Source organism: Archocentrus centrarchus, chromosome 22 (genome assembly GCF_007364275.1).
Source record: "Archocentrus centrarchus isolate MPI-CPG fArcCen1 chromosome 22, fArcCen1, whole genome shotgun sequence".
In the NCBI taxonomy this organism is placed as follows: Eukaryota; Metazoa; Chordata; class Actinopteri; order Cichliformes; family Cichlidae; genus Archocentrus; species Archocentrus centrarchus.
Genome location: NC_044367.1, coordinates 15,213,220 through 15,474,826, shown reverse-complemented (window position 1 = coordinate 15,474,826; position 261,607 = coordinate 15,213,220). Strand labels below are relative to the sequence as shown.

The 261,607-nt window shown below is 40.8% G+C and overlaps 12 protein-coding genes and 1 long non-coding RNA gene across 31 annotated transcripts; 6 read left to right on the top strand and 7 right to left on the bottom strand.

Annotated features, from left to right (window-relative positions):
• Positions 1-28,363: 28,363 nt before the first annotated feature.
• On the bottom strand, positions 28,364-35,655 carry LOC115772865 (uncharacterized). The gene is made up of 2 exons (XR_004019055.1): positions 34,918-35,655; positions 28,364-30,822 (listed from the first exon to the last, which is right to left on the bottom strand). It is a non-coding gene; the product is annotated as an uncharacterized LOC115772865 (long non-coding RNA).
• Positions 35,656-90,256: 54,601 nt separating this feature from the next.
• LOC115773135 (uncharacterized) lies at positions 90,257-92,869 on the top strand. The gene is made up of 3 exons (XM_030719668.1): positions 90,257-91,057; positions 91,228-91,295; positions 91,628-92,869. Exons 1-3 carry the CDS (start codon positions 90,548-90,550, stop codon positions 91,728-91,730), a joined length of 681 nt encoding a protein of 226 aa, XP_030575528.1. The 5' UTR covers positions 90,257-90,547; the 3' UTR covers positions 91,731-92,869.
• On the bottom strand, positions 92,708-101,343 carry LOC115773134 (kelch domain-containing protein 1). Of its 4 annotated transcripts, none has more exons than XM_030719664.1 (14): positions 101,217-101,343; positions 100,792-100,905; positions 100,106-100,176; positions 99,760-99,877; positions 99,144-99,256; positions 98,674-98,761; positions 98,218-98,319; positions 96,878-96,958; positions 96,719-96,777; positions 96,485-96,594; positions 96,312-96,384; positions 96,126-96,210; positions 93,816-93,868; positions 92,708-93,014 (listed from the first exon to the last, which is right to left on the bottom strand). In XM_030719664.1, the coding sequence occupies exons 2-14, from the start codon at positions 100,897-100,899 to the stop codon at positions 92,870-92,872; spliced, it is 1,206 nt and encodes a 401-aa protein (XP_030575524.1). In that variant the 5' UTR covers positions 100,900-100,905; positions 101,217-101,343; the 3' UTR covers positions 92,708-92,869. The 4 variants fall into 4 exon arrangements, with proteins under 4 accessions (XP_030575524.1, XP_030575527.1, XP_030575525.1 ...); XM_030719667.1 differs by having other exon boundaries at positions 98,218-98,301; XM_030719665.1 differs by lacking the exon at positions 101,217-101,343 and adding an exon at positions 101,015-101,206.
• A 1,267-nt stretch (positions 101,344-102,610) lies between these two features.
• Positions 102,611-109,398, top strand: pole2 (polymerase (DNA directed), epsilon 2). Its single transcript, XM_030719104.1, has 19 exons — positions 102,611-102,740; positions 103,026-103,126; positions 103,224-103,299; positions 104,682-104,759; positions 104,930-105,023; positions 105,116-105,190; positions 105,322-105,405; positions 105,661-105,717; positions 105,817-105,865; positions 105,963-106,035; positions 106,231-106,403; positions 106,492-106,581; positions 107,996-108,050; positions 108,141-108,200; positions 108,292-108,369; positions 108,551-108,659; positions 108,822-108,998; positions 109,091-109,158; positions 109,274-109,398. Exons 1-19 carry the CDS (start codon positions 102,670-102,672, stop codon positions 109,290-109,292), a joined length of 1,587 nt encoding a protein of 528 aa, XP_030574964.1. The 5' UTR covers positions 102,611-102,669; the 3' UTR covers positions 109,293-109,398.
• Positions 109,399-113,655: 4,257 nt separating this feature from the next.
• On the top strand, positions 113,656-119,658 carry klhdc2 (kelch domain containing 2). Its single transcript, XM_030718215.1, has 14 exons — positions 113,656-113,786; positions 114,409-114,690; positions 114,785-114,864; positions 114,958-115,075; positions 115,272-115,384; positions 116,700-116,784; positions 116,970-117,053; positions 117,261-117,341; positions 117,474-117,532; positions 117,732-117,841; positions 117,929-118,001; positions 118,116-118,203; positions 118,294-118,346; positions 118,427-119,658. Exons 2-14 carry the CDS (start codon positions 114,427-114,429, stop codon positions 118,548-118,550), a joined length of 1,332 nt encoding a protein of 443 aa, XP_030574075.1. The 5' UTR covers positions 113,656-113,786; positions 114,409-114,426; the 3' UTR covers positions 118,551-119,658.
• On the bottom strand, positions 119,645-129,651 carry nemf (nuclear export mediator factor). Its single transcript, XM_030718211.1, has 32 exons — positions 129,405-129,651; positions 129,229-129,297; positions 128,299-128,401; positions 127,996-128,121; positions 127,729-127,877; positions 127,572-127,639; positions 127,391-127,480; positions 127,224-127,297; positions 127,068-127,138; positions 126,901-126,976; positions 126,662-126,802; positions 126,343-126,551; positions 126,077-126,250; positions 125,928-125,991; positions 125,367-125,455; positions 125,168-125,271; positions 125,027-125,089; positions 124,800-124,912; positions 123,841-123,898; positions 123,694-123,752; positions 123,488-123,608; positions 123,101-123,401; positions 122,956-122,998; positions 122,805-122,854; positions 122,552-122,696; positions 122,252-122,329; positions 121,929-122,135; positions 120,658-120,693; positions 120,440-120,546; positions 120,325-120,368; positions 120,138-120,217; positions 119,645-119,899 (listed from the first exon to the last, which is right to left on the bottom strand). The coding sequence occupies exons 1-32, from the start codon at positions 129,461-129,463 to the stop codon at positions 119,822-119,824; spliced, it is 3,249 nt and encodes a 1,082-aa protein (XP_030574071.1). The 5' UTR covers positions 129,464-129,651; the 3' UTR covers positions 119,645-119,821.
• Positions 129,630-138,826, top strand: mok (MOK protein kinase). Of its 2 annotated transcripts, none has more exons than XM_030718213.1 (12): positions 129,630-129,972; positions 131,888-132,002; positions 132,938-133,027; positions 133,110-133,180; positions 133,270-133,348; positions 133,434-133,482; positions 133,570-133,748; positions 133,950-134,051; positions 134,334-134,507; positions 134,935-135,094; positions 136,724-136,921; positions 137,174-138,826. In XM_030718213.1, exons 1-12 carry the CDS (start codon positions 129,789-129,791, stop codon positions 137,249-137,251), a joined length of 1,479 nt encoding a protein of 492 aa, XP_030574073.1. In that variant the 5' UTR covers positions 129,630-129,788; the 3' UTR covers positions 137,252-138,826. The 2 variants fall into 2 exon arrangements, with proteins under 2 accessions (XP_030574073.1, XP_030574074.1); XM_030718214.1 differs by lacking the exon at positions 129,630-129,972 and adding an exon at positions 130,188-130,420.
• A 596-nt stretch (positions 138,827-139,422) lies between these two features.
• wdr20a (WD repeat domain 20a) lies at positions 139,423-146,472 on the bottom strand. Of its 3 annotated transcripts, XM_030719285.1 has the most exons (5): positions 146,130-146,472; positions 143,915-144,097; positions 142,695-143,464; positions 142,127-142,574; positions 139,423-140,251 (listed from the first exon to the last, which is right to left on the bottom strand). In XM_030719285.1, the coding sequence occupies exons 1-5, from the start codon at positions 146,391-146,393 to the stop codon at positions 140,198-140,200; spliced, it is 1,719 nt and encodes a 572-aa protein (XP_030575145.1). In that variant the 5' UTR covers positions 146,394-146,472; the 3' UTR covers positions 139,423-140,197. The 3 variants fall into 3 exon arrangements, with proteins under 3 accessions (XP_030575145.1, XP_030575144.1, XP_030575146.1); XM_030719284.1 differs by having other exon boundaries at positions 142,127-143,464; XM_030719286.1 differs by lacking the exons at positions 142,127-142,574; positions 142,695-143,464.
• A 588-nt stretch (positions 146,473-147,060) lies between these two features.
• LOC115773047 (uncharacterized) lies at positions 147,061-149,052 on the top strand. 3 transcript variants are annotated; one of them, XM_030719550.1, is made up of 5 exons: positions 147,061-147,271; positions 147,505-147,574; positions 147,668-147,742; positions 148,000-148,092; positions 148,195-149,052. In XM_030719550.1, the coding sequence occupies exons 2-5, from the start codon at positions 147,548-147,550 to the stop codon at positions 148,828-148,830; spliced, it is 831 nt and encodes a 276-aa protein (XP_030575410.1). In that variant the 5' UTR covers positions 147,061-147,271; positions 147,505-147,547; the 3' UTR covers positions 148,831-149,052. The 3 variants fall into 3 exon arrangements, with proteins under 3 accessions (XP_030575410.1, XP_030575409.1, XP_030575411.1); XM_030719549.1 differs by having other exon boundaries at positions 147,519-147,574; positions 148,195-148,985; XM_030719551.1 differs by lacking the exon at positions 147,505-147,574 and having other exon boundaries at positions 147,621-147,742; positions 148,195-149,051.
• Positions 149,053-151,624: 2,572 nt separating this feature from the next.
• On the bottom strand, positions 151,625-179,259 carry dync1h1 (dynein, cytoplasmic 1, heavy chain 1). 2 transcript variants are annotated; one of them, XM_030718766.1, is made up of 78 exons: positions 178,912-179,259; positions 177,818-177,905; positions 177,543-177,716; positions 177,166-177,421; positions 176,834-177,020; positions 176,453-176,724; positions 176,107-176,334; positions 175,329-175,982; positions 174,760-175,182; positions 174,450-174,629; positions 174,161-174,310; positions 173,794-173,940; positions 173,447-173,587; positions 173,055-173,231; positions 172,748-172,858; positions 172,540-172,659; positions 172,213-172,452; positions 171,872-172,027; positions 171,572-171,685; positions 171,375-171,485; positions 171,075-171,284; positions 170,820-170,966; positions 170,542-170,708; positions 170,212-170,385; positions 169,695-170,049; positions 169,392-169,586; positions 168,999-169,281; positions 168,780-168,880; positions 168,479-168,638; positions 167,123-167,363; positions 166,858-167,041; positions 166,540-166,752; positions 166,182-166,420; positions 165,903-166,059; positions 165,553-165,777; positions 165,228-165,458; positions 164,972-165,112; positions 164,628-164,861; positions 164,286-164,492; positions 164,069-164,190; positions 163,757-163,922; positions 163,461-163,624; positions 163,227-163,356; positions 162,965-163,098; positions 162,742-162,856; positions 162,497-162,658; positions 162,109-162,323; positions 161,816-162,020; positions 161,535-161,708; positions 161,258-161,377; positions 160,996-161,116; positions 160,572-160,767; positions 159,737-159,854; positions 159,434-159,649; positions 159,120-159,332; positions 158,745-158,872; positions 158,491-158,644; positions 158,140-158,286; positions 157,874-158,024; positions 157,522-157,775; positions 157,210-157,344; positions 157,026-157,120; positions 156,766-156,940; positions 156,606-156,681; positions 156,359-156,519; positions 156,153-156,264; positions 155,963-156,023; positions 155,753-155,876; positions 155,526-155,639; positions 155,253-155,423; positions 154,870-155,087; positions 154,680-154,783; positions 153,479-153,687; positions 153,033-153,186; positions 152,809-152,951; positions 152,520-152,688; positions 152,192-152,316; positions 151,625-152,054 (listed from the first exon to the last, which is right to left on the bottom strand). In XM_030718766.1, exons 1-78 carry the CDS (start codon positions 179,159-179,161, stop codon positions 151,926-151,928), a joined length of 13,923 nt encoding a protein of 4,640 aa, XP_030574626.1. In that variant the 5' UTR covers positions 179,162-179,259; the 3' UTR covers positions 151,625-151,925. The 2 variants fall into 2 exon arrangements, with proteins under 2 accessions (XP_030574626.1, XP_030574627.1); XM_030718767.1 differs by lacking the exon at positions 160,572-160,767 and adding an exon at positions 160,198-160,393.
• Positions 179,260-182,494: 3,235 nt separating this feature from the next.
• Positions 182,495-186,529, bottom strand: tmem30b (transmembrane protein 30B). Of its 2 annotated transcripts, none has more exons than XM_030718768.1 (8): positions 186,412-186,529; positions 185,819-186,017; positions 185,273-185,380; positions 185,071-185,178; positions 184,730-184,820; positions 184,498-184,635; positions 184,165-184,371; positions 182,495-183,289 (listed from the first exon to the last, which is right to left on the bottom strand). In XM_030718768.1, the coding sequence occupies exons 2-8, from the start codon at positions 186,005-186,007 to the stop codon at positions 183,111-183,113; spliced, it is 1,020 nt and encodes a 339-aa protein (XP_030574628.1). In that variant the 5' UTR covers positions 186,008-186,017; positions 186,412-186,529; the 3' UTR covers positions 182,495-183,110. The 2 variants fall into 2 exon arrangements, with proteins under 2 accessions (XP_030574628.1, XP_030574629.1); XM_030718769.1 differs by having other exon boundaries at positions 185,819-186,014; positions 186,412-186,501.
• A 3,564-nt stretch (positions 186,530-190,093) lies between these two features.
• kdm1a (lysine (K)-specific demethylase 1a) lies at positions 190,094-204,040 on the top strand. Of its 7 annotated transcripts, none has more exons than XM_030718937.1 (22): positions 190,137-190,193; positions 190,893-190,929; positions 191,533-191,820; positions 192,170-192,341; positions 192,500-192,633; positions 192,711-192,789; positions 192,872-192,964; positions 193,099-193,205; positions 193,380-193,461; positions 193,767-193,861; positions 195,522-195,539; positions 196,403-196,545; positions 196,672-196,762; positions 197,017-197,151; positions 198,486-198,559; positions 200,142-200,253; positions 200,451-200,583; positions 200,675-200,862; positions 201,869-201,983; positions 202,114-202,241; positions 203,328-203,474; positions 203,759-204,040. In XM_030718937.1, exons 2-22 carry the CDS (start codon positions 190,900-190,902, stop codon positions 203,957-203,959), a joined length of 2,565 nt encoding a protein of 854 aa, XP_030574797.1. In that variant the 5' UTR covers positions 190,137-190,193; positions 190,893-190,899; the 3' UTR covers positions 203,960-204,040. The 7 variants fall into 7 exon arrangements, with proteins under 7 accessions (XP_030574802.1, XP_030574797.1, XP_030574798.1 ...); XM_030718938.1 differs by having other exon boundaries at positions 192,167-192,335; XM_030718936.1 differs by having other exon boundaries at positions 192,167-192,341.
• Positions 204,041-213,036: 8,996 nt separating this feature from the next.
• luzp1 (leucine zipper protein 1) lies at positions 213,037-261,377 on the bottom strand. Of its 3 annotated transcripts, none has more exons than XR_004021751.1 (8): positions 261,039-261,377; positions 224,380-224,732; positions 222,005-224,249; positions 220,784-221,358; positions 220,533-220,652; positions 214,763-215,049; positions 213,806-214,038; positions 213,037-213,708 (listed from the first exon to the last, which is right to left on the bottom strand). XR_004021751.1 is itself a non-coding variant. In XM_030759170.1 (8 exons), the coding sequence occupies exons 3-7, from the start codon at positions 224,509-224,511 to the stop codon at positions 214,804-214,806; spliced, it is 3,318 nt and encodes a 1,105-aa protein (XP_030615030.1). In that variant the 5' UTR covers positions 224,512-224,732; positions 241,640-241,696; positions 261,039-261,377; the 3' UTR covers positions 213,037-214,038; positions 214,763-214,803. The 3 variants fall into 3 exon arrangements, 2 of the variants coding, with proteins under 2 accessions (XP_030615030.1, XP_030615029.1); XM_030759170.1 differs by adding an exon at positions 241,640-241,696 and having other exon boundaries at positions 213,037-214,038; XM_030759169.1 differs by having other exon boundaries at positions 213,037-214,038.
• Between the last annotated feature and the right edge of the window lie 230 nt (positions 261,378-261,607).

Genomic DNA, 261,607 nt, shown 5'->3' with positions numbered 1-261,607 from the left:
AGTGAGGAGAACAGAATATCTCCTCCCTGTGTTAATCACTACTACACTTCTACAGTAGACATGACATTGATCCCCCCCATTGAACACTTGATCCTATTTCACCCCATCCCTTGACCCTCATTCATTTGCCTTTCACTCAAATGATAATGTCTTTTATGAGTGAAATCATTACTGAACCACAGTAGTAGAGAGTTAGCATTAGGTTTGTAAGCAAACATGTTATACTGTGGCAATCTGCGCCTCATGAATTGCTAATAAAATCCTCCAGGGGATCAATAAAGTGTAACTTACCATGAATGTCTGGGTTGTATTCATTATTTATTATCAAGGGCATATCACACAACAGGCACAGCACAAACTGTCACACCCAGCCGTCATGCTTTCTTTTCATACATAATTTTTTTAGTGATATTTTGGAAATATGTGCCCTTTTTCCCCTGAAGTCATATTTAATACAGTCTCAAATGTATCTACTTTCATTTAATGTGAGATTCGTGACATCTTTGCCCTCAGGAAACCATGTGACACAGCAAAACTCATTTATTTTATTTTATTTTTTCTTTTGGCCGGCCTCTCTTCCCACATCTACCATGTGCTCTCACCCATCTTAAATTAATGGAAATGAGCTGCTACTCTAAAACCTACTTCTATGATCACCTGATTAATTTTGTGGATGTCTGTCTGGGATGTTCATCTTCGCCTGAGGCTTGCCTCACCTATTATAAATAAAATTGACTTTCAAATGTCTTTTTGTGGTCTTCCTGGCACCAATTGTCTTGTCCTTTGTGGAAATACACTCAAGTGGACCAAAAGAAATGATTAAAAAGCAAGCTTTTACAACAGGTTTGGGTCAGTCCACAGGCACGCACGCTCCACAGTCTGTCTCTTATGGCTGGATGGAATGGCAGACTGCCACTGGGCCACTTGCCAGTAGCTAGAAATATGCACATGATTGACTTTTAGCAGCAAATGTGAGGCAAACTGTGATGACCTTTGTGGTATTTTTCTCCCTCCGTGGATGTAGTGTGTGTGTGTGCCACACATTTTAGGTGTGGAACAAGATCAGCGCTGGACGTCGAATCACTGAGACACCTGGGAGAATCAGCTGGCCCGGATACATGTCATGTTACTGGAAAGTCTTGTGAATCTGACCTGGGATCATTATTGCATTTCATCATGTCCTACTTTCACAGTCTTATCTTTATTCTGAAATATAAAAAAAGGTACTTGTGCTGTTCATGTAAATATCATAATTATTTATTTCCCACAGGTATTATTTTCATCAGTAATCCAAAAACTAGAAAAATCCCACTGCTGTTGTCATGGCCCCAGGGTGGGGTTATGTTTTTGAGTTTTGGATATAAATTATACAAGAATTGTGCGCCTTCTGTTTGTCCAATTGTCTCACCTTCAGTGTGAACTTTTGGTGAGTGCCCTTTGGATTTGCTTATTGTTTGGCCTTTATCAGCCAAATAAAGCCTTGCTTTTTATGTTAAGTGAACTGGAGTGATGCTAATTTCTGGGTTGGTCTACTAAAAAAAAGTCATCCCTCCAGCACTCTATAAAACTACATGATAAACTTTAAAAATATATTTTCACAAGGACAATAATTGAAGTGACATTTGATTTGTGGCCTGCTGCATCTCATTTGTCTAATGCTCATATGTTTGAATGGTGACCCAGCTTTCAAAGGTAAGTGTATGTAATATTAGCCAGCCTGAAGGTAGGTGCCACTGGAATAAAATGAAGAGAGATGGATGAGCGGTGTGCTGCAGATGAATGCCAGGAGCACAAAAGCATTTTATGACAAACCTACTGTTCTTCTCTTAATACAGGAATTATAGTGGGACAATCTCATATACACTTCTCCTAGTCAGCAGTCCTTTCAAAATAGTTTTGTCATAATGCTGTCAGGTTCTGTTTTAAAAAGCTATTTTCACAGATAAAGAAAGTGGGGCTTATCTGGCCTACACCACCTAGCGTGTGTGACTATGTTGATATCTCACTAACCAATGACGTAAACTCTGCTTTATAGATGATGTCACACTTCAGACACTTCATTTTCTGCTTTATAGACAACATCCCACTCTGTGAACTCATTATGTCACCAGTTCAGGCAGCATAATCAGGCCAGTACTGTCTGTGACATCTGCTTTTGTAGACACTAACTGATAGATGGCACTGCAGTGAAATAGTACATCTGTCAAGGCCACTAATTTGTATACTGTTACACTGGTTTATAGAGAATGTCAACTTTGAATTTTTAGAGCTTAGATCAACAACTTTCTGGCCTTATCCCAATTCCCCTCATGCATCCAAACATGTGGTCATCTAGTCCCCCAAATAGAGCAAGGAGGTCTATCTGGAGGACTATATGACCTGTGATCATGTAATCTCCAAAGAACCTGGCTACTTTATCCTCCGTACCCTATCAGCCAGTTGATCAGGCTAGTTGGGGAAATTGGGATTGGGCCTCTGACAGCTGTATAAAAAAAAAGTGCCCCTAACTATCTTTACCATAGCAGAAGGTGCAATACAACTACACCAATACATCTATAGATCAATTCCAGTCACCATTCACATTCAATGAGTTAATTTAAATGTTTACACTGATCCAATTTTTTTTCAACGATTTGTCTCATAACCAAGCCGTCAGTATTTGTGTATGTTTCTGTGCCATTATTATTATCAACATTATAGGTCACAGTCCAGGTCACAATTAGGTCAAAGGTCATACTGAAGTAGACTTACTTTCAAGGACAATGTGTGCTTCATCTTTCTGGATTAATCTGACACATTAAATATCATCTGCTGTTTTTTGATTAGAAGTCTATTTAAGTATCAGTTTCTTTTATTACCCTGAGCACATTCAGGAATAAACCCACTGTAACCTCTTCAAGGTCATTTTATAAGAGGCAGACTTTATTTAGAAGCTAAGAATAAATGTCAAAACACAGAGCTCAGGATTTAATGACTTAGATTAATGTGAACTATTAGAGAGATTGCACTGCAAATCAACATTTTCTTAGTTATTTAATTAAACATTCAGCCACAAAACATTTGTTAAACTAATACAATTCAAGATGTTCCTCTAATGGAGAAGAATTATTTGTTGTTTGGTGTAGTTTATCCCATGGGGTCAGTTTTCTTTTCTGCTCTAATACAAAAAGGGGACCATCAACCCAGGAGGTCATTGACACTACTGCCTTGTCCTTATTGCCAGCTGTAAACTATAAATGGCGGCAATTTCTCAGAGCTATAACATGTACCTGCCAACATGCATCCACAATAATGTTCCGTGCAATCACTGGCAGCCCTCAACTTCACCTTTCACTTCGCATTCTGCACAGCTGCTCTTCCACTTCCTCCCTGCATCTCCTAGTCAGATTGCTGCCTGAATATGTGATGGTGCATGGAGAAACAGAAGGACGTGGCTTTGTACTGTGTTATACATGGGTAGTACAGAGTGTCACAAGGCATTTATGGAACATCTGAAGGCAAGAAGTGACAGGTGCTGATGTGACCACTCTTTAGGCAATGTTCTTCAAATGGTGCAGAAGGGTTGGCTCTTTCTTCTATTTTAATCAGAGTCTAATGACCCAGATTAAAATACTCATTAAAAAGCATTTAATAAACTGCAATTTATATCATGAAAGATGTAAAATAATAACTGTGTAAATATGTTTGCTTGGGCTTCTTCAGGCATGCTGCAGAAGTCGGTGCACATGCTCAGTGTGCGTGATTGTTTGAGCACTTAAGCCACTGATCAGGGGTCCTGTCTTCCCACTGAGTATCCTTCCCTTCAGCAGATTTCCCTGTAGGAAAGCCTTTACCTTTCCACACACTGTGTTGTTTTCTCCTTCCATTTGTGTCCAGTCTTTTCACTTTAAGCTGCAGGCCATTTCAGCTCTGTCACTTTGATCCTGTGCACCAGCAAGCTGCCTGTGTTTTATTTCCAGGAGGACTGTGGCAGGATAGGAAAATGAAACTGAATGAATTGAACCTAGTAATTCAATTTGATCATTTTATTCTGCAAGCATACCCTTTGAATTAACAGTCATTCAGCATGGGTTAGCGATTCAGCAGGAATATTATTTAGTTCAGTATTTTTCTGATGATGTGTAACACAACACATTCACACATACAATTACACCCTGATTACTCTACTGATGCTCTGCTGGGCTTCTGATTTTGTATATAGTACCAGTCAAAGGTTTGGACACACACACACACACACACCCATATGAATGAGTAAGTGTGTCCAAACCCATGACTGATACTGTATATGATGCTGTATATTTTCTAATAATAAATAAATAAATAAATAATATGGGATATATTTGGTATGTTGTAGAGTTATCATGTTGTAAATAGTTTTATTTTTCATTTGAATTTTTTGCTATATCACTGTGTCGTTATGTTTAAGGACTGCCAGTTTGGCTTATGTGGTCTTTAAAGTTAATAGACAATGAGTATTGCTTCAGCTGTTGCATTTATATTCAAAATACGAATACATTTTCACAATGCTGGTAACTTTTTTGCAGCAGTGGAAACAAGCTGATGACACTGCTGTATTATTATTTTTAAGTTAATATAACTGTGTTACCGGGCATCACGGTAATGTAGTGGTTAGCACTGTTGCCTCACAGCAAGACGTTTGTGGGTTTGAGTTCAGCCCTTTCTGTGTGAAGTTTGTATATTCTCCCTCTGTGTGCACAAGCTCTCTCTGGGTATTACGGCTTCCTCACACAGTCCAAAGACATGCATGGGTTAGGTTAATTCTAAATTGGCCATAGGTGTGAATGTGAGAATGAATGGCTGTTTGTCTTTGTGTTAGCCCTGTGATTGGCAGCCTGTCCTCCAGAGTGCACCCCGCCTTTCGCTCTATGACAGCTGGGATGGGCGCCAGCCCTCCTGTGACCCTGAACTGGATAAGCAGAAGAAAATGGATGGATAGATACTGTATTAAACTTGTTAGTCATGTTTTTGTTCAATTCATCACTATAACATGTCTTTCTGACACAAATACAAATACAATGATTTTCACAAGCTTTTATCTTTGCCTGCTGTTTGGTGCTGTTTGCTGTTTTAGAGCACTTTTGCTGAAAACAGCTGCCTGCTGTGCCTCAAAATGACTCTATGTGAGAGCAAGTCAAATCAGCCTCACAAATAATCAATAAAACAGCTGAAACACAAAAGCTCCATGAATCTCTGCAGGTGCATCACTATAGAAAGCCTATTAGCAATGTCACATAAATATTTTATACATTGTTATTTAAATATACTTGTGTGTGCTGTAGCTGAGATGATCCAGTAACTTTATTAACATTCCACACAGTGATGGTACTTTAATCTGCATGGTGTAGTGTATTTTATAAGCCATCTTGTGCTTTGAATGCAAAATCTGAATCTCCAAAGTGGATGTCGGATAAATAACTGGAGTAAAAATTGAGATGTGAATCTACAACAAGTAGTGCATACATGTGTGTAGATGTTTAGATTATTCAGCCCGTTTCTACTTCTCCTTGTGTCACCAGAGCTCATAGAAACCCTGTTTCATGTTTCTTTATAACTGGATAAACAGGGAGGTTTTTTTTTTTTTTTCCCTTGGAGATAATAGGCTTTCTTTTTTTTTAAACAAAGAAATGCAAACAGGGGGTCACTGCGAGCTGCAGAGGTATTATCATATGAAGATTGTTGACAGAAGCTGTACTGTTTAGCCTTTAACTGAGAATACCCTTAACCTCAAATTTTTAAACATTTATTTTTACTGTACCTCAGAGTCTCTTTTAGCTCTGTAAGTAAAATCTAGCTTTCATTATCCTTGGCTGGTAGCTTCTCTGTGCTCCCTCCCTACAATTTATCACTTCAATCAGCCAGTTAGTGTACATATTATTCCCACAGTCACAGCAGCAATCCGGCTGAATGAGTTGGGATGCAATTGGGTGATGACGTCTGGAGGAAGCTTTAGAGGCCAGTAATGAGCTTGTGTGTCAGGACTGTAATCTCATCTGGATGTAAATGTATTCTGGTACAAGTTGGCCAACTAATTTATTCATCCAAATGTAACTTGATCAATTTATTCCTTAGTGCACTATCAATGCACTGCATTGTCTGTCTGGCGAGGAGTGTGGAGAAGGGATTTCTGTTTCCACCATGAGCTGTTAAGTTCCTCACTGAACAGGGGAATGTTTTTTTAATTCTTCTTATTATTTAAAAAGCAAGATTGAGAAGCAGTGTGGATGTGCAATTGCTTCATATTTAATATGACAAACATGCAGCCAGGTAGGTGAGAGGCTGCCTCAGACGAAAGAAGTTGTTGCGTGTCCCGTGCTGGTGCTCTTGCTTTTATCCTTGTTGGCCTGTTTCCGGTATGCACTTCTCATGTTTGCAGCAGCGGTGCGTGAAACGTGTCACTGGATGAATACGGCCAAGCACTCAGAGTGCACCAGACTTCAGTGTTGTGTGTGCAAGTCTAGGTGTGTGTTTACTTTTAGTGGGTTAGTTTTGTTTATTACATCAAAAACTGAACTTGACTGTTTTTGAAATATTAAACCTTGAAACATTTTTCTCAGTTCGTTGTCCTGAGGGCTGCCGTTGTAAGCGGCATTTTAGACTCAGAATGTTCCCAGTTCATCCTGTCATTTGGGCCCTTTGTGTGTGGAGTGAGAGCGGAAAGAAAAGAGGTCAAAGTTGAGGAGGAATAAATATTTTGATTGTAGAAGGAGACCTTGTGAGAAAACTGCATAACGTTCTCCACAGAAAATTGTGGACTTTCCTAAAACCTTCTGTTTTGGTTTTGAAAATGCAAATTGCAGCATTGCATATGGGAAATTTGGAACATTTAAAAAATTCTGCAGTGTTCTCACATTTTGGTCAGAGGAAACCTCTCACTTAAGGCTCAGTAGGAACATTCACGTAAGTGTTCCCTATATGAATTTAACAGAATGTCCCATTTTGGTTATTTTGTAATCACACTGAAATATTGTCGTGAGGACATTTGGAACATTGATATCACATTCTTCGATAGTCTCCATTAGTCATGAGGATGTCTCATTCAGGACTGTTGCCAAAACACAAAGAGGACTTTTGGGCACAGAGAAAACCTTCCCTATGCTTTTCTGTGGGTCACACGAGAGCATTCCCTTTTGTGCTTTTGGGACATTGGGTAACAACATCCTATACTGATGCTTCAGTAAATGTTTCTAAAATGTGATGTGCTTTATACCAGCAGTGATGTTCTTAAAGTGATATGCAGATTTATCACAGTGTGGGTGATACTTTTTAGGGTCTCCATGTTCCTTTAGGATGAAATTTCAAACCCTATTAAGTCCAAAGTTTCCAAAAAAAAATCACTGGGACAAGCAGGTTCCGGTGCAGGCTGTTTATTAGACGTCTTAGTTACACACAACACAGATGAAGACCCAAGCACGGACAGTAACATAGTTAAGACTAAGACACACACAGAGAGACAGAGAGAAACACACAGACAGAGAAAGATGCAGAAACAGGAAAAGAAAAAAGAGAGGAGAGGAAAGAGAAAAGCAAACAAAAGTAAGTGTGAGACAGAGTGGCAAACATTTATATCTTAAAGATGATAACTGCCCGCTTGCCTTTGACCCCTCCTAATTTATCTATCTAACACATATGGAAAATTGCTTGTAAAAACTTGTCAGAAACCATGAAACCTGTCCAAGTTTTCTAATAGCATTCAGCCATGAAAAAGGGACCTTGGTTGTATGTGTTAGCCTTGTGGGATGGTGACCTGACTTACCGTCTGCATCCCCATATAATAAGCAGGTAAAATAAAAGAATGGTTGGAAGACTGTTGCCTGTTTCTGCCTGAACCCCTAAAATATGAACTGTCACCACTAAAATATTGATTTTGTGTTTTCTTGCTGTCACTGTGCTGTCTGGTGACCATGATTTGATCACTATGTACTTTCACTGGAGGGCCTAATCTTGTAGACCAGATGAATGGTAAGTGGTCTCTAAAAGGCTGTCAGTGTTGATTAAATGATAGTTCTTTGAAAAGGTCACCAACCATGTCTGTTCACACACACATGCACACACACAAATATAACCATGATCCCTCTCCTGTCATTCCCTCCAGCTATTAAGACTTGTAGTGTGAGCTGCAACACTGAAGGACAAAATAATATCAAACACTGAGCTCTGAAATCATAGTTCATCTTTTCAGATATGTGAGCTGTATTTAGTTTATATAAAGGCAATGCTATTTGTTTTTGCTGTTTATCCATCCCAAAAGGCCTGGTTGTTTGTAAGTGAACCACCTTTTTGATGCTAGGTGGTGATAAAATGAAAAGACAAATTACTAGCATATTAGTTCATGTATTTATTTATTATTTTTGTATTTACAGTCTATACAGATAACAGTTTGCACAATTCTAATAGCTTGAAAGCCAATGTTTTGTATGAACATCTTTATTCTTCAACAGTCTGAACTTGCTTAAGTAAGCTTTTGTGTAATTTCTTTAAGTGGTCTTCAGGAATAGTTCTCCAGGCTTCTTGAAAGACGTTCAAAGCTCTTCTTTGGGTGTTGGCTGCCTTTTGTTCCACCCTCTGTCAAGATGATCCCACACTGCTTCAATTAATTTGAAGTCCACACTCTGAGGAGGCCAATCTAGGACTGAAAGCGCTGCCTTTTTTTCTATCCAGATATGTTTTTACGGCATTATGACTGTGTTTGCGATCATTGCCATGCAAAAAAAAAAATGAAGCCATTTCCCCTCAAATGCATTTCAGATGGCATTGCATGGTGGATCCAAATCGGACAGTACATTTCAGCATTCATAATTCCATCAATTTTGACAAGTTCTCCAACACCACTGGCTGAAATGCAGCCCCAAACCACAAAAGAGCCTCCACCATTTTACAGATGGCTGTAGACACTCACTGCTGCACCTCTCTCCTGACTTCCTTCAAACATACTGACAATGATTTGAACCAAAACATTTTAAATTGGGATTCATCCATAAGACAATTGCCACTGATTTTTAGTCCTGTTCTTGTGTAATTTCACATACCTCAGCCTTTTCTCCTCGTTTCCCTTCCTTAATTTATTAAGGAATTTATTTCTGTATATCTCTTGATTGTATTGATCATACTAGATTATAATATTTTCATAATATTTTTATTTTAGAGAGTTTGATTTTCTGTTACATGGCACTGAACAGGAGTGGTCCTCCAATCTCATTGTACATCCTGTATAATGACAATAAAGGCATTCTATTCTATTCTATTCTATTCTATTCTATTCTATTAAGAGTGACTTCTTAACAGCCAAACTTCCACTGAGACCATTTTCTAATGAGCCTTTGGTGAACCTCATGTGGGGTGCCCCAGGGGTCCATTCTTGGCCCAGACCTTTTTTCAATTATATGCTCACCTTGGGCTCAATTTTTTTTAAAAAAACATTGCATCCCCTTTCACTGTTATGCAGATGACTCACAGATCTATCTGCCACTGAAGCGAAATTCTATGAGTCCTTTGAAGGCCTTACTGGATTGTTTGGAAGAAGTTAAATCATGGATGGCTCTAAACTTAATTTGAATGAGCAGAAAACCAAGATCATTGTGTTTGGTACTCCTGACCTCTATGATCTTGGCCCCTTAAAGATATATAATAAATCCTCTGCAAGGAACCTGGGGATGATCTTTGACACCAATCTTACTTTTGACAAACACATTAATACTGTGATCAAATCTAGCTTCTTCCATCTTCATCTACTAGCAAAGGTGAAGCCATTTCTCTGTTTCATGGACACGCCCTTATTTCATCCCGACTTGACTACTGTAATAGTCTCTATTCAGGTGTCAGTCTGACGCTACTTCGTCAACTACAACTGATCCAAAATGCAGCAGCACGGTTACTAACCGGCACTCGTAAACGAGACCATATATCCCCCATACTAGCATCCCTACACTGGTTGCCAGTCAGTTTTAGAATTGATTTTAAGGTTTTATTATTTGTTTTTAAGGCGTTGCATGGGCCTTCTTACCTCTCCAATCTTATAAGCCTGCATACTCCCACTAGATCGCTGAGGTCTGGTGAGCAAATGCTCCTAGCTGTACCAATGTCAAGATTAAAACACAGAGGTGATCGGGCGTTTGCAGTTGTTGCTCCGAAACTCTGGAACAAATGTCTTCTTATCTTGTGTTTTATGTTATTTTATTTATTGTAATTGTACAGCACTTTGGTCAACTGCTGTTGTTTTTAAATGTGCTTTAGAAATAAACTTGACTGGACTTGACTTGACTTGACAGTAGATGGATCAACTGAAGGGCCACGTGCATCGCTCAGGTCCTGTGTCAGGTCTTTGGTGGATTTTTCATATTTCTTATAAGGACATGACTTTCAGACACGTTCATCTGCTGCAGGTAGTTTTTTAGGCCTGCCATTTTGTCTTTTGTCCTCCACTTGTCCAGTTTCCTCAAACCTTTTAAGGACAAACTGCACACTGTGCCAAGATATGCCAAGTTTTCACCTAATAGCTCTTTGGGAATCCCCTTGTTGGTGCAAAAATACTGTAATGATCCATGATGGACGTTATTGCTAAATGTGTGTCACAGTTATTGTTCTCTTTAAGTTAGGTTGTTTTGGGGTTGAACCGGAAGGAGATGTGGGGGGTCGCTCTTGGGAGGGAGGTCTCTTTTTTTCTTGTGTGAGTTAGAGTTGGCTGTATCCGGCGAGAGCTGTTCTGTGTGTGTCCGGCCTGATTAAATGGTGTTAGTAACGAAACCTCTGCCTGGTGCTTGGGTGACATAACGGAACGTTACACTGGTGTCAGAAGCTTAAACTACGAACTACCACGCCTGGATCTATTACCAGCGGCTCTGCTCACGGCTCAGGGACACAACTCCCGATTATGCGGAGGAACACTGTTAAGAAGGAGGAGCAGGAGATGGATATCCGACCCGCTCGCAGTGTGAGGGAAGCGGCGCTCCAGCTGGCTGCTGAGGCTGGGTTCTCCCCAGGTTTGTCTCGGCTGGAGGGCCGTTCGCGCCATGATCGCCATTTCGGCGGGACGGAGCGGAGGTCATGTGATGTAAACAATGATGGCGGCGCCCATGCACAGCCGGCTACGGTAAACATAAAGACACCCAAGTTCAGCGGTAAGACGCCGTGGGAAGTGTTTATTGCTCAGTTTGAACTATTAGCTGCTGCAGCTGGCTGGTCTGTCGAACATAAAGCATTGCAATTAGCTCTGTGCCTGTGTGAGGATGCAGCAGCATGCCTGCTGCTGCTGAGTGAAAGAGAGAGGGGAGACTATACTGCTCTAGTTGGGGCACTCCAGAGACGGTTTGGGCAGTATAACCAGCCTGTGCTACTGAGGTCAGAGTTTCACAACAGACGGAGACTGCCTGGAGAACCGCTGCGTATCCTGGCCCATGACATTGAGTGCCTCTGCAGGCGGGCCTATGACAACATGCCCCTTGCAGTGCAGACAGAGCTCGCCCGTGATCAGTTCCTACAGGCCCTCAGTCCCAAGGAGCTCCGTATTCAGACACAGCTTGCTCGTCCAACCACACTCAGTGCAGCTCTGGAGTTGGCGTTGGAGAGGGAGATGCTGACAGGACCTCCTGGAGGGGCTGAGGATTCACCAGTGGTCAGAGCAACATCTGCACCTGCTGAGCGGACGGAGAGGCAGGGGGGACCACACAGCATGACCCAGGCGGCTGCTCTTCAGTCACCTTCTCCCCGTGCTGGCACACGCCGCCGACCACAAAGCTGCTGGGGATGTGGACAAGCTGGACATCTCATCAGGCAGTGCCCCAGGTTTGCAGCGGCGCAGGGAAACGGTCAGGGGCCCGTGTAGGTGGGAGTACACGGGCCGTCGTGACCAACACCCCCACACCACCCACATTGTCACCTGGCATGGTCATTACTGTAGGCTGGACCCAAGTTGGTGACTTTTGCCACATTCCGGTGGTGGTTGATGGGGTATCCTGCACAGCACTCCTCGACACAGGGTCCAACACAACACTGGTCCGACCTGACATCATTCCAGCTGGGACTGCCATGCAAACAACCAATGTGCAGCTTAAGACAGTGACTGGTGACCTGGCCCCCATAAAAGGGAGGGGGATGTTTCAGTTTAAGGTTGGAGACCTAACCATGCCTTTTGCTGCCTGGGTGGCTGACGTCCAGGATGCCTGCATCCTGGGGCTGGACTTTTTACGAGCCATTGATGGTGTGCTGGACCTCGGGGAAGGCTGTCTGTTACTCCTGGGAGGAGAGAGGGTGCAGCTTAAACCCCCACCTTTAAACCCATCCCCTGCTGTAATAGCGGCTTGCACCTCGGAGTCCCCTGTATTACCACTAGTTGAACAGCGAACTGATGAAGAGGAGAGGCTGTCAGCAGTGAGAAACGTCTGGTCCAGGAACTGTGAGGGCCTGACTCAGCAGCAGCAAGGAAGTCTATGGCAGGTGCTCTTGGACTTTAAAGACATTTTTGCCCTCACAGAGTGTGATGTAGGCCTGACACACTTGGTGGAACACGTTATTGACACTGGGGATGCTCGTCCTGTTAAAATGCGTCCTCGTCGCCTTCCTCTGGCTCATCAGGAGGCGGCTGACCAAGAACTGCGTGAGATGCTAAAGATGGGCATCATAGAGCCATCTGAAAGTCCCTGGGCATCTGCTGTGGTGATGGTGCCCAAGAAGAACAGTCCACGAATGCGCTTCTGCGTGGACTACAGGCCACTTAATAAAGTTACTAAAAAGGACTCTTATCCCCTTCCCAGAATCGATGAGTCTCTCGACCTGGTGGCAGGGTCTTCCTGGTTCTCCACCCTGGACCTGCGAAGTGGTTACTGGCAGGTGCCTCTGTCCCCAGATTCTAGACCAAAGACGGCCTTTTGCACGAACAGGGGACTGTGGCAGTTCAGAGTCCTGAGCTTTGGCCTGTGCAACGCCCCAGCCACCTTTGAGAGACTTATGGACGGTGTGCTGGCTGGTGTCCCAAGACAGCAGTGTCTGGTCTACCTGGACGACCTCCTGGTGCATGGGACCTCTTTTGAAACCACCATGGATACCCTGAGACAGGTAATGGAGAGAGTAAGGGCCGCAGGCCTTAAGCTGCACCCGGACAAGTGTCACTTCATGAGGAGGGAGGTGGAGTTCCTTGGTCACAAGTTGGGTCGGGAGGGCATCAGCACTTTGGAGGAAAAAGTGCAGACCATTAGGGACTGGCCCACTCCCGCAGACCAGGTGCAACTAAAAAGCTTCCTGGGACTGGCGTCATATTACAGGAGGTTTGTAAAAGGCTTCTCCTCCATAGCTGCACCACTCTTTCGCCTGCTGCAGAAGGATCACGACTTCAGCTGGACCCAAGACTGTCAGCAGGCATTCGACACCCTGCGCAGATCCCTGACGGAGTCTCCGATCCTTGCCCCACCTGACCCCGCACTACCATTTGTCCTGGACACAGATGCAAGTAGTGTGGGACTGGGAGCCGTGCTGTCGCAGGTCGGACCTGAAGGTGAGAAGGTGGTGGCATACTTCAGCCGGGTCCTGAATAAGAGTGAGCGACGCTATTGTGTCACACGGCGAGAGCTCCTGGCTGTGGTGATGGCAGTGAGACACTTTAAGTACTACCTATGTGGCACGCCTTTTATCATCAGGACTGATCATGCCGCCCTCCAGTGGCTTATGTCTTTCAGAGAACCAGAGGGGCAGGTGGCTCGTTGGCTGGAGGAGCTCCAGGCCTTTAATTTCACTGTGGAGCACAGAGCAGGGGCACACCACTCCAATGCAGATGCACTATCCCGCCGCCCATGTGCCGCGACAGGCTGCCGCTATTGTGGGAAGCGGGTGGAGAAGGAGAGGGAACTCACAGCAACAGATAATCCTGCACAGCTCTCCTGCAGGGCACTCCTAGTGGTGGACATGGCAGAATGGAGGGCCCAGCAGGAGCAAGACACCGACCTGCTACCAGTACTACGATGGCTTGAGAACGAGCAGCGACCTAACTGGGATGAGGTTACCGGGCTCTCTATCGCCACCAAAGGGCTGTGGGCCAAGTTCAATGCTCTAAGGTTGGACAAGGGAGTGCTGCAGCGCGGCTGGAAAGATCCTGCTACAGGTGAGGAAAGGTGGCAAGTTGTGGTACCCAAGTCGCTAAGGCCAGCGGTGCTGGAAGCCTGCCATGGGAGTAGAGGCGCTGGCCACTTTGGCGTGTCAAAGACCCTTCGCCGCCTGCGCCAGGGTTACTATTGGGGCCAGCAGCGTAGAGATGTGGAGGGCTTCTGCCGAAGCTGTGACTCCTGTGCTGCCCACAAAGGTCCGCTGGACCAGTCCCGTGCTCAACTTCAACAGCAACCGGCAGGTGCACCGATGGAGCGAGTGGCTGTGGACATCATGGGGCCATTTCCCCGGACTGATAGGGGAAACCGCTATGTGGTTGCTGCTATGGACTATTTTACCAAATGGCCGGAAGCATACGCCATCCCGGACCAGGAGGCGGAGACAGTGGCTGACACATTAGTGGAGGGAATGCTCAGCAGATTTGGAACGGCAGGGGTTCTTCACAGTGACCAAGGCCGTAACTTTGAGTCCAGGGTGTTTGCTGCCATGTGCGAACGCCTTGGAATTCAGAAGACCCGCACCACGCCACTCCACCCCCAGAGTGATGGCCTGGTGGAAAGGTTTAATAGGACACTGGCCCAGCAGTTAGCCATCATCACGTCAGAACACCAGCGTGACTGGGACACTCACCTCCCACTCATCCTAATGGCCTACAGGTCGGCCGTCCAGGACTCCACCCAGTGCACACCCGCCCTGCTCATGTTAGGGAGAGAACTAAGGACCCCTGCTGAACTGGCTTTTGGGAAACCTCCTGATGCTCCGGATGCGCCACCGGGTCAAAGCTATGCCAGGAAGCTGCAGGACCGACTGGAGTCGGCGCATTCCTATGCTCGGGACCAGCTGGCAAAGGCGGGACTGCGGCAAAAGAGAAACTACGACCTGACTACTAAAGGGAGGCACTTCCGTGCTGGAGAGCTGGTGTGGGTCTACAGCCCGAAGAGAAAAAAAGGACGGTGTCCTAAACTGGACAGCAACTGGGTTGGACCCTGCAGTGTCCTGGAACGAGTTGGGGAAGTGGTTTATAGAGTACAGTTACCACCTAGAGGCAGGAAAGTGGTCCTGCACAGAGACAGGATGGCCCCTTATAAGGGTCGTTCTCCTTACCCTTTCTCTGAGGGATGCGTGCAAATCCCCCACACTCCAGCTCAGCTGGACTCCCAGCTGGACATGGCTCCCTCCCCATCCCCTTGTTCTCCCCCTCAGTTTCCTGTAGTTCATGCCACCCCTCGGAAGCCAAAGAGGCGACGTCAACTGCCTCCCCGCCTCAGAGACTGTGTTTTTCCCTCGAGGACGAGGAACTTTTTGTTGGGGGAGCAGTGTAATGATCCATGATGGACGTTATTGCTAAATGTGTGTCACAGTTATTGTTCTCTTTAAGTTAGGTTGTTTTGGGGTTGAACCGGAAGGAGATGTGGGGGGTCGCTCTTGGGAGGGAGGTCTCTTTTTTTCTTGTGTGAGTTAGAGTTGGCTGTATCCGGCGAGAGCTGTTCTGTGTGTGTCCGGCCTGATTAAATGGTGTTAGTAACGAAACCTCTGCCTGGTGCTTGGGTGACATAACGGAACGTTACAATACTATTTTATGCCTGTCAAATTGTGTTATTGTTGATATTTTTCATAGATTCAACTAAAGAAATGGGAACGAATAATGTGTTTGTGAAACATGCAGGTAAGTGCCTAAGGAGACAATTTAAAATTGGTTCTTTGCTAAGTTATCTGTTATATGTAGATTCATAAGTCTGTGTTAAGTGGCTCAAAAAATAAAAAACTTTCCTCTGTAAATTGTCAGGAACAAGGACTGGACTGAAAATGAGTGAAAAAACAGTCAATGTTCAAAGAAAAACTTTGGAAGACCTTCAGAATTTTGAAGAACTATTTCTTAAGACCACTTTTAAAGACCACTTTTTACAAGAAAGTCTGGCTCCTTGGAAGCAAAATATAACGACATGTGGCCCTTGAGTTGACTTTTGCATGGCGCTGTAAATTGGGTTCAGATTTCTGATTTAGGTTTATCTAATGGCAGCAATTAAATATAATAAACAAAACTGTTTTTTTAGCTCCCACTGTAGATTTTCCTACAAATCTGGAAGGGAAGAGTGAGCAAGCAGCTGGCAGGATGGCACTAAATCTTGCACACAGCACCTTTAAATTGAAATTGGCCATGCCAGATAAACAGTTTGTTTACAATAAATAAAAGACCTGCATTGCTAGTCTCAGAAGCAATCACCAGTATGACTGAACAAACACACCCACAGCATAAAACCCCACAAATATCACATAAAACTGTCACCCAACTGGTTAACTGAGCAGAGGAGTTTCAAGTGGATACCAGAGAAGTGCTTAAGTCTCCAAAATTTAAAAACACTGCCTAACACGTTAAATGTTTTAAGCTACAGGCAGCTTTTATGAAGGCAATACATTTTCTGACCCTCTTAGTGTTTCAAGTGTTTGCATAATGTGGTTTCATTTTTAAGGTTGGATGAAGTCGTGCAATGGCTGCAATTAATGATTATGAATTATTCATGTATACATGAAGATGCAATACATTAGCAATTAATCCCCAGAAGGTGACACATTCTAGGCCCAAGCTAATGGGAAGATTGTCTCCTCTAATTTTGTCAGGGAAATCAAATCAACACACACACGAAAATTACAAACTCCAAAGGTCGTACTTCGTGTAGGACTCGTATTTTACCAGACATTTAATGAGACGATTACAAGGTCGTACCTATTTGAAGGCTCATTAATAGATTTCTCAGCTGGTATTGATGGCATATTTACTGTCTGCATTAATGTTCAAATCTCTATAATGCTGGCGCTCTTAAATGTTTGATGTCTTATTTTCATTCTCTTGAGAAGCATGATGTGGTATCGACTCTGGAACATTCACTGATGCTTTTGGCACATGACTGAGTTGTTCTTCATCCTCTCCCAGCTTAGTGCAACCTTGTGTAAGTGCCACATGTCTTATAGTGCTTGAATTTATGACAGTGTTTAGAGCAACCTTTTTTACAAAGTTAACCTGCAACTGGAGGAGATGCCATTGACAGTATTCCTCTATAAATCAGGTTTTTCAGTCTTGGGTTTTTTGTTTAATTCTTCTGAAATCTGATTGCGTTATATCTGTTTTCTGTGTTAATGCGTAGTTGTTGTCTTTTTAAAAAAGATCTGATTATCTACAGGATGTGTTCAGTGGGGGTTAGGGGGGTGGCTGAGTCAGCTAGAGTTTCGACACGATTGCCAGGAAAGATGGGCAATTTCAGCCCATTTAGTGATTTTTAAGAAGATCTAACCTCAGGTGGATCTTTTTCATGTTTCTTTCTCTGAGCATGGTCTGAGATGACAAACCCTCAGCTGTCATTATAGATTTGTATTGTGCCATTTCTAAAGTGCCTCCCTTAACTTTAATGTTACAGGGAACACAGAATCATAAATTAGATTTTGTTCTGAGGAGAGCACCACCTGTTTAAATCAAACACTCACCCTGTTGAATATCAATGGAGTCTGTCAACGTGCCACCAAGTGGAGTGGACACCATAGCAGAGGACTGAATACAGATCAGATACAAAGTCTGACTTTTCTAACGTTTTTGTTTGTTTTCTTTTCTGCTTATTTTATTTTTAAAAATTTTAAATGTGAACATGGTTTTTCTTACACCAAGAACAGAAGTTAATACTGAAATTGTATGTGCAATTCGTGATTTTTAACTAAATAACACATGACTTCAGTATAACTGAGTCTTGCCACCAACGTTTTGTGCAGAAACTGATGATTTTACTTGCACATTTGGAGGGTGTTGCTATAATCTCCACCAGTAACAGCTGGTATCATTTACAGAAAGATGATTTTGTTAAGACACTCTGTTGTTACCGTCTGTATCAGCTAGAGGTCAGCAGCGTCAAACTTTGGCAGGATGAATCTAAAATGTTCTCATATGCCATTCTGCATGTAATAATTCTGAATTGAAGTATCAAACTGTAGACCTTTGCAATTTCATGCCACCAAATCTAAAGACAAAGCCATACTTGACACTTCAATGACTGTTTAATTTTGGAGACTTTGTAGAGTTTCAATTCTGTTTATTTTCATGTTGGAAAGAGTACTGGATTGCACCATATATCCACTGATATATTAGACAGCATGTTTATTTATTGTGCATGAATTTTAAAGCAATTTTAATAGTGTCTTTTTCATGCACAAAATACCTTAAACTTTTAACTCACTTGAGCCTCTCAGTAACCATCAGCAGGTGGCAGTGTGCCTCTCCTCTTGCTTTTGAAACCCACTAGAGTTTGGACCTATAAAACTACCCTGGCAGCTCTTATGAAGACATTGTCCCTATTCTTTGGCAGTCATCTGCATACTTGTCTTGTCTGCCTCCGAATCCCGCGTTTGTCCTCACAGCATTGTATGCATTGTATTAATGCTGAACAAATCAATGGGAACTCCGTTTTTCAGCCCGACTGTTGAAGGCGCACGCATCCGATGAGCCGACAGCCACTGTGACCCCATTAAAATATGACTCTGTGCCAAACTGGAGTGGACTGCTGCTGCTGCTAACACAGGGTGAGGTGTCCACTCAATTAGCAAACACTGCTCCAGCGAACAGAGTCATGATGATAATTAGTCATGCTGTAACTCATCTATTAATAGACTTTGATATATATATATATATATATATATATATATATATATATACATATATATATATATATATATATTTTTTTTTTTTTTTTTTTTTTTTTTTTTTTTCACACCAGAGAATTGATGAATTGATGTGAAAATTATTTGCAACTAGCTATAGATTGTAGTAAGGTATGAAAGTCTCCAAAGCATCACCCATTGCAAACTAAGAAATGCACTGTCTCGTCTTTTGTGTGTTTGGAATCTGTGTTTTTTTATAAAGAAAACTGTCTAAACAGTGCATTTTTATGTGTAGTGAGAACAAAATATATGTACATATACAATCATAAGATGCCCCTTGGATGTACCAGAGATGTGCTATAAACAGCAGAAATGAGTGAATGTACATTCAGCAACTGCACAGCGTGTGTGTGCTACCGCAACAACTGGACTGATTGAAGTGCACTGGGGTGTGTCAGCCCTTGAATACGACTGTGTCTGGTTGGTGGTTTTTTTCTGCCTAAACCTCGCCTCCACACGGCCTTAATCATTTGGCCAAGGAGTCATCCATTCCTCTCCTCTGGGTATAAATCAGACTCAAAGTGAGAAGTACAGTAAGAGCAAAACCCATTCTGCTGAGCTTATCCACCACAGTGTAAGTAGTTAGCAAGCATTGATTTCACACCAGATCAAATCTGTCTTGTACTTTCTGACCATCTGCCTTTGCAGTTTAACACTGAAGCCTAAGTGCAAAAAAGGCAAAGGAGATGTTCATTTGAATCTGTAATTTTTTTTTGCCCCTTTCATTTATACTCAGATATTTTACTGAAACAGTCATTTTTCCAGAGGCCCAGTGGTCTGCAGTCTATCGATCAACTCAGCAGTCTTTGTTTAGAAAACAGTGACAGATACTGGGAGCCGACTCGTTCAGTCTCAGCTTGAGACAACACAGCTGCCCCCCTCCCTCCACTTTTTCCTCTCCTATGCCCATTAAAAAACGCCTTGCTGTGATCTGTCCTTTTTCAATGTAGGCATCCAGTTCCTTTTTTTTTAACACTGAAGTTTGTATCCGTGTCTCCTGTGCATTCATTTATAGTAGACAAAAACAGGAGGTCAGGTTTGGTATATCTCGTTAATAATGGTCTGAATAATAATAGGCTTATAAACAATAACATACGTTTCCTATTCTGTTTTTTTAAACCCTAAAATTTGTAGCACAGTAAGCTGAGATGCAGCTTGATCTCCGAAGCGCAAGTGAAAATCTTCCAAAGACTTTCCAGTCGGCTAACACCATACTTAGGCAGATCAGGCTGGATTTTCTTCAAAAACAAAAGGAAAAGTTGGCTGACAGTTGACAAGAAAGCTACTTAATCATGCCACTCCGTAACACCAGACCCAGTGTTAATATTACCATTATTAATCATAGTCACTCAGCACATCACATCCGATCATACGGCTGCACTGAAATGAATCTTTGCTGTTTTGTTCAGATTTTCAACAGTCACTTTACACAAACTTTAGCTTCTTCTGAAGAATTTTTAATGCAACTTGTGGTTGGAATGTGCAGTTAACTATTTCCACAATAATATGCAGGTTTTCCTAATACCTCAGATTGACTGAAAATACAGTTACTTGTTTAAGATACAACACACAGGGTTAATAAAGTTTTACTGTATATTTTGTTCACTGTGTTGCTCATGATGACCCACTTTCAAAGGTAAAGATGACTGCAAAGCATGTTTGTGGCGTAAAGTGAGGATCCTTGGCTGGTGTCCTTAATCGAAGACAAACAGCTTTGAAGCAACTTCTCCTTCTAATGACTCTCTCTTCCTCGTCTTTGTGGTCTACTGCTAATAAAGTAGTGTGTGTGTGTGTGTGTGTGTGCATCTTGGTGAATGTTTGTGCATTCAGTCAATTAGATGTGCGAGTGTACTGTTTCAGTGTCTTTTGTATTCTTAAAGGTACAGTCAGTATTTTTTTAGGTTATTTAAAATAAAGAATATTTTACTCATAAATATACATTGATTAGTGTGTAATCCAACAAAGTGATGCATTCTGATAAACTTATAATAAATCCCCTAATAATACAATAGGAGCAGGTGCCGGTTTGTGGGAGCCACCATGTTTCTCCATCATATTTGAATACATTGGCCACTGAACATCTCCCTTCCAACTACTCACATTTTTTGTAAGTGGGTAGAGACTGGCGACATACTTAATACACCAAAGGTGGAGGAGAAAAGCTCGTGTTGTAGGTGTTCATGTGCAGTGGATGGGGCATTTAAATTCATGCCTGCACCTTCAGACTCAAGATATGAAGGTTCATAGCTATGTTTTACTGTCGGAGAAGGAGTCCCCTTCATCAAAAAAGTGAAAAATGTGAAGAAAAGAGACAACTTCCATTCAGTTCAGTTTTATTTTCTTTATAAAGCACCAATCACAACAAACAGTCGCCTCAAGGTCTTCAACGCAACCAGCATCTAATAACCATGCTTATTTATTCCCGATATTGTCGCAATTACTTATTGTCAGCAGATTAGATATGAGACCCTCCAGACAGCCACAACAAGCCCGTGAAACAACAGCTACAATTAGGCTGTGAGTCTCCTAAAAAATCACACTTTCCCTCTGATATACAGTTTTATTACATTCTCACATTGTATGAGAGTTCATTCACTAATCTCAGAGTCCAACAATGTTAGATCTACTTCAGACAGTTTCACTAATATTGACTAACAGCAGCTAACAGAGAGTAACAGTAGGCTAACAGCAGCACTTACCAACAGAAAAGTTCAGGATATCCTCAACAGCTCACTTCGGTATTTCTGTCATCGGTCAGAAGTGAGCTTCACTGAGTCATCGACTCATATCAGACTCCTTTCACAAAATTTTCCAGCCTCATCCAGAGTAGACAGATGGATGGATGATACATCTTACCTGGCATTGATAACTGAGGTAAATAGTGAACTGACAGCCTGCTTAGACAGGGAAAAGCTCTGGGGGTGGATCCAGTGGATCAGTCACTTTGCTATCTGAGTACACTTACTATAGACAAACGGTGACCAGAGTTTTTGAGGTGACTATGAAAAAATATAAAATACAGCAAAATAAGTAATTGACCATAGGCCTGTCTGTTTTTTTATTTCCTGATTTGTTGCTAAGGGTTGATATTATTCAAATACAGTACCAGTCAAAAGCTGGATACTGTATGTTAAAAAATATTGTATACAAAAAATTTATTTTTACACAAACAGTAGTAGAAATACACCAGCTGGCTGTGGCCATTATGGGGTACAGACTAAATTTAGTGTTTTTGCTCTCTTGGCTGACTAATGCCTCTTTTCCATCTCTTTTCTTCCATCTCTTTTCCAACTAGGCTCAACTCTACTCGGTGTTGTTTGTTTCCAGTACAATTGAGTAGTTCGTTAGGAAGTTGTCCCCAAAGTTCAGTGACATCATTTGCATGCAACACAAACACAGTCAGTCCATCTAGCTTCCTCTAGCTAGAGTCTAGCAGTGAAAATCTTACACACTGTAACTTTAATATAAGTGTATTGATAGAAAGTTTTTTATTCTGGCAAATTAAGAAGGGAACTAATAACTTTTTTTTTCATTAGTCTGCAGTAGGTTTAGAACAAAGTTATATTCAGAATCAATCAAACTAAAATGTCAAAGGATATATAAACTAACTATTAGCAGCAAGACCATCATAGCTCCAGTCACCCTGCTACAAGACAGGTTTTCACCATTATAAATAAGCACCCATAGAGTTGCAACACAGTGACTCTAACATTTTTTCACCTTACAGCAGTCAGCATTTGGGGTGTTCAAATGTAAAGAAATAATCTAAAACTTAGCCATCTTGTTGCTGAGGGTCAGATGAGATGGTTGATGTATCTCATGTTTGCAGCCAGTAACTCCAAAAATGGGAAAAGTTTCAATCAGCATCACTGAGACAAAACCATGCACATAAAACAAGTCTCCACCAACCAAGGTGATAACAGAGTAAATAATATCTTCTCACCTAGCAATCCACCAAATTAATCCAACAAAACTGAAGGACAACAAAGCTCTGAGACACCACTTGCCACCAGGCAAGGCTGGCAACTGCTTGGGGCCCCAGGCCAGTGGAGGCACCCCTGAGGGCTGACAAATTTTGAACTACAGCAGTGGCAATGTGCAAAGTTTCCAACGACAGTAGGAGAGACCTGACCTCCCTAAGGGGGCCCACCTGACTCTACTCACTCCTTCTGCAACTGATGTGCATGGTTCTGTTTAAATAAACCAAGACAGTGGTGAGTGGAACAGATAACAGATATTAAATATAGTGCTAAACAACTCAGTGCTGCTTGTCTAACCTTAATTGTGTGGGAAGCACACTTGAATAACTTCTGCTGGCAACACATCACTTGTTTTGCTTAGTTTGATATTCACTATTAGTTACCTTAGCTAACAGAGCAGTCTGTCCAACTCTGCTGGACATTTTTTGGTTTGTTTGTTTCTTTTCTTTTCTTTTTTTGGTGTCAGGTCATTTAAAACATAGTTGTGATAAATGCTGGTTGGAGGGCCCCCTGTGAATGTTTGCCCAGGGAAAAATTCAGGAGGCTCTAGATTTGCCATTGAAAGCTACAAAGCTGCATCCATATTAATTATAGGAGGCCTCCAAACTAATTGTGCCACACTCAGCAACCTCAAAAAATTACATACCATTGCACTTTAATAACAGATCCAACCCAGTCCTGCTGCTGGGACAGGGTGAACCTCACCAGTTGATACAGTATATGTTTTATAAATCTGTATTTAAAAAAAGACAGAAAGAAAATGAAGGAGAAGAGGAGAAGAATTTGCCATTTTAGGGAGGGTTGTGTAGCTACCTTAATATTTATTTGCTGGTACTGAAGAATTCCTGTAGTCCTTCGTGTTCATTCCTAACTGGTCCTGGTTAAAAAAGCCTCCAGCACATAAAGTCCAGTTTTAGATAAAACAGCAGACCTTGTTAACATACGGCAACTGTTTCTCACTGGTTTCTAGTCCTCAACCTAAGGTAACTGTGCTAAGGTAACTGCCTGCTGAGTCCAGCATCAGCTTTACCATCTTCGCATCTAATTTTTTGCAAAAAATTGAATAATCCTAGTTCAAAGATGTAAGAAATGTTTTTTAAGTCTGTTCTACTGGAAGAAACATAGGTTAGTTAGCACAGATTCACACTAGGTGCTATTTTTCCTTCATGGTATTTTACACAGCAGTAATACTAAGAGTAAGTACACTTTAAAAAGTAAACTGCACTTAAGTAGCCTAAATCTAATTTCACTTACATACTGTCAAAAATGAATTTAATTATCATTTGACTTTGAAGTGAGAGACAATCTCCTTTCGCGTAGCTTAAGAACTTTGAAAATAATCTTTACTGCTCCGGTACCTGGCTTTCTCACTTGGACCAACATGTTGATCACCACAAGTGAAAGAAATCCTATGCAAAAAAAAAAAAAAAAGAAGAAAAAAAAGATTTGTAATCTCTGACAGTCAAGCTGAACCTGACACATTGACACTTTCCATTCTCAAGTTTTACATTTATATCAGGATTTGTCACAGCTTTCAAGCCGGTTCCCTGATTTTGATCACAGGATTTATTTCTCTGCATGAATAAATGTGAAGAGACGCAGCTGGATATGTGCACTCTTTGTGACACAAAATCTATATGGGGCACATCTGCTGGGGAAATCCTCTCAGAACTCTAATTGCAGGAAGGCGGATCCAAGTCACAACATCAGAACTCCAGAGTGAACATCAACCTGGATAGGTCAAAAAGCTGCTGCTCTCTTTCCTTATTTTAATCAAGGGTCTGGAGAACACCTTTGTATTTCACATCAGTGAGACTCAGGCCCTTCTTTCCTGTCTCTTCTCTATTTGGATTTGACTGTGATGCAGATACAAAATATGCTGTGTCAAGATATATAATTTCCACCTGAAATTCCCCCCTAGATGTCCCACTTTTATTTCCACAGCCTTCAATATAATTTCAGGAAGTATTTTGTGAGTAAGTGCTATATTTTTTTTTCAACCTTCATGCTTATTCTTCTCTCCCTCAGACTCTTTCACCTTCGGTTAGTGATTTCCTGCATTTCCCAGAATCCTTTTTGACAGCCACAGAGAATGTGCAATTGTGTGTATCCAGCTGTTGGCGCTACTTGTGTCAAGGTAATAACAGTGACAGTGGAATTGAGAGAAGTGAGCCTATCCAGTATGGAAAAACAAACCCATCTTGGTCTACTGAAAAGAATTGTGCAGAAATATGAACGGCTGGCCACAAATCTGAGTGTCAGTGTTTTGTTATTCCACTCCTCTATCAGTACTGGAAATCTTGTTGTTTGTGGCAAAACAGTTGCCAATTTTAGCTCATGAGTTTAGGATTATAGATTTCCTGTTTTACTTTGTGGCAAATGAGTGTGTTTTCCAAAATGATGAATTAATCCTTCAAGTATTTCTCAATCAGTCATCAAACTGCAAGTAATGTTGCTGCTTCCTGGTACAGATTTCTGTTTGGTACCAGAGACATTTGATAAAAAGAGAAAGAGAGACAGAGTTTGATCGCTTCCAGCTGAGATGCCTGAGAGGTGATTGTCAGAAAAGTGATCCTAGATCGGCTCTGTTTTCATGCTTTTTAGCTGATATTGCATCAAGCTACTTATAGGAAAGCAGATCAGATTTCCATACATAGATGGGCCCAGATCTGTAGGTTGTGTTTAGGATGAAAATGAATGCTTCCACATTGCTTTTTTCCTTTTCCCAGTTGAGCAGAATTATTTCTATTTGTGTGTGATTCTTGAAGGGTAATATTCTGTAATAAAAAAATAAAAAAAACACCTGTGCTTTGTTGATATGAGTTGTGGGGGGAAAAAGCAAGACGAATTCTTCTGGAAATCATGCTTTGTAAAGTGTCATTAAATATTAATGTGTGCTGCTGCCACAGGTTGAATTGCCTTTGAGTAACTACAGAAGCAGCCTGACATTGTCAGGCATGAGTATGTCATGTTGATTCGGCGTGGCTCGTGTGGTGGATGGAGTAATCGTCCGCAAAGCTTTTCTGCAAAACCATCAAAATGGTGTCAGCTCAGCTAGATAAAGATGGAACGTCTACACGGACAATCTGCCCGGTTGAATCATCCATCTGGGATGCACTACAGTCTCCTGCATATTGTTCACCAAGCATCATTTAAATACAGAAGAGTGTGCTTGTTTCTAAATCCAGGTGAAACAATAGCTTAAAGGAGGCTTCTCGGCATGTGTGAATCTAAGCAGCTGGGGTTCCTCAAACAGCACAGTTCTCGCTTGGTTCATTGCCTAATCCATTATATTTAAAGAAAAAGCAGAGTCAAGCTGATTTTAGTCCCATTTTTCCCTCCAACAGGATTATTCCACTGTGTTACTCGTCATAGAGCACTCTTAATGGAGTGGAAAATTATTTTGACACGACTCTCTACATGTGACCCAAAAGATACAAACCAAAAGGAGATGGAATAAAAATAAATTTGTTTAGGGCAATATGGTTTCTATGTCTTTGTCCTGCTATTTCTGTGTGCTCTCCATTTTTCTCCATCTTTCCGAATGATCCGCAGCAAGACAAGGATATACGTGTGAAAGGATGTAACGCTATAGATGCCTAAAGATTTGGCTTCGTCATCCATCTCTTTCTTTAAGGTTCTGTTACAGTCTCATACAGCTGTCAGATGAGGAGACTATAGATTGTATAAGTTTTTTTTTTTCAGTGCTGACAAGGAGTTTCTCTCGGTCAGAAAAAGAGAATAATTTTTTAAAGGGGTCCTGAGCAGTAGTTCTCCAGGCCTTCTGAAAGTCTTTTAAAGTTTTTCTTTGGACACTGGATGCCTTTCAACTTTTTCAGTCCAGGAAAGATTTGTTTGATATGACACTTAACATTGATCTACTGTATGAATAAACAAATACAAAGCACCTAACTCAAGGGATGATTTAGTAAAGAATCAATTTTAAATTGTAGTTTTAGGCACTTTGGCACTAGCACTCTGTCCAGCAAAGACCTAAGAGATGCATCTAGCCCTTCAGCTGATCCATCTACTGTTCAACAAAGCCTCAACAGAAATGGTCTCAGCTTAAGGGTGGCTGTCAAGAAGTCATTCTTAAGGAAGGGAAACAGGAAGAAAGGTATGCCAAATTCTACAAGAACTGGACTGAAAATCACTGGTAACACCTCTGATGGAAAGATCAATCCATCAATCAATCATCAACATATATATATGGAGGAGTCAAGAGAGAGGTACAACAGTGAGTGCCTACAGCCATCTTTAAAACACAGTGGAGGTTCTGTCATGGTTTCGAGATGAATTTCAGTCAGTGATGTTTGGGATCTTGTCAAAATTGATGGAATTATGAAGACGGAAGTACGGTCAGATTATGATCCACCATATCATCTGGAATGCATCTGATCCGACTTTTTCAGCATGGCAATGATGCCAAACACACTGCCAAGACAGTAAATGCATACTTGGATAGAAGAACACACAAAGGACCACAGTCAATCATGGATTGACCTCCCCAGATTCCAGAACTCAACATTATTGAATCAGTGTGGGATCATCCTGACTGAAAACAGAACAAAAGGCTACTGAATGGATCTTTCAGAATAGATGGATATTGTAGTCTGATGAATGTAGCTAGTGTTCTGCTTAAAACTGAATATTCATGCATGAAGATTATATGACCTGATGCAATCACTTTCAAGATGTATTTATTTAATATTTTTTTAACAAAACCGCAGGCTGAAAAACTTTTAACCCTTCCAATTTTTTCACCCACAAGAGACTTTACAGTGACTTTAAATAGATTTTGCATACACACAAATAAATCATAGGTATACATCAGATTACATTGCTTTAGGAAATATAAGTAAACAATAAGGATAAAAGGAATAATCAACATCAAATATGAATACATTCATAAGACTTGTCCATGTGCTTACTAAGCTTTCATTTTAAATCTTTTCTGTGAAACAAAGGAGCCCCTCAGCCCAGGCAAACAATGGCTGGCATTACTAACTATGCCATGTGGAAATCCAGTCCCATCAGGGTACATGCTTTTCTGCAAACCTCTTCCACTCATCTGGCTGTATGACAGGTAGTCTATTGTCCTTCCTTCACCTCTCCACTGGTGAGGTTGACATCAGGCACTTTCTGAAATCAAGTGGTTGTTGACTGAAGAGCGCAAACATGACTTTTTTTTTTTTATATAATATGGCCTCCTGTCTCCCCTTACATTCTCTCCAAACTGTACATCATTATTTGGAGGCCTTTTCTCATTTCTTATATCTAGTTTTATTAGAGGAAAAGTGCAACATTTTGGGAACTAACTAGTTTTATTACAGGTCTGACAGCTACAGCCAGCATCCAGTCAGTTTAGCTTAGCATTAAGATTGGAAGAATAGGAAAGCAGTACCTACCAGTACCTCTAAAACTCTTTGCTTTTACCAAATGTTTATTTGTTCTTTCAATGCAGCTCTAAAAGTGACCAGAAAAAGAAAATCTTGCTTGAATTTCAGGGATTCCTAAATTAGGATGTTCCAGAAAGGCAATTTTATTTCAAACTGTCACATAACCTGACCTGATTTTTTTTTTTTTTTTTTTTGTACAAGCTGGACTAGATCAGTCAGACTCAAAAATGTAGGAAAAAAAAAACTTGACACACTTCCTTCTTAAAATTATTCTTAATTCCAGTCCTGGGTCAAGTAAAATGAATCTGTTTTTGTCCAGTACATCTGCCAGCAAGCCTGTCTCATAAACCATATGGTTATGTATTAATAAGCATTTTCTGAATGAATGAATCACTAAAATAATGTACTTCACTGCAGTCAGTATAAGGAAATCAGAGTCGATTACATGACCCAAAAGCCTGGGGTTTACGTCTTCTCAGTCTTACTGACTCACACTGGGCTGTGTCACTATTTTGTTTTTTTGCTTCAGCGGTAAGAAACACAAGATTTTAAATGTTTAACATTAAAAATATTGACACAGAGTGCCAATGCTACAATGCTGTATCCAGTACAGGTATATATGGCTTTCCAAAGCCAAATATTTTGGTGGTAACATAAAATATATTGGCAGTACACGTTACTGATGAGTTCATTATCAACATTTTTTTGACTTGCCTAAAGAAGATTATTTCCATTGCAGTAGTTTTTCTGTCTGAGACCTCGTCATCTTTCAGCCTGCATATGTAATAATCCATAGGCAAGGAAGATGGGTTGCAAAGTGGCTTGTAGTGCACAGCAGCTGCACAAATGCTAAAGTAACTTAAATGCAATTTTCCAATTGAATGTGTACAAGGATATCAGCACCCCTTGCGCTGATGCTGTTCAGTGCGGCTGACCTTCACTTTGTGTAAACCTGAACTAACCCTGTACTCAATAAATAACAAGCATTTCCTTAGTCAGCACTGCACTTCTGTCTTCTTGTAATTTTGTTGCATGTAAATGTAATTTCTTGGAGACAGGGTTGTTCACAGATGGAACAAGGCATTAAAAATCTATGACACAGTGTTTGTTAAGTCAGTTTAAAAAAAAATACCAAAAGCTAGTATAAAGATTCTCGTCCTCATGTAGATTTCATATGATTCACAGTACTGTCCAGTGTTGTCCTTTGAAAATGACACAAATGACTCAATGTAACATATTTTGGCCCAGGTCTGGAAATATCCGGTAGCATACATGTTGGCTCAGACAAGAGTAGGATACTTTTGTAAAATTACCGCCAATAAACCCATATAATAAGAACATTATATGTATGTACAACAAGGGAAAGGTTTAACAAAGTCTTTATAACCTGATAAACATTGTGGAAATAAACATTTCCTCATGTTTTAAGGCAAACAGTCATCATGGATTCTTATTTAGTGATACACAAACTGATAATGATTCCAAGCTTTCACTTTCACTTTTGTACTTTTATGAGTGTATTTTTATAGTAATTAGTAACATGAAAATCATGAAACTTTTTGTAAATGTTGATAAATTTATGGTTTCAAAGCTGCACCTAACTGAGTAAAACATACTTCTCAGTTTTTCTGTGAAGTATGTTTTACTCAGCTCTTTTCAGTACTCATAGCCTTTAAAGGATTAAGTGACACATTTAAAAATTTGGACTTAAAAGATAGTGACACTGTTTTTAACAAATTTAAGTAACTATCTGATCTTCCTTGGTTTCATTTCTGCACTTTAAACTGACATCATACCATTTAAAGACTCCACCTTTTTTCCATAAATGTACAAATACACAACCTAAAACTCTGAATGTATTTATATTTTAAAATTTTAGTCTCCATAAATGTCATCCAGTCAATACTTTCCAAACGATGGTGTTAAACAGTGTTAAAGTGAATATTAAATCAATCAGAGTAAGATATTCTTAAATGTCTGTTAAAATTTCATAGATAAACAAAACAACAAAGCAAAACCCTGTGTTAGTTACAATGTCAACTAATATCCCATGGACGTAAATCATAAAACAAAAAATCATCTTTCATTTAATAAGAACATCTGAAAAGTATTACCCAAAAATGTCCACTCTGCCTTCTGTCTTAAGTCCATGTGTTGGTGAAAGCGCTCATCTTTCAAGTGTCTCTCCTTTGCTTCATGCATTTATATACAAGTCAAAATGACCAGAAATTCTGGATAATTTTACCTGTAAAGGGGGAGGAACAAGCCAGTTTCCTAAAGTGTCAGCTGTTTGAAGTGATGCAGGATTGGTGCCATATGCCAGCAGCACAGTTCATCCTCTTCCTTTTTCCTCCCATCTTTTTCTGCTTTTCAGTCAACATACTGTAGCAGAAACAGCTCAAATGTACCCTGCTCTGTCCACTGAGGAAGTACAATAAGAGTTCAAAACCTACAAGGGTGGTGTAGATGTAGACAAAAATGATGACTACCAAGTTGAGAATGGTCCAATGATGCCCAACATGGCCAAGATGGTCTCCTCCTTACTTCCTTGTCTTGGATTCCCTTTCCTCATCACTGTAGAGAGTGTTTACCATTTTCCCTGGAAAAGTCTGCAGTTTTCTTCTCAGACCAATCTGGAGCAGGCAGATAAGAAAAAAAAGACAAACACAATCTATGTTTTAGTTAATGCAATTGGTTGTGCATTTTTCTTAAATAGGGGCCGTGCACAGTATGTGGTAGACATTGATAATGGCAATAAAAACAGAAAATCTGGTCTTTTGCTGGTGAGGTGGTTGCTGAGACAGTACAATAATTGAAAAATAGAAAGTAAATGATCACCATACTCTTGTATGTTTTAAGTTAAATACATTAAGAAAAGATGGAAAGCTGCCCCAATAATGTCAGTTTGAAAGAGATAAAAAAAAAACTATCTTTTTTTTTTCAAATCCATCCATCCATCCCCAAAAATAATGCAGTTTTACTGCATTAATACATGATGCTTTATTCCATTTTGACAAGTATTATTAATGCAGTATAAAACATTAATTTAGTAGAGGATGGAAAATTTTCCTATAAATAAAAATACTATCTGCTTTGTTCAGCCTTTGGTTATAACAGCATTAGTGATTACGACCATAATAATACTGTACTTCTGAAACCCTTTCATTGACTTGCCTTTGAACACTGGTGAGTGGAAAAAGATAACAGATATTCCTGCACTAGCCTCTATTCAGCTGTGGTACTTCTTCAACTCTGGGACTGCTCTCAAACAAGTTCTGAGTGTGTTATTGCTCTCAAGTGTGCGTGCGTGTGTGTGTGTGTGTGTGTGTGTGTGTGTGTGTGTGTGTGTGTGTGTGTGTGTGTGTGTGTGTGTGTGTGTGTGTGTGTGTGTGTGTGTGTAGCCTAGGGTGCAGTATTAGAAACTAGCAGTATGTTTTTAGCCCGTAGGCACAGCAGCTTGTGCAAGTTGGCAACCAAACACCTCTCAGGAGAAAAGTGCTCCTTTTGCGGGTCAGTGGGTTTTGCAAGCCAAATAACAACAGAAAAGCATGTAACCTAATGCAGACTAAAAATAAGCCTTCTAACAGGGAGCTGTTCCTCTTAGTAAAAAGCTTTGATGCTTGATAAACTACATATTTCTGCCTTCCAGAAAGTATTTTTAAAAGAGGTTACCTGAAATTCAAACAAGGTACACAGTGTACCTTGTTGGCTTATGGTCTTTTTATTTATTTATTTATTTTTTTTTGGAAAGGGACTGACTTGCAATTTTAAGAACAGTCCTGAGCAAACCTTTATTATTATTGTGTTGTAACACTCCCTATTTGGACCAAAGCTAACTGCCAAAATAAAGCATCAAATTAGATTAATATTGTATTCATGTTCGCATGTGTATTGCTTTGTGTGTAGGCTGAGTTATGAATAAGGCAAAAAGGATTCACACCATCCATATTAACTGATACTGATAATGTTTTTGACTGCCATCACTCTGTTCTCAAATAAGTAGCCATTCGCTGATCCAGTGGCTGGCTGGTGTTAATCTGTTTTTTGCATCGGTTTTTACAGCCTGTGTATCTGAGGTCCAGTTTGTCTTTTTCTTACAATGAATCCAAGGTTGCATAGTTTTAAATTTTGCCAAAATTAACCACTGATAATCCAAGATTATTGTGGCTAATTTGCAGAGTACGCTTTCTGCTTAACCGAATTTATGCATCCTTTTAAAGAAACTTTGCACAAAGTAGGCTTCATATCAGTGGCACAAACGTTTCCCTTTTTCTCTCACTGGTTTTCTGTGACAGTTTGGCTGGGGGGAAAAAAGGCCTGGGCAGAAATCATCACCTTCCAGGAATCACTTACAGTATGTCAAAGTCTGTTAGGCTGATGTATTACAAAGAGAGAGAATCTGAGGGAGATGAACTGAGTTGATTACAGTAGGATAAAGTCAGACATTTAACAGGTTCAATATAATGTCTGTGCTACTATAGAAATGCTGAATTTTATTAATCAAAGAAGTATGCAAGAGTTGTGTTTGTATTTATGTATTACCTATTGGGTTTTTTAATGCCTTTCATAAAGTAAATGTCAAGGATTGTTTATAAGAGTAAGAGCATCAAATGATTGTCTTTTCTAAAACCTCCCACATAGCTACTCTGAATGGCTGCAATCATCCACATACTGTACAGTGTGCTCTTGACGTACATAAAAACACATCATGTACAGTTCCTGAGTTAAATTCATCCTCCCCCTCACCCGTTACAATGGGATTTGATTGCCTCTCCTGGGGAGCACTATAAACAGGGCTTCCCTCAACCTGAATGGAGATCTTTGTGTGGTGCGCTGGATGTGCCCTCATGCATGAAGAAGCCTGCTCGCTGCTGATATAAACATGCTCAGCAAAAAAACAGGAGCGAAATGTGCCTGAGGATGATGAGGGAGAGGAAAGGGGAGGCAGATGAGGTGGTAGTGGAAGTGGTGGTGAGTAGGGGGTTCCGGGCTCTGCCAAAACCTGTGTACTAAGGAAAGAGCTTCACCGAAAGGTACAGCTGTGCGTGGCACAGCAAAACCCTCTGGATGCCTTCCAGTGAATCCTCATTCAACAGCTCCAGTCTGTAGAGTCATCAACCGTGAGCGTTCTGTTTCAAGAGGCAGCCAGTGCTGGCATCCTGCGATGTGCTATAATCATTAACCACCCATAACGACTTCCTCTGTCTGCTTAAACGCTCAGGCCAGGCAGTGTGTTTAGAAATCTATAATTCAGAACAAGCACGAAACAGAAGTCATTAAAAGTATTCACATGCTGAGGTCACTATATTAAATTGAGAGATTATTAATCTGGACCAGCTTCTACTTCTCCACCACTTATTGAATAGTCTGTAGTTTGACTGTGTGCTATTCTAAGGTACAGCGGATTTAATATTTCAGAGCTCTAATGTTATTTCCAAGCTCATTTTCTGTAATTGTAAAATTTAATGTCTTCACTTTTGTTTCTGTGATTAATCTGGGCAGGTCTGTTACTGGCAGGGCCACGTAAGATTCCCAAATTGTAAATTTAACATATTTTTGTTCCAAATTTGTTTTTGTTTTTTTTTGGCTTCATAGCGACCTCACACCTTGCTCTTCACTCGTGCAGCAACAGCCAGAAACACGGTTGTATAAAAAGAACAGACACAGACAGACAGGAAGACAAAGAGAGAAATAAGGGTGAATCCATACCTGGGACAACAAATCTGGACGCTCCTGCTACACCTAACGGAACGTCCTCAGATCAGATCAGTGAAGATAAAACCTTTTGCCACTTGAATAATTCTGAGCATGTCAAACAACTCCAGATGCTAACTGAGTCTGACAGGCAGAGTCGCTTTTGGCATTGTTTTAAAATGGAATTAAATCAAACGGCTCCCAACCCTTCCCGAATGTGTATGTATCACATGTGCACACACACACACACACTCACACATACACAGGTTGACACCCGTCACACACCGACAAAAACACACAAACTCGTGAGCGTCACGTACAGAACAAAACAGTTTAACAATGAATAAATGTGGACTAATCAAGAAAGAGGAAGAGTGACAGAAAAGAAAATCAGATGAAATAGTTTCTCAAGCGAGTGTGACCCATTTTCTGTAACCTGTACTCACTGTTCTGTGAGTGAGAAGAAATTGGCAGGCCTATTTTTGAACTGACAAAATTTGCATTTGCACATTTTTTCAGTTCAGATATGCAGGAAGTCACATGCTAAAGCAAGGGGACAGGGAAGTACTCCTGTGCATTATTTTTTTACAGCTTGTTACATAATTATTTTGTCCATACCATGCTTGGAAAAACTTAATGCTTTAGGGTATATTTTTTGCAACCAAAGTTAATGGTAAATGTAAAGCCTCCCCACCCCCTACCCCTTTTGAGCCTATTATCAAGTATTTAAACTTGATATCACTATTAACTATTGACTATTACTGTAACTATTAAGCCGCAAAGACAAAAAGACAATTGTTCAATTGTAAAGCAGATTCAGGGTCTCCCTGCTACACTTAATCAATTATTCATGCAAGGACCACTGAGCCTGTAAATATCCCGTATTTATAAAGAATATATCTTGCTGCATAATAAATTCATAGCCCTACACTGTCATTGAATTTATGACAGTGAAATTGTTTGTGGACAGTTTCCAGATGGAAATCCTTTAAGTTTAATGGCTCTGAACGAAAGTGACACTTCAAAAGACATACCTTGCAAAGCATCAGGAGTAACATAGCATTGGACATGCTGGAAGGGGATGCCTTCCCGTAGTGCACAGACATCCCTGGCCACTAAGGTGAAAGTCGACCCCTCTCATCCTTCTGCTGTGGGGGGGTGGTGGACGGGATCCAGAGACGGCTGGCTTGTCTTCCAGGCGGTCCAATTTTAGGGCTCTCTTTGGATGTCGTCTCCTCAAGCGCTGCAGCGTCTCCTCTCCAATTTCATCTCACTAGTGGCCAAGTTCTAGCTGCTGTCACTTTCTCCTCCTCAGCCTTGTGAGAGCTGAAAGTGTGCTGCCCACCTCCTCTCCTCTCTTCCTCCTCTTTCCGTCTGTTTGCCTCCCCACCTCTGCTTCTCTCTTCTCCTCTTCTTCTTCTTCTTGTCTGTGTGGAGGGATGATGTCAAGTTGAAGAATGGAGTCAGTTGATGGGCAGGATGGGGTGGGGGGTAACAAAGCTGTTTCATGCGAATATTGCCATCCTCCTTTGTCTTTATAATCCGCAAAGCTTACAAAAAGAAGATTTTCAGGCTTGTCTCGGCTTCCAAGACAACCTGTCAGCCCTTATTAAAAGCTCATCTCCTCAAGCAAACTTTTACTGCTTAGCCGTGTAAGACATGTTTAGCTGATACCTTGGTTTTTAAATGATTCAAACATAAATAAAAAAGATAAAATGGCACTCCTCTGAAGTGGTGGAAGCCCCTGCTTGCTCTACATGATGTGCAACCTATATACCTTTTCTTGTGCGCCAGTGGCTGTGTGTGTTTCCCCAACTAACTGAGCAGAGCAATGAATGCTGGACTGCTATAAGAAAGAGACAGAGGGGAGGGGGGTAGGGGGTGCTGAGAAGAAACCAGTCGCCTCACACTGACGCTGTCGTGGCTGCTTTCGCTCCACAGGCAAGAGGTATCCCTGCTCCCTTTCCACCGCACATATTAATGCAGCCATGGTTGCTCGGCAACCCGACTCAGGCGGAGTCACACACCGCCTAACGACGAGAAGCGTTTGTGACAGAGGCCGGGATGAGGGTAAGGGTCTCCGCCGGTGGTGTTTTTGGGAGAATTTTCTGTGTGCAATCATGTGTGTCCTGTGTGTGTCTGTGTGGGTCTGTGTGTGTGTGTGTGGTGTGTGTGTGTGTGTGTGGGTGTGTGTGTGTGTGTGTCAGAAGGCCATTTCATTTCTGTGTTTTGTTTAAGGCAAATACAAGCCTTCCTGGCAAGTTGGACACTTTCAGTTTGGGGGGGGGGGGGGGGGGGGGGGGGGTGGGGGGGGGGGGGGGGGGGGGGGGGGGGGGGGGGGGGGGGGGGGGGGGGGGGGGGGGGGGGGGGGGGGGGGGGGGGGGGGGGGGGGGGGGGGGGGGGGGGGGGGGCGGAGTGAATAATGTAGCCATTCCATGCAACCGGCAAAGAGAAAAACCTTGTGTGAAAAGGAGAGGTGTTGCAAACTATTATTTGTTTTAATGCCAGGCAATGTAATGCATTTAAGGCCTGCATTTAACCAGCTTTTGGTTGTAGTTTGTAAGCCATCAAGTGAGTGAAATCTGTTGTGGAGGTGAAGTTTTTCATGGTTAAATTAGTCGACTGTGGTTGAATCAAGGCTGTATATAAGATAAAAGATGTAGAGTCTTGTGTTTAGCCTCTCCCACTTTGAAAGGTATGAAGGGAGGATCTGAGTAAGACACGAAGGACTTGGGGTTGCCACACCCTAAATCCTGTCCTGCTTCTTAACTTATTATTGTAACCAGAGCAATTGCCCCTTACTGGCCATTTATAAAGGTGTGGTGTGTGTGTGTGTGTGTGTGTGGTGTGTGTGTGTGTGTGTGTGTGTGTGTGTGTGTGTGTGTGTGTGTGTGTGCGCGTGTGTGTGTGTGTGTGTGTTGTCACCTTTTACATTTTTTTCACAAACACACTGCGTTTCCTTCCTCATCCTGGAAATCCACAACTTATATTACCTTGCACATCAGTGACACATCAGCACCGGCGACAGGAGAACATAATGGATACACTGATCAAACGTGAATAACCCTCCCAGACATTTAATGTGCAATCTGACAGCAGGATGACAGACCCTCCCTGAGTGATCCATCCCATCCCTTCCGCTCCCTCTGTTCCCGTATTCTCACTTACTTACCTCGGCCAGAGGGAAGTGACACAGTCTTTCACAGCCTTGAATTGAGAGGAAAAAGGCTTATCCCTGTGTCTTTTAGAAGAAGTGACTCGCCAAGGCCATGCCACCCATTGGTAATTTAAAGAAACAGGCAGTTTTACTGCTTGAATATTTATAGTTACTCATCAATTTACATTCTCAGCCTTTGGCTTTCTGCAAGTGATATATCTTGCAAGTAAAGAGGACAGAATAAATGTTGCATCTTAATAAGTTTTGTAATGACTTTTGAGATCCCAGCTTGCTTTAGTTTTTATTACTACACAGTGGCGAAGATGTTTTAGCTGTTTCTTTCAGCATTTTCCATTCCCTAATTCTTGAAGAGAGACGCAACAATTTGAGAAATCAACACAAATATCTGGACGTCACAGAGTATACTGAGCGGCTTATATTTCAGCAATGATGCTGGAAATTCAGAGAGGAAATTCAATAAAAACTTCAGAAATAGATTTTTATTTATACAATATTCATTATGTGGATGGGTTTGGCTGCTAATGGAAATGTTTAGAATGTGAAACAGCCAAGAAATTAGTTTAGGTTTGACGTTGCTTTGCACATGAAATGACCTGGAATGGACAGCAATAAAAATGGAAATGTAAAGGAAACATTCCCTCCAAACTGAAACCACCGGTGTGCATAATTTTACTGCTGACTTTCTGTCCCTCCATGCTTCAAGATTAACTAACTTACACTGTCACTGCCTGCATGGGCATTTATAACAATTAATCAGGGCCCATCAAATTTGTTCTGTTGAATCCCACTGCATGATGATCATCTCTGGTCTCACATCTATTTCCATTCAAACAAGCAAACATCAGTCTCTGCACAGCCTCGGGCAGTTGTACTCGTCTAAACTGTTATTAAGTAGTGTGTGTCTTCACTCTGCACTGACCATAGAGTGAGCTGACAGTGTTTAATCCTCCAGTCGGTTGTCCCATTGTTTAAGCTGCAGTATGAATAACTTTGTGTTAGAAATGGACTGAATAATTACCTCAATCCAACAACAATTTGGAGCTACATTTGTTGCTTTCAAAAAAAAACAATCAATACTACCTGTCCGGCAACAAACAATCCACACACCAGACACTTCATTAGGTATACATGGTCAACTGCTTGTTAACGTAAATATCTAATCAGCCAATCACACAGCAGCAACTCAGTGCATTTAGTTATGTCGACATGGTCGACATAACTAAATGTCAACCATTTAGTTATGTCCTGCTGAAGTTCAAACCGAGTATCAGAATGGGGGAAGAAGGGTGATTTAAATGACTTTGAACATGGCATGACTGTTGCTACCAGGCGTACTGTATTTAAGTGCTGATCTACTGGAATTTTCCCACATAACCTCCTCTAGGGTTTAAAGAGCATGGTCCAAAAAGAAAAAATATCCAGCTAGCATCATTTCTCTGGGCAAAAATGCTTTGTTGATGCCAGAGGTCAGAGAAGAATGGCCAGACTGATTTGAGCTGATAGGAAGGCAACAGTCACTCAGTTAAGCACTTGTTACAAACCAAATTATGCAGAAGAGCATCGCTGAATGCATAACATGTCACACACTCATGCAGAAGGGCTACAGCAGAAGACCAGACCAGGTGCCACTCCTATCAGCTAAAAACATAAAACTGAGGCTGCAGTTCATTCATTCGTTCAACAAAATTGGAGAACAGAAGATTGGAAAAAATGTTGCCTGGTATGATGAATCTCAGTTTCTGTTGTGAGATTCAGGTGGTAGGGTCCACCCCGCCTTGTAAGGGTCATGCTGCTGGTGGTGCAGTGGTGTGGGGGGATATTTTATTGGCACAGTCCTGGGGCCCCTTAGGACCAAGTGAGAATTATTTAATTACTTCTTGGATTTTATACTACATACATTCCTCCATGTAACTGGCGTATAACATGTAACATGGTATAACATGGCATAACAAGATTTACAAAATAGACTTAATTTTTTGTTCAATATGATCCAAATGAGTGACTTGAGTCCATAAATTCAAGAGTAAGATTTTTACAGAGGTCAAGACAGAAAGCTATCTTCCCACAGACTTCTACAGGACCAGAAATCTTTTTGCAACCACAGCTATCGCCATCTGGTGGCCTTCAGATCAAATGCAGTTTAAGACATTTCCCGCGTTGGCTTCATTTTTCCAACCTGGAAGCTGCGTCCATGTTTTATGCTGTCTATGGCAAATATGTCAATATGGACCAATATCTCTGAGGAATGTTTCCAGCACAGTTGTTGAATCTATGAAGCTATGAAGAATTAAGGCAGTTCTGAAAGCAAAGGTGGGCCTCCAACCCAGTACTAGCAAGATGTACCTTAAAATGTATACAGTATATACACAAAATTAGTCAGTACTTTGTGAACAGAGTAGGTCATTTAACCACAAAAGGGACCTTTTCCCAAGAGTTAGTGGAAACCAACAATTCCTTAGCTAATTGAACATGTCTTCACATTAATCAATATTGCCAAATGTTTTTTCGGGTGACTAAATAAAATTGCCTAGTAAATTAGTAAATAAAGAGTTATAAAGATGATAGCGCTGTCTGGAAAAAAATGCTGTTTGAATGTTCTGGTGCTCCCAAAGGTAATTAGGACACATGCAGCTTATAATTAAAGGTTTCACTTTCAAGCAGAAGAATGACCCCAGGAAGAGAAAATAGCAGAGGGTATCATAGAATTATCATTTATGTAAAGTCCACTTCAGACTTCAAACACTCAAAGCCTTGAGAGTTCACTTTAATTAATTTCATCCAGTAAAATACTCCATCTTCCATTTCATGAGGCAGACCTAAGGACACAAAGGACCTTGTTGCAAATTGTTGTGAGAACATATCTCACCCACACAAGCTTAATGTTCTTAGTGTTTTGTTTTAGATTCAGGTTAAAGCTAATGGAATCTGAGGGTCCTCACAATCGAGATTAATGGAGAAGTAATCAGCAATTAAGCCTGTGTTTTTTTTCTTCACCGCATCTGTTTTTTTCTGTTTGTGTGTTCACTTGTTCAACCTGTGCCTTCCAATTTGTCTTCAGTGAATGCAGCTCAGTGCTGCCATCTCATTAATAATTGAGAAGCCAGAAAGTTGCTGTATGAACAAAGTTTTCTACAAACGCTGACACAACCACACATGAGCCACATCAAGGTCCCAAACTTTCAGTTTTTCAGAAGAAATGTAGAAAAAAAGTTTAGTCCAGTAAACCTTTTTATTGGTGTCAGGAATCCTTGAAGAAACATCAAACACTGGCAGGTTTGAAAAAACACAAAATGTTGGCTGGGCTTGAAAGAAGGATGTCTAGAAATCTTCCCAGCTCTTCACTTGCTTTTGTCTTTCTTGCGGTGTAAGAGAGAATGTCTGAAATTTAAGTGAGATCCTAAGACTGCATGTATAAAGATAGAATAAGGCAGTATAACGGCAGCTATTAATCCTAATTAGCAGAGAACATGACAGTAGCATATGGGTGTCCTCGAGTCAGGGAGCCCGCTATCCCAATCCTCTGCCTGTACTCATACAGATGCCAGAATGAGTGAGATAAAATTCAAAATTTGAATCATGTTTTATTCCCTCATTCTCTGAGAAAGATGGATGGGTCATAAGCAGAGGCCGGACAATGTAAAAGCATTCCTGTTGACCCTGCAGTAACCTCAAACTGGTGCTGTGTGTAGCCTAAAGAATGTAAAATGACAAGAAAAGCCATTAAAGATTAATTTCAAAAGTTTTGTGATGTGTTTTCTTCTGCCTGGGTGCTCAAAAACGTCTGAGAGAATGAAAAAAACGGAAAATCTTGACCTACAAGGAAAAAAAAAGCCAAATCACTAGTAGTAGTATGCTTTTAGGCTTGATTGGTCAAAGCTTGCTATGGGCCAGCTGAGCCTTCTCATTGGCATTTTCATTCAATTATTTCATTGTGCAGCTTCATAATTGAATAAGATTGTATATTTTCATTGGAAGTCTGATTTGGCCCCTAGGTCAAAGATTTTAGCTATCCTTCACATAATGCTTTGAAGTTATGTATTCCATTTAAAATGATGGATGTAAAATAAAACACTACAAATATTATGACAGGAATGCAACATTTTAATATGAATAATAAAAAAAAAAGTTTTAGCTGGAACAGCACCACAGAACTAATTAGTTGTTCAATCCATTTACACATTCATTTTGTGTTGTTTTTGTGTTGAGCAGTGACTTGTCCAGGGTGTGCCTCCTCTATTTCAGCTTGGTTAGGCTATTTTTTTTGTTGTTGTTGCCATTAATATTGCAATTAGCAGTAAATGTCACATAAAAGTACTGGTTACAGTTGAAATTTTAACTAAAAGTGCTCAACACACTGTTTTCTGTTTCTCCCCTACTGCCTTGAAGGTAGCTACAATGCTAGTCAGTGAACATCCATCCATCCATTTTCTTCCACTCATCCAACTCAGGGTCCAGCTGAGCTGAGCCTATCCCAGCTGTCAAAGGCCGAGTATACACTGAGAGGTCGGCAGTCTGTGGCAGGACAGTGAACATCGCTCAGCTAGCAAATGGCCGAGAACAGCCTCAGTGGTTGGATATTCACATTTGATTTGTGGGTGAAACGGACAAAAACAACATCAGAGTGAAGTCCAGATATAAGCTGTGAAGAGCTCTATTTTAAATTTAAAGAAGTGCCTGCTAACTACAGCGTCCACAATGCTGGTGGTGGATTACAGTGAGAATGATGGTTGTGCTACAGGTGCTCAACAGCGATGGCTACTTAGAGTTAGGCTAAAGGCTAAAGGTGACGAAATGACTCGAAATTCATGAGCGACCGGCATCAACTTGCTAAGTAATGACGAGGAAGTAACGTAACAGATATTTTTACTGGCAGCAATCTTGTCATGTTCCAAGTTACTTTAAAAGCGACCATACCAACACTGATGCTTAGACACACACACAATCGGGGGGTATATCAAGGGTGGAGCCATTAAAAGAAGCTGGTGAAGATACCAAGGAGTTTCAAAGCATGATTGTGTTCCTTTCTGCAACATAACAGAGAATTTGTGATTTGTCTTAAAAAATCTATTCATCTAGACATATTAGCTATATACTTTAAAAGCAATCCCATCCATAAAACACTGATAAACATCATGGCACCTCCTCAGTGGCACACACACACACACACACACACCTTTCTTTCCTCTTTCTAAAGGCTAGCCTAATATCCTCAGAGCTTCGTCTCAGACTCTATTACTTATGTGCATCAAAAGCCTGTGAGCCTGTGCGCATGAAAGTCTGTTGTTTTCAACACTCGATGCGTTCACTTTAATCTTAGAACATGAAAAAGAGGAGCACACACAGTAGCCATCCTGAGACATCTGAGGCTCAACACATGCAGTAGCAATTATTAAGTGTTTTCTTTAAATGGAAATGCGTTAAAATGTATTTCCCTTTAAAGACGCATGTATATAGGTGCCCCTTTCACTCTGAGCAAAACTATAATGTCTGTACTCCTGCAGCACAAACAAAACCTTACCAATCAGCTTGAATGCTCGGGATAAAAAGACATGAAGCAATCGCCTTTGATGTTCAGCTCGTTGAATAGTATTGTCAATTTTCACAGCCAGTTATGGCCATCGCCATCTTTGTTTGCCACCGGAGAACATGCTACATTAACGATTTTAATAGATACGGTAAACAACATCTGGCTTTGTGGGAAATTCTTCTAGCATTTACGCATGTGTGAAATATTGCGCATATCTACTGTCATATTACAGATTGATGCGGACAGTGTGTATAAACAGCTTGCGAATCTTGTGGTGTGTGTTTGAGTACAAATGACTCAATCAATGAGTATCATATTGTTAAAATGTCATAATACCACCAGCTGCTGGTAGAAAATAGCCTGTAAATTAATCAGCCTAATAACTTTGAGGCAGTTGATTAATAGGGAAAAAAAAGGGAGACAAAAGCAGCCTCCTCACTGGCTTTACTTTAGCTGAGAAGAGTTTTCTCTAACAGCTCTCATGTCTTGTGGGGATCGAATGGTACAACAGAAGGTGCAGTAATAAATCATGTGTTTCATTGCAAAGCATCATAATAGCTCACGGTTATTCAATATTGAAATGCTGAGGCCTGAATGAGAATGTAGAGAAGAGACTTTGTTTCTCTTTGAAATCAATGCTTCCAACATCAGTTTGATATTCAGGTGGATTTTTCAACCGTTATCATGGTGCTTTGTCAACAAAGGCCCCATAGAAAGTCTCACATATAGAAATGCAATAAAAAAAAATCTGCTTCTTTAAGAAAACTGGCCTTAAGCCATTAAATATAAGGATATAATCAAGGACAGAGAGGCATTAGCATGGCTAAGAAGCATCCTCCCACATCAAATGATTATTTTTTTCTCTCCAACTTAGATAACTAGGCTAAGTATGGCACTGTGGAACTGAGAAATAGATCATTATCTGGCTGGAAAAAAAATAATGTGTTGAGAATGATTCTGGCACTTCAGACATACAAAAGCCTCTTTAATGTTTGGTCTTCTGAGTAGTGACAATGTGATGTTCATCTTCTGCTGTGCACCATGTTTCAGAAGCCTGGAAAAATGTTCTGGGGTAACTCAGTGGTCCTGTTAACAACACACCCTGTGCTCTATTTCAGCACACAAATATATGCATTTTTGTTGTTGTTGTTGTGCGGATGATGATTTGACTGCTGAAAAGCACACAGAGATTTTGAAAAGACGTGTTGATACATCTGTCTTTTTTTTGAAATGGTTACAAGCCCATCTGCCAAGTCTGTCTGACAAATCATGCATTTGGTGAGAGATATTAACATATTGAACACAGGGATATCAAGCCAAGGGATTACAGCAACAAAATCCTGGACGGATCTGATAGAGTATTAAAATGAAATAAGGAAATCGCAGCCCTGCATCAATCTGTTTCTGTTTTGCTCCCCTAACTGCAGGTGATTTAGGAGGTTTAACAATAACATGGATCCTGCCAGAAGATAAGTCTTCCACTCTTTCACCAGCAATATATTTTTTTTCACATACATGCACACAAATAAACACCTTTGAACCTTCAGACTGAGTTTCATAGTAGTACTGTGGTTAGTGGTGTATATAGGCTCAGTAACCAGTAACTGAGGATCAAATTTGTTGTGAACAAGAGAAGGAAAAGCATCACATGATCACTACTTTAAAATTAAAACTGCACATTTTTAAGTTTGTCAGTTAACTAATGATGACATGATATGCTCAGCACATAAAATCTGTTGCCTAGTGATGGTGATGGCAAATTGTGCTCAGGCACCATAACGATTTTAAATTGGGAGCTGGAATCGTGGAGCAGCTCATGACACGAAATACTGTCTTAATAATAATGATGGTATTATAACACGGCGAGAGCTAATCTGAACCGAGCTATGGGCAAAGCGTGCCCATAGTAAAAAGGTACAAGATTTCTTCAGTGAGCCCTCCAACACGAGACGAATGTGGCAAGGTATTCAGGTGATTACAGACTATAAAGTCACCCCACCCTCTGTGAGAATAACATCGAGATTCTCACAAAATTAATAATCACTTTGGAAGGTTCGAGACCCTAAATACCACCCCTGCAGTAAAATCTACTCCTCGCCCTGACGAGCAATTGCTACAGCTGGAGATGGAGGATGTTTGGAAAACCCTAAGAAGAGTGAACCCTAGTAAAGTCGCAGGTCCTGACAACATCCCCGGACGTATATTCAGGGAATGTGCTGACCAGCTGGCTGGGATTCTCACAGACATTTTCAAGACCTCACTGGACCAAGCTACTGTCCCATCATGCTTAAAGACTGCTACGATCATTCCGATTCCCAAAAAACACACAGTCTCCTCCCTTAACGATTACCGCCCTGTAGCACTCACCCCCGTCATAATGAAGTGCTTCGAGAGGCTGGTTAAGGACTACATCACCTCCAAACTTCCTCCCAAATTTGACCTGAACCAGTTTGCTTATTGCCCAAACCGCTCAGTGAATGATGCCATATCATCTGTAATGCACCTGAGCTTAGAACATCTGGAAGAAAAGAATACACTTGTGCGCATGCTGTTTCTGGACTTTAGCTCTGCGTTCAATACTACCATCCCTCAACATCTGATTTGCAAACTGTCCTCCCTTGGCTTTCCTAACAAACAGACCTCAGTCGGTGAGGGTGGGTGACACCGTCTCCAATGTCATCTCTCTGAGCACTGGCTCCCCCCAGGGCTGCGTTCTGAGCCCACTGCTGTTCACTCTGTTGACCCATGACTGCTGTGCTAGGTCAGCTAACAATCACATTGTGAAGTTTGCGGACGACACAACAGTTGTGGGTCTAATCCAGAATGACAACGACTTGAACTACAGGGATGAGATGAACCATCTGGTCAAATGGTGTGAGATCAACAACCTGGCCCTGAACATCGAGAAAACCAAAGAGCTCATTATCGACTTCAGCAGGAGCAAACCCATCCACACACCACTCCTTATCAATGACACAGCAGTGGAGATTGTCAGCAAAACAAAGTTCGTCGGGGTACAGTTAACAAACACTCTGACCTGGACTACTCACATTGAAGCTCTGGTTAAAAGAGCCCAGCAGCGCATGCTCTTCCTGAGACGGATGAAAAGAACACACCTCCCCCTCTGATTCTCACCATCTTCTACAGGGGCACTATAGAGAGCGTGCTGTGCAGGGGTATCTCAGTCTGGGCAGGAGCCTGCAGCGCCTCTGATTGGAGGCACTTACAAAGGGTGGTGACTTACAAAGGGTGGTGAAGACAGCAGAGCGAAATATAAGAATCTCACTTCCACCTTTTCAGGACACGGCAACGAGTCGCTCTCTGAACAGAGCTCAAAACATCTACAAAGACCTCTCCCACCCTTACAACGGACTGTTTTCATTACTGGCCTCTGAAAGAGGCTCCGGAGTCTTAAATGCAGAACATCCAGATTCATAAACAGCTTTTTTCCATATGCCATAAGATTGAAGAACACCAGATAAAATGCTGCTTATTCCTCTTAACTACCTCATGCAACTTACTTTGTGAAATATATTGTTGCTGTGAGCTTGCTGCTACTGTATATATTGTTTATATATATTTTATTGCCAAATTTTTGCACTATATTTTACACACAACAATTGACACTTTAAATTTTAGAATTATAGATTATGTCGAGCCATAGCAACGAAATCTCGTTCTTATGCGCACTGTACTGTGTAAATTTGAGTGACAATAAAGTCTGTCTAAGTCTAAGTCTAAAGTCGAAGAACATGCAAACTCGACACAGAAAGGCCCCGGCCAGATGGTGGATTGAACCCAGGACCTTCTTACTGTGAAATCAATTTAATAATGTATAAGATCTAGTCATTTGCATTCTTATTTGTGTTTTTTCTAATATCCACACAGTTCCATAAACAAACTTTAATGGTTGCCGTTAACAGTGGGTTGATTGACCACCAATTTATTCCCTTCAGACTCTAAAAAGTAATTTTTCACTGGTAAAAACTCCCTCAGTATCAAAACCATTCTCGTGTTATTAAGCTGAACATACTGGTCCTAGCAGGAATTACAATTTTTTTTTAGTGACTCCTGATAACACTCTTATTTCAATATCTTCATACAGGCTACATCGCCATTCATGGCTGCTCAGTGAAAAAGGCTGATGTGGAGCATGTCATTTTTTAGATGATAAACTTGTTTAATTCCACTGTACTTGACAGAGCGCTGAGAATATGCATGAGTGAGTATGCATTATTAAAACAGCCTGTTCAGGCAGCCTTAATGTAATAAGGAGAGGGGTCTTCCAAGTTAATCTTACCGGCATTCCCTACTGCTGACTGTGCTTGTATCAAAAGTTGAAGCGATTTTCCAGATCTTATTTCATAATTATCTACAGCATTTGCATATTTTACTGAAGATTTCAGAAAAGAGGAAATCTGACACCCACTCCTTTAATTTCCTTTGTAGAGATATCAGAGCAACAGACTCCAGTGACAAATGTCAGTGGGTTGAATGTATTAGCAGAGAAAAAAGGCACAATATAAGGCAAATTATCCTTGTGTTTAAAAGATAATTGCTCAAATAGATGTCTATTAGAGCTAACGTTGCAACAGTCATTTGGACTAATTGGTTTATAACCCAAGCTGCTTCTTTCTAGGTTCAATAGAACAACAGTAAATGTTTTCAGCCTCTGTACTGATTTATATCACGTTTAATTTTTAGCAGAAACATATTCCTTTGTCTGCTCCTTTAAAGCTTTTGCAAATCGTAGCTGTTATTGATAGCAAATAACAGCCAGACCAGGGGTGCTTCAAAAACTATGGAGAGTGCATTTTGTGACACTTTGTCATCCCAAGTGTGTTTATCAATCTCTCAACAGCCCCTGAAAATAGATACACCACAGGCAAACTCGGGCTTTGAAAATGTCCCCAATAAACGTTTATCTGATTTGCTATTGTCACCCCCTCGTTAGCCGTCATTTCATTCACCTAAGAGCTGAGCACCAGCAAATATTCATCTACTAGAGTCGCAGCAGAGGCCCTCTTGTGGCTTCGAGTCCAAGGAGCTAAGGGAAGCACATGTCAATAACAGTAAGCCAATTAAAATCACTCTTCATTAAAGCTGTGATCTCTATTGATTGGCCTCTTCATTTCTCATCTATCAAGCCAGTAGACTGCCTTGAAGGGTTCAAGGGATAGACTGTCTGACTAAATCAGTTCTAAAGCTGCCAATGTAGCAACTACAGGAAGCTTTTCAGAAAATCAAGTCTGTGCTTGATTGGAAAGTGAAAGTGAAATATTGATTTGGTAAGCTGGAAAGTGAAATAACACCAACAGAAAAGTATTCTATATATCAGATAAAAGGCTCCATCATAAACAATAATAATTACAGAAATCAATAAGGATCAAGGTTATAAAACTGAACTTGTCTAAATATTTTATTAGTGGGGCCTGCTCGAGGCACAGGGAGTAAAACCACCGCTTCCCCAAACCAGCCAACCAAAACTGCTGCTTAGCCAATCAACAGATGGCCCGGCCTCACAGAAAGTTTGATTATCTTCTAAAGACGTTCCATTAAAATCAATCTCAAACAAGCATCATCCCAGATACATCGACCCATATGAAATCAAAAGAGTCATTATATGCTTTTCTTGTCTGATTACAGCTGGCCTCATCTATGAAAATCCACCTTACCTTCCATGTTTCTCAGATCAAGGCAACAGTTATCATTGTTCCCTCCAACCAAACCCCTCCACCCGCCTGGGGTCATAGACAACCATCCTGCTTACATAGTACATGAAATTTTGGAGTATCACAGGTACACAGGTACAGGGAGAACATGCATACTACACAAAGAAAAACTTGCAAATATACATATATTGATATTTATTTATTTATTATATATAATGGAAGATGCAAACTTGTAATTCAACATTTACTTTAATTTTTGTTATCTTTTTTTATTTAACTTTGATCCATTTTCCAGTATAACAGAAACCCACATCTGTTGCTGGAACTTTACAAAAGTCTCACATTCCCTATTAAATGCATGAAAGTGAGCACACACATTTCATTAGCTGACTAACAACTGTTGTGATGGATATTTGCTCTGGCTTTAGGGTCAACATTCCTCACTGATCCATTGATCTTACTTAGTAGTGCAACTCTCATGTATACATTCAAACAGGCAGACGGAGGTTAAAAGGGTCAGGTGCACAGGAAATTTAACAGACGAATAAGGATGTACTCACTGCATGATTGCTTCGGCCCAAATAAGCTTCAGTTTGTCTCAGCAACTCAGTTTTCTAGCTTAATTGGGGCAATTTTTGTAAGCGGTGAAAGTGTCCTATCACCTGCCTTATACTGTAGATGTATTACTTAACACGGCAATTTTTACATAGGCAATTGTGATGAGAAAGTTCTGTGCTTCAAGTACATCTCACTACCATGAATGCTGTGTCTAATTCCAACAGCACACAGTGACCACACCAGTCAAACAAATGACTTTGGGTGCAAGACCACATGGTGAGAGCACACACTGAGGGGACATTAGGGTGGGGTGAGCAATTAAATGAATGGAAAACACAAGAGCAAGACCTGAAGTATCAAACACAAAAAACAAGGGTATAAACTGGAAATTACAGAAACAATGCAAGAACATCAGGAGCCCTGGCAGGACTTTACAAGTGTGCCCTTTAAAGAAATATATTTATTTTTATTTCAGTGTAGGCCTGCTTTTACAGAACTTTGGCTTGTGCTTGGAGCTGATTACTACATAAGGAAATCTATGAAAAACTAATATCAGTTCATCACAAAAGTAAAAGAAATGTCTAAAATGTAGTTTTTCAAAGCATCCTGTATTACTTTTGCATATATTGACCTCATTATCTGAAACGTTGGTCAAGTAATAAGAACTTAATTGGCGACTTTTGTTTTTAATATCTAACAGCAGCGAGCATCTGTCATGAATCGTGTTATCAATAGATACTAGAAGCTCAAGCAGTTCAAGCACAGCATGAATTTCTGCTTGTATTAGCACACTGACATCAGCTGTTTCGCCTTTCACCATCATTGGTTCAGACAGCAGCTGTATGGCAATCAGCTGACCAGTCACGTCCAATCATGTTCATGCTGTGTGCAGCATGGCCTGACACTTCTCACTAATATGCTCATGCCAACACTGTTTACTACCACATCTCTCTACTCCATATCTTCCACATTGTGTACTATATTTTTGGAGAGCCGATTAGATTAAGATATACTTGCTGTTTTAAGGCTTGCTGATTCTCTTTGTTCTCTGCGAGCTCCTTCAAAGAGCAAAGCATTTCCAACCAAAACAAAGCTTTTCCGGAAACCTTCACTTTAACCTTGACCTCTTGAGCAAATCTTTTCAAGCTAAAGAATTCCTGTTTTAATATGTCCTGGTGGCAAGATAAGACTGTTTGTCAGTGGCATCAAAATTCCCCCAAATATTCAACAGAGCACGTTCTGATCTGCACATCAGGAATTGCTTGTTTAGGCTAATGACAAGTTGTGGCAATAATTACTGGTCCACTTTTTTGAGCCGTTTTGTTGTGCACTGAATCAGTCACGATCAATGGAACATCATCTGTTGAGATGAATTTAAAATGGGTCCTTAAATGATGTCAAAACACAGTCTGCTTGATGATCAGTTCCATGTGAAGGTCAGATAGAAGATGTGCACTGGCCCGGAGGCTTTTGTCTCCTCTTTTTTCTTTCCTCTCTTTTTTTTCTCTCTCTCCAAAAGGCGGAGGGGGTCAAGCAGCGGGGTGGGGGTTGGAGGTAGTGACTTGACATGAATTGTAAATGAGTGAATAAAAGTGTGGATGTGAGTGTCCATCTACACAGCACTGCTTCAGCCCTTTTCTCCTCTTTTTTTGCTTACTTTGATTTTATACTGTCTTGTAAGCATACCTAAATGTTAATAATTCTAGTGCTTGCAGATGCATTTCCACCGAGCTCCCTGTTTTCTTGCAGACTCAAAGGCCTTGAACTGTCAGTGTCTTCCCCCTTGAGCACATACAGCACACTGTATCAACTTTCTGGTTCAGCAGCTTTCATAATAATCTGACCTCACCTGTTTGGTTGACTTGGGGAGTCATGATTTTCATTCTGCATGCTGTATGAACACCACAAAGTGGGAGTGCGTATTCATCTTGCAGCCGTATCCCTGCTTCATTTTACAAAGGTTAGATTGTGGCAACAATCCTCCCATAATGCAGTGTCATCTGAAGCAGTTTTGTCCTGGACTGAAGCCATTTTCTACAGATCACTGCCAATTAGCATTAAAAGCCAGCAAGATATGGCACTCCACTTTTATTAATGTCCCCTGATAAAGAGCACACACACATGAGCACACACAAGGAGCAACATGTGAAAAGGTCACGATGACAAGGTGATAAGCCAGTGATAGATATGAACTTTGGCCAAAAGCATAAACCAAAATAACCAAAAAAATTGCTGAATTTAATAGAAAGTGCAAGAATTGACTGCCTCTATGTGTTACAGTATAGCAAGTGTCATGAAATAATGAAATTCCTCAGAAGTAAGTTGCTATTATGGAACTGATTTATTCAAAGTGGCATTTCAGAAAATGTGTGCCACAGCTGACAGACCTGAAGTAGGTTATTTGTACTCCTACACCTAATACACTGTGAAAGTCTGGGCACATCTGGCTCTCTTTCAGCCTTTACTTCTGCCTGGAGGCTGTTTCCTTATCATGCCTCATATTTTTTGCACTATTTTTTACTGCCCTGACAAGACACCAGAGGTAACAAGTACATTTACTCAAGTAAAATGTATTTGGCCAGCTCTGAAGTACTGGAGTTGGTTACTTTTTTCTCTGTAAACTCTGTTTATATTTACTTTGACTACAAACTTTAGTACTTTTACTTGTAAGTTTATTTTACCAAAATTAAAAATAAGAATTTAATTCTTCCAGTGAATAGTTTAACAAAACTGTTGGCTAAATGCTGCCAGAGTGTTGCGGAGGGGGCCGCAACACTCTGTAGGCCACAGGAGTACTTAAAAGTGTCTTGCATTTTTTCTTTAAATATAATAAATGGATGAATGGATAATACATTCAAAGTAAGATATGTTTATTTCTTAATAAAAAATATGATTTTGATGTTTAAGTAAGAGTTACATGAGGCATCAGTTTAGCTCACAAGTTGAGCAGGCTACCATGCAGTAAGGCTGAATACATGGGCACAGGTTTGATTTTGACCTGAGGCTCCTTGTTGTGCATCTTCCTCCAGTCTCTCTCGCTTTCTCCCTTCTTTCTTATCCTTATTCTCTGTGTTATCTAATAAAAGTGAAAAGGGTAAAAAAAAATAAATAAATTTACCAAAAACAGAGCTATCCATTTTCTCCCACTTATCTAATTCAGGGTCCCAAAGAGTGGATTACTTTTGAAACAGTACTTTCCATAAAACCCTTTAAAAAATAATGAATGAATTAAAATAAAACCTCTTCTGAGAGATGAGATGGATAACTGAAATTTTTAATTTCAGTTTTATTAAAATAGGTGAGATCAGTAAACTCCACGTAGCCCACTGATTTTATTCAGTCTGAGTGAGTACGTTTGTGAGGTTGTTTTTCACTTGAAGAAATATTTGTTGTTTGTTGTTTAGGTGAAAACTGTCTTTATTATTTCACAGCAATATATCATTAAAATCTCAAAATACATTCACCAGAATTTTCAAGAGGCACACCTGTTCAACTGTTTGTTAATACAAATATCTAATCAGCCAGTCCTAGGGCAGCAGTTCAATGCATTTAGGCATGTAGACAGGGTCAAGCAAGACTGTGAGCGTGGCATTGTTGTGTGTGCCTGACAAACTGCTCTGACTATTTTTGAAACTGCTGAGTTGCATTGGCTCAGGAGGTAGAGTGGGTTGGCTACCAATCAGAAGGTCAGCGGTTTGATCCCCAGCTACTCCTGTCTGCATGCCGAAGTGTACTTGGGCAAAATACTGAACCCCAAGTTGCCGATGCATCTGTGTGAGCGTCTGTGTGAATGTTAGACAAGGTGCTCAGGTATAAAAAAAAAGTGCTTATATGAATATGTGTGTGATTTGGTGACTTAGGTTTGTAGTAAAAAGTGCTTTGAATGATCAGTCAGAAAAGAAGAATGCTATGTACCTACTAGTCCATTTTCCTGCACAACCATCTGGGGTTTACAGAGAATAGTTCAAAAAAAGAAAATATCCAGGGAACAGCAGTTCTCTGGGTGCAAGATGCTTTGTTGATGCCAGAGGTCAGAGGAGAATGGCCAGACTGCTTCAAGCTGATATGAGGGCAACAGTAACTCGAATAACCACACATTGCAACCAAGGTATGCAGAAGAAAGAGCATCTCCAAATACACAACATGTTAAGCTTTGAAGGAGATGAACCACAGCAGCAGACCACAAACAATGTCACTACAATTTGAACAGGCTCACCAAAACTGAACAACAGAAGACTGGAAAAATTTTGTCTGGTCTGATGAGTCTTGATATCTGTTGTGACATTGAGATGGTGGGGTCAGAATTTGACATAAACACTTTGAAAGCATGGATCAATCCTGCCTTGTATCAATGGTTCAGGCTAGCATACCACCATAGCATACCTGAGTATTGTTGCTGATCATGTCCGTCCCTTCATGACCCCCAGTGTACCCATGCTTCCAGCAGGCTAATGCACCATGTCACACAGCTCAAAGCTGGTTTCTTGAACATGACATTGAGCTCACTGTACCCAAATCGCCTCCACAGTAATCAGATCTCAATCCAATAGAGCACCTTTTGGATGTGGTGGAACAGGAGAAGGGCCAGAAATTTCCATAAGGTTTGGTAAAGACCAAAATCAGAGATAAAGAGAGTGAATATTGTGCCTTCATTCACCGGTGGATCAGAAAGAGGACTCCGGATCAAATATGATGTTGCCCCATATCTACTTGATGTGCAAAGAAGTAACTGTTTGCTAACAGGTTCCCCATATGAACCTCCAGTAACACTGTGAGGAACCTTGGAGTCATTTCTGGCCAGCATATGTCCTTCAGTGTGCATATTAAACAAATTTATAGGACTGCTTTCTTGCATTTGTGCAATATCCTTACAATTAGAAACATCCTGTCTTAGTGATTCTGAAAAACTAGCTAAAAGTTCCTTAAAAAGCTATAAAAATCATACTGAATTGAACTGAACTTTACAGGTATCGTGTAAATGTCTCCACTGAAGATATTCCCCATTTAAACCTGGATTGTGGGCCATTTACATACATCGTTTTCACACCCAAACTCCAGAAAATGTCAGGAGAATCAGGACATAGGAATTGCTTTTCCCTGTTTTGTTCCTTATAAAAGTTCAAAATGCATATAATGTTGTAAATGAAGTCACATTTTTATGCTGTGCTCTTGTTTTATTTGGAAAACTCTCACCTAAATTGGGGTGGCTGTAGCTCAGTAGGTAGAGCAGGTCGCCTACTGATCGGAAGGTCAGCGGTTCGAATCCTGGCTACTCTGGGCTACATGCCAATGTATCCTTGGGCAAGATACTTAACCCCAAGTTGCTCTCCGACCGTTCTGTCGGAGTATGAAAGTGTGTGAATGTTAGGTAATTAAAAGCACTTAGCTTTGTAAAAATGGAAGTGCTTGTATGAATGGGAGTGCATGGGTGAATGCAAACAGGTTGTATAAGCGCTTTGAGTGCTCATACTGAGTAGAAAAGCGCTATATAAGAACTAGTCCATTTAAATATGGTCATTTCTAACAACACTGTAAATCCCCTGTTTCTGAAATCCTGCCTCTTACGTTCGAGTTACAGCCTGAGCTGCCAGCAGATGTTACAGGGGGATGATGGTCCTCCATGCTGCAAAGGTTTCACCATGGCAACGCTTTGGCTGTCGCACCCTGGCATGTGCCAAGGAGGCCCCTGGCAGCACTCGCTCTCCTCCTTAGCGTTGTGGCAGCCCCGATGTTCCAGGCCACCACATTGTTTCAGCAGTGATTAATTACTGTCCTGATGAAATGTGAAGGCTGTGGAAATGTCACAGGGATGACATGAGCTTGTCAGTGTGGGCCAGCAGGGACCAGCGTATCGCACACGGACATCTGGAAGGGTATAAAGTACCAGCCACTATTATCTGAGCCGATTTTATGTAACTTCATTTTTTCAAAGGTTTTAATACATAAGCCGAGTCTGAATTACAGGCTTTTTCTTTTTTAGTTACCTCTCTAATTATTAAATAAAGTGTAAACCGATTCAAATTAATTTGCCATGCAACATCAAGAAATGTGTTTTCTCTCCTGACTAAACAATCACTATTAGTTCACAGTGAGAGCTGTAAACAGTTGATTGTACTAGTTATTCTAAAGCTTTTTGATCTCTCTCTATGCTGTCAGAACACAATACCATCTCATGCAAATCTACTGTATGTTCAAGATGTCTGCATACGATTTTAATCTGTTTTTCTTAGTGGAAAAAAGCGAAGGAAGGTATCGCTTGACGAAAAACACAAATGACATACAAAATTTCCCTGATGAATTGGTCCATTTACTGAAATAAATTGAATTGATGCAAAGGATCCCAGAGGAGCAGAAAATTGTTCAGCTATGGATGAAAACCTTCGCCAAGCTTCAGCACCTACAAGCAGCCAAGCTTATTTGTATTACACGTAAGACTTGTGAAGATGTGCTGACAGCCCATGTTTATCCCACTTAATAAGAGCTGCTAAAATGTTTGCTAATTAACGGGGCAAATATGAGAGATACATGTGATGAAGTCGAAATGATGAGCCTCCATTACAACAAGTATCTCTATGGTAAAGAAGATTGCAAATGGTGTTGAAATCAAGTATCTCCATGACTGTGCAGGCATGAGCATTAATTCATGGTTTACCATATGTTCAAAAAAAGATGCATTTTTAAACTAATTACTTATTGAGTTTAGACCTTTCAAAGTCACTTTCAAGTATCTTTATATGGCAAGGCACATATGCTCGAGCCTGTGTGTGAAGCATCACCGTCAGAATTTATTGATTTTGATCTTTTTTGTTGGTTTCCTCTTTTGGCAACATAGTCACATATCCATCTCTCGCGATCACTACATTGAGGTTGGGAAACATATGGCGAAGCACCAGAGTGACTGCAGGAACAGATGCTTTTGGTTAATTGAACTGCATTTGATCTTGAATGATTAGTGTCCATCAGAGCATTTCCTTGTTTGGTGTCCTAATGATCAGGCTGCTGTGACAGCGTGTTTCCTCATGCTGATTTTATGGGAAATTTATCCACACACCATTACCACTTCCAGATCACTGATGTCAGCATTGTAGGTCAATTTCTGAGGAGCATCAGCTCGTCTGGATACGCAGAGAACAACGTTGTTCATTCAGCAACATCAGCGCTGTGTGTGTTTAATCGTCACAGCAGTCACTCAATACAAAAGGGACCGAGTGGGATAAATTTGTTTTGGGGATTTTTTGTTTTATTTTTATTTATTTTATTTATTTATTTATTTATTTTTAGGTTTGAGAAAAATACTCTGTGGTACCCTCTCCTTTGCTTGACCTACTCTTCAAAGGTCAGCAGTAGCTGAGTTCCCAGGCTTAAAGTAGATGCTGGGCCAGTGGCTTCAAGGCAGAGCTACTTAGTTCAGCAAGCAAGTAAGTAAATCAGTAAGTCTAAGTAAGTATTTTATTTTATTTTATTTTATTTATAAATGATGGGCCTATGATTCAAACAAGCACATGGACTCTTCATGCACGTTAAAAACAACTCCTCTATTTTTATTATTTAGTTAAAACTACCAAAAAACATGAGCCTTAAGGGTTCATTGTAGAATACAACGATTCCACACCTTGCTAACGTTCAGCACTAATGCAGGAGTTTTCGCTCAAGTTTAAAATCAGTGGAGTAAAAAGTTTGGCAGTGGAGGAAGAAGTGGTAAAGGAGCATATAGCAAATCAGACTTAACTGCAGTGCTTTGAATTTATTACTGACCTACCTGCCATGATGGACAGTTTTATTTGCTGCCTGGAAACCATCCTGAAACCAGTGGCCACCGGTGTCTTTTCTCAACCTTAATCCAAACCTTCAAACAGTTAAAGATCCCATGCTGAGTGCCCAAAGGCTAAAAATGTGGCACTTGTTAAAAGAAAAATCTGGAAAAAAGTCAACAAATTTGTGATGAAAGCCTCAAGGTGCTGTTGGTTAGGGAAGGCTCATCATTAGGGTTAAAATAATTACCTTGATTTAAAAAAAAAAAAAGAGAGAGAGAGAGAACAGATTAACCAGTATTCTTCAGTGTCGTGTGTTTATACTGTTTATTTATTATACGATTATTACAAAGTTCTTGAGGTGAATGTGCTCAGCTGCCATTGTTGTAGGCATCATAACTTGTAATCAGTTAATTAGAAGAGGTTGTTTATCTTTGAAAAAATCTCTCCACTGACTTGTAAGCTGCACAGCTATCATTGTGGGCTTCACACTTAAATCAGTGCGAAGTTTTGTTGGTGTTGTTTTATTATACAGAGTCGAGGAGAGTTTTTTCCCTTAAAAATATGCCGATGTCTGTTGAAAGACATCAAAAGGACAAAGTTGACCATTGCTGCCAGCTTCTTTTGAAAGACAAAGCTGAAATGGAAACAAAAGGCAGACTCTGTAATCATCTAAATGGCAAATTATCAATTTATAACAGGTAATTTCACTGAAATATCCAACGTAGGATTTGCTCATTAAGCCTTTTAACTGATACAGCCAGCATTTATATCTTCGTTTCTGACATGGAAGAGGTGGAGCGTGATATAGCAATTAGATAAAGTGCGAAAGACTTCGAAGACACCAACAGTTTTCACTCAGTTTTCACAGCATCCCTGCTGGGCTCGATGTCATCAAAACTGAGATTGGTATCAAACCATAAAGAAAATGAAATATCATCAGAGTCCAATTTTTCAGTTACACAACTGATCCGTCACTATCGACACATGTTAAGCTTTTTGTCAGTCAAATACTGATTTTTGCAGAAAATGAGATTGCTACCAAGTGGTTTTTAAAAAGACATAAACAGCATACACAAGACAGTTGCTGTTAGATTTTAATCATTCTCACTTTAAGCCTTCTACCAACATCAAACACAGTGTTTGGGGCAGAAGTTAGACTGATATCTACAGATCAGAATGGAGCTGACGCTGATTTACAGGAGGAATATTCCTGCCGAACAGTAATTTGGTGTTTCATTTCTATATTGGCTGTGACCTCCTGCCTCTCATGCTTTTGAAATGCTCATCTGATTGCGAAGGTCATGCAGAAAGAAGAAAATATGGTCTGCAAGTTCCCCAAACATGTATATGACTATGCATGCTTCCTGTTTCATCAGCAAATGAGGGGGTGCTGCAGCAGAACGTCGTCTCCAGTGGGTTTGTTTTTGGGTTTTGTTTGTTTGTTTTTTAAGCACATCTCTCTAAAATTTTAGTTCAGACAGTGCAGTTTTCTCTTTTTCACAGTGGTCATCAGCATCAGCTCCTTGTCATCGTGCTTTATCACATTGTTTACTTTAAAAAAAATGTTGCAAACATTAAAATATTCTGACTTTATAGAATTCATAATAAAGTGTACTGCTGAAATGCACAACTAAGCAAACATCAGCTACATTAACACACTTCACCGAACAAAACTAAACAAAGCAAACATCGGCAGCTGTCCTTGGGCTTGCTTCAGGCTGGGCAGAGGGGTAACCCAAAGACTCGGAAAGTGTGTAATGAGGATTTTACTGCTTGTGGGGACTAGAGGAAAACAGACGTCTGCTGCCCTGGTGGCTTTTGCCGGGGATCAATGGTCATTAATCTTTCTAAAGAGACTCTGGCTGCACTTTTCAGGGCACAGAAGGATTGCTGACCCAAGTACGGGACGTCTTTCTGGGTCCAACAAGCAAGGTTTTCTATGTTTGGATGCCACAGTACTTCTCACCTGTTTTCCCCATCTCAAAGTAGAGCTTAAGGTGGTGACAAAGAGCTGCAGCCAGGACACAACACAACGTTATTGCTCCTTTCTGATTTGTAATTATACAGGAAAGGTTTTGTTTGTTTTTTTCATGCATCTATTTTTCTGCAATTCATCAGATGTCATATAGCAGTTTACTGTTACTGACACTCCACTGCATTATGTTTTCAGCCACTTTGGAGGCTAAATAAACCATATATAATGTACATAGTATGTGAACTAATTCCTTCTTGTCCACATAATATAATTCCCCTTTGCCCAGTAGATTAGTATCTATAAGTTTGCCTGCCATGGATGACAGTACGATCCAACAGAAGGGCATCAATCCTATGGGAAATGCTTTACAAAGCAACAATCTGGAACTAGGGTTTTGGTTTCTGCCTTCTTATCAGAGCATTTTAGGGTGGGGCAGCACATTTAACAACCTGTCCTTTATATTTATATCACTGGAACGGCCACTGTAGCATCAACATAACACAGCGGTCTACTACTGCTCAGTTGGTGCAGAGCAAGATGTCTGTGGCACCTTATGGAATAGGTCATTGCAACTCCCTAGGCAGCTACAGCCCGCTTCAAGCTGGGCAACCCCTAGCCAGCAGTGTGCTGCCTTGCCACAGTCCAGGAACTGACAGCATGTTGCCTCTCCAGCTCTGCTTATCAGTAGGACTAGACAGCCTAATCAGTCCTTATGAAACTCTGACTTGCTCTGCAGAAGGGGACTGCAATCAGAAGACCAAAGCTCATTCTTGGTTTTTTTTCACACCAGAATGAGTGGTAATCACAGCACCTGGCCAGCCTGTTAGGGCTATTTTGGCTCTGGGAGAATGAAGCAGACTGGATAATGGCTGCTGGAATTTTCATTATGGTCTCTGGAAACACCCTAATTTCAAGCACTAGGACCAGCTTGAACTGATTCTTAAAACGAGCACCAGCTTACTAAGTGTCAGGCTCAAACACAGCTAACAGACTGCTCAATATGACACAGGCCACTTCTTAGAATGCAGTAAGGTGGAATTACATATTTACTACAGAAATCTCTTCCAGACCCATCCAAACATGGGAATACTTCAGGGACACTCTATAATGCTTCCACACTCACCTTCAGCAAGAAGGCCTGCAGGTATCCAGACTGGTTTGAGGTTCAGTCTGCAGAAGTGACCTCACTGAGGAGAAGAGAAAGCCCCTGTCTGTAAGTCTGCCCTAGGGACTAAACCTGCAGCCCACCCTAAGTAAACATCAGTGGTGTGCCAGGCAATGCACAACTCGCTATTAGGTCAGGCTCTGCTCCCAGATGTGGATCACAGCTGAAACAGGCAACAGAAGGGGGATAGTAGGCAAGGGATAGAAGTCACGTAGGCAATAGGTCTGTCACAGAAGAATATTGACCCTTTAAATTGATGTTAATGGTGCACCGTGTAGTGCACTACTCCAAGTTATCTATGCCTAGAAGAACATGGTCACTGAACTTCAAGCTGACACATCCCTGCCTACACTGCAAGCAGAACTGAGTCCCAAACCCCACAAAAAGTTAATGCTTTTCAAATGCACTGCCACTCATCCCCTGGCATTAAAAATTGCCAAACATCACCATCCTGGAGAAAGTGCATCCAGGTAAAACAGACACACATGCCCTGGCTTGGTCACATAGTGCCAATGAGCTTCTTTCTGCTCCTTCCTTTAGGAGTCAACAGAGCGAATCATCTGCCTCCATCCTTAGCACCTCTCTTTTGTCATACCAACCCTATCCATGTCATCCTTCACTACATCCATGAACCTCCTTTAAGATCTTCCTCTTTTCCTCCTGCATGGCAGCTCCATCTTCAGCATCCTTTGTCCAGTGTATCCACTATCCTTCCTCTGCACATGTCCAAACCATCTCAGCTTTGCCTCTCTAACTTTGTCTCCAAACTGCTCAGCCTGAGCTGTCCTTCTGATGTACTCATTTCTGAGCTTGTCTGTTCTGGTCACTTCCATTGAAAATTTGAACTAATTTCTGTTTGGGAAAACAACCCTCAGACAGACCCTGGGATGAATAAAAGTTTCACCAATAGAGGATCCTCCAAATTTGAAGAGACAGTGGCGAAAATCCCCATGCCTGAAAAATAAACCAGCTCAAACTTCACCCATGCCCAATGTGCTGTCACTTCCTAATTGGCTTGTAGAGCCACCCCAGTGCTGCACCAAAATCACCATTCAGAGCACAACTATATATTCATCTAAGACATATTGAAGCCTATTATATTATAATAATTCTATAACAGTGTCATGAGCCAAAAAGGTTTCGTGTTTATATTTCATTTACATTAGACCAATAATCTCAACTCAGCTGCACATGTGCTGTAGTTTTTAATAAATTTTCAGTACTATAATTTCTCTGGCCTTCAGTAATATTACTGAAGCACGACAACTGAGCAGAGACATAAATATTTTCCTTCAAATGCACTTACGTAATGCATAAAATTACTGATAAACACTTGGGAGAAAAGAAAAAAAAACAGACCTCCCCACCGCTGTGAAATATATTTGAAGAGTACTTTTCACTCTCAAGTTTAATGACATGAAAGTAGTGTTTATTAGTTTAATGAACTTGCTCATACAGTATAATGCCCATGTGATTTAGCCACCCACAGAAGATTTTCACAGAGCAGCTAATGTGACATTATAAAGAATTATAGGCAGCCATGTGTGTAAAATAGAGCCGTCATCACAAAAGACATAGTAACTATATTTTATACTGTCTTGCCAATATTACTGTAATACAGCATGGGCTATTATACTGCATGTGACATTGTGCCATTAATGTAAGCATGCAGCCTATTTCAGTTCACATCCTGCTGAATGTTTTACTGTAGTCTTCTCAATAGAGACAAAAATGTTCAATGTTATAAGGAGATCTTTTTTTTAAATTAGCAAGAGACTCTCAGTTGAATAACTAAACACCCGTCAAATTAGTTAATTTATTTGATCTTTTTGCCACTGTACAAAGCTGCATTTCATGGACACAGACTGTAAATACAATCCAGACATCCCCAACAGGCTCAGTACTGCGTGACTGGAGTCAAGGGCACTTAGTGACAGGATACTAATAGGGGTTGGCACTAAAACATAAAAAATACAAACACATTTAGTTAAGAGAGCTTCAAGGATCTCATAGGGCAAAGCTGTAACTCTTTAAGCTACAACCGAGCAACAGCGTCAGTGCTTATATGGAACGAGGAATATGAGATTTTACCTCATAAATTCAGTGGAATGGTGAACAAGGCAACGTAAAAAATGAGAGATTTCTTTCAGTCGTGCAAGCTTTTTGCACCAAGTGATAGCATTCTTGCTTGACAGAGACATGCAGTATTTCCCTAATAAATTCTACAAATTGTGTATACAGTAGTTCAAACTACACAGTAGTTCTCATAGTATACTGTTAAATACAAATACAAAATAAAAGTATACTTCTGATAACTTATTGTGACATTAAATGTTAATGAAACTGCTCCTCTACTGCTGAACATTACATTGTGGAACAATAATACTCCAAAACTGAATGTATGAAGTTTGCATATTATCTGCTTTTTTGTTCCATCTTGCCAATATTACAGTAATACAGCACGGAGTATTATCCTGCATATTATACTGCATGTGAAAGTCCCTTTTTTTGTGGTTCTTTTATGGAATTAGGACACCTCTTCGACTCTGTTGCTTTGAGCTAAATGCTAATGTAATGGCATGCTGAAAATGCTAACAAGTCACCAGCTTCATTTACTGTGACTGCATGCCATCATATAGTAATTAGTATTTATTACATCTATAGCTGAGACTGATGTAAACACAGTTTGCTTTGCCAAATTTTATGGCAATTACAAGCACTGGTGAGACATTTCATCTGTTAGTTTCCCAGTAAACTTTTATCTTCTGAGGACCGTGCATGTTGTGAATGTTTGAAATTTAATCCATCAAACAGTGAGATATTTCAATGTGAACTGAAGTGTTGGGCTTAAAGATAAAATTACAAATTAGCACAATTGTTCATCCCTCAAGCATCATGTTCCTATATTTATGCCTCTTTCTCCACTTTTATTAAAAGTACATTAAATCCAAAGCAGAGTACAGTTAACAGCCTCCTTGCTTTTATTTTGACACAGTGGCAGATGGCGACCCTAATCAAAGAATGACTTTATTGAGACCTGCTATAGGCGGGCACAGGAGCAGCAAAACTGTCTAAAACCCGTCATTTAGACCAAACGTTCAAAAAAGCCTTCGACATTTTTGCTGCCTTCCTCGTGATGCTTTATTTTTTCCTTTGGTCAGTATCACAATGGCACCAAGGAAATATTTTATACATTCAGCTCATTATTCACTATGTCTAATTAATGCTACACCAGAAATAAGGAAAGTGCAATTTAGCATCTCTTGCCTGTCCCTCCAGGGGAATCCATTTAGGTGTAATGTAAAATCCTCTTTGATGTAGAAAACTATTTTTATTGGGATCCAGAAAGGTTGATGCACAGCACAGCAGCAAACCCTCTATTTTATATCCCAAAAGGAATTTCTTTTGCCACACCCCCTGTAGCTATTTATACTTTAATTTCAAGTTCATAATATTTTTCTGAGGTTTAATTGAATGTATTTGCCTCCATTCTGGTCTGCATTCACTGGCCCTTGTACGAGCTAATATTTGTCATCCATGCTAAAAAAATAAAGACCGAATGAATGTTAAGAGCATATTCAGCAATAAGTCCCCGAAAGTCAAACTTTTAACGTTAATCTGTAAAATAATCTATAAAATATTGGTATGTAGCCTGTAGAGTTTTGCCTACAGATGTTACTGATACTTATTTATTATCATTTCTCATCTTTTTTTAAAAAATTAGTAATAAAAAGGTCAGAAATTTGTCTCTTTACCTTTATAACTTTTGGGAAGTGTATTTGTATGTTTATGTATGTTTAAATAATTTGAGTGTTGAATGTTTGTTTTCTCCTTGCCCATTTTAACAGCACAGTTAGGCTGCTTACAATAGTACTTTTTTTTTCAGGAAGGTTCACACTAGAATGAGGAAATTTTACTAATTAAATTTGACTCGTACTCGTGCTCGGCCTCTTCATGCTTCCAACAATTATTTAATTATTTAAACCACAACATCGGTGCCATAGTAGTTCATAAGGTCATTACAACTCACAGGTTATTGAAACATGAGAAGTACAGACAGAAAGTGTCACATATTGTTGTCATTGGTTGGCTGTATTGCACAAACTAGTGAGAATTAAAATCCAGTCATGATCAGGATAAATTGATCTAGTTGTATTAAAATTTGACCAATACTGCAGGCAGGCAATTCTTGTGAAAATGAAAAAGTGCCCATAAAAGAAAAAATGTGACCTTGACCTTGAGCCCAATTCGGGTGGAGACCCATTAAGGCAATCATTGTATTCAAGTTTCACTAATATACTGTATGAGGAGTTGTGATTCTTGTGAATTTTAAATGAACAAATGGATGGATGGAAGCTCATCAATACTTCAGCCAGATGAACTAATAAGATTACCTGAGAAATTTAAAAGGGGAATATTAACCATTTTTAATAGTTAATTACATTTCAGAAATTTGTTATTTTACTGTTAGTTTACAAAAAATAATTACTTAACTTTGTTTTCTTATCATTAATATAGTCATAATTTATGTTTACTTATGTAATTAGGTTACATAAAAAAAATAATTATTCTGTGATTTATAAAATATTATGTATTGTATCAAAGATGAGAAGGAACTATAGATGCTCATGTTTCATATACAGTTCCATGTATACAAACCACTTATCAAATAGTCAATAAACATTAATAAGCATTATTAAAAAAAAATTTTCTTCTCATTATTAATGATGGTTATTATAATGTGATACTCAAATGACTCATGGACATCTGAAGAGAGTGTCATCTACAAAATGTTGGGAGCCAACAGGTTAAATCTTTAATGAAGCATTTTTTAAGATTATTATAAGTAAAACCTGAATAAAGTGCCTAGAAAAGGAAAGTATGACCTTCATTGGCTTCATTGTTGTAGAATAAAAAGTACAATATTTGTCTGTTAAATATAAAGTAAAGTAAAGAGATACTTCACTTCAAAGCTGCACTTGATTGAATTCACTCAGTTACACCCAACACTTCATTGTTGCAAGTGTGAAGGACAGTGAACAGACTTTGTTCACTTAGCGTCTGCCTTTTTCTAGATCTGGTCAAACAAAACAAAAAAAAAACAATAACAGGAAAATTAGGCTCTTCACTGAACTACAGTATTTATCAATGGGACGCAATTTGAAACCAGACTTTTAAAAGAATACAAAAAGTCAATACAAAGTACTTCAGGCAAGGTCAACACCTGTTTCACTTTCAAAATACAAAGAGTGGGCCTGTTTGTCTCTATGTTTGAGTTTTCTTTTTTTTTTCTCTCCGTTTGTTGGCCCCCAGCCAGCTGCTAAAAGGTCCAGATGACCCAGATCAGCAGAGTTAAGCAGAAAGCAAAGAATCGCTGTGGATCTCATCTGGTCTTCAATGTGGACACATGAAGGACCTCAGCTGGATCTGAGTTTGCCACAGCATGCAATCACAGTAGAGCCAAATATGCTAATTAGTTACATAAAGAGTTACTTTCTCAAAGTAGGTATGAGCCATTATATAAAGCATTGTTAACCCTTTTAAAAATGATTGCTGGCTCACTATGAAGCCTAATAGCCCACACACTTTCTGTGGATGTGCGTGAAGCAGAAGATGCAGGAAAATGTGTGTCTGTCTATATGCAAATTTTCTCACATGTAAATGCTGTTTGTGTGTGTAAGTCTTTGAGTCTGTGTATATACATCAGAGTGAATTAGCATGTCTTAGGCTTTACAGTCACCTATAAAATAGAGCTGATTTGTTGTCAGAATAAATATGTTACATCTGCATTTTCTTGTATAAACTGTCACTTTAAAAAGCTGAGAATCCTATTAAATCTCTCTCACCGTTCTTCATGTTAATGTTTGCTTCACACTGCAGGTCCTGCCCTAAATTCCTGACAGGCACTATTCCCAGTAATTAGGCTGACGCCAGCTCCCAGTAATGCACCAGCTTGGAGATTCCCTGTGACAGAACTGCAAAAAAAAGTGTCAGGTATAAATTATATTTACAATAAACTCAGCCAGTGGACCGTATTCCTAAAGCAAGCCAGCCCTTCAAATGACATCATTTAGTCTTTTTCTGTCACACAGTGCAGCATGCACCGTGCAGCATTAGCAACAAAACAGATTTTTTATCTGCTGGTTTTTGGCCCACGTATCTTGACTTGAGCTTGAGCTGGACATTTATCGAACAATACTGCCTGTACCTCACTGGTTTCATTTTTCTTTATGTATTATACCAACACTTCTATTCTTATATTTTAATCGTGTGTCTGTTTCTGTGTAAATGAACGCATCACTGGTACTTTGCAAAGTGAACACGTTTTTTGTTATTTTTGGTCTAATGAAGCAATTTTAAATATAGTCTCACAAGCAAACACAGATTTTTAGCTCTGTTTTAAAGAGTAAAACAATAACCTTCCTGATTCGTGTTGCCTCTGGTTGAATTCAGCATTGTCACAAAAAGTAAAGAAGAAATTGTGTTATGTGGACTGAGGCCAGAGAGAGCTGTTGTCTTTCAAAACATTTGTCATCCAAACTAATCAAGCAGAGGCAGCTACATTCATTAACTCGCCTCAGTTCATGCCCACTTGTCTGCAGACTTCATGCTCCATTATTGTTATGGGATAGCTCAGTGACATTTGGCTACTGCTCTGAATATTCATAATGCTCAGAGTGCACTGAATGATCAGCAGTCCTGACATGCTGAATGTACAAACACCAATTCTGACTGTGCTGAGAATTTGTGAATGAATTCCAGGGAATGAATCACGTGGGATCTACTCTTGGAAGCTGTTAACAGTGATGGGTACTTCGCATAAGTCATGATTTTTCTTACAGCTTTATTTTGTCCTTTTTTTTAAGGGACAGTTCACCCACAAATCACATATGATACTGTGTACATTTTGAGCCATCCCTCATTTATTTTCACTTAGTAGCATTATATTTTGATCCACCATGCAATACCATCTGGAAAGCATGACAATGATCCCAAACACACTGTCAATGCAGGAAAACCATGCCTGGATACAAAACACAATGGAACACTATCAGTCATGGATTAGCCTCCCCAGAGTCCGGACCTCGACACTATTGAAGCAGTGTGGGATCATCGTGACAGAGAACAGAAAAAAAAAAGGCAGCCAACATCCAGAGAAGAGCTCTGAATGTCCTTCAAGAAGCCTGGAGAACTATTCTTGAAGGCCACTTAAAGACATGACAAGAAAGCGTGACTGAGAGTTCAGAATGTGTCGAAGAATAAAGGTGGTCACACCAAATATTGACTTTCAAGCTTGTTTGTACAAACTCTGTCTCTGCCTTATATACTGTATTTCCATGGTTGTTTGCACATTCAATAAATCACTGCACCTATTTCCCATTTTCTTAGTAAAATATAAAGAAAAGAGGGTGGCTCGAGACTTTTGCACAGGACTGTAAATTTCTCTGACCTGTTCCGTTATTTATGCACCTATATGGTTTTGTTTTGAGTTTCTCAGTTTTTGAGATATTGACTGTAGAAATATCTGCTTCCCCTTGAATTTAATGGAACTAAATGGACTTGCCTTGTGGTGCTCAAAGCACCACAGAATACATTTTAAAAGCTCAGCAGCAATGTCTCTCTCCAGAAATCATGACCCAGTTACTCAAAAAAATTCACAAACCTTGTTGTGAGTAGTTTCATGTAGTTCTACTTCTCCCAAATGACATCTGCCAACTGTATCATTCTACAGAAGGAAACCTGCATCTACCTGTGATGAGAGCTTGTTACACTGCCACAGGATGTAAAAATTAATGGTTTTTTTGCTTTCCTTAATGTTATTCGTCCTCCAAGTCACCATCTTACACAGCAACCTGCTCAGTGGTTTAGGGATTTAGCAGCAACCATTAACTTGTGGCTAAAACCAAAACTTTGTGAGACATGCTTAAAGGAGTAACTCAACATTTTGGCTTGTGAGCAGTTTTCAAGCAAAAGTCTGACTTGATATGAGCAAATAACATCTATTATCTTTGCATTATGAAAAATGTTTATGTGACCTCAAAATAAATCTCCTGAATCGCTGAGTGACTATAACAATAGTTAATTATCTTTTTTTTTTGTAAACATACTTGAATGCCAACACTTAGTTTGTTTGGGGGTTTTTTTGTCTCCACACACATTAAACTAAAGCATGACTTTCTGGGTGCAATCAGGGTGTAAAGCTGTAGTTCACATTTTCAAAAACAAAAGTAGAGAGGAGGTGCTTGTCAGTCCAGACGTCTCTCAGCAGAGGACTTGCTAAACACAGCAGAAATTCAGAGGTGGGCGGGATGCTGGTAAACAACAACAGTCTCCCTCTCCTCTTGTAGTGAAGATGAAAGTAAGTGTCTCTGTCAAAATAAGGGAAGAGAGTCTGACGCTTTTCTTAGTAATGATAACTGCAGGCAAGATGTAAAAGATTAATGAGTAGGCTCTGTCAGGAATGAATCAGTCAAGATAAGCTCATCACAGGCAGAATCAGTCACTTGCCTTCTTTCTTTTCCTGCTTTTTTAAAATCATGCTACCTTGTCTCTCTTTCTCTCAGCCTGTCATTAACAGACTCAACACTGAATGCGATCTTTGTGGCTAATATAAAGAAGCTACTTTCAGCAGGTAGCTTGTCTGATTTGGCAGATTATTACACCGGGCGCCCTTCCTGACGCAGCCCCAAAAGGATTTGTGTCTCCCCCCAAGACCACACCACGGATCTTTATTTACTAGGCCAGTACACTATGAAGCCTCTGCCATGCAAAATATAGTCAAGATTTCATTATGTAACCTTACATGCAATCATAGTGATTGGTGTTATCCTGCAAAGTGACAGACAGTGAAAGGTCAACCACAAAAAGTCCCAGACAGCATGCGGTACTAAAAAGCTGCCATGACCTTCAGAATTCTGGGAAGAGGAGTGCAGCGTTATGATGTGGCGGTAATTGAAACACGGGGCCATGATTAGCGGAAGCATTTATTTCTGGCTTCACTGCAGCGAAAGGTCGCCAAAAAAGCCAGGGTTATTCATTTTGATCTGAGGCCTTGCAAGGCTACAACGAAATGTATAATGTATATCACAGGTGGAACAGACTGCAAGAAGAAAATGAAATAAAGTAGTCAAAGTCTGAGATTTTTGAGAAATAAAAGGTTTAATTGAGTGAAATTGTTAAACATGCTTTAACTTGGAAATTGTGGGAAATCGTTTTTGACCTTTCATGGAACTAAAGTTTACGTGATCAATAGTTCATAGCTTGAGATAATCAACTTCCTGTGCTGCCTGATGGTTTTAAATGTGTTCACTACTCCAGAGGCATAGCCTTAAGTAAGGTTAAGTCAAGTTATTCTACAGTCAGTGTAGTTTTTTTTTTTTTGGCTGGATTAAAAACTTTGCAACCAAAACCCTTCTCATGTCTAAGAAGGAGAAAGATAAAACCATGAAACAAAATTATTCACATTTATTTAAAAAAAAAAAAAAAGTTACTTTTTATGTGTTAATGTTGAATAATTTTATTTGTCTGTTTATGTGTAAAATTTATTGCTCTGGGAAATCATTGCTTTTAAAACTTAACTTAAAAACGCTGCCTTATCTCATTTATTTCAACAGTGATTCCTGTTTATTTAAAATATTTCATTTGTTTTTTTATGTTTTATGGTACACATCTTAAAAAAGCTTCTTGTTGTTGTTTCTTTTTTTTTTTTTTTGTAATGGCCTGTTTTAAATTTTCTAGTCATAAAGAATAGAAACCTGGGAAGCAGCTAGCCTTAGTGATAGCTTACAGTATCACTAACAGCCAGTGGTTAATTTGGCGATGCAATTAAAAATATATATAAAAACACCTGTAGTCACAGTATATACTGGAGGGAACACCTTCCCTTCAATATCGCAGCATAAACAAAATAAAGTCAAACATTTTTTTATTGTGCTCAACAGTACCATACCATTAAGTGCTACCAGTTCTATTCTCATTGGTTGTAGCAGTTCTCTGGATGCTTCTCTACCCCAGAAGTAGCCATTGCTTGACTGTTATGGGTAGGCATAATCAGTATCAAATACTGCACCTTCTCTATATTTTCTCAGCTTCTACATATGAAATATGAAGGTTTGTTGTTGTTGAATACATAACTGTGGCCTGGACACAAACATATACACAACTAAACACTATATGCAACTAAATTGTACATTTTTGAGCCTAAAAAAAGTACTGTTTATTATTATTATTATTATTATTTCTTAACAAAAGCACTCTATGTACAAATCAAAGCATAGATGAGTTGAACTCCAACAGAAGGCTGGTTTGCTCTATTGCTGCTGACACCCGGGGTAATTGCCCTGCTCCACTGCTGAAATGTCATAGCTGCTTTTATCCCAGGTGGGCTATTCTATCAACTAATAAATGCCATTACCCCTCTCTCAGCACCAAAGCACCATAACATACTATGACACACCACTCATAAAAATCAGCAAATGACACACACCTCAGAGGAGATGTAATTACTCATCAAGCACTAAGCAATGATCAAGATCTAATTTACTGGATGCTAATATGGGGACTAAGTTCAATGTCTTTCAGAGGGATTAACCGTTTACCACTGTTCTGTCAATTCGTGGTTTCATTATAATCAAATCAGATTTTTTGTTTTCACTGACGAATATTTTAGAATAGAAAAACATTTCTGCCACGAATCTTTACAGAGTAGATTTCTATGTGTTTCAACAAAAATAACAGCTGCAGAATAAAGAGCAGTAATCTGGGAGTCACTTTACTGTAAAACATCACGATTTCCTTCCATGCCGACAAACTGTCTCCACTGCCGCTCATTTCGCTTTAATTTCAGCCAGCAATTACCAGAGACCTTATCTCATTTATATGGTAATAACACCTTTTGATGTGAGCTCTGGCAGCACAGATCAGAGCTAAGCAGGGTTGGCCTTTTGCGGCTGGGGCTTGTTCATTTCGTACTCCTGGCTGACTGCACTGACCAGCAAAGAGGGGTCAGTGTCTGAGGGGGCTCAAGCCGCAGCTCCGGCTTTTGTGGATCGAAAATTTAATTTAGTGTGACATATTGTTGGTAGCGCTTAAAGAGTTAACATGTCGTCCTTTGTTTTGAGACACACGCACAAGGGGTAGTTTGACCTTCAGCTGTGTTTATGAGCAGCAGAGGTGTTGCTGTTCATTATGCTGTCAACCTGCATCAGCAATCGCAGAATAACAGAACAAATATGACTGACATTAAACATCAACTGAAACATGCTATTTGTAATGCCTCCCCACTGTGTGGATGTTTGCACATACCAGATTTCAAACTAATATTAGCAGCTTCCCAGTACAAGTATTGTGGAAAAGGCTGCCTAAAAGGAACTGTCATGCTGGCCCTTTAAGGGGGGGGCGGAGCTTAGACCACCAGTGTGCAGCATGCAGACAAGGAATGGCAGAGAGGGGAGAGGAGCTGAACCAGAGTTTACAGTCTGAAGTTGGTGGAATTATTTGTTGTTTAGAGTTTGCTAGCCACCCCAGTTTGAGTTGTGTGCGTGAAAATACAAGTGATGTTAACAGTAAATGACCTAGTTTATTTATCAAAATATACATGTTTCACCCTTAATTGATATCATGCTCTGTTCGCATGCACATTTAGTAAGTGCTATCTACGTGAGTTCCGTGTGTTGTACCTTTGTAAACCTAGTGTATTGAGAAACATTAATGTTGCAGTCATGAAGAGTGTCATTGTGATAGTATTTCAGTTATTTTGGCATTATTTAGACACTGTTGTCACATTATTTGTTATCTGTTTTAGAACCACACACATCCAGTTCCTGTACCGTAAAGAATAAGCAGTAAATTCACGTTACTGAACCCACGGGAGTGCGACTCTACTCTTTTCTGGAGTTCTAACCGGACTCACCACAGTGATCCAACCCCTCCAACCAGCCCAAGATAAAACCTATTTTACAGTGGTCCTTCGAGCCGGATAAGCGGATTGCTGTTTAAGGATGCAAAACCCAGAGTCAACAGCAATGGACACTCCACCCAGACGGCGAATGTCAGTGCCTTCCTACCTGTCAGATTATGACCTAAGTGGACCGGGAGCTCAGAGTAAATTCCGGACAGCAGCTACAGCTACAGGGGGAGTTTTAGGGGAGCATAGGGCATCAGCGCGTCCACCCACCAGATCTCCATCACCACCGATTAGCCAGAGCTTTGACCCGATGAACTTGAGGGATGGTGAGGAGCAAGAACAGGAGCTTAGCCAATCTATGGAGCAAGCCAGCGGGGAGCAGCAGACCGACCAAGTTCCAGGGGTTAGGGCTGCTCTCGAAGAGATGCGCCAAGAAAACGCTGAGCTCCGTAAACAGTTCCAGAGCCTGATGGTTGCTTTACAGTCACCACCAGCAGCCTACCAGCCTCTATTTCCACCTCTTCCACCTCAAAATGTATACAGTGGCGGTTACAGTGGCGGTTATGGACACTACCAACTCCCAACTGATACGCCAATGTACCAGCAGCAACAATATCCAACGCTCCGCTCCCAAGGAAGCCTGCCACAAGATTCCTCTCAATTCAGAGTTTCCCAACCGTCCAGAGATCTGCACTATAACCCGTATTATGCAACCACACCACAGCAGACTGCACTTCCTCATGCAAGCAGAGATTCTTCATTTCTCCAAGCACCCTGCTTTAATGAGCCACAGAGAGAGACCACATACCGGGGACCAAAGCCCACCATCCCCTCCTTTACAGCGCCAGACCCCAGAGAGTTTGCCCGCATGAAGATTGCCTTAGAGAATCTATTACCGGCAGATGCCACTGAAAGATACAAGTATCAGATCCTCACAGATCATCTCAAATGCGAAGAAGCTTCACTTGTAGCAGACTCCTATTGCAACTCAAGGCAACCTTATAGAGATACAATGACAGCTCTCACCAAGATGTTTGGGCAGCCCCACAAGCTTGCCGTGCAACGGATCACAGAGTTAATGGACGGTCCAAATCTACGCAGCGGTGACACCAAGAGCTTTCGTCTGTTTGCCCTCAATGTGCGGTCATTGGTAGGCATGTTAGACCAACTGGGACAAAGAGGCCATGTAGAGTTAGTCTGTGGCTCTCATGTCTCAAGGCTCTTAAGTAAACTCCCCTATGACCTCAAAACCAGCTTTAAGAGGTTCATCCACCCCCTGAGAGTGGCCATCCCCACTCTCATAGACTTTGCGGATTGGCTAGAATACGAGCTAGAAGTTCAGGAAGACAGCATGAAGCCCCCCAAGAGAGAGGAGACATTTAACAAGAAGTCTGATACCAAGCGCACTCCTAAGCCCCCAAGTAAGACTGCTACTATCCTCCTGGGCACGGAGAAGGTTTTAGGATCCAGCAGTGCAGCATCACCATCTGCATCTGAGCATCCTCCCAACACATCTAAGAGAGCAGAGAAGGTAATGGCTTACTGTCCCTATTGTGATAATGACAAGCACTTTCTGAACAACTGTTCCAACTTTAAGAACCTGAGCAAGGAACAGAAGGTGACATGGATTAAAGCCAATAATAAGTGTTGGCGTTGTGGACGTAATCACCAAGCTGCAAAGTGTACACTTAAAGCTCCCTGCAAGATCTGTGGCAGAAGACATCTGTTAGTGCTGCACGAGGTGAATGAAAGGGTAGAGGAGGAACAAGCATCAGCTCCACCTTCAACAGAAAGTTGCCTCATTAACACTGCCAACAAAGTCATGTACGTCAATCGTCCAGTCTACAACTGCAAGGTGCTCCTGAAGATCAGTAAAGTACGCCTGAGGAATGGTGACAAGTCACTCGAGACGTATGCTGTCCTAGACGATGGTTCGGAACGAACAATACTGCTCCAGTCAGCTGCCAAACAGTTGGGCCTTACAGGATGTAAAGAGGTATTAGCTCTCCGTACTGTCAGACAAGAAGTGGAGCAGCTCCATGGGGCGGCCGTGTCTTTCACGATTTCTCCAACAGCCAATCCTGACAAGATGTACACCATCCAGAATGCCTTTACAGCCGAGCAACTGAGTTTAGCAGAGCATTCCCATCCAGTTGTCTCACTCCAGCAGAAGTATAAACATCTCGCAGGATTGCCCCTCCCTCTTCTAAACAGAGTCCGTCCCATGTTACTGATTGGTGCCGACTATACGCACCTCATTACACCCATAGAGCCAGTCAGACTAGGACCACCTGGTGGGCCAGCAGCTGTGAAAACGCTTCTTGGATGGACGCTACAGGGACCAGCTCAGGCTATTGAGTCCATCACTAATGTAAGTCACTGTCTCTTCACATCTGCACCATCACCCACAGAGCTGTTCTCATGTGTGGAGAAGTTATGGCAGATGGATGTTGTCCCTTACCGCAGCGAGAAGTTGGCCACTAGGTCACGGCAAGACCAAGACGCCATCAGGCTCCTGCAAGAACAGACCATGAGAGTCAATGTCAGTGGCATTGAGCGTTATGCCACACCCCTTCTTCGAATCAAGAACATGCCCCTCTTGAAAACCACTCCAGAAGCAGTGTTGCCTCTCCTGAGAGGCACAGAGAAGCGCCTAGCCAAATCACCCGAACAAGCGGTTGCCTATCAGAAGGAGATTGAGAAGCTTGTAGAAGCTGGCTATGTAGTGAAACTGGTGGAGCACCAATGGAAGACCAGCACCGAAGCTTGGTACATACCCCACCATATGGTTCAACATAATGGGAAGAACCGAATAGTGTACAACTGCTCATTCCAATACCAAGGCTACAACCTGAACCAACTCCTTCTACCAGGTCCCACCCTCGGCCCTGCCTTGCTGGCGGTGCTGCTGCGCTTCAGGGAGCATGCCGTAGCCTTCAGCAGTGACATCCGTGGCATGTTCCACCAAGTGAGGCTCCTACCTGCAGACCGCCCCCTGTTGCGGTTTGTATGGCGGGACATGAGACGAGACAAACCCCCTGATGTCTACGAGTGGCAGGTACTTCCCTTTGGAACTACCTGCAGCCCTTGTTGTGCAACGTTCGCGTTGCAGAAGCACATCATGGACCACAGCAAACCAGGAGAAGATGTGCATGTTGCCATTAACAAGTCCTTCTATGTGGACAACTGCTTACAGAGTCTCACATGTCCAGCAGCCGCCAGGGCACTTGTTGACAAACTGCGCCACCTTCTGGCTGATGGAGGATTTGAGCTCAGGCAGTGGGCAAGTAACAACCCAGATGTCATCCACCATCTCCCTCCAGACCTCAGGTCATCCAGCTGCGAGTTGTGGCTCAGTCAAGGTCAGTCCGATATCCAAGAGCCAGCCCTCGGACTACACTGGAATTGTAAGTCTGACACCCTCACCTACAAACACAGACACATTGATTGCTCAGTGGCAACCATGAGGAACATCTACAGAGTTTTAGCCAGCCAGTATGACCCTCTTGGCTACATAGTGCCTTATACCACCCGAGCCAAGGTTATTGTGCGCCACCTGTGGGAGAAAAAGAGGGATTGGGATGACCCGCAGCTCCCTGAAGAGCTGCTGCAGAAGTGGCATGCATGGGAAGCAGAGTTGGCGCAGCTGCACAAGATAACACTGCCTAGGTGCTACACCAGTCCCAGCCTGGACCAACCCAACTGTAAGAGAGATATCCATGTATTCTGTGATGCCTCCGAACAGGCATATGGATCAGTGGCCTATCTGAGGACAGAGAGTCCAGAGGGAGAAGTTGAAGTCGCCTTCCTTGCAGCCCGGTCTCGTGTTGCCCCAAAGAAGCAACAATCTGTTCCTCGGTTAGAGTTGTGTGCTGCTCTAACAGGTGCTCAGCTCTACAAGGTCATCAGCACCGAGTTGACCCTTTCCATACGCAGCTGTATCTTATGGTCTGACTCAGCCACAGTCCTAACCTGGTTAGGTTCAGATTCCTGTAGATACAAGGTCTTCGTGGGCACTCGTGTGGCGGAAATACAAGAGCTAACGGAAGCTGCTACATGGAGATATGTGCCATCACGAGATAACCCAGCAGATGACATCACTCGCGGCCTCACTATCCAAGACATCACCAAAGGCAGTAGATGGACGGATGGACCTGAATTCCTGAAACTGGCTCCAAGTGACTGGCCTGATCTACCACCCCCACTCCAGAGTGATCCTGATGGTGAGCTGAAACGACAGGTTGTTTGTCTAACTGTGTCCAGCTCTAGTGTTCCGGATCCACACCAATACCAGACTTGGGACAGCTTCTTAGAGGCCACTGCACATCAGCTTCACAGGGCTGCTGACCACAACCACCCTCTTACTGCTGATTCCTACGCTGCTGCTGAGCTAGAAGCTCTACAACACGCCCAAAGAGAGTCATTCCCAGAGGAAATCACCCAGTTAAAGGCAGGCAAACCCATTGCCAAATCCAGTCGCCTTCTTCTACTTGCACCGGAGTTTGATGAGAGAACAGGGCTCATCAGAGTAGGAGGCCGTTTACGCCGCAATCCCGACCTGGCTGTAGATGAAGTCCACCCCATTGTTCTGGACCCCCGACACGCACTGACCCAACTCATTATACAGGATCATGATGGGAAGCTCCAGCATCCCGGGCCAGAAAGGGTGTTTGCTGAGATCAGGAGAAGATACTGGGTGTTACGTGGCCGTGAAGCAGTACGCCGCCATCAAAGATCCTGTGTTGAGTGCAAGAGGTGGAAAGGTCACCCCAATCCACCCAGGATGGCAGACCTCCCTCCAGCCAGACTGCGCCTGTTCAAGCCGGCATTCTATTCCACAGGTGTGGATTGCTTTGGGCCATATACCATCAGAATCCGACGCAGTAACGAGAAACGGTGGGGGATATTGTTTAAATGCTTAACCACCAGGGCAGTCCACCTTGACTTGATCCCCAGTATGGACACAGACGCATTTTTAATGGCTCTGAGACGCTTTATAGCCAGGCGTGGCAAACCCAAAGAGATTCTCTGTGACCAGGGGACAAACTTCCGAGGAGGAGAACGTGAGCTGCAGGAGGCATTTCAACAACTTCACCCTAACCTCAAAGAGCAACTAGCTTGCCAACAAATCAAGTTTGCCTTCAATCCTCCTGGATCCCCACACTTCGGAGGTTGCTGGGAGCGGGAAATCCGCTCGCTAAAGACTGCTCTTCAAGTCGTCATTGGAGCCCAAACCATCACTGAGGAGGTGTTTCGCACAGTTCTGATTGAAATTGAGGGGATACTCAATTCAAAACCCCTGGGCTACACTTCATCTGAGGTAGCAGATCCTGACCCTGTTACCCCCAACTATCTCCTCATGGGGCGGCGGGATGCCTCGTTGCCGCAAGTCATCTATGATGGCCCAGATATTCTTGGGCGGCGAAGATGGAGACACAGCCAAATTCTAGCTGACCATTTCTGGCGAACTTTCCTGAGGCATTACCTGCCAGGACTCCAAGCCCGCCAGAAGTGGCAGACAGAATCAGCCAATCTACAAATAGGAGATGTTGTCATGATAGTGGACAACCAGCTCCCGCGGGCCCTTTGGCCTGTGGGGAAAGTCTCCCAAGTTTTTTTTGGATCAGATACCCGGATCAGATCAGCTGAAGTGACTGTAAAGGGAAGAACCTACGTGCGACCCGTGGCACGACTTGTCAGCCTACCCACCTTGCCAAAGGATGATTGATCGCCCTCCCCTTTACTCAGCCTTTTCTTGGTTGTTCGTATTCACAGGCGAATACGGGGGCGGCTGTGGAAAAGGCTGCCTAAAAGGAACTGTCATGCTGGCCCTTTAAGGGGGGGGCGGAGCTTAGACCACCAGTGTGCAGCATGCAGACAAGGAATGGCAGAGAGGGGAGAGGAGCTGAACCAGAGTTTACAGTCTGAAGTTGGTGGAATTATTTGTTGTTTAGAGTTTGCTAGCCACCCCAGTTTGAGTTGTGTGCGTGAAAATACAAGTAAGTGATGTTAACAGTAAATGACCTAGTTTATTTATCAAAATATACATGTTTCACCCTTAATTGATATCATGCTCTGTTCGCATGCACATTTAGTAAGTGCTATCTACGTGAGTTCCGTGTGTTGTACCTTTGTAAACCTAGTGTATTGAGAAACATTAATGTTGCAGTCATGAAGAGTGTCATTGTGATAGTATTTCAGTTATTTTGGCATTATTTAGACACTGTTGTCACATTATTTGTTATCTGTTTTAGAACCACACACATCCAGTTCCTGTACCGTAAAGAATAAGCAGTAAATTCACGTTACTGAACCCACGGGAGTGCGACTCTACTCTTTTCTGGAGTTCTAACCGGACTCACCACAGTGATCCAACCCCTCCAACCAGCCCAAGATAAAACCTATTTTACAAGTATGCTTCTCAGCAATCAAACTCTTTATTGGAGCCAGTGTATTTGACATATGACAGTATAACGCTAGTATAAAAGGTAACATTTGGTGAGTGAATCTAATCATCATGATCAACTTAAATTTTAATAGATGTCTGCTATCCTTGATGTATCCTAAAACTGAAATGAACATCACAGCCTGTCCACCATACTGCGTTACAGTAAATTTAAACACACTAACAATATGGTATATTGCTGACATTTGTTGAGCTGTCGCAAAAGTTGCGTTTGAAATGACCTCCCACTTACTCGTCTTCTGTAGCACTACAGATTCTGAAGAACCACAACTGTAACTTCATATATATCTGCACCATGAACGCATCACAGGGATGAGAAGACAAACATATGCTGAAGGTGTACGCGGCTGTGGATTGTCATTATTTTCTTATTACTACGCAAATATCTCCGTGCCATCACTGGAAGCAACACCAGGCTGAAGCACACAAAAATTAATTCAGTGACATCAATATGCTTTAACCTGCCTTCCAGATTTAATTGCTCATTAATTGAAGACAATATGCACCTGCTCATAACAGTCAAAAAAAAGTTCATCATGGAATGCTTTTCACCATCACTGAGCTGCATCCTGGCTAAATTGCACATCTGAGGAACATCCTAGAGATTTTGCTTAAATATTATTTGTGTAAAAAGTATGCAAGCTTTTCTGTCTTTTTTTTAAATATACTGTCTTGTTGCCTGTCTGAGCACCTGCTCTTTTCGATGCAGTTAAAAGGACTACAGTAATAGTGATGTTAGCTAACAAGCAACATCTGAATTGAGATTTAATGATATTGCTTGAAAATACCTTTGTGCTTGCTTTCCAAATGTAAAATCTCAGTAGTTAACTAAAGGTTATATTAGAATAATATGATAAAAATCCTAAACCAACAGTTTTCCTTGTCGTAGTTATAAGAATAATACATTTTTAATGTGCAGTACAAACACAATGTTTTTAATGTAGCTTTAACCCAATATTTAATCTATTATAACACATTTTATGTTCTCAAAGAACCAAGTTAGTTAGCTGTGTTTTTAAAACTGGACAAATAAGAAGACCTTTTTTTACCTCTTCCTAAGGAACTAAATAGCATGAAGATGTGCAACTCTGAAGTGCTAACTCTGCTGTGGCAGCACTTGTTACCACACCAGGCAGCAGTCTAAGTAGCTGTACCAATAAAAGCCTGCTCCACCCTGCAACCCACAGGACCCCACGGATCTGCTGCAGTAAAACAGGGCAGCACAGCTTTGAAAATGGTCAGTTGCTTATAGCGTTAGAAAGGGAGAAAAAATGTAATACCTCTTAGCGAGCATTTGTATGAGGTTTTTAGTTATACTGAGCACCCTGCTTGCGTGTGTGTGTGTGTGTGTGTGTGTGTGTGTGTGTGTGTGTGTGTGTGTGTGTGTGTGTGTGTGTGTGTGTGTGTGTGTGTGTGTGTGTGTGTGTGTGTTTTGGCAAATACTGGGAAAGACTCTTTCGTTTTTGCCCAGAATGGATTAACAGACACTTGGCAGGATAAGCCACTCCACATTCAAGATGTGATTTGAATATTGACCTGCAGCATGATATCCATGTCAGACTGTAAGAGCTGCTAGTAACAGGAGGTCAGCCAGAGGTTAAAGAAAAACTGTGAGCCACACCATGAAATATAGGATATGAGAGTAATGACGTATCCTAAATGACTCCAAAAACTAAACATAGTTTGTCCAGTCTGGAAACTCTAAAGTTAAAGGAGTTCATTGAATGGAGAAAATATAAATTATGTCCCCATCTGCTCTGTTTTTGTTACAAGAGACCATTTTTTTTCCTGGCCTGAAGTGGCTGCCATGTGCTCTGGTACAAACTCTGGCTGCACTGGGTTTGATCTTTTTCCTTCAGTGAATCTGACCCACCTTCTACACAGCAGTATGAGGACATTAATGAGAAGCACAGTATTGATTTTCTATGAAAACACTACACTGCTTTGTTGCATTTCCTTAACCTTGGATTCCCTGAACTCAGAGCTGCCCAATTCAATTTTTCTCAGTTGGCTTTTCATCTCTCTCTCTCTCTCTCTCTCTCTCTCTCTCTCTCTCTCTCTCTCTCTCTCAAGGGAAAATTTCATTAACCCTTTTTTCCAGTGGTTGGCATCTGCTGTCCCACCCATAGTTTAGTTAGGGGCAAAAAAGAAAATATGGCTAAAGTCAACTTAGCTTTTCCAAACAAGATTCTGTCAATACTCAGAGGGATGTGAAAACATTAAATTTACATGTACAGTTCCGACAGCTTCCAAAATATGACTTTTACGTGACAGATCTGCACTGTCACTTCTCAGCAACTCCTGAATCCAGAGCTTGTGGAGAGCAGACTCCCACTCACAGATGAGCGTCAACAGCCTGTGTTTCATGCTGCGTTTTAAGCTCATTTGGGCTCAACAGTCTTGGCAGGTCAAAGCAGAGCTGTAAGCACCATCAGACTTGTCACTGAACTGAGCTTTAGGATGCTGGTGGTCTGTTTAACAGGCGTAACATTTATCCTCTGTCAGCTGGCAGGTGGTTGAACCAACACTGTGCCTCTGGATGGAGTTCAAAGTTAAGTCTTGCAACCTGTTTGACTTGTGTCACTGAGAGGCCCATTGTTACATCAGCTGTGATAGATTTTTTTAAAATTGTGCATTGAGGAAGCTTCAGTGTGTCGTAGATATGACACATTCAATGAAATTTGATTCTACATTCTACCTGAAATTTCCAAGGCTGTCAGAAGAGAGTGGTCAATACAGGAGTTTCATACTTATAGTCCAGGCTACAGGGCTGCAAGTCTCCAGCCTCCTGCCCAGTGTGTAAACTCCTGATGTAAACTAGGTCGGTGCAGAGAGAGAGAGCGTGAGCGAGAGAGATGCTGCTGGGAGCACTGAATAATTCAGCCTAGTCCACTGAGCTCTGGTAACACAAGCAGAACAACAGCAGCGTACGGGCTCTGTGCAAAACAGCCGGACAACTAAATCGCTTCATGTGGACAATGCACTGCAGCCTGTGTGGAGTCACTTAGATTCACTTGTGTGTGTGCGCAAAGGCTCAAAAGTGGTTTTTTTCCTATAAAATCATACTTGACTTTTTAATGTTACAAACACATGCTCAATATTTACAGTCTAATTAGTGGGCATCCAAAGCCTTCCTCCAGATTTTTAGACAAGAAAAGGGTAAAAAAGTGAAGAAAAGCTGAAATGTCCTCCTCCGTGACCCTCATCTAAACCCCAGCATAAGGCTTTGATCAGCATAACCTGCCATATGTCAGAGTATGTTTACTGCACTCCTATTATATGCAGAGGTTGTTAACTTTTACAACCTCTTTTGAATGATGAGGGAAGTGCATACGTCTTCACAAAAACTGTTGAGGAAATCTCCTTTTTTTTTTTCATCACTGACTTTCTGCCGTGTCTGCCAGATCCGAGTGAATTAGATGTGGATGCAGACGTGCTCATAAATCTTACAAACACTGAGGTAACGTGTTTCAGACTTGCTTACCAGGTGTAATTTGTCAAGAATGGGTAACTCTGTTCTACACAGAGCATGCGCCATTCCACCTCAGTAGCGTGCTACAGCCGATAGGGCTCAATGTTCAGTGTGGCATCTCTACATCAGGCCATAGTAGAGATGTTACTGAGACTAAGACAAGACAATCCAAGGGACTGCGCTACAAGGGACTGCAAATAGCAAGATTCAAATAAAAAAAAAGCTGGAACTATGCATAGTTATGTATAAATTCTCAAGTTCTCTTTGTGGCATGAGCTAATCAGGAAGTCAGTAAGTAGGTAAATCCCTATGATCATCACAAAACACTAACTGTAGGGAAAACAGGGCTTATGATGCTGCAGTGACAGTAAGGTCTTATCACTGACTTTAACTGCATGCTAATTAGGGGAAACTTTCAGCCAACAATGATGCTCTAATCTTGACTAAATTCCCTCCAATGAGTCTGATCTGTAAGCACAGCACAGCTGAGGGAGCGGAGAAGAGTATCACTCTGATAAACAAGGAATTACCTCAATACGTTTCCATGCTGCTACCTGGTAGTGAAGCTTTACAGTAAATGTGATGATGTCAGAAAGTAATGCAGATAAATTACTTTTTTCTTTTGCTTTCTTTGCACTGAAGTGAGGTAAAATGATCAGGTTCTAACTTGATTCACAGCTCAGATTTCTCAAATGTTGAAGATTGTCTTCTTCTGCTTCTTCTTCTTCGTCTTCCAGCTGCTTGCAGATCATTTTCTTCCATCTCACCCTATCCTTAGCATCCTCCTCTGTCACACCAACTCTCTGCATGTCTTCCTTCACTACATTCCGGAATCTTCTTTATGGTCTTCCTCTTTTTCTACTGCCTGGCAGCCCCCATATTCAACATCCTTTGTCCAATAAACCCAGCCATGGGTGGGCCACAAGCCAGTGTACTCCCAGCCCCAAGCCCAACAAAATGGGTAGGGTTGCATCAGGAAGGGCATCCGGCATAAAATCTTGGCTTTGGAATTAATGTTAGGCCACTACTTTTCAATAGGTTGTCTTTATAGTCAGCACCAGGACAGACAAACATAACCTTTAACCTGTATTTTACACCTCCTCATCCCCCTGTGTGTGTGTGTGTGTGTGTGTGTGTGTGTGTGTGTGTGTGTGTGTGTGTGTGTGTGTGTGGTGTGTGTGTGTGTGTGTGTGTGTGTGAGTGCGTATGTTTATAATACCTTGTGGGGACAATTTTCCTGACATATACTACGTTGTGGGGACCAATTGCTCCTTGTGGGGACTGGAACCTTGTCCCCACAAGGGGAAACCCTGTTTTTGGGTCAGGGGTCAGAGTTAGGGCTAAGGTATTGAGTATTGAATTGAGTTTAGGTTAGGGTTAGGGTTAGGTATGTGATGGTTAGGGTTAGGAAAAGGGTAAAGGTAAGGTTTAGGCTGTAGAAATGAATGGAAGTCAATGGAAATTCCCCACAAAGATAGAAAAACACACTTGTTACCACACCAGGCAGCAGTCTAAGTAGCTGTACCAATAAAAGCCTGCTCCACCCTGCAACCCACAGGACCCCACGGATCTGCTGCAGTAACACAGGGCAGCACAGCTTTGAAAATGGTCAGCTGCTTATAGCGTTAGAAAGGGAGAAAAAATGTAATGCCTCTTAGCGAGCATTTGTATGAGGTTTTTAGTTATACTGAGCACCCTGCTTGCGTGTGTGTGTGTGTGTGTGTGTGTGTGTGTGTGTGTGTGTGTGTGTGTGTGTGTGTGTGTGTGTGTGTGTGTGTGTGTGTGTGTGTTTTGTGGTTTGAGAAAGGCTAAATTAGTGATATATATACACCATGTGCACAATCTGCCATCCAGTTTGTGGAGGGAGCTTTGGAAAGTCCAAAATGAGTATTAATTCCTGAAAATTCAGTAAATCTGCTTCACTACAACAGTCTGATTGCTTTGTTCAGATGTGATTAGGACAGATGTTGAACCATGATCCCACCATTGAACACAACTGTGGGATCATGGTTCAATTGATGCTAAACTCTGATGGGTGGTGGGAGTTCGTGGTTTTGCAAGTTTAGGTATAATCCCATGCTGTAATTGTTTAAAGAGGAAAAAACTTCTTTATTCTTTATTAGTATAGATAGAAGAAACTCAGAGGAGAGAAGAGGCTGAATGAGAAAATGTGTTTTGGGGGCTTAAAAAGCAAAGATTGTAATTTTTCATTTTCTTCTTCCTTTAATTTATTAAACTTTACTTAGATGTTAAAACTGAATTTAATTCCTCTTTCGGTTTACGTGAGAGTAGTATTAGTTTTTAATACACTTTATTGGAATAATACCTTTAAGGGCTATAAAATTAAACAGCAAGAGGCTGTTTATGCAGCGTAGTGTTGCATTAGATGAATCACAGTTTGAAGAAATTCGCTGCAGATGGGTGAAAGTTTCTTTGCAGGTGGCCCTTACAGGGATATCTGAAGTGTGCATGATAATGGAGCTGAGTTACCTCCACCGCCTCCACACCCCCACCGCTACTCGCTCTGTGGCTCTCTGCTCAACACTCTCCCACACACTCCCTCCCGCTCCCTTTATACTCGAGTCTGGATCTTTTCTCCTCGCTCGTCCTCTTTGTCACATTGGCTCTGGACTGTCACAGAAATGGCTTCTGATCCAAACCCTTCTCCTGTTCTCTTCACTTACATAAATGCCACATAGTGTTGGAATACTGAACCATATTTTTAGAATGGCATAGACAGGGCCGATAATGATGCCAGCCATCAACAGTCCTATTATGTAACATAGACAGGGAGAGGCGGTTGCACATGCATGATTTTTTTTTTCAACAGCACACTATACTTTTTCTATATCTGGCAGGCTTTCTTGAGGACAGGTACAAGCCTTCACACACACAGTATAAACAGTGAGATGTGTTTCTGTGCAGTGCATCCATACTACACTGTTAAAAGTGATCTTTGAGCATCCCACCACATACTATGTTGTCTGGCAACTCTGCAACAAAGCCAAACATGGATGTTACTTGTGTGTTCAGGGTGTTCAGCTACCTGTAATGCTTTCTTATGACAGATCAATTAAAAACAAAGAATTTGTTTCATAGAAACTTTCAAAAGGTAACACAATCTGTCAAATATACAATCCACATACATTTTAAAGGACTCTGGGATCCAAAAAGGTCTGTGAAGAAGGCCTGTGGGCTTCTCCTGAGGCACAAAAGCTGTGACATATGTAGCTGTCTGGGTTTTATCAATTAATTAGTAAGGTTTTCAGTACCATGGACAGCATCAAATTGGTTTTGCTTCCACTACTGGACCTTCTGTACTTTTTCCTCTACCTTCAAAATGTTCTTGGAAGTGAAATACCTGGGGATGGAATCACATCAGCTTTCATATTCTCTCTGTTGTTTTGACAGAGAGTAAAAGAGAAAAGGCAGGAAATCACTGACAGAAACATATCAAGGTACTGTCCAGCAGCTGTTTTTGGCAGGGTGGAAACAGTGTCATAGCAATATAGCTCTTTTGGCATTCAAAAAGTGTTTACTGTTTACTGTTTAAAGAGTCATTAAAGCATTAATGAAGTAAGCACATGCTGATGAAACACACTGGCATAAAGCAAACTAAAACTTTAGGAATTTGGATTATCCCAGCATCATTATTCCAGCAAACTGGGACATGTATGAGGACAGAGAGATAGTGGTGAGGTGTGCAGTAGAAGTGGCAAATGGGTTCAAGGTGGGGGTGTTCTGGGCCCCTTCTTGTTTGTAGTGGTGATGGACAGGCTGAAAAATGAGTCAAGAACAGGCAAGTGTCTCCATGGACTATGGTGTTCACAGACAGCATTGTGATCTGTAGTGAGAGTAGGGAGCAGGTGGAAGAGAGCCTGGAGAGGTGGAGGTATGATCTGGAGAGTAGAGGAATAAAAGTCAGTAGAAGCAAGACAGAATACATGTGTGTGAAAGAGAGGGAGACAGGTGCAACAATGAAGCTGCAAGGAATAGAGATAGTGAAGGTAGATGAGTTTAAATACCTGGGGTCAACCATCCAAAGCAACAGCAAAAGGGGTGATGGAAAGAGTGGAGGCAGGGTGGAGTGGGTGAAGATGAGTATCAAGGGTGACAGAAGAAAAGCAGCAAGAGTGAAAGGGAAGGTTTGCAAGATAGTAGTGAGACCTGCTATGATGTATGGGAGTGATGAAAATGGATAAGATTAGAAATGAGTACATCAGAGGGACAGCTCAGGTTGAGCAGTTTGGAGACAAAGTTAGAGAGGCAAGGCTGAGATGGTTTGGACATGTGCAGAGGAGGGATAGTGGATACACTGGACAAAGGATGCTTAAGATGGAGCTGCCAGGCAGGAGGAAAACAGGAAGACCACAGAAAAGATTCATGGATATAGTGAAGGAAGACATACAGAGGGTTGGTGTGACAGAGGAGGATGCTAGAGATACGGTGAGATGGAGGCAGACGATCCACTGTGGGGAGTCCTAAAGGAGCAGCAGAAAGAAGAAGAAGACTGTTTCCAGCACACTGTTAAAAATGCACAAAGACAGGCAATGGGACCAATGAAACCATGAGTGGGTGTGCAGGGTGATATATTCTTTCCACAGAATAGTCAATCCAATAGAAAATAGACATTTGGAATAGGCAGAGAGAAAAAGCACTAAACAAAGAGGAGGTATTTAAAACCTGTGATCTGGGGGGGGCAAAACCAGCTTAGCACTAGCCTGGGAGCAAAAGGGTGAGTTAGAGGGGGGGGACTGTAATAAAAAAAACATGAGCAAGAGGTAAATTTAAAAGTGAATTAACAGCAATAAATACAAGATCCACTAAACAGAATGTAGGTCAAACAGAAGTTAATCAAACAAAACTGAAATTAACAGAGCTGACACTTTCAATGTGACACATTAGGGTGCTGACAAACAAACCAAGTTTAATGCAACAATTGATTGCTGTGTGTTTCTCTCCAAATGAAGTTTCTTACCTAGTAGGTAATTAGGAAGTGAGCAGATGCTGGTATTGAGCGCTCTGAGCGCCTTAGAGAGGCAGTAATTGTTTTCTGTTGATTACATGGCCTTTTGACAGAAAAATGGGTCACTGCAGTAGTGACCACTGACTTGCCGGAGAAGACCTCCGAGCACACAGTTACAGCAGTTAATTGTGGGGAAGTGAGAGGCTCTCCAAAGCTGATATCATATGCAGTGCTAATGAAAATGCTCAGCTGTAAATTGAACCAAAAGGTTTTACTTTTATCATGAAGTGAAACTTATGGAACTTATCAACCCAGCCATGCTTATTAAAGTCATCTTTTTTGCTGCTACAGACTTACTTGCTCTCATATGACCAATAGCTTGGTATTGATAATAATCTGGCATTCTTCCATTACTTGTGTAACTGTCACAATCGCATACTTTGACTTTAATGTATAGAGTTCTTTATTTTTGTCTTTATTTCCCCCTCATATCCTCGTGTTGGCCTCAGTGGCTCAGTGTTTGTTTTTTTTTGTTTAAATTAGTCCTGAACCAAGTCATCAATATTGTAACAGTTTAATATATTGTTTCTCTTACACAACTATAACTAAAAGCATATGAAACCCTATACAAGGACCTCTAAGTTTTTCTAATTATTCTTTTTAAAATGCAACATACAGTTAGCTCTTTGCGATTAGTAACTACATTTCCTTATGAAAAAAAAAATCTACATGGAAGAAACCCTAACTTGCTTTTATTGAATACTAGCGCCATCTGCTGGTTACAGTGTCAGCACTTCTCTACATCAGCAAGCAGTCCTCCCTTCCAGCGGCCTGTCACAACACTATGTTAAGGAGAATGTGTTAACTTAAAAGATTTGCAGGTTTGTCACAGCTTCATCTGCATGACGTACTTTTAACGCCATCACAAAAGCAAAAGCCTTAATTTACGTTTGCTAATCTAGCAGATTAAGAGCTCAAAGATAAATACAGATGCCCCCTGTTCTTTTACTACAGTTCAACTCCTCTTGGTTACACTGACTGTTGCCCTGACAACCTTATGTCACTGTGTAAGAGTTACAATATCCCTCTGTCTCAGCTGTGCTCATCTCCTCAGCTGATTACGTCTGCGTGAGCCTCAATGGCCCTTTTATCTGACTGCAGAAGATCCATCTTGGCTTTCACTGCCTGTAGAAAATCTGTAATGTGTCCATGACTTCATAGGGCATTATATTTCCTGCAGACTTACTGCTACACCCCTAAACTTAACCTTAAAGCACACCTTGGATTTATGTTATAGCAACTTGCTTTGGTTTTTTTCCACATAAGACAGGCATGTGCCCACAGTGCAACTATGTAAATGAACTGAGGTCCCACAACATGAGTAATACCTGCTCACCACACACATACGCACACATTTTCTTATCTAGCTTTGTGAGAACATTCAGTGGTGTAATAAGTTTACCAGCCCCTTAGACAAGACTTAACCATCCAGCTAAGCAGTGCATTTTGTTCAGTTGTTTGTGCTATATTTTAAACCTATTAAATTTGTCTTTCTTCCTATGACTGTAGGCTACAGAACACTAAAACCGTAAAAGTGCCTCTCAGTATTTTGCTTGTGTTAGAACTGTTGGAATGAGATCTCATATACACATGTGGATTATTTTCTTACTGAAGGAAGTCTGGATCTGATTATTCCAAACCAAGATCTGAAGTTATGAAAAAAAGGATTTTTTAATATTGTGATGATGAATCAGTTTCTAACACAGGACCTGGCTAAAGTAGGGTGTGGTCTTTTGGGTGTCTGTGGGGAATTACTAATCTAGTCATATTTTTTCAATTAAGGGGAAGGTCTGATTCAATGTGGTAAACATTTAGACATAACTTAAGCTAAGAAAAGACTTAATAAAACACTATATAATGTTGTGGTGTGTAGATCCTCTTGACCCTGCCATATTCATGTTTTTCTACCATGGAAAGAGGCCCAGGCAGTTTTACTGGAATGCCTATCAGCGGGCAGCTGGCTTGTTAAATACTCTCTAGAGAATTTTTTTATTTTACAGACATATGGCAGGTTTCTTTTTTGCTCAAACACAACAACAATGCTTTTATTTGTTGTCCTTCAAATGGAGCCACTGAGTCATAATCATTAACATTTTTCACATATGTCGTTCTGTTGTTGGGGAGGGAACAAAAGACATTTGTATCCACAACAACTGCAAAAGCACCTCACACGTCTGCTGAATCAGAGTTTGCAAGGGATGCGATGTACAAAGCTAAGCTGAATCCACAACCAGCGTTTCACAAAGACTTTTCCCAGTCTTTCAAGCCTTCGTCCATGCTGGAGGAATATTCTTGAGTCTGGAAGAAGACAGAGAAACCACAGTTATGTAGCGAGCTGGGCTGTGGCTTCTATTTTGCGGCAGATCCTCCCCCTCGTCTGGAAGCTGTTGAATTTTTCCTCCAGATGTGGCGGCCTGATCTCTTTAATGATACACCAGAGTCCAGGGCAGGCGGAGAGTTCACAGAAATAGATGTTCAAAATAACACAAATGAGAGTCCATGAGAAGCAGGGTTGGAACGAAAGCTTGTTTATTGAGTTTTATCCTTGACTACTGTCTAAAAACAAGACATATTTTCATTCAAGTAGATTTTATTTACATTTTGGACTTTAAGAGAGGCAACATCTGAAGTATACAATCATGCAATTTATTGCACAATCAGGAAGACGTCTCAGTTTTCCAGCTTCACTATGAAGCCCTTTTTTCCCCTAAAAGGCAATGTCTGACATTATCCAATCTTTGGACAGCATCACTGAAATGGAAACAGGCTGGTTAGTAGGAGATATTCATACTAAATGTGTTCAGGATACCACACAGGCTCTTCTGTGAAGATCAGATGTAGCTAACTACAGCTGAAAGTCTGTACAAAAGAGCTACTTTTATATTTCAGTGTCATTTTACATTTAATAGTTTGTAGCTTAAGTATTCCATTTGAGTGATGTTTAGGAGAGTGTCTGACATGCTGCACATGTTCTCTAAAAATCAGTAATACAGGAATTTCCTCAATGAGACAGCTGAGACTTACAGGCTGACTTTTTTTTCTCCTTTCACGTTGCCAATTTCCTAAACGACAGGCGTCTTTGACTTGGTCATCCTCCAGAGAGAACAGGTTGCACAGCTGTCTGGCACACACTCACATGTGCACACACAAGCAAGAAAAGAGAGATAAAATGAGGCACTTAATGAAAGATGGCAAACAACTTTTTTTTTTTTCTTTTACTTGGGTGCACTCTGGGTTCTTGTTGGACAGCTTTGGCATTGGGGTGCTCCTGTCGTGTCTTTTGTATGTGCAAGTGGACCAAACAAAAGCTTATTGAGGAATCTCTGGGAAGCCCAAGCTGTTGGAAAGGAATGCCCTCTCTCATGGCCCAGTGCTTTAGTCTTAATCATCAGGCTGACAGGAGCTCACTCACTGCTGGCCCCAATAAAATCTATTAGGTGTGTTTCTGATAAAGACAAATCGAACTAATTTCTCCTGTTAAGTCTTTGATAATGTCCCCTTAGTCAAACGTACATAAATATTTACATGCATTTTTATTTTCTGTGAGTGGCTGCTTAATTCCATGAGCATATACAGGCAGATGTTATTTTTTTAGCAGTAGAAACAATGGAGGATGTGTGTTTCTCCCTATAAGAAGGCGGAGTTTTCTCCCTGGGGTCCTGAGCCAAACTTGGTTATGTAAGGAATACACAGTTTCTCATCTTGATGTGGAGTAACTCGAAAGTTTAATAGCGCTTATTTTAACAATGTGCCTGTAGAAATATTTTAAAGAAAACCTGCTTTGAGAGCTCACCTTTTTTTTTTTTGCCAAAAAACTTCTTTCCGATCGTAAACCTAATTGAAGACTGTCCTTAACCACTGCCAAGGACCAAGCTTTTGTTGGTTAATATTCAACTGTAAAAGCTCTTGGCGTGCCTGAGGAGCAATTTGGAAATGAGACTCTACTAGCAACGCAGACGCACGGACATGGGCTCGGGTACAAGCCGAGGGAAAAGAGTCGCACCTGCTTGTGTCACCGAGGTAAACGTGACCAAAACAGGGACCGATGTGACTTCACCTCAGAAGGACAGCCGCCCATTTAAGCCTCTTAAAATTCACGCAATTTTGCGCAATGTGCGTAACCGTGCGCAACCCGACTGCCACAGCGAAGGGCAGGATTCTGACTTTTCTGGGAATGAGGAGGATATTGATGGAGAACTGGACACAGTTATGGCAGATTACGAAGAGCGAGGGAGCGTTTCGGTGAAGAAGACCCCTCCGAAGAAGACTTTCATAAGATCCAAAACATATGGACTGTGTCATTTTAGCCAGGAGGAGACTGAAGACGACTTCAGCTCTGCTCCGAGGCTCCGAGCGCCAGGAAGAGACCCAGAGCCACGTGACGCACACAGCGTGTCAAGAGATGTAAACAAGAGAGGCAATTCTGCCTTCACACACTTTAAAAAACACACATCTGCGTGCCCCACTGTGCACAATGTAAGGACTTTTATGTTTCTACTTTGCAGTATTGTCAAGCTGTTTGAATCCCGTTTATTAGAGCAAGTGAACAAAAGTATGATTTTAACGTAACAATAAGACTGAATGATTACTGAGTGCTAAAAAGAAAACACAAAATATCCATTTTTTCCTCTCTGGTCTCTTGTCAGTCCTCCTCACAGGGCTCTTTGACAGGAGGGGTTTTGTCGGAAGATGTTCCCACATCAGAAAAACAACCGTAAGTAGACAACTTTAATAAATTATCAATTTCCGAGCTCGGTGGAGTAAAAAATCCGCAGAGCCAGATCAAATGTACCTTAAAGGGATCGAAATACCAAACCCATTATTCTCAGTGCATATCAGATATGTAAGACGTTTGGGAGAAACAGGCAAGGGGTCTGTTGTTGCTAAGACCATAAACACAGCTAAGCAGAATAACTTCCACACAGCGCCCTTTTGTGCGTTTTATTTGAGGCCTCTAGCGTGGAAAGCAACAAGTTAAAACATGTGTCACATACATTTTTTGTTTTTAATCAGCACTTTCCTGGCATGTTTCTCCACATTTCCCAGGACTTTCGATAGCTGTCGTGGCTCCTCTCTCACCACGCCAGTCATCCTGTACGATGGATCAGAAGAGGAGCTGATGGACACCATTGAGAGGGAGTTTAGTTGACCCTCAGCTAAGAAAGCTGTTCTTTTCAGAAGTCAACATAGGAAACATGGGGTGGTGGTGGGGGTTAGGGTATTCTGACAAATTTCCTGCTTCTAGGAAAGGCTGCATGATTTATATTTCTGCAGGGTTGCCAGCATCACTCGTGGCCTTTGCATTTAGCCAAGTCTTATTTAACAAGATGAAGCAGTAATTGCAGCATTTAAACACCAGCTTGAATATGTGCCAGAAAGCTCTCCCCACACGCACCAGGGCTGTTAATTGACTGAGCCCCCCCCCCTTTTTTTTTAAATATAGGTACTGTATTGTGTCAGTGTCCAGCTTGCGTCCCACTGAGCACTTATTTGTTACCTGTCATGGTTTAACACGTCTATTAACAGGTAAATGAGACAACACAGACAATTTCTCCCAGTTCTGTAAATGTGGGCAGCAGAAGTACATGCTTGTGGTCTTTAGGCAGTAAAAATGAACACATTTCAACCAGTAGTTTTGTGTGCGCATACAGTGTTCGGGGCTTTAGTTTTTCATGTGGCAACCCTGCCAAGGTATGAGCAGAGTGTTTATTTAACGTTTCCTTCCTGACCACAGCTCCTGCTCTTTTTTCCAACCTGATGAAGAAGGAATGTGGCAACACAGAGACGTTTAGTTGTGCAAAAGTTCTGTTTTTTGCTGACACAATTCAGCCATTGAAACACTTAAACATAAAAGCCTGCTGCCACTTAGTGGTAGAACACAGTAGTTGTGTGCTTGGGCAAATTTGGACATTTAGGTGGTATTAAGCTGCTTGAAAAAGGTCATTTTCCACCAGAAAATTTGTAAGTATGGTTTTAAATATGTTTGAATGTGTTGGAAATAAAACAAAAATGCTGAGTTGTTGGTCATGTGACTGAGAGAAAATGTGTGTACCGTAACTTTTGTTACTGCAACATTGCTTTGTTGACTAATACTTAGCTGTGCAATAATCTACATCAGGCAAAACAAAGTGTCAAGCTGTCATTTAATCATCACAGTCACCACAGGGACTGTAGGCAGACTTACAAAATAAAATATTAATTTGTAAAACAATAAAATATATGTTAGCTATAGCACTTTAAAACATGAATGATAGCATCTTCACTGGATTGGCATTTGAGGTCTTTTTTTTAACTAATTGTTTGCTTCTTTGAAGGCCTGTAGAAAGAAATCCTTCTCTGTACAGTCTTCAGTAGTTTGGGAGGCAGGAGAGGAAGCTGATTTTTGAGCATCTCGTTGTTTCTCACATTTTTAGCAATGTAATCCTCACAAATCCTGTCAAGAGGGGGAAAAAAAGCCTGTTGTTCTCATTTCTATTTTGGGAGATAAATGCATATTTAAAGTAACGTGACCTACAAAGCAGCAGATATTATGAACAGCAGATATTTTTACTTGTCACAGTGAAACAAATCTCTTTAATAATAGCTGCAGGACACAGTTGTCCATAGCAATACACTGAGAATAACAGCATGTCAGGCAGGCCATTGGAGTCAAGCTCAGCCCACCATCCTAGCACATCAGCCACACTAAAGTTGGCTTAGCCTTCCCTCCAGGTGCTGCTGCCTGTGCAAGCTACTGTCAAACACACATCCACCCCAGTTTATTTCCTATTCATTTTGTGTCAGACTTAATAAGTGTCACACATATCCTCACTGAAATGCTCTGTGCTGTACAAGGGATATTGCTGTTATTCTTCTTCCCTTCGCCATTTCATGTATGCACATAGAGATGTTTGAAAGTTCCGAGAATTGAGCCACGGCTCTTCTTCTTCTTTCGGCTCATCCCCTTAGGGGTCGCCATAGCAAATCATCTGTCTCCGTCTCCCCCTATCTCTAGCATCCTCCTCTGTCACAGCAACCTTCTGCATGCCCTCCTTTACTACACCCATAAAATAGTTTGCAGATACAAATATAAATCTTCTTCTTTTGACTGCGGTGGTTCTGGCTAAAGTTATTTATTTTAATTTTCTTTGACAAGTCAGAATATCTGCTGTTCAAAATTGGTAGTATTTACTTTTTTTTCCTGCAGATTTTGTGTAAATAAAATTAGCTCTTGGCAATAGGTATAAGTTTTTACCTGAACAGAGGGTATGGTTGCGTCTGAAAAACAAGTGCATCGTTGCAGTGACCCTGGAAAGAAATATGCAAGGTTGATATATGTTCATATCCTCAAATCAATTTATTCACAAGACCATTTTCTTTAGATTAGCTTCTTTTGCAAACATTCTGTTTAAGTTTTTTAATGCTTCACTGAGATGCACATGGACATATAGACATAGAGGGAAACACCAGAGGCCTGTACTACAAAGCAAAATTTAGAGCATAGCAAGTTAACCTCATGGTTAATCCTCCGTTTTCAGTGTTAGAAAAATGGGTCACTTCTTGTTAGGGTACACTGCCGTGGTAACTTGCACTGCATTCCTAAGGGATGTACTACAAATCAAGATTAATGGGTTAATTAGCTATGTCGAGCTTAAAGTCAGCGTCTTCTGTCACAAAAGTGTGTTTCTTTTTGACTGACTAAATCACCATAGTAACATGTTGAAAATACACAACCTAGTCGGGAGCAGATTATGTTCAGAGTTTCAGTTAAAAACCAGCTGGACGCACCAAATTTTCCCTAATTTGTTTAAGTACAATGTAGATTCTCTGCCAGGGGACCACATTTTATACATAGAAATTGTTAAGCAATATCTTCTGATCATAAATGAAGCTGAACTGGAAACTTCCAGCAGTGCAAACGTCACACTGTTACTGGAATTTGCACACATTCAGTTGGCAAGGTAGAAATTTTATAAATGTTTTATACCTCATTCTAATCTGTTGCTGGCACTTTTTTTTTACACTGCTGCAATAGCAGCTACTAGAGCACAGATTAGAAAATTGATCAGGCTATTTATCATCAAGAATACCTATTCCATCAGTAAAATTAATTTCACTGATCTGTTGATAAACTAAAGTGCTTTCTATGTCACCTTTAATTGGCTATGGTATGGTAACCTTTCATGTTTAAATGCATTTAGTTTAAAGTTTCAGAGCTCTAATGTGCAGCCGTCACAACAGCAATACAAAGAAAGCATTAAATAGTTAACTCAAATTAAAATGTTTATTTTAGTGCTCTGTACAGTAAGTCCCACAATTCTTCATCATTAATCTCAACTTATTTGCAGTGTTGTATTTTGCTGTTATATTTTTTTATGTTCTCTGTAGTCTTTTATCACCATTTTATCATCATGATTTGTCTCTGATTGGAGCAGGCAGCATTCATAGGGGTCACTTGGTGCAGAAGAGTCATACGAAACACCCCCTTTTTATGCCTGCGCACACAGAGCTTGAAGCAGAAAGCCCAGCGTAACAAAGCTGTTAAGCATCTTTGTGATGCCCGAGTTTTAGGTTTTGTCAAAACACAAAGAAAGCCTGGCTGTGCTGAACTTTCTCTGTCGTATACCCCGCTGACCTGCTCTGCAGCAGGTTATGTTTCAGTTATGCAATCAATAGTGCAAACGCACCACCTGCTCAAAAATCAATTCTCTGGAAAACAGCGTCACCATTCTTGGAAGAGTCCGTGCACAAGCAGATCTATAGTTTAAAAAGACTGTTTAAAGTCTATGTCTTTTTCTGATAAGCATTAATAAGAAATGTGGATTTTCAAAAACAAGTGAATTCCTTGCTTTTTGTGCTGTTGGCTACAAGCAGTTTTATGCAAGTAAATTTATATGTTCTTCCTAAAACTTGAAGTTGTTGTTCTTATTTAACATCTATTCATTTTAAACCCACTTACTGGTCTGAATAACGATTTTAGTCTTTACTTGCTCTTGTTCTGTTTAACTCCACTGACAGTCAGAAACTATATTACATGGATGGATGGATGGATGGATGGGCTTTATATATATATATATATATATATATATATATATATATATATATATGTATGAAACACTTTTGTCGTCAGAGCCACTCACACAGTGCTGCTTTGACTGCAGCTGCTCATTATATTATAGATTGTTCTTCCTTTTTATTTTTTAAATATGCTGCTGTGCTGCCTCTCTCATGTCATAGCTAGGAAGCCCTATGTTAACTTAACAACCTAGGACATGAAGGTAGTTATCAAGTTGATAACCACCTTCATGTGTGTTAGTGGGACTGCTGATGTTTGGGTAAGTGTAGCCAGATAAGCAAAAGATAACTCTGCATGTTGAACTTGCTTCTTAGTACAGGCCCCTGCTGTATCCCCTGCTTAAATTTTACAAGCCAAGCGTGTAAACAAAAACATGGTTTTCATGTTGCACCTGTGTCAATGCAAAACATGGGAGGCTTTAGTATCGCCATATGATGATTTCCAGTGGCTTGTAAAATCAGACTAATTTCACCTTCCTTTGATACTTACAGTGTCAACAAGCAGGATATAGTCACAACTTCCACCAAACACAATCACATCTGCATCTTTGCCTGGATTTGCTGTGTGCCACAACCTTACACAGGAGAAGACACTAATTAAAATCTGATCACAATTTACAGTATTACTTTATAACTTTTGTTCCGAGTAATAAATATAACATAAACATGTTGCTACCTTGGCTTATTCTTAAAGGGATGCTCTAACTCTTTCCACTTCTTTGTTTCAACATCAAACAACCACCCATCACCTAATTGAGATAGATTTGTTTTACTAAGAAAAAAACAATTACAGGACATAAAAGGACCAAAGCAGCAAGGAAAATAAAACAAGAGGGTACATTTTCTTACTCATTGGTTTGCAATCAACACTGAGACCTCCAAACAGGAACAATGTGCTGTCTGATACTGCTGTGAGCGTGTGCCATGATCTGCCCACTGGAGTGGAGGACAATGGTGTTCTGCAAAACAGATTTGCCATGATAAACACCATTAACTTGACCATTAACTTTTTATACTCTGAGCACAGGTACTGAATATACCATTAGAAATGGCACAATTTAACAACAACGCATGGTTACATACATTTCTGACCACGTCCACGATTCAAAGTCTAAGCAATGAATGTCATTTGTCCTGGTTTCCTGTATTAAAAAAAAAGAACACCAATATGGCACATGCCATCTTTGATCAACACAACATGCATCCATAAAAACTGCACTGAAAACCAATTAGGACTCTTACCATGACTCTACCTCCACATATGTATCCTCTGCAACCGAGTGCAGCACTGGCATGGGCCGCCCTCGGAGCAGGAGCGCGGCCCTGCAAGCAAAAACAGTGCTGTGTATAGTGCTGTGCAAAAGTCTTGAGCCACCCAACCATTTCTTTACATTTTGCTTCCAAGGATCCAGATGTTCTTGGTATTTTTAAACCTGGTCTCGTGCAATAGTTCTTCAGACTTTCTGAAGGTCAATCAAAGTTTTTTGGACATTGGCTGTTTTTTTCACTCTTTTCCAGTCCAGTCCTTGTACCTGACCATTTTCAGATGTCAGAATTGATGGGATTACGAACACAAAAAACTACCATCAGATTTTGATCCAGCATGCAATACTATCTGGAAAGCATCTGATTCCCAGTGGCTTAATTTTTCAGCAAGGCAATATTCCCAAACATACTGTCAATGCAGTAAAAGGAAACCTGGATATAAAAACACACAGTGGAACACTATCAGTCATGGATTGGCCTCTTCAGAGCCTAGACCTCAATATTACTGAAGCAGTGTGGGATCATTGTGACAGAGAATGGAACAAAAGGCAGCCAACATCCAAAGAAGAGCTCTGTCCTTCAAGAAGCCTGGAGAACTATTCCTGAAGATTACTTAAAAGAAATTACAAGAAAGCTGCCTAAGAGCATTCAGCCTGTGTTGAGGAATAAAGGTGGTCATACATTTCTTACTACTGACTTTCAAGATCATTAGAATTTTGTTCCCTTATGTGCTGTAATTCCATATACAGCATGTTTGCAGTAAATACAGTACCTGCACTTATTCCCATTTTCTTAGCAAAATATAAAGAAATGAGGAGAACTGTACTATATGTAGACTGTATGTATTCCCTTAGAAATTTAATTATTCTCCTTGGAAGCTACAGTAAGTAGATGGTAACATTCTTACAGATTGCACTGGATAAGAGTACCACCCATAGGTGATGATGAAATATTGCATCAGCTGTTTCTGTTCAGCTGTGTAAGCATGCTCTGCAGGAGCTGCAGTCGTTCCTTGTTTGAGTCAGGATGGTATAAAGAAAGACTGCTTTTGTTGCTTTACATGGAGAAAGATGTTCCACCTGTCACATTTCTCTACACTGCCTTATCAATCTTTTGTATAAAGACTGCAAATCCTCGACACTGGAACATTTTGAGTCAAACAACCCTGGCCTTAAATCTTAATAATTAACTTTTATTTATATTTCTACTTGTGAAGCTAGTATTTAAAGATATATACCAGCAGGGGAAAGAAATTCCACATGTTAAATTCCTAATTTCAGTATATAAAAGAATGAATTGCTTTCAAACTGACTCACATGGGTTTGTGGTTCACTCCAGCTGGACTGCATGGGGTCAAATATGTGAACTTCATTGTTCCATCCCCAAAAGACATCTCCCACCTGGCAATAACAAAAGAGCTAAACAGGTGCAAAGAAACTAAGGTTTTTAACAAAAACTAATGGAAGCTTAAAATAAATTTAACTAGATGCTGAAATTTGTCACTTTCTCCCTTTAAAAAAAAAATCTTAAAAAATAATATAAAAATAACCATAAAAAAATCTTAAATAATATAAAAATAACTATAAAAAAATCTTAAATAATATAAAAAAAAAATATAAAAAATAAACTCCTTGAAGTCCTGTGAGAGCCAGGAGTACCAACCATGCTTCTCTGACACAGTCTTAAAACAACATTTTTAATTTGTGCTAGATAAGCCAAAATATATAGAGGTAATCACAGATTAACAGTAGAAAAATAAAAATAAAAAATACCCATGAAGTTTCATCTACAATAAAGCTTCCACTCCTCCGGTCGAGATCAGTCAGAAGTTTGTGACCATAACCACCAAAGTAGATGAGTCTGGAAAGTATCAAACCAAAAACATGAAATTATACATAAAGTCAAGAATAGACTTCAAGCAAGCATTCAAGCATCCAAAACCAGTCAGGTACAGGTGCTGGAATTAAAAAAAAAAAAAAATACATACAAGAAAAATGGGCAGGCTGTCTGTACACTGACATTTTACTCAAACTCAAACAATAGGCACTGAAGACATGGAAACCTCATTTATAGCGCACACTAGCTGTGCACACAGTGTCCAATCCTCCAAATTTCTTTAGTAGTGATATTTGACAAGTAATCTTAAAATAGGTTTTAAGTTACAACTATGCCTTGATTGTAGTGAATTATGTACTACCAAAATGCTGGAACTTAAATTACAGTTATATTTCACTCTGCTCACCGTCCATTATAAACCCAGCAGGACAATTTGTCTCGATGAGAGGGAGCTGAGCCAAACTCATGCATGATCCTCTTCCACGTATATTTCCCATCTGCCAGGTCGACACAGTACATCTGTTGGAAGTTAAACGCTGATCACATCTTCATGCATTCACCTCTTCACTGCATATATTAATCAATAGCTTCCCATTTTCTTTTGATGAGGTGTTTTCATCTTACGTTGGGGGCTGTAGATACTTATGCTTCGTACAAAAATAAAAGGTTTATAGCGTTCAATGGTGCAGACTTCCACCTCCTGATGATTGATATACACACAACGTGGAATACTTTTAAAATGTCATCACTGTAAATATTTCATGAGGAAAGAAACCATCCAGTGTGCTTGTTTAGCCTTATGCATACACACAATGTAAATTATGTTAAAAAAAAAAAGGGCACAATTAAGTCTAATTATTGGCAAATACTAAACTTTCAGAAAGAGATAAACTCATTAGATTTAATCCATAAGTGATGCATCACTGTGCACCCACTATTCCTGGACATGAAAATGCAATAGAAATGTAAACCATGCAGTACAAAGCAGCCCATTCCCTAACTCCCTACAATATCAGCCTAACCTGATTGGTCTGTCCATTGTCATCACAACCTCCAAATATGTACATGTGTCCATTCATGGAGCAGCCGCAGGTCCCAGACATGGAAGGAGGGACTTGCCCGTCCATGTGAAATACTTTCCTTTAGACAAAGGAAAAAAGAAATGTGGATAAACTGCTCGCATTCACTGATGTCAAAAGTCAAACAGCCCCAGGAAATGGCTTGTCAATCCAAACATAGCTGAAATGTCAAACGATTCCAACAGAAGCCCCAGAAGTTGAAAAACAAAGTAAAAGTCATGACTAAATATGCATTGGTATTCTTCGCTTTGCAAACACAAGCAGACAGGAATTTGTTCAGTCTTCTTACCATATACCTGCTTCTAGTTCATATACCCAGATTTCATCATTGGGTAGGAAAACTTCCTCATCAGCGACGGACTGAAAAGAATAAAACATGTTAATTACAAAGAAATAAATTAAGCACATAAGCAATACGTATGAAATCTAGCTTCTTTTCCATTTTTATATTTTCATCTAAAACAAACAACAAACAAACATGCTTATTACAAAATACTGCAATTAAATTTGTTGACAATTACTTTCCAGTTCATGGGATATCATTGTTAGGTAATGCCTCCAGGGACATGTCAGGTGTTTGTAACAGAAACAAACAAAAAATAAATACATACATAAAACTCAATATATATTTTTTTCTTTTTTTTTTTTTTTGTTAAATGAATAGATGATGCCTCACTACTAATTAATTAACATACAGGATAAGAAGCATTATAATGTAGGTTTAGGAGGTGGAGTTCAGTTGTTGTCCTAGGTTAAACAACAGATCATATTTCACAAACTCATTATATGTTCTCGGTGATTTTAATAGAAACAATAAAAAATGTCACATAAAATAGTGCAAAGCAGCCCTGTTTGACTTTATTAGGTATAAACTGACATATACACAGCAATACTACGATTTAAATATCTCAACACAGCTTTAATACAGCACTGTAGTACAGTACTTAATTTGTGTATTTCCCAGTGTTGTCTCACCATATAGCCTCCCCACACATACAGGAGGTTGTCATGCAGCACAGCCGTATGTCCGCTTCGCTCCCTGGCCACCAGCTCCGAGCAGTGCCTCTCAAACACGGAATCCATAACTGACTGTTATTTAAACACAAAGACGTAAAGTCATGCACTTTACAGAAAAAAAAATCGTCTAAATATGTCACCTAAGGTCAGCTATATGCATTTATGATAGGAAAAGTAGCACCTAACTGTGAGGAGAAATCTGAACCATCCTATCGCGCTGTTGTCCTCGGTTTACGTTAAAGATTGTAAATTATTTCGGTATGTGCAGTAAATTGTCTGCTACTGTATTTCTGACGGGTGAGGTAAGGACGGGGAAATACATATCCACGGCACAAAAACACTGGAAGCAAACGTTTAAATAACAATACTTAGAGCATACTCACGGGATGTAGCACACTGTTAGTTGTCGTGTATTATTTCTAAATATTATTAAACCTAAACCGTTTGGCTAAGAAAGCCGTTTGGCCAAGAAAGCCTACAAAATAAAATACAACTTCCGGTTCTCTCCACTACAAAACGCCTTTTGACCGCTGGATTGAAACGGTTTTTATTTGATAAATTTATTAGATTATGAAATAATAATTATAAAATAATAATTATATATATATATACATATATATATATATATATATAACAAAAATAAATAAAAACGTCTGCATAATTATGGTGATCCTAAAGAAAAGCAAGCCAAAAATGTGTGGAGATTTTTGTCATCTTTACAAGGCTTTTGGACAAAACCATAAATACAAGATTAAGATTTTAAGATTTTTAAGATTAAGATTAAGATAGTGTTTATTTGTCACATGCACAGTTATACACAGTACAATGCACAGTGAAATGTATTTTGTACCTGCAACCATATATACACACACATATAAATAAGAATACCCCACTATTCATGGGAAAGTGCAAGGAATGTCCTTTTTGTTTTTAAACACAATGTCCATCAGTCAAGAACTTTCCAGAAAAGATGGCCCAGAAAGGTACTGCACACACTAGAATAATTCAGTTTGTACAACAAGAAGCAGTTTCTCTGAACACACATTAATACGCAGTAATAACCAGTATTTATGACTAATTACACCTAATGTATTCAAATTTGTTTTTATAAACTTGAACTCAAAATGTAGAAAACTGTAGCCAGATATTTTCCACAGATGTACTGATAATCTGTTTTCTTGTAGTACTATTTGACTTAAAGAATTCAGTCATCTGCTTTTTCATAAACACCATTCATTTTTGCAATTTTGGCTTTAATCAAATGTACAGTTTGGGCCAAAATTGTTTGTGGCCTCAGTATAGTTAACCAGAAAAAAATATTAACAAGTGTTGAACTAGGGTAGCCTACTGAAAAATAATTAAACGACTATGTTTCACATAATTACCTGTCTATAAATGGTAGTAAAAGAGAAGGTGGCTTTAAACACATGACAGAAGCATAAATATTGTAAAGGGGCGACTCTGAGTGTAAATGGAGATATTATTCTTGCAAGTTTGCAAAGCAGTTTGTCAGTGTAGGTTACTTACTCTGCTTAAGTATTAAAATAATAAGATGACAGCGAAAAATAGCCTGGCCTGAAAAATATTTGTTTAAATTGGTATTTAAGTGGTGATATTCTGTTCTTGTCCCTCGATTTACATGCTAAATTTCAAATTCTAACTTGGCACTAAACATAATTTAATAATATGAGTTTGCTACGTTTGCTTATTCGCTTTTTTGTTTTGCTTTGTTTTGTTTTTAAGAGGCGGCCCCTTTCGCGGAAGTGACGACACATTAGCGGAAGTTTGCGGAAGTTGACATTTAGCGCCAAAGCTTGAGTGGAATCACAAACAACCATGGATGTTGCTCGGAGAATAAAGACGAAAGTGTCTGCTGGCTTCAAGATGAGGGGTCTTATACTGCGCCCGTATGTATTCTTGTTTGATAAAATGTTTTTCTTTTTTTCTTTTTTTTTGCTGTTGTGAAACTTTCGAAACTACAACAACGTTTTTTGTGTCATCGTAAATTACAACTGACAGCTCGCTGTCGCAGACTTCTTTATTTTACGCAAGAAAATTACAAACAAGAAAAGCTTTTTAGACATTTGATCATTTTTCAGCAGATGTAGAGTTACTTAGACCTTGTCTCTGCATGCAGTTTTTGGTTTTGTGCGTTTTTCTTATATTATGTTTACTTCTTGTTTGCGCTTCAGTGAGGCCAGCAGGTACCTTGTAGAGGTGCTGGAGTCTGTCAGTCACTCTGAACTTGATGATGTTATCGAAAGGGTCTTGGATGCAGTGGAAAAACAGCCATGTGAGTGCAGTGCACTTTGTTGTATGCAGCTCTTTGTGTGCTCCCATGTTTGCTGTGAATGCTTTCAGGCTGTGACTGTACTCTGTTTTCTCCACAGTGTCCTCCAGTATGATAGAGCTCTCCGTGGTGGAAAGTGCTGTGCAAGATTGCACTCAGGCTTGTGATGAAACCATGTAAGTTGAGCAAATTTGCATATTCTCTTTTCGTTCTTATGGTATTTTTCTAACTCTTGTGACTTATAGAGTTGCATGAGTATTTAAACTATGGTTAGAATAGAATGCCTTTATTTGTCATTATACAAAATGTACAATGAGATTATGATTCTACTTTGTTGCTTGTAAACCTGTATGCCATGTTTTTCTATTTTGCCATAATAAGGGCGCCCGTAACATTTTAAATCATTAACTGGCTTTCAGAATTGTTTAAAATGATTGTGTTTTAATGTAAATAAAAATTTGCTTTCAGCTGCTCCCTTATTCACAAGGGGTCACCACAGCAGGTAGCTTTGCATGTTTGATTTAGCAGAATGTTTTGTGTTTGTTGGGGAGGGGTATCCTGGTGTCATGCCAAAAAGTGATTTCCAGTATTTGCCAAAAAATGATCAGCAGTATTTATACTGTTGTAAATAAGTTGTTGCCCTATAACTTGTCAAACATATCTTAAACATATCTCTCAAGTCATTTTGAGCCAGAAAGAGCACTCCTGTCACAAGGTAGAAGCTGCAATCAGTTTTTGGGGAAGTGACTTATCCAGCTAAAAAGTGTCATTGACATTATTAAAAGGTGGATTTTCTCCGGCTACCCCAGTTTCCTCCCACAGTCCAAAGACATGCACTTACTGGGGTTAGGTTAAATGGTGATTCTAAATTGCTCAAAGGTGTGAATGTGAGTGTGAATGGTTGTCTGTCTCTCTGTGTTGCCCCTGCGACAGGCTGGTGACCTGTACAGGATGCGCCCTGCCTCTCGCCCTGTGACAGCTGGGATAGGCTCCAGCCCCCCTGCAACCCTGAACAGGATAAGCGGAAGCGAATGGATGGATGGATGGATGGATATTATTAAAAGTGGCTTTTTCAAAAGAGACGTGGCAGCAGGATTTGCAAGAAATATAACATAACAGTTCTACAAAGATATTTTATGTGGCCAGAAAGGACTGGATTACTAGGACTAGATGTAGAGCACAGTAGTAGGTATAATAACACAGTCGTAAAGAAATTTGCAAAATAGGTCATTCCTTTATTTTATGTATAGCTGCTTTGTAAATCCTGTTGTCTACAGCCCATTTACCAGTATAATCAAAGATATTCAATACAACAAAACACATAGAAACATCAGCAATCACTTTTTGGAATGACGCCCATCGTGATGCAACGCCAAAGAAATTTTTGTCTCCTCATGAAATATCCACTGGACTTATTACACCTGTGGAAGCTGGCACGCCATATAACATAAAGCATTTGTATTAAAGAATGCAGATAAGAAAATGCTGCAGCAGAAGTCCTTCAATTTCAAGTTCTTTGTAGGTTAACATGCTAACTTACATGAGCTGTCCTTTTCAGAGATAATGTTTTCAACATCATCGGAGCCTTTGATGTGCCCAGATACATTTACAGTGTGGAGAGGAAGAAATTTGTACCGTGAGTAAAGGGGCTGGTTGTTTGGTTTTTCTCCTTTTTGTCAAAATGAATACAAATTATTGTTAAAAAAAATAGTTTTGCTGCTTTATTAGGTGTGGTACACTTACATTTGTGGACCTTATTTTGTTGGGCAAAGTTTTTAAGGCTTTTTTTCTGGCTTCCTCTTTCAGCGTCACTATGACCAGTCACCCAACCCCCAGTCTGTGTGGTTTGGCCAGAGACAAAGCTGAACTCTTCAAAGAGCGCTACACAATCCTGCAACAAGTCAGTAAAACCTGTCTCATGATTCCAGACTGACCTGCTGTCTGCTGCTGTTTCTAATATGTATACTGTGCATGCTGGATTCATTTCTGCAGCGAACACATCGCCATGAGCTCTTCACCCCACCAACAGTAGGAGCTGCTGTTGAAGAGGGTCGAAACAAATTCCAGGTATCACAAAAGCATGTGTTACCTCACATCAGTATTAGAACGTAAAAATGAATGTGGTTTTTTTATTTATTTATTTTTTGGGGGGGGGGTGCATTCAGCTAACCATTTTTATTGTTATTTGTATTTCTCAGCTGAAGACAGTTGAAGCATTGCTCGGTAGCTCAGCTAAACTGGGAGAAGTGATTATACTTGGGATGGTCACACAACTGAAAGAGGTGAGTTAGTGATGCTAGTGTGAAGTACTTATTTTTATTCTTCTTGTATATATATTCTACTTATTATTGGATGCAGGTACAAAATACATTTCACTCTGCATTGTACTGTTTATAACTGTGCATGTGATAAATAAACCTTATCTTCAATGTAAGAACTTGCTTTTTTTTTTTGTTTTCATTTCTCTGAATGTGGTGAAAACTGGGAATTTCTTTCTGTTTAATCTTTTTCATATAACACTTGTACATATTTTTCAGGGTAAATTTTATCTGGAGGACCCAAGTGGAACAGTACAGCTGGACATGTCCAAAGCAATATCCTTTGATCCGTGTGGGAGTCTGTTAATAAAGGTCTTTGATATGATTCAAAATCTTGTGAAATCTAAAAGATATATTCCTTAGCTCCGCTCTCACCAGTTTCATAATGGCCTCTACACAGAATCCTGCTTTGTACTGGCAGAAGGTAAAAAAAAATACCTCAACAGCTTTCATATATTATTATATTTCATATATGCACACATTCCTGTTGGTGATGCTGAGCCTTACACTTTGTATTCTAGGTTGGTACGAGGACTCGGTGTTCCACGTCACTGGTTTTGGGTTCCCACCAACAGAGCCTTCATCAGCCACAAGGTCAGAGGAAGATGCAGTTGTTGTAGCAAGATATGCATCCTGACATTGCATATTAGTATAAAGTATGAGAGCATATTCAGACTAAGAGTTAAGGAGCTTCCAGTGAAATGAGGTCATTAGCATGGCTGTTTTGAAGAAAGGCTCTCCAGAAAAATTCCAGATTCTGCTTCCTCTCAGTAATTCTGTTTTTTCCAGAGCATACTACGGCAACACGAACTTCTTTGGAGGTCCATCTGCTACTTCAGTGAAAATGTCTGCGAAGTTGAAGCAGCTGGAAGAGGAGAATGAAGATGCCATGTTTGTTATTGTCTCCGATGTGTGGCTGGACAGTGTGGAAGTGATGGAAAAGCTCAACATCATGTTCTCAGGTCTGATACTGAGAACTTTACAGGCCAACAATACACACTTTTCACAACATCAGTAACATTTTTCATGTTATTTTTTTTGTTCTTACAGGTTATGCCGCCATGCCCCCCACCTGTTTCATTTTCTGTGGAAACTTCTCTTCTGCCCCGTATGGGAAAACACAGATCAAATCACTCAAAGGTAATTTCTCATAACACACCAAATGTCTTGAAATCTCGGTACGTTTTGACAGATGCTGTAAAACTTTATTGATGGCCACGATATGGAGCTCATGCTGAACATAAGCACAGAGACTTCCAGGCAGTTATGTCCTGTGACAATTCCAGGAATGTTTATTTAAACAAGACAGCTGTGTCCTTGATGTTGACAAAAAAGAAACAATGTGTCCTTTTGTTGTCTGCTTTTATTTTAATGTTTGAATCCTGGTGTGTGTCCTCACAAATCCCTCCGTGGAATGAAAACATTAGTGTCACTGACATTTATACTACTGTCGCAATCTCATACTTCAGTGCACTGACTTTATGGAGCAAAAATGGCTGTTTTGTAAGTAATGTAATAGCTGATAGTGATGACTGTTAGAGGAAATAGGGAATGAATGAAGAGCCACAACAAGGCAGTGTAATTTGTCTATATAGATCATTATAAAGAATATTATGGAACTGTGGATGGCTGAAGTTGTAGAATACACTTATGGACTCTTTATTAGGTACACTTTGCCAGTACCAGGGTTGACCCCTTATTGCCTTGGCCTTCTGAACTGCCTTAATTCTTCACAGCATAGATTCCACAAGGTGCTGGAAACACAGGATGGATCCATGCTTTCATGTTGTTAAGCCAGATTCTGACCCTACCATCTGAATGTCATAGCAGAAATCGATTATGTTGAGACTATATCCATTGTAGCCTCAGTTCCCTGTTCTTAGCTGACAGGATTGGTGGTGTGCTCTGCTGCTGTAGCCCATCTGCTTCAAGGTTTGATGTGTTGTGGATTCAGAGATGCTCTTCTGCATACCTTGGTTCTGCACAAGCGGTTATTTGAGTTCCTGTTGCCTTCCTATCAGCTTGAAGCACCCTGGCCATTCTTCTCTGACCTCTGGCATTTTCACACAACTGACATAAACTGGATATTTTGTCTTTTTTGGCCCATTCTCTGTAAATGCTGGAGATGGCTATGTGGGAAAATCCCAGTGGATCAGCAGTTTCTTAAATACTCAGACCAGCCTCTCTGGCACATTCAAAGTCACTTAAATCACCTTTCTTCCTCATTCTGATGCTGGGCTTCATGCCTAAGTGCATTGAGTGCTTCCATGTGTTTGGCTGATTAGATATTTGCATTAACAAGTAGTTAAACATCTGTACCTTACAAATTGTCCAGTGAGTGTATATGAGTTTCAGTCACAATGTAAAATGCTTTTTTACAGTGCATGCATGACAGCCTAAAACATGTCAGAAATCAATTTTAATTCTTTGAGATCATTGGTTGTTCAAGCTAAAATCTATAAAATATCTGCCCAGCTTAATAAAGGGATAAATACAAAGCGTTCCAGAATCTTTACTCATTTTTATTATTAATATTTTTTGTTTATCTATTTAGAGTCACTGAAAACCCTTGCTGATGCTATATGCTCATATCCCAGCATTCACAGCAGGTAGGATCTAATAGATTTCTCACTTGGCTCTGCCCTTGTTTTGTTCATGTGTCACTGTTTGACTTGAACGTTTTTATCCTGAACCTGCAGTAGTCGCTTTGTGTTTGTTCCTGGTCCCGAAGACCCTGGTCCAGGTACCATCTTGCCACGGTAAGCCTTGAGGGACATTTGGATTTAAACTTGACTGTGTGAGATTCGCTCAGTGGTTTGATCAAATGTGGTTCAACTGTGTTTCCTTTAGTCCTCCCCTGGCAGACTACATCACAGAGGAGTTCAGACAGAGGGTGCCGTTTTCTGTGTTCACTACTAATCCATGCAGGTGAAACAAACATGGCTTTTATTACCAGAGTATCCGCTACTTTGATTAATCAGGGTTACAGTAATTTCACATGTGATTTTGAGTAGTTTCAATTGAAACACCTAGAAGAAACTGAGCAGACTCATGGGTGAAACTACTGCAAAACTGACCTTCACTGTGATGGCATTTGTTTTTCTGTCAGGATTCAGTACTGCAGCCAGGAGATCATCATCATCAGAGAAGACCTGGTCAACAAGATGTGTAGGAATTGTGTCAGATTGCCCAATAATAATCTTGACATTCCAAACCATGTGAGTTTCAGCTTTTCTTGACAAACTAGTTCATACGGGAAGAAACATCACCTGAGTATTCGCCATGTTGTCAGCTTTATTTGCCTTTGTTACAGTGTTTTGTTACTAGTTTCTAGTAGTTGTATTAGTATTTTTATTTTTCTTCTTTCTTTCTGTCCCCAGTTTGTTAGGACTATCTTATCCCAGGGTCACCTGACTCCACTTCCTCTGTATGTCAGTCCTGTATTCTGGGCGTATGACTACACCCTGCGTGTCTATCCTGTGCCTGACGTCATTGTCTTCGCAGACAAATACGACCCCTTCAGCATCACTAACACAGACTGTCTCTGTGTCAACCCGGTATGAAATGAGATTCTTTGTTGGAAAACTGTAGAAGATGCTTCTTCTGGTATTTATAAGTAATATATTTTGTAATGCATTTACTTTGTCAGGGCTCCTTCCCAAAAAGCGGATTCGGTTTCAAGGTGTACTATCCATCCAACAGAACTGTTGAGGACAGGTGTGGTGCAGTCTTAAAGTTTTTCTACTCTCTTTTTGTGTATTTAACAATGACAGCTGTGATTTAAATGGTGATTATTTTCAAAATAAATTGTTTTGTTATTATTTCTTCACAGCAAACTTCAAGGGCTCTAAAGGAAATCCCAGATTTATAAGCGGACTGCACATTGCCTTTGTACAATACTCGATGTTGAAATTTGACATGTATCGAAACCATTGTATGTATCTGTGTCTTGGTTCTATCATGAATAATAAAGTTTTTATTCTTTGTACTGAACTTTCTGACCTATTTCTGTATGTGAATTAGAGTTGGGCTTAGTTTGAGCAAACTGCCATAAAGACAAGCAAGGTACACTACAGGGTTTTTGAATCAAATAACACTCATGATGATAGAGTGCCAAATTAGTAGTCTGCTCATTAATAATCTGTAAAGATTGTGGCTGTGATGTGTCTTAATGGCTTGAAGTAATCAAATTATCCTTGGTCAGTTAGGTTCAACTTATATCTATTATACCCTATATAGTGACTCATATAGCCAGCTTTGTTAAAGATGTTTTGCCAATATTATTTCAAAGGGACTGACAACTGGCTTGTGATGTACCCCTTGCACACCTGTGTGTTTTACTCTGACCACTTGTTAATGTAGAACACTGTACCTGATACAGTCTGACATATTGTTGGATTCAGCACAGTCAGACCTTTCCAACAAACCCATGTTGATGCTTCTGGGACAATCCCAGCAAAAACTTGAAATAAATGACTCAGTCATGACATTTTCATTTCAAATTTCTGTCTATTGTACTTACGTGTTTGTAGGGCTGTATTTCATCAATACATCGAGATAGTCACATTATGTATTTTCAGACATGTAGAGGTCTCAAAATTTCGGGGACGTTTCCACTGAACTGTTAATGAAAACTTAAATGTGAAGCCTTTAATTTTGAAAAAAAAAATGCTCTCGTTTCGCTGGGTCTTTTACCTAATTAAATGTCCCTGTTTTCATACACGAGAGGTACCTTGTAGCAGTAAAGAGTGTTTCACTAATAATTAAAGCCGCAAGCGGCGATGAGCGGGCCCTCGCACCCGGCGCGCGTCGACCCCTGGCGCGCTCCAGCCAAGCCGCGCGTCGACCCGTGGCACGCTCCAGCCGAACCGCGCTCGGAGTTTCTCGCAGACGAGAGAGTAGCTGGCTCACCCGGCTGCTGACAGCTCAGCAGGCTAGCCGTACTTCGCGTCGATCGTCTCCCGCTTCCACTAGGTGGCGTCGGTGAGTGCCCACTAATTAATATGTCACAATGCTCTATGTAATGCCTGCAGCCATCAATGAAACTGTAATGACCATAGGATGATGAGTATCAGTGTCCTACTGATTTCCTGTTGCCACTAGGTGGCGTTATGCGTGTGAAACAAAGCTGATAGAGGGGTGTGTCCAGTCTCCCTTACCCTCCCATTAAGCCTGTGAAGTTTGAGGCAGATCGGACAATGTATGTCAGAGATGTAACAATTTGGTGCACTGTGGTATATGAGTAAAATCCCACATTTAGAGGGTTGCTATGGCAACACCGTTCAATATTCTACAAAACCATGAATATCTTTTGATGGGCTACTTGTGTAGATGATCTGGAGCCATTTTGGTGTGACTGGATGAAAAGCTGTAGTAGAAGATGATTCAAATAGCAGGCCTGAAAAATGTGAAAAATGCTGCAAAAATGACACCTTAATTAGAACATGTCAGGCTTCCTGTTGGATTTCGGCTATCGGTCCAAGAGACTTTTTTGTACGTGTTAGGATGTTACTTCAGCATGCACGATTTCAGGTACACAGACCAAGCACTGCCCTGGGGCTGATGTTTAGAACCTATCTGGGCCTGAAATGGAAAAAAAGTCCAAATTCAGAGGGTTGCTACGGCAACACCGTTCAATATTCTACAAAACCATGAATATCTTTTGATGGGCTACTTGTGTGGATGATCTGGAGCCATTTTGGTCTCACTGGGTCAAATGCCCTAGGAGGAGTTGAGGCAAAAAGGCCTGAAAAAGGCGAAAAATGCTGCAAAAATGACACTTTAAAGTAAACGTGGCTGACTTCCTGTTGGGTTTGGGCTATCGGTCCAAGAGAGTTTTTTGTAGATGTTAGCATCTTACATCAGCAGGCACATTTTCAGGTACATAGAGAAAGCACAGCCCAGGGGCTGATGTTTAGAATCTCTGTGAATTTGAAATTGAAAAAAGTCCAAATTCAGAGGGTTGCCATGGCAACACCGTTCAATATTCTACAAAACCCTGAATAACTTTTGATGGGCTACTTGTGTAGATGATCTGGAGCCAATTTGGTGTCACTGGGTGAAATGCCCTAGGACAAGTTCGTTCAAATAGCAGGCGTGGAAATCGCAAAAATTGACACCTTCAATTGAAGATGGCCGACTTCCTGTAGGGTTTAGGGTATGGGTCCAAGAGACTTTTTTGTACGTCTTAGTATGTTACATGAGCATGTACATTTTCATACATGTAGATAAAACGTAGCTCCGGGGCTACTCAAAAAACTTGCTATTTTAAGATATTCCGAGCTGCCACTAGGCGGCGCTCTAACGTTTATGGACTTTATGCATATGAGTGTGTTCAGGGCAGCATGCTTATCACACCACTGAAGTTTGAGCCAGATTGGGCAAGTTGGCTTTGAGTTACAGCCATTTTTGTGTTCATGGCGAATCATCGAACTTTGCCGTGCCATAAGGGTCACGCCCTTTTGTCAAAAACTCACAGTTTTGAAAACACAGTAAGTCCAACTTCTTAAGGCTTTCCAGGTGAAATTTGAGATGGTTCTGCTAAACCACCTTGGAGCTGGACCTCCAAGTGTAAAATATGACATTTCCTGTTCCCAGTAGGTGGCGCTGCGACTGATATTAAATATTGTCATATGTATGTGTTCAGCAGTGACGTGCGGTGAGGGTCGTGACTGGTGAGGCACTGACGTCATCACATCAGATTTACAAACATATAGCTTATTCACCATTTGATTGGCAACAGTTGTTTTGTTTAACATTAACATAGTCTGAAGCAAACCTTTTAGCTCCGGTGTTGGTCTTCCTTTAATTATTATCTTCTGCTTCGATTGAAAGTCCAGTTTAGAAAATTCTTTCAGTTGAGTTATGTAATCTTCCATGTTGAACATAAGGCCAAGCAACAGGAAAAACTAACTGGCCTTGCTAACTGTTTATGGTAGCTTGCCGCCGAGGAGTCGTAGAGTCCCTGGGATCACCAGCGCCCCCTACCATGAGGCACGAGAACTGCGTGCCTCACCTAGTGTCTCTTCGCAGCAGTTTCATGATCGCTCAACACAAGAATGCATTACACACACATACAGTTGTTAATGAAAAAAACAACAAAAAAAAACTGTGCATTATATACACCAGCTAAAATATAGAAATTTAGTTCATATAGTAAAAGTGTTAGAACATTTTAATTGCCACAACCAAAGGGAAAGTAATCCGGTCTCACTGCATAGCATGCCAGCACAGTTAGTAGTCATTGGCAATGACTATACTGAGCCGCACCACGGATTGCGCAATCCGTGGTGCGGCTCGCCGGGCTGGTGCCTCACCGTTCGTCTCTTAGTATTTGACCGGCAAATGCAAAAATTCAGCGATTTTGAAAAAACTAATCTAAAAATGGTGTAGTTAAATGGAAAAGAACTTTAAAATACAAATCACTGAATGAATATAACCATTTAATTTATTTTTTAATTTTATATTTCCACGATGACAGGTGAGGCCGTGCCTCACCTGCCTCCCCTGACTGCACGTCACTGGTGTTCAGGGGGGCACCCTCATCCTACTGGAGAAGTTTGATGCACATTGGATCATGTAGGTATGAATGAGAGGCAATCAAAATTTCATGGCGAATGATCAAAGTTCAAAGGGGCATAAGGACCCCTCCCCCTTGGCAAAAACTCACCATTTTCGAGATTTAGATTCCCCTGGGGGTGTAGGTTAGACAAACCAAATATGAAGATGATAACGTCTAAACCTCTGAGTTATTAGAAAAAGTGTGAGGGCTGCAAATCGCCAAATTTGCATAATTAATTCAAAATAGCGGACTTCCTGTTGGGTTTAGGGCATGGCTCCAAGAGGATTTTTTGTGCGCCTGGACATGATATACATGTGTATGAAGTTTCATTCATGTACGTGAAACACAGCGGTGGGGCTCCAGTTTAGGGGGCGCTAGCGAGCCATTTGGGCGCGCCCTTGCCCGAGCCCATTAAAATACTTAAATTTTCACCAGGTGTGACGCATGCGCAAAGTTTCATGAGTTTTTGAATATGATAAAGCCCCCAAAAAGCCAATTCATTTGCCTGAATAATAATAATAATAAAAAAAATAATAAAAAAAAAAAAATAATAAACGAAGCAATTACAATAGGGCCTTCGCACAGTTCGTGCTCGGGCCCTAATAATACGTTTATACCACGTGGCTATGCTGAGGGAGGGCCCACTCCGTTAATTCCGACCTTATAAAGATGGTGGATTTAAGAAGTCGGTCATTTCCGGTCGTGCCCCCAGAAAGAGTGTGATGACCTTACATAAATGGCTGATTGCGTTTGAAATTTGCAGGCAACCCAAACAACTGACGAGGTAAATCGATGACAGGAGCGAATATGTGTTCCCCTGGACAACTGTATGTTGATTAGGGCCGACATAAACGGAGCAAATATAATTTCTGAGGGGTTTTTGCCCCCAGTGTTCGGGGGTGTTTGGTTTTTGCGTAGGGAAACAACTGTTTGGAGCTTGCTAGCTCGAATTATAGCTAGACAGTTTTCGGCGTTTTAGTCAGTGTAATTTGTCAGAAGTCAATATGTGAAATAACAGGCATTTTGTTTTTTGTTTTTTTTTTTTTTTCGTGTAATATAAGAGATATGCTCAAAGCTAACGTTGGTTTGATAACCTAAATAGCTAAGGTAGCAAAGTAGGTCAGCTTTAGTCGTGCTGCCTGCTAACGTTATGCGATCCGCTGCCATGGAAAAATGAATCTATGGCTTTGGGCTAAAACCAAATGAATCTCCACTTAACACAGAGAGAACCTGTCCTAATTTTGTGGCTAACTGAAAGAAGACGTTTGTCTGACCTCCTCTGTTTTTAAATGTAGGTCATTTGCCTGTTTTTAAATTACTGGGGTGGTAAACTAATGCGTTAATAGAATAATCCTGTCAGCAAAAACCTAGCCGATTTCTCAGTACCTCGCTTCTTTCTTTGATAGGAAACGGGAGAGGCTGGCATGGCAGAGGGAAGGGCAGACATGGAAGAAGACAGGGGAGATCTGCCCAACGGAGAGGATGACAACGACTCTGATAGGGATGAAGATGACCGATTATTTGCATGGATGGTAAACGACGATATGGATGAGGACGAAGAAGATGAGGAGGTGGAGGATGAGCAGTCATTCGACACTGAATCAGTTGAGCAGGACACCCCAGCTGAGCGCAGTGGTCATATAGCAGTGATTGATAGAAACATCATGTATGTGTGGGGTGGATACAAGGTATGCTCCAAAACTGCATTGTCATTATGGCTCTGTATCTTTCTGCTGTTGTGATGATCATCTAAATTTCACTGTATTCCTCCTCTGAACAAAGAATGCTCAAAATCACGGATTCATCGACTTGTATCTGCCAAGAAGTGAGATTTGGACATACAACATGGAGTCAGGAGTCTGGTGAGGACATCTAGTTGACAAACTGATTACGGCTTTACACGATTACGGACAAAGTACACAAATAACAAAACTAAATATTTTGAATATTCATAGGGCAAAGCATTTAACTGGAGGTAACCTGCACACATCAATGTCAGGCAGCTGTGGGGTGTGTGTTGACGGAGTCCTCTACCTCTTTGGAGGTCATCATGCCCGGGGAAACACAAACAGGGTAGGGGGTGTGTGTGTGTGTGTGTGTGTGTGTGTGTGTGTGTGTGTGTGTGTGTTACACTAAGCAAATTTTCTAACAGCTTCTGGTATTTTTAAATGATTGCTTGTATCATGTTTGCATGTCAGACTTTGAGGCATGTCAGCCAGGTGTTTGTTTGGATAGTCTTTCAGAAGTACTTTGTTTATGCACTTCATAGATCTACCGCCTGCCCTTGAGAGGTCCCAGCCTTGTGTGGGAGGAAATGAGGGATCTTAAAGGACTTCCTCCATCGTCCAAGGATAAGCTAGGATGCTGGGTTCAGAAGAACAGGTAACAGAATGACGTTTTTTTTTTGTTTCTTAAACCTGGATTTAAAAAAAAACAAACATAGTATTGAATAATTAGATGCATGGATGGTATTTACTCATTGTGCTCGAGAAAATGAGGTTAAATTTCACTAAGTTTAGATCAACCACAGGAAGCTGATCCCAGTCTTCTTTGCACACTGATGGTTATGACTTTGGTGAATATGGGAATCTTTTGAAACAAATGTCTCCTGCTTTATTCATTCCGAAACAAGTTTTGCTGTGTTAGGGGTCATTGTCCTGTTGGAACACCCAATTGTATCCAAGTTCCAACTGCCTAGCTGTTGATTTGAGGTGAAGTTGAAGAATTTGGAGATAGTTCTTCTTCATTATTTCATCCACTTTGTGAAATGTACCAGCACCACTGGCAGCAAAAGCCCCAGAGCATGATGCTACCACCACCATGCTTGACAGTTGGTATAGTGTTCAGTTCAACTCAGTTTTATTTATATAGCTCCAAATCACAGCAACAGTCCTCAAGGTGCCTTATATTGTAAGGTAAAGACCATAAAATGCATGTTCTTAGATTTGAAAGCCTCACATTTACTTCTCCAAATATACCCTTTGTTATTGTGGCCAGATGGCTCAATCTTTGTCTTGTCCGACCATAAAACCTTTCTCCAGAAGGCATTTGACTTGTCCATGTGGGCAGCTGCAAATTTCAGTCAAGCTTGAAGGGGCTTCTTTCTGTTCATGGCAATGTAAAATTCATTTTTCACTGTGGATAGTGATGCTGGTGTTTCCAGGTTATAGCAGGCTTGAGCCTTGGTGGTTCCTTGGTTGTTGTATCCTAACCAGTTTCCTCTCATCTGAGGGTCACAGTTTGGGTCTTCTTTCAGACCTTGGCAAAGTGGTGACACATCTGAATAACTTGCACTTATGTACAATTGTTTGAACTGATGATCTTGGAATCTGCAGCTGTGTAGAAGTGGCCCCAAGAGGCCTTCCCAACTTGTGTGAATCTACAATTCTCCTTCTTCGATCTTTTTCATTGTTCCGAGTATTGTCAGTCCAGTGAGTGCTGTCAAACAAATCCTTTTTATGCTGACAAAGAGAAACTACCAGTCTTAGTCAATAATGAGAAGTTAATAGGCCTTGGCCTTGTCAAGTTAGAACACATTATAGAACCTTCAGCACCACTTGTATGTATATTCAAGCCCTTATGTACTATAAGGCCTTATTTCTGACCCTGTATACATTTCACAGAAATGCATAAGAGAGATCATTTTTGTGAGATGTTGCATATGTATGTAAATTTGTCTGAATGTTCATGTTTGCAGAATTATATACTTTGGGGGCTATGGCTACGCTGCACAGGGAGGTCATCGAGGGACTTTTGAATATGATGAATCGTCTTCTCTTTTGGTCTGTAAACAAAAATCTTTTAACTGGTTAAAGGTAATCGTTTAAGTAAAATAAAAGTACTTATGTTTTGAAATCATTACATGCTGTTTTCATTAAGTGTATGTCTTTTAATAGGTGTTGCTTAATGCACATGGCTTAACATTGTAAATGTGTCCCTCTGTTTTGTCTGTTTTTCACTGCCGTAGTGGGACAGTCCTGGGCGAGGCTGGAACAACCACATCCATATCCTGGATTTGGAAACATCAGCATGGAGTCAGCCAATTACCACGGTAAAAATACGTCCTCACAACCTCAGCAGGCTTAATTTTATACACATAAATGAAAGCATAACACTGCCCTGCAGTAAAAAAAAAATGGCCACATCCTCTGTAATCAAGCAACCTCTCCCTTTTTCTTGTTTTAATTAAAAAAAGTGACTTTTATGGAATGCTTAAACAATATTTTCAATTTATCTGTCTTGGTTTGGCCTGATGCAGGGAGACACCCCTTCACCCAGAGCGGCTCATGCCTGTGCAACAGTTGGCAACAGAGGCTATGTGTTTGGTGGCCGATACAAGGTAGGGATGATTAAAAATCGATTTCAGTACAAAGAATCATTATTTTTCCCCCCTAAATTATGAACGTGTGCACTCATTTGAAGATGCAGACATGTTCAAAATGTAACAGATGACTTTTTTTCTTCTTCACAGAGCTACAGATTAAATGACCTGTACTACCTTAACCTGGACACATGGGAGTGGCATGAAATGTAAGTTCCTTTTTAATGTGTTGAGATCTATAGTCCATATTATAAAAAGTTTTCAGCTCTATTAATCAGATCAAAAACTATAGTACTTCGCACAGATGGTGTTATTTGTACTCTTAATGTAAATTTAACTAATATATAAAAAATATATATATATGCTCTGTTCTGTTATTCCCCTCTGACTCCCTCTGCCTGACTGTAGGAGCGTTCCCCAGCAGGGTCCAGTGGGCCGTTCTTGGCACTCCTTCACTCCTGTGTCATCAGACCACATCTTCCTATTTGGAGGTTTCACCACAGACAGAGAGACACTGAGTGAGAGAGACACTCGAGCACGAGGAGCAAATAATCGGATGTCTCAAAAATAATCCCTGATCTCAAAGAGATTCTCTTTTCTTTCAGGTGATGCTTGGCTGTACTGTGTGAGCAAAAATGAGTGGAAGCCTTTCAAACACAGTCACTCAGAGTCTCCCAGGTAATCACTTTGTGTCATTGTGAACAGTTGGTAGTGTGCTCGTAGTTCCTCCTCAGCAAAATGAAAATATGGACAATATTTGACTTTGTGATTTTTTTTTTTTTTTTTTAAAAGGCTGTGGCACACAGCATGCGCTGGTCCCGATGGTGAAGTGTTTGTGTTTGGAGGGTGTGCCAACAACCTGCTGTCTCACCGCAGAGCTGTAAGATGCTCATCATATCTCCTTTTAACATGCAGTTAATGTAAGCTTTGTTTCCACTTAGTGAATTTGCCTTTTTGCTCAACTTCCCAGGCACACAGCAATGAGCTACTGGTTTTCAACGTTCAGCCCAAATCGTTAGTTAGGTGAGTGCGCACAGACCTAAAGCCCATTTTCATTTATTTTGCCATTATGTTGTATTCATGTAACTCTCTCTGATCTCCAGGTTCTGTATGGAGACTGTCCTACAGCACAGGGAGCGTTTGTCTAGCTACTGGGACTGTTTGCCTAAACACCTCCTGCACAGCCTCAAACAGAGAATGGCACTTGTCAACACACTGGGATCTTAGGTTAAGACAAGGATTAGAGGACAATATGTATGTATGGAAGGGATACATGCTTTCTGAAAGCAGGTAGTCCTTTTCCACGTGTGTGGACACTTGCGTACATAAAAACACCTCCAGGAAATACAGTTTTGGATTTGTTGGAAATGTGTCCTGCCTGACACATGAAGGTCCGCAGGCCATCCTCAAAACTGTTAATCACCTTGTAAATCTTGCCGGGACAGCCTTCAGTGTTGAGGGGAGGTGATGCACAGCATGTTCTTAGGATAGCACATACAAGAGGAGAAACCTCACTACTTTTTGGATTAGTTTTTCCTTCTAAGCGTTCTTTGAGGAGTACTTCTTACACTCTTGCTGAAAAGCTTAAATGATGGTGTGGTTTTCTGTCCATTCTAAATGTGCTGCAGTAATTGATTTGGGGGGGGTCTTGTAAAGATAAGTGAACTAAAGCTAAAGCAGCTAAATCTATGATGGTGCTTTGAATGGGATTTTCTGTTTCACAAAAATGGTGACTGAAATGTAGCAGGACTTCAGCTCTGATTATTAGCAACTTCCCCAACGGCTATAGCTCATCCTGTAGGTGTAATCAAAGGTGGAGGTTCAAATTCTGAGATTTTCTTTAAAAAAAAAAAAAAAAGTTTAAATTGTCATCATTAACACAGTGGTTCCAAATCCAAAGTGGGATGAAATAGGTTTGCTGTAATTATTACCATAACTAATCTGAGTAATTGAGATCTCACAAACCTAAAACTCGTGCTTTATGCTACACAAGACTATCTACTTTGAAGCACAGAAATGCTAACTTTAAGTCTTTATTTGTATATATGTGATTATTTATATATCTGTGAGGATGTGTGTGATTCTGTGTTTTCAAAGAGACTTTTGTAGCCTGTAAATTGGACAAAAGTGGCTACTGTAGCATATAAACTTAATTTAATCAATAACAAACTGCAAGTGTATTGGAGCCATGATGCACTGAAATGACAGTAGGGCCTTGTTTGTAATTGCCTGGTTTGCACAAAGTTTCCTTGACGATTTTTATTGTAGGATAACAAGGCATATTGTTACTGAAATGTATAATTTGTACTCAGAAAATAAACACATGCCATATTCAGCTTTGTTAATTTACATGTTCAACAAATATGATCTTAAAATTAAAAGAATTCTGAAGGAAGGACACACCACTGGCAAGTAAGCACCCATGTCTGAAATACAGATGAACTGGGCAGTCTCGGTGAACTGAAGTGCAATTCTGTGCTGGGCATTTCTTCCATCGCTCATTTCTTCTTGGCTGCCAGCAGGTTAGGAGCAGACACCTTAACTTTTCCTGGCATGTTTCTGGATAGATCAGAATCCTGCAGCACAGGATCGTGAGAGAAGAGACGGTTTGTATTTTAACACCAAGGAAAACAGCACTACCACGTCATAACAGTTGCAAATAATTATAGATTTGGCGTTCCTTGCTAAATGATGAATTATTTGACTATCGAGTTTTTAGTTGTTTTCTAGTGGATATTTATAAATTTAGTGTATAGTTTCAGAGCTACAGATTAACAGACAGTACTCTTGTTAAATGCCGTAATAGCTTTTTACCTTGACACTGCGGAACAGGTCTTTTTCTCTTGGTGACACCTCTTTGGCTTTCATAAAGCTGGACACAGCAGTGCGTGCAGCTGGTAGGAACACAAACAAGAATTTACCATCGGCTCTAAAAACAATCTTTACTGTGGTAACATCAGGAAAAAGCTTTCTGAATCCAGGTGCAGATCACCGCTCTTACCTTTGCCTTTCTTCTGAGAACCTGGTGTCAGTTTCACTTTGTGTCTGCAGAAAACAAATGGCTCATTAACCTTTGGCCTCTTTAACTAATACAAGATAAAAATAATGACACTCACTTGTAGTTGGAAAGGGCAGTGTATGGAGCACAGACTGGCACAGCAAACAGCAGCAAATCCTCGGGATGAGGTTGGCCTGTTAGAGAGGTGAGCAGATTCTCTGCTTCCTGAGGCAACACACAAATAATTCAAAATGAAGCATTTTTTTTTGAGAGTATTTAAAAAAAAATTTTCTATGACTGATAATCCATATTTAAATGTTTACACTGGAAACTTACCTCTGCTCCAGGGTTGTCCTGATCCACCTCATCTTCCTGAAAGAGGAGAAAGCACTGACTTTAAGAACCAAAAAAAACCCACCAGCTATCATACAGTCTGTGGTCACAAGTCATCCAAAGCTTACAGCTAGGTTTGTCCTATAGAAAGTACTGTGTAAAAGTCTTGAGCCAGTCATATCTTTAATACTGTGTTTCTAAGGAGCCAGAATTTCTTGAATTTTTGTAAACTGGTCTTGAGCAATAGTTCTCCAGGCTTTTGGCTGCTTTTTCCACACATCTTCAGTCCGATACTTGTGTCTGACCATTTTCAGAGGAATGTGTTTTGAGGGTTCAGAGGGATGAACTAGTGTCCATACACATGACAGACGACTTAAAAAAACAATTATATCTTTACACACATTTGTTAGCAGCCTGTCACAAAAACAATTTGTTCCAATTTCTTTAGATCAATCTTTGAGAAGTACCAAAGATAACACAGTTTGACAGGTATGAAATAGTATTTTTGCACTAGCAAGGTGATTCCCAAAGACATATTAGTAAAAAACTTGGCAAATCTCAGTACAGTGTGAAGTGAATCCTTAAAAAAAAAATTACGGAAACTGGACTAGTAGAGGACAAAAGAAGTAGTGGCAGGCCTAAAAGACTATGTACAGCAGATGAGCAGGATCTGAAAGCCTTTTCCTTAAGAAATAGGAAAAAAGTCATGCATCTGGCCCTTCAGTTGCTCCATCTACTGTTCACTAAAGCATCAGTGAACAGTGGAAGGGTGGCTGTCAAGAAGCCATTTATAAGGGAGAGAAATGAGGAGAAAAGGCTAAGATATGCAAAATTGCACAAGAACTGGACTGAAAATCAGGGGAACCAGGTCTGATGCAGTGATACATCCAAATTTGAACCCCCTGGTTCAAATCGGAGGAGGTCAGGAGTGCAGTACAACAGTGAGTGTCTACAGACATGTGCAAAACACGGTGGATCAGAATGTCCTTCACGAAGCCTGGAGAACTGTTCCCTAAAACTACTTAAAGGAATTACAAGGACGTTCAGATTGTATTGAAGAATAAAGGCGGTCATACCAAATAATGACTTTCAAGAATGCTATAATTATACTTTTCTTTGCCTTATATACTGTATTTTACACAATTGAATAGATCGCTTTCATTTTCCTAGCAAAATGTAAAGAAATGAAGGGGCACCTGAAAGTTCTCTTTGCTGGTAACTCTGTTAATACAGCTGGATAACTGTGCAATTATGAAACTCGTATCTATTATTACCTTATCCTCCTGTTCTGCAGTACCTCCCTCCTCTCCAGGCTGCCTCTTCTCCCCTTCCTCCTCCTCTGCTTTCTTCACTGCAGTCTCCACATTACGAGTTTTCTGATGTTGTTTCTGAGCGGCCGGTTTCCTGACAGGTTCCTCTTTCCCCTTCCCTTTCTTTCCTTTCTTCCCCTTATCTTTCTCCTCCTTTGTGGACCCAGCTGACTGAGGAAGCAAAGCAGCTAAAATGTTATTTATTGTGACACCATCAAGTAACATGTTCACTACAAGTACAGTAGTGCCAGCTGCACATTGAGGTTTGTTTTTCTATCCATTCTCACCCCGAGCAGCTGCATCATCAGCTCTCTGTCCTCTTCATCCTGATCTTTGTACTTTTCTTTGATCTTCTTCAGTTTGTTCTGTAACGACAAAAGACGCATGCATTGTGTTTGTAGCCTCCTATGAGCTGGTCCCTTTAGCTGATTTTTTAACTAGTTAATAAAATTAAAGCTTCTAATTTAATCAAACTTTAGCTTGCAAGATTTAAAAGAAAAATATTTCATAATTTCATTTTTTTTTTATTTTTTTGATCTGACTGTTGTGCAACAAAGAACAAACTGATTTCCGTCCTTCTGTCTCACCTTTTGCCCCCTCTTCAGCGGCTGCTGAGAGGGCCCGCCGCCACTTTTTGACCCCTGATCCACGACCGGTCCACCGGATGACTTGTCAGTCTTCTCCTCACTGTCACAACCCTCTTGTTTCTGCTGTTTCTTCTTCTTCTCTTCTCTAAGTGCGGAGACAGAAACACAGTAACTGGTCACTCTTCTATGCTCATGGCTTTTTTGAACTGCTGTGTAAAATATAGCCTTCATCATCTGCTTGTAATGTACTCACCTTCTCTGCTTGGCAGTCATGTGTTTTTTCCCTTGTGAATCTACCTCAGCCTGAAAGGAAATTAATGAAATATTAGGCTAGTGATTGCACTAACTTTAAATTAGAGTTTGAGTAGAGTTTAACTTTAATGTCCAAAGATGGTAATAATCACCTGAGTAGTTGTTTCTTTTTTGAAACCAGCATTCTGAGTGCTCCTAGAAATAAGGAGACATTTTACTAAAGTGCTTTTAATTGTGCAATCATAAATTTGTTGGTTAATAAAGGCCTTTCTGTTGCTTGATTAGTGGTATTATTACCTGCTGGGCTGTAAATGAGAGAGGGTGATGGTTGTATCTGGAAAGCTAAGTTCTTCACTCTCTTCAGTTGGCGTCTCTTTTTCCATACCACCATCACTCTGCTTTGGCACCTTCTCGACTGTATCTGCTGCAAGCTCTCCAGGAGCAGCGTCTATTTCTCCACCCGCATCATCATCATCATCATCCTCCTCCTCCTCCTCCTCCTCTACGTTGTTTTCCTTTTTCACCTCATTTTCCACCTCCTTGGTCTCTCCGTCTTCTCCTCTTTCTTCATTCTGATCTTCATTACTGCTGTCATCCCCTAGAAAGGCAGCAGAGATGGGTTCAACACATGAACATAGGGTTTTACAAACATATCAAATTATATCATTGATCATATCTTCCCACCTACAAGCTCCTCTCCCTCGTCTAATAGCTCGGCAGTTCCAGATGTGACCTCCTCCATGTCTTCCTCAACGGTTCTCACCTTCCTCTCCCCTTGGTGCCGAAACACACTCTGCTCATCCACCTGTAAAAAGCAGAAGAGATAGAATTGAACTATTGAAAAATGATAAAGGCTTGAAAATATACTCACAGCTAGTGATGGTACCTACCTTGAAGAGGAACCCGAAGCCCATAATTAAGTAAGAAGGTGGCAGAAAATTTTTCTTTCCTAAGGAGAAAAATAACAAAAGTAAGTCCCCTCTCTGATCTCATCATAGTTGGACTTTTATGCATTTGAATTACACTTTTTTTTATACCTCTGATCATGAAACTTCCAGTTGTCAAGTACTCGCCAGTGGGCGCTGTTTTAGACACCTGGGAAAAAAAATACATAGTACCACTGAATAATAATAAATTATTATACTATAAAACACACCACATGCCTCAATATCTGGATTTAACTAAGCAGATAGGTAAGAGTCTTCCACTGGATCCATTACTGCAACTGATCCAGTGGATTAAATTATACAACCACATAGGAAGACGTACCCTGTGTTACTCCATTTTTTTTTTTCCATGGGAAAAAAAAGGTCTTTGGTTTGTTAGGGAGCATAAAGATAGGCCTCTGGAGCAATGGGAAAAGGTCATGTGGTCTAATAAGACCAGATTTATCCAGTTCCAGAGTGATGGGTGTAACAGGGTAAGAAGAGAGGCGGATGAGGTGATGCACCCATCACGCCGAGTCACTACTGTAGTCTGTTGCGGCAGTGTTATGTAGGTCAGCTGACTACCTGAACATAGTGAATAACCAGGTTTTTCCATCAATGGATTTTTTTCTTCCCTGGTGGCACCTGTATATTCTGAGATGACAATGCCAGGATTCATTGGGATCAAATTGTGAAAGAGTGGTTCAGGCAGCATGAGACACCATTTTCACACATGGATTGGCCACCACAGAGTCCAGACTTTAACCCCACTGAGAATCTTTGGGATGAGCTCGTGAAAACATTACACAGCGGTCCGACCCTTTAATCATCAATAAGATCTTGGCGAAAAATGAACGTAACTCTGGATGGAAGCAAATGTTGTGACATTGCATAAGTTTACGGAAATGATGGCATGGTGAATGCCTACCATCATTAAAGGTAAAGTAGGTCAAATTTAATATTAAAGTGTGCAACTTTTGGGGGGGCCAGAAAGAGAAAACTCCTAATGCTATGGATACGTTTTAAAAGTTTAAAAGAAAACAAGAATAATACAGTGCAAAATGGCTCACCTGATGATGATGGACCCACCAAGCACTGGTGACAATCTTGGCATCCCAAGCAGCACTGTAGCACACAGCCATGGTGCCAGCTTCCGTCAGAGTACGGGGAGGGATGGGATTCCCTGGAGTGAGAAGACGAGCAGGTGGAGGGCATAAAGACAAACTAGTTGAACATGAAGTCTAAAATTTAGTCACACAGTGGAAAAAATGCATTGAAAACACTGGTTCAAGTTTACCTGAGGGGTTTTTGATGACACAACTAGTTGCTCCATGGAGGTCAGCATGAACATAGATGTCACCTGAGAAGGTAAAAGTAGAGATAAACCAAATTTTGAAGGCATTGATTTTCCAAGGGACGTGTGTAGAACTTTGTTTACCAGCCCGGAGGTATCGTTTAACAATCATCTCGTTCTGCTGCTGGTCCCTTCCTGCAATGATGAGGTAATTCTCGGAGCTGACGAACCACAAGAACTTTTCAAACCTGCCAGGTAGGAACAGGTAGTTAGAGCATATTTAACAGATCAAGCCTATTATAAAGAAAGAATGCATACACATACATATTCAAACGTGTCTCACCAGTATACTTTCCTGGCCTTCTGAATGGTGGTCACTGTCTGGACTTCTTTCAATGTCTGCTGTGTTTTTTTCTCTGCAGATTTCATAGCCTTCAGTGACATTAAATTAGAAAATTCATAAGTAAAATCTGAGTTAGGTATGAATAAGTTATGAAAGTTGAAGCACAAGAGTGCAAAGTATAAACCAACTGCAAAGCTGAATAATAACTAAATTAAATGAAGAGTGGTGTATAAACACACAGAGAGTGAAAAGTCAACTTTCTACAGTCCCTGGTCATCACTGCAAATCGCTTCCAGTATGGACACAGCTTAAAGGAGGGTTCAGGGTCACCTGATCCAGCCCTAACTATAAGCTTTATCAAAAAGGAAAGTTTTAAGCAAAAATCTTAAAAGCAGAGAGGGTGTCTCTCTCCCAAATCAAAACTGGGAGCTGGTTCCATGGAAGAGGGCTTTAATGCATAAACAAACAACGCTCCTCACAAAAACAAATGCGGGTCTTGCTTCCTGCTGAATGTACAGTCCTATCACAGCATATGGAAAAATGAAATGACGGTTTTCTCACTTTATCCGCTGCTTCAATGGTTTTCTGTTCCTTCTTTTCAGCGCTGCGTTTGGAGTCGTAGTACCTAAAAAACACACAGTAATAAAGTCTATCAACTCCCCCCCCCCCCCCTCATAATGCTTTACTGTGTGCCTTACACATCAACCTACTTTTTGGCATTGGCATAAGCGGACAGGCCAAGATCCACATCCACCAGCATGGGCTTGTTCCTTTGCAGCTTCTTGTTCTGTCCTTTGTCTTTATTTTTGTTTTTCTTCCCTTTTTCCTCCACAAGCTCTTTTTTTTCTTCCTCTTCCTGATCCTCTTCAGAAATATATGGATTCCTGGGTGTCACACAACACAGAGCCGAGCATATCAATCTGACTTCACATAACAATTAGGACAATTAAGTTCATTGCTTCGGGGATGATCTCACTTTAAAAGCATGGTGATATGGTTGGTCTGCAGCTTCAGCTCTTTGATGGCACAGGCCACGGGATCGCCCGCAGCTTGTGCTTCTTTGACGATGATGCCAATCTCAGTCCAATCCACCTGATTGGCCAGTGCGCTGCGCACCACCTGCAGCGCCCTCTCTACCACAGGCAAGTTCATCTCCACTAGTTCACCCTTTATTCTGTCCACCTCCTGCAGCACACAAAACAGCAAAGTCAAGATAAACTGACTGGCCAGTGCACATCGCCTTGTGCATACATATGAGAAAGCATGAATTATTATGTGAAGCCTTTGTTGCTAACCTGTGCTTGGTGCAGGGCCTCCAACCTCTGCTCATGGTCCCGCTTAACATTTTCCAGCTTTTTCAGAGCCTGTTTCTCCTGCTGCAAGGCCTTCATGTCGATTTTCTGACTCTCCATCTTAGAAAAGAACTCATCCACCGCCTGTGTCAGAGGATCATCGAGAATTAGCTATTATTCTCCTTGCAAAAATAACTTAATTCATTATTCTTCCCTAAGTAAGCAGCTATGCTAATATTCACCTTGTCAAAGGTATCAAACTCCAAATAGGGGCTCTTTGCATGCTGGGCAAAGAGGAATGGATGGAATTCATCATATCTGCAAGTAGGCATCATAGACATGAACTAAACAATCCTTAATTTAACAACCTGATGAAGAGGTGCTCCTTTATGTAAAAACTGAGTCATACGTGAGCAGTTCTTCACTGGGTTTGCCAGGAGTTAAACTTGGTTTCTTCTCACTCTTTTGGATGATGTAGCCCTTGATGTAACAATGTTAGTTAGTGAATATAATCAATCTACGACACAACTTCAAACTCAATTTCCTCAAAATAAAGACTACTCACTTTGCCCCTGAAGTTCTCAGTTTTTTCCATGTATGTTTCTGCAATCTGCAGAGCTTCCAGGATTTTAGGAGCAACTGGAAATAAAAAGCAGCCAGACCAAATGTAGTTGGAGATTTATAGGGCGGGAAAAAAAAAAGAAAAATTCTTCTCCGACTGTTCTACTATACCTTGGGCAGCGTTAACTTGACTGTCAACTTTGATGGAGCCCGGCAATCCTGCTTCTATCAAACTGTGCTCTATCAGAGTGGCTCCGTAGGCTGTAGATGCGTTTGGAAAGGAAATAAAAGATTCATAGTCTTTCTATATGTTAAAAGAAGAGATCAAACTCATATGTATCTGAATACTTACGAAGGTGAGGGTTCAGGACCCTTTTCACTTGCTCTCCATTTGGTGCTTTGGTAAGGATTTCAGTGAGCCTAAATAAAAATCAACTATAAATAACTGATATAGAGCTCTGACATATTTCTAATCAATTCAGATGGATATTCAGTTTAGAGGTCGTTACCGCTCCAACGCGATGAGGGGTTCGGGGGGTCTGGCACTCTCCACAGGGTAGCGCTCTCTCACGGCGATCTTAACGTCTTCTGCCTCTGCTGTCCGAAACCTCAGCAGATTCAGGATTGTGTACTCATGGTCTGCAAGGATGATGTTACCCTGAAAATGGACATGGACACCCCCAACAAATAGGCATAAACAGACATGAAGGTATGCATAAGTGATATGGGTTTGAATATAAACATGTAATGTAAACACATCTGATTTGTTTCCTGACCCTGTCGTATAGTTCAATAATCAAGTGGTAGGCAGCTTCATCTGAGCCAAACTGGATGTCAACAATCCTGTCAATCCCAAGCTGCCTGATCTGGGTCAGTCGACGTGTCTTCAGATGTTTTCGACACTGTTGACAAAAGAAAAAGAAAAGCTTTGACAGCAGTTTATAAATCCATATGTTAGGGTAAGAAAAGGTGCTAATTAAATAATTTATCTATAGTGGAGCTAATCTCAAAATAAACTGATTACAAAAAAATCAATACAATGATACAGATTTTTTTTTTTTTTAAAGAGATATTCTTACTTTCATCGCAAAGCCTGAAGGCATCATGTTCTTGGGCCATTCGAAGTCTGTGGAATGAATACGAGTTCCAGACTCAATCAGGAGAACAGCTTTGCTGTCAGGCCTGCCAATGCAACACTCTGTTATTAGCACTGATTCAAAGTGTTGGAAGCAATTAAATACATTTACTGCATAATCTTTACGTACTTGAGTACTTTTATTTCTTGCTAGAGTATATCTAAGTTTAGAGGGAAACTATCAGATATTACTTTTGACTTAAATAGGGTAGTGTGCAAAAGTCTTACGCTATCCCTCATTTCTTTATATTTTGCGTCCAAGCAGCCAGACTTTCTTTCATTAAAGTGGTCTTGAGCAATGGTTCTCTGGGTTTTCTGAAGGTCAAAGTTTTTCTTTAGACATTGGCTGCTTTTTCACACATTTTCAGTCCAGTCCTTGTACTTGACCATTTTCAGAAGAATGGTGTTCTGTTTTTTTGTTAATCTGACCTATGAATTATTCACACAGAAAAAAAAGGGCATTTCCATGTATGTTTGCACATGTTTCAATAAATCGCTGCACCTAGTAAAACATAAAGAAATGAGGGATGGCTCAACACTTTTACACAGTAATGTAGCTCTCTATCTAATTTCAGAGAGGAAAGTATCATAATACTTTTGACTTAAAAACATTTTATCTGAGAGCAACAGTCACTAAAAATGATTCAGACATTAAACATATTTTCAAATAAACTGCACACCTAATTACTCAAGTTTATTTTAAAAATGTATTGAGATTAACTAAAATGCGGCTCCTTGTGCATGAATGCAAAAATTATCAAATGAAATGCAAAACTAACAGTGCATAACTGTCTTTGTTTTGTGTTATTCCTGCTTTACTTAATAGCTTCATTCATTATGAAACAGAAAAACTTTCAGAGGCTAGTTTTCTTACTTTTGCAAACGGATGAGATAGGTCTTGCTGTCGATGTCATACACGTTATATACCCTCATGCCAATGTAACTGCGAAAGAAGGAGGTGAAACCGCATGAATGACCAAACGTGTAAATAAGCAGTGCAGTCAGACGAGAATAAGTTAATGTTAGCTTAGCTTAACAACAATCACCTACTTGGCATTGATCTCGGCAATAACGGCCCTGATATCCACAGTGGTAAATCGTGTTTTCATTGTGACTTAAATCCAGGGTACAGCAACAAAAAAAGAGAATAGTAAACACAGAGGAGGTGAATATTCACATATTTTTACTGCTAAACCAGCAAAGAAAACATGCAGGTAACTCCTGAACATGCGCACATATGATATTTTTACGGTAGCCGTTAAGGCACAAAAATGATCAGGTCCACGCCTTTTGCACGCAGTGGTCGTGAGTGAATAGGACACTTGTCTGGTAACGTTATGCTTGTTATATGAATGTAGCAGCTTCGCTCTAACGGCACCTGTTTTTATATGCTGTTAAGCTAATGGTCGTCATTTTAGGATTAAATGTGCACCAATGATGCACTACTCAAATTGGCTGATTGACGTAAAAAACAGGGCAAGCCTTCGAAATGAGTGCAAAACACCACCTAACACCGACTGGATTAACAGGGGAAAGGTTGCGGACATGCAGAACAACAACCCGCAGCCTAACGACAAAACATCCGAGCTAACTGCTGCCACTCATCTCCTGAAAAAAGGTAAGAAACTGAATTATGTAGCTAAATATCTGGGCCCGCTGCGAATAAATCCGCTCGACTGGCATTTTTTTTTTTTTTTTTTTTTTCATACGTGGCAGGGCGTATTTTGTTGTTTATTTTCATTCAAACTATGTTGGGACTGGTGTGATAGAGGCAGCCGGAGTTTGCAGTTTCCTCCTCGGGTCAAAGTGGAGGGCGAAGGCGTGCTCCGTTACCAGGGCGACGGTCAGCTAACAGGACTCACGCTAACGAGGCTAAGCTAACCCCCCTCGGTGCGGCTTCAGTGTCCTTTTGACACAACAGTGCGCTAAAGAAAAATTGAAATAAAATAAATTGCAAAACAACAAATAATCCTGTTTTCAAACGTATAATCGAAATGAACCATCCGCATATGCATGTAATGGACTGCCGACGTACAAGTGGTGCCTAAGACTCAAAGGAATGCATCGTAAGTAACAAGTTAGGAGCTGAGCGGAGTGATGACAGGTCTGACTGGGTTACACGTCGATCTGATTTCTTTACAAATGTCTTGAAAAGGTGTTTTAACTGTAAGTAAGTAAATGTTATTGTTACTATTTTTGCCATAGTTTAAAGGTGTTATAACGTTAGCGTGGTGCGAGTGTCATGCACGCCCGACCTTACTTGGCATGTGTATTGCCACAGTGCAAATGTGTGCGTGTTTGACATAAACAGAGAGAGACTATAAAAAGTGTCCAGTAATTAAATATAGCCAGCTTATATATTTAAAAAGTATTCTGCTTCCTAATAATTTAGGACACTTAAAAAATTGAAGTATCTCCCTTAGCTGAAAAGAGCATAAAATTATGTTATCTGGTTTGAATTTAGCTATGTTGACTGTCAAAGCTGCAGTCACACAGAAGTACATTTCCTTGTAAAGATTACACTAATTCTTTGTGCTCTTGTGGGTTCTTTCTTTTTATGTGTGTGTGAATGAGATGGAGACGGTGGAAAGGTGAGGATGAAAGGAATAGAGACAGTGAAGGTAGATGAGTTGGGGTCAATCATCCAAAGCAAGGGGCAGTGCAGAAGAGAGTGCAGTCAGGGTGGAGATGTGTGTTAAAGGTTATTTGTGACAGAAGGAGTGAAATGGACGGTAGTGAGACCTGCTATGATGCATGGTTTGGAGGGTTGCGCTGATAAAAAGACCAGGTTGTAAGCAGGATCAAAAATGAGTGCATCAGGGTGACAGCTCAGGTTGAGCAGTTTGGAGAAAAAGTTACAGAGGCAAGGCTGAGATGGTTTTGATATGTGGAGAGGAGGGACGCATATATGTTTCAGTGACATAGATGTTTAAATGGTAAATGGACTAGTTCTTATATAGCGCTTTTCTACTCAGTCTGAGCACTCAAAGCGCTTATAAAACACATTTTACATTTACCCATTCATACAAGCACTTCCATGATTAATTAAGCTAAGTGCTTTAATTATCTAACATTCCATCTCATTCATTCACACATTCTAACACTCCGACGGTTGCTTGTTAAGTATCTTGCCCAAGGATACATTGGCACGTAGCCTGGAGTAGCCAGGAATTGAACTGCTGACCTTCCGATCAGTAGGTGACCTGCTCTAACCTACTGAGCTACAGCCACCCCCAAACATGGAGCTGCCAGGCAGAAGGAAAAGACTACAGAGAAAATTCATGGATGTAGTGAAGGAGGGCAAGAATATTGGAGACAATAAATGACAGCCCTCCGTCTCCCATCAAAACTATCATGGGCTTAAATATCCAATGGGGGTGTTCCCATTTTGATTGTCTGTGGAGCACAGGATTTCCCTCTAAATAAGGCGGACTTGTTTTTATTAATATGATAAAAATGTATTCTTGCTTTTTTCTTTTTTTTTTAATTTTATATGTGTTTTTTTATTATTATTATTATTATTGTTGTTGCAGGTTACAAAATAATCAAGAAAATTGGGGAAGGCACATTTTCAGAGGTCCTGAAAGCTCAGAGCTTAAAAGATGGGAAGTTTTATGCATGTAAAACCATGAAGCAGACAATTAACAGGTATGTATTCTGGACATAACTGCCAGGTAGTGGCACTGAGTGGTGACCCATATGCCACATAGCTATTGCCATTTACTGCATGCCTTCCCCCTGCTCTCTTTCCTGTCTTCTCACCACTGTCTTATCTAAATAAAGCTATTATAAAAAGTACTTCTGTGTTTGGTTTTCACCAAGTGTGGCACTGAATTCTGACCAAACGGCTTTTGGTCTCATTTGTTCAAAGGGCATTGTTTGAGAAGGCTTGCTCTTTTTTACAGAGAAGAGGTTTTCTCCTGGTAACTCTTCCAAACAAGCCATACTTGTTCAGTGTTTTTCTAATTGTATTGTCATGAAATTTAACATTTAGCATGCTAATTGAGGCCTGTAGAGTCTGAGATGAGTTCTTGGTTTTTTTGCAGTGTCCCTGAGTATTGATCTGATCTTGGGGTGAATTTGCTCTGACGTCCACTCCTTGGAAGATTGGCAGCTGTCTTGAATGTTTTTCACTTGTGAATAATCTTTCTCGCCCTTTAACCCTTCCCAGATTGATGGACAACAGTTGCTTCTTTAAGATCATTGCTAATGTCTTTCCTCCTTGGCATTAACACATAGCTAAATGCTCCTGACCAACAAACTGCCAAAACATCTGCTTTTATAGAGGTGCTCACACTACTGATCACATAATCAAGTACATTTGATTAGCAGCACCTGCCCCTGAATTCCCATGAAAGCAGTCGGGATCTACTTAATTTTTCATACACTGCTTCTGCATTTTGACTTTTATAAATGATAAATAATGACATGGTGTAATATGTCATGTATTGTTGTTCATCTGAAAATTTTATTTACTTAATTTTGAGACCTTGTAAGGACCAGATTATTTTTATTATGTCCTAAAACATACATTTTTTTTTAACCATGCCATATTAAATGTGCTACCGCTTTTCTCCGTTAAGTCTGGAGCAGGCCAACAATCTGCGGGAAGTCCAGGCAATGAAGAGACTGAGCCCACACGCAAATATTGTCCAGCTACATGAACTGATTTTGTAAGTGTTGCCTATCATGTAGTTTTTGGTATCGTAATCTTGTGTATGATATGGTAGGTCATATTCATTTAATATGTTTCAGTGACAAGGAAACTGGAAGGGTATCTCTGATATGTGAGCTGATGGAGATGAATATTTATGAGTTCATACAAGGTAAGTTAAAGTCTGACAGAGTAAATCACTTTAAATTGTAGGCTTGTTTTGTGCCGGTTAAGAATGATAATTGTTTTTATTGCTTGCAGGAAGAAAAACGCCTCTGCCTGACCATACAGTAAAGCACTACATGTACCAGCTTTGCAAGTCACTTGAACACATGCACAGGTAAAAAGGAAACACTCAAGTTCACGTGAAATGATGAAATAAAAGTCACCGATCAGGTATGCTGAGACTGTTTTCTCCTTCACAGCTGTGGGATCTTTCACAGAGACGTGAAGCCAGAAAACATTCTCATAAAAGTGAGATGCATCATCACAGTAATCTGATGTACAAGTAAGTAACAGTTGGCACTTGTATTTTTAACATGCATTTTGTGCAACTGGCAGCAAAACGTTTTGAAGCTTGGTGACTTTGGCTCATGTCGGAGCGTGTACTCGAAGCCCCCCCACACAGAATACATCTCCACACGCTGGTACAGAGCTCCGGAGTGCCTCCTCACTGATGGGTACTACAGCCTTAAGATGGACATCTGGAGTGCCGGTTGTGTCTTCTTTGAAATCATGAGGTATCTTGTGTGCGACACAGAATTTCACCTGCAATACTTTAAGTTTAGCTAGAGGGCACCACATTTGCCCTTCTTTACATTCTCAGCTTTCTGGATAATTTGGCCTCCTGTCTTCCCACTACTAGCATAAAAAAGTGTCAAAGAAACCTATGTAAATAGCTTTGCTGTGGCAGCTGTGACATTAATACCCGTGTGTTTCAGCTTGAATCCCCTCTTCCCTGGAACCAATGAGTTGGACCAGGTTGCCAAGATTCATGATGTTTTGGGAACACCTGATCAAAGTGTCCTCCAAAAGTTCAAGCAGTAGGTGGTCATTATTATTGGACATTTTATATATAGACAGACACACACACACACACAGGGTCTTTACCTTACAATATAAAGCAACTTGAGGAGACTGTTGTTGTGACATAATTTTTGCATGGTTTAATTAAATATGCTAAAGTTAGTATACAAAAACTATCAGCTGATTCTGAGGGGGTTAGGTGAGAACTTTCGTCAGATTTGACTGATTTTGTGCAGAATGAACTATAAATGTTTTGTGTGCTCAGAAATGCTTGTCTTGGTGTTATAATGTCTGTGCAGGTCTAGAGCGATGCATTTCAACTTCCCCCCAAAGAAAGGCACTGGTATCTCACGGTTAATCCCCAAGTGTCCAGCTCCAGCTCTGTCTCTCCTCTATCAGATGCTTGCCTATGACCCAGATGAACGAATCACTGCAGAAACAGCCCTAAGGCACACATACTTTAGGGAAATAAGGTAAAGCACTTATATATCTTAAATGATAACTGATATTATCTAGGACAGGGGTCAGCAATCTGTAATACGGAAAGAGCCATTTGAACCCGGTTTCCACGGAAAACAAAACAGTGTGAGCCGCAAATACTAGCGGAAGCCGCGAGTGACGCATATATTGAGAAACAAAAATAAATAAATAAAATTATTTTATTTTAATATTTCAAGATCACAATAATGTTTCAATTTAAAACTACAACAAAAACCGAACTGACAAAAATAAAATGCACTTCAATTGGCTACTTTTATAATTTACTTCCACGAGCCGCAGATTAAGCCTGAATGAGCCGCGGGTTGCCGACCCCTGGTCTAGGACATAAATTACAACCTTCATTTGTATCAGAGTTGGATGGTTGGATACAAATTTGTTTGCTCTGCTTCTTTCTCCTAGGATGGCAGATAAGAAGACTGAGACTCTTCACAGAGTTTCTGGGACTATGGATATAATAGGGAGTAGTGTGATGCAAAACTCCATTGAGCACATCTGTCGGCCAGCCAGGGTTGGGAAACAACTGAGGGGAAGACACACAAGACAAACACCTTTAATGAGTGTAAGTCCAAGCTCTACTGGCCAGCAGAGATGGGAAGTAACAAAGTAAAAATACTTTGTTACTGTACTTAAGTAGATTTTTCAGGTATCTGTACTTTACTTGAGTATTTATTTTTCTGACTACTTTTTACTTTTGCTCCCTACATTTTTAAACAAATATCGGTGCTTTCTACTTCTTAGATTTTCGAAACAGGCTCGTTACTTTAGGTTTAACGTGTCTGAGAGAAGTTTGCATTTCCGGTCACTGCGCCGTCAAACATCAAATGATCTGAGTCTATATGGAGGAACAATAACACACAAGAGATAGTCGTACTGATGTATCCTCAATCCCCGAGGCTTACTGCATACAAAAACAGGCAAAACCATATAATTTATGTGTCATTTATAGTGTTATAATCAGGGGTAACAGTGGGCCGGACCAAGTTCATAAGTTGTGCTTGCAGTACCTCAGTATCTCAGCTAACACTACTGAAGAGGACCGAGCATAAAGAGAGTAATGTGTGGCAGGTAATTTTAAATGCAACGTTTCTAAATGCTCAACAAGCATCAGCAAACACACAAAGTGTCTGCAGTTTGTCACAGTGTGTCTGCTAGCTAAAAGAAGAGCTGCTGTATTTCCAGGGAGAGAAAAAAAGAGAGAAGTTCACTCAGAGATGGAGAAAGAGGACAGGAGAGGAAGAAGAGAGGTTAGATTTAAAAGTAAGGACTGCAAAACAAACTGAAGTATGCTGATTTTGTGTTATTCAAAGATTGTATGAAAATACTGCAGTTTAGTATGTAATAAACAGGTCAGTTTGCTGTACTGTATTTACAGTAAAGCTCTGTGTTGGACTGGCGCACAGCGTCTGTGTTCATGGTCAGAGTTACAGGTTACATGAAGAGCAGCAGAGATGAGTTTGAATCAAGGCTGTTGATGTTTAGATTCATTCACTGAATTCAACATATATTAAGATAGCTCGTGAAATACTGGGCTACATCTTTGTGAATTCAGTTCATCCACACAGGGCAGTAAACCTCAGAGCAGCAGCAGCAGCAGGTCAGCTGATCGTAGCCTGCACACCAAGAAAATTTACTAGAGCTCACAATAGAAAGTTGTGATTCTTCTCCCCATGCGGAGCCACTACAACTGATCTTAGGGTTCCTCCACCTTCTGAATCCCACTGTAACCCCTGAGTATCCTCATGTTTGTGTTTAGGTGTGGAGGCACCCACTGCTATGGAGGACACAGAGAATAGAGCTGTTTTTAAATTACCTTTCACAGCTTGTGTCCTATATAACAGATTCAAGCTGAGTGCATTCATTAGAATTAAAATTAGATTGGAATAATGTTTGTATTCTAATGCATTATTTTATATTATTACAATAATATATAATGAGGTTCAGTTAGCTTTACACAAACAATAGTCCTCCAAAGAGCTACTTTTACTTTCTTACTTTGAGTACATTTCAGAGCTTTACTTGAGTAAAGAATTTGAACCAGTACTTACAGCTTTTACCAAAGTATTTTTTAACAAGTTACTTGTACTTCTACTTAAGTACAGAATGTCAGTACTTTTGCCGCCTCTGCTGGCCAGCGATAGTCGGTTATAATAACATTCCCAAATACATCTGGTACTTTGTCTCTCTCCAGCACAACATGAAGCATGTAGCAGACACCCTCATCCGACGGAACATCCCGCATTATCCAGCAGAGCTGCCCAAGCTCAATGTGGTTGTACCGGGACCACAGATCTCCTTCCCAGTCTCCACTATGCCTGCATTCACAGTCACTCACAGAGGCACACTGCCAACAATCACATCCAAAAAGTGCCAGTCACAGTTGGCCAAGGTAAACACAGCAGTACTACACAGATATCAGGATTTTCACATTTTTGAATCCTTCATTTAATCCTCCTGTGAACTGCATCTGTGAAGAGCACTAAACAAATGCAGTAAAAAAAAACAAAACACTGTCGTATTAATGGTCACTATGTGGTTTTAAGAAAAAAATCTGAGTAATAAAATTAATACAACTAAGTAAGTGCCCTGATGATGCTTTTTGATATGGGCTTTCATTTAGCTGCATTTCCTCTCTTCACAGCCCCGGGATGACACACACCATGCAGCTTTCAAGACGTACTATATGCCACCTCTGGATAGAAAACATGGAGGCTGCTGAGAGCCAAAAACAACAAGTATTACATACATAAAAAAAAATGCCTCTTAATACTGGCTAGACCTGTGCTGAAATGGATAGTTTAAGACACATCTGTAAAATATCCCAACTGTGCTTGAGAAGGAAATCACATAAGACCATAAAACCTGTTATTTTACCACTTATGACTGCTGCACCAAACTGTTTAACCATGTTATGAAATTCATAAACAGTATATTCTTCCATCTATCGGATTAAGAGTATGTAGGTATAGTTTTACTTGACTTTGTCAGGTTTTGTTTACAACTCTTTAAAATAGACTTCAGTCTGAGGCTGACAATTGAACACATTGTACCATAGGAGAGCCACAGTTGAAAGACTTCTTGTAGAGCAATATGACACCTGCAAAAAGCAGCCATACCACTTGGGCTCATTTGAGTTTTATTGTACAATTTTGAATCAAATGATTAAGCTGATCTTAACACCAACAAGAGCACCGCCTAGTGGGGCAAAATAAGTCCGTCACACTGTTCGTTGTCACATGAAAAGCAAAGACTTAATAATTATATGACCTTGACCTCCAGGAGCTGATCTCTGCATAATGTCTTGATATGGAGAATAATCATGCACGGTTTCATCAAAATCCTTCAAACCATTTCTTAGATATGAAGTGGACATGAAAAAACTTGAAAACAAATTTAACTATATGACTTTAGCCATGACCCTATATCCAATCCCAACCTTGCTTTGGTCATAAGCTATCTACCCATGAAGTTTAGTAATTGTAAGCTGAACAGTTCTCGAGTTATTGAACGGACACTTTAATGGACCCCACCTGGACACCCACGCACTGTGGTGATCACCTAATATGTCCCATCTATCGGATGTATAAAAAAGAAAAAGTGAACACAAATGTTTTCAATTTGTCACCCTGCCCTGACCTCCCAACTATTTTTATGAGAACTCTATAAGTTCAAACATTACTTGAATGAGACTGAATCTGTAGTGTAATACTCCGGAAGCTCCAACAGCTGCATTTTTTCAAACCATTTCAAACAAATCTCCACTAATTTTGTTGAATAGCATAAATTTTCCCAGAGGGTTTGAGGAAAAGCTGTGATAAGGGAATTTAGTTACTCTCCAGTAAGACTGGAGGGGTCCAGTTTGAGACGAGTGCACTACCTTACCTGCAAAACTTCACATGCTGCAATCCACTGCAATTCAAAGTTGTAAAGTAATAAAGATGAAAATGTTCAGGGTTGGGGCTGAACTCTTGTTTATAACATTTGTATAGATGTGATGGAAGATCTTGGAACAAACTGAATTTAAAAAAGGCCCCAGTCTTTCTGTACAAATGTCAACAACCAGAACGAACTGTCCTCAGTCTCAGTGTTGCATCTGGAGGCAAATTTTGCACAGTTATGTTTAAACACTGATGGCAGATTGGGTCTAAATAAAGATTTTTGAATGTTGTGGCAAAATGTAGCTTGGCCAGTACCTCTATACCCCTCACTTGAGGGACTGTGTTTTTATTTCTCTCAGAGCTGTGAGCTCTTTAAACCAGACTGTGACTCAGTCTGCACTTCATTGTTTGTCATTGTGGCACATTATTAAAGTTTAAAAAAAAAAACAGCATCAAGCACCATTTGTATGTTGTCATTAATCTCCATTCAAAGCTGGCATATCAACAAACTCCTGACATGGCATTAATTATCAGTACATCTGGAGAAAAACAAACAGATGCATGTTTTTATAAACACAGCTGCTATGAAGTTGAGCAGTGTTGACATTCAATCATTACCTGATTCCACTCTTGACATTTCCACACTACCACATTAGACGTTGCAGCTTTTGTTATGCAAAATAAATTACATGTGAGTGCATGAATAAATAAAAACAGAAAACAGTGTATTCAAGATTATTTTAATATTATTAATATGTATACTTTAGGCTTTAGAAATATAACTATCAATGACAAAACTTCCACTGGAATAATGGTAGTTTGCTTAGGCCCCCATCAAATCAATTAATTACAATATACACATTATGATACAGAGCAGATTTGAATCTGAAATAATATTAAAATAAATGCTCAATAGATAAAGGTTTTAATAGTTTTTTAAATCATTTTCTTCACCTACTGTTAGCCATCTGTGAGTTCTGAGCACACCCAAAAATGTAAAGCCATATTCTTCTAATAAAACTAATTTAAGTGCAAACCGTTTTTTTTTTTGTTTTTTTTTTCCTTTAAAAAGACTATGATTGCAGCATCCAGCTTTATAGATTCAGATTTCAAGACTGAGGATGGTAAAGCCAAGTGGAACAAGGCAGTCCTCAACCCTCTTTTGTTCCACTAGAGTAGTTATATAAGAAACAAACAAGTAGCTAACAAAATCAGTGCAAAGTCATCAATGGGGAGATTCTATTCAAGAAAAGACATTAAGTGGTGGGTGAATGTGGATGGATGCAAAAATTTCAGATGCTTACGCACTTGGTCATAAAAGGACAGTCCTCCTAAAATTCATATTTTAGTCAGTAACCCTGAGTTGGGTTACATGGCAAAGTTAAACAAAACAAAGAGCTTATGAAAATTAAATGAACTGTCCCTTTAGTCTCAAGCCACAGTTGTCTGGTTTGCATCTAACAAAGCCAAGCATTAATTCCAGAAAGCCTAATGAGATCTGACACGCACGCACACACAAAAAAAAGATTTAAAAAAAAAAAAAAAATCTAAAAATGTATTAAAAGTTGAGAGAACAAAAGCACAATAGTCCACAATTGCACCACACCTTTTCCTGTTCCATTCCTTCTCTAAGTCAAGTGAGTGATAAACAAAAACAACAGAAAAGCCATTAACAAAACTGGGAGAGGGAGGGGTAGAAAAGAAAAGGAAAACTTGCAATGCTTGCAGGGTGAAGAGCAGCATCAGACTCTGGGTTGCAGGGTTCTTTAGCAGCAGAAATATTGTGGCTATACTACTGTTCCACTGGGAGAGCTGGCTTGGTTTTGGGATGACAATAAACCCTGAAAAAAGGAAAACAAGGAGATTTGCATTGGGAAAGTCCACATACTGAAGCAAAAAAAAAAAAAAAAAAAAAAAAAAAAAAAAAAAGAAAGAAAATTTTAAAAAATACATATATAACAAGTAGCTCATTAGAAAATTTGCCTCTTCTTTCCATATCCCAGTCGCTGCAAGAAATGAAGAGCCTGTGCACAGCGGTCAAAGTACAAAGTTGGTGTACAGTATGAGCCTATTAACGTCAGTCATCAAGGCACTTTTATAACTAGCTGTATGAACCTCTTGATGTGACCCTCAAGAACATTTGGCATTTTATTACATTTCTAATGCACCTGATCCTTACTATCCATGGTCCATGTCTCTGTAGTCATGGGTTTTGTATTAAAAAATAACTTTTCTACAGCCTCAAGCTTAGTATTGAAGTTTTTTTTAACCATATGAATGTCTCTCCACACTAAATAGCAAGACTTTTAGTCATGTTGCATATCCAGACGATCTGCATCATTCTGGGTATGTAAGCATGCACACACATATTTAGCTGTAAGCATGTGAAGAAGTGCAGAGAGTCTTTGGACAAATACAGAGCCATTAGCATAAAGGCTGAAATGTGAGTAGGGCTGGTATTCAACAGTGTTTTATCAAATCTGAATAGTCTCAGTTTAGGTCTGCAATCAGCAGTCCTAAACTGATGGCAAATTTAATATCAACTAAGGCCTGAATTATGCTTCTGCGTCTGGCCTATGCACATAACCGGAAATCCCCCCTGAACCCCATGATATAACTTGATGTGCGCATCTCGAGAAAAGGAACTACATGATGGGTCAACGCTGCCCACAAAGATTGTGATTACTGCGTGGGTTCAGGGGGGGATTCCATTTACCTATGTAGGTTCCACAAAGACCCGATGCCAAAGCATAATTCAGGCCTAACAATAATTACCTCAGCCTTTTCACAACCTGCATCTCCAACCTGAAAATAAGATCTAATGTTGGTAACTGATTACTCTGAGGCATTGATATCACAGCTGCAACATAATTACATACACCAGATAAAGCATTTGCTCAAAATGTTGATTTGAAGTAATTGTCATCTGAGCAACAAAAAAAAAAAAAAAAAAAAAAAAAATCACAAACAGTGGCTGCAGAGTTATGTGATAATATCTTCATCACAGTCAGTGGCTTGAAGAAAGCACATTAAGCAAGGGACAGATTGAATGGAGCTTTAACAGAATTAACAATTTAATTTTCTACCATTAATGACACTTTAATTGAAGAAAGCAACAGTCAGCACTGGCCAGAACTGAGAAGCTGCTTATATCACCTGGATGATTTGATCGTAGCTTTGCTAATGGGAAAGAAGAAGAAGAAAAAAAAAAAAAGCGAGATAAACAGTGTGGTAAGTGATTTGCGAGTGTCTGAGCTTAATGAAATTTGAGCATCTTGCTAACCAGGAAATGGATCCGACTACAAGAAAACCAAACCCTAACGCTCTAAATGTGACAACATATGTAGATGGCTTGTTGGCTATGCATCGTGGGATGATTATGGTGAACCAATGAACACACCTCATGTGGATTAACGGCTTCCTTCATCTCACAGATCCATACAAAAAATTCTATCAGAATTGATTATATAACCACAAACTATATTGTCATAGCATAGGGTTTTTTTCTGAAACTTGGGCACTGGAAAGCAGGTGTACATTAAACAAACTCTTATATCTTACGTTTCTTTCTTCAATTTGACTATAAAAGCTAGAAGTGGTATTCTAAATGTCCACAGTTTCATGTATGCTTTCAAAATAATAATTCTCTGCTTTAGTGGCTCACTACTGCCATCACTTCACATTTCTTCCCATTTCCTACATTAAAATGAACTTACCACTTTGCCTGGCCTCGCCCATGTGCAAATAAATCCCTCCTGACAAGCAGTCACTAAACAGTCCTCTAAAAATATGAGTACAGTCAGTCTCTCGTGTGCTATTTTTTTACAGATGAGGGGCTCAAGGAGGGGCACGTCCTCCATGCGCGGGCACAACAGAGTGCCTAGAGTCTTAGCAGGGTCTGTTTTGGTTTTTGTCAGCAGGTTGAGCTTGTCGCTGCTCTTGCTGCTGATGTGGCCCATGCTGTGGTTGCGTTTGTGGTCCTTCTCGTGATGCCGCTCCTTTCGATCATGGAGTGACAGTGTGGCAAACTTACTCACACCTGTAGCAATAGCGCTGTCCATAATACCACTACCAATTCCACTGCCGCTGCTGGCCTTGTTGGTGTTGTTTGCCGTTGTGGTGCCAGCTGAATGGGGAAGGCTGTTGGAACGTGGTAAAGTAGTAGAGAGGGAGTTAATGCCAGGAGTATTGGCACCACTGTTGTTTCCATTAGTAGTGTTACTAGAGGTGTTAGTTATTATTGTAGCACCAGCAGGAGGGCTGGTAGCATTCATCACGTTAGTATGTGTCCGTGTCCGTGAGAGCGGAAGATGTGGGAAAAGGATGTCCTCGGTGAGGTCCCATAGGCACAGCTGAGTGTCCTGACCCACTGAGCCAAACCGGTATGTGACACTAACAGGCCGGCTGTCTGTGGAGTTGCGCTTGGACAGTCGAGACTGTGTACTGTTGGCCCGGTCTCGTCCAAAATGGATCATCTGATCCTGGAAGTCCTCATCACTGCCACTGAACTCCATTGGGTCGCTTTCCTCCACGCTAGTGGTGTAATGGTCAAAAGCCACCACACTCACCCACGACTTGTGGCCGTGACCTCGGGCAATGACTCTGCAGTCCAAGAACGACCACACAGTCACTAAATCGTCCTCTCCACCTGCAACTATGTATTTTCCATCAGGGCTCCAGCACACACACAACAAACCACCAAAATAGCTCTTCATGGTGCCATGAAGCTCAACAGCATCAAAGTTGAACACCCGTAAGAAGCCGTCTTGGCTTACACAGGCGAGGAACTTCCCATCTGGAGAGAAGGCAAACTCATTCAGCGCTCCCTCTCCTACAGTCCATTTAAGAAGCGGGTTCCTCGTGGATTTACTCTTGCAGGTGTGTACAGAGTAATTCTCTCCCTGTTTGAGTAGCTGGTAGTGTGGTGCTGTGGTGCCACAGGTATGCTCCACATTGTATAGGTACATATTCCCACTGGCATGAGAAACTAGAAACAGACTCTCAGAGCCTGGCACCCATTTCACACATGTTACTCTGGATTTGTCTATCAATCTCTGTCAGGAGAAAAGGTTGAAGTTTGAGAGGCAGGAGGGGTAGGAGAGAGCAGAAGAGAAGGGGGAGACGAAAAAAAATAACTTTAGTACAGTAACACACTGAAGTTGGTATTCTCAAAAAGCTTAAAGTTTTATGATTTAAAACAAGTCTCTGTCCATTTGGTAATATTCTAGTTAGCAAATTTGTTGGAAATATTATTTTTTGTCATCAAGATGCTTTAAATGCATAAAAATGTCAAGCAGTATAACAAAAAAAATCCTGTGAGTTGTAAATTAATTGTGGAGTATATGTTTATCAATTTCCGTGAGATTGGATGAGATGCAAAACACACATTTTCATTTCCTGGGGCCTAAAAAAAAAAAAAATGTAGTGACAGTAAGATGTACCATAAACAATACTACAATAATAGTATATAGAATTTTATTTTACCCTGTGTCCTTCAGACTTACCTCCTCATTGAAGAGCTTGCTTGTCTCCTTCTTGATAGGATCAATGAGCTGTACCTGGCCTGCTGAGAAACCCACCAGCAAGGACACACTCTCTGCTGTAGCTGTGAGGTGGTTGAAGTCATGACACGTGGGCTGCGTTCCCTTATAAATGCGTTTGTCTATGGGCTTGCTCAAGTCAGCGGCCTAGAAAGAGAGTGAGGATGAATGCATATGCATACGGACTGCAGTAACCTTTAAATATCTAAAACAACTTCATCTACTCTGCTGCAATAAGCCATCGCACCTGAGAGTGCTGTGTTTTTATCTCAAACAGAAAGGAGACACTCAAATCTGCCTTTTGAAATTAACTCTTTAAGCCAATGCATTTTAAATCACGCATCTTGAACCAAACATACAGTAGAAGTGACTGGAAGGAAAATAATAGTAAACATTGAAAAACATAGTGTAGATGATGTTCACTTAAAAATGTGGAAGACATTCTTCACAGAGAAGTCTTTTCTCTGTGAAGAAAATGATAGCCACAAAGTAATTGTTTCAGGTGTTTTAGGAAAACAGCATTATACCTCTGCTTACAAGCTGCAGGACGTACATTGCAGATAGCGAATACAACACAACAGTTAAATTTGTTAATGATTAACAGTTTGCACAACTGGTAGAATGGAAAATTCTTTTCAGAGTAAGATGATGACTCAGTGGTTCCTCCATTACTGTGAGATGTGCCATTGACAGTTTTTGTTTTGCCTCAAAGAGCATAAATGTCAATGGAGGTCTTGATCAAGAGTCCAACAAAGGCAAAAAGTATTTTGTTTCACAATGGCAGAAAAATAAATAATATCATTGCATTAGGCACTGTCTTGATGAACATGCATAAAAACATGCATATATCAAGAGTGGTGGAAGTAAGAATTCACAAAACACTAACGCCTGACTTTTAATATTTTCCATTTTCACAGAAATTATGTCTGCTACAATTTATATCAGAAGAATAAATCCCGTACCACTCCCTGCTTATCTTACAAATGTAATGGTGACTAATTTTCCAAAACATATGACCCAGTCATTTCCAGCTGGGCAGTAACCTGGCATTTAACATTTTCTGACCACCTTGCATTGCACATATTAAAAACACTGAGGTCACTGCACAGCTTTGTTCTTTTACTATAGACACTTCAGCTCTTAATTGCTCCAAACATCTCCCGTTTATGGCAGTGTTTCACCAAGATACGGTTTTGCTACTCTAAAAACGACCACACGTCTGTGCATAAATATGGAAAAGGCTTTGAGACACTGCTTCATTGTCAGCTCACTCAATCTGTGATGTCAATCAAAACAGCTGTCAGCTAATAACTATTTTAAGCTGTGACACAACATATTTTCCTCATTTTATCAAGAGTAGCATGTGGACACTTTGCATTTTCATACTGAATGACAGCTGAACACTGCATACTTAGTGATTATCATGTCATCTCCACTTTATGTTGAACTCACTAATACATGTGTCTAACTTTTTGAAGATCCAAGTGACTTGTTAGTGACTGAAAATCTAAGCAGATCATAAGACTATACTTTGAGCACTCCTAGATCTCCTAATCAAAGACGCCTTTGACTTGTTATTACAGCCCAAAAATATGTCAAGTCAGCTTAGTTTGATTAGGTCAACCCCTCAAGAAGAATCCTTAACCCAGAAGCAGAGTGCCATTACGGGAGCAGTTAGCCAAATGAATTCGTATCACAGTCATTGTCGACATCTGTCAGTCAAAAGGACATCGACAGGTGTTTAGAGAGGCAGCGTCAATCTGTCACCGCTGACACTGGCAATTTCATCACAAACCAAACCCGTTATAAAAGCAATTTAAGCCCTGACAACTTAAATCATTACAGAAGGTCAACTTAACCCTCATGATATTTATCTAACCGGAAAAACCCGCCATCAAGTGAAACTAAACAGTGTGACAGAGAGAAGACGGGAGTTTTAGCCCCTGGCCTCGGAGTACCCACTGGCTTGCTAACGTTAGCCAGTTGCGTTGGCTTGCTAACTAATAGGCTAGGTTCGAGCTAACTAGCTAGCTGCAGCTAATTTCAAAGTCAAGCACCTGTCAGAGTGATTTAATACGCCAAAGAGAAGCCTAAACTCCAGCAACACCTCACACAGCAATGTTGTATTTTAACTTGCAGTAGCAAATTTCCGCTGACATAAGCCACATTAGCATGCTACCTTTCTAACGCCTTTGTAAATGTAGAAGTAGAGCTCACGGCCCACATTGAAACAGATCCTGTCGCCGTTGCCCGACTGGTCGTTGACGTTCACGAAGGAGACCTTGACGGGGTTGGAGCCTTGCGAATTGAAAGGCACCCTGTTGGGACGGCTGTATTCGGAGTGAGTGAGGAGTTTGTAGACGCCTTCCCGAGTGGTGAATTGAGTTTTAATTTCGTTCATCTCCTTCCCTCCTCCCTCCGCCGCCATCTTTGAAATTAACATTCATCCCTTTCCCCCAGGCCGGATCTTACGCACGGATGCGAGCGGCCATTCCGACTCTCCCGTTCCCCCCAATGGTTCACCGGGGAACTGGTGGAAGGGATGAGACTAGTTTAAACAAGTTGTGACAGCTTTGTGGGCTATTGAAATCATCGCAATATCAGCTTTATATGGAATCTTGTTTCCGCCACGGAACAAATTTCGTGATACGTATCTCGAAATTCCGACTTACTCAGTCAATAACTTAAAATCTTGGTTTAGCTTTGCCCGGCTGTTGTTTTGTTTTGTTTTTTATTAATAAATAAATAAATGTATTTATTCATGGCGTGTTTTTTTTTTGTTTTTTTTTTTTGTTCCACAAACATTAGACATGATTGTATTAAAACTCAATATATACATTTTGAAAAGTAAAGGTTTTAAATATTTAGTACTAAGTCATTGCTTGAATTATTGCCCCACGTCTGACCTTATTATCGCGTCAGTTTCTGCTTTGCTATTAAAGTACAGTTTACAATATATATTTCAAACACACACACTTTACTTTGGTCAGAATGAGCTTTAAAGCTATATGAAAACAACAGTTACTCAAATAGCAGGAGCAGCATAAGTTTTATTTTGAAAAAGCAATCACCGGACGTATTATTTTGTCACAATCTTGAGCCAACTTTGTGACTGATAAAATCTTGTGGCTGCAGTTGTGTAGCCTGTTCTCCTGACTGTGGCCGCACTTGGATGTCTCCTATCTGAGGCACCTGCTAACTAATTAATCTAGCAGCATTCCTGACCATCTTATCTCGGCATATTTGCAGTATTTCCAAGAAAATTCTTTCACGCGCCAAATATCATGGCACACAGGAGAAGACGACAACGTTCATTTCCAGGTATCAGTGTCTACCATTTAAAAATAGTTTGTCCCTGGGCGTCCTATTTTCCTAGTGTATTCCATTCTTTTATGTTGTAAACTTAACAACTCAACATATGCATAATCATATATATATATATATATATATATATATATATATATATATATATATATATATATATATATATAAATTAGTATAAGTTTTTGGGTGTGCTTTGATTGATGCAGTATTGCACTATAATCTGCATATAGTTTTCTGTATTCAGACAGCACTGATAGACATACATCCAACAATATGGACCAGCTTACTTTGAATTACATGGTAAGATTACTTGGGCCCATCTTCAGGTGCTCTGCTTTCTTCTCAGATCACTTGCAGTCTTGGAGAACTGGTATGACCTTTGTTTTCTGTTAGGAAATGTGCAACATGGAATCCAGCACAGGCTCTGACTCCGAAATCAGTCCAAGATGGTCCGACACCAGTACTATGGTACTGCTTGAATTCATAATTTGGCCAATAAACACACACACACACACACAGACACAATAAGCACATTTGTAAGTATAAATTATAGTCAAAGCACTTTTCAAATAATGTACATATTTTATGGAAAAAAAATACCTCTTAGAAACTCCGAGACAGTTTCAGTGTAATCATTCAATACAGGAAGCCTTGGGCATGCACTGATTTTTTTTTCAGTATAACTGCAATCTTGTTTATGCTGAACCCCTGGTTGTTGTGTGTAGGGATGTGTGAGCAGTGCACCAGAGAGTGGGGCCTCATGGCAGGCATTGCCACTAACACACAAGCCTGCAGGAAGGCGTGGCTGTTATTCTTTGGTTTGCATTCTCCTATCTCTTATTCATCCATTTATGCTGGAAAAATGCATTGTTTCTCTTTGTGTTCACGAATAAACATCCATGTGCTTATTATGATTGTAGTGTTTGGACCCGTATGATGGGAGCTCAGAGGATTCTGACGGGTCCACTATCAATGCCAGTGTCTCCAGCAGGCAAACAAAGCAGCAGGCAAAAGGTGGTGGAAAAGCAGGATGTCGACTCTTGGGCCAAACCAGGCGATTTATCTTTCATCACTCTGCTTCTGTTGCCCTCAGAGAAGGGGTGCAGAATGAGAAGAGAAACTGTCTGAGAGAGCAGCAAAATCTTCTGGATATCCAGATGAAATGTGGAAGTGACTCCGACCGGTGCGCCTGTGAGCTCGACACTCTGCCCTCTCACAGTGACAGGGATGCTTGTAAAACTCTTTCAGAAGAGAGGGGAACCGACTCAATGACACACACCCAAACCATGGACATGGAATTGCAGCTCGATGATTCAGGCTTACACATCACAGGATCCTCCACACTTCACCCACCTAAACCTCAAACCTCAGTGGAAGGGAGTTCATCCCAGATGCTGGGTTGCTCTTCTGAGAGATCATCCTGCTTGTGTAACTTTGGATCTCTTCACAAGAGAAAGCTGAATCTCCCTGGAGTAGAAGTGGTGGAATTAGGACAAAGGAAGAAGCAGTGTGTCTCCAACATGAAGGAAGAAGGAAACAAACGATTCTGCATCTAAACCATGTTAGTTCTCTAACCACCGACTGACAGACTGAACCCACATTAAATACTCTAAAAGATTTAAGGTGGACTGAAATACTGTAAATAGTTATTTGAAATTGCACTTTCTTTACTCATAAATAGTTAAGTTCGAGCAACTCCTGATGGCATTCAGCAGCTACCGCTTGCCTGAAATTTAGCCAAAGGTGACTCATTAAACTCTAATTTTTGTCCAAATGAGCTACTCAAATCCAAATGAATGAATAAAAAAAAAATCCTTGAGCTTCCAGTGGCTCCCAGCATGTTTTTAAGCATTCCTGTGTTAATTTGTCTTTGTATCTGCAGACTGCAGAAGGTTTACTTGAATTTACACAACTTATTCTAAATCCTTTTAAAAGCACAATCTAATGTTGCCTCAAACAGTTAATATGTGATTCAAGTGCAGACATTTAGCGCTACTTGAAGGGGTTTAGCAAAACTATACATGGTCTCCTGTTTTCAGAGGCTCAAAAGAAATTGGACAAACTACATAATTTTAAATATAAATGTTTTAATATTTGGATGAATATCTTTCGCAGTCAATTACTGTCTGAGGTCTAGCATCCATGGACGTCACCAAATGCTAAATTTCCTCCCATGAGATGTGCTGCTGGGCCTTTACTGTAGCTGCCTTCAGTTGCTACTTGTTTTTGGATCTCTGCATTCAGTTTAGTCTTCAGTAACTGCACAGCATGTTTTTTTTGGGTTGATATCAGGGGACTGATTTTGCTAAGGAAGAATTATCCCATGTCTTTGAGAAACTCTTGGGTTGCTTTTGCAGTATGCTTGGGGTCATTACTCATTTGCACTGTGAAGTGCTGTCTGATCAGTTTTGCAGCATTTGGCTAAATCTGAGCAGAGTATACCCCTGAACACTTTAGAATTCATCTTACTGCTTCTACACTATATTGCCAAATAATTGTAATAGTATCCAATTCTTAATCCATAGAGTTTAATATGATGTAGGCTCATCCTTTGCAGCTATAACAACTTAAACTCTTCTGGCAAGGCTTTCCACAAGGTGTGTTTATGGGAATTTTTGACAATTCTTCAAGAAGCACAGTTGTGAGGTCAGATGCTGATATTGGACAAGAAAGCCTGGCTTGCAGCGTCCGTTTTAATACAATGATTTGGATGGGTGAATGAATACTTTTGGCAATCTAGTGTATGATCAGTCACATCAATAGTTGCCCGGTTCAACTGACAGCCTTATGTGACTATGACAAAATACTGCCCCCACACATGATGTAATATGCTTCAGATTATGAGCCGTTTCTCTCCTTCACCATACTTTTCCCATCTTTCAGATACAAGTGTATCTTGGCTTCATCTGTTCAAATATATTTTTCCAGAAGTGTGCAGGCTCTTTTTGATGTTTCCTGGCAAAGTCTGATCTTGCCTTCTTTATCTTGAGGGTAGCCAGTGCTTTGCACGTTGCTGTAAATCCTCTGTATTTATATTCATGAAGGCATCTCTTGATTGTAGACTTTGACAATGACCCATCTCCTTGAAAATGTTCTTGACTTGTTAGATGTTGTGAAGGGGTTTTTCTTAATGAAGGAAAGAATTCTGTGATCATCCACTTTAGTTGTTTTCTGTGATCTTTCAGGCCTTTTGGTGGTGGTGTGCTAGTCAGTGCATTCCTTCCTTTTAACAATGTACCAGATTATTGTGTTGATTTGATCACCCCTATAGTTTTTTTTTTTAATCTCTCTTAGGTTTATCTAGCTAGTTCAACACCTAGACTATCCATCTGTCCCCTTAATTTGTCATGGGATAACAGGAACAGGCCTCACTTGGCCATAAAACTGCTTGTCAATTACTTTTGACCTTCTGAAAGTGGGTGATTGTATAAAAATGGCTGTAATTCCTAAACACTTAACACACACTCCTTGAATTAAAGCTGAAACTCTGCACTTCACTCACATCTTGATAGTTTAATGTGAAATCCAGCACACTGGATCTGTCTGTATACTATTTTAAAATGGGTTGAATTAAAATGCAGGACTGGAAGAACAGCAAGTTGCATGTTTTCCCCCTGTTTACATTCAATCTTTGCAATGGTTTATAGAGTAAAAATACAGAAATCAATGTTCCTTTCAGATCTTTTGTCATCAAATTCTATAGTTCATTCTTAGCCTGCAGTTAACAGTGTGTAGTAAAAACACACTGATGCCTCCAACCAGCAGGTGGCCGTGGATGGATGAAGGATGCAACTTAAGTAGTTTTGCCTGGCAGCTCAGTGAAGGTTTTACCATAGCATTAAACTTTGGATAATAAAACCATCAAATGCATAACTAAACGGAAGATGGTGACAGAGATAAACTCAAGTTTAGAGTGTTTATTTCCAAGTGAATTTTGTTTGTCTGGCTTGTGCTGTTGTGTCATTTTGCCTGGAAGTCAGGAGATTATCTGGATTCTGGCCTGACCTAAAACATTTGTTTCTCAGGAAAGACTCATTTGGTTGTTGCGTAGGTTCTTCCTGATTCTGTTCATGTCTGTTGACAAAACTGCCCAAAATGGCAATGGTGATATTCTTGCATTTCATTTAGGACAATCCATAATATCAGCTTCATTTAGTATATATATATAAAAAAAATAAGTAAAAAATCATATCACTGGTGTTCTTATTAGTATGTGTAATTCACTTTAAAATTTGTGCTAAAATATTTGCCAGTCTGAACAGCTGAGGCCCCCCCCCAAAAAAAGAATTAGATAGCAACAACCATGTATGATACTGATTAAACATTTATTAGAACACAAAGACCAAACAGTTCATTCCAACGAGCTTTATTCCATCTAAAAACAACGTTCTGGTTCTTCCATTAAAACATTTTCCTTTCAACTTTCCTTTTCCAAATTTCATTTTCTTTTCATCAACCATCAGACAACTTTTCCTTAACCTTCCAAAACACTTTCTAAGAACATTAAGAATGGTTAAATGCTCACTACTGTTCCACAAACATTTCTAACCAAGTTTTATTTTGGAATGCAACAGACTACAACCACTATTAGTACGTAATGAATGTAAGTGATTAAAATCATGACTTAGTGTGCAGGAATGTCTTGATTCATTTACTCTGTGCACAGGATAGCAACTCCACGCTCATAGAAGCTGTGAGGATCTTCCTTGGTGGCGATGTCGAAGTCAACGGTGAAGATGAGGTCAGACCGAGTGAAGTTCAGGTACACAGGTAGAGTCACCTGAAGCAAAAGGAAAACAAAAGGTGAGAAGGCCAACAAAACCAAAGCTGAATTTAATGATTTCATTATTTCACATATACACACAAAGAAAATATATACATATATTTGTTTAGTATATATCTTGATGGTGCTTTTACCATGTGTCTCTTCTCAGCATTGCTCTGCTTGATCCAGCGGAGCTGAGTGAGAGGCAGCTCAGTGGAGATGGAGGTGGACAGAGACAACTTGTTGTTGGCGCAAGTAGCTCCCTGCAGCTTCAGACCTGCAGGTACAGCCAGCAAGATTGGAATCAGAAACAAACACAAACAAACCCACAAAATTTTACAAGTCACTACATTAGACTACAAATATATTTAGCATGTTCTAGAGCCCTGCAAGTACCTATTAAGAATGTTAAACTTATATAGTGATAATTCAATTACAAAGCTCCCCCAAGTACAGCAGATGATGTGTGTTTAGTCTGACCTTTGATGCCAAAGCTGCAGGCATCCAGTGAGGCGCCCTGTGCGGTGGTGACGTTGACCTCAAGACACAGCTCTTCCAGTGACCAGCTGTTCGCCTGTGCCACATACTGGCGGGTAGCGGTAATGTAAGCCTCTGGCACAAACAAGCTGCCCAAGCACACATGGATGTTCTGGAAATGAAGAGAGGGTGAGACAAGAAATTAGAAAGAAAACAGAAATTAAAATACTAAATTGATTTTATCAAGCTGTTTAAGAGTCTGAGCTTGTTTGAGTCTGTACACAAGGAGTACCTTCAGTTCCTTTGCACCCCCACTGGCAGCTGCCTGGGAGATCTGCTGCAGCTGTTTGATACGCTCACTGAAGTCTGACACCCACTGGATTACAGTCATGGAGACTGGGACTGTGTACCGACACCAGCTACGGGGGAGGATTCCTGCACAGACAGATGTGTACCATAGGTATTCAAACAAATAAGCAAATTCATGAAAGTACAGTTATGAATCTGAGATAGAACCTTTGACAAGGTCACTGATGAGTGTTCGCAGGTAGTTGGTCTGCTTCTTCTTGCCCTCACACACTTGCACCACATCGGACAGATCCTGACGGACCTCCTGAAGCATCTTACATCCCATCTTCACCTCGCGCTCAAAGAACCTGAACAGGGGATCCTGGTATTTGGGAAAAGATGATATTAAAGCAAAAAAAATAACAGAAGCCAGAAAGATGCTTCAATGACCCTGGAGAAAAAAAAAGATGTTCCTCATCTTCTGGAAATAAAGCATTTTTTTTTATTTTTTTTTTTTTTATTCATTTTACCTGGTTACCTCAATTCATGCAACACCACAGCTGGTCAGTTGTCTATACATTAATTCCTTACAGTTATAAATGAAGGGAGGACATCTTAAAGCTTGTCATAAGTAGTCTGCTTGCCAACTACCTTTCCTCTGTTTTCTGCATTACCTTGATATTCTCCACTGTGCGTTTGAGAGGATTAACCATTTGTGGCATGAGCTGTAGCCAGTTCCAGGCAGTGGTGTGGAGAGTCCTCATCCAGGCTGGCTGGGTGTCAGATGTGGATGAAGTGCGCTCCTTCTTCTCAGTCTCGTAGGCAAGGTCATCCTCATCCTCCAACATCTGCATTTTCAGCATCTTACCCATCATGTCAGTGCCTGTGCAGCCCAGCAGAGGGAGTGATTGGGTAGGGAGGAAGGTGGAAGACAAGGCCATGGTGGGATGTAGGAGGGGAGAAGAAATTAATCACAGAACAAATGGCTTATCTCGAGGATGTGTTAAGAAAGGATTTGGTATATCAAAAAAAACAAAAAAAACAAAAAAAACACAAATAGGACTACACCAAGGTAGACAAAATACACAAGGCTTCAGGCAATATTTCCAACAAATGTAACTTTAAACAAAGTTGCCAAGTGGATAATGATCCACATTCCTGACTGAATCTGTAAAAGAAATGAACACAACCAATAAAAATAGCAGGTTTCAGGGAAGAAAGCTGGGGCGTGGAAGTGAGGATAAAGGAAGGGGAAATGGCACCATGTGTTCAGGGGGTGGATGTTTTGGCAGCCATGACTGTGGGAGATTGAAGGAGGTGTGGAGGTCAGACAGGAGGAGTGAAGGGATGGGAAGCAGGCATAGTTGGACATTTAAAGTCCTCATCTGTGGGTGGGATGGAAATAAAATCGTAGCAAAGCGACATGATGGCTGTGAAATACAGCTGCTGAAGGGTGAGGAGACACACACCCATCTTTTGGGAAGAACACCTTTTAAAGTAAAATGGCTATGACTACAGCTAGGCTGCATGTTACAGAAGGCTGCCACTAAGGGCTGCTTGTGAAATCTCAGAAAACGAACTGGTAGTGAGGGGAGAGAACTGATGGAAAGATGAGAGATGAACAGAAGGAATGTTTTCAACATGTTCTTTGCCACCAGGCAGACAGTATTCTGTCCAAAGCAGACGCAAAAAATCTAAGATCTCGACCTCTCATTGCATGGTGACACCCTGCCAAAGGAACGTGTTACAACACTAGAACAGAGAGAGAGTTGGTTAATGATCCACCCAGTGAGAATATTTCATCTGAACTGATGGAGAAAAAAAAGCTGCATTCAGTAACTGTAACAACAGTGAATCTGACCAGCTACAGCATACCCTGAGTGGTAAGCAGGACCTTCTCAGCATTGCTTGGTAATCCAAGCCAAGATGGCGTCTGAGTGTCAGGAAGCATCTCTACCCAGTGCATGAACTCCTCACGTCTGTAACAAATCAAATGGATCAAATGGTCACGGAAGAACGTTCTTCAGGAGAACAAAAAAAAAAGTCAAACTCAACCGATACTGACCGAATGCCATCGGGCATCTTGATGTCCTTGTGTCCGTCAACTTTGTTAGCCAGTTTGAACTCGCTGTCAAAGCTTCCTTTGGTGAAGATGCGATCCAGGAAGGTGTTGAGCAGCCGCTGGTCAAACTCATTGTCAATACGGCCTCCATAGATGGACTGGGCCATCAAGGTTTTCAGAGCTGCCCAGGGGATCTTGTCTGGAGCGATGTTCTGACGACCCTGTGTGTGTGTGTGTGTGTGTCAGTATAACGGTTAACTGGAATAAGGGGTCATATTGTTCAAACTGTGAAAGCCCAGGCTCTATTATCTGATTTAGAACTTCTAAAGGTGGGTTGTTGATACACAAAATAGAAAATATTTAAAATAATGTATGATTACTCCAACCTTAGCAGTATCATCCAGCCAGGTGTCAACGGTGTCACAAGCAGAGCGGAGGTCAGACTCTCCAAACTCGTATTTCTTGGACCAGCCCAGAGGTGCATAACGCAGGCGCTCCTGGATGACTGCATGGAACCAAGCTAGCAGGAAGTACAGACGCGCACGTTCATTGGGGGCCTGTGTAGACATGGGAAAAAAGTGATTTACATAGCACATTTGGACAGCATTTGTAGATTATTAATATTTGTGTGTCTGTGAGGTGTTTGTGTGTTACGTTACCTTGCACATGCGAGCCACAGGGATGCTGCTGAAAGTCCTGAGCATGTTTGCCTTGACACCAGGAGGTGGCTCAAACACAAAGATGCGACCAGCACGAAGCAGATTCACTGGCACCTGGTGGGAAAATACAGCATAAGAAAAACTGGGACTACTGAGAAGTGAGAATGAATTCATCCAAGTCAAGCTTTTTAGACACTGGAAATCTTCCAGTGAGTGATGTGGTGTACCTTGGGGTTGATCTCCATAGTGAGGAATAGCCTAAAGCTGGCATGAGGCTGCATAGAGTGAAGCTTTTTCTCCAGCTGCATCAGCCACCCAGGGGCGAGATGGACGTTCTCCAGCATCACCCACCTGCAAAACAAGGAACAGTCATGATATCGGTACAAGAAACCAAACTGTACACATTCTCACAAACACAAAGAAACCGCATTAGTTACCTGCCAGACTTGACAGCAGTGTTGATGTCTCTGTCAGCCTTATTGAAACCTTCAGCAGAACCTGTGGAGAGCAGCAGTATGCAGTTATTTACAATATCCTCAAAAAAAAAACAAAAAAAAAAAAAACTTTAATTTAGCACCTGGTTTACATCAGTGCTAAACCAAAAAGTTATGTTTATTTCCTTCTTACCAATAGAAATGGAGGTGATTTGTTTGTTCTGCTCAGCAGCCAGATCTCTGACGAGCCCACTGGCATCATAACCTGGTACAGAACACATCAACACTGGAGTGCTGGGCTTCACCTACAGATTAAAAAAAAAGAAAAGAGGAATGTCAGCAATATATGCAACAGTAACAATGTGAAGGTTGCTGAACTGAAAACAAAGTGATCATTACCTCACTGTCTATTATGTTAGCCAGGTCAAGAGGCTGCTCAATGATGTTCATGAAGGTCTCTCCCAGCACTTTTGATACAAAAATGTGCGACATGGCCAGGAGGCGGTCAGGACGGAAGGCGTGAATCAGCAGCAGCTGGTGCAGAGCTTGGCCAATGGTCGCTGAACAGATAATGGGAGAGGTCAGGGCAGATCAGAACTGTACATCTTTTTTTGCTTGTACACAATTTGCGAGTCAGCATACTCACTGGACTGTTTCTCCTCCGACCACAGGTACGGAACAGCCAGCTCTGGAGTGTTGCTCTCAATCCACATGAAGAATTGCTGAAGTAACAAGCAAAACAATAAATGATTACTGGTACAATTTATAAGAGTCAAACTACATGAGCAACACCCATCAATACTCACCTCATCAGCCTCAACTTTTTCAACCAAGTCTTTGAATGCTGGCAGGCGGCTGAGTCGGACCATGGCCTCACTCTGCTCAGCGGTCAGACCCTTCACCTTGGGAAGTGACGTGCCTGTCAGTACAATCTCCTTGCCACGGAGGAAGTGCTGGAACTCTGCATCATATGGCGGCTCACTGGAGAAAAGGAGGAAATAAGTAACTACTTTATAAAGTATAAAACCACTACTGGTGCTCCATTAGGGTAACACAGGTGTCTTACCTCGTCATGCCTTTTAGACTGATCTTAGCCAGCAGCATAGCAAAAGTAATGTGGTCCTGGTGCAGCATACCTCTGGCCACTCTGTTGAATGCCACCTAATGCCACACAAACCACATTTAGGCACACATCTGTCATCTGCAAAAATGAAAATCAGGGCTTTATTCATAAGAGTCATGTTTCAAACCTGGAAAAGGTCCTTGGTGATGACAGCGAGTCTCTGTGAATGATCACTAATGCTCTTGAGGTTGGGGTTCTCATACAGCACTGTGTGGTACGTGTCCAAGAAGAAGTGAAGAGAGTACTGGTAAAGGAAGTGCATCTGAAAAGAGAACATTTGTTCAATTTAATTTTCAGTCTACTCACAGTGCTGCACATACAAGCCAAAAACATATTTGATAACACGTATCTTGGCATGCATTTATGTTCCAGCAATTCTAAGAGAAGAAAAATCAATACACAAGTATTGGTGGAAAGAGCAAATGAGATGTGCCCAGACCTGGTTGAGAGCCTCCATAGTGAAGTAAATGCTGCTGCAGGCAGAGGACAGAGACAGGTATTGCTGTGACACCGCCTCCACCTCAGCCATGACGATATCAGTCTCCTCCACCTTCCTGGTCACCTCAGCTGCCTCCTTCTTCAGATTCTCCAGCGTTGTGATGATGGTGTCGTCGTCAAGGATGCGGCCCTTAACCTCATTGAGGGCCTGCAGCAGAGACTTTTCCAGCTGACGAAGACGCAGCTGGAACTCACCTGAAAGGCATGAGTTTTGAATCATTATGATTTCACTGGTCTCTGGTTCCACCACCTGTGCCTTATCATTTATCACCAAATCTGACTGTTTGTCTCACCCTGCAGTTTAAGGAGGTCAGAGCGTTTCTCATCCACATCAGGTCTCTCAGCCTTTAGGACCTCGTTGAGACACTGGCTCTGAAGGCTGCTGCGAGTCACAGTGAAGTTGACAAAGGTAACACGAGAACACAAGTCTGGTGGGAACTCAACCTGCAGACACAAGAGACCATACAATACAGATCAACTTTTTTAATTTTTTTATTAATGAAAGCAAAAGAATATAGTGTTAGTTGATCGATACTGATAAAATAAACAGTGCCCGTACCGTTGGGTCTCGTGTGGAGAGGAAGATGACAAATGAAGGTGATAGATCGATGTCTTGGTCTCCAAGGGTGATGAGGACACGGCCTCCAGTCCTGCGGACCTCTCTGTTCAGCACTGGGTTTAGAATGGGGTCGTAGCTTTCGACATCCTTGGGAGATAAAGAAGAATGACCAACTTTATTTAACCAGGATGTCCCTGGAAATTCAAATCAATTTTTCAAGTTTTTTTTTTTTTTTTTTTTTTAATGTCCAACTCTATACAAACAAGTCCTTGATGATTATGGAAGCTTTGGACAATTATCAAGCAGCAAGCACAGAAGGAAACGCAGACAGTGGAAGGAGGTAGCTCTTACTTGAACCAGCAGTGGGTTTCCAAAACGCAGAGCACTCTCCAGGTTCTTCCTAAAGGCGTCATCCAGGAAGCTGGTTCTTGTGATCTTGCGGTCTTTGTACTCGTTCATAATGAACTCTGTGGCTTGGCCTGATGGATCGATTATAAGTGGGTACCTAATATGGGAAAGATATTGAACAGAAAGTTAAACTGAACTCAAGGCCAGTAAAAATACCTAAAAATATTTAAATGGAGGTTTAGTTAGAGTTCCCTGACCTGTTGAACCGTTTCAGCATGATCGCGTTTTCAGTACAGAGGTCATCAGCTGGGAGAGAGTTTGCTTGCCAGCGGAGCCTCTCATCTGCATTGGACAGGTACTCTGTTCTAGCAATATCTGTGCGGAACTGGGAGAGAAAATTAAGTCAATAAGCACCTTGAAATTTGATCAAATCTAAAAATAAAATCACCAGTATCGTAACAACAACACTCGTGCTGGTGGCTACACTTTTGTATTGGTAATAACATTCATTGTAAAATCCTGGTCAGAGTGTGCTACAGCTGTACTAAATATGTATTAGTAATAATGAGGCTGATATTTGTAGGTGTGTTGATCAGAAATAGCTTTGACATGTGGATCAGGGTTGGAAATACCTGGATGTTGGCCTGCTGCAGGTGATGAGACCATGTAGTGAACAAGTTCTGCCTCATCTGCTGTTCAAAGTATCCGGCATATGTAATGAATGCTGCAGAAAGCAGGCAGTCTCCTGCAATGGTGGACATCTGGTTCTTGAACGTCTCACTGGTCTTCTCCCAGCGCTCTCTCTCTGCTGACAGACTCTTCAACAGGGCTGTGCTGCGGTTCACCTGGGAGTAAAGTGCAAAATAAGTTTTTTTTCAAGAGACTTTAGTTTAGTGTTGAACAGCTGATCTGAAGAGAAGCAAACGTGTGTTGGATGGACAGTTACCTTTGCCTCGACTGCAGCCAGATCAGCCTTGATGGCCTGGGCCTCTGAGATGAGGACAGCGTATTCCTCTTTGTACCGAGCAATGCTAGCCTCCAAGTCTCTGATCATCTGCTCCACCTCTTCTGCCTTTGTCTTATTGTCCTTGGCATCATCCTCAAGCTTCTGCAGTTCATTACGCAGAGGCTCCACTCGCTTCAGCATGTCAGCATAATTAAGCTAGAGGAGTGGTAAGAGTGCACATTAGAAGCAAACCCTCATTACCCAGTTTTAGTCCTTGTTTTCATAATGTTCAGGCTTCTCTACCTGAGCAATCGCCCATTTCACCATGGGTCCACAGGCCAGTGATGCCCTGTTGACTTGGTCATAGTTGTAGCTTGGGTTGGAGAGATAGTTCTTCTTCATCTTCTCACGGATGGAGTCACTGGATATGGTAGAAATAGTCCAAGAAGTTACAATACAACAGCACTCCCCACACCCCAATTTGAAGTGTGGCCAAATAATTAATTTTTAATCCCAGGAAATTAAACTTAATTTTGTGAAACCGTGTATAGGATTATTTTGAATTGGGTTTGGAGCTGGGAATGGGAATAATTACTAATTTCTGGCTGCAAGAAATCACCAGCACCACGGTTTTTACCATCAGCTTATTCTTAGATTTAAAACTAGGTGATTAAAACTGATTGCTAATCACAGGTGCCACTTGTACTGATTGAACTGCATTTGTGCTTCCATTAGACAAAAACAAAACACTCTGACACATATACCTCATTTCCTCAGAGGAAAAGTTGACTATGCTGCTGATGAAATTATCTCTGATGATAACTTGTCTGATTTTTTTCCAGTCATTGGTCTCCTCGCCCAGCATAAGGCAGATAGACTCCAGGGCCAGTTTGACTGCAGCTGGGGGGTTGGTCATAGCCCGTACTTCTACTAGGTGCTGCCGCTTAATGGAATTCACGGCTAGTTAAGTGAAAGGAGGAATATGTTTGCAAGAAATAAATAGTAGTGTTTAGGGCAGGAAGTAGGAAGAATTTGGAAACCGGTTCAGGGGGCAAAAAAGGGGGAGAGAGAGAGAGAGAGAGAGAGAAGGGAAGATTTTTAGTAAACAACTGCAAAAAAAAAGATTCTCTTATTTCACCTGATCTCTTCAGCAGAGAAGTTAACAATGGTGGGGATGAAGTTCTCCCTCATGATGATGGAACGGATCTGCTTCCAGTCAGTTGTGCTCTCTCCCAGGAGCAAACAAATGGACTCCAGAGCCAGCTTCACTGCTGCGGGTGGGTTGGCCATGGAACGCACCTCAACCAGGTGCTGCTTCTTAATAGACTTAACAGCTATCAATATCAGGTGAGCAAGGATGAGGATTTATGATGAGGGAAGGGGCATGATGAAGGGAGGATGTAAACAGAAGTTGTTAACTGTAAGTCTGCATTTAATCCAATTGTAATGTGCTGCTGTACTGCACACTAGAGGGCTATGCTGGTTTTACGACACTAAATGCATGAAAAAATGAGTATATGTCATAAAGACAGTGATGAATAAATAGATAAGAAACACTGTACCATTCTGAGCCTCAATAACAGCTGGCTCCACTTGGTCCAAATCCTGTTTGACCCTCAGCTGTTTGTCCTTAATCACCTCCTGCTGCTTGTACACAGCTTCCTGGATCTCCTGGCTCATCACCTTGAATCACATTAAGAGTGTAAGAGTATCCAAATTGAAACCCTAAACACTTGTAGCAGGGCTAAGTGATAATCTAATTAAAAAGGATTTAGAGAAAAGTAATATATTTTCTTGAAAAATGTTAAATTTCTGCCTTCCTACTTTTTTCTTCTCTGCCTCCTGCTGGTCTTTCACCATCTTCTTCAGCTTGTCGTTGGCAGCAGCGTTCTTTGCCTCCAACTCCTGGCTCTTAATTCTCAGGTCACGGCGAAGTTCCTCCACCTTGAAAAGGAGGCATAAACAAGCACTTCAAATGGCCTGACAAAATTTTATTGGGAAACTAACCTAACCCGGTTTTTAAGATTTCATTTTAATGAGGCTTTGATGTGTGAATGCCAGTGCACATTAAATGACATACAGAAATTAAAGACAATTTTACCTGATCTACAGTTTCCTTGATCTTGCGGAGACCAACGTTGAGGTGCATCTGCTGCTCCTCCAATTCACTGCGTTTCTCATTGAACAGGTTGGCATACTGATTGATGAAGTCCAGGTAGTGGCGAGGAGTAATGGCCATTGTGTGACCACCACGCTTGGCCAGACGGTTGTTAGCCTGAACGATTTGACAAGTATTATTTATGTATGTTACGTATGCTTCAGAAAATTGTACATTAATTAAAACCTAAGTAGCTTATTTGCTACCACTGGAAACATCTCTACCTGGTGCAGCGTCTGATGTACAAACACACAGCCATTGACGATAGCTTCTCTGTGAGAAGGTGGCTGGGGCAGTTTGTCGTAGACAATGGGCATGTAGTCTGGCACCTTGTAGTTGGGCTTCTCCAGATCCATCTTGCTGGTGAACTCCTTACCCACTTGATAAAGGGCCTCTGTGGACCAGTCTCCAAACCAGTTCAACACACACCTGACGCAGAGGAATGTTTTTAGTGACCACAGAAACAATTTCCTTTTTCCTCATATGCAACACAATCATCCACTGGAAGTATCTGTACCTGTTAAACAGGGCAGGAGATGTGGCAGCCCTGTCCTTCAGGCCCTCAGATGAGGGGTTCATAGTGAAAACCACGTGGAGGTTTCTGATAACCTGGCTTGTGAACCACTTGTACAGCTCCTCATGAGTGTCAAGCATCAGACCCTCTTTCTGGGCTCCCTCCTTACACTGAGTCATCAGGGTGGCATACTCATCTCCCTCAAACAGGCCAGGAACCTATAAAAAGCAGGGTAATATTGACACAATAAAGCCAGAAAACTATGGACATACAACCAAAACATATTACCTCAGAAACCTAAAAGCAGTGATGTCTTTATATACTCAAATGAGCAGAATGCCACAAAGATTAAACTGATGGCATACAACGGGCTATAATGGCTGCAAGTTACCTCGCCATTGGCCAGCAGAGTGTTCATTCTCTCAAGGAAACCAGAATCCAGCACATTGGACTCATCCATGATGAAGGCAATCTTCTCGTTCTTGCAACCTGAGCGACGCAGCACAGTACGCAGGTCTTCATCAAAATCCTCCCCGGTGTATTTCCTGTGTACCTGAAAATACGCACACGATAATCACTACACAGGTAGGGGACTGTAATATGACTCCAAATTGTCTTAAGATTTACTGTACCAACCTTAATCTGGTAGACACTCAATCCATTCATCCAGGCTACAAAGCGTGACAGAGTGGTCTTTCCTGCTCCACTCACACCAATCAACAGCAGATGTCCCTGAGGCTGACGGAAAATTCTACCAAAGGATACGGACTTTTGAAATATACTCCAAAATGAATATTTATTCTTGTAATTTTAATAATCACAGAGAGGCAGATAAAGAAGCTCAGGAGCCGTTACTCACCGGTCAATTCTGAGGACGTGGTCCAGCACCTCATTAAAGAGCACCAGAGGGACATCAAGCTCCTCCTCATAGAAGACCTTCAGACGGGCCTTCACATAGTCTCTCAGTTCCTCCTGTTCCACTGGGATGTAGTCCTGCATCCACAAAAAGACAACTCAGTAAAAATGCAACTGGAGCTACTGATGACATGAGGTGAATTCTTATAATTTTAGTAATATAAGAGCTGCAGTATCAGAGCTTGGCCAGCATATTTCTAATGTACCTTGGAGAGCCAGTTGCTGTAGAGGATAGGTCTGTTGAGAGCCTTCTCCTTATCAATGTTGGGGAAGTGTTTGAGAGCAACCATGTCAATGTTTTCATCTGTCCACCTTCTCTCGTCATCACCTACAAGCCTGAATAACCCAATCAGATATGATCACATTTTAAATGTTATTTGTCAAAAACACTTGGGGCATTACACATGATCATGACCACCCTCACAGAAGTGAGCACCCACCTATCCTGGAAGAGACGAAGGGCTTCATGGGCCCAGATGCGGATGAGCCCCTCCACAGGAAGTGTCTCAAGTGGCCGTAGGGCCTCGAAGATGCCCCTTACCCAGCGGGTCATCTCTCTGGGAGAGTAGATGTAGTGCGGTTGTGTGTCCTGGGTGAACCGCTCCTGGGGTAGGGGGGAAAAAAAAAAAAAAAAAAAGATTAAAAAATTGAATATACAAGCAAATTAGTAATAATATGAAAGATCACCACCAATAAAAGACAACATGCATATTAACGGAAGTGTAATCATCTTTACCTGAGACATGGTGTAGAACTCAACCATAGCAGCTGTAAGAGGTTCAGCGTAGGTTCGTAGAGACGGGATAAGGCGCAGCATGGCACGGTTAAAGGTTCCATAAATCTGGGTAAGAGAAGCTGGGCCTGGATAGTCCACATACACAACAGGAACATGACGCAGGAACCTAGGAAGAGCACATCATTATATGACAACTGTTAGTGCTTGACAAATGCAGCGGCCTTTTTTGTTTGTTTACAATTTTGAATTTGTTTTGCATTAAAACTTTATTATATTTTAGTTCTAATGAGGTGTAGGGTCTGAGTGCTGTACCTGTGTGTGAGAGGCTTTCTGCCAGGGTCAGTAGGTGGATTACAGGCACCAACAAACTGAATCCTCTCCAGTTTAACCCAAGTCTGGTCTGAGGTGCGGTAGAAGCCTCCATGCTCAACCATCTGCAAAAAGAGAAAAGAAAATGCATGTGATGCTGCCATGACTTTAATTTCATGTACTTAAAAATACAAAAAAAGCTTGGGGGAGAATCATTTACCTGTCTGATGAAAGAAATGACTCTCTGTGTGCCGTATTTGTCCATGTCAGGCAGATTGATCTCATCACAGAACAACACCAGCCACTTGCCCAGCTGGACAGGGGCAAGGACCACACCATTTGGAGTCCGGCGGTACTCGCAGTAGTGGTCAAAAGTCTTCAGCAGCAGTTCTGGCGTGGTGGCACTGGAGAAGTTCAGGCCAACAACCTGGTAGAAAGTAGCAGTAAAAACTTGGCCATTAGAAGATAACAACTTAGTTACAACAATAATGTCAACATTTGAAATATCTGCTGATCTTTTAAGTATATATAATTAACATGAAAAATTATTTTAGTCCAGTACCTCCATATCAGGCAAAGCCCTGAGGGCACTGAACAGAGTCATGGTCTTTCCAGAGCCAGGTGGTCCACATAGCACCAGTGGTTTGTGCTCTGCTAGCCATGTGTAAAGCAAAGCCTCATGGCGAACAGTGTCCAGGGTAGGAACAACAACATCTGGGGATGCCACCTTGTGGGTCTCCACTTCAATCTGGGGTACTTTGCCCTGCCAAGACTGCCACTCACCTGAGATGCACACCTAAACACAAAAAAAACCCCAAAACATAATGACCAGTCTGAAAAAACATGACTGGAGTGGATACAGAGAATCAGTAACAATAACAACCCTTTAACAACGAAAAGATGTACCTCATAGTCAATGATGGGAACATTGGGTGCAGAGGGTAGTGGCACAGTGGTGATGCGACGGATATATTCCCCAAGCTCTGCCCTCATTTTCAACCGTCCGTCACCAGAGAAGGACCAGAGCACAGCGTAGATCAAATACCTCTGCAGAGAAATACCATGAAATTAATCAGTTTTAAGAAAACAGTAACTATGTTGATGCAACAACTAAACATTTATTCTTCTTTCATTACAGGGTGAGAAGAAAGCAAAACATTACCTGCATGTATCTCTCCAGCTGATCAATGGGCATGGGGAAGTCAGGGTGGTTGTTGTTGTACAGAGCCACATTACGGCAAGCCTGGTGCAACATTGAGAACAGTGAGCCCAAACAGCGCATGCGGGTGAAGTCCATAATGTGCTCCATCTTAGAGGCATGCTCCAAAGCCTTGATCACAAGACCTGTGGAGGTAAAGTACGGCTGAAGGATCCCTGCAGCATCTCTCTGGATCTAGTTCAAAGCACACAGTAGGGACGGCATTAGAAAAGAAATGCTTGACAAGTCTTGTGTTTATTATACAGCATGTTTTCTTCCCTGGATTTACCTGCAGCATAGGTGAAGCAGTCTCATCCTCATCCTCTGTGCCCTTCCTCTTCCGCTGAGCTTCATCCTCTCCCTCATCCAATGGGATGCTGCGAATGCGAGCCAGGAAGTTGTTGAAGATCATGTCAGTGCTGAGAACATCCTCACTGAACCAGACCATACCACAGCGGGACACGGTGGCTAGAGTGGCATACTTCAGGTCCTGTACCTCAAACATCACACGCACCTGGATGCAAAAGGAATCATTTGGATTGAACACAAACCAGTTTCCGCCAGCCCAGACTGCATTAAGGAAAAAAAAACAAAAACAAAACCACAAGAACATCTTTGTCTAAAGTGCCGTGCTCTTACATTTGGTGGCAAGCTGAGACGCTCTCCATTGGGCAGGGTGAGCAACTTGTTGTCATCCAGGACAGAGTTAAGATTTTCAACCCACTCTGGGTCAACGTCACCATCAAAGATGATCCACTGGCGCTTCTGTAGTTCACCTCGAACGTTGTCAATGATCCTGAAATTGAAAGAAAAGAGTTTATAAATTTTTTTTTTCCCCCCAAAAATAGCCCTAATTTACAACAAGACGACTGGCTTGGAAGATGTATAATTATTCATACACTCTGTTACAGAACTCACTTCCTGAGGATGTGTGTGAACAAGCCATCAGTCCATTCACGAGTGTTGGGGTCCAGGGTTCCGTACAGGTGGTCCTTGCTGATGGCCTTGGGATCAATAATATGGGCCACGCCCTCAACGCCCTCCAGCCTTTCCAGAGCCTTGAGCAGCACCCTCCATGCCATGGTCTTCCCACTTCCTGAAGGACCCACCATCATCAAACCGTGGTTGATCTGTGTAATCTGGTATAGTTGGAGCACCTGGAAAAGGTTGAATGACAAGTTAGTAAATGTGAATCTTAAACGGAAAATCTTTTAAATCTTCTAAAATTTTCTAAGCCCAATGAACAGAAGTACATGAGTTCCATTTAACTTCATACCTTCTCTACCCACATGCTGCCAACATCGTCACCGTCTCCATAAGTGAGATACATCTCACTGCAGACTTTCTTCAGCTCCTCCCTCAGAGCAGTCATCTCTCCCCGCTGGTACTGAACTCCAGGGAAGACGTCTGACAACAGGCTGAACAGCAGAGGGATGTCTTCTGCCACCAGTTTGGGAACCATGGTCTCACACACACTCTGGATCAGGATCTAAAGCAAATGAATGAAACTGAGACAACCTATTTTCTAAAACAAATTTGTTTGAGTTGCCAATGTGGAAGAAACTTGACCTCCAAGTCCAAGATGTTTTCATACCTCCTGTTCTGGAAGGTTCTCTGCAATCTCGTTCTCATCAACAACCTCTCCACGCTCCAGCTTCTCTCTCTTGATTTTCTGGATGCGCTCACGCTTGACATTGCCAGCACTGATCAGCACACTCTTGAGTGCTCGGAGACCAAAGTCATAATGGCTCTGGGATGACAGCTGCTCATCGCACAGTCTTTAAAGAGGCATGAAAATAAGTCAGAGGAGAATAACAACTTGAAGTCCTCTCAAAGTTACTAAATAAAACAGTACATACTTGAAGAAAGGTACAATCTTCTTGGCGAGGGTCTCGGCTGTTCGGAAACCTTGAGAGTAGAGCATGACCTGTGCGATGAGCTGGCGGTCAGGTTTGGTCATGGCCAAGCTACGGAACAGTTTCTTCAGGTTGTCAGGCAAGTTGGAACGGCCAGCGTAGCCAGGGTTCATGGTGATGAAGATGGCCATGTCTGGGCTCACCTTCACCTGTTTGTTCAGGAGCTCTGTAGTGATAGGTACGCCTAGGAGAGTGACAGATAAAGGCTTATTTAATGCAGTCCACCTGTACAACTTAATCACTTGTGATGAATATAGTGACATATTCTGGTGATATTTTGCCTCAGAAGTAGGGCTGGGCAATATATATTGAGTTTTTAAGAAATCTATATATTTTCATTTTTTTAAGACAATATCGTTTATATCGATATAGTCTATGTCGCATTACAATTATACTTGTAGATCCACCAGTTCATCTTTCTCTTCTCCCAATTTGTCTCTGCACAACTTCACACTGCCCCGCCTCTCTCCCTCACCGCTTCACCCGTAAATCACGCAGGAAGCAACAGCATGGCAGTGTTGCCAACTCAGCAACTCTGTCTCTAGATTTAGTGACTTTTCAGACCCCCCTCCCGGCAACTTTTTTCCAAAAAGCAACTAGCCACAAATTTAGCAACTTTTTCTGGTGATGTCGGTGACTTTTGGAAAGTTTTGGAAACCTGAAATCCTCCATTGTTGCAGTGAGTACTAGATGTACAGGAGTACACACAGGAGGAAATACTTTGGTGAAGTCTACTTCACAGCAAACTGGCTTTTTAAAGAATCAGTCAGCCTTTTGCCATTTTTGCTATGAATCTTTTCTGTTTACATCTTAATAGCACAGCTGTGAGTCTTTTGTTATGGTGGAAAAAAGCATTAATTTATTTGAGAAGCATTATTATTTAAATATGCCAATATTTTTGAGCAATTTCTCATGTACATCTACAGCTGAATGTTAATAAAAGTGCCCGTGTGCCTTTTTGTTCATACCTTTTTGGGAAGAAAAAAATAAAATAGACATATACTGCATATCGCCATTCAGCTTAAAAAAAAAAAAAATAGAGATATTATTTTTGGTCCATATCACCCAGCCCTATTCAGAAGCATAAAGCGTTGAAAAATATGTGTATGTTGACAGATTGCCATCTTGGTATCTTGTTCCATGTAACTTCATTATTAGCCAAAAACAGAATTTGTTGTACTTTCACCTTCAGTGTGCAGTTGGAGCTGATTTTCAAAGCAGTGACTGTTTTGGTCTCACTCATTAAAAAGGACAGTTCCTGCACATTCAAAAACTGCCTTTCACAAATATTGTGCATACTTCTGTCTCTGTTGGGGTTGCTGTGCTCCCTCAAGGCGACCTGGATGTATTGGACCTGCTGGGAGACGGCGGACAGCATTCTCTCTTCCAGACGGTTGAATTCGTCGAAGCAGCCCCAGGCTCCTACCTGGCACAGACCCACGAAGATACGACCCATGGCCTAAAGAAAAGGAAAATAAAAAAAATTGCATTCAATGCATTAAAAAAAATCAATAACAGAACAAAGTGTTTAATTTCTGATGGTGTGGTGATGTCTTGTCATAAGATAGCTTAGGAACCAAAATTATGAACAGTCATGCACCTGGAAGTCGAAAGTCTCGTCACAGTTGAAGACCAGGACAAAACGCCCAAGCTGGTGACCGAGGGCTTTCACTGACTCAGTCTTCCCAGTGCCAGCAGGACCTAGATGAAGGACAAATTCAGTCAAGTTCTGGTGGGTTTTTTCATGTTATGCTGTAATTTCTTTCACACACAAAATTTCCATTTATTACTTGGGGGGAAAAAAAGAAAACTTCCATACCAAATGGAGATCCACCAAGACGAGCCTCCAGAGCCTGGGTCATGGTGAGATAGCAGCGATCAGTCAGTGGGGTCTGGACAAGCTTGTCCTGGACGCCCAGGTACTCAAAGCCATAATTGAACTTGGCATTGGCCATCTGAATGGACAGCTGTTGCAGGACATCCGTCTGCTTGGGATCAAAGTAGAAGCGCATCTGGCTGAGCCACTCAAAGGACTTGGGGTTGTCGATCTTGTTCTTGATCAGAGTCCTGGTCACATCGCGCTGGTGCACCAGCTCTGTGATCTAAGAATGGAGAACAAGATGGATTTCAGACCATTTTTATCCAACAACATTTTTTTCAAATACAGACTTAAAAACAAAGCAAAAAAAAAAAAAAAAAAATCCAAAGTCACCAGGTGCTCCAGTTTCCTCCTGCGGAGTGGAGGCTGCTCCATCAGCACAGTGTCAGCCAACACGTTGAGGGTGGCTTCGACATTCGACAGCACTCCCTGCAGTGGCGTCATGTCCCCACCACCAGAGATTGTGGTCAAGGCAGACTCAATGTTCTCTGACCAGGCAATCTGGGCGGAGAGGACCACTAGTTGGGCCTGTGAAGCAAGAATAAAGATAAAGTGACATTAACACAGTTCCAGATTTCGTCGTCCTCAGGAGTGTTTCAAAATTAACTGAGTATGGAATTTTCTTTCAATCGCAACCTGGTAACGATCAATCCAGTTGATGTATTGGCTCAGGTCAATGGCTGTGCCCTGGTTGAAAGCAGTGACCTCTGTGACAGACTCTGCCAGCAGTTTGGCCAAGGTCACCCTCATCTCCTTCTCCACCAGTGTCAACCACTCGTTTATCTTCGGGTGCTCTGTGATGGAGACTGGTGTCTTGTAGAGAATCTCCTCACCCTCACGTGATGAAATTCCCAGCACCTCGGTGTTGTCCTCGTTGAGGAGGATGCTGGAGACACCAGCGAACATCTTTTTGAAGTGCTTCTGGAGTTTGGCCACATTCTTGCTGTTGCCAATTATCTCAAGTAGATCCTCGTCTCCCACAAAGTAGAATCTGTCAAAACAAGTGTAAAATGGATCAAATCAGTATAATTATAAAATCATTCCAAATATCTGGTATACTCATTCACTTTTAAATTTGATAATGAAAATACACATGAATGCATGTTGCACATTCCCTAATTTTGTTTGCTCAGCTTCAGTACAAAATTCATACCTGGGGAATGAGGATCTCTCTCTCTCCAGGTATTCTCCAAGGGCTTTCTGAATTTTTCCCAGAAGATCAGCCAGTCGCTCCAGGGACCTCTGCACTCCCTGTATGTTCAGGACATCCATCACCAAAGGAGACTTTGTCACCTTCTTCATCAGTGCCAAGAACTCAGTGCTGATACTGGAAAAAGACAGACAGATTACACAACAAGATGGCAGAAAATATTTTCACTGTAGTGAATGATGACTAAACATGAGCGCACCAAACAAATTAAGCACCAATTCTTAAAGTTTGCTTTTAATGTTTATTAAAAATATTCTTAAAATGCTGACTTACCTCTGGAATCTCTGAGTTTCTACAGGCAGCAGATGTTTGATGTCAGCACTGCCTGTAAAGATGCCTTCCAGATAGACCCAGCGACGCTGCACATCAATCCAGACATCAAACAGAGCCATAATTCGATTAAGCTTGTCTTCCCAGCTCAGGGCATCTTCCTCAAACACCTGGGAGAAAAAGGAGAGAAGAGCATGATACTGATGCCATTCTGACCAACTGAAATTTGAGAAAAACACCCAGCAACCATCTTAATTAATCAAACCTATAGTTCTGTTTACCTTGTAGTAAGGAGACAACTTCATGGCAGACACACTGTTGATGTGTTCTTTGACCTTGTTGAAGAGGTCATCCCAGCCTCTAATCAGACGGCACTTGTTCTGGTAGTTCACCAGGTCGAGTTCATACGAGTTCCATACTTCACGAATCTAAAAACAAAAAGACACATAATTATGATTAAAGCAATACAAACCAGAGAGCTATTTCTAATCATGTAGACTACAACTGCACATCTCTCGTGAATCCGATCTCTTTACCTGTTTTAGGAACTCCTCCAAAGCCATTTCTCCCTGGGCTACCAGGAGAACATCCTTCACCACCATCTCATTCTTCTGCAAATCCACATCCCAGATCTGTCCAAGAGTCAGCTCTGACAGGACCCAGTTCACATGCAAGCGCTTCATCAGCTGCTTCCAGTGGCGGTCCTTCAGAGCTTCTGATTTAAGCTCAATCACCAACATGTTGACCTAGAGTAAAAAAGGAAAGAGCAGGGAATTTAAAATTTATTCGTCATGCGAGTAGAACTTGTGTTTAGTGGAAGAAACTTGTTTTCTGACCTTCAAGTATCCTTTAAGCAGCCTCTGTACATACTCGTAGGAAGCATACTGCCTCAGTCTTGCCTGGAAGTTCTTCAGCTGATTCAGAAGTGCGTCAAGGCTCTGACGGAGCTATGTATACAAATAAATAATTATATTCTATGAAGAATTTAAGGACAGTACGGAACACCACAGGGATTTAATCTTATATTTGGTACCTTGCGAGGTTGCACAGAAACCCATGGCTGTTCTTTCATTTGGTCGATCTGCTCCCAGATCTTCGACAGCTCAGACCACACTTCTTTCAGATCGTGCAGTTCCTCCAGTGCCACCTACAGGTCACCACAAAGGCAGAAATGGGTCAAAAAGGGTCAGGTACTGGTTTAGTCTGACATATGTATAATGACATACAGCCAGAAGACAGAATGGGTTAAATATTAATCAGTGTTTAAATAAGCGCTCAACTAGTGTTTTATAGCAATTGTTTAACCATTTCTGTAAATGTGTTCTGGCATTACCTGCACTCTCTCTTCACTGCCACTGAGCAGACCAGTATCAGTGAGCTCCAGGGCCTCTTTGGCACGGGCACACTTCTCCCTTTCAACCTTCAGACGGCCAAAATTGCCTTCATAGATTGTCAGAGACTGAAGGGCCTCTTCAGGACGCAGGTTACCCTAAAGGAACAGATCAGAAAGCAACTCAGATGTTTAATAGTATTACTGCACTTTAGCAAATGTCTGCCATTTCCTTATCAGTAATTTATCATTGCGTTATGAAACAAAAAAATATGAACCACATCTGAATTAAATGTACTGTACATAGAAATCCAAATTTATTAAGATCACAAAATTTTTCTTACAGCAACTGGTTTGGTCTTCTCCCAGTCATTAAGCAAGTCAGTGGTGCGGTTTTCCACAGCTTTGTCCTCTTGGACAATCTTCATCTGCAGGTTGGCCACTTGCTGCTGGATAGCCGTGTCCTTGCGCTTCATTATGTCACTGAATGCACCCCATTCACCTTCAATGTTGTCAATGTAGAGCCAAGAAGGAGGGAACTGAAATCTCTGTTTCTCCAGCAAACGCTGTCCATTACGGAACAACTGCAGGTAAAAAGGAGGGACACTAAAATTATAAAGTGTCTCAATTAAATTGATTTAAAACTAAAACACATGGTTTAGAGTACTTACATCCACATTTTTCTCAAACTGTTTGATCTTGCGCTTCAGAGTCTGGACATATGTTATGAAGTTGACAGCATCTGAGGTGCTGGCCGTGTCCACAGAATGTTGTTCAAGATCTTGACGGGACTGGTGAGGAACAGCAAAACATGCGTCATCTCTCCTGAAGTACTGCCCTGTTAGTGTAAGTGAATATGCAGGTATAATAGTAAATTACCTTGGAGATCTGAGCATGGAAGTCCTGCATGTTCTGCCCCAACATCTGGCCAAACTTGCTGAGGACTTCTTTGTGCCAGGAGTCATACTTCAAGTTCACCTTAGACTGGACCTGTTATCAAGAACAAATATGAACATTTCATGTATAGTCCACAGATACACAGAAGGATTTGGATTGTAAAAACTAAAACTGTGTGAAACAAATTTGCACAAATAAGGGAGAGTTTATTTATACCCGTTGTTTAAAAAAAACAAAAAAACAAAAACAATTTCAGCTTCAACACAACAACAGAGTCAGTCATTACTACCTTGCCATAGTCGATGATCACTGGTCCAAACTCTTTTCGTGTTTCAGCATTGTCAAAGGTTCCCCTAGCTTTGCGGATCTGAACCAGCAGGGCTTGCCACTTAGTGAGATCTTCACCAAGACGGTTGTAAATGTTTTCAGCTTGCATGTCCCACAAGCACTGGTACTGCAGCCACACCTGGACAGCAGTAACAAAAATAAAGCATATAAACAGTGAAATAATCACAAACCAACACACATGACAGTGTATCGGAACTGTCATAAAAGCTAAAGACAAACAAAGCATAAATACTTAAAAGTTGTCAATTTATTCAATTAGCATTAAACCTAATGTGTGACAGGAGGTCACTTATTTGAAGAAGAAGAAAAAAAAAAAAAAAAGGTGGCCCTTACCTTAACATACTGCTCCACCTCATTGACAATGTCTTCCACTGCATTGTAGGCCTCCTCTAGAGCTGCAGGTCCATCAGGCATCCGCGTCAGGGCATTACGGTAGAACTTCTCCTCCTCTGAAAGCTCATAGTGGACACCCACCTAATGGGGAGGGACAGAATGGCTTAGATAAAAGGAATAGTGCAAAGTATAATTGGACAAATCAAATATCATGTCTGAGTAAAATAAAGACATTTTATGACTTAATCAAAAATAACTTGAGTTTTGTCCAAAGTGGCTTTAAACTACATGTTCACATACCCTGGATATTCAACCAGTACAAACAACAACTATTTTAAGATGGCTACCTGGTATCTTTGGCTCTGAATCCTGGGCAGAGAAAGGATGACCATCTTCCAAGCAAACATCTCCTGGTAGAGCTTGTAGCGACAGTCTTCAATTGGTGGGTTCAAGTAGATCACCTGGTTAGTGATCCTCAGCTCATGGACCACATTCTAAGAATAAAAAATAATAATAAAACAGACAGTTGTGCCTAATATTCATGGTGTCCTATATGTGTTGCAGATTTTCTGCCCAGGTCCCTCTTGAAAATGAGATCTGGATCTCAGTGGGGTTTTAACTGGATAAATAAAGGAATAATGGGAAAAAAAAAAACCAAAAAAAAAAAACCAACATGACATAAAGCAGCACAGTGCCACTTATCACAATTATTACCTTGATTTTAGGCTCCCCTCCAGGTTTGTGGCTGACTTGTGGAGCCTCTGTGTCCATGTCCACATCAGCTTTGTCTTCTACCTGGCCACGAAGGACCTGGGTCCAAGCCTTGAGACCAGCCTGAAGACGCACTCCCAGGATACGCTCAATCTAAAAGATCATCATACATTTTAATACCATAGAAACAAGTGGCCTATAGAATGAAACAAAGCTTCAAATGCTCAAATATTCCAAGTACTTCCAATATTTTATAGCAGTTACAGAACAATGTGCAATTTTTAGTACCAACCTCAATGTCAAGTTTGTTGACCCAAATGGGCAAGTTGGAATAGGAATGCAGATTAAGGTCATCAACAGCTTTCTGCACACGGTTCAGGATGTCAGAGAAGGTCTTGTTGTCAAACATGCAAGTCTCCAGAGAACGAACCTCCAGGTCAATTTTCTCTTCAATCAGTAAGAGGTCATCCACCTAAAAGCAGCAATAGAAAAAAAAAATATTTGTTTGGTACAACTTGTAATTAACATTAAAATTACAATTTGGAGTCTGTGCTCTTCCAGGATGTCTAACTGCTGAATGGTGATATCTGCTTCACACTGACCTTCTCCTGAAAGTTGAAGACTGTCTCAGCCAGCCTCTGAACATAGGGATCAAGCTTGTAAGACTCCCAGACGAGAGTGATGCCCTCAGTGATCAGTGCCTGAACCTCTTTCTTGAGCCCAGCTACCAGGAGAGAGATGGAGGACCTCTCCTCCACTTTCTCGCAGGTACGCTCGTAGGTGCGCACGCTCTCAATCAAAGAGATGGCAAATGGGTACAGCTGATTAGCTTGATGGGCCTTGTTGACAATGGCCAAAGGAACACGGAAGCTCAACCACTTGAGGTTGCGGACCTCTTTAGATAGGGTGATGATCTCAGGAAGAAAGTTGACTTTAAGCTTAAGCATGTTTCCTCCCCTTCCACGGGCCCGGGTACTCTCAATAGTAAAGATCCTGCCAGACACACCGAGGTTACGCTGCTGAACCTGATTCACAAAAGAAAGGGATAACACGTATTGAGAATTAGCAATTAACAAAACAAAAGAAGCAGTGTATCAAAAACTGAATCTAGAATATTTTTACCGATTGATTATTTTAAATCAATGTTGAATTAAATGATACTGGTCTATACCTTGCGGGCCCAGTCATCAAATATCTCTTGAGTGTTGAGTTTAGCCCGGAAACTATCGCCATCCTGCTTCAGCTTCAGCCCCTCCACGTGGTTCTCCCAGCCTTTTCCCAGAACGTCCTCCACCCTCTTCATATAAGCAGTCAGCTGGCGGTCGATCTGCTTAGCCCAGATGATGGAGCCAGACACAGGAGGCAGGTCCCGGACATGACTCATCTTACAGGCCTGGCTCTGAGGATACTGCACTTTAAACTTGTCATGCAGGGACTCGATATCATCTTTCACACGCTGGATGAGCTGTGTCTGGTACTCCCGAATGGCACCACGGATGTGTGGGCGCACAAAGAGAGCATTGAAGCGGGAGAAGATGCGGAACATCTCATTGGCATTCTTGGCGGTTCCCAGCTGATCACGCAGGCGGGCAGTGATGCGGGTCTCCACACGGTCGATGCGCTCATCATAGCGTTTCATGGCAGCTTCCCAGGCCTCCGTGCCCTCCTTAGACACATCCAGGCCATCAACCTCTTTGACATTCTCATATGCCAGGTTGACCTCCTCAATAGCATTGGCATCAGCAGCATCAAAGAGAACTCCAGCCACCTTCATGTCTTGAGGCTCGACCGTCTCTCCAGGGGCATGCTGAGGCACTGCAGACACCTGAGAAAAAAAAAAAAAATTTTAAGCTCTCAATTGCCTTGTGATAAAATTGGAAATATTCTAACTAATTTTCAACATGCAGTCAATTTAAATGTGGTCTTTACAGATGTTGGAGAAACTATACCTGAGGCCTTAGCACACGAACGATGACGGCCCTCAGCTGCTCATGCTGCCTTCTGAAACGTCTCATGTGGTCCAGACGGGACTGAAGTTTCCTGTGAGCCGGGCTCAAACGCCACACCATCTTCAGGTTCTCCTCTCTCTTCCTCTTCACAATGTCCCTCAGAAGCACTTGCAGTTTCTCATACTCATCCTCCCAAGTCTGGAACACCTCAAAGCAAGCCACCATCACCTGCGCACAGAAGTGTTATGGACATTCAGGAAAATGTATATTACTATAAGTAGGTAAGGTAGGTAAGGTGTGTGTAATTCTGGGTTTTAGCTTTTCCTTTAGACCCGACCACACCAACCTTTTCAAATTCTTCATAGGCAACATGCATGAGCTTCCTGGTCCCCAACACCTTGAGGAGCTGCGAGCTGAGGTCCCTGGAGATGGCCTCTACAAGGCGCAGTGCTCTCTGGATGGGATACTTTGTGTTCCTGATCTTTTTCAGGTGAGTAAATATGGCCATCAGGGCCTGACGGATCTTATCGAGCTCGGAGGCAGAAAGCAGGTCATTAAGAGGGAAGTCCTTCATCAAAGGATTGTAGTCATTGACGGTTTCCACTGCCTGTTTCAAACCTGCAGAAAGAAGAAGAGGAAGAATGAACATTACTTGTGCTTCACTAAATGCAAAGATGAGTTAAGCAAGCCCAGTAATAACAGCAAAGGTACACCTTGTTTCACTCACCAGTGTCTGTGTCAAAACTGACAGTAGCATGGAAACGTTTCCCATGTTTCAAGATGTCCAGTGTGAGAAGAACCTCTGGGCTCTCTCTCTTTTCTTGGATCCTGTTGAGGGCTCTCTCCAGATTCAGCCAGAAACTAATTTCCTGCAAGGCTGTGCCCGAGGCGGGGTCACGATCAAGCTTTGTCACCTAGAAGGGCACAAAAAAAAATTGTGATGACAGACAAGTTTTTTTTTGTTTTTTTTTTTTTAACTAGAGATTTGTTTTACTTTGTTAAATACTTCCATCCTTTTTTCCCCCCTAACTGAAACTGAAATATGGGAACACCTCTTACCTTTTGGATCTCCCTGATCCAACGATTAACTCCAGATTGCAGTTGGTTAAGGAAAGTGGGATCTTCCACTTTGTCACCAAAGTCAGTAACTTTGGGCTTCTCTCCACGCTCATAGCACTGCTTGGCAACATTTGTGATGGTGGGGTGGATGAGCAGGCTGATCTCAGGAATCTCAATATTCTGCTGCAGGTGGAGAAGACCCATCTCGAGCTCAGCAATCTTCTTCTCAACAGAGGGGGCCATCTTATCCCCATCTCTAGAAAGTTGTGGCGGATAACACAGCGCTACAAATTATTTTTCATTCCATTACAGTCGTCGCTCAATGCCAAGTTTAGGACTTGAATTTATTTAAGGAAGGCTTTAAAAAGTAACTTTACCTATCTGCTTTGCCAGACTCACGGATGTAGGACTTGAAGAAAGGAGCCACAGCATTGCTGATGAAAGAGTGAAGTGTCTCGTAGGGAGAATCCTCACTCAAGGTCAGCACTCGCACTTGGGTTGATATTGGTTTGTCAGCATCAATGACCCCTGTCCTCTTGATCAAAGCCAAGCTGCAGGGTTAATATAAAAAAAAAAAAAAAGTAAATATGATCAGAATTTAAATACCTGTAGTGACAGAGTAATTAAACTTTTCTTTTAGTGCATGATTTACCTGTTGGACTTGATCCCATAGTGTATGTCAATGTTGATGTTATAAGTGATGCACTCTTTCTCCTCCTCCCCCTCATCTCCAACTTCCTCTGAGAGAATAAAATAATAATTTAATAACAGGACAGATCACTCATTGTTGAGTGGGTCCCAGATTCTTCACACTTATTACCTGCTAAAGTTAAAAGTGGCACCTTGCCAATGTCCACATTACAACATTCGTTTGCATTATGGACCATAAGCTGGGTTTTTTTTTTTTACATTGTTTGAACCTGTTTAGAAACTTGCATCAAGCACATATAATCAACTGCTTAAGCCCAATAAAGTCACCCTGCTGCTAAAGAAAAAAAAAAACTGAGTGCTAGACAAGAGTGGAGTTCATTTGGGTATGGTGAGAAATGCTGCAGCAGATGACAGTGCAGCTATCCATGTCCCCACCCTCCTGTGCAAGTGATGATGCATTGCAGCATCAGTATTCTTAGTCCAAAACTACAAATAGGATCTCTGGCTGGGAATCCAAAACCTCCAGGCTCAGAGTGGTCATGTGTGGTATCAAAGGATCAAAATTCAGCACAGACATAATAAGCCAGCAGCTCAGGAGCTGAGGATTAATTTGCCCGGAGAAACCGAAGATAATGTGTTCACTGACACAAGCTGGTTCACATGATAATATGACTTGCAGATATGACAAGGGACCCATTCTCTTTGAATTCTTAGCATTGTACACCATGTTTGTATTGTGTTTGGGTCTTCTTACTTGTACAGCAGGGCTTAGCCTTACCATGATATACATAGGATTACCTTACATAAATGCAGTACGAACACAAAATAACAGAGCGGCACCAACATACAGCAACAGTTTTTTTTGTTTTTTTTTTTATTGTTGAGATTGATTGTCCCCACCCAGTGTGGCGCAGTTGCCTTACAGTATATGAACAGCTTTAGCAAGTTCTCTGAATACTGCTATACAGATCGCAGATAATAATTGGTTTTAAAGCGATTTCGCAGGTATTTAGTCACTTGCAAAGACGTTGTATTTATTTTAAAGTAAGTACTGTTAATCAAATAATATTCATGAACTAGATTTCTAAAATGTACCTTTCAGAGCGCTTCTCTCGACCAGGATGGTGTGAACCTGGGGATCGGCCAGAAATTTCCTCATCTGCTCCACGGAGCTCTTCTCTTCCAGGGCGGTTTCCAGTGAGGCCGGGGCCTCGCCGCCATCTTCCAAGAGGAGCGGTACCAGCTTCCGAATGTGCTTCTGCAGCACCGAGGTATCGGCCACCGTCTGAACGGCCGACACCTCCATGGTGCCGGAGTTTTCCTCCGTCCCCCCGCCGTCGGACATCCTTGGAAGAGCACCAACGACGACCAGATGCTGTGTAAAGGTGAACAAAGAAAAAAAGGCTGACTGCAACTAAAAGACTGCAGCTTCCACCAAGCGGGTCACAGGTTGACCGACTGCCACTGTCAAAACGCCGCAACCGACGTAATCTTTTTTATATATGCAAAGGATTGTGGTACTTGTCGTTCCTTAAATGCGGAGCTCGTTGAACTATAATCCTCAAAGACTACAATACCCGTAATGCAATTGAATTAATCGGGTTTTTCCTCTGTCACACGTTATCACCATGTGTGACAAATAGGGGGAGAAAGGGAGTTGTCTCCAATGATACAGCTGACATACCTTTTAAAATACAAACCCGATTTATGGTGTTGCTAATTCACTAATAATATAATGTTAAAAAATTATAATAGGCAATTTTCAGGATCTTCAGGGTCATGTGCAAACCTGTGACCTACTACGGATGTATTATTACATGAAAAGTGGTGCAGAACAAGAGCCTGCCAATTATTTTGTATTGAAAACTTGTGCTAGACTCTTTGATCAAGTAAAAGCCATAATCCTAGTTCAGTAGTAGTACAAATCATAGCATCAAAGCATATAAAACTACCCAGAGTAGAAGTATTTATCATCCATCCATTTTCTCAACCCTCTTAATTAATTAAGTAAATAATAAATACCAAATTTATTGGTTGAAGCTGGTGACTATTTATTAATTAATTACACTGCTTGTTGTTTAATAATCTTCTTTTGGCTGTTGTCTTTAAAGGTTTCCTCAGCAGATCATCTGTCACACCAACCACACCAGCCCTCTGCGTCTCCTCCTTCACTGCTCCCATGACCCTGCATCCTTTTCCTCCTGCCTGGAGGCTCCATGTTTGACATTCTTTGTCCAATATCTAAAATATATCATTTAAATAGTGGTATGTCAAACCATAATCTCATCCTATTTGCAAAACAATTATCAAAGAAGAAGTACTGAAATCAAATTATAGTAGAAGGTAAGAAATACATTTAACTTATTCCAACGAGTAAAGTGCAACATTTGGACAGTAAAAACAGGACTTAATGACACTAATTTCCAAATTCACTAAAACTGTGCTTCAGAAGCTCAACAGAAAGCGAACTGTGCCTTGGGTTAACAGTGCTTTGCAGCAGTTAATGAGGGAAAGGGCTACAGCCCTGAAGAAATCTTTAAAATCAGGCCTTGAAACGGACTGCTTAATGTATGAAAGACCAACTTAGGAAGGCCAAAGCAAAAGGGAATACTAAATTGATGTGGCAAAGCACTGATCAACTCTTAGGAAAAGATCAAATGAAAAGTGTACCCACACAGATTAAAGTAAATGCGACCATACAAAATGACCATCTAATTATTCCCTCATGGTTTTAACTACTACAAGTAGTTTGACTTTTGACCACACAGATTAAGATTAAGTACAGGTATATTAAAACTGTACTTGAATATGCCCTATGCCCTATCCATGTTCTTGCTGTAAGATGTAATAGTGCTCCAGCCCAGGGGCATGATGGGAAGGAGGCACCTTTGAACATGCACCTGATGGGCATTTCATGTAAGTCATCATGTGGGGCAAGCACGTTGCCTTCCCCTAGCCCCAGCAGGGCAATGTTGCAACTAGCACAGCAAATACTGCTCAGGAACAGCTGCGAGAACAGGACAAAGAGTCTAGTTCACAGAGGCCACACCCTGCAATCCACAGGACACAAAGGAGCCCCTCTCAATGTCCCTGTGGCAGATATCCTAGGATACCTTTAGAGGTCCTCTGTCCAACTCATAATGGGTTAGAGCTGTTTTGTGGTTGGCTGGTATACATTTGGTGTGCATTTTAGAAATAATATTTATTACCTATGCTTCAAAATGTAGGTAATAAATATAGCCTCAAGACCCTAGAATACATGGATGGATGCTGTATATCAGTAAGAAGGCAGACCCACCAGTGACTGAAAATATTACATATTTGATATCATTTGATAATAATTTGTGTTCATGTATTGCATTAAAAGGAGCTTGTGGACTGGACTTATTGTTACCAGAATGTCTGTGTTACCATAAACCCAAACACAGGTTTGGGTTTATGGTAACACAGACATTGACAGTGAAGTAAATCATGCACACATTGCATGTTACTTTTAGTCATGCCAAAAGTATTTACTCATCTGCCTTCACACGCATATAAATTTGAGTGACATCCCATTATTAATCCATAGTTTAATATGCTGTCAGCCCACCCTTTGCAGCTGTAACAGCTTCAACCCTTCTGGGAAGGCTTTTCACAAGGTTTAGGAGTGTGTTTATGGGAATTTTTGATCATTCTTCCAGAAGCACGTTTGTGAGGTCAGACACTGATGTTGGACAAGAAGGCCTGGCTCAGTCTTTGCTCTAATTCATCTCAAAGGTGTTCTATCAGGTTGAGGTCAGAACTCTGTGCAGTCAAGTTCTTCCATGCCAAACTTGCTCATCTATGTCTTTATGGACCTTACTTTGTGCACTGGTGTGCAGTCATGTTCTAACAGCAAGAGGCTGTCCACAAACTGTTTGGAAGTTGGGATTTGGGAGCATGAAATTGTCCAAAATGCGTGGATATGCTGAAGCATTAAGAGTTCCTTTAACTGGAACTAAGGGGCCGAGCCCAACTCCTGAAAAACAACCCCACACAATAATCCCTCCTCCACCAAAATTTACACAGAGAAGTGTGATTCATCACTTCAGAGAACATGTCTCCACTGCTCCAGAGTCCAGTAGTGCATTCTTTACACCACTGCATCCAACACTTTGCATTGTGCTTGGTGATGTAAGGCTTGGATGCAGCTGTTCGACCATGGAAACCCATTCCATGAAGCTCTCTGCGCTCTGCTCTTGAGCTAATCTGAAGGCCACATAAAGTTTGGAGCTCTGTAGATTTTGACTCTCCAGAACGTTGGCGACCTTTGTTTACTATGTGCCTCATCATTTGCTGACCCCACTCTGTGATTTTATGTGGCCTACTACTTTGTGGATGAGCTGCTGTCATTCCCAATCGCTTCCACTTTCTTATACCACCACTGTGGAATATTTAGTGGTGAGGAAATTTCATGACTGGACAGAGAACCAAGCTGGAATTCACTGATTTCCCTTTTTTTTTTTTCACACAATTTTTTCACGATTTTACACACGTGACTGAAACACCTGAATTCAGTGATTTTGGATGGGTGAGTGAATACTTTATTCAATTCAATTCAATTTTATTTATATAGCGCCAAATCACAACAAGTAGTCGCCTCAAGGCAATATAGTGTATGTGCCAATGAGATAATAAGAAATAGGACACAGTGGTTCTGGTCTTGTTTATTTAAATAAATACCAGCATAATGTAAAACATTAGCTTCAAAGAGAAACCATAGTTCAAACTGTAACAAGCTAAGAGAAAACATAATTAGGGGTTAGCCTATACACCATATCCCTGAGTAACAGCAACATTTACAATTTATATTATACATTCCATATATTCAGTAGCTTTTCAAATGATTTATGGCTTTGAAATTATTACTGATTTAAAGTTTTTGATGATAAAAGCACATTTTTAAGACTTCTGCTAGCAATTAATATTAGTTTGCTAGACAAATAAAGCATAATTTAACAGATGTGCCAATGGACAGCTATGTATCTTAAAATTAAAAATGTCTTAAAAACAAACAAAAACAAAAAATCCCCAAAAATACAAAAAAAAAAAAAAAAAAGATGGCTCCTTGTTTGCATCAGTTCCTATGTAACAAACTTAACACTAGACTGTGTACACCTAGGGGGCAATTTTCAAATCCAGAATAACACATGATTTCAGCATTTTATGATGACTAAACTGCAAAATGAACATACCTTTAAGGCCAAAAAAAAAGAAAAGAAAAAAAAAAAAAAAGAGGATAATTTTTGAAGTTTTAGTCCATGACAAGATGCTCATTCCTCATCAGGGAACTTGAATTTAGCATAGACAATGAGCATAACTATGGACATGAAGACACACATGGAACCAACCACGAGGTAGGCAATGCCAAGGAACTCATTCTTTCCACCCATCCAGGACACGTTGCTGAACACAACTTTCTTTTTCCCACTAAACCTATAAACATGATAGTCTGGGGAACAAGAGTTAAGGATATACACCAAGAATAGATACAAATAAATACCAAGAATTGTGGAAAACAATAATTACAAAATAAGAGTTAAGCAACAAAGACATAACTTATATCAAGGAGTAAACTACCGATTTGTCATTGGAAACACGCAAATATATTTAAAAGTCAATAGCATTCAAACTTAGTCCTGTTTCCAAAATGAAAGATATCTCAGAGCGCTTTACATAAGTCACACCTTGGTACACAAAAATCAAAAATGATTTGCCTAGCTTGTTTACCTATGTCTGAAGATTTGCCTGCGTTGTGCTCTTAAACTCCTGAGTCACTGTGCTCATGCCTGTGTCCTTTAGAAAGAAAGAAAAAAAAAAAAAAAAAAAAAAAAAAAACAGAGCCACACCCAAGCTGTTGAACAAGTTATGAATACACTGGTGGCCATTCCAATGCCTGTGGCCCTGAGTTCAATAAGGAGCTTTGTAAATCCTGCCACAGGGGTGCAAAAGTCTTTAGACAACAGGCTATTTTACAAGTGTTAAATATCACTGGTGTCATATCATTAATTATACATGTGCTATTCAAACCAACAGCCAAGCCTGTGTGGATTTATGTTAAAAGAAACTGCATTTAAACTGTTTTTACAAATTCTGTCATCCTTTGCATATATGCATTTCTTCCCTTTATGGAATAAATTCATTTTGAAGTCAGCTATAACTGCGGCCTGTGCCATCTGACCACTCACAATTGCTTCTCAGCAGATGCATCTTGGCCTTAGTGTGTCAGGCTAAGGCATTGGATCCATGCTTAACAAACATTACCATTCATTTGTCTATGTATCATCCTTTAAATCGTCCCAAAATTTGTAATGTGTGTAAGGATACTGTAGGTAATCTCAAGTGAGTAGTTTCCAGCCGGGAGACCATCTGGATATTTGTCCTGTGAGATTCGTCGATACAGCTTTCTGAAATCTGGCAGGGCTGCCCTCCTCATCCACACCAGGAAATCTTGGTTCACAAACCCATTGTTACTAGGGTCTGATGTGTCCAACTCATATGCAGGCTTAGACCAATATATGGGCTTCACGGTACCTGCAAATCAAAGAAGCCCAACATTTATCAAACTGTTATGTCCAGGATTTCATCTAGTACATTTTTTAAAACCCCTCTTAAACATAATTAACCACAAATTACGATAAAATAAACCAGAGTTACTACCATTGAAGGCATCCTTCAGAGGGTTATTAGTTGGATTTCTGTATTTGATATTGTAGTCTGTCCACCAAGCTATCCCTTTTCCATCCAAGGACACCTCCTGCCGTGTCCCATTGACAGTCTGATACAACTTGAAGGTGTCTTAAACAAAAATTTAAAATAATAAATAAATAAATAACACTTACGCAGGGAATTATTTAAACTCCACCTCTTCTGCTACAGAGTTCATACATACCATTGAACATGCTGTTTGCTATTGATCCGCATGGCACAATTGGTTGGTTGTTGGAGTTATAGGCATAGGGAGCACAGTTATCACTGGGACTCTTAAAGAGATACAGAAAGTTTTGTTTTTTTTTTAAATTCATTCATTCATTATCTGAAATGTTTGCATGAATTGAGTAAAACCAACACTGCTTTAGAAACTGCACATTTTTACACTGATGAAAATACAACCTGTGCCCTTCTGTTTGACATGATGGCAACCCAGAGTTTTTTCAGTAGCGGATATGTGGTTTACAAAAACCAGCATGCAGCATGTGTGTGTCTGTGAAATACTGTGTGTTCTTAACTTACAGTGAAGTACTTCAGGTCTCCATACAGCTGGTTATCATCTTTGGATATCCCATACCTTCTGTAGTTTTGGAAGTAGTTCGACAATCCATAATAAAAGAACACAGGCCCCTGTGATTGAGGAAAAAGAAAACCAAAAGCTGCAATTTAATAAAAAAAAAAAAAGTTTTGCTGGCAGAAATTATAAAGTAAGGATCATTACAACCTTAAACAGAGTGTCTAAGGTGATATTCAGTGTGCATATGCAGTTCTGTGCATTTGAGTTGGCGCAGGAAGCACATGGTGTTCCACTTGCATCCCCAGTGTAGTCTCTCTGTGTGAGAAAGAACATCAAAGTATGAAATATTACTGGCTACAACACACATCTTGTTGTCTGTTCAAGTCTGTAGATACCATGGTCAGTCACTGTTCATTAGAATGAGCCACAGCGTGATAAAACCATCTGTCTGTAATGTGTAGGTACCCATTTGGGGCGAGTCAGTGTTTTGTATTCTTCCCTTTCCTTGAGTCAAGGTGCACTCTCCCACTGTAGTGGTGCCTTAGCCAAATGTGGGCGTACATGGTGCGGAAATGTTTAGTTAGGTGATACAGAACCTTAAGTTTCCCAGATCATTATAGTTCAACAAGATAATCATTGTTATTTACCTCATGTGTCAGTGGTTTTAATGTTTAACGATTGTTTAAATACGGGCTGCATGCTGGTGACATCCTAAGCTTGAGACAACACATGCTTTCAATGTGGCAGTCATACCTCTAACACCTGGATGCTCCTGGAAGTGACAAAGAGAGCGACTCCAACGCCGATGAACGCCAGGCCAATAAGGACAAAGCCTGGGATTACAATGCCAGCAGAAAGTATAGGCTGCCATGCAGGAAGCCTTTGCTGAGTGAAGGCGGTGTTGTCAGGCCGGTTGGTGAACTCGTTCTCTTCTTGCACCATTTCGTCGCTTCTATTGGGTTCAGTCTTTATAAGTTCACCGTTTATAGCTTTTCAAATGTATGTCACAGTCATGGCAACGTGTGAAACCTCATTAAAAGTATATTAGCTTTCTATTGCGTGCTCTGACACAAAGGACTTTTGCTTTAATCTCGTTTAGATCTTTTTTTTTTTCTTTTTTTTTTAAATTCACATAGCACAGCTCAATATGAAACAACACACGAATTAGATTAGGTTAGAAACCTGGTCAGCCGCCCCGCAGCACACAGGTAATTAAAATGATACCCCTGACGTTTTGCTCACTTTTAACTCGGTTTGTTCAGATACAGTTTTACCCGAAGAACAAATAAATTTGTCTGTATATTCACGCCTAATATTTGGATACAATTAGATATTTAGCTACTTACGTTTGGCCACCTCAAAACTGAAGACACGAAGGTCTCAGCAAAACATCGGTATACTTCCCTGAGTTGTACGAGCGACGGAGCGGAACACCTTTACCTGTTTAGCCCGCCTCCTTTGCCCCGCCCGCTCTTTGCTGAGGCTGTATGGAAGCTCACTTCCGCCAATAAAAAAATTTATTAATTTAAAAAATAGACACTTCCTGATTGTCAGAACTAAGCTGAAATTTCGAGTTTTGATTTATTAACTCGAAATTTCAAGTCATTTTTTCCAGAAGTTTGAATTAGCAAGTTGAAAATTTGAGATACCTGACTCCATATTTTGAAATAATAATCTGAAATTTTGGCTCATGGACAAGTTTTCTGTTTGTTTTTCTTGCAAACATTTGTTACAGGTCTGAATCCATGGAAGTCCGTTTCTGCCCCTGAAAAACTTTATTTTTACCATCTATAAGTCATGTGTGTCTTGCTGAAAGACACACTGTGGCTTGCAAAAGTTTTTTATTTGTAAAAAATGTTTTGAATAATGTATAATGTTCTTTCCACTTCACAATTGTATACCACTTTGAGTTGGTTTTTCACATTAAATTCCAGGGAAATATATTTATGTTTGTGGTTGTAATGTGACAAAATATGGAAAAGTTCAAGGGGTATGAATACTTTTGCAAGCCACTGTAATTAATCACTTAGAACTGAGTAAAGATCAAATTCTCATTGACAGAAAATGTGAACTGATTTAATGTGATTGGGAACTGTTTGATTGTTTTAACAAATCAAACTCATGAAAGGTTTTTATCTGCAGTATTGCCTGTGACATCCCCCTATTACTTTGAGTAGTTGTCATATTTGTATTCATACCAAAAAAAAAAAAAAATGCACACAAAGAGTTGAAAAAATTGTGTTATCTAAGTTTGAGTTAGGTTGCAGCTTACTAACTCAAACTCCTGAGAAAATAACTTGAAATTGGGAAAATATCTTAAAATTTCAGATCAAGTCAAAATTTTCCAATGATAACTCAATTTTTGATTTAGCTCTGAAAAAATCAGGAGTTTTTTTTATTTTTTTCCAGCGGCAGAAACAAGGTTTCACAGATTTTGATATTTGTCATTATTAACAGCTTTTCACAAACGAAGCAACCAGAAAATGCTGATTAAATATAAATAACTGACAGCAATTGACTGCTGTTCTCCACCATTTTTGTCCTATCCTCCTCACCCTTCAAGTTCCCCTGACCTCTGCCACAAGTTCCTGGACTTTTTCCAAGAAAAAGTTAATTCTATCCATGGGCACCTGTACATCTGCTGCATAATTTCAACCCCCCTACTCCAAATCTATCTCAGAGCTCCTTCCCCTCTGTAAATTCCTCTCAGGTCCGGTGGATCTCTCAGGCTAAAGTCTCCACCTGCACACTGGACCCCATGCAGACAGCATTGATCAAGACATGGCTACCTGCTCTATGCCCCCTTATAGCTGACATCATCAGCTCTTCTCTGGAGTCACGCGTGGTACCCTTCAGCTTCAAAACTGCGTCAGTGACTCCAGTCCTAAACCCTGACGACCTTAACCATTACCAGCCTATCGCCAACCTTCCTTTTGTCATGGAATGGCTGTGTGGCAGGCAGGAAAGAGGACCCCAATGCAGGATACGACAAACGGGAAGCTTAAATTAACTTAAAGCTTTATTCACTCAGGTGCAGAACGGAAGGCAGGGCTGAACAGAACCAATTCAGATTAACAACAAAAATTCTTTGCCCTAGAATCCAGATATTCAGCAAAAGCAGGACACACAGCAGGAGAACAAATGACAATGAGGACAAGACAACAGGCAGAGAACACACAGGACTTAAATACACAAGAGGATAATGAGGGGATTCGAAACAGCTGGGAACACAGGTGACACTGATTACTTGACGAGACCAGGGGAAGCAAAACAGAACACAACAGACAGGGACCGGACGACTATCAAAATAAATCAGGAAGTCAGAAAGGGGAACAAAGACGCAGACCTGACACCGGAAAATAGCTACAAGGAACTAGAAAATAAAGCATAACCAAATCCCACAGTCAAAAGAAACCCAGAACAGAACAGACAAAATTAAGGAAAAACAAAACACACAGGGTCAAAAGGACCCTGGACCATGACAACTTTCCTCTGAAAAATCTTGGAAAGAGCAGTGGCCACCCAACTTCAGCAACATGTCTAACCATGATCTGGCTTCAGAGCACACCACAGCCCTGAGACTGTTCACATTAAAATAACTAATGACCTTCTCATTGCCACCGACTCTGGCCCCATCAGCATCCTCATCCTCCTGGACCTTTCTGTAGCTTTTGACATCATTTCTCACACCGTCGTTCTTTCACTTCTATCCAGCTATCTCAGCCTCACTGGTACTGTACTCTCCTGGTTTCAGTCCTACCTCTCCAAATTTGTTACAGCGGGAGGCTGCATCTCCACCTCTGCTCCAGTTAACCACGATGTGCCTCAAGGTTCTGTACTTGGACCCCTTCTTTTCACCATCCACATGCTCCCCCTTAGTCAGATTGTCTGCCGCCATGGTCTCTGCTTCCATTCCTATGCTGCACAACTTTATTTCAATATCACACCTTCCACCCAGCTCCCCACTTAATCACTTAACTGTTTGCATGAAATCAAGTGGAGTGACTTAAGTCACGCATTACCTACAACATCCTTCTTCCCACTTATAAATCCCTCAATGCCCTGGCCCCTCAGTATTTGTCTGACCTCCTTCACCCATACAGTCTAGAACACAGATCTGCTTTCTGTCCCTCACACCAACTTCCATACCTTTGGGGACAGAGCCTTTAGTATGGCAGCCCCCACCCTCTGGAAGTCTCTCCTTTTTAAGCTTCACAAAGCCCTGTCACTGGACTCTTTTCAGAAACTTTTGAAAAGTCACCTGTTCTAAAAGGCCTTTAATCTCTAATTTATTTAATTTATATAGATAATTTTTTTTACTTTTGTTTATTTCACACTCTTTGCAAAGCATCCTTGGGTTTCTTAAAAGGTGCTATATAAATCTAAGTTATTATTATTATTATTAACAAAATGGAAAGAACACAAATTATTGACTGATAGGTGTAAGGTGAAGATATAAATTAAAACACCTGCACAATTCCATAGAGCATCCTAAATCGAGTTCTTTTATATCTAGATTCCACCAAAAAGAAAGGGCAAAGAAAATAACACATTACAAATAATTATCTGTTATCTAAACAGTAGGCAATGAATTAAACTATTGGGGAATAATTTTTGATTCACAGTCTTTAGTTTTATATAGTAGCCCATTACAGTCGGTTAAGAGATTTGTTTTCATATTTTTTAAATGAGTTTTACAACATAATTTGTAGTAAATTATCACGCTGAAAAAAAAAAAAAATTTCCATACATGCCCTCTATTTTGGCATGTTTCATTATAATTTAGATTTTTTTTAAATTTGCCTGTTACCAAATATTATTTGCTTTGTGTTACTCTGCTATAATTTAGTAATAAATCATTATTTTTTTCTTTTAAACCTCTCAACTCCCTTTGGTAAACAGTAATCCGTCCGCTGCAGTAGTTATGATCCATTTAACCACTAAAAGTGCCCTTGAGTAATAACAAAAGTCGTTACTAAAGGATTTTTTAGAGTGGCAAGTATCTCAACCAATTACTACAGTGGGTGGCAATTGCGCAAGGTTTTCCACTGACCAATCACAGAGCAGTTCGTTGTAAGGAGACTACTAGTGTGGAGCCTTTGTGTTGACATCTTCGGGGCATTGAGAGGTATTATTAATATTTTCAGCATTTTACATTTGATGGTTTCCCTGAGAACAATTACACTCCAGTAAAAGAATATTTGTGAGTGATTTCGCGGTCAGTCTATCAGTGCGCCTCAATTTGCAAACAGAAACCGGCGTAAGTGCCCATATGCTACCGTTGGTGCTAGCTGGAGCTTATTGTTAGCGTCGGCTAATGTAGCATGGCCGCTTGTGAAAAATTGGAAAAGAATTATTATAGTCAAGGCAAATATATGCTTTCAGTACAATGTGTGCGTAGCAGTAATATTAAAGGGTCATCATATAGATTTCATATGTTATATTCAAGGCGCTGTAAATGAGTAAAGCTGCTGTTAGGCAGCGCTTGCTAAGCTAGTTTTGCCGATAGCTTGCTATTTAAAGAAGCACAGAAAGAAAGACTGATTCTTTCTAACGGGATTCAGCATATTTTATCAGAAAGTTGAGTACAAACAGCCAGACGGTAAGCCGTGTCGTGTTTTCTCCAGGAGATATCCTAGTTTGATTAATAGTTACTCAGCAGTCTTTGCAAAGAAGCGAACCATTGTTAAACATATGCGTCCATGCAGGGTTTGGGGTATTTACTACTTTTTTGAGCTAAGTTGTAATCCAATCAATATCACATGAAAGGCCAACATCAAACAGTCCTGTTCGTAACTATATTTCTGGTTCTGTCTTTATTTCTTAGTGTTTGAATGGATATTACCAGATGCACGGAGAAATGGGTAAAACAAGACAAGGTTACTGTACCTTGGAGCCGTCATTTCATAAAGTCATGACATCCATAAACACGCAACATTGTTTAAATCATCCAGTTATACAGATGTTTTTGTTTGTTTATGTTTGTTTGTGTTTTGGATGGTGTATTTTAGAAAGCCCAGCAGTTTTTGGCAATTGGCTGCTGTTTGTAAAGGTGTAATATTCAAATGGGAGGGGGGATGGGGTTTATCAAATGTTTATGACCCAAACCACTAGTTAGTGACTCATTAGGATTTGAGAATCAGTAGGTCCTATTTTGTATGCTGTGTCTATTATTATTTAGTATGGATTTTGTAGTTTTTTTATGTTGTGAAATTAAATTTTTTATATATTTGGTGCCGTAAAGTGCTGTGACACACACACACACACACACACTTCTTTTTCCAGTACTCAAAACCACATCATCATGTTCATCTAATAAGTTGTAAATCCTTTTATTGGTTACACTGTTGCAAACATCCAAATTTCAACCATTTCACAAAAAAAAAAAAAAAAAAAATGTTGCTGAAGGCTTTATCATTAAGGATTGCATCTCATTTCTGTGCCACCTTTTTATTTTATTTTTTTAGGAGAGGCCTCCAACATCTTCCATAATGCTGTCTAGCAAGAAATCAGATGCTGGTTCCTCCTCCTCCTCCTCTTCATCTTCTGCACCAGGAGGTGATAGAGCCCCGGGTTCTGACATCCAGACGGGACCTGTGGCCTCAGTGGCTGGAGTTATGGATTCAAAGAAAAAGGAGCGGTCTTCCCCTAGTGGGGAGCACGGAGGAGCTTCGTTATCCCACCAGCCAGGCCCCGGAGGGGCAGATCAGGACTCTGCTGAAGTCCGTAGGACGAGTCGACGCAAGCGAGCAAAAGTAAATATTTTAGGTTTATGTATGCTCATGAGGAAAGGATTTTAGGAAATTAGTTTATTCAGGCAGTGTCATAAATCATTATGTTCTGTACTTCAGGAGTGTTCATTATCATCGTCATCATTATCATCATGCAGTGTTCATTATCCTAAGTCACAGGTTTTCATCTTATTGTGTGCCTCTGTGAAACTTAGAAATGGCAGTAGTTTCTTAGTGTTTACAGTGTGATAATTGTGGTGGTTGTTGGTTTCTCCTGAGAAATGTTTCAGCACTTCTAAGAGAAGTGGGAGTACATGAACTGTTTATGCGAATGCCGGTTTTAATGATGCTTTTATTGTGCCTACTGTTGCAGGTGGAGTACCGCGAGATGGACGAAAGCCTGGCTAATCTTTCGGAGGATGAATATTACTCAGAGGAGGAGAGGAACGCCAAAGCAGAGAAAGAAAGGAAGCAGGTCATCCCTCCTCCACCTCCACCAGTTGAGGAAGAGAATGACAGTGAACCAGAGGAACCATCTGGTGAGTGTAAGACTTGCATTAAAATAAAACATGTTCTGGTTGAATATTGAGTTTACAGTCTATCCTTTACTCAGTAATTTGTTGTAATTCAGAACTCAGTGCTGTGTTAATCTGATCCTAAAACTCAGTTTTAACAGAACACAAATATGCATGATTCTTTTTAGGTTTGGAAGGTGCTGCTTTCCAGAGCCGTCTTCCTCATGACCGCATGACATCCCAGGAAGCAGCCTGCTTCCCTGACATCATCAGTGGACCCCAACAGACTCAGAAGGTCTTCCTGTATATTCGCAACCGTACGGTATGTATTCATCTAAATGCATTAATTTGTGGTTATAGACAAAGGGTAGTACTGTAATTCATGTTAATCTCATCCAGCTCCAACTGTGGCTGGACAACCCCAAAATACAGTTGACCTTCGAAGCCACAGCACAACAACTTGAAGCTCCATATAACAGTGAGGAATTAAACCTTTTTTCCATTATTTTTATTTTCATCTTCATACATTGAGATTTGATGTCCATTTGTTCTCTTTGTAGGTGATACTATGTTGGTCCACAGGATACACAGCTACTTAGAAAGGCATGGCCTCATTAACTTTGGTATTTATAAGAGGGTCAAGCCTTTACCCAGTAAGTTCAGTCATTATTTCCTCTACTGAAATAACACTAGCCTTTAATATAATTTAGTGCAATTTATGTTTTTATATTATATTGGAGAGGTCAAATGTAATACCATATTAATGTGCTTCTGCCTTTTCTTGCAGCTAAGAAGACCGGGAAGGTTATAATCATTGGTGGAGGTGTGTCTGGCCTAGCTGCAGCCAGGCAGTTGCAGAGCTTTGGGATGGATGTTACTGTACTGGAAGCCAGGGTACATTAGCAACAGTGTTTTTATTAATCAGATATTGGTATAAATCATTTGCGACTGTAAAATGCTCACTGTAAATTGTATAATAAGTCTTGAAATGCTATTTATGCACTTTATTTATCCTCAGTCATGATCTAAAATGAACTTGTTTCTTGAAATGTTCATCTTTCCATGCAGGACCGTGTTGGAGGCAGAGTGGCCACATTTAGGAAGGGCAACTATGTTGCAGATCTGGGAGCCATGGTAGTCACAGGGCTGGGTAAGAATCAGATTCTTTTTGTTGAAATGCTCATCTAATAATCATCTAATTAAGTTAAAGCATCCTGTAAATCTTTAGTATCCAACTGTGTGCTGTAGCGGTGCATATATTTTGGCATACAATGCCTAATATCCAAAAACATGTTCAGGATGCAAATAATTAGTTATGCACCTCTTAGTGGCACCTGATAGTGAGGTCACAGCTTTTTTTTAATCAGTTTCACATTTACTTTGATTAACCTGTAGAGGGTGATAGATGCCTGTGTAATCTCAGTGCCTTTTGCGTTTGTCTGTGTGCTTATTCAGGAGGAAATCCTATGGCAGTGGTCAGTAAGCAGGTAAACATGGAACTAGCCAAGATCAAACAGAAGTGTCCACTGTATGAAGCCAATGGCCAGGCTGTGAGTATAATGAATGATCTTATCAGTTACTGAGTTGCCTCTTGTCCATTATCCTGTTGGGGCAAAATTCACTGAGACACCTGAGATAATTGTGGGCAAATACATATTTCCTTTAGTTTCTATGGGTTGTTTTTTGCAAAAATCCAAACTTTCTTAAGAAACCAAGATACAACAATAGGCTAACAGCAGTAGAGGCATGCATGTTGCCGTGTGAAAAATATCTGCTTGCTTCAACCATACTGACGTTCATACTGAGACACACCCATTAAACATTCCCAGTGATGGTAGCAAAACTATGTGAACCATTTGATTAAATAACTCATAGAACCTCCATGAGCAACGGACATTTGCACTATGTCCAGATGAGACGAGACCACACCAGCACAATGTTTAGAAGTCATTCTACATCATTTTTGTTGGGTTATCTAACTCTTAGAGATGACTTTGTAATCCTTTCCAGTTTTATGGATTTAGTAATTATTTGGAAATATGTTTCACGTCAGCAGACGCTCCTTGTGAAATACAAACTCAAAATTTTTGTGTGTGTGTGTGGTATTTCTGTAAGTTAAGTAGTCTCTAACAAAGTGGTTCTCAAACCTTTCTGGCATGCCACACTTCAGAAGCCAAAGAAAAAGTTCACACCCTATAAATTTCACTAACAGAAGAGTCCAAATCTAATTTGACTTTATAAAAGGTCTCGCAGTAACTTCAGCAACATTATTTTTTGTCATTCATCTTAGTTTCACTTCATTTTTTTCTCCCCACCTGTCAGTTCCTCATCACCAGTTCCTCTGCTTCCCACAGTTTGAGGGCCACAGCTCTAAACCCACCTCCATGCTGGTTTATTTATTTGACTTCAGGTTTGGTACCTCGTTACTCCAATCTCACTTTTTGAATACGCCTGGTGGTTCACGTGGTTTTTCTGTCACTGTTAATGTTTGAATGAGTGTTTTCATTATGGATGGCAAAGCAATGAGTTTGTTGAAATGGTTCACAACCTGGATGTTTTAAGACACATTTATGCATAAGTGTAGATAGAGCCATATAGATGGCTTTTTTGCTTTTTTTTTTTTTTTTTTTTTTTTTTTTTTTTTTTTTTTTTTTTAAAACAGAACTGTCTGTTAGGATTCTTATGCTTGCAGAGCAAATACTGTCTTGGCATTAAAGTGCTCTGTGTTTGTGTTCCTAGCTGGTTCCCACTTTTTTGTCCTCAGGCAGGGATATGGCGTTCAAATATACACAAAACACAACGGTGGAGCTATTTAGCTACTTACTGTTGCGTGTGATCAACAACAGCTCTAGTTCCTCTAGGAACAGAAAAGACCAGAAAACGGATGTAGCCTAATGTCATTAAATTGTGTTTTTTTCCTTTTGTTTGTGTTCTGCCCATTAAGCTGCAGCAACATTAGTAGGATGTTTAGGATCCTTTTCAGGGCACTCAATTGAAGTCGAGAATAGCCAGCAGGTCTCTTGAAGCATCTAAATCATGTGTAACTCATTTCCTCCTCTGCAGGAAAAGGCAAATTAAATGTACATGTTTTATTTTTGTGCAAACCTGTTTGAGTTTGAAGTTATTTACTTAATATGTTGTCTCTCTCTTCCCTCTCCCCTTTTGTCTTTTCAACCCCTTCCATGTTAATCTTTTGGTGAACTACTAAAGGGTGAACGGTGCACAAGTGTATGTATCTGCTTATTTAAATATTATTTTCTTACCTCATTTTGAACCAGTTTTAGAACTAAATATTCCTGCTCATCCACTTGAACTTTACATCTCTTAATCTTTTCTAATCCATGTTGGAGATAAAGAGAACAACAAATAAGCAAATTGTACTGAACCTTCATATTTGGGAGAAATAGAAACACTATATTTAGCCTTTTTTTTAAGCAGAGGATGCCCGAACCATTAGTTTGTCGTAAAATGTTGAATGAAATGTTAATTTGTGAGTAGAAGCAAACTAGCCATCACCTACAGGATATTTTATCTCATTCCAATAGTAAAAGAATCTGGTAATAATATTGGCTATATTCCTGTCAAATTGCAGGAGTGATGAGGTTTGCTGGGAAAGATGTTCAGTGCATTAATCAAATAAACTATGTAAAGCACCAGTCTTTGCTTACAGCATCCTCACATGCTTCAGACAGCTTGACATTTAAAATGTAGCGTGTTCTACTAACTCTTAACCATAGAACTAATTATTTTCTTGCATTGTGTCTGTGCTCAGTGATTTTGAAACATGTCGTATGTTACTGCATGTTTACCAAGGCGTCAAACGCTGGAATATTTGAAAACAGTTTTGAAGAGAAATGACTTGACTCTGCTTTTATTAGTGAATTAATGAGAAATCTGCAAATCAAAGTTGGGATATGGAGTGTTTTGTCAATATTAATTCGATAATCAGTAAACATCAAAAGTTTTTAGAGCAGTTTTGTTTATTGGACTGGTTGTAAAACTTATAGTCACATTTCACATACCTTTAGTTTTATTCCGCTGTCTTTAAATGTGACTGATGCCACATTGAATGTGATCGTTTGCGTGTCCAGGTCCCAAAAGAAAAAGATGAGATGGTGGAGCAGGAGTTCAACAGATTGCTGGAGGCCACCTCTTACCTCAGCCACCAGCTGGACTTCAACTTCCTCAACAACAAGCCTGTTTCCCTGGGACAGGCCCTGGAAGTGGTCATACAGTGAGTATGGGGAACACTGCAGGAGCACAGACAGGAGAGATGGTGGCAGATGCATCCTGTACATGTGGAACCAAAGATGCTTAGAGGTACTTTAATACGCCTCTAATCATGTCTCTATATATGCAGGCTGCAGGAGAAGCATGTAAAAGACGAGCAGATAGAACACTGGAAGAAGATTGTAAAGACTCAGGAAGAGCTCAGGGATCTTCTTAATAAGGTGAGCATAAATGACATGGATTTCCTTCTTAGATTAATTTTAAAATTGTCAAGATGACTTCAACTACAGTGTAACTTGCAAACCTAGTGATTAAGAAAAAAATATGACTTACCTTTTGCACTAAATGAGAGTCATTGCATGATCATGCAGTATAGAGGAACACTGAAGCAAAGTTATGGCTGTCATTGCCTTTCTCTTCCTCTCATCTCATCTCCTCTCATCTCCTGTGCTCCACTCTTTTCTCCACCTTTCAGTTGGTAGCCACTAAAGAACGTGTTAAGGAGCTCCATCAGCAGTATAAAGAAGCAAGTGAAGTAAAACCCCCCAGAGATATCACTGCTGAGTTCCTGGTGAAGAGCAAACACAGAGACCTCACCGCACTCTGTAAGGTAAGTTCAGCACATTTTTGGAAAAACTGAAAAATATGACAAACTAACTCATAAGTGTCACAGAAGAGCATTAGAATAATAATTCTTTCATATCTTTATATTTCGTACACTTTCACGCTGTAGGCAGTTACTTGGCAGGAGTATTGGACCTGGTAGTAATCACACTGCTGCTGCAGCAAGGTTTAAAAACTGTTGCTGTGTTTGTGAGGCGGTATTACATATTCTAGGCTGATAATCAGATGTATCCATTCTTCAGGAAGTTAATCAGCATAATGTTCAAGAGTTTTTCAGTGTTAAACAAGTAATTTTTAAGAGTATTATAATGCTAAAAAAAGGTCCTAGCATGTGAAGGGGATATTTTATGGACCACTAGGCCAGGGTGGATGCCTCACAGAATTTTAATGCCGTGCTGTCTAAGTAAACCAGACAAGCTGTGTTTAAGTGGTTTAATGCCTCAGTTGGACATAATATTAGAGTGAGTGCTGCTGTTTTATTTTTGGTGTGGATAAATCACCTCCACTACTTCTGTGTGTGTATTTAAGGGGGAAGATTTAGTTGGTTTAAACACAGCTGGTATCTGAATTGGATTTGTCTGCGACCCATCCGCTCTCTGAGTGACCACTTCAAGGCTTTGAATCACTGTCTGACGGTCGTTCTGTCTGCACATGTGTATTTACACACTTTGAGCAAGACAGGCTTAAGCTTTTAAGAGGGTGTGTTTGTGTACATGATATTCATTTATGACTACACCATACAAGATTTTAAAGTCTTTTTTGGGGGGAGGAGGAGGATAGTCTGTGGTAGTCTTGCTACTTTTCATATTTCCTCAGGTCAGCTAGTTTGGAGGCAGGCAACCGTAAGACTTGACTCAGTGTAGCTTTGCCTGAGGCTTGACGTGTTAGGTGGTATTGTGTCTTGTGGTGAACTGATGAACAGGTTAAGTCAGCCCTTTCTGTCAAAGCTGCCTTTTCTGCATGACCTGAAAATCTCGGGGAGTGTACCATGTACACACACACACACACACACACACGCATGGGAAACTCGCACCTAGTTCCATTTCAAAAGTCTGGAGTTTGACATAAAGTACTGGTGCATTGCTAATATTGGGTTATTAGATGTAAGTTGAAGTTAAAATTTATTAAAAGAATGATTCAGTGAGCCCAGACTATTAAAAAAAAAAAAAAAACACAGATATTATCAGTATCTGGAAACACAAGAGATTTCCTCTTCTGTCTGTAAGTGTGCACCCTTTGGACAGCGTTAAAATCAGGCTATATGTACACGGAATGAAATCTGCATTATATGATCGTTCTGGCTTTCTCATTCCCGTGCAGGAGTTTGACGAGTTGGTCGAGATGCAGGTCAAACTCGAGGAGAAGCTCCAAGAACTCGAGGCCAATCCACCCAGGTAAAAAAACAAAACAAAGTAAAACTAGAATTTAAAAAATATGTCATTTAAGTTACTGTTTATGATAACAAAAGTGAAATAAAGCTGTTCTAAAGAAATGCCTTACTTTTTCAGCGAGATACTGTTTTTAAATTTAAGTTCTTAGCCAGAACACATACCTTAAAGTTGGCTGTACTTTGTACCACAGCTTGCACCACTTGGCAATTTAGTGGCAAGGCAAATCCTGTTTTCAGCTTTGCAGTGGTGGTCTATTACATTGTACTAAGCAAATTAATTTGTGCAATACATTGCTGGTCCTTTTATGAGCATGAAAGTCCTCTAACAGCTGGGATTGAACTGATGAATCTTCGGGGGCTTTCCAGGCTAAGTGAGACTGATTACATCGAAGCATCATTGACTAAATGTGAATGAAACTAGTTGGCTAAATATATATAAAATAATTGCTTCTTGAAGCCCTTAACAACACTGAATACTTTGTTTATTGTTGTCAGTTAAAACATTTGTTTTTAAAATAGAAACCTAATCATGAAAAAGTTGGGACTGTGTGAAATGTGAATTAAAAACAGCACGCAATGATTTGGATATCTCATAAACCCACATTTAATTCATTAGAACTTGGAAAACCTATCAAATGCTTAAACTGAGACATTTTGCAATTTCATGAAAAATATTAGTTCATTTCTAAATTTGATGTCAGCAGCATGTCTCAAAAAAAGTTGGGATTGGGTCAACAAAAGGCTGGAAAAGTGTTACTAAAAAGAAACAGTTGGAGGAACATGTTGCAACTAATTACATTAATTGGCCACAGGTCAGTAACGTGTTTTGAGATGCAGAGTTTCTCAGAAGGAAAGTTGGGCAGTGGTTCACCAATTTGCAAAAAACTACATTTACAAATTATGGAACAATTTCAATAATCTTACCCAACATAAAATCATGAAGAGTCTGAATATCTTATCATATCTCACGAAAATGGAAATCACTGCCTATGGAAGTAGCAGCTTGCACTTCTGGAAAAACACCATCAGTACTCAAAGGTATATACAGGTTTTAGAGCAACATATGCTCCCATCCAGATGGCATCGTTTTCATGGAAGGCCTTGCATATCTGAGCAAGACAATGCTAAACCACATATTGCAGCTATTGAAACAGACAAAGAAGAGCCAGGACTGTTGAGCAGCTAAAATTTTATATCAGACAAGAATGGGACAGCATTCTTTCTCCCAAAAGTCCAGTAACTGATCTCCACAGTTCCCAGCTGTTTGCTGACTTTTGTTAGAAGATTGGATGCTGCACAGTGGTAAAGATGACTCCATCCCAACTTATTGAAACATTTTGCTGCCATCAAATTCAAAATGAGGTCACATTTTTCTTAAAATAGTACATTTTCTTAGTTTAAACATTTGATATATTGTGAAGAAAATAAGGGTTTCATGAGATGAAGTCATTACATTCTGTTTAAATTTACATTTTACACAGCATCCCAACTTTTTTGGAATGTGCTTTGAAAGAGCAGCTTGACTTGAGTGAGCATGTGCTGTCATTATACCTCACCTCTCTTTGCCTTTTCCTTCTTTCCCACAGTGATGTTTACCTGTCATCAAGGGATCGGCAGATCCTAGACTGGCACTTTGCCAACTTGGAGTTTGCCAATGCTACACCCCTCTCCACCCTTTCTCTCAAGCACTGGGATCAGGTATATACATGAACACATTTTGAAATGTCATAACTATGCGATGAAAGACTATTGTTGGTTTCACGCAGACAGTCGAGGTTGTTACCCATTTCATTTGCACATGCTGTTTGTCAACTTTGAGATACTTTTGTCTTTTTGTTTTTATTTGGGGAAGATTATCGTGCTGCTGGGATAACCGGTTATTAATGTTTTCACAGGATGATGACTTTGAGTTCACTGGCAGCCACCTGACAGTAAGAAATGGTTACTCATGTGTTCCTGTGGCCTTGGCTGAGGGTCTTGACATCAAACTAAACACAGCGGTGCGGCAGGTCCGATATACAGCATCTGGTATGCATCTTCTGTCATTTGGCAAAAGTGGAACTGAAGCTCATTATTGCAGTTCATCCAAATGTTAAAAGGTTCTCTGTTTCTCCTGTAGGCTGTGAGGTTATAGCTGTAAACACTCGCTCCACAACTCAGACCTTCATCTACAAGTGTGACGCTGTGCTGTGCACACTGCCTCTTGGCGTGCTGAAGCAGCAGCCACCTGCAGTCCAGTTTGTTCCTCCATTGCCAGAATGGAAGACATCAGCTATACAGAGGATGGGCTTTGGCAACCTCAACAAGGTTGGACTTGGATGTATAGATTGGCATTTATTTCATAAGTAAAAATGATAATCTTCTGTCTGCTGGATATTATTTGGATTCATTTAGATTCTACAGAGTCAGATTTTTATGTTGGTGTTCAAAGATTTTAATTTTAATCCCTCGTTCACGGCATGGGGATGTGTACGAGTGATGTGCAGACTCCTGAAACGTGTCATTTCCAACATTGGGGTTCAAGCTCTTTTGAGGCATGCGGCATGTTTCCAGCAGAACTGAGGAGCTCAGTCCCCTGGGAGACCTCCTCTGCTGTTTCTGCTGCAGCGTCATTATGCTGATAACTTGACCTTCAGCTGCTGGAGGGATATTGCATTCAAAGCATAATGATTATTCAGGATTTATTGATTGTATTCCCCAGGGGTTTGTTTTTCTGCTCTCAAATTGCTAAGCTTGCACCTCTGCTGTATTGAGCTGATTCATCCTCTGATTCATCCTTCATAAATCAGTCAAGGCGTTAATGTTTCAGACAACTCAGACATCAAGGATTCCCCTTTGCCCGATATATGGCTAGGTTAGTGTTGCTCTAACCCTCTTGTTTGTTTGGAAGATGAAGAGTGGTAATCAGAGAGGAGAGTGTGTGTGGAGGTGGAGCAAAGCTGGTTGGCGTGCAAATGAAAGATGCTTTTTGCCTCTGTGTTAGTAATCCGATCAGAGTGCTCATTCTGCGTCACTCCTGACCCCACCAGCTCTTCTACTCTCTCTGTTGCTGAGCATCATCTGCAGCAGAGTACTTTATCTTCTAATTCTGCTGCATCACAGAGGAGAGTACTGCATTATTATGCAATCGGAGCTGCTACTAATGCAGTTTCTCCAGCAGGAGGCGCTCTAACATTCACATGCTCATACCTATTTTGGACTGCAAATGTGCTGAACATGAGACATACTTCACAGGCAGTTGAGTTTTGACTTAAATAAGCACCCTGATTGTTAGGTGGCTTGCTCTTAATTTGTGACCCTCCCTGTTTTGAAGGTGGTGCTGTGTTTTGACCGTGTGTTCTGGGATCCGAGCGTTAACCTGTTCGGTCACGTCGGCTCCACCACTGCAAGTCGGGGCGAACTCTTCCTGTTCTGGAACCTCTACAAAGGTGGTGTACACGTCACGCATTACAGCCGTTTATGCTATTATTGTTTCAGTACTTCCTTAGGAGCTTTTACTTACTGTTCAGAAAATGAATCACAGCTACATTTAAATAACAAATTGATTCTTCCCTTCAGCCCCGATTCTACTCGCTCTGATGGCTGGTGAGGCTGCTGGCATTATGGAGAACATCAGTGATGATGTTATAGTCGGACGCTGTCTGGCCATTCTTAAAGGAATATTTGGAAGCAGTGCTGTGCCACAGGTACATCTTTTGTGCATTATTTGTGTTCTGTCCCCAGTTTTGTTCAAACACATCTTAATATTATGTTTGAAGCTTCCACTAAAGTAGTGGTTGGGTTTTTTTTTTTTTTTTTTAGCCTGTCATGTCTGGTAGATCTTGCAAGCAGAACTGTGATCTGAATGCGTTGTTGTGCCAAACATATTTGCTATTTCAAGATGAGCTCTATAGGTTCTCAATAGGCTCTTCTTGTTGATGTTTTAACCCTTTATTTTATTTATCTGAGTTATTTTTCCACATACTATGTAACAGCCAGAGCTGACAGGCTGAAGAAGAGGAAAATAAAGAGAAGAAAAAGGGAGAGAGAAAGGGAGCAAAAAAAAAAAGGGGAAAGAGCACAAGTCTATTAATCAGATACTTCATCACTTTAACATATAAAAAAATACTATCAATACTTGCAAAAATAAATTTGTGTGTGAAAAACAAAACTAACAAAGCATGTTACGCACACCAACAATTTTGTTGAGTTGTGATTGAGTGGGCGTTTGTGTCTGTGTCATGTTTGTGTCTGTGTCATGGAACGTACTTACCAATGAGGGCAAAACGCTGCAGCTCCACCCATCAGAAGCCAGAGGCAGGTACGGAAAGCCCCCGGAACCCCAGGCCACCAGCAGCCCACCAAGGGCCAGGAAGACCCCCGGCCACTCAGTCCAAAGACAACCGCACACCTACCCCAGCAGACGGGAGAGGGTGGTCTCATACGGAGCCCCCCCAGTCGAGGAGCGTTGGGTTTATTTTCAAGCTCAAACATTTGGGTTTTCTCAGTTGTCCAATATTTTAAGTGGAATGTCGAATTCATTCCTGAATTGACCCCCATAACTAGCAAAACTTAACACAGCAAGCATATGTGAAAGCACCCACAAGGGGAGTCGCATCCAAACCACCCTTCATTATAAATCATTTCCTTATGGTTTCAAATGGGATAAAATCATATGCATGCATGCCAAGGTTGGAACTGTGCACCATCCAGCTGTTTACAGGTCCCTCTAATATCATCATGGAAAATGCTTAAAAAGAGCGTGTTCTTTTTGTTTTTTGTTGTCATGGCAGCCAAAGGAAACTGTGGTCACCCGCTGGCGTGCCGACCCCTGGGCGAGAGGATCCTACTCGTATGTAGCAGCAGGTTCTTCAGGTAACGACTATGACCTGATGGCGCAGCCTATCACACCTGGCCCAGCGATACCGGGAGCCTCCCAGGTACACACAAGAGACGACCACTTATTGTTCAAGATTGTTTGGGGTGTATGTGTGTGATATTATGGGTGCCCATAATATTCAAGCAAAGCAAAGCGGAGCAGTTTATTCCCAACACAGATGTTTTTGGGCTGTTTTGATGTTGGCATGCCGATTGATGTGAAGTTTCTTATGCGTTGACTGATGAGCTCCACATCCCAATCCCTTACCTTCTTTTAATTGATTCTTGCGTTGGAACAATTTAAAGTGTATCGCAATGGATTTTTTTTTTTTCTTTTCCTTTTCAGCCTGTCCCTCGTCTCTTCTTCGCCGGTGAGCACACCATCAGAAATTATCCCGCTACAGTTCATGGGGCCCTCCTCAGCGGTCTTCGAGAGGCTGGCCGCATTGCTGATCAGTTCCTCGGTGCCATGTATACACTCCCCAGACAAACCACTCCCACAGCCACCAGTAACCCTCAGCAGGCGCAGCCCACTGCCACCGTCTGAGTTCTTCCCAGCACAGGACTGTATTATCAACTAAAGCAATTTGTGATGAATTTAAAAAAAAAAAAAAAAAAAAAAAAAAAGGTTTAACCATAAACTGGTGACATTTCTGCATAGCTTTTTTTTTTAACACATGAACTCTAGGCAGTACCAAGTCTGCAGGTTGTCCAAAGTTAGGCTTTCACAACAGGGAGAGACATTTTTAACTATTGGAAATTTAGTTTTGTGAAGGCTGATGTTTAGGTAGAGCATCGGGAACCAGGACAGGTGGCACCCACTAGCTGCTATGAATTCTCTCATCTCTCCGTAGAAAAATCTTTACAAAGGTTTATGACTACAATGTATTGTATGAAAGCGACTTCAGTCAAAGATCTGTGAAGTCTGAAAACCCTTTTAGACATGGCATAGATAACAGTGAGGGCATTCATACAAAGGCCAAACCTTAATTCTCCTAACGGCTTCATTCAGGCAAAACCTTTCAGAGTGATGGTGATTTGTGTCTACACCTGCCCACAGAGTCAGAGAAGTTTCTCTTCCGGTTTGGGAAATGGTGAAAATGAAATTAGATACAGGATCATTATCTACATGTTGCTTCTGTGTAGGATATTCTCTACTGAGCTGAGCAAATCGCAGAGATGCAGGAGACACATTCCCAGTAACGATCTATCGTAATAATCTTTCTGAGCTAGTAAGATAAATTATTTTGACGTTGACACTTCCAGAAAAGTGACTGGAAAAGCTGACACCTTCCGATGCCGTCAGATTGATGTGAAGGAGTGGATCATGGTGGGGGTCATGAAATTTCCTTTTTTGTTTTTCCATGAATTTTTTTTGCCATTAGACAGAAATAATGAGATTTGTAGAGTTTTCTGGCCATATGTGTAATTAAGATTCTTTTCGTTAGAGCAGATCTGTTCTTCAGAGATAGTTTGGGTCTTAAGTGTTCCCAGAAAAATGTGAAAACATACATACAGTTAAACTACAAACTAATACCAGAATAGGACATAGCCTACTACAAAGACTGGGCTGTCAGGAACCAGTGAGGAATAATAGTTTTTTTTGTTTCACACGCTAATGCTATAATTATTGAGCTTAAAACTGGCATGGAATTACTTTTGGTACTCGGAGTGATTCGATGTGGAGCTATCAGAGCTGAATGTCTTATTTATGTGGGTTTTTGTTACTCCAGAGGGGTTTTTTTTTCCTTCTTTTTGTCTTAAAGCTTAACGTTACTATATACTGTAGCTGTGTGCCTGTTAATATAATTTCTGTTTAGGTTGCAGAGTGTATTGAGAAAGACTTGTATTACAAGTTAAAGATATAGCTATTCAAAGAATTTACTTTTCTTTTTATTATTGTGATCAACACTTTTTTTTTGTATTGTCAGTTTCTTTTATTAAAAGATGAAAAGAAAATGCATCTTAATATTTTTTTTTTTGAAAAGCACAGGTTTAAAAGTGCAGTTTGTCCACCCTCTTCCTGAGCTGCTGTTACCTGCAGATGTGTAGTGTTTGTGCTTTTACGTGCATATGCAGGCTACGGCTAACCTTCCGGTGACCCTCCTTCATTGCAGGTCTGGCTGCCTCCCAGGGTCTGTGGTACTGTTTGTGTTTTTCAGAGAGGAGAGATATGAGGGTCCCTGGCAGCAGCTCCACATAGTGGGAGATCTGATGAATGAAGGGGGGGTGGATTAAAATGGTCGGCTATGAGCTTTTTTTCCTGGAGTTTCAGGGCTCAGTGCCCCTCTGTTTCCATGCACTCTTGAGCGTCATGGGCTTTTTTTTTCTTTCCCCTCCTCAGAGCTGCGGTTATTATTATCGTGACCAAAGGAGATGTTTGATGTAACAACAGTAATTTGAGCTGGGGTTTTGGACTGCTGCACTCAGATATTTTCACCTCCCTGGTAAACCATAGGCTCAGAGCAGTGTGTAACTGTTGACTGGTGAGGTTATTTTTCATAATAGCCTGTAGCCCACATCAACTGATTGCTTTATAGAGAGGCAGAAAGTATTATAAAGGTCTGTAACTAACTACAGCGTGCCTGAACACATGTAATTCATAGCTGCTGGGTGGAATGTGAGCCAACACAGGTACAAAACCTCCCACATGCTGTTCATCATCAGATCAACCCTTTAGTATACTTTGTGTTGTGACTAAATACCTGCACAACTAATCTCATCAAATATTTTTAGAAAAACAAAAAAATTATCACACTAGTGCCACTTCTAAAAGTTATATAACTCTGGACAATTGACCTCTGACCCTATGCATGTGTTCACTCAGTAAACATCCCCCTCGCTTTTCTTTTTACACCTGCTGTAGGCAGTGTAATCTCTGTCCTGCTTCACTCCTCCACTTGCCTGGAGTGCCGCTGAGTCATTTCTACGGTTGACTTCACAGCACTAATTCAGGTCAGCCATCAGAGCTGAGGCTCAGGAGTACCAGGGTCCAAACAGGCACTGCTGTGTTGTAGCACCTCCCTGCATCTGAATTTGGGACAGATTAAACCACGGGAGCAGGTTAACCCATGACTTTCAACCAGTTTGATAGATGTGAAACGACTGACTCTGTGCTCATTGTCATTTTGAGCTTGTTTCTTTATTCACATTGTTGGAGGAAAACCACAGGTGTGACTAACATTAGCAGTGACTTTAATAGTAGGACTATGAAACTGAATGCAAATCAGCCACTCATTATTTGGCTTGCCAATTTATTTATTTTTAACCATGACATAAAAACACCTTCACGATTAACACCTGTTCACTGGACACTTTACCTGTACCATTTGAGTACAGTGAACTCATGTTCAAGAAACCAGTTTAAGATGAGTTGAGCTTTGTGACATGGCACATTATTCTGTTGGAAGCAGCCATCAGAAGATGGGTACACTTAGGTCAGCAACAATGATACTCAGTTTGTATTAAGGGGCCCAAAGTGTGCCAAGAAAATATCCCCCACACCCACAGCCTGAACCATTGAAACAAGGCTGGTGTGGTCTTCTGCTGTATTCAGAGATGCTCTTCTGCATACCTTGGTTGTTAGGAGTGGTTTTAGAATTACTGATGCCTTCTCAGCTCAAAGCAGTCTGGCCATTTATCTGGCCTCTGATCTCTAGCATCAACAAGGCATTTTCACCCAGAGAATTTCCACTCACTGGATATTTTCTCTTTTTCAGACCATTCTCTGTAATCCCCAGAGACGTCTGCATGGGGAAAATCACAGCAGTTTCTGAAATGCTCAGACCAGCCTGTCTGGCACCAACAATTATGTCACATTCAAAATCATTTAAATAATCTTTCCTCCACATTGGCATGCTTAGTCTGAATTGCAGCAGGTTGCCTTTACTGCGTTATGGGTTGCTGCCATGTAACTGGCTGGTAATAAGCAGTTGAATAGGTGTTCCCAATTAAGTGCCTGATTTACAGTTAACTTAAATATCAGCCACTTCATTATACGTGACTGAAAATATACACATTTTTCTTAAAACTCCTGCACATAAAAGCCTTGCAGCTCGACTGAACATATTGAGGCTTGTAACTCTGGAGGTGCATAAAACTGGCGCTTGTGGGAAAATGCCATTCATAAGAACAATCCTTCTGAGACTCAGTCAGCATTACTTATGATCAGCAAAATAGCTAAGAACCAGGAGCTGTTAATGATCATAAAAAGACCAACACTAATAAGATGATTTCAAAGTAATGTACAGTTGCAGGAAAAGAAATGCTGGCTTTCATAAAGCAAGGCGTAGCTGTTTAAGAGAAAGATGTATGTGCTGACTTTGCATCTCACAGCAGCCTGTGGTTTCCCCCCTTTGTACCTGACCAATTTGCCTCATTTGTCTCCCTGCTTATTTTGCATACCATCAGCGGCTGTTCTCTCCACTCTGTCCAAACCAGGAGATTGGATTTGTGCTCTCTCTCTCTCTCTCTCACACACACACACCCACCCACCCACGCATGCACGCTGGGTGTACCGCTATGAAATCAAAACTTGCTGAGCTTGTTGGAGAGAGAGAACATAAAAGAGATTAACATACACGTTTGCCTTTTTCCACAGGTTCCAACACGGAGACGCTTTACAAACAGGTCGGTTTTTATTTTTATTGGAATACATATGGTCTGCTGTACAGTTGGCAGCTTCAAGAGACCTACATGCAGAGTGCGCCAGCCACAGTAAGGTTAAAACATGCACAATGTATTAAGTCTAAGACAGAAAAAAAAGAGAGCCTCCCCACACAGTACACCTGGCATTGCTGACAGAGAAGCAATAAATCAAAAATAATTTTGATCTGATTTCATCACATACACGTCTGTGTTTGACACCTCTGTCTGTCAGTCTCCGTGCTCTACACATACATTTATATACACTCATCATTTTATTTATTTATTTATTTTTATATATATATATATATATATATATATATATATATATATATCCCCTCAATTGTACAGTTCAGAAATTCTTATGTGGATGGATCAGTGTAAGAGACATAAGATCCAGTTAAAAAATGTAATCTTTTAATTCTTTATCTGATTGTTCCTGTTAGATTATTTATGTGTTTTCAATATATACACGGGAGCCTGCACCCTTCTTTCTTTGGCAGCACTTTCAAACATACAGCACAGAAGATGTACAAACCCTGAATTTATGCACGAGGGAAATCAGAGCAGCAAAGAGGCCGGAGCAGTAAATGGTCCCCGATTTAAAAAGACAAGAAGCCAAGAAAAGAAAAAAAAGGGAGGGGTGTGTGTGTGTGTGACACATGTTGAACCAATCAACACCGTAGACCTGCTCAGCTCTGATAAAACGCACATAACTCTCATTCTTTAAAGACTATCGCACAATGGTGTCTCTTTCTCTGATCTGTGATGTCATCATGTCTCCAGGTTGCATTAAACTAACAAGCACAAAAATACAGGAACTCTCCAGGAGTGTGACAGAAAAAAAACAAAAACAAAACAAACAAACAAAAAAAAACAGGTGATACATTACCTTGAAAAAAAAAAAAATTCTTAAAAATCAAGATGGACAAATACTTTATATATATTTCATTAATAAGGCCCATTTTACAAAATTACAACTTTTTCCTTAAATAAAATCTATCCGATATAGATTCCAAAATAAGACATCTTTTGTTTAACAAAGAAATAAAAACGTACATAAGAAGAAAACGAGAAAAAAAAAAACTCACTTTAATATTTCCCCTTTATTTCAGAATCTTAGAGACAGGGCATCCGTCTGGGGGAATCTCGTGCACTGTCTCTAGCTGTAAACTGTAAATACTGTGGAATGATTTTGGCACATCGTTAAAAGGCTGAGTCACAAACATGATTCCTTCACTGAGTGTATGCCAATTTCCTTTACCTGCTGAGATGATTATTGAATACAATTTGGCTGCTGCAAAAGAAATATAAACAAAACAATAAACTACATAACCAAATGTGGTACATTCAGCAAACAGCTACCGACAATTCTGGGGCACGAAAGAGGAAACCTTTTAACAAAGGGGACTAAGGGGGCATTAGTTGTTTGAGGTCTTAAAGTTAAGTGCTGGTTAAGTGCAGATTACAGCCTATGCCACCCAGTGACACCATAACCCTGGCTTCACAATGGAGGGCTTTGAGGACAAGGGCCTGCTAACTGCCCAAGAGCCATTCCTGCAATCTCCACTAAGTACATTCTAGTCTACTTTATAAAAAGAAAAGAAAACAAACAAACAAAAAGCCAATGATTTGAAAATAACGGATGTTTATACATACACCACCATCTTAAGATTTATATTAAGTTTTTAGCTGGTATCTTAACAGGAAAGCAGAAGCATCCTCTCTATTTTTTTTTTTTTTTAGACAGCAGCAATTACACCAGTGCTGTGATTCAGTAGATGTTCAGACATCAATCACAAATCAGAGGAAACAGAATCAGAACCCCCCACCCCCAGTTTAGTTTTCACTAGAGCCCTTAGATGACAAATTTGTACCTTCCACCATATCAACACTATACATACTTTCACCACTGGAAGCATCAAATAAGACCTGTCCCTTGTGAGTAGTGGCATTTTTTGCACAGTCAAGTGCAGAAAGAAGCCACAAGAGGCCTTCATGCTGGAACAGAGTCCAGGTGAGTTTCACTGGACGGAGTGGATGTACAATCAGGTCAGCCATAGTGTTACTGTACTTTGGGGCCTTGTAAGGAAGAAAGGTACCATGCATTGCAGGAGGATGGAGTTTCAACTTTGGCCTTTACCCAGCCTGGCTTGCTTTGAACCCTATCGAGGAGGGGAAACCTCCAACGCATCATAAAACCTACAATTTCCGACAGCTGGGGACCTCCCCCACACACAACTCAAATACTCTTTTTAGGGACAGAAAGGAAGAAAAAGGTTCAAAAGGTAAATGATTTAAAGGTAGAAAAAGGCTTCACAGTGGTGCTGCTTAGGATAGGTGGTGGAGTATCTTGTTGGATGGAGGAACAGGATGACAAGAACATTATGGGCAATAAGGCAGGATAAGGGTTGAGGAGGGCAATGGTGCTGGTGCTTGCATCACCACGTTGCTATATACAGTAATCCTGACTCACAAACACACACAGTCTCCAGCCAACTCAGGGTTCTGCAGACACCACTTGAGTTTCAAATGAGAACCCTCCCTGACATAACAACAACACACTCAGAGACGAGCACGTGCATCTCTGGCAGTGTGATCGCAGGCAGAAATGGACATTCAATACCCCTGGGCGTTTTAATCATCATCAAAGTGCACGTCACTGCCAAGCTGTCCATTTTTGACGCTCCTGTATTTAGAAGCCCTGAGTCAAGATATGGAGACAGGATTAGATGCAGCCCTGACCTTTGACCTTTAAACTACCCAGGGAACTACCCATCACTTTTTGGTGACAGGCCTCTGGCCTTCAATAAAACAAGTCTCTGAGGCAGCAGCACATATCATTGGTGTTTAGGGCCAAGGCTTTCCTTTTAGGAAATGAGAATCCAAGGAAATTGCAGAGAAACAGAGGAGGGAGGAGGAAGAAAGGGACACTTGGTTTTGGCAAAATCCTAAAGGGAAAGTTGGAATTGCTTAAAAAGATGAGAGACTGGGGAGGAGATGGCATTCTGTCTTGGTAAATGAGAAGAGTGGCAGTAGAAACAATAACAGAGGGAGCACAGAAGCACTATATGATCATCAACTCTTGCCTTGTGCACTGAGAGCTCTGAACAGTGTGTCTGGTCTGTTTTTGCTCCATCATAAAGCCAGCAGCGGCTGGCCACAAAGCAATCCTTTCTGAGGCAAAGCTGCACCCTGTGACTCTGACAGCCAAAGCCAAAGGACATAGCGGCGTGGCTCATATTCTTTAAAAGGGTACTTTGGAGGTGGGTTAGAAAAGGACTTGCATTTTGTCTGGGAATCTTAGTTTGTCTTCCCTCTGGGAGGGTATCCCTAAAAATAATGTTACAATGTTAAACAAAAAGCAAACAAAAACAAATCTGAACCTTACAGTAAGTATTCCGTGTAATTTATCTGAACGGCGAGTATAAGGAAATGGTGCAAATCTGAATTTACCTGTTGCATCTCAAGGCACAGATGAACCTACTGTAGATATTACTGCTAAAGGGTAAACATAATGGAAAGACAGACTGGTGAAAATGTGCAGATACACTTCTTAGTTTGGACCGTGGAAACGTGTCATTACACAGCTCTTTTTTTACATCACGGTTGCTGAAATTTTTACAGACATTTAACGGGGGGGACAGTTTAATTGCATATAATCTCCTGCTTGAATAAACTGTAAAGTGACAAAGTGGCAACAGACAGAGGTGCTGCCATCAGGTGGGTCTTTTCACAATAGAAGAATTTGCACATACATGGAGACTAATAAATATTACAGCTTGATGGCGGCTGGTAGAACACAGGAGAACTAAACAAAACCAAAAAAAAAAAAAAAAAAACTGAACCAGATCATCCCCAGCAGGGTCTGACAACACAGCATTGAAATCCACAACAGCAGAGGAGCCAGATGGAGAGCAGGCTTCAAAAGTCCCAAGTTCTTTCACAGATTCAGAACTTGGTCCAGAGTTGTCACAGTTACGATTATGATTTTCTCTATTTTTTTTTTCTTATTTATTTATTTTTGTCTGCAGTTTAACAGATCCAAGAGACAAAGAATGCAGTCGTGTTGGATTGGTGCGTCAAGCCGTCAAAGCAATTGGTCATTCTCAGCTGCATTCCTCCTCAGCGACATTCATAAATTTTGTTCACGTCGCCTGTCGTTCTGCAGTGAATCTTCTGTAACGGTCTCAAAACAAAGGTCAGGAGCCCGCTCAAAGACTCTACAGTGAAACTCGAAAAACGTCAGCAAGATTTCTGTTTACCTCAGCGAAAACACCTCATTTTATTACTGGCCGGTGGCTAAAATTGATTCTAGTGCACTGTCACTGCTGTAGTGGCCCCTGCCAGTGAGATATTGCTCCAACATACCAACCACGAGTTGTTGTTCATCATCGTAACAAAATAATACACCTCTATAGAAATAAGGAAGAGACACTAGGACGATTCGCACGGCGAACCAAGTCATGTACAAGCAGGACTGTCACTTCCTTGTTAGAAGTCCAACGCCCTCGGGTCTTTCCTATGACTGGTGTGCACACAGTATTTATGGCAACACTTATAATAATAATAATAAAAAAAAAAAAAAAAGATGTCCGCCCTGTCAGGCCACGGTTGCTGGTAATCCAAAGTCCAATGTTCAGTTCAGATAGAAACTCCATTTTGCTATGGCTCTTTCAAAACACATGAATGAGGACAGTTGCGACAGCTGTAAAATAAAGAACCATGGAAATTGTGTCATGGTTTGAGGTTATAAAAAATGCCACCCCCCCCCCAAATCCCATTTTTTTTTCCTTGCATGTGCATTGCATTTTATTGCATGCAATCTGCTTTCTTTTTAAATGACATGGTTGAGAAGAAAGAGAAAGGATGCTGCAGAACAGGAAGTGAATTACCAAGAATCAAAAAAAAAAATATAAACAAAAGGTCCCAGCCTGGGAGGAGCGGGGAAAAAAAAAAAAAAAAAAAAAAAGTGTGCGAGCGTGGGTCTGTATGTGTGTGTGCTCACCAAAAATCCAGCCAACCAGCAACCACTTAAGCATGCTGAGTCACAATCTTTCAAGTATTCATTTATTACTTAGAAACATGCAAATCTTCGTTCAGCATCTGAGACCTCAAATTAAATCCAGTTTGAGGTTACTGCACGCTGGAAAGTCGGGATATGGGCTGAAAATAAACCTAAAAGTTAAAAATGTGTATGTGTTTGCTTCTTGTTTTGTGGATATGTTTGCATGGCTTGTGTTCAGTACATATGTGAGCGGGGAAAAAAAAAAAAAAAAGAAGAAGAAGATGGTTTTCAGAGGAAAATGAGTCTGAAACAAAAACCGAGGGTAATTCGCTTCCTGTTTTTGGTCACATTTAAATTAGCGATCTTTTGGTTTTTGAAGAATCCTACACGAATAAACCCCAGCCCTGTGACATAAAGATGCTCTGCTGTCGACTGAAGATCGAGTTTGTCTTTTCAGTGATGAAGAAAAGCTGAAAATTTTGAAGCACAAGTGACATTTCCAGTTCTACTGAGGTTACTGTAAAATTCTCCGAGAAAGGCATTCTCACTCTTGAGTCCTTCTTCCTCCAACTCTCTGGCGCACAGGAAAATCTCCAGCCCTGTGCAGCATGCCAGCCTCTCCCTTGTCAAGTCTCAGGATTACACTATAATACATCCAACACAAGAAGCAGAAGAGAATACACTGGCCGATGAAGCAACCCCCCCAAAAACACTGTACAGGTGCTGACTTTCCATGCGTACCTTTTTCTGGGACAGAAAAAAGTTTTGCACGGGAAGAGGCGTCCGTGTCTCAGCGTACGCTCATCGTCAGGTCGGTGGTTTGTTGTTCAGTGGCTGCAACTGTTGTTTTCTTTTCTTGTTGATAAAGCTGCAGATGTTGTCTGCTGGAGATGGTGGTGGTGATCTATGTGGCTGCTATTTGATGAGAAACTAGCATTTGACCCTTCTTTTGCCATCGAGAGCTTAATGGAGTGCTGTGGGGGGGGGGGTTAGAAAGAGACAGTTAATCCTTCATATTTCAAAAATGTTATCAAAACTATTTATCTTTGTTAGAAACATGACTGGCCTGTAATTTCCTTATAATTTCATGGAAAGTTTGCCAGAACGAACAAGGCAATTTGAGAGTAATTATGGGGAAAATAGAGACCGAACTCATTGGTACACTTCCAATTTAAATCACCATTTTTAATTTTTTTGTCTTTTAGTCAGTACACAGCAAATCAGCTGAATATGTAAAATGTGATTATCATTAGTACGATAGAGGAATGAAGTCTCCGATCATAAATGAAGTTACTGTGCATTCATCTGGGTTCAAACTGAGCTTTTCTTTCAAGAAGTGTCACATTTTCCATAATTTGTCCCTAATTATGCTACTCTTTCCAGAGGAAATCATCAGAAAAGCGTATTTAAATTCATTGCGTGCAAGTTTAGCTACAGCACAGTTCTAAAATTGCCTTCTGCAAAGATTTCTGGTCTCAAATTATTTAACCACTGCATCACTGCAACCATGATGACCGTACAACACCGTGTGCTTGCAAACTGTCAAGTAAGCTTGATGCTTCAAATAGGAGAAGAAAGCCCCTTAAGAGATGGGACGCTGATGCAACAGGGGTAATTAGCATTTGTACATTTTAATCAACTGTCAATAGTCAGAGGGAAAAAAAAAAAAAAAAAAAAAAGAAATCCACCATGTCCTACCTGTCCACTTGCTGTAAACTCCCTCCTCAGACCCACTTGGCCTAATGTTGCTCTGACTGACGCTGGCTCCACAGTCTGCCTCCGGTTCCGCTTCTCCCCTCAGCTCTGGCCCCTAAGCCTTGCCCCCGACTGGACCACGGTTCCCCTCCTCTAGATAAGGCTCCGGCTGTCCTGGTTGTCCGATCATAAGAGGTCCCCAGGTGATGCTGGTCACCACTGGGTAGCTGTCGTCTCCAAGAGGCTGGGCTGTGGCTCGGGTTTGGACTGGGCTCTAGGTTATCGGAAGCCTAGAAGAAAGAAATTACATTTAACTGGCATCTGCAGTAAGTTCTTTTCCAGGTTTAAGAGGAATAATTTGGATATCTTTGCTGGAACAGAGGTCAGTACATTCAGTGCCACACTGTAGTTGGACTATAGGAGCTCTGGGCATTTTGTGGGGCCTTGTTTGGACCTTTGTCTTATGTGGGCATTAAATGCATGCTGTTTATGCTAACTGGTGTGCAACAAGAAAAGTCTGCCATGTGGATTTCTGCCAGGGGAAAAATCCCCAACCAAAAACCCCAAACATACCCCAAGCTGAGAGATTTATAATTTGGCGGGCAGACTAGAAAACAAACCCCAAGTTTCTAGTTTGTGGTGGCTACAATGGCACATCCCCTCTCATAACCTCAGTAACCCTTCTCTAAGAAAGCGAGAGTTAGATGACGATGCAGTTCCTAAAGCACACAGAAACAGCACCCTGCTCCTGTAATTTCAGTTTTTTAAAAAAGCACCATAATTAGTGACATTTGGTGGGCTGGAGTTGGCTTCTGGTGCAGTTTTAGAAAGCATTCTTGCTAATTGGCTTTAATGGAGCCCTGCTGGTCTGCCTTTCTCAGTCTCCTGGGGTAACAGACAGGAAATCAGTCACCAGAGAATGCTGCCAAGTGGGTGTGCTCAGTGTGGTCACTTCCTGCTCCAGTCACTGTGGGAGGAAACCGTCAAGTGGCTTATTCTCCTTCTATGGTAAGTTAAGGCTCCAGGACTGGGAGTTTTCACACAGTTTCCTTGAAATGGAGTTCCTCCTACACTCAACAGGAGGTTTGTACTGTACAACACACTACAATGGAATTAAATAATGCTGGATTGTGTAATGTACACATCAAACAATAAAGTGCTGTTCTTATACCGGCTTTTATATGTCAAGATATTTAAAGGAATGGCTTGACTTTTGTGAAATAGTCTCAAGTCTCCTGTATCTATGGTTGTATCAAGACTAAAAACGCAGTAAAACAACACTTTCAGGAGTCTGTCCACACCATTTGTCTAAACAACTTACACTTTTTGTACAGAATAAACCAGGAAAATATGCAGTATTTTGTGAGTTTTACATTTGTGGGTTTGTTTCCTTATTTCACCTTTATCCAATCAGGAAATCCCTCGAGACTGAATCAAATTTCCAAGGGAGACCTGGCCAAGAATGTCTTGCCTTTTAACAGAGCCAGCATAGCCGTTTAACCTGCTTCAGCTTTTATCTGCTGCACAGTCGGGAGAATGGCATCTCCCCTCTCTTTTAAGTGAAGAAGCATCTCGGCCAAAATGCTGAAATATGACTTTGAGCGCGTCTGGCTTAATAAATGCCTACACAGCTCATCCACCCTGGAATTTCAAGAGAAAACAGGTTCTTGCTACATTTACACTTTTATATAAAGAGTTTAGATTAAAAAGAAAGATGACTTTTGCTCTTCGATGCCGGATTATGGCCAGTGGATTTGTGAAATAAAAGGAGTAGCGCGTTGGAGCTCCTGCAGAACAAATTTTCTATCTGTCCTTGCTCGTTTGCCAAATTTTAAAGGAACGAGGTTGCATTGCCAACCAAAACTCTTAAATCTGCTCTCCAGCAGGCAATACTAGTGACATGCCAGGTGAACTGTTTCAGAAGAGGTGAAACTTCTGACGATGATATTCTTATTGGTTATGATTTTAAAATACCATTAAATTAACTTTCGTGGGTTGTTTCTGTGCAGTGTCTGCCTGCTGTTTTTTGGAGTGGGGGTGGGAGCAATTCTGACTTTACTGTGCTGTCAGTATAATATGTTTTGGTACCTCGTTCCTCGGCCATATTGGCACTGCTGTTCTCGGCCAAACATAAGTTCATGGCTCATTCACGCGTAGGCTGAGGTTTCTTACTGCTAGAATGGGATGGAAGTACTACAAAGATCTTCTGTTCTGCAGTCCAAGGTGTGGAGTGACTATAGCTATAGAAAACAAGCAAGCTCTATTTGAATGCTGATCTGTTAGGCAATTTAAATCAAGAGTGCTTGGAACCATGTCCTGTATGGCAATGGAAGCAGCTGTGTGTGGGAGTGCTGTGGTACGCTGCTTTCTCACATAATTATTTTGATTTTTGACCAATTAAAACATTTTTGGCCATTTTAACTGCTGAAGCATGAAGATTAAATCCTCTCTTTTGATATTAAACTAAAATCTTAACATTCGTGATTGCTTTTGAGACAAAACAAAGCATTAGAAAATGTCACTTACATTTATGGACCACAAATTAATTAAAAACAGCACTTATCTGCGGCCTTACCATAATCACAGTGCTAACATGCTGATGGTTGGCAGGTACTGTTTATCCATGTTCACCATCTTAGTGAACATTACTATCCTGCCATTTGCTCACGCTTGCAAACGCAAGGGGTAGCTGAGGATTATGGGAATGCTGTTGTGTTAAAGCTGAGAGTTTACTAGCCTTATTTCAATTTATCTGTTCAGCTGTAGCGGAAAAAAACTGCAAATTTGAACATCACTAAAGCTCTAAAAGAATTAAAGATTGGACGAGTCTTCAGGGGCAGTTCAGTCTGAATCAAAAGAACAATGGCTCCCTTAGAGCTGCACTACTAAAGCGTAGGTTTAAATAAACCAGATATGACCATGACCTTTCACTGGATGAAAAGATGTCAGTCTCTCTCTTTTATAAATAACATCCAAATATTTTATACATGAGGTTAAAAAAAAGAAAGCCAATCAATAAGCTATCAGTCTGCTCAGGTTGCTACAGGGTGCTTATAGGAACTAGGAGTGTTTTCTCCTCCTTAATGTCCATTGATCAATATCTTCTTACTGGTCCACAGTAAGCTGATTTTCAGTCTGCTCTCCTTCCATCACTGGGACATGAAATATGGTCATAAAAATTTGATGTTTAAATCTCCACAAGAAAAAAAAATAAATTCCTGTGGTCATGTTTTTTCATTTTATGGTTCAAAGAGAATTTTACGAGGAGCAAATATGCAAAATAAAAACAAAAAGCAGACTTTCATGGCTCAAACGGTTTGGCCCAAAACAGAGGAGTACAGATTACCACCCAGTTGAATAACAAATTGATGAGTGTCAGTTAATGATGAGAGCAGCTCCATCTACAACCTTGTAATAATACAAACCCTCTTTTATCAAACTCTGGCACTGCAAACACAGACTAATCCCAACCTTCCACTGTCCTAAGTACGGCTGTATTTATCCAAGCCTCTTGGGAACGGACACAGTTCAGACCACTGAAATATTCTACAAATCCAAACCAAAGATGAGTGGCTTTGCTCCAAGGCACGCTTCACAACCCAGTTATGTTTTGAAGTAACTTTTTTTTTATTACACTGGGGTAATTTTTGCACATAATTGCTATCCAAATCGAGTGACCAGTTCATGCATGAAATGTCCCGATGAACAAGGTTCTACCGCAGTCAAATGAGTAGATTTAGGAAATTCCCACAATAAAACTGAAAAGTGCATGAGTGACAAAAAAAAAAAAAACTACCGCGGTTTAGCAGTTCACAACTGATTTTAAATATCAGAGATGGGACTTGTTTGATGGTTCCAGGTTAACTGGGACCACAACGCATCAGCAATGTGGTTGTGGTTGTGAAATTGCAGAGCTAGGGTCAAGAGTGGCACTGAGTGGGCACTGCCTGATGAGGGCCTTAAAGTACAAAAAAATGCCAAAGCTTCATGACACTTTCTACTGTTCTGCTAAATATCAGTGATGAAAGGGGGTGTTAGAGGGTTGGGGCTCCGTGTTAGGTAGATTTAATTAAGCCCCTTGAAGATAATGAGATGGGAGGAGTCCTGCAGCAATTATATTGTCTGCTGTCACAGCTGTGAATAAAGTACAACTATGTACTGTAGTATGTGTATGCAGTAGTGTGTATCTGTAGTTAAAGACTAAGATTTGAGCCACTGCAGGCTTGTTTATCTACAAAAGAAATTAAGCCACTTTTTACAAGCAGCTGTTCAAGAACAAGTCTAAAACTGCTAAAATATTTGGATGAGACGGGTAATGCTGTGGGTTTCAGCTGAGACTGAGCCTGCTCTCCACAGGCCCTAGACTGGCAGCCGAAGGTGGATGCTGGCAAACTACTGAAGATCCCAGAGTACATCACCCACACTATGCTCTGACCTAAGTTTGTTTTCTTCTCAGAATCCACCAAAAGAGTCAACTTATGGAGTAAGCCCAACAAATATGAGGGTTTCACGGAGGAGTTCCAAGGCCATGGCTGGTGGGCTGTCGAGGCTTCTTGGGTTGATCTCTGCAAAGCATTGATGAGGCTGGGAGTGAATGAAGCGGTAAAGAGGGGAGCCATATGCTGAATCACTGAAACTATAAGAAGAGGGGTTGAAAAAGGGAGATCCTTGGCTTGTTGCTGCTAGGAGGCAAGTTGGGACCTGATAAACTCTGGCTGGGTCACTGGGGCAAGGGGGTATGATGCTGAAAGACCCAAAACCTCCAATGACCCCAGGCACATTACTAAAGATGCATCCCAGAGCACCATGAAGATGTATTTAGAAACCACAACATATACTATATACCAAAACACACGTATGTTAACACTGTAACCCAGTACTAGGTTTTTACCTCATCCTTCTGATGCATGAAACATTCACACTCCATTTATTAAACTACAGTCATGATCTCATGTGAAAGCATAAGCTCACATACATTATATCATAGCAATGTATCTGGCTCCTTACTCATAAGGTTTAAGTAATATGTGAGGCAACCAGTGGAAAAGTTTTGCCACACTTAATATGGAAAAAAAAATATAAGCTGTTAAACAGTGACAACATATTATGTACAAAATAAAGTCATAAAATCAAGTCATGTTCCTTAACACACACCTTTGCGTTTTATATGGACAAACATTCTCAGGTGTCTTCCAGTAATATTTATGTAGAATAGCAAATGGAGACTGGCAGAGTCTCACACCGATGTGGTAGCACATTTACATACGGGAAAGCTATTTTCTTCTCCTTGAGGTTTTTCTAACCTACTTTTCCCCCTGTTGAGGTCTTTTTCATTTCCATCCTCACTACTTTTTGTCCCACCCTTTTCTCTTTGTGCTTACTGGGGCAGCAGGAGTGGGGCCTGCAGAACTGCTGTGCTAAGCTTGAAGTCACAGAGCCTGGCGTCAGGGAAAAATACCAGCTGAGCACCAATGCAAAGGGGACACACCAGGAGCTGAGTCCTGCAGCTGCACTTTCTGGATTCTTTATCTTCAAGGCAAAACTATTTGCAGAGAACTTTAAGCTGAATAAAAACTTGTAATTGCTTATCGCCAGCTTTTTCATTTTATAACACCCAAAAGGAACATTAAACATATTTCAAAGCAGAACAAAACTTAAAAACATAGTTGCATCTAATACCTAAATGTTAAATAACACATTCAATAAATACAAAAGCCTATAAAATATAAATCTCTTGCAGAAAAGTGTAAAAATCTTAAGCCAATTTCCCTACCGGTGTTTGTTGTGAATACGATCGGCTCCAGGACTGAGAGGTAACGGGTGCATGGGGTATAGCCCGTCCCAAGCCTCCTGTTTCCATAGGGGGAGACTGAGAGATCTTGCGCATGTATACCTGGGAGAATGAACACCACAAAGAGCAAATTCACTTCCATAATTTTTTACCACGTTCTCTCTTTTGTGTAAGAAATGTACTCATTCACAACTCTCAGATGAATTTGGTATATATTTATTCATTTTCCCTACCTCAGCAGGGGACGGCTTGGCTCCCTTCTGTGCTGCAGCATTCCCGCTGCCTGTTCCACTGTTTACAGTGTCTTCTGTGTCAAAGGTGGTTGCCCTGTAAGCCCTCCATGTTACTGCAGTTTCTGCTTCATCTTCAGACCCACCATCTGTCATTGCTCTTGTACCCCTTCCTTGACATGCCTCATCCATGGCACCTCTGTTCCTCCAGGGGCTTCTCACAGTCACATTCTTCATATCTGGCAAACTGTCTTCCTGGGAGAGTTGGCTTTGTCTTTGGCTTCTCCAGCTGGTGATGGTGGTTGTGCTGCTGCTGCTGCTCTCAAATCCTGATTCTGTGTCATTGAAATCTGTGGAAGTGACATCTGGGGACTGGAGGCTAAAGCTGCTGCGCTGGCAGCACAGGTGGCTGGTGGTGGTCTCCACCCTGGAAGCGTTTTGGAGTTTAGACTTTGAGGAATCACTGTGGGTGGGTGGCCCACAGTCCTGGTCCTGGCATGGGCGCAAGGTGATCTCACTCTTGGGTATGGAGATCTCATATGGGACGGAAATACTGCCATGATGGTCACTGTTGGGGCCTGGCAATAAGTAAGATTATAAGTTTATATAGATGTAACAAGCTGACAGTGATGCATCACCCTTCAAAATATCAGTTTTTGGAGGGTAAAATTAATTTCTGTCCAACATTTTGGTTCATGGCCAAAACAAATGACATCCTATTGGTTGAAGTTCATGCTTAATGCTAGTTAGCAAATGTTAGCATGTTACTAGGTTCTGTTCCCTTTCCCCTCACCCCCAACTGGTCATAGCAGATGGCTGCCCCTTCCTGAGCCTGGTTCTGCTCGAGGTTTCTTCCTGTTAAAAGGGAGTTTTTCCTTCCCACTGTCACCAAGTGATTGCTTGATTGTTGGGTTTTTCTCTCTAATATTGAAGAATCTTTACTTTAAAATCTAACGCACCTTGAGGTGACAGTTGTTCTGATTTGGAGCTATATAAATAAAACTGAATTGACTTGAATTAGGATGATAAACAGTAAACATTATGCCATTCTGAGCATGCACTGAAGCTTCTGCCATTAACTGGGGGTTAATATTAATATTGATATTGATATTTGATATTGATATTAAAATGCCCAACTTTACAGCAGAGAAAAGCAAGTTTACAATAAAGTGAAAAACATGGAGTAGTGCGCCAACGAGATCGTTCTAGATTTCTAACACTTACCTATAACGATGTTACTGGTAGATGTGTGGCGTTCTTTGATAGGCACAGGTTCACTGGACACACTGCTGCTGCGACTGCTGGTTCTGGAAGAGCTTGGATCATTTGGGTAGATGGTTATACTACTGGTGATTTTACTAGTAGTGGTCACTATTGGTTTGGTGGAGATCTTGGGTTTCCCATTTGAAGACAAGGGTTCTGAAATCATTACTTCCTTTCTGTCAATTTCAACAATAGCAGGCTTGATCACAGCTTTTGACCTCAGTGCCTCTCTGGGACTGCATACTCGCTGGATTTCAATCCCTGCCGGAGAATGCATGGGTCCCTGGTGACCTCCCTCTACTACCTGTGACCGGCTGTGTAGTTCCTCATCAAACGAGCTCCTGGAAGAAGAACCCTCTGAATGTGAGTCCTGGATTTGAGGGTATCTAGAATACCTGGAGGTTGCAGTCCTATTGCTTACAGTTGTACTAGCTGCCTCAGCTACCTCAGTTGCAGGGTCCAGTTCAGAGGGTCTTGATCCAGTAGATTCTGTTTCAGAGGCAGAAGAATGACCCTCTGACCCCTGGTCATTGGGCAGCAATGAAGTGATAAGAGATCTGTAGGCTGTGTATGAGCCATTGGTTTTGGATATGGTAGAGGCAACAGATACAGATTCCTGAACCTGGTCTACTAATTCCTGATCTGAGGCAAGCACTGTTTCCTTCTCTAGAGCAGGGATGCTGTTCATTGTACTGGAGGTACTGTCAGGCACTACATCAGAGTTGTTTGATTCACTATCACTACCTACGTACAGTTTTGAGAACTTCTCTCTGGTCTTCTTGATATCATCAGTTTGCTTGTGAGCTGCCCTCAGTGGCTTCTGGTCATTAGCTGCTGGAGGGTAGCGACTGAGGACGGACACCTTCTTGGTATCACCAGAAGTTGTATTCACAGAGCTATATGTGGCTCCTCTTGGTTTTTCCTCAGCTCCTCGCGGCTTTTCTTCAGCTCCTCGCACTGTGTCTCTTATTCCATTATCAGATGAATTTGTGGTAGTTGTGGTTTTGGGTGTCCTCCTCTTGTGGGCAGGACTGAGAGCTCTCCTTGCTGAATTAGGAGAACTCTTCTCAGACTGGCCAAAATCTTTGTTCCATAGTTTATGCTGAGGAGATAGGTCCCTGTTCCTATGTTTTGGGGAGCTGGGTTCTGGGACAGTTGCTGCACTTCTATATTTAGGTTTCTCCTGTCTAAAACCTCCCTTCAGGATAATCTCGTCATTCTCAGCTTTGCCATTCTCAATTATCTTAGTAGGGGTGCTTCCATTGCCATGTTTATCCAAGTTACTTATTCCATTTCCTCCAATTCCACTTTTTCCACACAGCTGCATCCTGAGCTGTTCCACTTGCTCACTCAGCTGGCGAACTCGGTTCCGTTCTATCTGGAACTTTTCGTGAAGTTCACCATTTTTGGACTCAGAGTTCTTCAAATCCTCTTCCACAATCTGCAACTGTTTAAGGCGGTTCTTCAGTCGCTCTATCTCCTGTGTCAGCTCCTTTACTTTGTTGTCCTCTTGTGAGCCTTCAAGACTGCTGTTTTTCTCATTCTCAGATAGTTTTGAGTAGTCAAGGCTCTTCTTTCGTCCAGCCAGTTTACTTGTCAAGAGTGCTGTGGATGACAGCTCATCTTCAATTCTTGAGCTCATGAAATCTGCTCTGCCTGAGTCTGTCGACATGCCAAGGCGATTCTTTTGGTGTGCCAGTTTTTCTTCCAATTTCAGAATGATCTTCTCATCCTCTCTTTGTTTCTCTAGCAGCCTCTTACGCTCAGTCACAAAGGTCTGGGTGAATCCCTTGAGTTTGTCAAGCTCTATAGCCAAAGCCTGTTCTGCTCTCTCCAGCTTTGTCTCAGATCCCTCTACCTCCTTCAAACGAGCTTTTAGTGTCTCCAACTCAGATGAGAGCTTCTTGGTTAAGTTCTTCTCCTCATTGAGGCTAAGGCAGAGCTGGCTGCAGTCAGACTTGCTTTTCCCAAAAGCTTCTTCCAGTTTCTCCAGTTCAGCCATCCTTCGCTGAAGACGTTCAATCTCTGCCTTTAGCTCCTTTGTAAGGTTTTCCTCCTCTTCCAGTTTCTCTCTGACTGTGCGGCAAAGGTCCTCAGCTTTGCGTACCTCCTCATCTTTCCCTTGGATCTTCAAGAGACGTTTTCTCAGGGCCTCCACATCACCAAGCAGGGATGAGTTGCTTCCTTCTGCCTGGATGATCTTGTCCTGCAAAAGGAAAGAGTTCAGGAGTTCTTTTTACATACTGTGTTTCTGTTTCACTTCATTCATTCTTCTGACATGCACAAAACAAAACAAAAAGACAGACATCTCCCAACACACTGTCACAACTACATACCTGCAGGTCAAGAAGCTCATCCTCAGACTTTTGTAGCTTGTTGGTTGCTTCTTCCAGTTCATCAAGTCTTCGGCCAAGACTCTGCAGCTTGTGTTTCAGGTGGCGATGCGTCATGTCTTTATGATCAGACATGGTTCCAGATTTCTTTGTCTTGTATCAGCTGAGTATCTTTTGTTGTCCTGATTATCTGATGAAAATGTGTTGGGGAGTCCACATTTGTGCCGTTGTGGTACCAAGTCCGTGAGGCTCTTAAGGAAATGCTCCTTTCCCTTGTCAGCCCGTTTTGTTTGGTCACCGTCTCTTCAAGACTTCAAAATTCCCTCAGAGTGGCTTTTAGCAGACAAATCTGTAATCTGTAGGTGGCACAGAGAGAACAACAGTTAGTCATCTCTAATTTCTCAATGACAACCATTTGTATTCTCAAAAGTAGCACAGTGAGTAAAGGAAATGAGTCAGAAGACAGAAATTAGCTGACTGAACCTTGTGCCACATGAACATGGTCAGCATATAAGGACAGGCCATACACAAGTCAAGACACACCCTCACCCACACACACAGACATTATTTATACATAAACAAACCTAACTCACGCTGATTGCATTATATAAGAAGTGCAACATAAAGTTTTTACTCAATAACCATTTACTCAGCTGATCTTTTCATACTTAAAAATAAACATTTGTGCCCAAAATACACTTCATTACTTTGACAATAACACCTTAGACTAAGTGGACCACGATCCACAAACTGCACCTCTCTTCCTTTTGGCCACTGAACTGCTGTACATTTCATCGTACCCATCCTTTAAAAGGATATACGTGGATAATGGGGTTTTTAACAAGTCTGCACAGGCTTGAACACAAAGACACACACCCACACACAATGTTGTGTCCCTGTTCTTCATCCAACATTGATCCTTGCCTGCCTGCTTCTGCTGACAGTGGCATGTCTCAATAACACTAACCTACTAAGCTAGTAGAGCCAGTCCGTCTCAACATTACACCATTAATCGTCCCCACAAAGCAGTGATTAAAAAAAAAAAAAAAAAAAAAGGAGTTCTGGATTATCTCCAACCTAAGTGCTGATTAGACAACTAGGGATATTTAAGTCATGTTGTCTTTTTCTTTTTGTTAGCACAAAAATGTAAAAAGGAGGAGGGTTACATTACAATGTGTTTGATCCTATCTGCAAGCTCAGCATGGCTCAGTGTGATGAGAACACAGAATATTAGCACATTATAGTCTGCTTGTAGGCAGAGCCTCAGTTAATCTAACTGTCAACACACTGGAGTCAATTATGACTCAAGTAATGCATTCTCCTACTCCTGCTTCTAAAGCCTATTCCTTCCCATCCCCCCAAACATTGTGACCACAAGAGGGGAAGGAAAAAAAAAAATTATTTATATATATATATATATATATATATATATATATATATATATATATATATATATATATATATATATATATATATATATATATAGACACACATACACACATATATACATACACACCTAAGGGTACGAGACAACATCATCAAAAGGTTGAAGAAGAGTTTTTACCCACAAGCCATCCGTCTGCTCAACTCTGAGCCCTAACTGGACCATTATTGCACAATGTAAATATTATAATTTATAAAAGTGTGTATAGTGTATAGTATATAGAGTATAGTGTATAGTGTGAATTACTTTTTTAAAATTTTTATTCTTCTTATTTATATGTGTGTGTATATATGGTTGCAGGTACAAAATACATTTCACTGTGCATTGTACTGTGTATAACTGTGCATGTGACAAATAAACACTATCTTATCTTCTTATCTTATCATTTATTGATCCCCTGACAATCAGCTGTGTCTCCTCTTTACCCTGGTTTCAGCACAAAGACTGCCTTTCTGAAGCTACACACCACTACATATAAAGGCTACCGCAGTTTTCTTTTGAAATTTACTGCTGTAAAACATCAACCAGTGCAGTAAATTTACCAAGCATATTTCATTTCTTTGAACCATGTATGTAGATGGTATACAGTATGGTAAAACATGCTGTAACACTTTGCGCCAGGACAGAATAATATATTTTCTATAGTTTCAGTTGGTGTAAAAAACCCAAACCACTCGGCCCACAGTTCATTAAACGTCTTGTTGAACATAAACTAAAGCAGTGAGCTTTGAAAGTCAGTGCAACAAAAATTACTTAATGACAAAGCACAATGTGAACTCAAAGGCTTCAGCTGTAGGGTTTTAATTATTTTTCACTTTCATGAGGTCTAGTGGTTTGGTAATCTTCTCTCTGGAGTCCAAGACACTAAGGAAACAAAGAACATGGGCTTAGTATGAAGGAAGAGGGAAGACAAATGAAAGAATTTGGAGGGAAAACTGCTAACCTAGCTGTGTATTTAAATGCCAAAACACCTTACTCTATAAGTCACTTTTGATACACTGGCATTACTCAGCTGTGGCTTGTTAAGCGAGCTGTAGACCAATTTATCTTTCTTGTCTAGAGCTAGTCGCTCTATTCCAAAGCTGTCCCGACTGATCCCCTTCCAGCAGAGTAAAATTACTATGAGAAATTCCCATCTATCTATTAAAAACAGAGAGCAGACACACTGACAAAAATATTTAGGTTCAAGTCTTTATGACAGTTCTACAGACTGCAGAATTAAGCAGGGAGCATAAATCTAGTGAAAAACAAAAAGAAGTAAACTACTTTCAATCTGTATGCCTCAGGTGCTACACTCTAAAACTAGGCAGAAATCTGTCCAGTTTGATTCTTGGGCAAGACAGTAGGATCGCCAAACATATTTATAATTTATTAATTTTTTTTTAGAATTTGTCTTTAACATAATCCTGCATCCTGTCAGTCTTAAGTGTTTGATTCTGGTTCCCAAAAGCAGCTCTGGTTGAACCCTGTCCTGCTTAATAAATGTGTTCTGCTAGATCCAGACACTCCTGTCTTGGCAGGCTGCCTACCTCTCCTCTCATTCTCTCTTTATTTCTTTGCCAGTTCTCTACCTCCCTCCTCTCCCTCATCTCTCCCCTTCATCTCTTTCTGACACGCACACCAGCACGGCCAAGAGAACGCTTTCAAGGGGTGGCAGTGCGTGCAAAGTGACTCGGGCAAGGGCCTGCCTCTGCCAAACCAATCAACATACATGATTCACTTATGGTAGGCCTGGGGCCTCATTAGCCATGTTCAGGACAAGACAAGGGGGAAATAAAAAGGATAGTGGGTGAAAGGGGGAGAGCAGAAACAAGACAGGGAGGAGGAGGAGGGGGAAGCACAAAATGAGCACTGAAGAAATTACTGTATGTTTAAATGAAAACAAAGCAGTATTTAGTTAAAGACCATGCATTCCTTCTTTTGCAGTCCAAGATCCAGGCCAGGGAAGTGCTTTTAAAACCCCATAATGTACCTATATTCCTTTGTTTTTCCACACCTGGCTACTCATAAGTTAGTAGGATATTCTGTACAGCCAAGAACATGAAAACATGCTAAGGGGAGGATAAAGGGGGAAGGAAGTAGGGCAGGAGTGGGGCTGCTGAGGTATTCTGAACTCAATTCCAAGTTTCATTCCCCTGTTCTGTGCTTTGTTTGACAATTATGGAAAACCTAGATGGGGGTAGGAGCTGTGAGGCAAGGAAACTGACCCCTTTTATGCAGACACATTCCTAATGACGGACTAACCAGGGCACTGGCAGTCCCTCATGCTACCTTGTCTACTCTTATCCAGGACACTGACAAGCTGTCCTTGGCCAGTTCTCACTTTTTACAGAAGCGGATTCTTAGCTCAAACACTGTTTAGAAATTACGGCCAAGACACAGAGCTTATATATAAAAGCCAGTCTGCTCAGAGCATCAAGTCAATCAGGACAACTGGTAACCAGATATTTCAGTTATTGGTTTCTGACCACATTCCTCCCATTCATTTTTTTTTTCTGTTTTTTTTTTTTTTTTTTTTTTGCATTGTCCTGACAAACCTGTGTGACTGCTGCAACTATCTGGGCCAGTTCTGACAATGAGATACCCTAACTTCATAGAACATCTGCACCCCTTAATTCACAACTGTATAATAAGGAGAACACTAAAAACCAAGCTGTTCAATACAGCACTACATGACACTGGCTCCTTCCACTTCCATGAAATGTGGACAGGACGTTGACTACTTGACCTTTATACTCCCTTCTGCCATTGTCACAAGAAGCAGGGCAGTGAAACTGTTGATCTCAACAAGAGTTCAGCACTTATAAAGTACAGTTAGCTCAAGGTAAGCTATCTGAATAAGTCATTGAGACTCTTTAGAAATAGAGGCAAGTCAGAAAGTGAGCATTAGAATCAAGTGACGGAGGGAAAAGGACAAAAAAATGGAAGGGAGATCCAGTAAGAAAGGGATAGCTGTAGGAAAGAAAGGGATAATAAATCAGGGTCATGTGAAGGTAGAAACACAAGGTCACAGTGTTACTGATACCAAGGGCAAGGCTGGATTACCAATCAATTCAAGCAGGCAGCTGCCTTCAGGCCTGGGGCTATCTGGAATTCAAGTGAATCACTGTCCTGCAGTTAGTTAATGTATTATGTCCTGTGTTTTTAACGCATACTATTTGGGATGGGAATCAAGAACCAGTTCCACTTAAAAACTGGTTGAAAACAGTCCAATCCATTGAAAATCAACCCCCCCCCCCCCCCAATTTTTCTGGCACTTATAAAGCAGTCATGTCCTGTTTGGCTGTCACTGTGTTCAGACTCTTAGATTACAGAACAGATGCATTGAGGTTGTAAACATTTAGTAAGGGTGAAATTTTCCATGCTGACAACTGGTCAGGTTTCAGAAAGAATTGACCAATTAGTAAAATCGTCAATGGCATTGTTATCAACGCACATACAATGCACACAAAAAAGTAGCCAAGACCATTCTATTTTAAAGCAATTAGTCTTTCAACCTGTGCCTTCAATAGACAAGAAAAGTAATAATGGTAAGTTGCAAAGCGCAAAGTTATATGTGCCAATATGTTACATCAAACGGCAACAGCTTCTTCAGTGCTGACAGTTGAGCCACCTGTAGGGAATTAAAGCTAACAGGGCATTATAATTTGTATTTTAAACAAGGTTTGTTAAGCTAAAAATACAGCTGTTGTTCCAATCATTTGGTCAAATGTGAAAATTGTTGAAGTCATTTTTTGCCCTCACCTAAGTTTGCACCACTGTATAATATAGCAACCCAGCAGGCCTAAGTTGTATCTCTTCTGTCTCTGTAATCTCCGCTCATGTGTACAGAGCTGCACAAGCAGCCCCCACTGTCATGTCTGTGCTGCTGCCCATTAATAAGTGGAGAGGACTACATGAATCAAGTGCAACATTAAACATGCATCAGTTAAACATTTCAATTGATATTTAGAATGATAAAGACAATTTCTGAGCAACAAAGAAGACAAAAATAAGAATCAGTCCACTTCAACATATGGATGAAGATGCAATGGAAGGGCCAAACAGTGATGCATGTAAGAAGAGGGTGAGAACCACCAGAAGGGGCCTCCCAGGACTACTGTTGTTCTGAGGAGGAGTCTCACAACAACAACAGAAGGATGTGGAAGTAAAACTGTGTAGAGGAGGTCCATGCACTCTGCCTGTGCTCTCTCAAACACACACACATATACACACACACCAAGGTTACAATCATACACCATATCATTAAGGCTTTAGCCACTCTCTTCCTGCCTGCCTGCTGCCTTCAGTACATTCTGTTCTCTCCATGAAAGAGAAGGAAAGGAAAGAAGGGAAAAAAAAAAAATCACCTCTCTGTTGCACTTGACATTGGGTTGGAACTTATGGGTTTGAAGCTTTTCTGCCTCATACACAGTAGTTAAAGAAGGGCTCCAGTCCAATCAAAATGCCTCAACCACATCTTCATGCAGGGGGTTGTTGCCAGTTTGAATATTTAAATATGTGACATGTACTGTGTATTTTGTGTGTATTATGTGAGTGAGTGAGTGAGTGAAAGGACAACTGCAGTGGAAGGATGCTGGCGCAGCAGTGGAAGCCACAAGATGGTGGAGAGACCTGATGCTTGGCCTGCATTTTTCCATTTTTCCAAGAAAGAGAAAACCGGCATCCCATAATGTTTGGTTTCCTGTGCTGTCATGTTGCTTTTTTCTCCGTTTCTTTCACCGATTCAGTTTTGCACCACTTCTGGAAAAATGATAAAGAAATGAGAGGCAGTGTTGCATTTCAGCAGAAAAATGGATAAGGAGCTAAGGTCATGTAGCTCGCCCATTAGGGAAAGCTGAAGTGGGATGAGAATAGCAACTTGGATTTTTCCTTAAGATCCTGAGTGAAATGGCAGCTTACAGTACAAGTACTGAAATGTGGTGAGATAGTGGGTAAACAGAATGTCATCTGTATTAGAAAAATAGATTTGTTTATGGAAGACGACGTGGCAGCTAACCACAACATTATAAAGACAAAGCAGATGGTGTCTGTCAGGAGAACATCACTCAACATTAAAATACATCTTAGTGACATTATTATTATTATTTTGTAATTCTCTTCTTTTCGACAAGTTTTGTGTCCCCTTGAAACAAAGTAGGTTGATGCAGTTTTTTCTTTCTTCACTCTTATTTCCTCCAAGGATAGCTGGTGATGGAATTACTCAGCATGGGCACACATCTACACTGTCTAAAATCATTTTTCCTTTTAAGAGGAAAAGGGTGCTTGTTTACATTTGCAGAAAGAGAGAGAAGGATTAATAGTAAAACTTACTACTGGATTAAAGACCAGATATTCATTTGCTGTGTTTAGTTGCCACAGCAATGTTGCAGACAGGTAGGGCACACAGCCCCTCCCCTCACTAGCAGCTGAACAACCTGGTGAAGCAGCTTAAAGACTGACACCCTGGTCTTTATAAACAATTTCAAGAGGTCAGCAAAGCTCCTGTTTCAACAACACTGGAGTCTGTTAAATTATGATTAGCGGCTAAGGCTAATAATAAAATGCTAACATTAATGTTAGAGCAAGGCAGCAAATGTCATCAGTCCTGTCCATCTGTAAGATTCACAGACAGTGTTATTTTAACAGGATAACACAATTATTTGTGTCTAAAAAGTGTTGCGTTTCTTTTAAAGTCCCAGGATGAAGCTGAGAAAGATTTACCAGCAACTAGACAAACAGTAACAGCTTACCTTAACAACTATTGGATCAGCAATGAAAATATAGTGCCAAGGCACCAGAATCACTGGAAATAAACAGAACTGTAGCAGAATACATTTGCCTGGACCAGTACTATTCTAATCTTTGTTAAAAAACAATGACTTAATACAGCTCTAGTCGAAAGGTGGTCAAAGGTTATGCTTAGGAAAGTAAAAGTTCTCCTTGTGACCAAGGACAGCATTAAAGTTTTATACTGTCTATGGCTGTGACCCATATTTTTGTGAATATTATGTCAGTTTTGGTTTAAAAGCTTTGCTGTAAAGTAATCATCCTCTTCCCTGTGAGCCCAGTAACCCATACCCATTTCTAGGTCTCTCCGCCCATCCTGTCTGTCTACATCAAGAGTCTTGCTGCTGGGGCTTAAACCACTACTACACTTGTGCGACTGGGCATGATAAGTAGATGAGGGGGGTGAGAAATGCCAGAAGAGGTGGAAAAGAGGGTAAGACAAATGTGGCAGGGTGAGAGGAAAAAACTAGAGGAGTTGTCAGATTTCTTGGAACAGTATCGTGGTTCCAAACATGTACTACATTTTTGGCTTCTCTGGTTATGACCTGATTGAAGATGTGCCTTTGAAGAGATTGAATTAAACTCAAAGCTCCCAGAGCCCCCCCCCCCCCCCCCCTTTTTTTTTTGGCTCTGCTCCTAATCTTCATGACCAAACAGTAAATTGGAGCATGTTTTCCAACAGAAATCAGGATTACATCTACAAGCCCCTGCTGCTGCAACACAGAAGCAGAGCAGGGGAAGTATATTTGATGCTCTATTTAAAACAGGAGCACCCGAAAATACTAGCCAGTCAGTAGCTCGCTTGTCCTCAGGCAGATTTGCAGCCAAGGAGATCTGGAGCAACTTAAATCTAGTCAGTTCAACAAAAAACCAAAATATCTCAAAAATGCATGGATCTTTGATCCCCAACAGCACATTAATGCAAAAAAGAAAAAACAAAAAAAACCCCAGAAAAATCTCCTAACTTGCTTTAAAAACTACAGGTCAGTTTATACTTGAATATTTAGGTGGTGGTTTCAGTTCATATCTCAGTTTTTCTTTGGGGTGAAGAATTAAAAAAAAAAAAAAAAAAAAAAAACCCAAAGAACAACAGGAAATAAAATCTTTTTAACCACTGGCCTGATAACTTGATCATAATTATTTATTTATTTATTTTTTTTTTGGGGGGGGGGGGGGGTGACCAGTTCACTCATTATGTGAAGGGCATTTAAAGGTACAGTCTGTAAATTCTTGTGTTCGTGAACATTTTAAAACTTCTAAAATTAACAGCAGAAGAAACCAATGGTCTGCACAGCTTTACATTTGCAATGTATTGTGTGGAAGAGCTATCAGTGCAACTTTTATTTAACTAGGCAAGTCATTAAGAACCCATTCTTATTTACAATGATAGATGGTAGCCTCCACATGAGTATCAAGATCCAGGAAGATGGAACTGCGATTCAGTATCGTGGATGTTTGGATTACCTTTCTGTCCCAGCTTCAGAATAGATTCAGTGTGTTGGAGAATTGATTAACATATTTCATCCTTCACAGAAGACTTTAATGTTCATTTGCTGAATTCTAACTGCTTTGTATGCATCAACCCATATCCATACCCTGCCTATGTGTCAATGAGCTTAATACGAAAGTGGATCCTAGTCAACTCTATAAACTTTGATCTGTGGTAGGCTCTTATCTTGAAAGAGAAATACAGTTTGTCATACATGTTCCCAGTCCAAATTTTTGAAGTCCCTTTTAGACACACTGGTTAGACTGTAGCATAGCCCAACATATTTGACACTTTATTTACTTTGAATTAAGTAAAACATCTGTAAATATTTGTTTTAGAAAAAGAGGTACTGTAAATACTGTAGCATTCAACAGTTTTTGGTTTACAGTATTATATGTCTACAATGTTCAGAGTTTTAATCCTTTTAAGCCAAACCTGTAGATCCACACTGATACCAAGACTTTTATAATCTCACTCACTGTCCTTTAAAAGCTCCATTTTATTTAGTGCTACAAGTGATGGATGGATGGAAGTGAATATGTGCAGAGCAGCACGTATGAACACTTCAGACAAAAGGGAGCTTAGCAATACTTTTTTCTGCGTGTGTGTTCTGGGGAAGTGTATGTCCCATGCAACTTGCCATGAGGTTCCAAAGAAATATTTCCCACTTCTCATGAAGCATGTCCTTAGCACGTTATCCTCTGTACTTGGGTTCAAAGGTCACTGACCCATCAAATAACAGACCCAAGTAGTCATTCCTGTTATACTTCTTTGAAGCCCCTCAATTCCACCGCCTGGGGAGCATGTGTAGTTGGTGCACTGTAATATAAATTCTCAGCGTGGTCACAAAACAACAAAACAGGAAGCGTGTGGACATCCGCACTGACCCTCACGCTGTCTGATGACAAAATTTACATCACAAGTGGACTCGAGTAGCTGACACGTGGGCGCGAAACATAAAATCCCTGCTTCCGGGAGAGAGTAAACAAATAAATAATCACACATAGGTGTTAGGAAATGTAAAACGATTTCCATGTCTGAAAGAAAAAAATAATATCATCAGCTGATATACTGAAAATTATTTTATTTTATTTTTTTAAATCACCAAATATCACTATTAGTCTCAGTCTCACAAATGCTGTATTGGTCAGGCTCTAAACTGAACTAAAGTTAAACTGGTCAGGATGCAGAAAATAAAAATACATTTGTTGCTAAATGGTGTGATTGTTGTACAGCTAACAAATACTAAGGCATTTCAAATATGGGAAATATAATAAACTGATATCTGGTAAGCCAGTTACTTAGGGACTGTACAAACAGAACATGATGACACATACTCTTTAAGGAGGGAATTAACGACCTGTTCCAAAATTACCGAGACAATGGATTCATTGTCTCTAAGGTTATCAATTCGGTAAATCAACCCTGGAATATTTTTCAAGCATCTGCCAGTTACAAAACAGTGACACAGATCTAACTCAGATCCACAATCACGGAGTTGTGCACACCTGAATCACACACTGTTTCTCAATCCAGTGATAATGCACCTTTCCAGCATATTTGGTGGTGTTAAACCAAAGAAATGTAGTTCAAATGTTGAATATCAATAACCTGCCACACTGCTGTAGAGAATACAAAACATCCATTTCCTCCCACACACTCATGAAGGCCACCAATCTAAAACTTTAGCTTGCTTGCTGACATGGCTGAAAGATTGCTCAACTTTATCTTGAAGTTTTGTGTTGTGTATTTAACGCCAAGATAATAATAGTTGTTTTAATGAATAAATGCTTTTTTTTTTTTTTCTTCTCACATGCATAATTTCTCAAGAATTAACAGGGGAACTGACAAATAGGAGAACTGATAATTGCTTTGTATCAATAGCCATCACAAATGAGTATCCTGTTGAGCAATGAATGAAAAGCCATGTGTCCATAAAAGGCAAGTTTAAAATCTTAGTAAAGCATTCACCATGTGTTAACAAACAAACAAAAAAAAAAAAAAAAAAAGGGGGGAAGATGAAATATTTGTCATGGTCATTAAGTTTGACCTTAAGCATTTTTAGATTTTATGGGTCAGCCTGTATTGGTGCATGTGGGCGTGCTGCTCCTAGGAAAATGAAACCTCAGAAAGTCCCACTCGTAAAGTGACGGAAAGACTTTGGTCACTGTGAAACCATACCACGAAATCAGTATAAGCTGTGATTAGATCAGATGATCAGAGAAAAGAAAATGGCAGAGAAAGAAAGATAATCTTTCTCATAAGACTGTATAGCATGAATAGACATCTAATAGGCAACACCATTGTTTCCCTTTTTTCCCCTCTTTTTTTATAAACCAGTCCCAGTTCTCAAGTCGCATTACTTTCCCTATTTTCTCTCTCTCTTTGTTGGGTCCTTAAATTGCATCAGGTTATCTGCACAGTTGTTTGATAGAGTAGGTGGCCTGAGAGCAAGAAGGCTAAAGGTCATAGCAGCTGAGTGTTAATATATGGCTGAGTATCTGGGTAAATTCAATTAAAGCATCAGCCTCATGCATCATCACCTGAACTGCCATTTAACAAGTGCTAGTGGCAGAATAACAGCTGTTCATACACTTTCAACACACACACACACACACACACACACACACACACACACACACACAGGTAAAGTCCTGATGCTCTAAGAGCCTGAGAGCGAGCAGACACGCATAGTTGTGTATAATGATGAACTGCTGCTAAAGGAATGCATGTGTGTCAGCGTTTAACACTGATAAGGTGAAAACATCACAACATGATGACACTTGTTAGAGACAACACTGTGTGAACAAAGTGTGAGCAATGCAGAGAAGGAATGAGGTGAGGCAGACAGATGTTAAGCAAGAGCTAGAGTGATGAAGACAAGAGAATGACCGAGGCTATATCTTCTCATATTTAGATTTTTTTTGAAGTTTTCAGCAGCTTATTAAACATTTGGAGAATCAAGCAGTGGTGTTTGGTGTACGCAAACTTGCTGTGTGTTCTAGCTTTACTTGGAATGACTCTAAACCAGGGGTGGGCAACTCCAGGCCTCGAGGGCCGGTGTCCTGCAGGTTTTAGATGTGTCCCTGACCCAACACAACTGAGTCAAATATAGAAGTCATTAGCAGGACTCTGGAGAACTTGACTGCATACTGAGGAGGTAATTCAGCCATTTGATTCAGGTGTGTTGGATCGGGGAGACATCTAAAACCTGCAGGACACCGGCCCTCGAGACCTGGAATTGCCCACCCCTGCTCTAAACTATAGTCAGACTAAGAATGTCACCAGAATTGATATTTTCATGCATTAAAAAAAAAAGAAAAGAAAACTTAAGTACTGTAGGTGTATACAAGGCTGTAGTTCTGGAACTGTGCAGCTGCTCAACAGACATTTTATTTTATTTTTTTTAGAAAAGATACCAATACCAATATTTGTTCATTTAAAAATCTGATATATCAGCCAATAATTTCTTCTTTCAGACACACAAAACATGAACAGATAACCTAAATGTGTCATTATTTACGAGTCCATACATAATATGACATTGAGCTTGTTTTATTGTCACAAGTCATGGATTACTCCATTACCCTCTGCTTAAGGGCCTCTTTACACCTGTCACATTGGTTGTGTTGTAGGCTGACGGGGATGCCGCCACAGCTTAGGGCAGGTGTACCCACTGAAGTACTCTCTTGAATAACAGGTGTCAACAGGCAAAAAAAAAAAAAAAAATTGCCTGATTTCTCCCTTCTCCTCTTTACTTTTTAAATTTTCCATTCATCAGCTGTTATAAATGCTGATACCAATATATCATCACACATCCAAGTGACTTCTTGAGTATCAGCTGACCGCAGGTTTCCCCAGCCTTATTAACAGTACAATTGCATAATGACTGAAACTAACACCATTGCCTAACAATGAGCTATAAGCTCAGTTTCATGATTATTGAAATGCAAACTGTCATAACATTTATCAATGGCTATGAGTACTATTCACAGAGAACTGGGGATTGGCTGTTATCAGCATTGTAAGATGGTGAAAGTTATACTCTTATGCCCCATCCTCAGTTCAAGTGATGGTTGTTCCATTGTCATATAAATGGCTTTCTTGACTCCATGCTTAAACCTGGGTTGCTCCCTGTCCTGCACGTGCAAATTCTCATCATTAAAAGAGTGGCCACTGGCCTGTAGGTGTAGATAGACTACAGAGTCCTGGCCTGACGAGGCAGCTCTTCTGTATTATGCCAGACGCTTAAGCCAGATGTTGTTTGGTTTCCCCATTGTATAATTTATGGCAATCCTCTAGGCACTTAAACGCATATATTGCTCTGTTTGTGCCAGAGGACTCAATCCTTGGGGTGGACCAATTTCTGGTGTAGTTTTGGGATTTGAAAGCCAATGAGATGCTGTGTTTTGAAAATATGCATCTTGGTGGTTCCAACACTCCTGACATATAAGGGATTGGCTCATTTTTCACTATCTTACAGTGCTGTGATTGCAGCTATTCCCCAATACTGTTAGCCATGTCAATTTGCATATCAATGATCATGAAACTGATCTTGAGGCACAACTTCATGCAATGGTGCTGGTTTCGAGTGTTATGCAACTGTAATGTTTATAAGGTCGGGGAAAACTGCAGTCAGCTGACACTGAAGTCCCACAGATGAATGATGAAACGTTTCTCCCACTGAAAATGCTGCATCCACATGAACAGAATACACTTCATGGGATTTCCTTGCCTGCATTTTTGAGCATGCATCAACACATAAATACTTATGCTAATGTAAGATAATATACTTTAGTAGCCTACTTAGCAACCATCCTAAGATTTCAATCTGTGTCCTGTCAACAAAATCACTGATTGTAATGACCCACACCTACTTTCACATCTTGGCACATGATGCACATGAACAATAGTGGGTCACAACCACTTCCAGGGGACTACGTCCACTGGGGTTTAATTACTTGGGTCTCTCCACCTTTTGGTTTGAGAACTGAAGAAGCCTTTTGGATGAGAGCTAAAACCACCAAGAAACAAAAACAAGTCCAGTCATCCTTTTTTCAAGCTCCAGAGACTAACTCAGTCTTAAATATTTACATAACAACACTTAATGCTATGCAGCGTCAGTAGGAGGGAGTGTCTACAGACACACTGAGCAACGTGTAATTATGTGCTACAGAGGGGGGCACAAAAATGCATTTACAGGCCTGCAAAGTAAGATTTGTGGTGAAAACACTCACATAAAGGAACAGCACAAGATAGAAATCAGGTATTAAACTCGCTGCAATGAATGGCAGTGAATAATGAAACTAGTTTTCCCTAATAAAGAAAGTATTTCTATAAAATTGATCTACAGGGTCAGCAATTGTCCTTTTACCAGTAAAAGGTACAGGACATTAACAGTATTACTATAACATTATTTTCTTTCATCACCCTTGCTATTTTTCACCTTTTCCATCAGTTTCTGCCACCATCATCTCCATTCAGGTGACCTCTGAATGCCCCCCCCCCCATTTCTGCTGCTGCCTTCCTTCAATTTCCTTCCCTTCACCTTCACTGTATTACCCACATTTTCCTACTGCATTTTTGTGCCATTTCCCTCGTACATAAGAGGAAATGACAGCGGATCCTCAAAGTCTCCAGAGATTATGAATTGGGAATTTTATGAGGATAAGCCTCCTGGTAGCTAACAGACTGCCACTGTCAATTCATTCAGACACATCAATAGCTCTTAACATACAGCCCTTCTACCTTCTGCCTGGCTGCTCGGCATCCTGTTCATTCACCGTTTTCCCATCCTAACACACACACACACACACACACACACACACACACACACACACACACACACACACACACACACACACACACACACACACACACACACACACACACACAGCTTGCTTGGCAGTGCTTCATCAGCCTGAGCCTTGGCATTAGCAGCCTGCTGCGGCTGAATGGAGACCTCAGTGGCTCTCTGATGAGGAGGGAGACAAAAGAAAGAGAAAAGACAGAGAGAAGAGAAAGAGCAGAAAACAAATGCGCAGAGTGAGGTGTGTGTAATAATGCAAGGGAAGCAATGACAGACGGACAATGACAGAGAAAAAACAGATGAGGAGGAGAGAGAGAGAAACAAGGAGTGACTGTACAGAATGCAGAGCAGGTAACTGACAGTGGATTACTGCAGCAGGAATGCAGCAGTGGCTGCAGGATGGAGGAAAGGAAGAGGAGAGAGAGGGAGGAGAAGAGGAGATGTAGCAGAAGGTAAAAAAGATGACGTGTTTCAGAGGAGATGTGCATCCCTGCGGGATGATGCGGTACTTACAGATCATCTCTCTGTAACTAAGAGCAGTGTCTGACTGTGAACTGCAAAAGTATATCATGGACAAAAACATTGATAAACTAAGTTGAGTGTTACACTAATAGTATAAATCATTCATAAGTTAAAAAAAAGACTCACACCAATGTATATGGGAGGCCTATACAGGATTCAGAAGTGCCTTAGGTGTTTCCTGTTTTATTGCTGATTTTAATGGTCTTTGTCACTTTTAGGATGAGCATCCAGAATAATAAACACATGTAATGGCAGCTCAGTTTGGACACACAGAACACGCCCTGGCCACATATTGACCTTATACACTTATACACAGCAGACAGCTGAGGAGATATGATAACACAGTGATACATAAACTGACTCTGCTGACTAATCTAACATAAGAACAAACAGACACACGCACACTACAGCAAAAAAAAAAGTTATGCGATGAAGTTTGTGAATCATTTAGGATTTCTGCAACGATTCATCATAAAATGTGATTTGATCTTCATTGAAGTAAAAAAATGCAAACTAATAATACTGCCATACTTTTCATGCATTTATTGATCACACTAAGAATAAGAAAGTCATGTCTTGGATTGATTTAGCAGCAACAACCTCCTTTATACGTTTTCTGCAGCTGCTTACGAGAACTGCACAGCAATGAAAAGGAACTCTGGACCATCCCACCCTCCGGGGCTGTTTCAGTTCTGGGATGTCTTGAGGTCACAATGTCTCAGTTGGGTTGATATCAATAATCTGATTTGACCATTTCAAAACATAAATGTCCTCTTTTTCAACCACACAGTGGTTGATTTACTTGTGTAGTTTGATACATAGTCTGGATGTATCACTCCACCTCTCCTAAGCTTCCAGAAAGGGGTTGTTGTTCAGAAGTTCTCCTCTAAAATTTTTTGATACAACTTTGATGCTCCCTCATTCTTCAGTTTGTATGAGGTTTAGGTGTTAATATCCAGTTCCCTTTTTTCCTGCAAGCATTTTATTGTGTGTTACGTTTGATCTCCTTGACTGGAACACCTGACTCAGGGTAGCCTTTGAAGGGGTTATTACAGAGGTTCACTTATGCGGAGTGATTGCTCTGTGTGATTGTGTGTTATTAGTCACACCATTTGTCCTTTCCCGTGCCATCAATGAAGATCACGCCACATTTTACTGGAAATTACAACTTTCTTCTTGCAACTCTACATATATGTGCCACTCCTGTGTTACTTCAGGCTATAGGGAAGGAAATGCGGCGCCGGCATTTGTGCCCAACAGGAAACAGACTCACAAAGAGCAGAGGAGGGGTTGAGGAGGCAAGGAGGAGAAAGAGCACGGGGGGGGGGGGGGGGGGGGGGGGGGGGGGGGGGGGGGTGAAGGGAGGAAAGAGTGGGTAAGATTGGAGGATGGGGAGGATAAGATGGATGTGAAGGGAAAGATGTGACAAAGTTTCAACAGGCTAGGCTGAAATTCAGAAAATAATTCAAGCTGTAAATAAAAATGGGTAGTCACCTACCGCATTTAAAACTCTAATTGATATACTACAGTAGATTTTGACTCCTTTCTAACTTTACACAGAATTACTTCTAGTAAAACTGTAAATTTCACTAAAAGACACTCTGAACTTACTCAACTGTTAGGAGGCAACTAGTTTATGTAACACTTTGCTTGGTTCTGTCCCTGGAGCTGCTGGAAACTTGAGAAAACAGCTCGCATGGCGATCTCAGAAGGGGCTGATTTGGTCCAACTGAATGTTGCACTCAATTAATGGCACTATCCACCCACTATAACGCCACTTGCTAATTATTTGGCAAAAAAAGAAGGGCTGCCGTATGTGCTGTAAACAGGAGGGGGCTGAACAGTAGGACCAAAGAGCTCATTTTCCACTTCTGACATGAATAGGAGTTATATATCAGCATGACAGCACCAAATTACAACTGGCCTTATTCACATATAATGATAGATGATTTAGCCTACCTTAATTGGCAGACATAAGTGGACAAGTATTGGTGTGTGTTAGGTCATAACATTTGCCTGGTCATTTAAAGCTTATTTGTAGTTTTTATGTGTAAAACAGTTAAAAAGAGCAGTGGGTTAAGAGGATATATTAGCTAACTTCATGATTATAGATTCTATCGTAAAAAAAAAAACCCCAAACAAAATACCCATTCTTAGACTGGCAGGAGTGTTAGCGTAGTCCTTGGTGGGCTGCAGGGCTTGTACACACAGGAACCCCCCCCCAACTTACTTAATTTAAGATGCATCCTTTCCTCTAAAGCACATCAAGCTCCACACACACTCCATCCTGTGGTTAAAACACACAAACAGGGTGTGAGTTTAGTAAAAATGGATGCTGGTCATCATTATATCAACACACACACTCATGCCATCTTTCGCCATTGTTATCTTTGGCACTTGAGAAAGCCCGGGGCCTGCGGCCGGGCTGACAATGCAGTCACTGTAAGGGAGATCGTTCACAGTCAAGCTAAGAGGCTAAGAATGAGCTAACTGCTCAGATATGGGGCACATTCTGAGGCTTTGCAATAGACTCATGCATGAGCAGACAAGCAATGTTTGGCCACGACAACAGAAGGCCCTATTCAGTTCTCTGGGGAGGCACTGGTAAACACACACACGCACCATTATCATAATCATCATCATCCTAGAAGCTCTCATCTGCTTCAAAACATGCACACACAGATACACAGACACGCACACACTCATGCAGAAACAACCCAGACTTGAAGCATTCCACTACAGTAGCATTCCATATGTTTGGTTAAGCACAGTGAATCCAGATTTAAGACTCAAGTCTGGACTGAATTTAAAGGATGAGAGGGAAGTGGGGGAGGCAGTGGAGGGAACACTGCTGGAAACTATAAGCAGCAGCAGGACACCCGGGTTTGTAACTGTACATCACACAAAGAACATTATTTACGACATAACGAGCTTGAGTTTCAAGACATGGAAAATGGAAACACTGTAAAGTTTGAACATCTAGTTCACAAACTCCATCCTGATGAAGACAGAGCTATGTTAGAAGGCTCCTGAACAAGTAAGCAGACTTTGGTTTGTAACCGTTTTGTCCGGGAAAAGGAAATGAAAAATACTCCTGCAGTTAACACTAATTATATCAATGTTAAAAAGGAACAGCATAAATACAAAAATATCCTGACTTAGTGGTTCTCAGATCGTCCAGCATGAACCACTCCGGAAGCACAAAAAAAAAAAAAGGTTTACACCTGCTCCACAGTTTGAGAATCGCTGCCCCGACTTCGGGTATCTTCCTGGTTGCTGGTTCTAGCAAACAAATTGTCTCACACAAACACAGATGTGTTGTTTACCCTCAGTTTTCTAATGGATTAAAGATATGAGCTTCAACATGAAGATGTGGGAGCTTCAAGACCCTGGTAGGCAGATTTTGTTACATTTGGGCAAAAATGTTTCTCCTCTCTTACTGGCTGTAACTAAGCTTGCGCGCACACACAGACACAGTTGTGTCACATATTGTCTGTGATTACATCAGTTTTCAATTTTTTGCACGATATTAAAATGTTGTATTGTGATATCAATGACATAGATGCCATGTATTTATGCACACAACAACAACAAAAGCCCAGGCATGTCTGACACTGAGAGCCGCGTGTCAGCTTCTGATGATTTCGTATCTAAAAACAGAGCTACTTCAACAACCTTCAACAAAAGCACAATATTTTGCAAAATATGCAAGAAAACTGTTCCTGCTAAAGGTGGGAACAAACTTGTTTCACCACTTTTGAGCAAACACAAACACAAACACACACACACACACTATTGAGTGCAAATGGGATAAGAAAGCACATGAGGAGGATACCGCTGATACGCGACCCAAATGTAAACAAATCACTCAATCGTGCATTGCCGGAGCACTCGCTAGTTGCATTCCATGTAACAGGAAGAGCAAACAGTGGATAGATGTTTACTGATGCAGTCACATGGTGGAAAAGCAGCTGGTTAAAAATAAAATATCCCAGGTAGAAAATATGTTTCACTTTGAACTCATTTATCAATGTGCTCCAGGTGCAGCAGAAGAAAAATTCCCACACAGCTAATATATTTATTAAATTAAAAATCGGGTACCTGATGAAGGTCAGCAGGACTGAATCCAGTTTAATAAATGCATCAGCAGTGAGCGAGACATTGTGTGGGAGTTACATTTACAAGTTACAAGCTTATGTTTTTGTTAATTGTTATGTAGTTATACTTGAACTTAAAATTTCTAAGAAAACACTACTTATTCTGTGATACCTTCTTTTAATAGATTTGAGGTAGTTTGTAATCAATGACAGTAGCTCACTGGAAAAGGATGGAAAATTCCTTGCTGCTGCCTGCAATTAATGCAAAAAATGGTCAATATTTTCTATCTCACATATATAAAAAGACTGTCAAGAAGCTTTTCTCTTAACCTAGGCAGAATTAAGCAAGGGTGACAAGTGATGTACTCAAATACACTTTGATCGTGTAAGCAGCTTCTGATAGGCACAGAGCACTTGCCTTTTACTTGATCCTGCCACTCTGAACTTGTTTTCATGTCATTCTGCCAGTTTGTTCTTTCACATCTTCACTCCACAGGAAGGAGACAACCCTGCAGCCCTGCACTCAGCCATGTCAGGTTAGACTGGTGAAAGCAGCAGTATAACACGGGTTTTGCTGAATCATCTGACATTCTCACGACTCATTACAATTCAGCACTGGCCTAAACAGAATGTGTAATTCTGCTGTGTATAACAAAATAAGTTTGTGTGACTAATAAATTATAATTAAAACATGTGACTTAAAATCTGAGACAGTCTTTACAGTGCAGAAGAAATCATAAACCCAAGTGACCAGAGACCATGTTTGTCTGTGTTTGTGTGCATTGTGTTGGGGTGCGTGTTTGTGTGTGTGCAGGAAGTTCAGATAGTTAGCCAGCCCATAACCAAAGAAAACCAAAAACAGCTGTCTCCTGCTCATCCCTCGCACCCATCCGCTCCCCTTTATATACACACACAAACAGACACACACAGGTTGTGGGGAATTCATCATTTTACTCAGCAGAATTGAGTGAAACTGTGAGCTGGCTCTTCCTTCAGAATCAATCTCAGTGACTTACCTATCAGTCACCTGAGAACTGTACTACAAGGCAGATTTAGGGGCTTAGCAAAGTAGCGTCAGGGGTTTCAGCATTACAAATGTAGACGGGTACAAAATCGCTGCCTACTGACCTGTCAGTTCACTGGAAAATAGTGTGTCTATTTTAATGTGCATGTAGTAGGAAGGTTAAGTTTTTTTTTTGTCTCTCTCTGATGAGCATCAATCAGTGAACACATTTTTTAAGAGCATCTTTATTCCTTGACTTTTTTCTGTTTGCTACAAGCAATCTTAAAACACATGCTTATATTTTTCTATCAGCTGTAATATAATGTTATGATCCCGAAACAGTGGAATTGCTAATGTTATGGGAAGTAAAGCCAGATAAGATAAGATATCTTTGGTATACTGAACTTGCTTTCTTTACAGACCCAAGTTCAGTTTTTTGCCCCCTCTCTCTCACATCAAGTGCCATTTGCACAAATTTAAATATATTTTTTTATTTTATCTATCAGGAAAATAGTTTATACATGTCTATCTTGTATTATAAAGGTACACCCAACTCAACTGCAATGCAGTAAATGCAGTCTAATGCAAAAAAACCCTGCAATAAATTCTACTCTCATGTGGCTACTGAACTTTATGGCATTATGGCAGCTTGATTTTATGGGATAGACAAAATATTAGAAACACTTCTTAGTTGAACACAACACAATTCAGCAGCATGAAAAGCATAAGGTTCCAAAATTACTAACACCTCTGAATGACAATGAATGCCTCTAAAGACTAAAGTGGAAAGTGAGCATGAATTTATATGTAATTAATTTTAAATGCTGCCCTATCTACAGTGGGAATACACTGATTGTTTGGTAGTATGTTGTGTTTTTATGCTGAATATGAAGATTTGTATAAACGTGTTCTCTGTAATAGAAACAATCACTTTTTGAAGGCAAATCTGAAGCAAAATGTTAAAGTTTTATACAGAATGAAAACAATAAAAGGTTTGTTCCTTCTGGGCTAAATTCAATTATTATTTTTTCCACACAATAATAACGGTGTGTTTAGCTTTTCATTACATGCACAGTGCGTTAATAATGCAAAAACATTAACTGTGTCAAACAGTTAATTGCATTCTTACCCATAATGATTATCTGTGATATGCCTTCGAGCACTTAGACTTTCCCTTACACATACAGGACGCCAAGGTTCAGGCTGTGAGTTTATTTTTTTAACTGCTGAATTGACAATATGTTGTTTGACTCAAATGTAAACGCTCCGGAAGATATGACCAACACACCAACAAAATGGCTGCAGTGTCCAAGAGAACACGCAGATAAACCACGCTGAATAAAAGAAAAGAAACAAGGGAGAACCAAAGCAGGGGAAAGAGAGAACTCATGTTCAGTTTCCTCCAGAAGAGAACATTTCAGATCCTGAAACTCCATCCTGGGTTCTAGTGGCCAGGCGGGCCTCGTTTGCACGGGAGCCCATTTCCTGTGTGTGATCAGCAAAAGGGTGGGTGGGTGTGTGTGTGTGCGTGCGCGCACACACTGGGGCTTGCAGTTCAGTTAGGGCTGAGGTTGTTTTGTCTGCTAGGGGGAAAGGAATGCCCAAATCAAACATGGTGAATAGGATGCCTAGAAAGACAGAAAGAGACAAACGGAAAAGGAGCAGGAGTGAGGAGAAAGATTGGGAGAGACGGGAAACAGAAAAGTAGCAGACAGAAGGAATGAGCAAGAGAAAGGAGCAGGGAACATCAGCGAAGAACAGAAAAGGAGGCTGATATTTCATTTGCTGCCAGCAGCATTCATGCTGCTATTTGCATTCCGGCAGAGCAGCAAGGTGGAGTAAGAATTTTGTTAACAGGCTGATGAGCTGTCATATGGAATACCCTTCCACCTCTTAAACTTTGCAGTGAACCTGCAGAACCTGCCCTAATATCTAATGACTTACAGCCTTCCTGCTCCACAAATAACAGCTGAGGCATTCACAGCTACTTCTCACTAGAAGGCCAGATTATTTCACACCATTATTCATTATCCAACAACAGTAATAATGACAGCTAGCGATGTCACAGAGCTACTTTACTGGCAACACGCCACAGCTCAAGAGGACAGGAATTTCCTGACATGATAACTTGGCAAAATATGAGGCGTCATTAAAGGTCAAATGGACTGTTTAAAATAATCACTTGACACAGAAATGAAATTATACTGCAGGGAATTTACTTTATGAACTGAGAATGGGCCTTCCTTTTAAAGAAGGAACCCTCAAAGTTTTAACCACAAGCTGTTTTCACTATCAATTAATCAAGTCTTTTTTGTGTCTGTCTTACATACACCTCAAAATTCAGTAGTCAGGACTCTTTGAGACTTTAGAATTTAAATAACCATTAAAAACACAGTTCATATGTGACAAATTATTGCTGATATATTTTCTGTCAACTAATTACATCCATCTATCCATCCATTAATTCTCTTCCGCTTATCTGGGGCGGAAGAGAATGGACGCTAATTACATCAAATCAATAAGATGCACCAACTGCAATTTTCTTGGCCGATTCCGACCTTTTTCTAAGTGTGACCTGAAAGCTGCTAGCTTGTGTCTGGCTCTGTATACATGTTCAGCTGGGTGAAGGTGATTTAAGTGCCTGTTTAGTTCTGATGTTGTGAATGTCTTCATCTGAACCTCTGTTCTGACACATAGGCTTTGTCACTTTTTATTTAAAATCCAAATTTCTCTTTGAATTCTTTCATTTCTGACCCACTGCATGGCTCTTTGCCCTTTCCGCCCTTTGTAGTCTGGGTAATACTGACCAGTCATTGAGCAGGTTTTGGTTGCATGCAGGTAAACAGTCTGTGTGAAGAATAAAAGAGAAATGCACTGGTTCTATCATGTCATAATTTAGCATTTCATTATGATTTGATTTTAAATTTTATCTGCATTCATAGTCGGGGTTTAAACAATGACCTATGCAAAGAACAGGAAACCTTCACCAAGATATCTGCTGGAAGCCCTGAAACACTGGCTGCTGCCCTGAGAGGTTACAACACAACGAGACAAAAAAAAAAAAAAAAAATCAGTGATGTGATGTAAGCATGTTGGATTCAACATCATAGGCTGTGAACAAAGGTAAGCCTGCTACAGTAACATTACTAGTTACATGGGTGGAGTTAATGGTTAACACATTCTGTATTATTCTGAATGTATTCAAACTTTATATAACAAAAGAACACACTGAAAACACTAAACAAGGAAGAAGAATACACCAACTTTGTAAATTAAAAAGAAAAAAAAAGCTTTGCTGGGTGCATTGTGACTCTCCTACTTCCCAGTTCCAAAGTTCAGTTTCTGAACACTTCCTTGTGTTGTGCGCACGAGCTGGACCCTGCCTATGTACGACTGAGCTGCTGCTTGACTGGCAGAGCAGAATTGATAGGCTGCTATTGTTTCCTTTTAAGGTCAATTGTGTCTCAAATACTTGGCATGTCTGGGAGTACAGATGCAGCTGGCTGGCAGGAGAGATAAAACACTAATTTTACGACATTCTTCTGCGCAGTCCACACCTAAGGAGAAATAGGGAGGCAGAGGCAGAGACAGAGATGGAATGAGAGAAAGTATTTAAGACAAGTATGGATATGAAAGATCTGAAGTGGTTTGGAAAGAGAGAAGGAAAAAAAAAGAGCATGGCTAGAGGCTGAAAAAGAGGTGAAGACTGCAGGTTTTTCCAAGTGGGTGGGCAAGAGTCACTCTCTGACAGGGGCATCAAGCTTTACTGTGCCCTTGTTTGACTGGGCAGTCAAAACACGTCACCACAGAGGGTAAACACACATATACATACATGCCTACCCACACAGAGAGCTAAACATCTCACAGGGTGACTGACCAAGCAGCATTTCATGGCCTCAAGTTTGAAAGTTTGATTCCTTATCTGAGGAAGACAGACTTTCAGTATAGGATAGTCAGAGAGAGAGAAAAAAAAAAAAGCACAAGCAAAAAGCTTAAAATTCAGTGTTTAAATGTTCTATTCCAGAGGGCTGGAGACTGGGGGGTGGAGGGTGAGAGGGGGGGGGGGGGGGGGGGGGGGGGGCAGCCAGACCGGCTTAGTATTGCAAATAAACCCAGACGCTGAGAGAAAGCAAGGCAGCGGGCTGAAGGTTGGATCATAAAATATGCCTGGTATTCCACAATGTTCCACAGTGCACAAATGATCCACTCAGGGACTCAGGAATGATATTATGGGATTCCTGTGTGGCTTCAGTGTCTGAATGTGTCCACATGTACACACATGGCGCGCACAAAAACCTCAGCTAAGGGTGAGCCACAAGTTCAAGTCTGCAAGTGTATCATGCAACAATGAGTGAACACCGACCAATAACACAACCAAAATGAAATGAGAACAAACAGGTTACTTGTGTCTTTTGATAGGTACTGATGGTAATCCAAATGTTGACTTACTTGGCTATGAAATGAAGCACAGTCATGAGAGGCAGATGAAGGGACCACCGGAGCTGATGACTTGGGCATGGCCTGAGTGCCTGTGAGTGTCTACTTTAGTAAAGCAGATGGATGAGTATGTGTGTAATGACCGTATTATCTGAAATATGTTTAACAGCTCAGAAATGTCCCACTGAATTAGACTAAACACAGCCATAGTCCTGAAGTGATTAGTATACTAAGGCCTCAGCCACAAAGGCCTAGAGTCCCATCAGCAATCCCCTGGAAACCTCCATTTGCTAGGGAAAATGCATATTCCCTGACTGGTTGGCAAGTGGTTGCTGGTTATCGCTACATGAAAACAGTCACTGAATGCTTGGATTACTAGCAGATTGCCACAGTCACCCATAGTTTGCATGGAAGACACTAATTTGTAACTTAAGATGTGACGCAACCTGGAAATGGACAACGTTCGCCTTCAACAAAAAATTTGCACCTTTTGTTATAGTGGAAAGGCACATTTTTACACACTTTTACTCTTAAGGCAAATGGTCTCCATTTGTGACCTGATCTGGTAAAAGGAGTCACAAGTCGCAGGGGCTGCTTCTCATACGAATCAGCACGCTGACTGAAAAAAAAATTACATTACATATTTCATATGCAATGTAATTTTAATGATGACATCACCGGTAGCACGTGCGAGTGCTTGAAACATGTAAGTGGTCTCTCCATTGCTGCTAAGAACATCCCGTGAACCCGGAAATGCCCCGCAATACAGTGCGCCAGATCAAGTCACATTTGGTTACTACCACTTGGCGAGTAGTTCGTGAGTGTTTGCAGACAAGTTAGAGTCTTCCATGCAAACTACTGGCAACTGTGGCAAACTGCTAGCAACCAAAGCAATCATAAGAGGCTTTTGGTGCAGCACCGTATACCACTTTACAACTGTGATTACGAGAGGTTGCAAGCAATCAACAAGTTGGGGAACACACACTTTTCCCTGGCAAGTGGTGGTTACCAGGGAGTGACTGACCGATCCTCTAGGCTTGTGTGACTGGGAGTTTAGCAATCAGAGCTTAAGAGTAGATCACTTATTATTCTGATTGAGTACAATTACTCAGACATGAAGGGCAATGGAGACAGCCTTCAAAACTGGTGTAATTCCAGAGAACAAGCTGATGTTTAAGCGACAGCAGTGTTGGAAACGTTCACATCGTTGAAAACTAAAGCCTAAATTACTTCCAATATAACCTCCCAGCCCTCCTTGGTTGCATGTCATGCACCCCTCTTGTTTCCTATCTAGATCAACTGTTCTAAAGGGGAATAAACACCCTAAAATATGTTTTAGTTGCAGCTGTACTGGGCCAAAATTCTTCTTTTTCTACTCCCACTTACTACATAAAACTGTGACATAAAAGGCTTTGATGGCTCTTGAAGTAAAAGCTGCACTTTAGCAAGTCTATTTTTATGGCCTCACCATAGCAGCATTGTGCTGCTTCACTTCCCCTGGTCAGGGCAGCTAGCATGAGAAGGAGCTCCAAAAGCAACGTTGGCATGGAGGAAAAAAAACAGCAAACCCGGTCCTCAGCAGCCCTTAACAAAAGGCAGCAGTGCAGAGATCGCCTCCAAAATAAAACCAACCAGAAAAGAAGGGGGGAAAGGGCAGAAAGGAGGGGGGGGGGGGTAGCTGAAAATAGCCAAGCAGTCAGGGTCTACATGCATCAGCGCCATAATGATGAAAGCTCCAAAAGAAAAGCAGACTTGTTAATAAATGGATGGCTGGAAGAATATGGGGGGGGGGGGGGGGGTGCCTTCAGGAGAAGAAAGATATGTTAGTTCAGTTTTAAAATATTGTGGATGAAAAAAAGGACGTGAGAGTCACTTGATAACAGGCAAGGCAAGAAATGGTCATACAAATCAAACTGACATGATTTCCTTTTCCATTCAGCAACATACTGCAAAACTCTCTAAAGGCGCAAAAAAAGTAAACATCTAAAAAAAAAAAAAAAAAAGAGCTCAGCAGACAAAATAGCAGAGAATGGGAGGAACAGAAGATGGGTTAAGTGTGGAACAACCCGCCTGTGCGTCTCTCTGAGAACATGTATATTTTCTGATCACAAGAAAAATAATCCGCAAGAGGAATTTTATTTTGAGAGCCGCCCTGTAGAGCCAAGGCTCACAGCAGGTCAGAGAGTAGTGTGTGAAAGCGAGTGTGATGACGAGACTGTGCATATTCCTTCACACAGACATTCTCCATTAAAGTGTTAAATAGTGAAAACACCCCATGGATCACCAGGCAGATTGCTTGCAGAGGAAGAGCATTTGTGGACCCACACTGCTAAAGTCACACATGAGCAGATGAACAAACTTCCACAATCACACACACGAAAGATATATGCAGTTACACTTTAGCAAAAATTGATTTTTGAGTCCTTCTTTTGAAGACGTTGTTACTGGTATCAGTCATCCAGAGTCCATTTGTCTTTACCTCTTCATCTCATGTGAGACTGCGTACAGAAAAATATATAGCTGGCAATTAAAAATGGACGGCTTTATCCAGTCATTGTTCCTACACACTGTAAACTGGACTGTGGAGCATTTTAATAAATAAGCAATTTTGTTCTTTGACTAAAATGAGAAGATCAATATCACTCTGACCTCTCTCAGTTAATTACAAGACCACAGCTGGCAGCCAATCAAGTTAGGGTAGCACAAAGGCTGGAAACAGGAGGAAACAGCTAACCTGGCTCTGCCCAAATGTGACAAAATTACTAATTAACAAGGGATATCTTGTTTGTTCAATCTGAACTGAAACAAAAAGGTAGCGAGTGAGACAGAGGGAGTGGTTCCATTTGAAACTGTTAAATCCAACTTAGAGAAAAAAAATACACTGTAACCAGCAAAGTGCCGTATTACAGGCAACTACTTGTGAATATCCAAAAGTAAAGTCTGATTATGATGCAGAGCAACCAACAGCATGCAGTGCAGCTTCAATGAACCTTGATACAGATTCTTCAGCTTTGTGGCACTCTGAAGCTGGAAGAATGTTAACACCTTTTCTCTGAAGGATATTTTCCACACATTTAACTGGGTGCACATCGAACAGTGAAACCACAAAATTCTCACCACTCTCATATTTAAACCATTCTCTCTGTGAGCACCTGCCTTCATTCTGAACATTTATTTGGGTTTTTCCCTTGTGGCATTTCTGCTGGTTTTCCATTTAGTAGAGGTTCCCTGTTCCACATTTCACAACTAAGATCAAAACACAAAAGACACCTGACACATCAAAGAAAAAGACAAGACAGCACACGCATTCGGTATCGTCTCTCAAACCTCGCCCAAATGCACTGGCACCTGTATGAGGACAAATAATTCCTGGATCTTAAAGTCATTCACTCTCTTGTGAATTTAATCCACAGTTCTTAGCTTGTGTGAAGAGGAGTTATTATGATGTGAGAAAAAGATTTAAATCACCTAAAAGTATTAACAAGTGGACATTTTTGGCAATCGCACATTAAATTCAATAAAAACTGTAGGTTAAGAACACAGCTGTACACTCTTGACTCACGACCTCACTGTGAACTGGACCTCTGCTGAGCACTGGACTGGCATCACCATAGCAAACTCCTGCCAACCACTGTCATGTTAACCAGTGACCATTTGACTGCAAATAACAGACTAAAATATCATAAATTCTAGGGGAGAGACACTGTAACCATATGCCACAGAAAAGAGGTTGAAAGAAACATATTACAGCTCTAAACACTTATTAAATTGTAGTGATGGTACCCAAGACATACAAACCATGCTGCTGGGTGAAGGACTTTGGTTCAACATTTAGCCTTTTATGGATATTATTGAGGTTATGGTGATGTTGGGAAGTTAGACATCTGTGTCAGTATGTAGGTGGCATGAGGTGGTATTTTTCCTATCTTGTTACCACCTGTACTGGTGGCTTTTTAAGCTTCACCTCCATCAAAACGGAGGCAGATCTACCAGACATGACAGGCTAAAAAAAAAAAAAAAAAAAAAAAAAAAAAAAAAAAAAAAAAAAAAAAAAACGGAGGCAGTCTGCACCATCTTTCACTAGAAGCATCACAAGACTGAAACTGATAGAGCGTGATGTTCACCTTTCTTCCCCTCACGAGTGGATCACTGTCTGGCTAGACCACTAGGAAGAAGAACATGTCTTGAACCAGACTGCAACAGCTCCTGAAATATGCCAAATATGCCCATGACCCCCCCCCCCCCTTTCCTGAGGACGTAAGCCTGTTTCCTAGTCCACCCTCCTTCCCTTCTCAGCCCCCCAACCCACAGCATTCCTGCGTTTTACAGAGCTCCGAACGCACACATTCTTATAATCACAGATGACCCACTCACATAAAAAAAATGTTAAGGACATTAATAACACAAGTTTCCACCCATCTGACCCAGACATGCCTTTTAAGGGTAAGCGGTTCAGATTTCTCTTTTCATTAACTTCCAAAAATACTCCCGGACCAGGCATGGCAGGGGGGGGGGCAGGAAAAAAATAAGTAAGGAGGGGGTCCTCTCCCCTCTTCAGGAAAAGGAGAAGGAGAGAGCAAGTGAGACAAGATAACAATCGGAAGGAAAGTCAAAATATTGGCCAGTTAATGAGGAGAACAACTGAAAAAATAAAAAGTGTGTCTGAGGAATTTACAAGTTATGTCTTAACTTTAGCTCTCCCCTGTTAAAACGCCTCAGTCCCTTCCTCTAACTCCCTCCCTCCCTCTGCCTTGCTGTGCTTCCTACACGCTTTTGAAGTCAGTTTCCTTTGCACTTCTTTCCTCTTTTCTTCCAGCATCGACGAGGTAGCCATTTTTTGAGGAGCCTGTACAGTGCAGGAACAGAACAGGCACACAGGGGACTTTCTGTAAAACAGCTTGTTGAAGGCTGAAACTGGAACTTAATCCCACGCAGGAACCAGTTGGAAAAAGTAAAAAAATCCCCAAAACAAGAGACAAAACTCTTCCTTGTCAGGTCAACCTGAATGCATGTAAAAGCCAAACAGCAGCAGCAGCAGCAGCAGAAGCAGCACAGTGACCCACATTATCAGTCAATGTGGTCCAAACTCCAGCCGTGTGGGGCAGCTGGCCGATTAAACATTATCAAAGGCAGATATCAGGATATGTGAAACACATTGTTGGCCGGTTTTGAAAAACAAACTTGAATGACACAAAGAAGGAACTGCAACTCGACTTCATGACCTAAAATGCCATCATCTATCCATCAGTTAAACCACCTCTGACCTGTCGAGGACTGCAGGGGCTGGAGTCTACTCCTCACACACAAATAGACCCAAATACACTCACACACTTATAACCGTTAACCTAAAGATGTACAGTACCAGACAAAAGTCTGAACACACTCACCCATTCATATTAATTGGTGAGCACATCCAAACTTTTGATTGGTACTGTGCGGCTTCGGATGTGGGAGTAAGCCGGAGAAAGCAAAGTCAAAACATGCTGACTCCACAGCTGGAGCAGAATCTTCTTGCTGTGAGGCAACAGTGCTAACCAATACATCCAAACAAAAAAAAAAAAAAGGAAGAAAAATTTACCATTACGACACAGGTTATCTTCAGTGTTTTATACCTGTGATAAGCAGCAATGAGATTTTACTCACTGGGAATGAAGTTATTGTTTGCAAAAGCAAGACAAAGAGACAGATAAGAGACTTCAAAAGCTGGCTTGCATGAGAAACCGGCTATGTTAAGTCTGAAGACTAAACGAACCACAGATTACAGGACAACTACGGCCCTTGGAACAAAGACCGAACTGTTAAAAATTTGTGAATCATCATGACGTTAACCACAAATAAATTAGGTTCTACTTGGCATTTAAGGACTGGATGTTACCTACATTTTCTCATTTGGTGGACGGTTGAGAATCTTAAATGAAGACCAGATGAGGAGCTGTGTTTCCCCCTCTTTGGTTGCATGAGAAGGACATTCACATGGTCAACATCAGGGCAGCCGCTGATGTTGGGGATGGGTGTGAATGAATAAAGATATCCAAAATATGGCACTGAGAGATATTTTAAAAGTCTGGAACATGAAATCATCATAACCTATGGATAATTCCTAAGAAAAAGTCATTGAGGATGACTCATCTATTAGGAAGCGGCTCTTCTCTGTGCAAACAGCAGTTTTATGATGGACTTGTTACTGAGATTATACTAATCAAACTCCCACCTTTTTGGTTGGTTAATATCTCAGTTAGCATAGCATTTTTTCCTATGGTAACTCTAGAAACTAGGACAAAAAGGAGCTGCAAGCATTATAGTGCAGCTCCCCAAAGAGTGGAAAACAAGGAAATAGAAACGTGGTCTGCAAACTTCGCTGCGCCTTCAGTTTTAGTAAATGCTTGAAAAACAAAACTTGCAGCACTCACTGCTGCACACATTTCACCTGGTTTTGCATTACACCTGCTTAATCTGGAAAATCATCTCACCTTTATTAACAACCTCCTGCTGTTAAATGTTTCATAACTGCCCAGAAATGCAATAAAATCTTTTGCAGGTCACTAAATACCTGTGTGGGTTAAATGGGTGGCAGAGCTAGACGATCTTTACTGCTATGGATGGGAATTCAATAGCAGTTCCAAATTTTCCAGCTCTATGGCTCTATGCTAACTCTATGGCTCTAAGCTTATCAATTCTATCTATAAATGCTTGCATGCTTCTTTGACAGTTGCATAACCATCGAGGTTTTGCACACCTGATCCACATTCAAGCCTTTTTTTTTTTTACACTGTTTACACACTGAATACCTATATAATGTAAATCATGATAAAATACATAATGCACTGACAAAAAAACAAAACAAAAAAAACGTCTTTAATGAAACTGGTATGTGGTTATTACTCCTTTCTTCTCTCTCTCTCTTTCTGCCTTTCCTCCCTGCCAGCTCTCTTTATCAGTGGTGGTGGGCCAGTAACAGGGCAGGGCTCTGTGATTCCAGCTGTTCATGGGCTCATTTTATGTGAGTCTGTGCAGGTATTTCTGCGTTTTAAGGCACTTTTTCCTTAGTGTTGTCATCAGATGCTGGCGTCTGAGAATGTCACTCAGCGAGCAGTAGTCAGAAGTACATTTTAGCTCCAAGTGTTCACACGACTTGCTAATAACTCATATGCTGACATACTAATACATGCTCTCACTCTGTAAGAATGTCAAGACAAGAATGGATCCTGTTGATACCCCCTTCTAGTGTGTGTAAGTGTAAACGAATCTCCATTGTTAGTCTTTCAAAGTGTGCCAGAGAGCCTCACAACTCCTCTGGAGGGCTTTTTATCACGAGGTGGAACGGCCACTTATGGGGGTTTAAATACTGCACTTATCTCATTTGTTTGCAGCTGCAGGTGTACGTGACTGTAGGGCATCTGCAGCAAAATTTCACGATAACACACGATTTAAAAGTTAATATCGTCATTGTTTTCTTAATGACAAATTACCAAAAGCAGTGTAAGGATAAGGCCACACAACATTAAAATATTTCAGTCAAATTAGGGTTGCAACTAATGTGTCTAATGATTTGTCTATCCTCTACAATATATAGGAGAGTAAAAAAAAAAAAAGTTCAAGTTCAAGATGATGCTTGAAGTGTATAAAGTCTTTAGGGAAAACAAATATATACAATTTACAATGACATAAAAATAAAATAAATGAAATGAAAAGAGAATATTTGGCAGATCAAATCATTTGGCACACAAACAAACATCTGACATGCTCCTACATCTGGGACTGAAGCACATTTTTATTTTGTAATTAATTAATAATTTAATACTGAATACTTTCAGTTAATTAAATCTTAGTGTGCGGACTTTGTTTCACCAAGTGTACCCTCTGAAAGTTATGATCATAAAGGGGTAAAGAAAAGAAGCAGGTTTCCATAAAAAGAAAGACTGGAAGCAGGAGATGTTTTAGCATTTATGCTTAAAAAAAAAAAAAAAAAAGACACAATTTATCAACTGTCAAATTAGTCACATGCTGTTTTTCTGTCAGTTGACTAATCCTTCCAGCTCTTTCTACTTCCGACACACACACACGCAAAACACGCACACCATGTGCAGTATGTACAGGCAAAGACGCACCGGCGTCATCGTGGCATTAAGCCACCTTCCTACAAGTCTGCTAATACACCGACAGCAGCAGCAGCAGCTGGCCTGCACATTATCAGCAGCAGCCCTTGTCCCGGATATCGAGTCATTTATTGCGTTATCACAAAACAGACACATTCATAAAATGTTATGCACTCACAGGATGAGTGTGGGCTTCAGTAGAAGTTGCTGAGAGATCATGATTCATCTCTGCTATTTCAAGTAGTTTGTAACATCACTTTGCATCCTCCACTGCTCTATTCCTGGGTGAGAGGGTTACTGAGGGTAAAAGAGAAAGTCTACCTCTAAGAATAACCAACACCATCCGGTCCCAATTCTATCTGAGCTATCTATTACAGCACATTAGGATGTATAGGCTGCTCGTGTGGGTGCTGGCTTTCCCCATTTATACCTTCGAGGACTTTCAGAAATGCACTCCTTTCCGTTAACCTGATTGCATCAGCTTCATGGGACTTTTCAAAACTTCAGACTGCAATCTTACCAGGTTGGACTAAAGCAGCTACACGTGTCTGACCTGTGAATATTTCCAAGTGTTCTGTGGCTCTCTCTGTGTCTGAATGAAGTCGTAAGGACCACTGACATTAAAAGTGATGTAGCTGAAAGCTGCAGTGCCGTGACTCCAGTTGTTAAACCAAGTGTGCTTCAGCCACGCTGGACTCAATTAATGTAGTGGTATAATCTGCTATAATGCTAATTCTGAGACACAGATGGGTGTGAGTCTGGGTGATGAGAGAGAAAGACTTTACTGTTTATACCACAGAGCGAGCATTAAATCACACCTAATGCTGGTCACATATAGCAGAGCCTACTATAATATGTGGATTAGTGGATAGAAATGGATGATTATGTAGGTGTTCGAGCAATTTCTTATATGTATAATGGTGAACGGCAACAGGAGACTTAGCTGTTTTACGATATATTTATTTATATGGAATTGCACTGCTTAGGCCCAGCACGGGGGTCAACTTCAGTCAGGTAGACCAACAGGCTTGTACATTGTTGGGAACCCTGCTATGTGATAGTAAAGTGTATGTGTGTGTGTGTGTATCTGAGTTTAGCTAAATATCATAAAAAACATGCCATCTTAATACATCAACTATTTTTTTAACATTTTAAAAAATCTGGAAAATATGGACTGACAGGTATAGTAGTTTTTTCCCCATTAATCTAAGCAATGACAATATAAGTTCTTATTTCCTTGCACTTGCAATGCATGACGTCAATGCCCATTTTGTGTAATTCCACACTGATGTGTGACTGCACTACACTCACAGAAGAGAGCATGCATAAACCCTGACGTGTGGAGTGGCAGTATTATTACCATCGACCGGCTTGGGTTTGACATTCCCAGTGGTTTGATTCTCCCAGGCAGAAAACCTCAATATTTTAATTTAATCCCCAGGGCATTTATTTAGCCACTCCGTAATCCACAGGTCCAGTGCTTAGTCTGATAATTACCCTTATTGGACACCCATAATGATTAGTTTTTGGTTTCACCCAAAGCAGTGCAGGCAGTTTCATAGGGCGGTCGCAGCACTCTGCGGAGTGGAAAACCAATCATGCGTGCTATAGCTCAGGTCATAAAAGAGGAGAAAGAGGTATGATTATTACTGCGCATGGCAGGCGACAACTCCTGGACAAAACGTGCTGCAAACTCTTTGTGTAACTTTCACTTCTTGGCATTCAATATCTAGAAAGATTGCGGAACAGGTGCTAGTGGTGCTGGCACTCCTGCTGTGTCAACAGCACTATCACTGTGCTGAGCAATGATGTTCTGGAGATAAGGTCAAAGAGGGCATCTGCTGGGAAATATTCCCCCCGAGAGCCAGCTGAACCAAACCAAACTTGAAGCACATTTTCCCAGCAATGGAAGTGCCGTAGATCACCCATTAATCAGGGGAACTTTAGACATCTTACTCTTCACTTTGCTGCTACCCTCATTTGATTTTCCCTTTAAATTTCCCCCAACATTTCCAAACTGACAGCATAAACTGCCAACATTCCCTCCACATGCGGTTTAATAATCCCACCCAGAAATACCAAAATAACCCCTTTTTGCACATCTACCACTGTGACAAGCTTCCATGCAAGTGCCTGTCCAAGCTGGTAGCTCAGCTGGTATGTTCTACAGCTGGCTGGGAGGACGAGCCTTACTGGAAAGTCATCAGGGATTTTTTTTTGTCTCCATGTCTGAAACAGGTCAAGGCAGATCCCCCTCCATCTCCTTCCCTCCCCTTGCTGCTCTTTATGAGCCCCACCTGGCAGGTTAGTATTCTACTGCCAGCACCTTTTCTGCTGTTTACACATGCACACACATTTATCTGTTAGTGTTCTGGTGAATGAATGCAGGGCAAATACTGTTCAGACTGCACCAACACCGCCTTATTTTCACACGTGTAGCCCGATACTCAAACAGAATGAGGATGTATCGTCATGCTAGCACTTTCTTAACAAATAATCCAAGTAGGGCCAGGTCTTGCAGTTGTTTCAGTTATAGCTTCATGCTGCAATTTCAGTTGTATTAGTTGCTGCAAATGCCTGATTTTGTATTTGTATTCCAATCCAAAAAAAGCCCCAGACTATTGAATAAAGATTATCAGTCTAGTTGATTAATATTGGCCAGTTTTGGGTTAAAAGTTCAAAGATAGTGTAACAGACAAAAATTGGTATTCGCTGTTGCACAAATTTTTTTAAAGACTGGCCCAGGATTTCTGGTGAATCTCGAATTACTTTGTACATTCCTAATTTCAAGTGATATTTTTAAAATATAAATTATAGGGCTTTTTTTCTTTTTTTATGCTAAATTGCATTACATTAAGATTGCCCACCATTTAAAGATTGACCAGTACAAGCAGCTGCCAAATGGCTCAATTAACTTATCAAGAAAGTAAAATGCTCTAACAAGGGAGTTCAACTTTCCTGTAAAATAAGCTTATTCAGTAGGTGGTCTGCATGCACCACTGACTGGTCTATATGTGGATAATAGCCCAACAATGGCTTTGAGCCCAGTTTGTGCAGCCCTCAACTGAGCATAGGCAAAATATGTCTATATGTCTGATATCATAATTTGTTCAATATAAAAAAACTTCAGATATGTAATTAGAAGAGCCCTGACTCCATTGTATACTCACAGCACTGCGTGCAGTAGGTGCTCACAGCTGAGAGGACTGTCATGCAAAGTTAAGACGCGTCATCAGGTATGCTGCAAACTAGTTTGTGAAATACACTGCTTCAAACATAAACAATCCCCGCATAGGCTACTGTTTATATCAGAGCTATTCCGTCCTGTGTGGCTTCTACACTCTGTAAAGTCTTAGTACGCTCACTTTTGTTGCGGGTACTTAATGTCAGCAGAAGAAACTGAAACACTTTGACTTCATTAAACCTAAAAATCCCTGACGTCTTTAAAAAAAAAAAAAAAGAAAAAGAAAGAAAAAGAGAGAGGGGGAAAACCAACAAAGGCATGAGGGGCCTACAAGATGAAAGAGCTCAGAGAAAGACAATGTCCTTGCTATACAGCGGCCAAAAACCGTACACTACATAAATGTCAAGAACACGTCCAAGCAGCCTACACACTTCTACTCCATGTTCTTCCAGCCTGAGCAGCCAGCCTGAAAGGGTTGACGTTACCATGCGCGTAAACACCAGTAAAAATGTATCAAGTACAGCACCAAATAGATGCAACCTCATAGAAAACGCCAAGTGTTACCAAAAATAAGACAAACGGCGTCTGTACCGCTACATTTTTAACAACCTGAGGTTTCCCTGCAGAGCTGGATGCTTCAATTTGGCTTAAGAACGACGAGGAGGAGGTGGAGGGTTGAAAAACTTGCCGCAGTTCAGACTTGTGTAGTCCGGACTCCCCGAGTAAGACTCAAGAAGCCGCTGTCTGAATCCCCAAATATACACCCCGTTTCTTCGCCCAACCGCAAACACAAAATAAAGACTCAAATTTACCTTAGCAGCACCACCGCCGGGTCCGAAAAATGCAACGATAAATCCACAACTTCACGCGGGTTGAGCTCATGCGGACGGTAGGGCTCGCTGCAGCTGCCGACACGACCGGGACAAGTTCATCCACATATTCGCAGCCAAGACCAGAGAGTTGGAGGCGATAGGGGGGAAACCGGTTTTTGCTTTCCCCCTTTCCCTCAGTCGCTTTCGCTGGTCCTTTCCTCTCGGATATTCCCCTCCCTGGTCCTTCTGAGATTAAACCATCACATTCCACCGCGTCCTTAACAATGAAAAAAGGTGGGTTTTCCTTTTCTGTTGCCGGAGGACCCACCCCTCGGGATGACTCTGCTCGGCCTGACCGCAAAGAGAACGCCCTTCCCGGCTTCAAGGTCCCGCCTCTCTCTCCCACAGAACCTACGCAAGCCAGGCCGGTGAAGAGGAATGAATCCGAGCTGGATCCTGCGTAGATGCAGGCTCTGACCAAACGCATTGTAAAGAAAAGTTGTCTGTGACCACTGAATGAACTATTGTTTTGTGCATCACAGTCCCATTTGTAATATAAGGAGTGACTG

Excerpts from the sequence above, each read along its gene's own strand:
- LOC115773135 (XM_030719668.1), top strand. The coding sequence starts at position 90,548 with ATGGGCTCGGGTACAAGCCGAGGGAAAAGAGTCGCACCTGCTTGTGTC. Across the intron at positions 91,058-91,227 it reads CGTGCCCCACTGTGCACAAT|TCCTCCTCACAGGGCTCTTT; the intron begins GTAAGGACTTTT and ends GTCTCTTGTCAG. Across the intron at positions 91,296-91,627 it reads CCCACATCAGAAAAACAACC|GACTTTCGATAGCTGTCGTG; the intron begins GTAAGTAGACAA and ends CACATTTCCCAG.
- LOC115773134 (XM_030719664.1), bottom strand. The coding sequence starts at position 100,899 with ATGGATTCCGTGTTTGAGAGGCACTGCTCGGAGCTGGTGGCCAGGGAG. Across the intron at positions 99,878-100,105 it reads GAACTAGAAGCAGGTATATG|GAAAGTATTTCACATGGACG; the intron begins GTAAGAAGACTG and ends CTTTGTCTAAAG. Across the intron at positions 93,015-93,815 it reads CAACCATACCCTCTGTTCAG|GATTTGTGAGGATTACATTG; the intron begins GTAAAAACTTAT and ends CCCTCTTGACAG.
- pole2 (XM_030719104.1), top strand. The coding sequence starts at position 102,670 with ATGGATGTTGCTCGGAGAATAAAGACGAAAGTGTCTGCTGGCTTCAAG. Across the intron at positions 103,127-103,223 it reads TGCAGTGGAAAAACAGCCAT|TGTCCTCCAGTATGATAGAG; the intron begins GTGAGTGCAGTG and ends TTTTCTCCACAG. Across the intron at positions 108,660-108,821 it reads ATCTTGACATTCCAAACCAT|TTTGTTAGGACTATCTTATC; the intron begins GTGAGTTTCAGC and ends TTCTGTCCCCAG.
- klhdc2 (XM_030718215.1), top strand. The coding sequence starts at position 114,427 with ATGGCAGAGGGAAGGGCAGACATGGAAGAAGACAGGGGAGATCTGCCC. Across the intron at positions 116,785-116,969 it reads ATGAATCGTCTTCTCTTTTG|TGGGACAGTCCTGGGCGAGG; the intron begins GTCTGTAAACAA and ends TCACTGCCGTAG. Across the intron at positions 117,054-117,260 it reads GGAGTCAGCCAATTACCACG|GGAGACACCCCTTCACCCAG; the intron begins GTAAAAATACGT and ends GGCCTGATGCAG.
- nemf (XM_030718211.1), bottom strand. The coding sequence starts at position 129,463 with ATGAAAACACGATTTACCACTGTGGATATCAGGGCCGTTATTGCCGAG. Across the intron at positions 127,139-127,223 it reads CTGAGAACTTCAGGGGCAAA|GGCTACATCATCCAAAAGAG; the intron begins GTGAGTAGTCTT and ends TGTTACATCAAG. Across the intron at positions 120,218-120,324 it reads TTCTCAGAAGAAAGGCAAAG|CTGCACGCACTGCTGTGTCC; the intron begins GTAAGAGCGGTG and ends TGTTCCTACCAG.
- mok (XM_030718213.1), top strand. The coding sequence starts at position 129,789 with ATGATGCACTACTCAAATTGGCTGATTGACGTAAAAAACAGGGCAAGC. Across the intron at positions 134,508-134,934 it reads ACATACTTTAGGGAAATAAG|GATGGCAGATAAGAAGACTG; the intron begins GTAAAGCACTTA and ends TCTTTCTCCTAG. Across the intron at positions 136,922-137,173 it reads GCCAGTCACAGTTGGCCAAG|CCCCGGGATGACACACACCA; the intron begins GTAAACACAGCA and ends CTCTCTTCACAG.
- wdr20a (XM_030719284.1), bottom strand. The coding sequence starts at position 146,393 with ATGTTAATTTCAAAGATGGCGGCGGAGGGAGGAGGGAAGGAGATGAAC. Across the intron at positions 144,098-146,129 it reads TTTACAAAGGCGTTAGAAAG|GCCGCTGACTTGAGCAAGCC; the intron begins GTAGCATGCTAA and ends CTCTCTTTCTAG. Across the intron at positions 140,252-142,126 it reads GGGCGAGGCCAGGCAAAGTG|GGTTTATTGTCATCCCAAAA; the intron begins GTAAGTTCATTT and ends TCCTTTTTTCAG.
- LOC115773047 (XM_030719549.1), top strand. The coding sequence starts at position 147,235 with ATGGCACACAGGAGAAGACGACAACGTTCATTTCCAG. Across the intron at positions 147,272-147,518 it reads ACGACAACGTTCATTTCCAG|ACAGCACTGATAGACATACA; the intron begins GTATCAGTGTCT and ends TTCTGTATTCAG. Across the intron at positions 148,093-148,194 it reads GGCGTGGCTGTTATTCTTTG|TGTTTGGACCCGTATGATGG; the intron begins GTTTGCATTCTC and ends TTATGATTGTAG.
- dync1h1 (XM_030718766.1), bottom strand. The coding sequence starts at position 179,161 with ATGTCCGACGGCGGGGGGACGGAGGAAAACTCCGGCACCATGGAGGTG. Across the intron at positions 163,357-163,460 it reads CTTCGTCTCTTCCAGGATAG|GCTTGTAGGTGATGACGAGA; the intron begins GTGGGTGCTCAC and ends TGGGTTATTCAG. Across the intron at positions 156,520-156,605 it reads GTCGGAGGAGAAACAGTCCA|CGACCATTGGCCAAGCTCTG; the intron begins GTGAGTATGCTG and ends TTATCTGTTCAG.
- tmem30b (XM_030718768.1), bottom strand. The coding sequence starts at position 186,007 with ATGGTGCAAGAAGAGAACGAGTTCACCAACCGGCCTGACAACACCGCC. Across the intron at positions 185,179-185,272 it reads CCTTAGACACTCTGTTTAAG|GGGCCTGTGTTCTTTTATTA; the intron begins GTTGTAATGATC and ends CCTCAATCACAG. Across the intron at positions 184,372-184,497 it reads TCTGAAGGATGCCTTCAATG|GTACCGTGAAGCCCATATAT; the intron begins GTAGTAACTCTG and ends TTTGATTTGCAG.
- kdm1a (XM_030718936.1), top strand. The coding sequence starts at position 190,900 with ATGGATATTACCAGATGCACGGAGAAATGG. Across the intron at positions 192,790-192,871 it reads ACTTGAAGCTCCATATAACA|GTGATACTATGTTGGTCCAC; the intron begins GTGAGGAATTAA and ends TTCTCTTTGTAG. Across the intron at positions 200,584-200,674 it reads GGTCCGATATACAGCATCTG|GCTGTGAGGTTATAGCTGTA; the intron begins GTATGCATCTTC and ends TTTCTCCTGTAG.
- luzp1 (XM_030759170.1), bottom strand. The coding sequence starts at position 224,511 with ATGTCTGATCATAAAGACATGACGCATCGCCACCTGAAACACAAGCTG. Across the intron at positions 220,653-220,783 it reads CCAAGCCGTCCCCTGCTGAG|GTATACATGCGCAAGATCTC; the intron begins GTAGGGAAAATG and ends TCATTCTCCCAG. Across the intron at positions 215,050-220,532 it reads CGTATTCACAACAAACACCG|GCTTCCGATAACCTAGAGCC; the intron begins GTAGGGAAATTG and ends TCTTTCTTCTAG.